The sequence below is a fragment of the Myxocyprinus asiaticus genome, chromosome 4 (assembly GCF_019703515.2).
Source record: "Myxocyprinus asiaticus isolate MX2 ecotype Aquarium Trade chromosome 4, UBuf_Myxa_2, whole genome shotgun sequence".
Lineage (NCBI taxonomy): Eukaryota > Metazoa > Chordata > Actinopteri > Cypriniformes > Catostomidae > Myxocyprinus > Myxocyprinus asiaticus.
The window spans coordinates 31,430,343-31,718,700 of record NC_059347.1 but is presented as its reverse complement, the minus strand read 5'-3'; the positions used below and the strand labels follow the sequence as shown (position 1 = coordinate 31,718,700).

At 39.2% G+C, this 288,358-nt stretch overlaps 5 protein-coding genes and 1 long non-coding RNA gene across 6 annotated transcripts in view; 5 read left to right on the top strand and 1 right to left on the bottom strand.

Moving 5' to 3' along the window:
- LOC127433113 (uncharacterized) overlaps positions 1–31,510 on the top strand; it is a 49,027-nt gene extending 17,517 nt beyond the window's left edge. Inside the window, exon 3 of the long non-coding RNA XR_007895846.1 lies at positions 31,447–31,510. This is a non-coding gene — a long non-coding RNA (uncharacterized LOC127433113). The remainder of the gene's footprint in view (positions 1–31,446) is intronic.
- A 6,461-nt stretch (positions 31,511–37,971) lies between these two features.
- Positions 37,972–39,428, top strand: LOC127433091 (C-X-C motif chemokine 13). Its single transcript, XM_051684757.1, has 4 exons — positions 37,972–38,060; positions 38,528–38,663; positions 38,979–39,062; positions 39,224–39,428. Exons 1-4 carry the CDS (start codon positions 37,997–37,999, stop codon positions 39,264–39,266), a joined length of 327 nt encoding a protein of 108 aa, XP_051540717.1. The 5' UTR covers positions 37,972–37,996; the 3' UTR covers positions 39,267–39,428.
- Positions 39,429–40,288: 860 nt separating this feature from the next.
- Positions 40,289–67,427, bottom strand: cnot6l (CCR4-NOT transcription complex, subunit 6-like). Its single transcript, XM_051684631.1, has 13 exons — positions 67,407–67,427; positions 66,036–66,157; positions 63,791–63,977; positions 63,095–63,180; positions 62,921–63,010; positions 62,736–62,804; positions 62,495–62,652; positions 61,814–61,968; positions 61,538–61,689; positions 60,422–60,646; positions 43,530–43,732; positions 42,464–42,669; positions 40,289–40,482 (listed from the first exon to the last, which is right to left on the bottom strand). Exons 2-13 carry the CDS (start codon positions 66,145–66,147, stop codon positions 40,449–40,451), a joined length of 1,677 nt encoding a protein of 558 aa, XP_051540591.1. The 5' UTR covers positions 66,148–66,157; positions 67,407–67,427; the 3' UTR covers positions 40,289–40,448.
- Positions 67,428–67,848: 421 nt separating this feature from the next.
- mrpl1 (mitochondrial ribosomal protein L1) lies at positions 67,849–76,170 on the top strand. The gene is made up of 9 exons (XM_051684666.1): positions 67,849–67,923; positions 71,519–71,633; positions 71,780–72,050; positions 74,197–74,280; positions 74,389–74,460; positions 74,707–74,818; positions 74,912–75,009; positions 75,208–75,289; positions 75,990–76,170. Exons 1-9 carry the CDS (start codon positions 67,893–67,895, stop codon positions 76,085–76,087), a joined length of 963 nt encoding a protein of 320 aa, XP_051540626.1. The 5' UTR covers positions 67,849–67,892; the 3' UTR covers positions 76,088–76,170.
- A 2,291-nt stretch (positions 76,171–78,461) lies between these two features.
- Positions 78,462–275,657, top strand: LOC127433097 (extracellular matrix organizing protein FRAS1-like). The gene is made up of 74 exons (XM_051684764.1): positions 78,462–78,796; positions 79,804–79,835; positions 136,295–136,402; positions 137,556–137,648; positions 138,328–138,487; positions 139,606–139,739; positions 140,245–140,328; positions 142,323–142,423; positions 143,176–143,368; positions 144,418–144,507; positions 144,682–144,720; positions 144,909–145,056; positions 153,918–154,064; positions 155,250–155,384; positions 162,533–162,676; positions 164,478–164,618; positions 172,080–172,220; positions 174,723–174,890; positions 178,750–178,890; positions 179,427–179,570; positions 181,745–181,900; positions 190,412–190,558; positions 190,688–190,834; positions 197,857–197,997; positions 198,652–198,792; positions 198,968–199,108; positions 199,782–200,052; positions 201,973–202,057; positions 214,319–214,639; positions 222,792–222,951; positions 223,437–223,609; positions 224,712–224,828; positions 226,788–226,902; positions 227,653–227,790; positions 228,103–228,135; positions 230,092–230,223; positions 230,518–230,646; positions 230,756–231,003; positions 231,086–231,237; positions 231,948–232,110; positions 234,768–234,900; positions 241,820–242,010; positions 242,817–242,973; positions 244,440–244,703; positions 245,648–245,836; positions 245,941–246,060; positions 246,776–246,955; positions 248,731–248,855; positions 249,638–249,778; positions 250,489–250,716; positions 253,894–254,007; positions 254,253–254,403; positions 255,558–255,717; positions 255,851–256,019; positions 256,430–256,676; positions 257,385–257,729; positions 258,579–258,739; positions 258,878–259,025; positions 259,405–259,610; positions 259,818–259,974; positions 260,089–260,289; positions 260,376–260,563; positions 265,220–265,495; positions 266,007–266,239; positions 266,855–267,015; positions 267,656–267,870; positions 268,020–268,170; positions 270,809–270,916; positions 271,122–271,281; positions 271,369–271,485; positions 271,849–272,015; positions 272,101–272,306; positions 273,182–273,328; positions 273,583–275,657. Exons 1-74 carry the CDS (start codon positions 78,730–78,732, stop codon positions 274,156–274,158), a joined length of 12,012 nt encoding a protein of 4,003 aa, XP_051540724.1. The 5' UTR covers positions 78,462–78,729; the 3' UTR covers positions 274,159–275,657.
- Positions 275,658–276,043: 386 nt separating this feature from the next.
- anxa3a (annexin A3a) lies at positions 276,044–281,071 on the top strand. Its single transcript, XM_051695666.1, has 14 exons — positions 276,044–276,146; positions 276,603–276,633; positions 276,780–276,827; positions 276,960–277,047; positions 278,138–278,232; positions 278,344–278,457; positions 278,563–278,653; positions 278,763–278,842; positions 278,953–279,009; positions 279,280–279,373; positions 279,461–279,556; positions 279,675–279,733; positions 279,833–279,955; positions 280,492–281,071. The coding sequence occupies exons 2-14, from the start codon at positions 276,628–276,630 to the stop codon at positions 280,549–280,551; spliced, it is 1,011 nt and encodes a 336-aa protein (XP_051551626.1). The 5' UTR covers positions 276,044–276,146; positions 276,603–276,627; the 3' UTR covers positions 280,552–281,071.
- Positions 281,072–288,358: the final 7,287 nt, after the last annotated feature.

Here is a 288,358-nt window from a genome sequence, read left to right as displayed (position 1 = left end):
GCCAATCATAACACTTGTTAAAACCCAATTTTTTATAAATTTGTCCACCAAATTTATGACCGCTCCATCGGCCAAAATACAAAGTCTGGGGCAAAGCAAAACTTGAGTGCCCAAAACGTCAAACAAATAGCTCTGCACCTTCATCCAAAAATCTTGAATCTTAACACACCCCCAAAAGGCATGAGTTGTGTCTCCAACTTCTGATTGACAATGCCAGCAGTTGGGTGTGTCTTTAAGACCAAGCCTATATAATCTAGAGGGCATCCAGTAAAATCTATGTAAAATCTTAAATTGCATAAGGCGAACCCTTGCATCTCTAGATGCAGATTTGACATTTTTTAGAATCCTAGTCCACATCTTTTTCCCATAATCTTGATAGAAGCTAAAGCTCCATCACCCAGACACCGAACCAGCAGGGAGTAATACACTGATGCCTCATGACCTTTTCCAAAAGCAGTAATCACCTCTCCCAAAGCATCTGCCACTTTAGGGCAGATGCTTCTAGGGGGGTGTGTGCTACTTCCAAAAATAGTACAGAGCATGTGGCACAGCTGTAAATGCCTATAAAACTGAGATCTGGAAATCCCAAAATGATGACCCAAATTCTCAAAAGATCTCAAAACTCCACTCTCATACAGGTCGCCGAGTGTAACAACCCCTCTCACAATCCACTCTGACCAACAGAAAGGGGACTTATTGATACATAATTTTGGGTTCAGCCATATGCTTAAGGCAACATTTAAATAAATGTCCGAATTAAATACTCCGGCCACTCTTGTCCAAATCATGTGCAAATGTGAAATAATGGGGTGTGACTTAACTTCTCTGGTTACTTTAATAGAAAGACTTTGCAATGGTGAAATAGGGGCAAGGACTTCCTGTTCAACAGAAAACCAGGGAGGGGCTCTCTCAGGTGGAAGCGACCAATGAGCCAAATGCCTGAGACTGAATGCATAATAATAAAACAAAATCTTGGGTAAGCCTAACCCACCTTTGTCAGCCGGCCTGTGTAATTTGTTGGAATGTAGTCTGGGATGTTAATTCTATAAAATTGCTTAAAATAAGACAGGGGGACATCTATAGGGAGTGACTGTAGCAGGTAGTTGAATTTTGGAATACAGTTCATTTTAATAACATTAATCTTCCCAATCATCGATAAATGTAATGAAGCCCATCTGTCCACATCGTTAAAACTTTTTAATTAAAGGGTCAAAATTATCACTAACTAAATCAGACAAATTTGCTGGGAATAAAATACCCAAATACTTAATGCCCTGTTTGGGCCACTGAAAGGCGCCCAGCTGATAGGCCGTTACTGGGCAGTACGCAGTCAGAGCTAAAGCTTCGGATTTAGACCAGTTGACTTTGTATCCAGAGAACTTGGAAAAGGAGTTAATAATTCTGTGGAGGCAAGGCATAGATCTAGTGGGGTTGGAGACGAATAATAAAATATCATCTGCGTAAAGCAGAATCTTATCCCGCCACCACCCCTGGAAAATCATCCTCCTTTCTTATCGCGGAGGCTAATGGTTCCAGGGCAAGACAGAACAATAATGGGGAAAGAGGGCAACCCTGCCGAGTGCCCCTATCCAGAGTAAAATAATCTGAAATTAATCCATTTGTTTGTACCGCTGCTACAGGATGTCTATAAAGTAACTTAATCCAACCAATAAATGTACTCCTGAACCCATACATTTCTAAAATCTTAAAAAGATAATCCCATTCTACCGTATCAAACGCCTTTTCGGCGTCAAGTGAAATGGCAGCGACCGGAGTCTGATCATTCGCTACTGACCACATGATATTAATGAAACGCCTAATGTTATCAGAAGAGCTGCAGCCCCGAATAAACCCCACCTGATCTATATGTATAAGAGATGTCATAACCTTACTTAAACGATTAGCCAAAATTTTGGACGACATTTTTACATAAAGCTGGATCAGGGAAATTGGACGGTAACTTTTACACACACTTGGATTTTTGTCCTTTTTAAGAATCAGACTGATCCAGACTTGTGTCATAGTTGGAGGAAGCTTTCCGTTCTTTAATGATTGCGTGTAAACTTCTAACAAATGTGGAGCCAGTTCTGTAGCATAAGATCTAAAAAATTCAGCAGCAAAACCATCTGGCCCCGGAGCTTTGCCTGTAGGTAAGGCCTTAATTACCTCGTCAAGTTCCTCCAAGGTTATCTCAGAATCAAGATAATTTTTTTGCTCAGTCGTCAGTTTAGGAAGTTCTAATGGTTCCACAAAGTTTCTAATATCTTCATCAGTAGACGAAGACGTAGAACTATAAAGATTAAGATATACTTTTAAAGAGTTCTTATTAATATCAGTGGCCGAGGTAAAAATTTCACCACCAGCAGATTTCACTGAGGGAATGGTAGAAAAAGACTCTCTCTGTTTTATATATCTGGCCAAAAGCTTCCCTGCTTTGTCCCCCGACTCAAAGTATGACTGTCTTGCCCTGAATAACCAAAACTCCACTTTCTGCGACAAAATAGCATTATATCTGTATTTCAGTCGAGTCAATTCTCTGAGGCCATCAGATGACATTCTGCGCTTCAGCTCTGCCTCTGCACTTTTAATATTCCCTTCAAACTCCACAAGTTCTTGTGCTTTGGATTTTTTTGGTGAATGAGGCATACTATATGATCTGACCCCTAAGAACCGCCTTAAGTGCCTCCCAAGCCACGCCCACAGAAGATACTGAGGACCAGTTGGTCTCCATATAAACACTGATTTCGGTCTTTAACATTTGTTGGAAATCAGGATTTTGCAAAAGGGATACATTAAAGCGCCAACTATATGATTTCGTTTTCACCGTATGTGGCAACATCTCCAAACTCACCAGGGCATTTCCAATTGAGCAGTCAGCAACAGATGAAATGAGAGACTTAGATAAAATAAATAAATAAAAAAAATATATTCTAGAATAAATCTTATGGACTGATGGAAAAAAATGTATAGTCTCTATCAGATGGGTTCAAAAGTCTCCAAATATCTGCAAGATCAAGATTTTTACACATCCTGTGAAGCATCACTGTTGCTCTAGGGAGCTTACACACTTTTGCTTCACTATGATCAAGAACTGAGTCCATCAAAAGATTAAAGTCTCCTCCCAAAATTATATCATGTGGGGTGCCAGCGGCTTGCAACATCCCTTCAAGATCTATAAAAAAGCCCTGATCATCAATGTTAGGTGCATAAATATTAGCCAAAATCAACCTTTGCCCCTGAATTTCTGCTAAAACAATAATGACTCTTCCTAATTTATCTTTAATCTGTTTGAGAAATTTGAATTGTAGATGTTTACTTATTAATGTAATGACTCCCCTGCTCTTACTTGAGCCAGCACTGAAGAAAACATGTCCACCCCATATCTTACCAAATTTTTCAGCTTCCTGTGGGGAAAGATGTGTTTCTTGAAGAAACACTATATCATATTTCTTATGTTTAAGAAAAGAAATAACCTTCCTTCTTTTTATAGGGTGCCCCAACCCATTCACTTTCCATGTGGAGAGAGACAACTTATTCATATTAACATTTGACATATTGATATAAAAAAAAAAAAAAATTGTGTGTCAAAAACAAGATTACACAGGCCACATTCCCCATTAATGCAACAATCAAACCCTGAACTTCCCCCCGAACAAAACAAACAGAAAAAAGAAAACTGTGCGCATTAACCCCGCGCATGACAGCACCAACCGGCGTCAATCCCTCTAAACTCAAAGAGTCCATGTATGCCTACGAGAGCCCCCGCGACAACTTTGCCATAGGATTGCTCAAGCCTGTGCTTCTATACAAATTTTGTGAGGCAAAATTACAGAAAATACTTTGTAAAACAGACCCTAGCCAACAGGCAGAATAACAGAAAAAACATGTAGACTCATTCACAGAACCGTCTCGAAGGTGTGATCCTCCGCAAAACAAACTCCAGCTGATATAAAGCCGTTCAGTTTCCTCGGACAGACAAACAATTGTTCAGTGAGCCGGCAGTTATGAGTTCAGCAGATGATGTAATCATTCTACTGTCCCTTAAAAATACTCCACAAAAACAAACTCCAGCCAACAGGAGGCATAAGCACAAAGAACGAACAGATTTATCCACAGCTGTTCCAAAGGAGTGTTATTCAATAGAACAAGCTCCAGCCGCTAGGCGGAGCCAGCACGAAAAACAAAACCGGCATCCCGGTTCCTCAGATGATCAAGAGCCAAACTAACTCGGAGGCTGCACAAAAAAAAAAAAAAAAAAATATATACACCATAACTTACTCAGCCCGTCAACTTTATAAAAGATGTCATTTATGTGAGCATGTAGATATTTTGCGGTCATCCATAGTGTCCATTCTCGATCTGGCCAGGAACTACAGTGTAAAAAACGATCTTCCGTAAATGCAAAAGTTTCTTGGAGTCATGCCACAAAACAAACTCCAGCCGCTAGGCGGAGCCAGCGCAAAAAGAAACAAAAATGGCACCCAGCTTCCTCAGATAATAGAGTCCCTGAACCGCGAGTCAGTCCACTAATATAAGAAATATCAAATGGCTTACTCCAATGTATTTATGAAGGAGTGTACCTATTATGGACATGTAAATACTTTGCGACCATTCTTCATTTCTATTCTCAGTTTGGCCGGGAACATCAGTGCAAAAGTGATCTTCTGTTGGTGTAAGAGTTTCTTACATTCCTTGAACTGATCGCATTTCTCTCTTGTCAAATTTGCAAAGTCCGGGAACAAGAAAACATTGTGATTCCTCCAAGAAAGCTTTCCTTTGCTCCTCGCCTGGCGCAACACGAGATCTTTATCGGATAATTTCAGAAATTTGGCCAGAATTGATCGGGGCCTGTCTCCCTCAGCAGTTCTGCATGCCGGGACTCTGTTATGGCCTGTTATGTTGAGCAGACTCGGGAAGAGCTCGTCCAGGAATTTCACCATATCTCTGCCCTCTTCATGCTCTGGAATTCCACAAATTCGTATGTTATTCCTTCGGCTCATATTTTCAAAATATTCCAGGTTTTCTGAAATAAATTCCAAATCTGTTTTGGACGTGGGCGGATTAGCGGATAATTACCTTTCCGATGACTCAAGATAATCGATACGTTAGTTACTCTTGTAACTAACTTAGATAATTTTTTTTCCATAGCCGTAATCGATCGACGTATAACAGCGAGATCCTCCAAGTCAGCAACAACCTTCGTCAGCATTACCGAGATGTTGGACAATTGATGCTGAATTTCATCTAACGACGTGCCTTCCAAATCGAGTCCCCAGTCAGCAGGCCCATCAGAGGCCTCAGCTTGAACACGTAAGTGTCTTTTAATGTTTCCAGAGTCTGAGGATTTTGACTTCTTTGCCATGTTTACCTCAAAGAGCAAGTATGTAACTGGGTGAATCGAATCTCACCGGATTATGACATGAAAATAATTAAAAAACTAGCAAAGTTCGCAGAGCTCGTGTCTCACACGTCTGCTTCTCGCATGGCGTCCATGGACTCTCTGTATACCAAAATCTTAAAGTCTTGGCTACAAAAAAGCTATTGAACAAACAGTTCACTGTTTAGTAAACTGATACAGTTCACTGAACACACAATGACCTTTTGTGACAACTTTTCCCAAATTCCTAATAGGCAGGGTCTGATTAAGATACTCGGGGTTCCTGGGTTTGCGTAACGTTACCTAATGACCATGCTCTACACGGATGCATTTTGCTGTTGCGCACCGTCTTTGTGTTATCAGCTTGATTTTTTGCTCACTTGGGCCCCCTAGTGGCCTGGCCCCCTGTGCACACACCCACAAAACCCATTGGATGATCCGCCCCTGCTTATAGGTTCTCACAGAAAACTGATTTCAATAAGACCACACAAGATTTTTTTGAGAGTTAATGATTCAGTTTCTTTTCTTTTGGAACATGAAAAGGGAAGTCTGAAATTATTGTAAACAGTAAAATCAAGACATATTTTTAAATTTTTCCACATTTTTGAAGACATTTTCAAAAATATAATAGCTGATTAGTTTGAAAAATAATTCAAATTGATTTGAACTTTACATGACAACCTTTATTAGATGCTCTAAACTAATAATCATTACTCACCAAATTTGATTAAAAAATAAACAATTTATCTAATTACCGAAACACACCTACCAATTTCACACTTTGTTTTTTTTGTGTTTTTCAGATGAACCTTAATAAGGTTTTATGTGTAATGATTGGTATAAGGAAAAATCATCATAATTGTGTTGGGCGCTTCGTTCAGGAGCAGGTTTGGTTATTAGCAGTAATTAATAATGATCAAAGATAATTATTAAAATCAATAGGACATTGATTAGAATCAACATTAGCTTTTTAATCCTCAACAATTATCAAAGATAACCTTCAATTATCAAATTCAATAGAATATTAATTATTATCAAAGATAATTATTAATTAATAAAATCAATAGAACATTGATTAGAATTAACATTAGATTATTGATCCTTCAAATCAACAATCATCAAACATAATGATCAATTATCAAAATCAATAGAATATTAATAAGGATTAATATCACCGGGGCACCACCCTGGAATCAGGGACTAATAACCAGACAGTATAGCAGTCTCACTATATTATTGTTCTCTTAGGAAAGTCAACTTCTGGAGAACATTGACATTCAAAAGGTAAACAATGAAGGCTTCAATCTGAGCACTGACATCTGTTCATGCAGAACAATACCAAAACACTTCTCTTTAAAGTATAACAAAGTTTATTGATGCAGTAATATCCATTAATAATCAATACAATGCAGTCAATAAACGTCCGACTTCCAACTACAAACTAAACAGTAACATGATTAGATATGGTAACAAATAAGCCTATAATACATGAGAGGAAGGTGTGTGTGTGTGTGTGTGTGTGTGTGTAAGGAGTGGAGCGCACAAAATGGCGGACGTGGCTCTCGTGAAGGGTACATCATGTTAGGTTTCCGGCCAGAGAAGTTATCTGTTTGTCAAATGTGTGTGTGAGTATGTTTGTGAGGAGTCGTGTGTGTGTGTGCGGGTAGTACAAGAGAGAGAGCAGAGTGATGGCACCGAAGCCGTTTTTAGCGATCGTGGAAGAGAAGGCAACTGGTAGTTTATCACCCAGAGATGCAGTGAACGGCTCATAATCTGTTCGCCGCGGTCGTTAGTTCTTTAATGGATAAACTCAGTGTGTCGGTCTCACCCGCGATGATGGATATGCACAGACAATCCAACGTGGTTGGACAACAACACAGCAAATCTCATTGGTGGTAACAGTACTTTACATTAACACCTTGAGTATTATTAGCAGCAAAGAGTGGACTCAGTGGTCCATAAACTGTACAAGCAATAACCTTGATACACAAGAATAACAGACTATAATAATCTATCTCTTCCCAGACAATAAACCTCTTACTTGATTCGCATGAGGATGCAGGTAGAATGTATGTTCGTCCGTCGTTTGACTCCGACTCGGTTCCTCGAAGCTCGGGTGATGATGGGAGGCCGTTTCCTTGCTCTATCGGTGGGCGGAAAGCAGCTGATTCTCAGCAGGTCGGCAGAGAAAACAGTGAAGTTGACTCGGTTGAAGAGGGAAGATCAATCTTCTTTCTTCACTTCTGCAGGCAATGGGTGAAACGCAGATTGCTCGACAGTCTCCTTCGGATCCGTTAGCGTTCTTGGTGGAACATGGAGAAATCTCAACTCGTCCAGCGAGATGGAGATCGTATGGCCAAAGTTTCAGGTACGTATGGCTAGATGAGGCATATACTGTCGCTGGAAGCAATGCCCAGAAAGATCACCGAGGTTTTTATACTCCCGATGACATCATGGGTGAGGGATGTATTCTGTCGTGCACCTCATCCAATAGGAGTTGAGAGGTCGATCCTTCAGAATTTCACACATAGTTGTAAGTTGAGCATGGCTTCATGGGATCTGTTGTCTGTTTTGGACTCCCTTTGTTTAATGTTGGCGTGGTTGTTTTTATCAGGCTGTATGACTGTATGCAGGCCTCAGTCAGGCTTTATGACTGTATGGAGGCCTGCCTTTGTCTCATATCTGAGTATATGAGGCCCAACATTCCTCCCTTTGGTCCGAAGAATTGGTTGTTTTTCAGCATCTTTAGAGCAACTGAAGTGCCGAACAGTTCTTGTAGGTTCACAGTAACCTGTGGGTTACGCCATCCGTGTCTTTCTGATAGAAAACGGTTGCACAGTCCATACAGTTCATTAGAGTCCACAGAGGCTTCATTGTCTGGGCAGAGACTGAGGCACATCTGGGCATACAACTTCTAGCTAAGTCTAAAACTACATTCATCACACATAAAGACATACATTTCAAGTCATAGGTAGGCACAGCATTAACCTTAACACAATCCTTTGCTGTTCTTTGGTCATAACACAAAATCATAGTAGAACTTGACAATGGATACTAGACCAAAACGTTAGAGGAAAGGAAAGGAAGGTTAGAGGTTAAAAGGCTTATCCTTGGAAATGATTGGGGATAACCTTTGGGATGGGCTCAGACTGGTGTGTAAAACGCAGCTGTATGAGAAGGAGGGAGTACAGTCTGGCCTGTAGGTTTTGAATGTACCTGTACATGGTGTGTGCAATAATTGCCGTGATGATCCAACCACTAAGGAGGAGCCCGAGGGCGACCAAACTGATAGGGTGTTCTTGATAAGATGACAATCTGCTTATGTGACTAGGAAATATAGTGGTCAAGCCAGTCGGTTTGAGATTGAACTTCACTAATTCCGTCCCTTCAGCCTGAAGCTGCTGTTGAAGGGTGTCATCAATGATGTGGTTGTGACCTCTAAATGCATCCTTGATCTCAATTTCCATGTCATGTTTGTCGACGCTGAGATGATGGAGGACAATATTGATGTGCACGGTGGCTCCTTGGGGAATTGTTAAGAACAATGTCTGGTTTGGTAGTGTTAGTTTAGTGGCTGTATCATGGCAGTCGTATGACATTAGAACTTTCGTTGGTTAACTAGCCAATGATTGCCTGCTCACTCTACCCTTGTCTCTGTTCCTTCATCTTTGACAGACATGCTTCCTTGACACTTTTGTTCAGGGAATTTGGCTCTTAGGCTGCAGAGATTGTTAGTCACCTCTCTAACAAAGGGGTTGCTTGGACAAACCCAATGAAGTCCTTTGTCTTGGTACACATGCTTAGGTTAGGGATAAGATAGAGCGAGGTGTCCTTATCATGGTTGGTGAGTGTTGGTGGTGCTTTGAGGTGAATGTGTGTGTTACCTTTCTGAAAACCAACATTCAATATGGACTTTAGTCGGTATATATTCTGCCTTTCTATGATGGGTAGATTGAGGATGAATCCTATTTTGAGGTTCTGAGGATTTACATATATTGGAATTGCACTGCCAAATCTGTATGCCAGGTGTATCTGTGAAGTTTGCACAATGGAGGTAGTTCCACCACTTAGAGTGGTGCTAGGAGTTAGTACATGCTGACGGGATGGGTTGAGGCATGCAGCTATCTTCATGGTGCTACAGTGGTGCATCTTGTCCCCTTTGGATGAAAACGGCTTGAAGAGCTTAATCAGATTCGAGTGGACCCATTTGTATGCCAGTGTTTGGCTTGGTTTTGAGACCCTGATGCGGTAGGCTACTGGTGAGAGCTTTCCCACTATCTCGAAGGGGCCTGACCAACTTGGTAGGAACTTTTTAGAGATTCTTGCCGGTTTGGTGAACCTGAAATAGAGCACCTTGTCACCTATTTGGCACTCACAGTGAGACGCTTTCCTGTCATTGTAGGCTTTGGATCCCTTGACGCTGGCTTCCAAGTTCTTCTGGGCCTACGCAAATGTGGCCCGAAGATGGTCACGCAGGTCCGTCATGTATTGGTGCACCGTATAGGCGGTTGCAACACTGATGTCTTCGGGGCGGTACAGCAGGTGTATCAGAAGGGTCATTTCTCTTCCAGTCATCATTTTGAATGGTGTGACTCCTGTGGAGCAGTGCGGAGTAGACTTAATGGCCATCAGCACCAGAGGGAGTTTCACATACCAATCACTGCCATTGCTGTTAACATTCTTCTTAAGTGGAGAGGGGTAGCCCCCAGCGGTGGAACACATGATTCGGCAGCAGGACTGCGGTTGTTGTGGCTGTGTCGTTAGGGGCAGGGAGGCATTCCAGCCACTTGGTGAAAGTGCAGATATCCGTGAGGAGGTACTTGTTACCTTGTGAATATTTGGGGACTGGTCCAATCCAATCCACGTAGAGGTGGGACCACGGGGACGGCTGGAACTGGCTACAAATCAGGCATCCTTTGACATAGGACCGGGTGTCGCGGGCCATCGATGGCCAACAAACATCTTGCTGGAGGGTCTTGAGGGTGGCCTTGTAACCCCGGTGGTCTCCAACAGGGGAGTTGTGAGTGTGGGCTAGCATCACTCCCCTATGATCGGATGAGACAACCCAGCGAGCTGGTCCCTGGTCAGTTTGGGTATAGACCAACAAACCTTTCTCCAGTTTAAGGCACGGCTGGTCACAAAGGAGGGCATGTAGCTGCTCCGAATCACACAGTGGGGTTTGAGAGGCCCCTTGTGTTGCAGGGTTTGCTACCCGCTGCCGGACGGTTTGGATGGCCGGGTCTTGCTCCTGCATGGTGATCAGATCTGAATTGCCGGGTCTTCGTTCCAGGTGCAGAGTCTATGGGCAGGTCTGCGAGTCTTCTCGCCTTTCTTTGCCTGTCGTCTGGTGATTGCGTTTACCACACATTTTTGGGTAATTGGGAGCCACTCATCTCGGAACTCCCAGGCCGTGCCCTGTTCCGCGCCTAGCTTGGCTATGCGGTCGGCTTCATCGTTACCGTCCATGTCAGGACCGGAAGTTTGGGAATGACTTTTGAACTTTTTCCAGTACACTGTCATTCCCAAGTCTGTCACAAGTCGGTCACAAGCCAGGAAGGGTTCTGAGTGCTTGACTTCCTTGTTTCTTGCGTTCCTCATGCCATTCTCTTTCCATGTGGGAAAGTGAGATAAAACTATGAAGAGCATACTTTGAGTCAGAACAGATTGTCAGTTGCTCAACAGTCAACTTGGTGGCTTGCAGGAGCATGATGAGCACTGCTGCAATCTCTGCATACTGGCTTGTCTTGTTGACCATTCGGTAGGTGTTTGGTTTGTCAATGTTGTGGTTGAACCAAATACCGACTCCTGCCCGAGTCTGAATTTCTTGGTGGAATGAACAGCCATCGACGTAGATCCTTGGGAGGTCTGCGCAGGTATTCTCATCATAATAATGATGATTTGATGGGAGCAGCAGAGTGATGACGAGTAAGAGTTCTGGGCTCGGTTGCCCTTCGCAGTCACAGTGTTGGCATTCAGCCAGGCCCTGGCCAGAGGCCATTTAATGGTTCTGGGCGTACTTGACCTCAATGTCGTAGCCTTGCAGTGCCATCATCTAAGTGGCGATGCGGCTGTTGGATACCCACCCCTCCCTCAGCCGTTGGCTGTTCAGGAAGGTGACAGGTTGGTGACAAGTCTCAATGACTTTCTTCTGACCCCCAATGTAGCTACTGAAGTGTTCCACAGCCCATACGGTGGCCAGGAGGGCCTTATCACAGTCAGAGAACTTCCTCTTCATAGGTGACGACACGTTTGTTTGTGACTTGTTTCTGTGTCAGGACGGCACTGAGACAGTGGGATGAGAAGCTTGCCTCAAGGTGGAAATCTTTATCCTTGTCTGGGTAGGCCAGACAGGGCGCAGAGCTGAGCTTGTCTTTCATCTGGCAGAAAGACTGTTCCTGGGGCTCTCCACACTTGAATGTTTTGTCTTTACAGAGTAGTTCTGTGAGGGGTCTGGCTATCTCTGCATAGTCCTCGATGAACTGTTGGGAGTAGTGGCAGACACCTAGGAAGCTTCCGAGTTCTGACAAACCTGTCAGAGCTTTGATGTCACGGATGGCTCGAACTCTCCCAGCTTGGGTTTCGATGCCATTTGCACTCACTGTTAGACCCATGTACTCAACCTTGGTGTGGCACCACTGGCCCTTGGCTATTGCAAGCTTGGCTCCAGCAGTGGAGAGTTGATTAAGTACATGTTGGATCTCAGTCAAGTGTCCCTTAAAGGTCTGGTTCCTCATGAGGATGTCGTCCATGTAAATGAGGTTACCTTGGGCAGTGGCGTCACTCATGGCCTTATGGAGGAAGATATTGCACTCAGCTGGGGAGTTCGAATATCCGAATGGACAACGGTTCCAGGTGTACTGATGGTTACCAAAAGAGAAAGCCAGCTTGTACTGGTCAGCTGGATTGACTCTCATTATCCAGAAGCCATTGGCCACGTCCACAGTAGAGAAGAAGCGGGCCCCTTTGACCTTGGCCAGTTCTTGGTCCAAATGGATCATGGGCCAGCAGGAAAGTGGTACCTGCTTATTCAGAGGGCGATAATCAATGGTGAGATGCCACATGCCAGTTGGCTTTAACACTGGCTAGATAGGCGAGTTGTAGGTTGAGTTGCATTCCCGAATTATTTGCTTTTGTAAAAGCTTGTCGAGGATCCTTTGGATCGACTCATATGCAGCCAGGGGGATTTTGTACTGGCTTACAAATGTGGGTGGCGCATTTGGATCAGTAGGAATGCGAACGGTGTGAGGTTGGTGACTCCACAGTCATGGGAATCTCTCCAGAAGATTGGCTTGAAATCATGAAAGAGTTTCCAAAGCACGTTTCTCTGATCCTCTGTCATTAAAGCATCTGCTTTGGCAAGCTGCTCATTGACCTCAAAAGCCAACGTAGGGTTCCTCTGGTGAGGAACAAGTTCTGTCATCACCAGGGGTTGTGTCTCCAGGTTGAGTCACAAGAGAGTATATGACATTGTCACCTCTGGTTCCCAGGGTAGCGCTGCAGATTGGTTTGCCTTGTAACACTTCATGATGGGCCACCGTGATCATTTTGGTCAGGAAAGTGGACAGGACACCGTCCAGGTTGTCATCCCTGGCTAGTGATGGGGTAATTCTCCTATCACTGGTAGTGTCAGTTCAAAATCATGAAACGAATTATCGAACAACATCCCTAACAGTCACCGTGCCGTCACCTGAATTGGGACGTGCGTCAGGTTCTGAACCAACAAGTATGTTTAGCGGTGGCTCAACTTGAGCAGGGGTGTGCTGCAGACGGTCAGATTGAGTTCCCAGAAGTGGGGGAAAGGTTGGAAGAACGCCTGTGGCCATGTATCTTCTGTCCTTTAGAGATCACCAGGTGGATGGGAACACCTACTGTTCATGCAGGGATAGTCATATCTACCTCGCTAGCAACCTGGCATGCCTGGGGAATGGTCAGGCTGGATGTCATTTGTTCTACCTCAATGGTCATAGAATGCCTCTCAGCCCGGGCTTGGGACCACAGAAACTTGGTTGACTGTGTTCAACTGAGTGCCAAGTCTGACCAGATGGTCTGGAGAATAGAATAGGATTTATAGACAATTGGAAGAGTTTTTGGGGTAGACCTGACCTGCTAAAGAGAGAGACGGACTCCATCCCTCCAGGGAAGGTGCCACTCTCCTCTCTAGTAATTTGGCTCACAGTCTTAATAATGATAGTATTTGACTAACTGGGGCCCAGGTCAGGAAGCAGACAAACTGGTTAATCCGAATGTCTGCTAGCTGCCTTGAGATGTCACACAGGTCACATAAACTACAACACATAGATACTGTATCACCTAGATATCATATAGAGACTGTGTCTGTTCCCCGAACTACCAAACACAAAACCCTCACTAAATAATTTAGAAAAAATTTGATTAAGGTCAGACTTGAACAAAACATATAAACATAGGACTACTAAACATTAGATCTCTTTCTACCAAAGCACTAATTGTAAATGAAATTATTACAGATCTTTGTTTGGATGTGCTCTGTTTGACTGAAACCTGGCTTAAACCAGATGAATATATTAGTTTAAATGAATCTTCTCCCTCAGGTTATTGTTATAAACATGAGGCTCACCTGAAGGGTCAAGGAGGAGGTGTTGCTACAATTTACAGTGAAGTTTTTGGTGTTACTCAGAGGACAGGATATAAATGTAAGTCTTTTGAACTAATAATGCTTAATGTGACACCGCCAGATATAGATATAAATAAAAAAACTCTGTCGTCTTTTACCCTTGCTACAGAATATAGATCACCCGGGCCTTATTCTGATTTCCTTGGTGAATTTGCAAATTTTTTATCAGATCTTGTAGTTACTGTAGATAGAACTTTAATTGTTGGTGAAATTCAACATTCACATAGATAATGAAAATGACACATTGGGATTAGCATTTATCAATATTCTCAACTCTCTTGGAGTCAGACAAAATGTAACAGGACCAACTCATCGCCATTATAATACACTAGATTTAATTCTGTCATATGGAGTTGATGTTGATAATATAGAAATTCTGCCGCAGAGCGATGACATCTCGGATCATTACCTCGTCTCTTGTATGCTGCGATCAGCTAATGTTACTCAATCTACACCATGCTATTGTTCAGGTAGAACTATTCTTTCGACCACTAAAGATAGCTTCACTAATAATCTTCCAGATCTATCTCATACACTCAGTAAACCCCAAAGCCTAGAAGAACTTGATGAAATAACAGAAAATATAAATACAGTCATCTCTAGCACTCTTAATAGTGTCGCCCCCCCCCCCCCCTTCGATTAAAGAAAATTAAAGAAAAAAGCCCTGCACCATGGTACAATGATCACACTCATGCTCTCAAGAGAGTAGCTCGGAAAATGGAGTGCAAGTGGAAGAATACAAAATTAGAGGTAATTCACGGTGCATGGAAGGATAGTGTCTGTAGCTACAGACAGTCACTAAAAGTTGCCAGGTCAGCATATTTTACTAAACTCATAGAAAATAACCACAACAATCCTAGTTGTTTATTCAGTACTGTAGCTAAATTGGTTAGGAATAAAGCATTGACTGAACCAGATATTCCGTCACAGCACAATAGTAATGACTTCATGAATTTCTTTACTGATAAAATTGAAATAATCAGAAAAATTGGAATTATGCAATCATCTGTCACAGTACCTCAGAAAACAGTGTCTCATAATTTTCCTCATGTGCAACTTCAATCCTTCGCTGTCATGAAGAGCTAACAAAACTTATCGAAACATCAAAAGCCACAACATGTTTGTTAGATCCAATACCAAACAAGCTCTTAAAAGAAGTATTCCCAGTAATCTCAGAACCTCTTCTTAATATTATTAACTCCTCGCTATCCTTAGGACATGTCCCAAAAAACTTTAAAATGGCAGTTATCAAACCGCTTATTAAGAAGCCACAACTTGATCCTGGAGAACTGGCTAATTATAGACCGATTTCAAATCTCCCGTTTATGTCAAAAATACTAGAAAAGGTAGTATCCTCCCAAATATGTTCATTTCTACAGAGAAATAGTATATATGAACAATTTCAGTCAGGATTTAGGCCTCATCACAGTACAGAGACTGCACTTACCAGAGTTACAAATGATTTGCTCTTATCATCTGATCGCGGCTGCATTTCACTTCTAGAGCTTTTAGATCTTAGTGCTGCATTCGACACGATAGATCACAACATTCTCTTGAATAGGCCGGAGAATTATGTTGGCATTTGTGGAGTTGCATTAGCATGGTTTAGGTCCTATTTAGCAGACCGCTACCACTTTGTCTATGTAAATGAGGAATTGTCAAACCAAACAAAAGTAAAGTATGGAATACCACAGGGATCAGTTTTAGGGCCTTTGCTATTCTCCTTGTATATGCTTCCCCTGGGAGATATTATCAGGAATCGTGGAATAAGTTTCCACTGTTATGCCGACGATACCCAACTTTATATTTCTTCAAAACTTGATGCGATTTCACAATTCTCAAAATTAGCAGAGTGTATCAATGAAATAAAAGATTGGATGGCCAGAAATTTCCTTCTACTCAATTCCGACAAAACAGAGGTACTAATTATTGGAAAAAAAACTCTAAAAATAAGATGCTAAAATATAATTTGACTCTCGATGGATGTACTGTTACATCATCTTCAACAGCGAAGAACTTAGGTGTTATATTTGATACCAATCTTTCCTTTGAAAATACCAATGTTTGTAGAACAGCATTCTTCCACTTAAGAAATATTGCTAAATTACGACACATGCTCTCTGTTACTGATGCCGAAAAACTAATTCATGTATTCATGACTTCAAGATTAGATTATTGTAATGCATTACTGGGAGGATGTCCAGCAAGATCAATAAATGAACTTCAATTGGTTCAAAATGCAGCGGCCAGAATGCTGACAAGAACCAAAAAATATGATCATATTAGCCCCATTTTATCATCGTTACATTGGCTACCTGTTAAATTTCATATTAATTTTAAAATTCTGTTAACTACATACAAAGCTTTGAATGGTCTAGCTCCACAGTACTTAAGTGAGCTTCTACCACGCTATATTCCATCACGTTCATTCTGACCTGTTAATAATTCCTAGAATATCAAAATCCACAAAAGGAGGTAGATCCTTTTCATATTTGGCTACTAAACTATGGAATAGTCTCCCTAACACTGTTCGAGATGCAGACACACTCACTCAGTTTAAGTCTAGACTAAAGACGCATCTATTTAGCCAGGCATACACCTAATTTATCCTTCAACTCACAATTAGGCTGCTTTAGTTATGTCTGCTGGAACCAGAAACGGTGATCATGATCAATAACTCTGCAATAAATTGAATGGCATCTATGTTAATTTTATTTTATTTGTTTCCCTGTCTCAACCTCGGGACTCCTATCCTGAGGTCACCAGAAATGGCCAGGTCCAACTCCATTTCTGCTTGGTGTTGGACTCCACTGCTACGTGTCGCTGTGTGATGATGACTAATAGCAGCCGCTGCCAGCCAAACATCACTTCAGTCTATTACGATGGACTTCATAGGATGAATTGATGCCAACTCCAACCATAAGACATGGGATACTTCAAATGCCATAGCCTGAACCTTGGACTTAGGATAGACCTCACCAAAATTACTGGCCAGGTTGAACTGCGATGCACCTAACTGATCTCTGCTTACATCATCTCGGTCTAATGATGGACTACACTCTTGAAATGGAATACAGAGACTATCATTTAATTGCCAACAAAACCCTTCATCAGCCAATTAACGAGGACAATTGCATCTATGTGAACTTCTGCAGTTAATCCAGGATGAACTTAAAAGACATTAGTCATTAATCTTACAGTTCATACAAACACTTTGTTTTAAACACTGACCCTTAACACTTACTTAGTTTAATAATTTTAAACAATGACTTGCACTATACATAAGTAATATTGGCATTATATTCATGATGTTAGCCAGAGGGGAACTGGCCCCCACAGTGAGTCTGGTTTCTCCCAAGGTTATTTTTCTACATTAACCAACATCTTATGGAGTTTTGTGTTCCTTGCCACAGTTGCCTTCGGCTTGCTCACTGGGGTTATAAATACAATTATTATTTAATTACTTATTTTTAAACAATTCACAAATGTATTTTATCAAACTGCACAATGATGATTCTAAGACATTATAGAAATTACAGTTTTATCTTCTGTTAATGCCTGATCTTCTGTAAACCTGCTTTGAAACGATGTGTGTTGTGAAAGGCGCTATTCAAATAAAAATGACTTGACTTGACTTGATGGTCCGCCCCCATGAAGAACAGGGGTTGGAGTTGAGTGACTACACTCACTAAATGCATGGCCTTCCTTTTCCCAGTCCGTATGGAGAGGGTGCATACCTCAATCACTTTGAGGAGACTTTGTGGGGACCCTGCTGAAAGGATGCAGTGACTTCATGGTGTGAAGAACAGAGGAGGACTGTGTCAACACAAGTTGTCGTATAGGTCCTGGCTCATAGTGGTCTTTTCTGGCCAGAGCGCTACAAGCACTTCTGGTGTCACTATACCATTGATGTGCACTCCTCCCTCTATGTGGGGGCTGTACATGGTTAAGTTTGTGTTCTTTAGTGAACAAAGGAAAGACTTGTGGTCATGAAATGAGTTTGGACTATCAACCTGCGGCAGCTGTGGGCTCGCAGGTGGCGTAGAAGGATCAGAGCCAGGGTCAGGCTCTGGAGGAGGCATGATCATTGGTATGGGTCCTCTGGACTCCTGGAGGATGGCGACTTGTCCATCTGAAGCTGACGAACTGTTTTCTGGACCAAGTGGCCTCGGTGTGTCAACCTGAGCCCACATGTGTCCATGACGGCAGTCAATGAGCGGAGCCAGTCGGTCCAGTAGGTCCTGGCCAATCAACAGTGTTTCCGTGTTAATGGGACATATGTAAACAGAGTGTATCAGCATCATCCCTTGAAAGGTAATGTCGATCCATGCCCTTTTTGTGATAGATGACCTATCTTGCATGTAGCTTGTGATGCTTACATTGCAGGTCTCGATCTGTAACTGTTTTCCAAGGGAGAGCATTGCTCTTGCCACCTCTGTGAAGGTGTTGGACCCATCAGGCTTATTTCGGAACCAGTGTCCAGTAGTGCGTGGGAGCTGATGCACCCCCCTACCACTACTTATGTGTATATACATCGGGCATTGCCCTTACGGCCCAGATCGCACCAGAAGGTCAGAAAAGGAGGGTGTGGCATGTTAGGAGTGACTGTTTTGGGGAGCAACTTGGCCTCCCCTGTTCCCCTTTCCCAGCCTACAAAGTAAACTTTGGTGTTAACGGGAGGGGGTACATCGTCTAGTCATGCTGATAGGGGGTCAGTGGCGTGTTCCTTTTGAGAAGTTCAGCGGACCTGGTGAACGACGGAGCATGTCAAGCTGCATTACTACCTCTTGTCAGGCATCTCCTGATTATACACTCCATTTCCTGTCTCAAACCTTGTTCTCTGAGGGGGTTTGAAACCTTGTCTTCCCACTCACCTTCTTGTTTGGGTTTCCATTCGAACCATACCTTTCCTTTCGGCTGGCAAGCATTTTGCTATTTTGGCTCAGTGTGACCCTGGGGGTGTGTCTGATCCCCACCCCCCTGGTTCTGTTGCTCACCCTGCTGGCAACTTCTAAAGTCTTCTAAAGTTCACCTTAACATGAGGCATTTTGTTTCCTTCAAGCAATAGGCCAGCATTTTCTGAGGTTTGGATCCCCAGGACTCTGGCGTCGCCTTCGTGCCCTCAAGCAGGGCGCACGTGCATCTCCCATGCCAGTTGCACATACCTTCTGATTTTCTGTATGGTGAGGTTGCCCGTTCTGCAGTGTATCGTGACGTCATATCGCATGCTCTCGTGGAGGTGGCGAAGGAAGAGAGACTTGAAAGCCCGTTCCTCCTCCAGACCTGTTCTCTTAGGAAAGTCGACGTCCGGAGAACATCGACATTCAAAAGGTAAAAAATGAAGGCTTGAATCCGAGCACTGACATCCCCTGCCAGCTCTTGACACAGGTGCATGCAGAACAATACAAAAACACTTCTCTTTAAAGTATAACAAAATTTATTGATGCAGTAATATCAATTCATAATCAATACAATGCAGTCAGTAAACTTCTGACTTCCAACTACAAACTAAACAGTAACATGATTAGATATGGTAACTATAATATATGAGAGGAAGGTGTGTGTGTGTGTGTGTGTGTGTGTAAGGAGTGGAGCGCACAAAATGGCAGACGTGGCTCTCGTGGAGTGTACGTCCAGCGAGATTTCAGGCCAGAGAAGGTGGCTGCGAATGTGGGCGAAGAGACTGGTTTATGGTGTCTGCCAGTTTAATGCGTGTCTCCGCTAGTATGATAACTTAGGGACAGAGCTGGACTCTATTGCCAAGTTATCTGTTCGCCAAATGTGTGTACGGGTATGTTTGTGAGGGGTCATGTGTGTGCAGTTAGTACGAGAGAGAGCAGAGTAACGGCTTCGAAGCCATTTTTAACGATCGTGGAAGAGAAGGCAACTGGTAGTTTATCAACCAGAGATGCAGTGAACGGCTCGTAATCCATCCGCTGCGGTCATTGGTTCTTTAATGGATAAACTCAATGTGCCAGTCTCACCCGCGATGGCGGATATGCACAAACAATCCAACATGGTTGGACAACAACACAGCAAATCTCATTGGTGGTAACAGTATTATTATGACCTCCCCTGTCTAGGGTAGAGGAGGAGGAACAGTTATAAAAATTAAGGAAACTAAATAATTTAAACAAATTAACGTTACAGAGCCCCTGTTTTCCCGTCCCAGCACTATTTCACAAACACAGTTTATCAAATCAACAATAAAGTTTTATTGTGGGAACAGAAGAGAACAGTAACATAAAGAAACTTAAGAATTTTTCATGGAAGCAATAAATTAACTTAAGGAGGGGGCAATGCCAAAATAACAAACAAAAAAGTCTACCTGTGCTAGTCAATTAAATAATCTATATACAAAACAAAGAAGCAAACAAAAGACAGTACTAAACCTTACTCTCTCTCTAACCATAAACAAGAGAAAAAAGTTATACAAAATAATTGGCGCCCACCTCAAAAACCTTCAAATTAACTCTTTAATTAAATTAAATAAAGAAACACAAGATAATACAACTTGCCCTGCACTCAGGGATAACAATGAATGCCCAATTACAATTAGTGCAACAAAACTCCCTTGCAATAACATTACACACAACTACAATACGTCACATGGTACATAAACACAAGGAGAAATTATCCCACATCTTGGACAGGAAAAAGGGACCCAGCAAGAGAGACCGCGGGGAAAATTTCTCTCTCGTAACTCCAAACTGGTCAACTTTTATATCAGAGCACATGGCCACAGGCGCCAATCAGAAGACAAAGACCCTCAGGCATGTTGATTCACATCAGGTGCCACTTCTCATCCTAGGAAAGCAGAATAAAAAACAGACAGGCAAACATGTATGCACTAAACATTCACAAAACAAATAACGTACTGGAACATAACAGTATGTTACAGTAATACCTTGAGTATTATTAGCAGCAATGAGCAGACTCGGCGGTCCGTAAACTGTACAAGCAATAACCTTTATACACAAGAGTAACACACTATAATAATCTATCTCTGCCCAGACGTAAACCTCTTACTTGAGTCGCGTGAGGACGTGGGTAGAATGTAGGTTCGTCCGTTGTTTGGCTCCGACTCGGTTCCTTGAAGCTCGAGTGATGATGGGAGGCTGTTTCCTCGCTCTGTCAGCGGGCGGTATGGTGGCTGATTCTCGGCAGGTCGGCGGAGAAAACAGCGAATTCAACTCGGTTGAAGAGGGAAGAGAAATCTTCTTTCTTCACTTCTGCAGGCAAATGGTTGAGATGCGGATTGCTCTGGGTTTCCTTCGGATCCGTTAGCGTGCTCGATGGAACACGGAGAAATTTCAGCTCATCCAGTGAGATGGAGATCGTACGGCCAAAGTTTCAGGTACGTATGTTACTTACTTGGGCAATGAGGCTACACCTGGGAGCAGCAGGGCTACGTCTAGATGAGGCATATACTGTCACTGGAAGCAACACCAAGAAAGATCTCTGAGGTTTTTATTCTTCCAATGACGTCATTGTTGAGGGACACGTTCTGTCGTGTGCCTCATCCAATAGGAGTTGAGAGTGTTATCAGGCTTTATGACTGTATATAGGCCTCAGTCAGGCTTTATGACTGTATGTAGGCCTGCCTTTGTCTCATATCTGAGTACATGTACCCTAACAACTGCAATTTAATAATTGGTAAAGTTTCTTGTCTGTGTAAAAAAGGTATTGTTATGTGTTTCTGTAATAATAAAAAAGTTGCGTTAATGAGAATTTCCTTCACGCTTTAGTTAAATTCCATTAAAAAAAATTGATAAGATCCTTCTGTCCACCCTCAAGCACCTAAATCATTATTTTTGGACATTAGTGGCTGTTGCTATATAAACGTGAAAGTATTTTGTCTAGCTGATTTAACCTGTTACAACCATTCACTTGTATAACCTTTACTGTAAGACAGCAACTCACCTAGTTTAAATCTTTCTTCAATAAGAATAATTTTTTGTGAATTCTACCCTCCAAAACAAATGTTCACTATCATAATATTTTTGCTATAGCTCTTGGGTAAATGATCAAACATAATCAAAATGTACTGGCATACATTAGGGTAAGGGGCAACGATATTATGAAGGCAGAATTTTTTTAAGGTCTAAATGTAGGCTATATTCTTAGGACAAAGATGTTTTTCATGGAAGTCAGGTCTCAACCTGTTGGCCATGTTGTCACATGGGATTTACAGTTTTTCCCGATCGCTAAGATACATTTCGTATAGCAATTAATAATTTTCTCAAAACTATAAACACAATCTCAAAACTACAAACCAGTTTGTACAAACATCAGACTTCCACGTCAAAATCAAATGTTTCACTCGAAAGCATATTATCTTCTGTCAAATTAAACATTGACTTCAAATGACACACAAACCCAGTAAACACACAAACTCTTGCATTGCTCACAACACATCAGTGGAATCAATTCAAAACACTGCTACAAAAACCTCAATCAACCAAAGAGAATTTTGCATGTCAGTCTGTAGATATTTTGAGATTATAGCACATCATACTACATAAAATATGGAAGTGTGCTGGTAAACACTGTAAGGCAATATTACAAAAGCTTTTTTGAGAGTATCCTACATCACACTGTAAATTGATGCTAGGTGAAAAGCACTGTCAAAAATAAAATTCCTTAACTCTACACTAACAGCTTGTTTTAGAGTACAGAGATATTAGCATCCAGAATAATATAGAGAAAATACTGTATCATCCTCTTTGCCTCTGTCTGCTGTGTAGCTGCGTTCATTATCTTCAAACATTGTTAGAATACATTTTCCAAAGCACCTGTGGCCATTTTTATTTATACTGAAATTCTGACTGGTGTGTGAACAGTTTTGTTACTTAATGTTTACACATGGAGAAATGTGTGTTACTCTAACAGAGTTCAGATTTAGATGCCCCTGAGTGAATGATTAATTAGTGCTTGTGCTTTCTGAATGAGAGCATGGTTAAACCTGTGCAAAATAAGGGTATTTTTGTTTAGAGTTTTTGCAGAAACTTTTATAAACAAACTGGAAAATTTAATTGTTTTAATAGTCTTGAGAAATGTGTCTTTGTTTCGAGAGTTGAAATAATGGTTAGGGGGAACTGAGCCAATAGAATCAGTTATAGTGTGTTAGCAATCGATAAATTGTAAATGTTAAAAATGTATACAATTTATCAGTTACAAGATTTCTGGGCCAAAAAAATGTTTTGATATTTTTGTGTGCTACCTTTTGCATTTTGGTTTTTTCATAAATTGTTTTCTGCATAATTGTTTTACTTTTTAAATTGAAAAGAAATCCTTCAATTGAAATCCTCACTTGCATTCTTATTACCGCAACAGATGCTAAATTTGTTTGACAATGGATTTAATGATCAATCTTGCTAACAACATATTCGTTTTTACATGCCTCTGTAAGATGAAGCAATAATTTGTACTCACATGTCCCTATTATTAGGGTTTTTTTTGTGTTAGGTCACCTCATTACCGCAACACACTTCATCATTACCGCAATATTTGTATAATTGTTTCGGTAATGAGAAATGTCATGGTTACTTGTGTAACCTCCATTCCCTGATGGAAGGAACGAGACGTTGTGTCGATGTAGTGACACTAGGGGTCACTCTTGGGAGCCCGAGACACCTCTGGTCTTTGATAAAAGGCCAATGAAAATTGGCGAGTGGTATTTGCATGCCACTCCCCCGGACATACGGGTATAAAAGGAGCTGGTATGCAACCACTCATTCAGGTTTTATGCTGAGGAGCCGATATAAGGTCCGGCCATTTCAGTGGGTAGTTCAGCGTTGTGGCAGGAGGGACACAACATCTCATTCCCTCCATCAGGGAACGGAGGTTACACAAGTAACCATGACATTCCCTATCTGTCACTCACTCGACGTCGTGTCGATGTAGTGACACTAGGGGTCCCTATATGAAACGCCACAATTGGCTGAACTGTGTTACGTGAACTGGCGGTGTGTGGTGGGCAGACTACTGTGTACCTCATAGCCAGCACACCAGGTCGACACGTAACCTCCCCCAACATAGTTATGAGTGTTGAACGGCCCTTTTTGGGGACAACTCAACTACCCAAGAGATAGAGACAGGCTTAACCCAGTCGTGGCCTCTTTTCCCCTTCTCTTTTTTCCACTCCCTAAAAAAAAAGGGGGATTATCCGACTGGGCCGCCAGGTCTAGTCAGGGGTGTCCCTCCCAAGGGGAAGACACAGCAGAGACCACACCTCACCCAAAGAGAGGGGGGGATATTTAAGTGGAAGGATACATCACATGGTCTTTCCAACCATGTGGAGAGTCTTCAAGGTAGATCCTGCCAATGGGGGAGGAGTTATTACAAACACGGAGACTGAGGCAGAGGGGCTCTGCCCAAGGAAGTTTGCCAACAGGAAGATGAATTAGCAGAAGATATATATCGCATGGGGTTAGCCTTACAGGGAACCACCACATGCAGAGCACCTACCCCAGAACAGGACTCTTAGTTAGCACGTGTACTGGGCCGGCAGCGAATCTCTCCAAAAACTCGACTGCCACAGGGCTCAGAGGAAGTCAACCAGGGAACAAACTTGTGAACACTACTGGGAATTAATGGTGCACGTCTTCAGCTCAAAAGGAGGTGGAAGGCCCTATGTGCAAGTGATAAACCCAGCCGGCTATCCTGGGCTTATCCACTTGTGTTGCGTGCCACTACCTTGGATGAAACCGGTTCCACCCGGAGGTTGTAGAACCTTGCAAAGGTGTTGGGTGTTGCCCAGCCCACTGCTCTGCAAATGTCTGTTAGAGAGGCACCTCTGGCCAGGGCCCAGGAAGCTGCTACACCCCTGGTAGAATGGGCTCATAGCCCTACCGGGGGCGGCATGTCCTGGGCGAGATATGCCATAGTTATGGCGTCAATGAGCCAGTGGGCGATCCTCTGCTTTGAGACAGCGCTTCCTTTCCGCTGTGCACCAAAGCAGACAAAGAGCTGTTCAGAGATCCTAAAGCTCTGCGTGCGATCCAAATAGATGCGTAAAGCGCGCACCGGACACAGCAACAACAGGGCTGGGTCTGCCTCCTCCTGGGGCAGCGCTTGCAGGTTCACCACCTGGTCTCTAAAAGGGGTGGTGGGAACCTTGGGCACATAGCCCGGTCGGGGTCTCAGGATCACGTGATAGTAACCCGGACCGAACTCCAGGCACGTTTCGCTGACAGAGAACGCTTGCAGGTCACCTACCCTCTTGATGGAAGTGAGCGCAGTCAGGAGGGCAGTCTTCAAGGAGAGTGCCTTAAGCTCGGCTGACTGCAAAGGCTCAAAGGGGGCTCTCTGTAGACCCTGAAGTACTACAGAGAGGTCCCATTAGGGAACGAGGTGCGGTCTGGAGGGATTCAGCCTCCTGACGCCTCTTAGAAACCTGATGATCAGGTCATGCTTCCCTAAGGACTTACCGTCGACTGCGTCGTGGTGTGCTGCTATGGTGGCAACGTACACCTTCAAGGTGGAGGGGACAGCCTCCCTTCCAACCTCTCCTGCAGGAAGGAAAGCACTGATCCGACTGCACATCTCTGGGGGTCTTCGCGTCGGGCAGAACACCACTTAGCGAACAGACGCCACTTAAAGGCATACAGGCGCCTCGTAGAGGGGGCCCTAGCCTGAGTGATCATGTCTACCACTGCAGGTGGTAGACAGCTTAGGTCTTCCACGTCCCGTCCAGGGGCCAAACATGGAGATTCCAGAGGTCTGGTCATGGGTGCCAGAGGGTGCCCCGTCCCTGAGAAAGAAGGTCCTTCCTCAGGGGAATTCGCCAGGGGGGAGCTGTCGCGACGAGCGTGAGGTCCGAGAGCCATGTCTGGGTGGACCAGTAGGGTGCTACCAGGACAACCTGCTCCTCGTCCTCCCTGACCTTGCACAGGGTCTGTGCAAGCAGGCTCACTGGGGGAAATGCATATTTGCATAGTCCAGGGGGTCAGCTATGTGTCAGCGCGTCTATGCTGAGGGGAGTCTCGGTGAGGGCGTACCAGAGCGGGCAGTGGGAGGATTCTTGGGAGGTGAATAGGTCCACCTGTGCCTGTCCGAATCGACTCCAAATCAGCTGGACCACCTGAGGATGGAGTCTCCACTATCCCCTGAGGGTAACCTGCCATGACAGCACGTCCGCTGTAGTGTTGAGGTTGCCCGGGATGTGAGTGGCTTACAGCGACTTGAAGTGCTGCTGACTCCAGAGGAGGAGACGGCGGGCGAGTTGTGACATATAACGAGAGCGCAGACTGCCTTGGCGGTTGACATATGCTACCGTTGCCATGTTGTCTGTCAGAACTAAAACGTGCTTGCCCTGGATCAACGGCCAGAACCTCCGCAGGGCGAGCAGAATTGCCAACAACTCGAGGCAGTTGATGTGCGAATGCAGTCGCGGACCCGTCCAGAGGCCGGCGGCTGCGTGCCAGTTGCAAACAGCGCCCCAGCCCATTTTGGAGGCGTCTGTCGTGACCACGATGCACCTGGAGACCAGTTCTAGAGGAACACCTGCCCGTAGAAATGAGAGGTCGGTCCAAGGGCTGAAAAGATGGTGACAGACCGGCATGATGACCATGCGATGTGTCCCGTGGCGCCATGCCCATCTTGGGACTTGAGTCTGAAGCCAGTGCTGAAGCGGCCTCATATGCCTCAACCCGAGTGGGGTGGCCACCGCCGAGGATGCCATATGCCCCAGGAGCCTCTGAAAAAGTTTCAGTGGAACCGCTGTTTTCTGTTTGAACGCCTTCAAACAGGTCAGCACCGACTGGGCGCGCTCGTTCGTAAGGCGCGCCGTCAAGGAGACCGAGAAATGAGATGCTCTAAACCGGGTGGAGCTTGCTCTTTTCCCAGTTGACCCGAAGCCCTAGCCGGCTGAAGTGTGAGAGCACCAGGTCCCTGTATGTCTCGAGAGTGAGCTAGGATTAGCCAGTCGTCGAGATAGTTGAGAATGCAAATGCCCATCTCCCTTAAAGGGGCAAGGGCAGCCTCTGCGACCTTCGTGAAGACGCAAGAAAAAAACCCTGGACGGTAGTCGTGGTGACGACCGTGCACACCGGGTATGTGACACATGGATGGACACCGGGGGATGGAGTGGTCTTTTTACCAGCTCCAAGTGAGTGGGTTCCCTCGTCCCTGGGTCGCCCGTCTCAGGGGCGCTTTGAGGACCTCCATGGGTTCTTAGGCGCCGGCTGTGAGACGGGTGGCGTCTGCTTCCTGCGGTGGGCTCCACACCAGGGCCGGGCCGAAGGGGTGGGTTACGGTGGAGCCAGTGCAGTCACCGCAGGGGGACTCCCTTGGTGAGGAGCAGACGGAGTGTGGGATCTTGAGCCGCGCCGGGGCAGGATGTGCTGGATTGCCTCCATCTGCTGCTTCACTGCCGAGAACTGCTGTGCAAAGTCCTCGACGGTGTCGCCAAATAGGCCAGCCTGGGAAATGGGGGCAGCAAGGAACCGTGTCTTGTCGGCCTCGCCCACCTTGACCAGTTTGAGCCAAAGGTGGCGCTCCTGGACCACTAGTGTGGCCATCGTCCGCCCGAGAGACTGCGCTGTGACCTTCGTCACTCGGAGAGCAAGGTCGGTCGCAGAGTGCAGTTCCTGCATCAAATCTGGGGCAGAACTACCCTCGTGCTGTTCTTTCAACACCTTGGCTTGGTGGACCTGCAGGAGAGCCATGGCGTGCAGGGCAGAGGTGGCTTGTCCAGCAGCGCTGTAGGCTTTAACCATCAGGGACGACGGGAGCCTACAGGGCTTGGACGGGAGCTTAGGGCGTCCGCGCCAGGTGGCGGTGCTCTGCGGGCATAGGTGCACCACGAGCACCTTATCCACCGGGGGAATCGCCGTATAGCTCCTGGCCGCCCCGCCATCGAGTGTAGTGAGAGTGGGGGAACTGCAGAATCGGGGCCGGGCAGTAAAAGGTGCCTCCCACGATTTCGTCAGCTCCTCATGCACTTCCGGGAAGAATGGCACTGGAGCGAGGCGTGGCTGCTTTGAGTGGTGCCGTGAGCCCAGGAACCAATCATCAAGCCGTTCAGGGGAGAGCGGAGGGTTCCACTCTAACCCGACGCTCGCAGCCGCCCGGGAAAGCATGTCCGTCATTTCGGCATCGGCCTCTGACTGGGCAATCGTCCCCGAAGGGGGAAGCCCAGCTGAGGCTTCTGCGTCCGACTGGACAAGCCCGCTCTCCAATGCTGCGCTCGAGAGCTCATCATCTTTGCGGGCTCCGAACAAGAAGCCAGACTCGCCGTGAGACGAGCCGGCGAACTCATCCGGAAGCCCGATTGGGGCATGGGAGGTCCGCGGGGGGATACCCAGCGGAGACTATCCCATTGGGGTCCCCAAATCGCCCCCAGTGCTAGCCGCGCTGGCCTCATACCCGTAGGTAGAAGGACCAAGGTGGGTAGCTGCTGGGGATGCAACGACCGCAACGTTGCTATGGTCATGTTCTCGCGATGAGAACATGAACCATCCACAAACGCTGCCTCCGTGTGGGTCGCGCCCAGACACGAAAGACAGCGATCATGACCATCCGAAGTTGAGAGATAACGACCGCAACCATGAATAACACACAATCGGAAAGGCATCTTTAAAAAGACGTTCCATGTGTGCCACTCTTTTAGAGAAATGTGTACTCTTTTAGAGAAGAAAAAAGCTCTTTCAGAAAATATACTTTCTTGTTTTTCTGCCGAAGTGCCCAGGGGCGTTCTCTGCAGTGCACCAGTGCAGAGGAGGGAGAAGCCGCTGAAATGTGCCGTCAGATCCAGCAGAGGTGAATGAACAGTAGGATTCAGCTCAATGAGCATGACCGTTCGGCTCCGAAGAGAAAATCTGAATGAGTGGTTGCATACCAGCTCCTTTTATACCCGTATGTCCGGGGGAGTGGCATGCAAATACCACTCGCCAATTTTCATTGACCAGAGGTGTTTTCATCAAAGACCAGAGGTGTCTCGGGCTCCCAAGAGTGACCCCTAGTGTCACTACATCGACACAACTTCGAGTGAGTGACAGATAGGGAACTATACTTTTTCAGTATTTTAACTTAAATTGTTTTTTCAATTGCAATATGAATGCATTGTAATATTATTAATGCATTATTGTTATCTAGGTTAAAAGAGTGAGGCATGCTGCTGAAGTTAGACTGGCAATATTGAGAGATATAAGCATATTGGCCAAAACAATGTTTTGATATTTTTGCATTTTACCTTTTACATTTATGTTATTTCATGAATCGTTTTCTCATAATTGTTTTACTTTCTATATTTTGCTGAAAAGCCTATGATAGGCTGTTCATGTGACAGCCTTCCCCATATAGTGTGTAAACATGTACTGCTATTGGGGCAGGTTGTCACAAAAGGTTTAGCTTTTTTCCTGGGCAGTAATGAAATAGCTTTTTAATAATAGCTTAATAGTTTTTTGTTTTTTTTGTAGCCAAAACTTTAAGGTTTGTGGCAATGCAGAAGTTGAGTTGACTCAAAAATACCCCCCTATACCCTGAGTAATATTCACTGCAGTAAAAGTGTGACAACTAGCCCCAGTCTCCTCTAAAACTATATAATACAGTTACATTCGAATAAAATTACACATAGTCATGTTGTCTGTCTTGCACATTTTTAGTCAGACCTAAAAATTTATATTTTACATACCTTTTCAATAAATGTACTTAAAAATCTCATTAACACAATGTCTCCATTTGTGACACCAAATAAAAAATAAATAAATAAAACATGCATGTCATACTAAATGTTCTCAAAATTAAGGAAAATCATGAATTGAATATTCATGTATAAAAATAAAAAAATAAAAAAAATAAATGGAAAAATTGCAGGAAAATAAACTGTCCATCAGTGATGTCCTCATTTTCTGTTCATCAAGATTATAAAGAATGATTTGTTGGAATGAAGCAGAACACCTTTGTCTTTGACCTTCAAAATGGCTACAAAATAAGTTAATTGATTTGTGTCAGTCAGAACATGATTTTTACTGAAACATGTTCTTATCCATATTTAGAAAAAAGTTTAAAAGAATGGTTTTAAACCATTACATAAATTATTTGGGTCCAAATATTCAACATATGCAAGAATATAATTGTGTCATTAGCTTCTCTACTGTTAGCAAAACATTCTGAGGTCTCTCATCCTCCTCACTAAGCCCTGTGGAAAAGACCTGTTTCTGTCAAAATGTAACCGGTGATCTGTAATTACATGGAAAATAGTTCAGATATTGCTTTAATCATCAGCTTCTCTACTGTTAGCAAAACATGCCAATTTTTATTATGATAAAATAAATAAATGTTCTTAAATTGTTCTTAAAAATGTATTTAAGTGTACCATCAGTTGTTTTTTTAATAAATTATTATACAGCTGGTGTGCTAATACCATTGACTTGACTGTTTCACCATTTTTACAGTAAATTGGGACATATTTTGTCATTGAGATGATTTGCAAAAGGGTTCCACTTGACCTGGATTTACCCTATCTTACATCAAAACAAATATTTAAAGTTCAAAAATACATCAATCAATCAATCAATCAGTCAATCAGCAATGAAAGTGTCTTGTTTTCCAGAAAATATCAAGAATTGCTTCATTATATTAAAAGATACATATCTCAACCCCTTCAACATAAAAAATGTTAGTTCTTTAATTTAGGGCTGGTATGACTGGCAGCATCATGTCTGCTAAGGATTATGTCATTTCTTTGAAAATGGGAATTAAAGGGAAGTCCCATGGTAGTCTTTAAAAGTCCTGTCAGATTCAAATCTACTTCATGTGTTTTGCATCTTGAGATCAAACATGAGCCGGTCCATATTATTCCTGTCCTTGGTCTTTATGATCTACATAGCTTTCACTGAGGGTAAGTTATTTTTTACACATTTTATTCTGTTAACTTATAATACATAATTAGCCTACACCTGTATAGCCTGTTTTGTGGTTTATTAGTGGTGTACATAATTATTAAATGTCTGGACTACCTGTTTAGATCTAACATCCAATCCTGACTCATGATGCCATAATCAGTCTTTAAATAATGATTAATTATGACAGATACCTTAAACCATAGCATAGACCATTTTCTTCATTCTCATTGGGTAATTCTGTGATTCACACGTATCTGCTTGCATGATTGACTCATTATATGGCATGAAATTTTAGTTTTTCCATTCCCTGTAAAAATTCCTACATTCAAATTTTTTGTAACATTTCTTCTCCATAATAAACACATTCCATGTATACCTGTTTAATTACTTTTCGTTTTGTACCTGTCAATTCATTGTTCTTTTGGCATAATAATGAAATGTCAGAAAAACAAGACAAGCAGTCTGATCAACTAAACATTAAGTTCGATATTTTACTCTTCAGTAATAACATCCAAAAGGGGTACCATCCAGTTTTATTAAAAGTTTGTGTTCATCTCTGCTTGCAGGGCAGCATATGTTCATGAGACAGCGATGCATGTGTTTCAAAACATATGAAAAGCTGAGGCCTGAAAACATCAAGAAGTGGAAAGTGCATAAACCAAGTGCATTCTGTGATACCACTGAGATTGTGTAAGCTGATTTTAATTCAGAATGTGTGCATGTGCGTGGGTGTGTGTGTAGCCTACTATACTTTGGGGACAAATTTGTCCCCAGAAGTAAGTTAAATCTGTCATTTGTGACGTCCTCGTTTATGAAAAAACATTTATTGTGTGTGTCTGTGTGTGTGCTTAACCAATATGTGAACAATAGTTATTTGATAAATTTGATAAAACTAAAAGCTCTATACTTTGCTTACAGTGTGACTTTGAAGAATCCTCTAGTCAAAGTCTGCCTGAATCCTGAATCACAGCTGGGACGGCGACTGATATCTATACAGTAAACTCAAACCTTTCAGCTGCAGATGCACTTCTCAACTACATTAAGAGTAATTACTTGCTCACAAGAGACAGACTATGATGCACACAAAACCACACATCTAATGCCAGTAAGGATGCTGTCATCCAAACTGTTCATGTCATTTGCTCTGTTATCTAGAACGATGGACAATAATCCACTTGTTAAATATATGTAAAAGATCACACTAAATTTATATTCAGAAGGTATGAAATTCTGTTATAAGAGTCCTTGGCCTTATTTTTATTCCAGTTACATTTTGATTATGTTTATGAATGGACTAGTGTGTCTGAATTGTTTTTGCTCTGAAAAGTCCTTTAGCCTTTAAATAAAGACGGTCTTTGGGCATCAATGGGGAACCCACAATCTAATACATGTATTTAAAAAAAGCTTTAACTAATGCATTGTATTCCATGAATAATTTGTACAAAAAGAAAAGAAAATACAAGAGTCATCATTGTTGATATCAAATGTTGTGTCTAAGAATATGTTCAACTTGTACGATTGATGTAGATGTCTTGTATTGAATGTTTTATGTTACCCTTTATGTTATTGGAATAAAAATTGGATACAAAGTGATATCGTGTAGATACCGGGGCTATAGCTATAGCGCACAATTTGTCAACTAATGCAAATAATTAAGATGATGCTTACTCAAAATGACTACTTCAGAAAAAGTCAACCATTTCCTGTTCATTTCAAACACATTTGGCATTTTATTCCATCTCAAGTATTTTATAAACAAATTAATCTCCATTGTGATTGGATCAGTCAATGTGAGCCCACTTTAAACATTTTTCAGAACAAATCTATTCCACCCACTTAAGGAAAACAATGTGTTTAATAGGGACCTTTAGCCCCTGCAACATGGGGGTTTGTTACCCCAAACACTATCCTTACATTTATTGGACAATTATTGAATTATTATTATTTATTTTTTTTCATTTAATGACCTTAAACAAAACTGAAAATGATAAATAAGTATTTTGTTTAAAAAGAAATGTGTTCATTTCAGGGATTTTCATTAGCTACATACATTTGCAAACATTTAAAAAATATAAAAAAGTTGATGAAATTGCCTCAAAATCAACATTGTTTTTGGAAGAGGAAAAGTAAAAAAAAAAAAAAAAATCCCTTGTTTTGTTGATATAATGTCAGTAAGTGTGATCATAATTTGGTAATGGTCTGTGCACATCCAAATTTGTGTATTATATAGTTTTGCAGAGTGAATTAAGACAATTTGTGTAAAAACAAAAACAGGTTTAGGAGGTCACTGTACTGTCCCATTTAGAACAGCAGATGGCACTGAAAGAATTAACATTCAGTTGTTTATTTTGCAACATTGTTAGTTGACTATAGTGGCTCCAAAAAGTATTTGAACAGTTAAGACACACTTATAGTACAAATGTATGAATGCCTTTGCATTAAATAACAAAACTTTTATTTAAAAAAATAAAATAATAAAAAAAAGTGGCAATTTAAAGACATTATGTAATAGACATCATAGCCGAATGCAACATGTGGCTAGGATGAGATGTTTAAGTCATAGGGAAACAAAGAGAATACTTGGAGCATATAAGCATTAAGCAAAGACAAAAAGGTGCAGACCACCACTGTCAATATCAAGGGAAAAAGCTAATTCTGTTATGTACTGTAACTCAACAACTGGGAAAATTAGTAATGTGAACCCTTTATTTAGGATCTTGGTATTCTGGGTGTTATCCAGACTTTGGGGATCAGTGACAAAGGATATTAATATAGATGTAAACAAGAATATGATAAACATTAATATTTTGTTACATACTAGAGACAAGCCAGAAACTGTTGAAATAAAACATACTGTATCTTCTGTCATTCCCTTTCTCATGTAAACAGGCATTAGAAAATGTATGTAGCCTACTCTGGAGTGAAAATCTTATCTTAATTAATCTTAATGTCATTTCAATAACATCAGTAATGGGGGAGTGGGAAAATTGGCTAGGGGATAGCTAATGTCATTGCAGTAATCATGCTTTGAGAAATGTCATTTATTAGAGTCCTGATGAGTAATTTGTAAGGTGTGAGTCATATAACAACGTCTTTACATACAGTAGAAATGAGTGGAGCTTTGTGTGGTTTGAATCCACAGAGTGCACCCACACCTGCTAAATATCAGCACGAGTCCATGAAGGCAGCGGAAAGTGGAACAAATGCCTCAAACGTCCTGTGTAGACAACATACATTTATAACACCCACGTAAATGTCTAATGTGCATGACATTAAAACCACACTTACTGCTTTGGGTATCATGGAAAATCATTGGTTTAATTTAATAGAATTTTGATCATTAAAGCTGAAGTGTTACTTTTTCGGTGTTAAAATACTTTGCTTACTATGCAGAGACAACTAGGCTATAAGTAAGCCATTAGTGATAAAAAAAATTAATTTATTCTGAGTGGTCCGTCTATCCCAACACTTGACTCACAATTGACTCAACCAGTGTCATGAGTTGGAGGTGGGACTATCTTTTTGATCAACAGAAGAAGGGTTCTGGAAGAATTCCGAAGGCTGTTTGAATTCTCCAATTCCGATGGCGCAGCAAGTACACTATATGGCCAAAAGTTTGTGGATACCCCCTTCTAATTAACGAATCTGGTTACTCCATTAAATCCAGTAAAGAAAAATCTGAATGTTTCTTTATGTAATGGCTTGGGCTTTGTGTGCTTCCAAATTTGTGGCAACTATTTGTGGATAGCCCTTTTCTGTTCCAGCATGACAATGCCCCTGTGAACAAAGTGAGGTCCATAAAGAAATGGTTTACTGTGTCTGGCGTGGAAGAAATTGACTGGCCTGCACAAAGCCCAGACCTGAACCCCACTGATCACTTTTGGGGTGAACTGGAACAGCAACTGTAAGTCTGGCCCCATCGACCAACATCAGTTCCTGACCTCACTGATAGCCTTGTGTCTGAATGAGAGCAAATCCCTACAGCCTTGTTACTACATACAGTATAGTGGAAAGCCTTCCCAAAAGAGTGGAAGCTGTTATTACAGCAAAGGGGGAAATTGATGCCTAAGGTTTTGAAATCAAATGTTCATCAAGCACATATGGTGTCCACAAACTTTTGGCCATATAGTGTACTTAAAGTACTTCAGCTTTAATATAATTTACATAATATAACAATTCTAGGTACTTGTTTTGTCTGAAAAAATATAAAAAATAGCCTATTGATATTATAAGCAGAAATCCTGGCCTGGACAGATATTGGCAACCTAGAATAAATCAGCTTTTTACTTTTCAGTAATGGGGGACTTTTGACTTCTTGAAATCTTGAAAAATGAAACACCTTTAAAATAGGATTTTTCTGTGTTAAAACATTTATCACATGTCCTGAAATAAAGATCGGATCAAGACCTTCATAAACCTTAAATTGGAATTTGGTATAATGAGTAATGTTTCAGATTTGTGATGGTAATGAGCTGTGATGGTTATTACATTTTCTGTAAAAAGGTTTTGTGAGCCTTGGACTTACTCATACAACAGGTTAGCTCACAAGTTAGCTTTTTAAATTATTAAATACAGTTCTTACATATTGACCGGTTTGGCATTCTAATGATGTAAAACTGAATTATATTTCTTATATTCAAATGGTCACTATGCTGCCCTGGTAGAGATGTGCTCCCCTGACACTTGTCATTTCCTTGATAAACACATACATTTATTTATTTATTTATTTATTTTATCTCTAAAATTCTTGCCGTGATTGTAAATTTACAGCTGTTTCAGGGACAGATTGTTTGTTACAAAAAATCTAAATTCTACACATAAATACCAAGTATGCCTAAATATATAGTATATACTCTTTTTAAGTGCTTCAATAACATTCCTACATCTCTTTACTGGCAGTATGGCCAAATCTTCTTTTGCAAACTGCTCTGATTCTCTCTGAGGTGCCTTCTTTCAAGTGATCTTTTATTTAATGGGATTTAGATTTGGACACTTTGCTTGCTGTTCCAGACCAGTCCTGGGTTTTTGGAGGTATTTAGGATCATTGTCCATACCTTTAATCCAGGCACAGTTTTCTTATGCTTGGTTCAACATTATGCTCCAAAATGCCTTATTAATCTTTTGATTCCATTATGCAATGCAATAATTCAAGGCACCATGTGCCACCAAAGAATAACTGACCCATATATACAAATAAGACAGGCATTGGTAAGGAAAAGACATTTGTAAAATATTGCAATGGTTGTACCATCATCATTGGCACACAGTGCTGTGGTACAGTGCCAGAAATGTTATTTCTTGGTTGTTCTGGAATCCCTCAGATAATTATAGATAGCATGAGATACTTAAGTTACGGTAAAAAAATAAAGCTATGTACTGTGCTCAGGGCTGTGCTGTCTTAAAATAGACAAAATCTTCAGCTCTACGCAGGGCAGCATTTTCTGTTCCTTAATTTGGCAATTTCTGTCTGTCCGACATGGCAATGGTGTTTATCATCAAACTATTTTAGTAAACAAGTTTCGGAAATTTTCACTTACTATTCATTAAATACACTAAAATCACCATGTTAAACGTAGCTGGAAATGTTAGTCTATGGCAGGAGCTCAAGTCACAAAAGTAAAAAAATAAAATAAAATTTCACTCAGATTTTCTTGTAATTTACACAACTGCTTTTTAATAAATGGAGTTTTACTGTCCCTGACTTATTTGCTGTATCTACAATGAAATAAAAACTTCTATACAAAGATTTTACATTTAACATGCTAAATATATATATTTCATGGGAATATTCATAATTTTACAGTTACAATAATTTTACACAGATCCCCAGCCCTAGGTCACTGTTCTGGTGTTAAATTAAATGTCACATTTAATTGTTTCAGATTAAACTGTTTGACCTTCACATCTCAATGTTTATTTGTATCATCTTCAGCACTGTAAAAAGTAGTTATGTGCCATTGTTACCTTAAAGATCTATTTCTACCTGATCGAAATGTTAAAATTTGTTTTTTTGGTGTAACCTAAGTTGATTCAGTGATGTTAAATAATGTTTTTGTGATTAATAAATAAAACAATAAAATGCAATAAACCAGATGATTTAGATATTAGCCTACCACACGAACCACATTTTATGTAAGTGTTTCAGTAAAGAAAACTTTACTTCAAATCAGTCTTTCCTTAAACATCACAACATAAATGTCAATTCACAGTATATTTCTGTATGGTATATCTGGACAGGAAGTTCGTATTCAGTGAAGCCACTGTGGTGCAGTGATGATGAAGGAGCATCACTTTTAAATCTCGAAAACTAAAAACATGAAACTGAAAGTTCTACATTTCAAATCACTTCAAGAGAATGGAAACCAACTGCAATTTGAAACAGTGAAAGGTTCTGTTTATGACCAAACCTTTGTGATCAATTTTGTGATAAATAATAATAATACATTTAAATGAAAAATGAAAGATGTAAATGTTTTCTCCTAATGTCACTTTAAGCTTTTATTAACGATGCGTTCAAACTCTTCAAACTTTCTTGAATTACCATGTATTAATTATAACCAAATATTGGTTATGGGGTATGCATGCATGCATGTATGTAAATCTCAATGAGAAATTTCGGAATGTATTAGTATCATGTCTGATTATTGACATTTATTAAGTTGATTTTAGTTTACCACATACAATATGAAAGATGAAAGATGAAAATTATTTCTCCTACTCTGACTTTTTAAGCTTTTAATAATGATGTGTTCAAAATTCTTGAATTACCATAAATTAATTATAACCAAATATTACCGAAAACCATTAATGATATTGAGAGCTAAATATGCTTTGAAATATTAAGTCTCCAAAAATAATATAAGTACAATACATAAATACAAATGAAATAAATTATATGTAATGCTATAATGTGAATTTACATGATTGTCTTTTCATCTTCACTTAAAACTATAATTATTTTCCTTCGACTGGTAAGTTCCCATTCATATGCATTTTATTTTTTCACCCAATTTTTTTTCTCTCCATTACTTCCTCTTCTGAACACCAATATAAGCTGGGCAGAGGATGTCTCTCATCCTAGACCTGCTCTACTGCACTTCTGATCTCAGCCTCAACATGCCACAGCGCACATATTTACTGCTGGCAGCTGTTACAATCTGCTGCTTCACAACTCTGCTTGGTAAGAGACTACTGCCCAACATTATTATCTAAATATTTACATTTATTATTTATTACATAATTAAGATTATTATCTCAATACACACACACACACACATGTTGGTGAGGCTATCCTTATGAGGACTCTCCAAAGACATAATAATTTTTATACTGTACGAACTATAGATTCTATCCCCTAACCCTAACCCTAAACCTAACCCTCACAAAATACTTTCTGCATTTTTACATTTTCAAAAAAACATTGTTTAGTATGTTTTTTAAGCGATTTGAATTATGGGGACACTAGAAATATCCTCATAAACATTTATAGCATAATTCCCTTGTAATTACCAGTTTGTAACCTAAAACAAAGTCCTCGTAAACCACTTAAACACACACACACACACACACACATAGTCTCAAATTTTATTTGCCATCTTTGTTTCTGATTGTCCTTTTTGAAAACTAACTATACACAACTCCTTTCAGCTGTCTCAATGGAAGGCTTTACATCCAATAACAAATGTCACTGTCTGACCACCACTGCAACCATCATCCCATCTCGTTTTTTTAAAAGAATTGAGATCCTGCCTCCAGGAGCACACTGCCGCAAAACTGAGATCCTGTGAGTTATGCTGTTTGCTCACACACATCTGTAGCACACACACTTCAATCACAGACATGGTGGAAATGTACGAGGGGGTGCACGCTTCCTTTGTTATGACAAACCTCAGAGCTCAGACCTCAGAGCAAAAGTTCATTTCATTATTTGCGCATTAGCCCACACAACCCAAGATGAGCTCAGACAAATAATCACTTACAGAGCATAAAAAGTAGGGGTTTTTTTTTTTTTTTGTTAACCTAAGCGGTTTGTTGCAACTGCTACAAGTTACTGCATACTGTACTCATCAAACTAATGACTTTTCTCTTAATTCCTCAGAATCACCAAAAAGGACAACAAAATTGTTTGTGTAGACCCTGAAGCAAAATGGATCAACAATGTCGTATCGAAAGTGATGAAGAGGTAGGATAACCGTAAAAATGATCTTTATCCTTAAAAATCCCATTAATTAATATGTGAGATAAATCAATCTAGACTATCTAATCTACTGTACCTAATTTAAGTTTGACTGAAATTTTGACCTACTTTTTAACATTCTTTTCCTTTTGTTTCTTTTTCTTCAGCAAAAGAGCTGTAAAGGAAAATACTGTACCCACTGTGGCATAAATCAACAGAGGCAAGAGTGACCACAACAAAGACATTTTCCATATTCTTAACTATTCCTGTCATTCAAAGAGCAAACTCAAATGTACAGTATACTGAATGTTACTGTGTGATTTTCATGTATAGTTTATACATTTAAATTTTGTAATCATAAGCTTCCCACAAAACAATGTGAATATTTTTGTTTTGTTTTGAAATAAATAACCTTCTTCCTTTAAAAAGGACATCTTTATTGACTTTAAGTTGGAAATATAAGGCCAAGACTTCCAGTTGATTGTGACTTTACTGTTGTATAAACAGTCCACATGAAGTACCTTTAATTATAAGGTGTAAAATTAACACAATAAAGATGAGGGTTTTTTGTTTAGACCAAACAAGAGTTACAGAACCTGAGAAACTGAGGAGAGCTGAGGAGAAACTGCATGAAAAGGCTATTGTTTAACCCGAATTTCAATGAGAATAACCTATAATATTGCAGTCATCTTATGGAGAACAAATGCTCTTGTTTGGCTATTCTAATCATAGTCTCTCACAGTACCTTAGTAAAACACAATGCTTAACATCAACCTACAATCACGCTTTAGTCAGTCCTTCAACATTGGTATCTCTTATTTCTCAAAAAATACTTACCATAGGTCCATAGGTCCACATAAAGAATAATGCTATTTTCCACATGCTTTTATTTCTACTTTAAAAAACCCAAATCAAACAATCAGGATTAAAAAGAGTTTGGTGGTCAGACTCTTTGCCAAGTGAAAATATGTTCAGCTTGTATAAATGCAGAATTCACTCTGAACAGCAACATTCAAATTAAATGGAAATAACATTTCTCTACCAGTCTGATGGAAATGGGGAACAGGCATAAACCAGATATATCCATATGTAAGGAACACTTTTTGTTGGCATTACTGGATTGGTTTCAAACATATTTAAGTGCAAAAAAACATACTGGTTCCAGTGAACTATTTTAAATTGATTTCCTCTTCAATGTATGTCAACTCTTTAGCAGAATAATTGAAAGACTTTGATTTGATTAGCAGCACTGGTAAACCACATAATTTATTTTCCCCATAAGAATATTAAAAGTGGATAACAGCAACTTTAGAAGACATCATGTCTCTCCGGTGAAGAGATGGATGAATGGATAAATGGATGAAAGGGTGCTGGAATGCTGGTGCTGCTGGCTCATTCTGTAAGCGTCTTGCTTTCACAGGCAGTACTGTTATAGAAAAGATGGTTCAGACTAGGCACAGTTTTATCAAAGTAGAGTCCTCTAAATAATCATTGTTTCTTATAATGTTACGTAAAATTGTAAAAGAAGGCTGTTTATGATCTTATACACTAGGTGCATGTAAAACTGGGTGTAGCTAATTTTTTGTTATTCTCATATGCTGAGGTGGGTACTGTTCTTACGAAATTGTGCAATGCCAAATATTGCTTAGTTTTTTTTTTTCTTTTTTATGCCAATCAGCATGATGTGAGGGCGGTGTCTTTATCTTAATCAAAAATGTCAGCAACATTGACAGGGTTAGGAGTTACTGGTTATGTGGTTAATGCATTTTTGTTTTTGTTTTTAAAGATTAATGGCAGTAAGTTAAAAGTAACATGCATCACATATTAAAACGCCTCTCTTCTCTTCAGTGGCTCTGACCTATTCCTTATGAAACTATTTACTCATACCAGCACTCAGAACACTAAGCAAGGCACAGTCTGCTGAAGCATGTTAGGGCAACAAGCCACTGCTTGGTGCCACAAAGCTTAGATGTGTTGGTTGACACTAAAACCAGAGATTGTGGTGTTGAAATATCAACTTATTCTCCTAAAATTGCTCATCATGACAAACACTTTGGCTCAGCATTTTAACGAAGCACAAAACCTTGTTTTAGACATTTTAATGATTGCTTGCTTGGGGAACAATGTTTTGGTTTATTAGTGTTTGAATTCACAAGCAAACATTCATTTTCTAACAAACAATAACATTAATGCCTCTTATATCAAATAAACTTTTTAGAAAAAGAAATACTAAAAAGTCAGATTAGTGTAATTTTGTGAAAGCTGATGTCTTTGTTTGCTGCCCTCGAGACCCGCAAAAAATGACAGATATAACAGTGAGTTAAAACTGTCTCTATGGAAATGCTCTTGATTTGTATACTTGTGCCAAACAAATGAGATAATGTCCTATCTAGACAATGGCCAGGCCAACTATAGTAGCAATTATCGATTGTACCTTTAATAGCAATACCTTTGCCAATCAGAGATTCTATTGTCTATGATTTTTGAGCTGCTAGTTACTGAGAACCATGGCATCATTGAGGCAGGTACGACTTTGTACTGTGTCAGTACACATCATTACTGTGATGTTATCTGGATGTCATTGTAAGCAGCATGAGAAAACAGCAAACATACACAGCTTGGTTATAATCAGTAGGGCTGGGATCCTTTTTAATAGTTTAAATTCTGGACTAAACAATTTGTGCATAACACTTTACATTGTACTATTAAGAATTTTTCTTATTAAAAATAGATTTTAAATTGTATGTCCTCATTAGGTGTTCTTTGTCAAATTCATGAGACTTTGAGGGGAATTTTCAAAGAAGATGCTGACCAAAACAGAAACGGTCTTAATACTCTTGTGATACCTGCTATTTTTATGCTACACCTACTAATTGGCTCTTTAACTCTACTCTCTCCTCTCCACCAATAGCTGGTGTGTGGTGAACATACTGGTGCACTATGGCTGCCATCGCATCATCCAGGTGGATGCTGCACACTGGTGGTGGTTGAGGAGAGTCCCCTGTTCAATGTGTAAAGCGCTTTGAGTGTAGTGTCAGAAAAGCGGTATATAAATGTCACGTTCATTCATACATGTTAAAACATCTGTCTTTGCATAAGCTGTACACTTCTACCATTGCTAGAATGACATGTGGCTTACACATTCTCACATTCACATTCGGATCGATCTCCCTGAAATCAACATTTATCATCGATACAAAGTGGAGAATCACAACAATAATTTGGTATAAAGCTTTTGTTTTGGAAAAAGTCATAATAATATCATACAATCCTAGGCAAAGTTTAAAAAAGGAACAAAGTGGATGAATACTTCACTCCTTGATGTGACTATAATTTTAGGGGCTCATGATAAGGGTTCGTCCATGGATGGGGGGCTTTAGGAGAGTAGAGGGAGGGGCCTGCACTACCTGTGGACAGGCAGATGCAACCTGTTGAGGGAGGACAAAGGTGGGTGGTACTCCAGCTGAGCCAGGAGGGAAAAGTGATCGGACGGGATGTGTGGGTGGGGGCAGCCGGTTATGCTGTTGTCCTTCAGCCACTGAGTCTCTAGAGGACCCAGAACACCCAGAACGCTCATGTGTGTCTTACAGAAGAAAATGTAGTCAATCACACCCTAAACAAGAAGAGGAAGATGGGAAATGATATTATTATTATAATGACAAACTGTAAGCTGTCAAGATGTCTAGTGCTTGGGGTGCAATCAGAAACACGTCTAATAATACTGTATGTGTAAATAAAATGTGAGAGAATGAACACTTGTAATGGTGAAGATGACATGCTTATACACAGTAAGGCCAGACATTAACCAGGGCTTACTGTAAAAATGCCTATGTGGGTGACAAATATGCCCCAGATATTTAAAATATGAGGGCAAAAATACCCCTGTAGTGAATTCCACTGTTTAATGTCTGATATCTAAAATTTGGTATTTTTCATTTTCCAGATAAACCTCAAACACACTGTAGTGACTATTTCAATTAATTTATTCAAGAGTATTTCACATAAATGGATACTGTATATATTCCCTTGAAAGTCAATTCCAGATGGCATAATTTCACTCTCAATCAATAAAGTTATAGTCATCATCGACTCCCTCTCATGTTATTCCAAACCTGTACGGCTTTCTTTATTGCGTGGAACACAAAAGGAGATGCTAGGCAGAATGTTAGCTTCAGCCACCATTCACGTTTATTGTATAAAAAAAATAGCAGCATCAGAATTCTTCCAAATTTCTCCTTTTGAGTTCCACAGAAAAATGAAAGTCATGCGGGACTGGATTGACAAAAGGGTGAGTAAAATGATGACAGAATTTTATTTTTTGGGGGTGAACTACCCCTTTAATTTCTGCCACTGATACATACACACATAGTATTCAATTATATAGTCTTTTTTAAAAACTGCTCTACTTTCAGAAATGCATAAAACAAACATGAATAACCCTTTGAAATGACTGACATTTAAGTATGCCCTCACTTTGAAGTCATAAGTGTAGTTGGTGTAGGGAATCAGATTCCCCTCGTAGGCGCTCTTCAGCTGGAAACTGTGTGTGACACTGCCATCGGGCTTGCCGTTTTTGCTGTTGCAACTGAAGTTGGTTAAACAATCGCTGTAGCGTAGTTCCTTAAAGTCTTTGTGATTTTCTGCAACTCCACCATTGCTGAGATACTCCACTACACCTGTGAGGAAAGGCCAGGAAACCTAGTGATGCTGAGACAAGAGCTTCATGTCAAACCTGACTGAGGCAAAAGTTTATGCCAATATAATTTCTAATACTATGAAAGACAACTGACATTAATCAGGGTTCTCACACTTTTTGACCAATGAATTTTCATGACTTTTTTTTATGACTTTTTCCATTCCAGAATTTCCATTAATTTTCCAGGTCAGGAAATTACAATTTTAAAATTCCCTGATATTTCTAGGTTTTCCATGACAGTGGCAACCCTGATTCATACTGTAGTAGGAGGATGTATTTACTCATAGTTTTGTGTGATTTACTTTCTTCTGCAGAACACACATGAAGATTTTTAGAAGAATATTTCAGCTCTGTTGGTCCTCACAATGCAAGTGAATGGTGGCCAGAACTCTGAATGTCCAAATATCACATAAAGGCATCATAAAGGTAATCCATAAGACTCTGTTGGTTTAATCCATGTCTTCTGAAGTAATACAAATTGGTTTTGGGTGAGAACAAACCAAAATATAACTCATTTTTCACTGTACATCTTGCCATTGCAGTCTCTAGACAAAGACATGATTTCAAGCTCGATTACACTTCCAAGTGTTTGACGCATGCACAGAGCGCTATATGGTGCTATAGAAGGAGCAACCGAGCTTGAAATCTCCAAGTACATCATCAGCAAGACTGCTGTCAAGATTTTTAGAGAAAAATGAATTATATTTTGGTCTGTACTCACCCAAAACCAATTGTATTGTTTCAGAGGAAATGGATTAAACCACTGGAGTCGCATCGATTATTTTTGTGATATATGGACCTTCAGAGATCTGGCCACCTTTCACTTGCATTTAGTAGAAATTCCACTAAAAATCTTCATTTGTGTTCTGCAGAAAGAAAAAAGTCATATACATATTGGATGGCATGAGTGTGAACAAATGATGAGAGAACTTTCATTTTCGAGTGAACTATCCCTTTAAAAAAAGTAACATTTTTGGTTTACACAACTTCATGCAAATTAGTTGTATGAGCTCGATACAATAAGTAGTGTTGGGTTCGAGCCCACCTTAGTCGAGTCCAAGTCGAGTCCGAGTCCAAAAGAGGCCGAGTCAGACTCAAGACTGAGTCCAAGTGAATCTGTTCATGAATCTGAATTCAAATTGTAACCGTAAACTCAACATCAACATTTCAAGCTTATTTTAACCTTTACAACTAAGAAAAAACAATTGTCAATATAAATGTAACAAAAACACCTCTGTTGCATTTCATATATATATTTCATGATTAGTATCCTGCTGAACAAACCTCAAAATGGTTTCAGAATGAAAGCATTTGCTTTAGCTGTATGAAGACAAAACTGTCCTTCAACACACTTCTTATTGCATTCTGCTGAGGTTTCAGTTATTTGATGCTTTCTCCCCTCCACTCAGACATACACCAAAGAAAGTGAAAGCTGCGTTAGCCATTACAACCAGGGTTATTATTGTTTCAAATTTTAATTCAGTTTCTATTTCTACTTCATTTTCAATTCATCCTTTCAATTTAGTTTAGTTTTATCTAAAATTATCCCTATCTAAATAAATAATAGTCTATACAGAGATTTATTTCTTAGTCTCTATCTGCCAACTAGTTTGGGAAAGTAATGAGTCAACACAGTAGTAATTTACACTTGCTGGGAAGTTACATCTCACGATTTGACTGCATATGCTATTTCCGAAAACACTGGAAAAGCCCACTGCTAATATTAGGGCCATTTAACATGGACATAATTGTCTAGTTAATTCGTGGAAAACGGCACAATGCGGGGCAGTTCTGCGCACTGCTTGTGCACCTAAAACCCTGATGTGCCGTGTGTTATTGTTTTAAAAAAATAAGAGGGATCATAAAATGTATTTAGTTCTACCTTGAAGAAGCTATTTGACAACAGATACTCACATATATTCCACAAGACAAAATAGTAGCTGAATTTAAACAAATGATCCTGTCCAAAAGTTTACATTCCCTTGGTTCTTAAAGGATTAGTTCACCCAAAAATGAAACTTCAGTCATTGTTTACTCACCCCTGTGTTGTTATAACCCCATATGACTTTTTTTCTTCACACAAAGGGAGAAATTGTGAAAAAATGTTCAGTGATCTCATACAATGGCAGTTTATGGTGACCACTTCTTCAAGCTGCAGAAGAACACATAAATTTAATCCAAAAGTCTAATAAATTATTGTATGTGACTCATGTCTTGCTCTGAAGCAATACGATAAGGTTTGTTGAGAAACAAACTGAAATCTGATGTATTATTTAGAGAAAATCTTGACCGTTGATCTCCTGTGTGCGTTCATGAGACAGACTGCACGTGAGCTTTAGAGCTCCTGGCATGAGAGCAAACCCTTTAATATGGTGTTGCTTTCTCTATGATTAATGCCAGTTTGTGTAATAACTGTTCATGAGTTCCTGCTTTATCCTGAGCTGTAAAGCTGCCAACTTTTCTTAAGAAAACCCGCTCAACTACTGTACATTCTTTGGTTTCCCAGCATCTTCTGCACATCTGAGTTTTTCCCAACAGTAGCTATATGATATAGACATCCAGCTTTTTTTTTTTTGTGATTAACATTTTTATTAATTTTCAAAACAAAGAAAAACAAAACATATATACAGTGATTTAACATTAACACCCACTACTTCCCCTCCCCGATCAAGAACCCCACCCCAAACGAACATCCCAGTGGTCTTACATAAGTACACACATTTACAGAGAATAAAATAATAAATAAATAAATAAAAATATATATATATATATACACACACACACACACACACACACACATACACACACATATATATATATATATATATATATATACACTATATTGCCAAAAGTATTCGCTCACCTATCCAAATAATTGAATTCAGGTGTTCCAATCACTTCCATGGCCACAGGTGTATAAAATGAAGCACCTAGGCATGCAGACTGCTTCTACAAACATTTGTGAAAGAATGGGCCGCTCTCAGGAGCTCAGTGAATTCCAGCGTGGTACTGTGATAGGATGCCACCTGTGCAACAAGTCCAGTCATGAAATTTCCTCGCTACTAAATATTCCACAGTCAACTGTCAGTGGTATTATAACAAAGTGGAAGCGATTGGGAATGACAGCAACTCAGCCACGAAGTGATAGGCCACGTAAAATGACAGAGCGGGGTCAGCGGATGCTGAGGCGCATAGTGCGCTGAGGTCACCAACTTTCTGCAGAGTCAATCGCTACAGACCTCCAAAGTTCATGTGGCCTTCAGATTAGCTCAAGAACAGTGTGTAGAGAGCTTCATGGAATGGGTTTCCATGGCCGAGCAGCTGCATCTAAGCCATACATCACCAAGTGCAATGCAAAGCGTCGGATGCAGTGGTGTAAAGCATGCTGCCACTGGATTCTAGAGCAGTGGAGACGCGTTCTCTGGATTGATGAATCACGCTTCTCCATCTGGCAATCTGATGGACGAGTATGGGTTTGGCGGTTGCCAGGAGAACGGTACTTGTCTGACTGCATTGTGCCAACTGTGAAGTTTTGGTGGAGGGGGGATTATGGTGTGGGGTTGTTTTTCAGGAGCTGGGCTTGGCCCCTTAGTTCCAGTGAAAGGAACTCTGAATGCTTCAGCATACCAAGAGATTTTGGACAATTCCATGCTCCCAACTTTGTGGGAACAGTTTGGGTATGGCCCCTTCCTGTTCCAACATGACTGCGCACCAGTGCACAAAGCAAGGTCCATAAAGACATGGATGAGCGAGTTTGGTGTGGAAGAACTTGACTGGCCTGCACAGAGTCCTGACCTCAACCCGATAGAGTACCTTTGGGATGAATTAGAGCGAAGACTGCGAGCCGGGCCTTCTCGTCCAACATCAGTGTCTGACCTCACAAATGCGCTTCTGGAAGAATGGTCAAAAATTCCCATAAACACACTCCTAAACCTTGTGGAAAGCCTTCTCAGAAGAGTTGAAGCTGTTATAGCTGCAAAGGGTGGGCCAACGTCATATTAAACCCTATGGATTAAGAATGGGATGTCACTTAAGTTCATATGCGTCTAAAGGCAGATGAGCGAATACTTTTGGCAATATAGTGTATATATATATATATATATATACACACACACATATATATATATATATATATATATATATATATATATATATATATATACACACACACATATATATACATATATATATATATATATATATATATATACACACACACACACACATATATATATATATATATATATATATATATATACACACACACACACACATATATATATATATATATATATATATATATATATATATATATATATGTACACTATATTGCCAAAAGTATTCGCTCATCTACCTTTAGACGCATATGAACTTAAGTGACAGCCCATTCTTAATCCATAGGGTTTAATATGACGTCGGCCCACCCTTGCAGCTATAACAGCTTCGACTGTTCTGGGAAGGCTTTCCACAAGGTTTAGGAGTGTGTTTATGGAATTTTGACCATTCTTCCAAGTGCATTTGTGAGGTCAGACACTGATATTGGACGAGAGGCCTGGCTCGCAGTCTTTGCTCTAATTCATCCCAAAGGTGCTCTATCGGGTTGAGGTCAGGACTCTGTGCAGGCCAGTCAAGTTCTTCCACACCAAACTCGCTCATCCATGTCTTTATGGACCTTGCTTTGTGCACTGGTGCGCAGTCATGTTGGAACAGGAAGGGGCCATCCCCAAGCTGTTCCCACAAAGTTGGGAGCATGGAATTGTCCAAAATCTCTTGGTATGCTGAAGCATTAGAGTTCCTTTCACTGGAACTAAGGGGCCAAGCCCAGCTCCTGAAAACAACCCCACACCATAATCCCCCTCCACCAAACTTCACAGCTGGCACAATGCAGTCAGACAAGTACCGTTCTCCTGGCAACCGCCAAACCCAGACTCATCCATCAGATTGCCAGATGAGAAGCGTGATTTGTCACTCCAGAGAACGCGTCTCCACTGCTCTAGAGTCCAGTGGCGGTGCGCTTTACACCACTGCATCCGACGCTTTGCATTGCACTTGGTGATGTACGGCTTGGATGCAGCTGCTCGGCTATGGAAACCCATTCCATGAAGCTCTCTACGCACTGTTCTTGAGCTAACCTGAAGGCCACATGAACTTTGGAGGTCTGTAGCGACTGACTCTGAAGAAAGTTGGCGACCTCTGCGCACTATGTGCCTCAGCATCCGCTGACCCCGCTCTGTCATTTTACATGGCCTACCACTTTGTGGCTGACTTGCTGTCATTCCCAATCGCTTCCACTTTGTTATAATACCACTGACAGTTGACTGTGGAATATTTAGTAGTGAGGAAATTTCACGACTGGACTTGTTGCACAGGTGGCATCCTATCACAGTACCACGCTGGAATTCACTGAGCTCCTGAGAGCGGCCCATTCTTTCACAAATGTTTGTAGAAGCAGTCTGCATGCCTAGGTGCTTCATTTTATACACCTGTGGCCATGGGAGTGATTGGAACACCTGAATTCAATTATTTGGATGGGTGAGCGAATACTTTTGGCAATATAGTGTATATATATATATACATATACATATATACACACATACTGTAGTATATACACACATATATACATACACATACACCTATAATAAACATACAACTCTAAACTATACCACTCTCTCCACAGACCCACTGCGATAGCCCCCCAAAAAGTCAAATAGAATCCCATATCCCCAGCCTTCTACATGATACCTCTTCGAAGGCTGCCACCCTTCCCATCTCTTCGCACCACTCCCGAACTGAGGGTGCTCCCACCGACTTCCAACCCCTTAAAACAATCTGCCTGCCTATCATCGCACTAGTGAGGATCCAATTGTTTATGTATTTATCACCTACGTCGATGACCACCCCATCACCCAAAACACAGAGTCTGGGGCAAAACGAAATCCGAATGCCCAACACGTCACACAGAACACTTTGTACCTTCAACCAAAATTCCTGAATCTCAGCGCACCACCAAAAAATATGGGCCATGTCTCCTTCCTCTGACTGGCATCGCCAGCAGGTGGGTGTGTCCAATAGAACCGATGTAAAATCTTGAATTGTATAAGTTGCACCCTTGCATCTCTCGATGCAGTTTTTATGTTTTTTAAAATCCTAGCCCATTCTCTCTCCTCCAATTCCAGGTTTAAATCTTTCTCCCATAATCTCTTGAGAGTGGTTGAGACTCCGTCCCCCAGACTCTGAATTAATAAGGAGTAATACACTGATGCCTCATGGCCCTTTCCAAAAGCAGAAATCACCACTCCTAGAGTATCTGCTGCTTTAGGGGGGTGTATGCTATTCCCAAAAATAGTACAGAACAAATGGCGTAACTGAAGATATCTAAAAAACTGAGGTCTGGGGATCCCAAAATATTGAACCAGATTTTCAAAGGATCTCATCACACCGCTCTTGTAAAGATCACCAAGTGAATTAACCCCCCTCGCAATCCACTCTGACCAACAAAAAGGGGACTTATTAATGCATAGTTTGGGGTTTAGCCATAGGCTCGAGGCAACATTTAGATAAATATCTGAATTAAACACTCTGGACACTTTTGTCCATACTGAGTGTAAATGTGAAATAATGGGGTGTGATTTAACTTCTCTATTTAGTTTGATGGAAAGGCTATGCAATGGCAAAATAGGGGCAAGGAGTGCTTGTTCAATGCAGAGCCAGGGAGGGGCTCTTTCAGGTGGAAGCGACCAATGAGCCAAATGTCTGAGACTGAATGTATAATAATAAAACAAAATCTTGGGTAGGCCTAGCCCACCTTTGTCAATCGGCCTATGTAATTTATTGAAATGTAGTCTGGGGCGCTTACCACTCCAAATGAAAGACTTCGTTATGCTATCAAATTGCTTGAAATAAGAGAGGGGGACATCTACCGGGAGAGACTGTAGCAAGTAGTTAAATTTTGGAATACAGTTCATTTTAGTAACATTAACCTTCCCAATCATCGATAAATGTAATGAAGCCCACCTGTCTACATCGCTCGAAAACCGTTTTATTAAAGGGTCAAAATTAACTCTGACTAAATCAGACAAATTTGTTGGGAATAAAATGCCCAAATACACTAATGTTCTGTTTGGGCCACTGGAAAGCACCCAGCTGGAAAGCCGTTACTGGACAGTATGCTGTCAAAGCCAAAGCTTCGGATTTAGACTAGTTGACTTTGTATCCTGAGAACTTGGAAAAGGAATTAATAATTCTGTGGAGGCAAGGCATAGATCTAGTGGGGTTGGAGATGAATAATAAAATATCATCTGCATAAAGCAGAAGCTTAGGCGCCACACCTCCCACCACCACCCCTGGAAAATCATCATCTTTTCTTATCGCGGCTGCTAATGGTTCCAGGGCAAGACAGAACAATAATGGGGAAAGAGGGCAACCCTGATGGGTGCCCCTATCCAGAGTAAAATAATCTGAAATTAATCCATTTGTTTGTACCGCTGCTACAGGGTGTCTATAAAGTAATTTAATCCAACCAATAAATGTACTCCCGAACCCATACATTTCCAAAATCTTAAAAAGATAATCTCATTCTACCATATCAAACGCCTTTTCAGCGTCAAGTGAGATGGCAGCGACCGGAGTCTGATCATTCGCCACTGACCACATGATATTGATGAGACGCCTGATGTTATCAGAAGAGCTACAACCCTGAATAAACCCCACCTGATCTATATGTATAAGAGATGTCATAACTTTACTTAATCGGTTAGCCAAAATGTTTGCCAGAATTTTTACATCTAGCTGGAACAGGCAAATTGGACGGTAACTTTTACACTCGCTTGGATCTTTGTCCGTTTTAAGAATCAGACTGATCTGGGCTTGTGTTATGATTGGTGGAAGCTTTCCATTCTTTAATGATTCAGTATAAACTTCTAACAAAAGTGGAGCCAGTTCTGTAGCCTAAGATCTAAAAAATTCAGTAGCAAAACCATCTGGCCCCGGAGCCTTACCTACTGGTAGGGACTTACCTCGTCAAGTTCCTCCAGGGTTATCTCAGAATCAAGAGAGTTTTTTCTAATGGTTCCACAAAGTTTCTAAGATCTTCATCAGAAAACGAAGATGTGGAACTATAGAGAGCAAGATAGAATTCTTTAAAAGCATTATTAATATCAATGGCTGAGGTAAAAATTTCACCACCATCAGATTTCACTGAGGGAATAGTAGAAAAAAAACTCTCTCTGCTTTATATATCTAGCCAAAAGCTTCCCTGCTTTGACCCCTGACTCAAAGTATGACTGTCATGCCCTGAACAACCAAAACTCCACTTTCTGCGACAAAATAGTATTATACCTGTATTTCAATCGGGTCAATTCTCTGAGGCCATCAGATGACATACGGCGCTTCAGCTCTGTCTTGCCACTTTTAATATTTCCTTCCAAATCCACGAGTTCTCGTGCTTTGAATTTTTTGATAAATGTGGCATACTGTATGATTCGACCCATAAGAACCGCCTTAAGTGCCTCCCAAGCCACACCCACAGAGGATACTGAGGACCAGTTGGTCTCCATATAAACACTGATTTCAGTCTTTAACATTTGTTGAAAACCAGGATTTTGCAAAAGGGATACATTAAAGCTCCAATTATATGATTTCCTTTTCTCTGTATGTGGCAATATCTCTAAACTCACCAGGGCATGATCTGAGACTAAGATATTTCCAATTGAGCAATCAACAACAGATGAAATGAGGGACTTAGATATAAAAAAATAATCTATTCTAGAGTAAATCTTATGAACTGATGAAAAAAAATGTATAATCCCTACCAGATGGGTTCAAAAGTCGCCAGATATCTACAAGACCAAGATTTTTACAGATCTTGTGAAGTGTCAATGTTGCTCTAGGGGACTTACACACTTTTGCTTCACTATGATAAAGGACTGAGTCCATCAAAAGATTAAAGTCTCCTCCCAATATTATGTCATGAGAGTTGCCAGCAGCTTGCAACATCCCTTCAAGATCTATAAAAAAGCCCTGATCATCAACGTTAGGTGCGTAAATATTAGCCAAAATCAACCTTTGCCCCTGAATTTCTCCTAACACAACAATGACTCTTCCTAATTTATCTTTAATCAGTTTGAGACATTTGAATTGTAGATGTTTATTAATCAATATAATGACTCCCCTGCTCTTACTTGAGCCAGCACTAAAGAAAAAATGCCCACCCCATATCTTCCCAAATTTTCCAGCTTCTTGCGGGGAAAGATGTGTTTCTTGAAGAAACACTATATCATATTTCTTACGTTTAAGAAAAGAAATAACCTTCCTTCTTTTTATGGGGTGCCCCAACCCATTCACATTCCATGTGGAGAGAGATAACCCATTCACATTAACATTTGACATATTGATATAATAAAAAATAAAAACAATTTAGTGTGTCAAAAACAAAATTATACAGACTACATTCCTCATTAATGCAACAATCAAACCCTGAACTTCCCCCGGAACAAAACAAACAGAAAAAAGAAAAACGTGCGCATTAACCCCGTGCACGACAGCGCCAACCGGCGACAATCCCTCAAAACTCAAAGAGTCCATGTATGCCTACGAGAGCCCCCGTGACAACTTTGCCATCAGATTGCTCGAGTCCGGTGCTTCTGCACAAATTTTATGAGGCACAATTACAATAACAGAAAATACTTTGTAAAACATACCCCAGCCAACAGGCAGAATAACAGAAAAAACATGTAGATTCATTCACAGAACTGTCTCGAAGGTGTGTTCCTCCACAAAATAAATTCCAACAGATATAAAGCCATTCAGTTTCCTCGGACAGACAAACAATTGTTCAGTGAGCTGGCTGTTATGAGTGCAGCAGATGAGGTAATCATTCTACTAGGAGGCATAAGCACAAAGAACAAACATATTTAACCACAACTGTCCCAAAGTAGTGTAATTCCACAAAACAAGCTCCAGCCGTTAGGCAGAGCCAGCGCGAAAAACAAAACCGGCATCCCGGTTCCTCGGATGATCAAGAGCCAAACTAACTCGGAGGCCACGAAAAAAAACAAAAACAAAAACACCATAACTTAGCCCGTCAACTTTATAAAAGACATCCTTTATGTGAGCATATAGATATTTTGTGGTCATCCAAAGTGTCCATTCTCGATCTGGCCAGGGGAAAAAGATCTTCCGTCAATGCAAAAGTTTCTTGGAGTCATGCCATAAAACAGACTCCAGCTGCTAGGCGGAGTCAATGCAAAAAGAAACAAAAATGGCACCCAGCTTCCTCAGATAATAGAGTCCCTGAACCGCGAGTTAGTCCACTAATATAAGAAACATCAAATGGCTTACTCCAATGTATTTATAAAGGAGAGTGCCTGTTTTGGACAAGTAAATACTTTGCGACCATTCTTTGCTTCTATTCTCAGTTTGGCCGGGAACATCAGAGCAAACGAGATGTTTTTCTGATGTAAGAGTTTCTTGCATTCCTTGAACTGATCGCGTTTCTCTCTTGTGGAATTCGCAAAGTCCGGGAACAAGAAAAAATTATGGTTCTTCCAAGAAAGCTTCCCTTTGCTCCTTGCCTGGCGCAACACGAGATCTTTATCGGATGATTTCAGAAATCTGGCCAGAATGGATCGAGGTCTGTCTCCCTCAGCAGATCTGCGAGCAGGGACTCTGTGAGCTCACTCGATTTCCAGCGTGTGGCCTGTTATGTCCAGCAGACTTGGGAAAAACTTGTCCAGGAATTTCACCATATCTCTGCCCTCTTCATGCTCAGGAATTCCAACAATTCGTATGTTATTCCTTCGGCTCATATTTTCGAAATATTCCAGTTTTTCCAAAATTAATTCCAAATCTGTTTTGGACAACATGGGTGGATTAGCGGTTAATTCCCTTTCCGATGACTCAAGATAATCGATTTGTTTTTCAACTTCTGTCACTCTTGTAAACAACTCTGTGAATTTTGTTTCCATCGCCGTAATCGATCAACGTATTACAGCAAGATCCTCCAAGTCAGCAAGAACCTTCGTCAACATCACTGACATGTGGGACAACTGACGCTGAATATTTTCTCCCGACGTGCCATCCAAATCGTGTCTCCGGTCCGCAGTCCCGTCAGAGGCCTCAGCTTGAACACGTAAGTGTCTTTTAATGTCTCCAAAGTCTGAGAATTTTTACTTCTTTGCCATATTTACCTCAAAGAGCAAGTTTGTAATTGGGTGTATCGAATCTCACCGGATCACAACATGAAAATAATTTAAAAACTAGCAAAGTTCGCAGAGCTCGTGTCTCACACGTCTGTCTCTCGCATGGTGCCACGTGAACCCCCTAGACATCCAGCTTTTAACACTTATAATAATTAATTCCTTACATTTATATAGCTCTTTTCTAGGCACTCAAAGTGCTTTACATTGTACGGGGGAATCTCCTCTACCACCACCAGTGTGCAGCATCAACCTGGATGATGCGATGGCAGCCATTACGACAGTATTTTAATGTTGGGTGATTTTAACATTCACATGTGTTGTGCTTCTAAACCTTTATCTAAGGAGTTTTTATATCTTATTGACTCTTTCAGCTTCGTTCAGCGGGTGAAAGGTCCCACACACATACAGGGTCATACTTTAGACTTGGTTTTATCGCATGGCATACCTGTTTGAGATGTTGAAATTTGTGAAACAAAATTTTCAGACCATAAACCTGTGTTGTTCACCGCATCCCTTCCTGATCTATCTGACAAACCACCTTCTCTGGTTCATTGGAACTGTATTTTTTCCTCTTGTTCCTGCAAAGTCTTTTCCACAGCATACAAAGAGGCTCGTAAACCCTTGGCTTTGGAATCCTCTCCACATGACTTGGATGCTGATGAACATCTCAGTTTGTTTAACTCTACCTGTTTTAATATTTTAAACTCAATTGCTCCACTAAAGGCTAAACATACCAAATCTAAACCGGAGCCCTGGTTCAATGACACAACCTGCTCACACCTGCGCAGATCTGCAGAAGAGTGGAACGCAAATGGAAAAAAGACAAACTACAGGTGTCCTACGAAATTTTGAGGGACTCAAAAATTTCAGCCGTTAAGGCTGCAAAGGCTAAATATTTCTCAGAGATCATTGTAAAAAATGGTCATAGACCTAAAATTCTTTTTTCCACCATAAATTCTGTTCATCATCCTTCTGTAAATGTCTTTCCTGAGACATCAGTTTCTCTCTGTGAAAGTTTTCTAAAGTTTTTTGTCCATAAGATTACTTTTATGAGATCAGAGATCTTGCCTTCTGTTTATGACCTGAGACTCTAAATTGTTCTGCTTCATGGAGTGGGTTTAACCCTATCTCTCTCCAGACCTGTAAAGAAACTGTTGAACATTTAAAGCCCACCCTCTGTCCTCAGGATGTTATTCCCCCACGCTTCCTTAAGAAGATCGTTGACTGTTGGGCCCGATCTTTTGTCTATTGTCAATAAGTGTCTTAGTACCGGAACTGTACCTGACTGCCTTAAGATTGCTACGGTGACACCATATCGACGAATCTTGATCCCAATGCCCTAATTAATTTCAGACCCATTTCTAATCTGCCTTTCATCTATAAAATTATGGAGAAAGTGATATTAATCCAATTACAGACTTTTTTGAGCACAAACTCCCTACATTAAATTTTCCAGTCTGGTTTAAAACACTTCACAGTACTGAATCTGCGCTATTGAGAGTCTCAAATTATATTTTATTAGCGGCGGACTCTGGGAACTCTATGGCTTTGGTCCTTCTAGATCTTAGCTCAGCGTTCGATATGGTTGATCACAATATTCTTATTTCGTGCTTGGAGCTCTGTGCTGGTATTCATGGTACAGTCCTAAAATGGTTTTGGTCCTATCTAACCCATAGAAGGTTTTCTGTCTGTCTTTGTCAGCATACATCCTCTGCAGCGCATCTCTCTTGTCGTGTGCCACAGGGCTCGATTCTTGCCCACATTTTATTTTCACTATAAATGCTTCCTATGGGTTTTATTTTTAATAAATATAGAGTGTCTTTTCACTGCTATTCTGACGACACCCAACTCTATCTTCCACTAATGCGCAATGACAAACATGCCCTCGAGCCACTATTAGCCTGCCTAAAGGAATTAAAATTGTGGCTGACACAAATTTTTTTGCATTTGAATGAGAACAAAACTGAAGTTATTTTTTTGGAACTAACGAATGAAATAATGCGTGTAATTTTGAATGAGTCAACCTCTCTCCTTATACTACATCTTGTGCGAAGAATTTAGGCTTCTTGTTTGACAGCAGCCTAAAATTCGATACACAAATAAACGCTGTGGTAAATCGAGCTTCTTCCACCTATGACTTTTAACAAAAATAAAAGCTTTTCTTTCTTTGAGGAACTTTGAAAAAGTTATTCATGCCTTTATTTCATCAAGCTTAGATTACTGTAATTCCCTCTATATTGGAGTAAATCAACCATCGCTCTCTCATCTTCAAATGTTCCAAAACACTGCAACTAGACTTCTGAAGGGCAGACGTAAATATGAACACATCACACCAATTTTAGTTTCACTGCATTGGTTGCCGGTTAGGTACAGAATTGATTTTAAAATTGTATTATTTGTTTATAAATCATTACACAACCAGGCACCACCATATATTTCTGATTTTCTGCACCCACACAAGCCATCCAGATCTCTTAGATCAGGGGATCTCGGACTGCTCTCTGTTCCCAGGTCCAGATTGAAGCAAAGAGGTGACCGAGCCTTTGCCATAGCTGGCCCTCAGCTCTGGAACAGCCTGCTGGTCCACATCAGAACTGCTCCATCTCCATCTGTTTTAAATCTAGGCTTAAGACCTATCTATTCTCATTGGCTTTTAATCGACCTTGAATCCTTTGTTTTGGTGTGTTTGATCTTTTTTTTTTTTTTTCTTTGTATTATAGTATATTTTATCTGCTTTTCCTATGCCTGTTTGTTGTACAGCGCTTTGGTCAACCTCGGTTGTTCTAAAATGTGCTTTATAAATAAAATTTGACATTGACATTGAGGCCATGATAGATAAGGTGGGGAATATGGCCAGGAACCAGGATACACCCATACTTTTTAGGCCTCCCTAATATCTCTTCCAGCAGCAACCTTAGTTTTTCCCAGGAAGTCTCCCACCCAGGTACTGGCCATGCTCAACCCTGCTTAGCTTTAGTGGGCAACCAGGTGAGAACTACAGGGTGATATGTCCATCAATTGTCAACATAGGACAATTGATGGACTCGTACACATCTATTACAAAAAGTGCAAACATTCATTGATGCTCAAGAAGGCAACACAAGAAGAACCAAGGGCCGAGGATACAAACTTTTGAACAGGATGATTTGTGTAATTTACTGTATGTGGCATGGGGGGTGTGGTCATGTGTCGGTCTGCGGGAGAGGGAAGTTTCACTAGACTGCGTGAGAACAGTAAAGCACTCACCTTTGACTGTTCACTGTCTTCTGACTCATCCTTTCCCGGGTTTTGGCACCACTGTAACATGTTCTAAGTTCTGGGCAAAGGAGGAGTCAGGAGTCAGCGAACAGTCAAAGGTGAGTGCTTTATTGTTCTCACAAAGTCTAGTGAAACTTAAACAAAAAGTGCTCTTGTTTGCCAACATACAATAGCTTCAGGCTCTGGTCTCTCTCTCCCCTCTTAGTTACAGAAATACTCAAACCAGCCCATCTGGCACCAACAATCATGCCACGGTCCAAATCACTGAGATCAAATTTTTTCCCCATTCTGATGGTTGATGTGAACATTAACTGAAGCTCCTGACCCATATCTGCCTGATTTTATGCACTGCTGCCACATGATTGGCTGATTAGATAATCGCATGGATGATTGTTGGTACCAGATGGGCTGGTTTGAGTATTTCTGTAACTGCAGATCTCCTGGGATTTTCATGCACAACAGTCTGTAGAATTTACTCCAAATGGTGCCAAAAACTTAAAACATCCAGTGAGTGGCAGTTCTGCAGATGGAAACGCTTTGTTGATGAGAGAGGTCAACAGAGAATGGGCAGACTGTTTCGTACTGACAAAGTCTACGGTAACTCAGATAACTGCTCTGTACAATTGTGGTGAGAAGAATATCATCTAAGAATGCTATTCTGATATGCGGGTTGGTGCTGTTTTGGCAGCACGAGGGGGACCTACACAATATTAGGCAGGTGGTTTTAATGTTGTGGCTGATCGGTGTATATATTAATTGCCATATATCAGATTTCTGTATGGGAAGGCATATGAAATATATTTTAAATTACACTGTAAATAATCACAAAATACTTGTATTTTTGTAAGTTCATATTGTTTATTAAATCAAGTCAAATCACAGACTCATCAAGTGTATGCATTGTATTAGAATTTTTATTTTTACATTGCTTAAAAATACCTACAAGAATACAGCAACAAGCATCTTTCATGTACATTTCATGTTTTCATGTACATATCCCTGTTCGCCTATTATTTTTATAGTTATCTTATTTTTGGATCATTTGTCATCTACTCCTTGGTAAACAGCGCAGATTTTATGAAGGCACGAGCTGCCACATTTAAGAGCAAGTGCTCAAGGAGCTCACTAGCACACTATTTCATGTTTCAAATCATTTCAAGTTCATTTTGATTTGGACGTGACCAAAAGTGCTGTTGTCCGTGTCGGTTAGTTGTTTTCTGTGCAAATACTTTCTCCACTTACTTCAATTTGTCCCATTCATAGCGATCTGCGGAGACCCGCTGCATGGACGAGCATGAGAAGCAGGGTTTATTGCATTGATTGATTGACAGCATATTAGATGAATCAGTGCTAATCTGAGCCAATGTCTCCCCTCACGTGTCTATATTCTGTGGTTACCTCCCTCACAATCATGCCACACTTAGGTGCTCAATGTTACTGAAATGAGCAGAAGGGAGGCTTGAGAGACGCTGCCTCCCACTGAAACTTTATCCACTGGGTGTCGCTGTTTGACATTGACTTCAGAAATATGACCGCTACACACATTGTCTGAGCTCACATTTTGAAATATTGTATTTGTTTTATTTATGTAAAGTCATTTATTTTTCTCACCCATATTTTTGAGGAGAAACTGCCTCCCTAGCCTACTCCCAGAAATTACTACTGCTTTAGTACCATCATCAACATGCTGGATTGTGCAGCAGCGGAAAATGGCATCAAAATCTCATATATTATTGTATGGTCAGTTTCCTTCATCAGACAAGCATATAATCATATCAGTGCTGGTACTATGTCCTGCTCCAGTGAAACGCCCATGGTCGGGACAATGAAATGCACAGGGGGACACTACCCCCTCCATCTGCTCAACAATGTTCTCCAGGTGTGTCTGCGCGCGTGTGTGTGTGTGTGTGTGTGTGTGTGTGTGTGCACACGCATGTGTCCTCTGGACAGAGGGGGCATGGCTAAATCGTTTACAGCACCTTTAAGAGATGGAAAAGCCAATTTGCCCACATCAACTCAATAGGTGTCCATTTATGTCTTACTGCTGTACCTAAGAACTTACATCAATAAATAATCCTCATGTACTTGTACTAACTGTACTCATTAATGAAATGGGATGTTTGGAAATTTAGCTTCAATCCGTAATATTACCTCACACATAGAATTTTATACTTGCCTCCACACTTATGACATGCAGGGTGTAAGGAACCTACCAGAGTCTGGGAGAGAGTTGAGGTCAGCACACAGGACAATAGGAATGAAGCTGGTGTCTGAAGTGGGTGAGGAGTTAATGGAGCCTGAGGCCCTCTCAGCGATGCTCTTCAGCTCAGACAGGAACATCACGGTCTGGATGAGCTTCACATCAGAGTACTCTGGATCCCAGTGCATGTGGGCATTAGCTACCAGCAGGAGTTGTTTCTCTGGAGGCTGCTTTAAATCTGTAATATAACACCAGTAAAGAGTATGGGACAAACATAGAGCTGCTGTAGTTTTGCAAGTAAAACCTACATCAGATCTTTAATTATCAAGGTCATGGCTCTTAGTTTAGAGAAAGGGCAAATTTGAGTACAGAAACAGGAAACTAGGTTTTGCAATATACAATGCAATTTCTTTTTAAATCACAAAAACATCATAGACTGCAAATTTCACAGATTACAAGGAAAATATAAAGCAGATTGTAAAAGAGGAAACAAAGTGTTCTCTGAACCAGGGTCTTATCCAAATCACCACAAACAAATGGATTTTCATGAACAACAACAAGAACTATTGGAAGGTCTAATGATTTTTAAATTAAACAAAACAGTAAAGTGAACATAGTGAACAAATTAATATGTAAAGTGTGCTATCACTAAAGTAAATGTAGCATTAAATTTCAATGATGATTCTAATGATTAACATTGGTCTCAAAGGTTTGACAGCCATTAATGGTTTTTATTTTATTTTATTAACATTTAAATATCTATAACATAGGGAGAATGCTATTGATGTTACTTTTAAGGTTTTCAACTTCCAGGTATCCAACATTTTCTAAGCTTGTTAGACAGAGAATAAATAATTTGAAAAAATAAATTGGTTCAACTCTTAACATTCATTACAATGTTAAATAGTTTTTAGGGCCAAAATTAATTCTGCTGTCACATTCCAAGTATGGTCCAGTTTGTTGTCTGTGAGCTTAGATTCATTTTCTGTGTCATTAGTTATTACTGTTGTCTCATGTAGGCGATAACACTAAATAAAAATGTTGAAGTTTGTGATGTACTGCCACCTACAGGAAAAACTATTCAATTCAATTCAATGTCAGTCAAAGGGGTGTGATTCAAGGTCCTTACCACTAGAAAACAGGTCTTTTTTCACCTCTAACAGGACAGCTACTCCTATGTTATCTTTGGTCATGACTCTGTTAAGCATGACCTCCGAGCCCTCTGAGTTTGCCATGGCAACCTGGTTGAACTCCACTGTGTGTTTCTGCACCAGAGCAAATCTACAAAATAAAAAGGACACAAGATGAACTTGATGTCATTATACTGAAATGTTTATATCTGTTTATATGTAGTGTTGGGCATTTCACTTTAAACCCTCTAATAAGATGAGAAGGTGATTCTCACTTCTCAGGCTTGAAGAACACAGCACAGCCATCCACATGTTTTCTCTCCTGTTCTGATACAAGTTTGGCACGAGACTTTGGACAGAAAAAGCCATCATATCCACGCTCTTTCAATGTTTCCAGAAAGAAAGTGTAGTACTGCTCTGTTTCCACCTCCTGCACAAGCAGTTGGAGAATTAGCATTGGAACAAAGCGGAAAACATTGCAGGTTTCAAAGCACCATACACAAATTAACAGGAAATCTTTTTTTTCTCATTACAAATTCAATGAACTGAGTTTCAATGAACAGGAGATGGATATTCTATTAAAGGGTTAGTTCACCCAAAAATGTCATCATAACTTCACCCACATATCATTCCAAACCTTTATGATTTTCTTTCTTCTGTGGAACACAAAAGGTGATGTTTGGCATTATGTTAGTCTGACTCACTATTCACTTTCATTGCATTTTTTTCCATACAATGAAAGTGAAAAGTGACTAAGGCGGTCATTCTTCCTAAAATTTCCTTTTGTGTTCCATAAAAGAAATAAAGTCGCAGGGGTTTGGTACAAAATAAGGGTGAGTAAATGATGACATAACTTTCATTGTTGGGTGAACTAATCCAATAAATGTTCAAGATACCTAAATTAGACTTTCATCAAGGAACTTTAAGGTTCTTTTGAAATATCTAAAAACAACAACCTGCAGGCTGATGATGTCAGCGTCACAGTTAGTGATCTCTTCCATGATGCCTTTCTTCCTGTATTCCCAGTTAAGCGCCCAAGTGGGACAGTAGCCATACAGCTGCCTTGTTGCATACTTGTCACACAATACATTGTAGCACATAACTGTGAACACAGCTTGAGAAGAAAAACATGTAATAATAGCTTTGCTGTTGTAAATGTCAAGCTTATAACACCAGTGAAGCGATGCTGATTGGTACCTGTTGACATCATTTGGTCTCGCTCCTTCAAAGTGATCCAAGGTCTTTGGGGGAGTTGTTCTGGGTGGACTAATTTTGGGAGGAGAAAAAGTATTTTAAATGAAGAACTTTGCACTTTGTATTGACAGATCTGCATTTATCTGTATTGTATTAACAAGCCAGTTTGTACCCGTGTCTGTTAATACCTGCTAGATTGTCAAGCATGTAATTCAATAACTTTCTTGTTCCATCAGGCTCCTGATAAAGGTTGAGTATATCCTGGGACAATGGATTACCTGGGAAAGAATAATGAGGTCATAATGAAAAAGAAAATATGCATGTTTGTTTTTTTATGTATAATGAAAAATAAAAAGCTTCACCTTTAAGACCAAGGATTTGCAACTGGAACAGCCGACCAAGTTCATAAGGCAAAACTCGTAAACAATTGTTGTTCAAAAGCAATTCCCTAGAAAGGATATTGAAATGTGTAAATAACTAGTTTCCTTCACTAAGTACAGGAAGGAACAGATTCCACCATGTAACAAGGTGTCTGTTTAGACTAACTGAATAAAGTAAAAACTACAAAGGTCTTAACTACAGGGCTCCCACACTTTTTGACCTGTATGACTTTTCATGACAAACACCTTTCTAGCTGTTTGTGATTTCTGTATAATTAATAAATCATTTAGATTTTTTGATTTGTGAACTAGGTTGACCAACTGATTGTAAATCTCTGACTCAAGAGAATGATTTGCTCACAAACAGGACATCCCTTTGGTATGCAAGCAAGTTTCATTCTACATAAGATAAATTTTACTCTTCACAAGAACAAGCAGCGAATAGAGCAGAACATAATTACAACAATGCATATTGACTATAGACATTTCTGAATTATTTTTTTTTAGATCTTATTTGTAGTTTTTGGTTGATAAATATTTTATAAATTGTAAATTTAAAATAAACAAATAAATTCCCTGACATTTTAGGTTTTCTGTGACCATTGAAACCCTGTAGCTACAACAGCCTGCAGAGTTGGACTGATTTGTAAAACATGCTCCTCTGTAACCTTCACTTACCTGAGAGTCACCATGTTGCCGAGTTCTGCTGGCAGGCTGCGCAGTTTGTTGGAAGACAGGTTCAGGTAGACAAGATGGGGTAGCTTTGCGATTTCAGGAGGGATCCGGCTAAGGTTGTTGTTATTGATGTGCAGAGCAGTCAAATGGGTCAGCGTCCATAGTGAACTGCTCAGGCTTCTGACCCGCCCTGTCCCATGGATGACATCAGAGGCATAGACAGACAGAATAAAATTTTTTTTTCCAAATATCCCACAAACTGATTAATGCATACCTTGAATGCACTGTAAGTCACTTTAGATATACATGCGTCTGCCAAATGCATAATTGTAGCCTAAATGTAAGGTAAATATCCAGAAATGCAAATTGAAAATCAAGCAAATCTGTAAGCCTTACGTTACTACACCTCAAAATAAATAAATAAATAAACTTATGAAAGTATCTATTAATGTCTGTCACAAAGAAACTATTACACAAAATCATCCGATTCACAGATGATTTATTAATTAATTTCTTTAATGTCAAGGTTCCTTTAATGACAGTCAGACAGAGAGACAGATACAAATATACATACATACTAGGGGTGGGAATCACAAGGTAACTGGTGATACGATATAATATCGGAATTTAGGTCACGATACAATATTATTGCATTTCTTTATTTTTGTTGTATTGTGATTCAAAACTACGATATATTGCAATATTTAACTCATTGTATATTATTCGTTTTCATCAGATTTAAAGGGATAGTTCACCCAAAAATGAAAATGATCTCATTATTTACTCACCCTCATGATATCCCAAGTGTGTATGACTTTCTTCACCAGAACACATTTGAAGAAAAATAGAAATATATATCTTAGCTCAGAAGGTCCTTAAAATGCAAGTGAATGGAGATTTCTCTTTTTAAGCTCCAAAAATCACAGACAGTCAGCATAAACGTCATCCATACGACACCAGCTCTTAAATTTATGTCTTCTAAAGCGTCACGATTGCTTTTGGTGTGAAAAGATAAATATTTAAGAACTTTTTTAAACTCTAAATCATGCTTCCGGTCAGCAGTGGTATGCGAGTGTGACGTGATCACATTGGCATTTGAAACAGGCGAGAACTGACGCACGTGAGTCACAGCCAGAAGAGCAGCGCTGTTTACAAGTCAGGAGGAGGAACGCTGTACAGAAGTTTCGTTGGCTTTGGTTTAGATCTGTATTTATCTGTTTCTTTACTCACAATGGTGCATTTGTATGCTTATCCTGGATGTCTCAACCGAGTGGAGAACGTGAGATTAGGTCGGTATCATGGCAAAGTGAATACGTCACATGAGGGACCGCCTGAACTCCACCTTCTCGTGAAGCATTGGATTATATTTAAAAGGTACTTAAATATTGATCTTTTTCCGCACAATAAGTGATCGTCTCGCTTTAGAAGACATTAATTTAACCGCTGGAGTCATATGGATGACATTTATGCTGACTGTCTGTGATTTTTGGAGCTTCAAAAGAGAAATCTCCATTCACTTGCATTTTAAGGAACAACTGAGCTGAGATATTTTTCTATTTTTCTTCAAATGTGTTCTGATGAAGAAAGAAAGTCATACACACCTGGGATATCACGAGGGTGAGTAAATAATGAGAGAATTTTCATTTTTGGGTGAACTATCCCTTTAAGAGAACTGTTTCCAAATCACCAAACCCATTGTTAAATTAATATAAAAGTGCCAATTTACAAAACAAGGCCAGTTAATTTCCTAATATCTATGTACAATGCAAAGCCATAACCAAATAAGACCATAATGGCTCCCTGTGGTTAGGTCAATGTAGCTAGTCTTTCTAAAAATAAATTATAGTGTTTATGAATAAAATAGTAGCCTAAACATTTTTAAAAACATTATTTATTACAACACAGTTTCAGCACACATAAGTATAATAGATTTCCCCAAAAGGGTTAGCCTATTTTATATGATGCTAACATTTTTGTCAAAATACCTCAGTTAACGTTACTACTGTAAAATCGTAATACATTTTAGTAAGGAGGGTGATTATTTGCAAAGTATTATATCTTCACCTGTTGTAGAATCCCTAGATCGATTTGGCAAAGATACATTTTTTCCCATCACCATAATATTAATGTAGAAAAATGTAAATACTAATACGAGAAAAAATATCACGATATTTTAACATATCAATATTTTTTCCCACCTCTAATACATACATCGAATCTACAGAGTTACTGGCACAGCATTACTAACCAGAAATCTCCAACTCGGTCCAGTGTGACTTCTTCCCACTGGCCGCCTCCTCGGCTGACATGATGGTGTATAACCTGCGTGGGTCTGGAGGATCATATTTTTCTTTTGGCATGCCTGTTAATCTGAAAACCCATGTGGAAAATTAACCATTACTGCACAATTGTCTTAGTTATGTCTCTCAAGTCATTATCTCTCAAAAGACAAATATCTGTACGAATCATAATAAACTTAAGAGAACTTGAAAGCCTGCTCGTTGAGACAGCTGATGTTTATACACACACACATACACACACACACACACACACACACATATATATATATATATATATATATATATATATATATATATATATCGAACTGTTTGGATAACTGATATCTCTCTCATGTCAAGCCAAAACATCATGGCACTTAAGAGTTTAACTTGAAGAGACACCCCAGTAGTTTCTTACCAAGTTATGGAAACTTTCAGCTGCAAAATGACACATAACATGCACATGGCATCCTATTAATAGGAAAAACTAGCAAGATCATGGCAGGGTTTATTTGCCTTGTATAGAAAGATCATGCGTTGCACTGTAATCGTTCAGTCGCAGCTGTTACATACATAAGTGTAGACTGCCAAAGTGGAAAACAGAGGTCTGAGCGGCGGTATCAAGCATTACATGTCTTACTTTTTAAGTTATAGCTTGTGCAACATTTCCTTACATGCAGAACAGTCGCGTGTGTTATGCAAATGAACTCTGCATCATAATAGTGACAGCTGAGGGGTTACGTAACCTGCTCTTTGAAGTTACAAAGTAACATATCACTAACACAAACATAACAAAACAAAGTTCTGAACTTATAATCAAATCGCAGGTGCACTTGCTTTTCAAGTCCCTTTCATTTACTTTAGATAACTAAAGCGACTTCTTCAACACAAACCTAGTACAGTCAACAACAAAACACCCTTGTGGACAAATAACTGGACTTGTCTTATGTAAGACTATTATTATTATTACTATTATTATTATTATTAATATGTGTCAGAGAACGCTTAAGAAGTTGTAATCTAGGCCTGGTTGATGTAGATAAAATAAGTTTTGTTTGTGAGCTGACAACAACAACAACATGGAGCAGATCTGGACATGCAACCAGTTCAGACGTTCTGTTTATAACCAAATATGGTCATCTATTTATCAGCAGGCACAATGTGGCATGTCATAGATTTAAACACTGGCCTCTTGTTTATTAATTTAACAACAGTTAACAGCGCACACTCTCTCTTTGGCGGATCCTCTTGCCTAGAAGTAGAGCTGGAGACGCCAGGCTCATTCGACACAACAGAGAAACACCTCAAGGAAACATAGTAAATATACAGGAGGCTCTTACCTGCATTCGGGAGGTGGGAGAGGAACTGCTGGTGATGATCAGAGACATGCAGACGGACCGTGACCGATTCTCATCCTGAGAGTCGGCCAGAAGGAAGGACAACATTCAGAGCTTCCGCCTCAGTCGACGGTCACTGTCAAACACTCAGATACGGGGAGATAGTATTGTGTGTATCTTTCACAAGAAGAACTTTTACTGCAACGTGCAACTTTTCTGTTAATAAACCAGTGAGGTTGTGTTATACTATATAAGAAGGGCAAAAAAATGAGCAAATAGTTGCTATTCTTCTTTTAGACTAATTAAATATCTGAGTAAAAATAAGGTGATGGTGGAAAGGAAAGCAAACAATAACAACCAAATTAAATGTAATATTTTATATAAATAGTTGCATAGAAACACACAACGGAATGTTTATGGGTGGGAACGTTTAAGCGTTGGTCGATTGTTTAGACGGGACATTAAAGCGTAACACAGAATTCTGTCAACATGGCTTCCTCCGCAAGGAGTTTATTAAGAGGTCAGTTTGGAAATATTACTTATTATTCATTTATAGCCTCTGTATTCCGATGACACGGTAACGACAGATCGGGCGTTAGGATTTAAAAGAGTGCAATGCAAACGGTCATGCGCACTAATACTTGAGCTGATTCAAAGTCAGACAGCGCGCGTGCATTCACAGTACAGGAGCCAGCAGCACTGAGCATTAGTCTATCTGTTATCGTAAAGGAAAGCTCGACTCTCGGACAAACAGAAAGCGATTTGCAAATACAAAGGGCTGTTTGAGAGAAAAAGAATTGTAGCTGACGTGTACTAATGGCTTAACAAACAAATACGCTACGCTGTGTTTTACAAATATAAAAAACAGGGCTGCTCAATTAGTCGTATTTTAATCGCGATCACGATTTCTGCCTCTCGAATGTTTAATTAAGCGTAATCGTCTGCGATATTAGTGAGAACAGAAATTATCAGCCTGGTAAAGCTGCAAATTGTTGCTCATTTTTATAATAGGCTGTGTCCAGGTTTGGGGAGTAACGGGAATACGTATTTAAAATATAAAATATAAGTAACTGTATTCCACTGCAGTTACAGTTTTAATCATTGGTATGTAGAATACAGTTACATTCAAAAAGTATTTTGATTACTGAAGAGATTACTTTGCATTTTATTGTCATTTGTTTCATTTAATGTTTAGTCCTTTCAGATGGAAAACATTTATACATATAAATGATGCGATCCAAAGTGCATTTGAACAGCGGTGAAACACTTTCTTATGATGTGTTACATTCATACGAGCAGACAGAGAAGTAAGTTTGAAGTAAGTTTGGAGCAGAAGAAATAGAAATAAACCTTGTGTAAATTGTCAGCTTTACGCTAAGCTAAAATGCTATTTCTAGCCATTTTACATGCACGTTACCAGGCACAATCATATTTTTCTATCACGAAAATTCAAGTTGGATCATAATTTATTTTTTCTAGTAAGACCTTTGATATTAGGGCAAAAATCTTATTCTTGATAATAATTTTTTATTGTTTTCCTGTAAAAATATCTAAAAATCCTTAAAACAAGATCAGTTTGATTTATCTTGTTTTAGAAACAACACTGCATAAGATATTTAGGTTTTTCAGAGAATGTATGTTTAACATGTGTATTTTGTCTTACTGTACTGGCAGAGTTTTTATAGTCAAAACAAGTGAAAAAATCTACCAGTGCTGAAGAAGTAATCCAAAGTATTTAGAATACGTTACTGACCTTGAGTAATCTAACGGAATACATTACAAATTACATTTTACAGCATGTTTTTCTGTAATCTGTAGTGGAATACATTTCAAAAGTAACAGAATAATTTTCTTGTTTGTAGTTTTAACACCTTGTTCAACATGAGAGCTGCTGTTTAATGTAATTTTATTGTTTATTTCAGAAAAAAAATATCAAAGCTGTGGCAACAGTATATATTTTGTCTCCAAATCGTGCAGCCCTGTAGTAAAAAATAAAACAGATATAACTCTAAAGAGCAGAATAATCGTGATTAATAATCATGATTAAAATTTTAAGCAAAATAATCGTAATTATCATTTTACCCATTATCGTACAGACCTAAAAAATAAACAAAATGTGTTTCATATGATCCTACATCATATTTCACAAATAAAAGCAATCTATTCTACAAATTCTACAGGATTGTAGAACAGATACAAAATCCAATGTGAACAAATACATAACACTTGTGAGTCACATTACTTCTGGCACAATTTTCTCACAAATGGGCAGAGCTATGTCATCTTTTACAACAGTAGATGGCGCAATGCTGCCACATACTTTCACTCAGTTATGTCATTGTTATTACTACATTTTATGTGTTAATTATAATTTTAAAAAAGTTTTTTTTTTTTTTTTTTTTTTTTAGTAAAAATCAGATCTTTTCTGGTAATAACAAAATATGTCATGAGTAATAACCTATTCTAGTAAAAAAAAAAAAAAAAAATTGGATCCTTACATTTGTGTATTTTTTCCTGATAGTTAAAAACAGATAAAAATGACCTACAGGAATAGCGTTTGTAGTCATCATAGCATAGTTAATTGAACTGGTCTATTTATACTTAATTCTCACTTTAAACCATAAAGAAATTTTAATAGCTTTAAGCCTAAGTCTGGGTTTCCTGATAACGGTGCAGCTTTTGTTTCTTTTTGTTGTTTTTTTTTTTGTTGTTGTTGTTGTTTTTTTTTTTTTTTTATATTTTTTTAACAATAAAAAAGTCACTTACCAATGTTCCTGAATAATTCCCAAAAGAACAAAGAAAAACTTTCCACGCCTTACCACTTCAGCGGTCCCCTGTCCTCAGTGGCCCTTAACACCCACAACATTTTGGCTATTCAACAGGATACATGACTGTTGGACACATATAAAAAGGGTTATAAACCGCAATAAGCAAATGGATTAATTAATTAAAAATAAATAATTCAAGGGGGGGAAAAAGCAACTTATGCTTTTGTTATTATCTTAACTAATAATGTATAATATGTTATAATGGGGCAACTGTTTCCCAAACCAGCATGTGCATCATTACAGGACCTGTTTTATACAAAGGTGCTGAACTACAGCCGAAATTTTCTGCAGAATGTCCGAGAGTTTGTCACATCAATATGAAAATAATGTGAAATTGCTGGCAATCATGGAAATTGCATTAATTGATCTTCTGGTTTCAGGACTAAGCACTGTGTATCATAAAATAATGTACAGTGTAAGGTGATCTTTATAGCATAAGTTGCAATGTTACTGGGAAACAGCCTTAAGCATAAAGCTATTTAAATTTCTTTACGGTTAAAAGCAAGGATAAAGTATAAATAGATCAATTAATTTAACTATGCTATAATGATGACAAATGCTATTCCTGTAGATCGTTTTTATCATTACTAGAAAATGTCTCGTTTTTAACTGATTAGGAAAATATATTGAAATATAAGGATAAAATATATTTTTTACTAGAATAGGTTGTTATTCATGACATATAATTTATATCAAGTCATTTTTATTTGTATAGCGCTTTTCACAACATAATATATAATTGTAACTAAAAAAAATAAGTAATTTTTACCACATAAAATGTAGTAATAACTATGACATAACTGAGTGAAAGTATGTGGCAGCATTGCGCCATCTACTGTTGTAAAAGATGACGTAGCTCAGCCCATTTGTGAGAAAATCTGCATTGATGCATTTGTGAGAAATCAGGACTGTGGTTGAGAAAATTGTGCCAGAAGTAATTTGACTCACAAGTGTTATGTATTTGTTCACATTGGATTTTGTATTTGTTCAACAATCCTGTAGAATTTGTAGAATAGATTGCTTTTATTTGTGAAATATGATGTAGGCTCATATGAAACACATTTTTTATATTTGTAAAACAGTGCTATTTTGGCGCAAACCATGGTTAACATGGTAGATTTTTGTAAAGTAGTTGCCCTAATTATCGCCATCATCTGCCTCCTTAAGTTTTCTTACGTCTTCTTAACCTTGAGTGTAACTAGTAAACAGTTAGTTATAATCATGTATATGTCATCTGATGTTGTCGGTTTAATTGTGTAATGCTTATATGCCCTGTTTCACACACAGTATTATCCAGATGTCAGAGTCAGTTCTTTATACCCCGCACTCCCTCAGTGTCCTGGAGCTCACTGACTGCACACAGACAGCAGCCTGTCAGATCCTACGCTGCTGCAGCTGCTAAGTGAGTCCTATTTACATTATTAAGTCTTTACCTGTGTTTAGATTAAAAGGTTGCCTTAAAAAATGCATAAATGTTTCTGGCATGGTGACACACATAAAAACAAGGACAAAACAGAATCAATTTCTTCATCAGCTATCTTTTTGTAGGCAGGTGCAGAAAGAGAAAAAAGAAGACCCTGTACAAGAAAAAGTGGTGAAAGAGAAAAGAAAGATTGATGATAAAGACAGGCATAAACCCTTTGGGCTCACTGCTTGGGCTCCAGTAGATGATGTATACATGGTCAGGTACTACCCTAAACCAGTCTATGAGACAGCCATGGCTATTGAAATGCTGAAGAACTTTCAGAAGCTGGACTTTAGTCCTGAAAACCAGGCTGTTTACATTAACTTACGTCTGGATATGAAGCTGGAGAAAAAGGTATGTTTCGAGGGGTAGTTTAAAAAGATTTGTTAGCCTTGTTTAATATTTAGCCAAAATTTTAAGTTCAGAGAACCCCATGACTTGTAGCTTCTTTTAACCAGAGCCAAAGCTTACATACTCATTTAAATACTTCCACCAAATATTTAATCCGCAAACTAGTGTGACTGGCACTAAACTAATTCCACAAAACAGTGTGTTATGTCTCAGGAGCCCACAAATGCTCTTCTGTACTCTAAACTGCTTCTGCAAGAGACAAATTAGAACTGTTATGTGTTTGAATGCTCTCCCAAAAACCTTCAGTGCATCAATTGCTGCAGCTCTTCATTCAATTCTTGAAGTTTTATTTTATACTGGGCAAAAAAACAAACAAAAAAGAAAGAAAAGAAAATGCTTATGAGCTCCATTCTTCTAGCAGAGCAGTTGCTAAAATGTATTATGAATTGTGGGAAGTACTGTTGTAGTGAAAAATGGAACTGAAAGAACACATTTAAAATGAGACTTATGGAAAATTCGCTCTATTCTTATGGCAATTCACTTTAAATGAAATAATTTTTTTCAAGTTAGTTGGATAAAATACAGTATATAGCTGCCTGTAAGCTTAATTTTCTTCCTAGTGTTGGCATATTGTTTAAGAAAACGTTGTAGTGCTTATTAGGGCTGGGAATTGCCACAGACATCCCAATTCGAAATTTTCATGCTGATTCAATATGTATTGCGATTTTATTTACTTATTTGTTTAAGTATTGTGATTCTGGAAGTGTCCTGGCCAATTTCCCCCATTGGCTCTTATCAATCATGGCCTCCTAAAAATCCCCTTTCATGAATTGGCTTTGTCACTCCACTCTCTCCTCTCCACCAATAGCTAGTGTGTAGTGAGCGTACTGGCACACTATTGCTGCCGTCACATCATCCAGGTGGATTCTGCACACTGGTGGTGGTTGAGGAGAGTCCCCTGTTCACTGTGAGTAGTGTCAGAAAAGCGGTATATAAATGCAACGTTCATTCATTCATAAGTATTGCGATTTGATGTTTTTATATATTTAGCTGTGTTAGCTCATTTTGCTCAAGAAGGAATGTCTATTGAAGAACAGTTGTGTCTGAAATGACATTTGTTTCACCCTTTAATCCAGAATTTGCAGGTAGGGATGTGAAACTACCAATTAAAACTACTAATCGGCCAGTCTGTGCATTGTCTGAGCTATTAGTTGACTAGTCAGTGTTAAGGAACCCATGCATAATTAGGCTGCATTATATGTCCTTGTTACCCAATCAGATGTGTTTCACAAGGACACATGAATACTAAGCACAGCCATTTAACAGCATAACTAATAGATATTCATCTATTAAATAGGCTAAATAACTATAACCTCAACCATAAACCACAAAACTACTAAAGTAAGAAAAGAATGAAACACTAAAAGCTCCAATACAGTGCGGCACAAAACCACTTATTCGCATTCCAGACGCTGAATGACGCGTTTCAATGCACTTTTGTGCATCCGGACACAGATGACATGCTTCAAGTAACCGGAGCACTTGAAGTCACATGGCGATCGGCTCCACATTCAGAAGTGCACAGCTGTTAGATTATAAATAATGCGTGTGCACGACATTTTGTTCACGGCATTCAACAGTTTGATAAGCCTTTATACTATTTATTAAAGCAGTGTCAGACAGAATCTGCAGAATGACTCCTGACAAATTCTCTCCACAGCACCTCACAAAAAAATCTGTTTATGCATAGAAACAGGAATATTACCCAAAGCGGAGGATTTTACATCCAACAGTTAACAAGCAGTGCTTTGATGGCTGCAACAGTGGTGCATTAAATGACTGAATGTAAAGAATTAAAGAGACAAAACTTCTCAGAGAGAGAACCTGTTCCTGTTGAACTCTGCACAAATATATCTTTCTATATTTATCTATCAATCATTGTATTAGCAGTAAGCTAAACATGTAATTTTTTTAAATTAAAAAAACGATTCTTCATCAGTTAGACGATTTTAAAATCGTTTGTCTCAAGAATCGTGATTTGTAATTGATTTTTATTGCCACCCCTAGCGCTTATCACTAGTAACAGTTATATTTGAACAGAACATTAAACCTTCATACAATTTTTGTCCATTTCATTGCTTTGTTTCAGAAAAAAGTGGACCCATTTGTTAGCACAATTCATTTACCACACCCCTTCAAGACGGACATCAACAAAATTGTGGTTTTCACTGAGGTGGGAGGATTTTGGTCCCTTGAGTTAAACGTAACACGTGTCATTGACTGACCAGCTGCAGAGTTTACATTTTGTACATTTATTAGAGTGTTTTTGTGTGTGTTGCAGAACCCAGATAAAGCCAGAATAGCAATAGAGAATGGAGCAACATTTGCAGGTGGAGCAGAGCTGGTTGAGAAGGTAAAGCTCATGATCATATATCAGTGTATATCTCTGGTCTCAATTCACCTAACTATAATGTTGCTGATACATAAACTGTGCTATATGTGTGGGTGTATGCTGCTTCAGTAAAAATGACTGTTATTCTTTAAAATTGTGTTGAAACATTAAGACATTCCGCCTGCTTTATACAGTATTAATTTGTCAGAGTATTGGTGTTAAAATTCTTATTTACTCTGTTCGTCTATTAATTCATGTTAATTTCAGATTTTAGCGGATGAGATCACAGCAGATTTTTACCTGGCTGAGCCAGACATTGTGCAAAAGCTGCTCCCTTTGAAGAACAAGCTAAGGAAGAAGTTTCCAAAGAGCAAGAGAGGTCAGTGCCTTTTATATGTTACAAATCAAGGCATGTGTTATTAAAATAAAACTAAATAGAGGTTAAATTGGCTCTTTATGTTCATTGCATCAGGATCAGTTGGAATGAACATTCCCAAAATGCTTGCGTTGTTCAAGACTGGTTATGAATACATGGTTGAGGACATTTATGTCAACACACAAGTAGCAACAGTAAGTCCATTTGTGTTTGAGTTAATAATAAAATGTATATTCAGTGGCTTTTGCATACTTTTTCCTGAAACCCGAGCAACAGATATCTATATATCTAATTAAACACAAGCGCAGGAGCGTGCAAGGTGGTACATGGTAATTTGCACATACTTTCATTAAATTTGTTCCATTGATAAAACAACTTTGTTTGCTAAACAGCTGGACATGCGTAAGGAGTATATTGTGGAAAACATTCAGGCCATTGTAAAGGACGTGGCAAGCCACAAACCTGCAGAATTTGGTAAGTAATTGATTTCCAATGTAATAGAATATTTTATATTTTCTGCAATATTTAATATTTCAGTGAGTTAAATTTTGATTCCATGTAGAGGTGATTTGTGAACTGTGGAGTTACTGAGTGACCCCTATGACAGTTGTGCAATGTCCATAATAACTGAAGGTTACTTCAGTTAACCTGAAAGTATCTTTAAATAAAAATAATCTGATGAATGATAAGTAACCAGTGTTATTTTAAAAATCTCATAGAAATCAAGTTGAATTATTAACATTTAGCATGGCATTATATAAATTGTTCTATCCTCCTTTACTGAAAAATTGTGATTACAATCGCCTTTCAGTAAATTTGGCTGTGAGACAGTCAGATTTACTTTGAGATTTCTTCTTAAGAACTATGCATATGATACTTTCTTTGAATGGTCCAGAAAAACAGAGATAATCAGATTTCCATAAGGAACAAAAAGCTGCACAAAATGAAACCAGAGAGATACTTTATTGGTGTCCTTGGGTAGCCAGAAAAGCAGTTCAGTTGTTTGCTAAATGACTTTTACTTTTAACTTTATTAATAAATGGACATCTTAAAAACTTTTGTGTGCTATTCCATAAAAATTGACTACAACACTTTTAAACATTCCTTTGTATAAATTATTAAGTAGATATGTTGCATCATTAAAATGTATTGTATCTTTGCTTTTATCTCCCAGGGCCCTTTATTGAGCGAGCAGTTGTCTGCAGTAGAACAAGTGAGGGTTTGCACATCAAAATTGAGGAAATACTACAACAGGAAGACAAAAAGGCATGAGAGTTTCACTTTTGTATATACATGCATTGTACAAAAAAAAACCAAAAAAACACTGTAATAAAATATGATAATGTCCAACTGCATGTTTATTCTGTAGTGAGTCTTTACTGTACAACAAGTAGAAGTATGTTCTAGGTAGGGGTGCAACAGAGCTACTGGCCTACTGTGGTCAAAATGGCCACCATATACATGTCGTTTGGCAGAGGATAGAGATACAGAATTCCTGTACTGCAACTTGCAACTTTTTTTTTTTTACTTTTTTTTTATTCATATAAGTGGGTGGGGTTTGTTGCAAAGGATTTGTAACATGGACCTACGTTTACTGCCTCAATCATAATTTCATTTCTGAAATAAGCTTATAAAATACCTGGGATCTCCTTGAATGTCAACAGTGGTTGAAACAGAAAATGGTACACATTTTGCTTAGGGATTATTCTGGAAAATTATTTACTCAGAAAATGTCTTGCTTTATCAAAAGTGTTTGCATATGGTATCGAGTTGCACCCTGACACTGTGGACCTTATTCAGAATAGCGCTATATAAAATTTTTTAAGGAGATAACTAGGCTGTCAGGTGAGTTCAATGTGTTGTAATGTTGTCTCAATTAGTGTTGATTGTTAAGCTGGCGAAACATAAAAAAAATGTCTTCCCAAAAATTTTGGCGCAGACAAAATCTCCAGAAAACACAAGCTGTGAAAATTAGATGTGATCTAGGACCTTTATAAAGCTTTTTGCAGTGCATGCCATTGAAGTTTTTGATCAAACATCCTGGGACCAGAAAAGAGCATATTGCTGTGCCCGACATGTCAACACCAGGTGGCAGTATACTTTCACACTTCACTCTGTTGTTGATACTATGTCTGCAGTTAAGAATAATAATAGTCCTGCTTTGTCTCAGTATTTGTCATTTTCCAAATATCTTTTATGACAAACAAGGACTAAGCTAAATAATGCAACGTTTTTCTATAATATTTATCTAATTCTTAATCATAAGCGTTTAAGAAAGCATTAAAAAAGCATGTTTTTAAAGTCATCTTTGTCTTAAGAGATTCTAAATGACCGAACATAATTGGTAATAAACTTGTTCATGTCATGCAAAGCCCAAAAATGTCAAAGACACAGGTGAAATGTCAATTACGCTTCACAATCTCCCCTTTGTTTTTAAAGATGTTAATAAATGACTAAGTCTTTTACAAATTAATTATAAATCATTGATATGCAGTTGTAATAACATGCATTAAAAAGATGACTTTCATGCAAAACCTGCTGAATAATTAGCCATTTTACCGCCCATGTTATAATTATAAATGCTTAATAACACTTATTTAGTATTAGTAACCTATGAAAATTTACCTCAATGTAAAGTGGACAAATGAAGAAAGAGTTATCTGCATTAGAAACCTGTGTAGCCTACATAAAGTTATGTATATGTTTAATGGTCATCATGCTTTAATATAAGATGTGTTCTGTGAATGGGCATGAATATCTGAACAGTGGTTTTGCAGAGGACTCAGTGTAGGACTAGGTAAGTTTGGACTCCACTTGGAATAGCACCCTTCAGTGGTTTGGAAAGCGGACTGTAAAAAAAAAGAAAAGACAATCCTTCCTTTTAATCTCAACATAATAATCTATTTGTGTGGCATTGTGACAAAAACATCATAAATTAGGCCATTTTGTTTTTGATTAATGTAAGCATGAATGTGTATTTATTAAGCTTTTATAACATGAATATTAAAATGCTCACTATTTGTCAAGTATTGCATGAAATGCTTATTCGTGTTGTTATAACTGCATATCTATGATTTATAATGCATTTATAAATGACTTATAAGTCAGTAATGAACTCCTTTATAAACCTTTTACAAATTTAACATTAATGTATAGTGTTACCGATGTTTTTCTGTTTTTAGTCGAGTGTGAGCACTGACCAAGTTTCAGATTGCACTGTTGAACGTGTCATATAAAGTGTGATATGTATTTTACAACTAAATATTAAGCAAAAAAAAAAAAACCTTCATTGTATTGCATGTTCAACTATGTTGTATCATTTATTATCCAACAAGACATGTACAATATTTTGAATATATTTCACACCTGAACACACTTGTTGAAAAAGAGCTTCTCTTTCTATTATTTTATAAGCCACTAATCATATAACATTCACAGAAGAACTAGAATCCCTCAAAACAGCCACAGGATTTGTTCCCACGTACTGCTGAAGGAGGAGGGGGCTTCTGAACTGGTGAAAGCTGCTTGTAGCGTCTCCAATAACTCTTTAAAGAGCGGCTCGTATGTTTAAAGCGCCCGTGGTTGTTTGTGCTTGTTCCTGTGTAATTATTCGCGTACAAGTCGTCTTTGCCATGGGGTCGTACATTTAAGAGGCAGGATTTTCGTGTGGGAACCGTTCCCTATGAGAAGTTTCGTTGATCATAAAGTTAGAGAACGCACTGAACTGTTTCTATTCGGACTGGATGCTTCCAAGTAACGAAACCGACCGACTTGCTGCAAGACTTAAAGCTCAAGCACTGGTGCATCATTGATTTGAGCCATCGGGAAATCAACGATGATACGCTCGAATTCACACTCAAGTTAAAGTGATTCTTTGGAGCATTTGGATTTAGACAACAGTTTCTTAAGTGAAAATGGGTCCTGTTTGGATCTTTATTACCGCTTTTATTGGATATAGCACCAGCTTGCCTGGAGTAGAAGGTTAGTGTTCCTCTTACACTGAATTCAGTGGAAAATGTCTTTTCTAATTGAAAACGAGCAAATCCATGCATGTGTTTTTAAGTGGTTATTTGCTATAAATAGTTTTACAAATGTGCACAAATCAGTTTCTCCGGTAGGAAAGCGTTGAAATAGGCGATAAAATATCGATGCCCAATACAGAGAATTCAATCTCATACTCGGTTCAATAACTGCATGACTGTAGTATCTTTTACTGATGTTTTTCCTTATTAGTCAGTCAGTAGGCTATATCAAACGCAACCCGCAGGACAAACATCCTAGATCTCCACACATCAACCAGCTGAGTTCTTTGACAATAAAATCAGTGATTGTATTGAGAAAAAAAAATATATATATATATTTATTTATTTATAAGACTATTTTGTGTTTCCAGAGGGAATATGCTTGCCTTCCTTTATGGAGTGAAACTTTGATTAAATCTTCAAAACACTTCACACAATCTTCAAATTATTTTTTTAGACATTTACTGAATCAAGTGCTTTAGAAATAGCCATAAAATGAATACAAATCTTCTTGCTGTCTGAAATGAATGCGCTCTGATTTGTTAAATTGTTAAGTACTGTTTTAAACACCATTCATTTATAAGTAGCTTATCCAGAATGATCCATAGAAACATGTATGTTGACAGAAAAAATTCATGTCATATACTGAAGATTATATAATGCTGACACCCTTTCTTTTTACAGCCATTTGAGAGTAAACCGTTAAATTTCATTAATGAACCGTGTGACAATCTTTTGTGTACTCTCACATTGGGGGACAGGAAGGGCGTTTATGAAAGCCTAAGACATTGTCTGTGACATGATTGCCATGACAGTGACATTTGTCCAAGACATTGTCTCAGATATGATTGCCAAGACTGTGACATTTGTCCACAAATAATAATGAACTTGTCTATTGGACTGTTGGTGAGAGTTGGTGTATTGATTATTTTTCACTCTTGTTTTCCTCATTCTCTCCATCCACAGGAACGTGTGTCTATCAAGGCTCATTGTTTGCGGTACGTATCCATTCCTCCTCGTTTCTCTTCCTTTTAACCTGAGTATTAATGTACCTTGGTTGAGATCTTTAAGCAATAATTCTGGCCGATTTATGCAAGCTGGACATTGTGCCATTAATTATTTAGGAGACAATTATCCAAGCACTGGCATTGAAAGGAGTTGCCTGATAAAGTATCAGTCAGAATAGTCCTAACCACCACTACAGATATATTGTAAAAGAAGTGGCTCATAAATAATGACACATGCTGACTTTGTGAATGGCAATGAGGGTGAGATGGTCTAGATTTTGTATCTTGAGAAATGGCCGGTAGAAAGAGAAAGTATTCAGGTATCTCTTCAATGGCTCAGTGCAATTTGCAGACCACCTCTCTGATTTCCATACATTAGTTTTTCCTCATTTGCTACATTGCGTGCTTATGAATAATGAGATTGCCCTTTTGTTGTTCCATTTATAGATCTGATGGTAATTTGGATGTTAACACGTGTGTGTGTGTGTGTGTGTGTGTGTGTGTGTGTGTGTGTGTGTGTAATTTTGAACTTCATTCATGATAACTTGCAGGAATAATAACATCTTACAATAAGTGCATGGTAAAATTCTTAAGGGAATGTTTGCTTTTGTTATTACAGAGGAGATATTTCTGGTGGAGCAGCTGGTACTAGCTCTTTTATAAATGCTTGAAACAACCTTCATACAAGGATTTGTGGAGCATAACAGGATTTCTTCGTGTTTTAATGGTGAATAATGACAAATCTCGCTCTCTGCCATTTCATAATGACAGTAATTAAAAGAATTGTAAACACACAGCAGCAGGATTTCTCTGTCACTGCCCTGAGAACTGTGCTGTGACAGTGAATGGTATGTGTGTATAATGCCCTGTTACTCGGCTCCTCCTGGGATCGAAGAGGCTTTGTGGGAAATGGGGGGAAAGGGTTGGGAAGACGGTAGTGGGCAGGTGGAGGCATGCTGGAGAGAGTCAGGAAGAGGCTCTTTGGAGTTCAAAAGAAAAGTCAGCCAAAACACCTGGACAAGGAGCCAAAGTGTCTTAAAAAAAAAAAAAAAAAGAAAAAAGGCAAGATTTAAGTAGCAAGGATTGTTTCAATCTTTGTAGAAATGAAAATAACTAATAAGATAACAAATGAATGGTTTAAAATAGTTTAAGACTGCTGTGTGGTTAAAGCTGAGCATACCTTAGGTAATGTGAGTCTTTTTTTTTAGTACTTTGAGTATCAGAAATGTATTAAGGCACTTTAGATGTGCAACGCTGCTTTATTGAATGTGCTAATTATGTGTTTAATGTGTTTTTTTTTCCTTCTTTCTTTATCTGCCTGGTGTAATGATATTGAAAGTGAAGGTACTGTAATTTTTTTTTTTTATTAATTATAACAGTGGCATGAAGTGGATTTTATACTCGTAATATGAATGTCCTGTTGAGAGTTACTTGGCAGTTGGTCCAAAGTGTTTTCAACAATTATTTATGACTATTACTCTGGCCTGAAACAGAGAGTATACAACTGGTACTAAAACAGTAGATTACATGACAGATGCTGAGATTTCTCAGGAGTGTTAATTTCTCATAAGCAGACACTGGCTGAAAACAACAGCTTTGCATGTTTCTGCCGAACAGTTCGTGCAGTGAATACAATACAAAGATTAATGAGACCCAATGCAATAACGCACACCCTTTCCATTTTGCAGTTCACTCTAAAATCAAGTACAACACCACATCTAAACATAGCACGCGTGCCCCGGGGCACAAATTACTTGCATTGCAAGTAGTCCGCCTCTATGCAATGGAAATGTAGGGCAACACAAGAATAGAACACGGACTACCAGAAATGACACAGATGAGGATTTTGCATGTTTGATTTGGTTTATATGACAATAGAAAAGATTTGGGAAATTGTCAGGCATAATTTTCCTTTCTCTATTGGTCTGTTCCATAATCAGTAATGAAGAGCATTCACTTCATGCTTGGAGGGCAGACATATAGTCAAATTAATTTTAACAGATTGAAATGGGAAACTTTTTTTTAATTGCTGCCTGAATAAGTACTACTTTCATGTTTTAAATGCATTTATTTATTTTTTTTACTCCAAAAGCATTAAATCACGTGTGTTGTGAATATAGCATTGCTAAAGTTGGACTGGATTATTTGCTTAAGCCCTGACAGTAATTCTTCAGTGGCAGGAGGGTTGCCAGTACGTCAAATCAAATCAAATCACTTTTATTGTCACACAACCATATACACAAGTGCAAAAGTGTGTGAAATTCTTGGGTGCAGTTCCGAGCAACATAGTAGTCGTGACAGTGATGAGACATATACCAATTTACAATAAACATCAGATTTACACAACACAATTTAAAATCTAATATACACATAATTACACATAACACAATATACAAATAATAACATACAGTGAACAGTATACAATACACACAATATAGAATACACATTATGCAATAAAAATAGTATATATAGTATATATAAAATGTTCAGTAGGTTGCATTGTACTGTATTGACATTCAGGCTGTCGGTTGATAGTCAGTTGCCAGTGTGTTGTTAAGAGAGAATAGAATTTATGACAGTCCGGTGTGAGATTAATACGAATAATAAAGTGCAGTGCTGATGTATATTGGTTGTGAGAGATCAAGAGTTCAAAAGTCTGATTGCTTGGGGGAAGAAGCTGTCATGTAGCTGTCACGTGATGTTCATCATGGTGCTTTCACCCATGCCACCCATGATGTTAGAAATCCCTCATGTCTTTCAGGAGGACAGCCTTGTTCCTCAAAGGATAAAGCATTGGGCTTCATTACCTAAAGGCACATAGAGGTTCTCCTTGACTTAAGCCTTATTAGGGTGTTTTCTAATTTTACCATGTGCACATACCCTCTGTTTTAATGAAACAGGTCATTAAATACATAGCTGGCCAACTTTATTAAGTCTTTGCACCTTGAGCAGTAGTCGAAACCAAATCTTGTAGAATTTTATAGGGCCTTGTGAAATGTCTTCACAAACATACATCAAAACAAGAGAATGACTGGAACATGCCTACTGCAGTGAGTTTATACTCTCGGTTGCTAATAGTTACATTTGATTCACTCATGGATTCTACTTTTACATAGCCACAGATTTGGTTGGATTTTATCGGGGATGAGCTGGACCTGTTGACGCTGACTTGCTACTTAGTTTCATAGGTTTCCTGATGTGAATGACTTCATGTGGCTTTACTTGCAGGTGCTGACCCCTTTTTGGTCTATTGAGCAAATACGTCTTTGCCCCACTGGTTAAGCTAAACAGCAATATGACAAAGCAATTCCCTTGGGCACAGAGCACACATGGATGTTTGACTTAGCTAAAAAGTGGCTTTAAATTCCTGGATCCAGAATATTTGAAGAGAGCAGAGATTTTGACTAGTTTCTCAGGCTTGCACATAGAAGCATCATTCTTGTTTAAAAGCAAACACCCTGTTTGGCTAATAGACAAACACTCGAAACAACCTGAACTGTCTAGCACCTTCTCAGACAACTCGTTCTTGCTTGACAGTCTCATTTCTGAGTTGTTTGTCAAGAGGTCACCAGATTTTGTTTCCCAGTTCATTCCAAACGAATATCTTACAGCCCTGAGTTGAAGTATGTTTGCATCTTGTCCATTGCTGTGTACAGATCCCTAGTCAAGGGTGTACATTCTTAAACCATGACCTCACAAAAACAACTAACTTTTGTTAGTTCTCCTATAATGTTCATCATGTTTAGACCCCTGCATTCTGCACCATTCAATGTGCTGCGTCTAGCCTTTTTTTATGTCATAACACGTTCGGTGTGAACGACCCTATGGCCGGGCCTGGATGAAGGTCTTGTATGTTTTGCAGGGTTGAAACAGCAAATGTTTACCTAAGCCTTCCTTGTGGTTTGAGTCTTGTTTTTTACACAGATTAAATTTTCACTCCAGCTTCTTCAGAGGGTTCAGCGTTAAATCAGATGCCAAGAAGATTTCTTGAAATGAGCTCTTGATGAGAAGAGTAAGGCTACCTGTTGGTTTCCCTTAAGTGCAGCTGCTGGCAGAAGTCAACTTTCCAGCAGTCAGAATAATTCATGTTCAGACATGATTCATTCTGACATGTAGGATTCAACATTGATGCACTACAATTTCATTCCCTGCTGATTGACCAAAAGCTTATGATGAGAACTGCTGTGAGATAAACTGACCTTACTGGCCTTATTTCAAAGGTCAGTTTTAAGTGTAATTGTCAGTCTTGGAAAGTCTGACAATGGAAATAAAATTTCCAGATGCTTTTGAGAAAATTATGCTAGCTGACAAAAAAAAAAATACTCATGCCAGAGACTCCATAGCATCTTCACTGTGGTTATCTGCAGATCTGTGACTTCTCTGCTAATGTTTCCATTGTGTTTTTGAACATGGCTCCCTCTGAATTCCATGGAGACAAGCGGAGGTGAAATGACAGAGGTGTAGAGAGATGATTGCTTGAGGAAAGAGCTAGCCAGACGGGGCCTGTCTTTGGCTCCAGCCTCCTCCCCCCCTCAAGTGCCTAATTTTGGTTCTTGATCATGTTCCTCTGCTTAGTGGCAAAACAAAGCCTCTACGGTATGGCCTGCCACCCAAGACGTTGGGACTGAGTTTGCATTTGTTTTTGCTGGGACAAAGAGATCCTCACACATTAAATCTTACAGGTCTTGGCTATAGTCCCAGCTGATAACAAGGGATCTAACATGAGGTCTCAGCCAAGGAAAGTCTCATCCAACTTAACTAGAGGCAAGCTCCTGGCAGGTTCATACAGCAAAATGAATAGCCTTTATAAGAAACTTCAATTTTGATGATTCAGGTTGGCATTTATAAATGCTAATTTAGGCATGATTTGTGATAGAATTAAGATGCTTGATTGTTATCTTGATTGTGGCTTTGAATTGAATTACAAAGCCCCTTTCAGAATGTTTAATGGAAAATTCTCTAGTTTTGGCAGTTTAAAGGGTGTTAGAAAACTCAATAAGTACATTTACATGGGCAGTTATAATCAAACTACCATGGGTTTTTGCATTGTCAGCCTACAGTCTTCATCTCTTTGTCCAAGTAGGCTATACATGACACTATGCGCAGTCGAATCGCTGAAGAAAGTAAGGCAGATGAGAAAGTGACCTAGATGTTTTCTGGTTGATCTTTTACGTCATAGTAGCGCATTAAAGAAGCCAGCTACATTGAGACCCACACAACAGTCACAACAACAACATGGACAAATTGACAGCCACGTAGATACAGTATTTGCAGATATTAAATAATAAAGTATATTGTGATAATTAACATGCACAATATTGTTATCGTGAACAATTTCTGGAAAACCTCTTAACCAAATTATTTAGATTTTTCTGAATGCACTGTAGCATTTTCATCAATAAATCAATATTCCCAACACTCTAACTCTTACAGTAACAGGAAGACATATCAAATTATTAGGAAACTCTAAAATTCATGTTTCTTTTTCAATTAAGCTTTTCCCTCAATATGTTACCATTGTTGTTACTTGTTCATTTGCAATGAAAATAAACCATAATAAATTAGATAAATTCAAAATAAATACTTTGGAAAAAAGCCATCATGTCTCTTTGAATCTTATATGGTTTGATCTTTGCAAAGTTACTTTCTTTGTGACCTTTTAATTTAAAAAGAACAAAACAAGTAACAATCTTGTAATTAAGAGCAACAATAACGTTTATTTATCCCTCAACCCATTTTGAAATTCAATTCAATACTGTGATAATACCGTATACCGTGATAAATGCTCAGCAATTATCGTGATATGAAAATTTTATACCATCACATCCCTACAGCCACATGCATTTCTTACATTCGTTACGCATTGATTTTGGTGCAGATTAGATGTTCGTTATCCGTTGTGTTTATGGTGATGTCCGAATGCTGAAGACGACTCAATTTGCTCCTGGATTATTCTAACTATACAAGCTCTGCTTTGATTCACTTTCATCCTTATAGTCTCTGTGTAAAGCGTAATAATAATGTTATCACTGAGGAAAGATAATTAATAGACAATTAAGAAAATGTTTGGTTTGTCTATATTTTCCTAGCAAATGCTGGTATTTGTTGTCTGTATATGTAACAGGTCCAGCTCGACCCACTCTGAGTGGGATTCAAACCGGCGTCAGCCGACATGGGAGGCATGTGCACTAACAAGGAGGCTAAAGGCTACAGCCTCTAGCATCAGTCGCTAGTGCGACTTTTAAATGCTCTTTGCTCTATAAACAAATCTGAACTCTGTTAATTATAGGACTGGTCTTAAAACATAAGATACCAATACTAACATAAGATAGCTCATTTCTCCATGGCTGACAGATGCACTGCAGACAGTCACAATTTTAAACCAACATACTGTATATACAATCTCAAAGCCAAACAAAGTCGAGGACTCACAATTTAGCCTCATTCAGTGTTTTTGCAATGCATTCTTGTAAAAACACAGAGTGACTACATTGTTTGCAGAACTTGAGGAATTTCTTGAGGAGTGTTATATTTTTTTGTTTGTCAACAGGATTTGGGGGGTCTTGTGCCTTTTAAGCAGTACAGCATGTACAAGTAGCTGAGAGATGTCTTAAATTCGTTGGAGCATTGTCTTAAGCATCTGAAGAATTTTAAAAGGGTTCATTGTCAATGTTTACTTCTTTGTTTGTTTGTTTGTCTTTTTTGTGGCATATCTGCATGTATGCTATTCAGTCCATTTTATTAGAAGTCATTGTATTAACTTTTATGAGATATAATGTTCATATACTGAACCTCACAAACTGTTTACAAACATTTATCATAGACCTCAATGCACCTTAAACGCTGAATACAAAAAGGGACAATGTCATTTATATGCAAGAAGCTGAGTGTGTGTCTTGCATTTCCAACATAACTCATTCATAATACAAGGAATTGTTACACATTTTAAGTGATTTCAACTGATCAAGGAGTCTGTGAAGATCCACCTTCCTACAGGGTGTTTTTTTAAGGGGTGCATGAGAATAAAGAAAGATGGTGGGGGTTCCGAACAACACACAATGGAGTAGAGTGGTTGGGGAGAGCTCTAAATCTGATGTTTATTGTAGATTGATATATGTCTCATCACTGTCATGACTGCTGTGTTGCTTGGAACTGCACCCAAGACTTTCACCCACTGTTGCACTTGTGTATATGGTTGAGTGACAATAAAGTCAGGCACGTGCACACATAGACATCAAAGAGGGCTTGAGCACCTGCCCTTTTTCTTCCTCGAGAGAAAGTGCCCTTTTTTCTGGGGTGTTTTTTAAATTTATATATATATATATATATATATAAATTAATATATATATATATATATATATATATATATATATATATATATATATATATATATATTCCTGTTTGCGCACAGCTTCCCTGTCAAACAAATATATTTATTGAATAAAAAATCAAAATATCAGGTCGGGAGATGAGACTTTGTCGAGTTCCGATGCCCTCCCTTCCTCTCTCTCTCCATTTCTCTCTCCCTCTCTCTCCCCCTCTGCGTCTCCACGCAGCAGTGCAGCACACATCAGCACATCAGACACACAGACAGGCAGACAGGCAGGCAGCAGCCCCTCCCAGCTCCTATCACAGTTGTGTTTTTGTTGGCTTGTGTGGAGGTGAGTGGTGATGAACAAAAGACTAAGCTACCAGTGCCTCGACATTACAGATAATTAGCCAAAAGTCAAAAGACAAATATAGTTAACTTGTGTCTTGCTAACATGCATGACTCGTGAGCTACTAGCTAATGTAAAAAGTTAGCTAAAGTTTAGCTAAGGCAATATATCATGGCCATACAGGCTAATGTACTGTACTTAATGGAGACACTACAGGTGAATACAGTAAAATTTGTGTATAATAATGTCATCACAATCACCACATGAATATGCAAATTAGGCATTAACTAATTAAAATGCGCTCATTTGCATACATTTGACAAGGCACTGCAGGTGAATAGGATAAACAAAATAACTAAAGCATATCACCACAGAACTTCCCCAGTCAATGACATTTTTAAATATTTAGATAATCACGCATAGAACATTGAACGGCAGCGGTAGATCTGCGGCAACTACTACTAATCATCATGGATGTGGAGGATGCGTCAAACAGCGATACAACACCTGAACATCCTCGGCTTTTCGTAATGAAGAAGGACAATTGCTTGATCGTGTCATGTGAGTTTAGCATGCTCAAGTCAGTCAAGATATCAGCATTAATTCGTCCTCTAATTTTAAGAAACAAGGTACATTTCATCCCAGCAAACACAGTACGTTCTGATGACGTCGCCAGTTAGTTGTCCTTTCGTCAGCGTGACATTACTTTCTGACAACGTCTTGGTAAAGTTCCATTTTTAAGTATCTTGGCTGACGTTCCAGAGACGTCGTGACCATGTCCTGAGGTGAATACTAAAGAAGACCATGGTCTCTGGGTGAACTGATTATTTTGTAGAAATCTGTTGAGTATGAAACAATTGCGTGAGTGTGAGGGAATTAAAATAAATTGGTAAGGAAGTCAGAGTTGTGTTAATATATTTAAAATAAATAATTATTGGTGGTGTGTCAAGATCCAGAAATTCTGGTCGAAGGTTCAGAATTTTGTGTGCGATGTGGTGGGCACTCGGGTTTCGTTTTGCCCCAGACTTTGTGCTCTGTGGTGGAATCTCGATGGGGAAGTCATCAATGTGGGGGATGGCCATATTGAGAACTGGGTTCTGACCTGTGTGATGATCGCCAGGCAGGTTATTTTGAGGGGTTGGAGGTCAGCTGGTGCGCCCCCATATCCGGAGTGGTGCATGGAGATGGGGAGGGTAGCGGCTTATGAGGAGGTGTCATTGGGAAGACGGAGTGATTTAGATTTGTTTGTCCAGAAATGGGGCAGGTATTTGGAATTTTTGGGGGGCTCTCGGGTGGGGTGTGGAGAGAGTATTGTAGTATAGTTTTTAAGTGAGCATGATTATTATCTGTGTATGTATGTATGTATGTGTATATATATATATATATATATAGTGTGTGTGTGTGTGTGTGTGTATGTGTATGTATATATTTACTTATGTGTGACTGCAGAATTGTTGGTTGGGGAGGGGGGTTTTGGGGTATAAATGTTGTGTGTGTATATATATATATATATATATATATATATATATATATATATATATATATATATGTGTGTGTGTGTGTGTGTGTGTGTGTGTGTGTGTGTTTCTTGTTATTATAAGATTTAATAAAAAAATGTTAATTACAAAAAAAAAAATAAATAAATAAATAAAAAATAATAATTATGAGAAGTGCCCTTTTTTTCTACTTGAGCCCCTGCCCCCAAAAATGTCTGTGCACGTCCCTGAATAAAGTGATTTGATTTTTAAAGGTTAGTGACCTTTAAACAATACTAGTGTGGGGGTCAAACCTGGACAGGAAGTGTGTAGTATGTTAGTCATAGAGTGTTCTATAGTGATAGAGTGGTCACAGTAATAGTTTTGTGCCAAAGTAGACTAAATTGAACTCATTAAGGCAGTAATTATACTCATTTTCTGTTTCGACCAGGTTGATTTCAATGTCATAAAAGTATTTTACAGCCATCTTTTTATTTTGAGGTTCCTTTAAATTCCTTGGTCATTAAACGTCTAAAAGTTAAACAAATTATATACACATCTACATGAAATGTGTTTTTTATGAACTGGTTTTGAAAAAAAAAAATGAAAGGAGATTAAAACTAGTTTAAGCTTAAAGGGATAGTTCACCAAAAAATGAAAATTCTCTCATGATTTACTCATCCTCCTGGCATCCCAGATATGTATGAATTTATTTCTTCTGCAGAACACAAATTAAGATTTTTAAAAGAATATTGGGTGAGAAACAGATCAATATTTACGTCTTTAAACACATAGATTTAACCATCATATGGATTACTGTTATGCTCCCTTTATGTGGATTTTGGAGCTTAAAAATCTTGGCACCCATTCACTTGCATTGTGAGGACCTACAGAGCTGAGGTATTCTTCTAAAAATCTTAATTTGTGTTCAGCAGAAGAAAGAAAGTCATACACACCTGGGATGCCATGAGGGGGAATTTTTTGGTGAACTATTCCTTTAAATTGGGTTAGGCTCATTTTAAGATAAAGTTTTTTTTTTTTAGCAGTGTGCTGTCCAGGAAGCGCTGAGCCCCTGCTTTTCAATGGTGTCAAGATGCCACAAGCAAACTTGTGGGTGTATTAATAGCAGGCAATTACATCTGCTCGGGGTCATGCTCCCCATGCCTTTAGACACTGGCATTCTTTATCTTGTTTGCTGGAAATAGCCAACAGCCTCCACCCTCTTTACAGAGAACCGAGTCAGCTCAGTGTGCTTACATTTGTGGCTGTCAGACAAGGTAAACAAGCTCCTTGGATTCCTCATTGCCCTCCACACTCATTGATCCACACACATAATTAATCTCATCAGTTCACAACCACCCATGTCTGCAAGCTCAGTTCAAGAGCCAAGCCCACTGGGGGGCCTGGGTAGCTCAGTGGTAAAGATGCTGGCTTCCACCCCTGGAGTTCGCTAGTTCGCTAGTTTGCGTGCTGAGTGACTCCAGCCAGGTCTCCTAAGCAAACAAATTGGCCCGGTTGCTAGGGAGGGTAGAGTCACATGGGGTAACCTCCTCGTGGTCGCGTGGTGAGTTGAGCGTGGATGCCGCGGTGGGTGGCGTGAAGCCTCCACACGCGCTATGTCTCAGTGGCAACGCGCTCAACAAGCCACGTGATAAGATGGGCGGGTTGATGATCTCAGACGCGGAGGCAACTGGGATTCGTCCTCCGCCACCCAGACCGAGGCGAATCACTACGTGACCACGAGGACTTAAAAGCACATTGGGAATTGGCCATTCCAAATTTGAAAAAAAAAAAAAAAGAGCCAAGCCCACTGGATGTGTTTTCCACAGCTTTCCCACTTTGAATTGAGTAGAAGTCGGACAGCTGTATTAACATGCAAATATGTCTCCTGTGACCACTTGTGGTTGGATTTTGTCAAAAAGAGGGTCTCTGAGTGACTCCAGCCAGGTCTCCTAAGCAATCATATTGGCCCGGTTGCTAGGGAGGGTAGAGTCACATGGAGTAACCTCTTCATGGTCGCGATTAGTGGTTCTCGCTCTCAATGGGGCATGTGGTAAGTTGTGCATGGATCGCGGAGAGTAGCATGAGCCTCCACGTGCGGAATCTCTTTGGTGTCTTGCACAACAAGCCACGTGATAAGATGCGTGGATTGAAGGTCTCAGAAGCGGAGGCAACTGAGACTTGTCCTCCACCACCCTTCATTTTACACAACTGCCTACATTCAGGCCATTGTAATTTACCATAAAGTCACAAGCAATTTCATTATAAATAAACTCCCTTCCAGACTGGGTTCGTGAAGGTGTTAATTGATACTATATGACTATAGTTCATATATTCATTCTGATTGCTCCCCTCCTGGCCCAACATGTCCCGCGGGACTGCGGCATCATATTTACTCTCTGGAAGGTTATGTCGTGCAGTTATGTCATGATGGGATTCTGTTCCCCATATCAAGTGCACCGAGTCATTACGTTCATAACCTCGGTTCCCTGAGACGAAGGGAAGGAAACATTGTGAACGCTGGCCACACTACAAGACTCAGAGTTCTTCTGAGATGCGTGCGATGTGCTCCTTGTCCCTCAATCAGAAAATTCTGAGGAATGGTGTTTGTGCACCTGCTTTTGTAGCAGACAGCTTTGTGCCTAAAAGGGCGGGGCTCAAACACCATAGCCAATATTATAATATTGGCGTTATCGTAGAGAGGTTTCAGTTAGGTCGTGTGGAAGGACAACTCCCCATATGCGTTAGCACGCAATGTCTCGTTCCCTTCGTCTCAGGGAACCAAGGTTACGTACGTAACCGAGACATTATTCATTGTTTCGTACATCCTAATGATTTTGTTCCTCATATTCTTTTGGTGGCCTGATATTAGGAATATTCCACATGATTTCTGGTAGAAAAAAACCTTAAGGCATCATACTGTAGATTAACATCTAATAATTAATGTTCCATAGAGGTAAAAGATGTTTAAAGATGCGCGAGTCAGGGAAGAAGTTTCTTTTAACAGAAAGTTTGATTTGCGCACGTCTCTTTATTTAGCAAGGGTCAGATTATTATTCTCACTGTTCAGTGTAAATCATGTAGCTGCTAATAATGTCACTGGCAAACTGGTGAATAATTCTGTTTTAGTCACTCGCCAAAGGCAATTTTTTTTCTTGCATTTGGTGCATGTCGAGTGTTTTTTTGGACCCTGTTTACAGTGATATGTAACAAATATTTACGTAAGTAGCTACATTGACACGAATGACTGACCGTTCTTTAAAAAACTAATAAATTGCCTGTGGCACCATTTTGCGGCCCCCTTCATCATATCGCTGCCCACTTTGGCATATCATGGCTCCGTTTCACGGCTGGCCCACTAGGAAAAGTCCCGGTTCTCCCAATGGCCAATCCGCCTCTGGTAGTATGCCATTCCGACCTCAGTCTCAGTTTGCGCACGTGCTCCGCAGACCACTTTTATTTTCTATGGGGGTGGGGAGGGGGATCTCTAACATGGGAGGAGACAGGGCAGATAGGGGAACTCCCCGTTTTAACCAATGGAAAATAAAAGTCTTGCAATGTTTTATTCCTACTAATAGCATGTTTTACTATATATAACAGGTTCATGATAATATCATGGAATATCAGTATTGCCTTTCAGTGGGCCCCCCTTCAGTGAGGGTCCCTGTTACTCCTGACCCATCATTACTCCTGGTCCGACACCCTGTTGTTGCGGCATCTGTTTTAAGTCGCTGGCCAAGGGTTGGCTAATGACCAGTCTCTGTAGTATGATTTACAGGTAGGCAGGGCAGTAAGACTGGTAGTGCTCAATTTCTCAGAGTTCCCTGTGATTGTCCCATGCCTGTCTTTACCTCACCATCTGTCTTACCTCTTCCCCGCATCCATCTTCACATCAAACGAATGCTACACTAGGCCCCACTCTGTTCAGGTGTCATGACAGTTATTGTTAACACCTGGATATGGTCTGCTTTGCCTCTTAATGGGGAAATCTGTAATTTGCAGCGGAAGGATTGCAAAAAAAAAAGAAAGAGAGTAAGGTAAGGGGAGGGCTATCCTTCAAGGTTTTTCCTGAGGCAAGTGCAGATCTGTCATTAGGATAGTGTGTTTAGTAATTTCACAGTGGCAAGAGTGAAAATTATCATTTGCGCGTTTTAGAAAAAAAGCACAGTTGAGAGAAACTGAGAATGTTTTATGGGAAATATAATTCATCTGTAGAAGGTTTGCATTTTAGTTACTTAACCTAGCAGCTTTTGGACTTTATGGAGTATTACTAATCTTACATTGCCATGAAAGCTAGAGTAACAATGTGACCTAACCTGGTGCGATGCAACAAATTAATTGTCTGTCTACACTGAATGCAATACTGCTGTGCAATGTGGCACAGTCACAGCCAGTCAGAACATATTTGATGTTTAATTTACAGTAAAATAGACTTTTGACCAATGAGATTGCACGGGGGCAGGGCTACCTAGCATGAGAAATAGAAATCAAGCGATCAACACAATGATCTCCATCAGAACTCCATTTTGATATACTCGGTTTTTCTATGCTGAAGATGTGTTTGAAGTAAAATGGTGCCAAAATTATCAATGCAGCCAATACTGAAGGACAAGGCTTTAGCATCAGGGGCCCTTGACAGTGCCAGGAATAATGCTCTGAGCTCTTTACTCTTGGGGAAGAGTTTGAAGACACATTTACTGACTTTAGTAATATAATCCCTTGTGTGATTCCTTTCAAATCCTTTCATGGAGATGAAAAATTTTTCTGAGCAGCTACATGAGTCATGTTACCTGGATTTCAGTGAGACAGAGATTAGGGATGTGCAAAACAGCATTTTTCCAAAATTTATAGAAGGTGGGTTGCTTGAAGGATTAGTTCACTACTCAGTCTTAAGGATAGCCTGTATAATTAGTCTAGTTTCAGGTTCACCTGACCCCAATCGGACAATTGCATGAGGGTGTTTACATAAGATGCTTTCTTGAGCTCGAAAACAGATGGACGAAGCCCAACAAAATGGAACAGTTTTGGTGCTTGTGACGGGACACTCAAAAACAGCACGATATGTGTCGCTTCTCTGAATGTGTACGGATGTAGGGATGGTGCTTTAAAGTGGATGACGCTTTAAAGACGCAACTTATCTAAGGGTTTAACTGTGCAAACTGTCTAACAGCTAAAGAACAACACAAAGTTGAGATGTTCTGTTTACCAAATGTTCTGGTACCCTGACTTTGCCCCATTCTGCCGAGTCACTGACAAGCCCCATCTCCCATCACACATTTTTGTGTCAGTTCAAAGGTGTTTAAATTTTTCTTTGGTGAACTGATAGTCTGTTCCATGGTCCCATGGAAACCAGGAAGAAGTCATGCTCACCTATTCAACGATTAGTGTGATTTTGAGGTTGCTTTTGAGATTACACTTTTACTCCACTGACGATTAGGTTTAGGGTTGGGGTTTGGATTTGTGTGTATGGTTAATCAAATATGCTTTCCCGTTTGACATGTAAAATCAATTACATGTTATACATTGTATTACATCATTTAGCCTTCAAAAAAAAAAAAAAAAAATAAATATATATATATATATATATATATATATATATATATATATATATATATATATCTTTTGCCACAAGGGGCAGTAGTTGGAATTTCTGAAAGCGCAGACCGATTTCAGCTGAAGAACTTTAAACCTAGAGTACTGTCACCTAACTCACAGTGAGATCAGTCTAAATGAAAGGTAATGTGTCATTTTTTCAATGTTAAAGTAATTTCTCCTATCCCATCTTAACATGTAGAGATAACAATAAGTAAATCACTAGTAGTTTGATTTCCCCGAAAAGTGTAAACACTGTGATTCTTGCTCTGTTTGTTTGAGTGACCCGTCCAGCTTGACACAGCAACATCGCCTCAACCAGTAACGTTAGTATTTAATGTATCTGTTGAGGTGGAGGGAGTATTCAGAAATCTGTTTGAAAACGTTTATCTTCGTGGTTCCATTCAGGTGCAGCAGAAATTACGCTTCAGCTTTTAAGACCTTGTACTAAAAAAAGCTTAAAATATACTGTATGTAAGAAAGAAAAAAATATTAAAGCTCACTAATTGACTTCGGGTGTCAGATGATTAGTTGACCATCGTGACCCATCCCTAATAGAGATGGAGGACCTCTCTCTGCGAAATTATATATTTACCATGTTTCTCATTAAACCATTGAATTCAAGTTGTTGTCAGTGTGGGAAATAAGGGGAGTGTTACTACTGAAACAGATTAATTTGAATTGTCTGAACTTTCAGTGTGGTATAAATAATAAATATGGTTTATTGCATGTCATACTGTATGTATTTTTTTATTTTTTGTATGTCCACATCAGAAATACTAAAATGACTCACCATGCATGGTCAAGCAGGAGTTCAGAGTTTAAATTGGGTTTAACAACCAGACAAACGTTCCACTCCCTGGCCTAGAGTCACCATAACAAAACCATATTAATGAGTGCCAGAGGCACTCAAGCTAAGCCGCATACAAAAGCCTCCTCTTTTTGACTCCCCAGAAGAAAAGATTTAACATTTGATACCCAATGTCTCTTTACTGCTGAACCATGGAAAAGGAGTCATAATGACAGACCAGAGCTTCCACCAAACCCCACTTCATCCTACATTTATGTGCAAGAATCAGAGAAAAAGAAATGTTGAGTGTCTCAAATCATAAAGCATGCTTTATCTATCATTATGTACTGCACTGATCATGTTGGAAGTTTTGCTCAGAGAAGCAATCTAACTGTTCCCAATTGTGTTAGTTTTGAATGTGAAAGGTAATCACTTTTTTAAGTTACCGGTACATGAATTGGTGTGATTCTGGCTGCTTTAGCTCAAAAAATGTATGTCAATAATATTTAAAAAGTAAAAGTATGGTGTTAAAAATGATATTTTGTCAAATATGGGAGGAAGCAGATCTTATGATTATGAATGGGGCATAAACATACATGTATAATAGTTACAATAAAAGTGCTAATGTATCACGCTGCATAATTTGCTGTGAATAACTTAAAGGCAATGAGATGTTATTTTTCTTGGAATATTCTCGGGATCTTACACACAAGAATCACCCTTTATAATTTCCTTCTCAAAGGTGCTCTCACATATACAACAGAGTTGGAGAACCCTTTTCTATACACATAACAATTGTTCAAATAAAAGGATTTTAGCATTTTCAACAAATCCCAGAGAGTAGGATTTATAGTGGCCTAGCAACAGGGACATGTTCCAACCCTATGTTTAAAGCTATGTGCTTTACATTGAGAGCTTACAAAAAGAATACAAGGTTGACCTTTGAGAGGGCCATGCCACTGTTTATTCGCTCAAAGAGAAATGGATCAGAAGGTGGACAGGTGTAGGCAGTCGAGAGGCACATTTTTTTTTAGCAGATTCCTGGAATATACTGTAAGTGTTTTACTCCATTGACGGACACTTGTTTAGAGAGAGAGAGAGAGAGAGAGTAATATTTTAACAGACAGATAAGATATCCACAGAAGTGCTAAAGATATAGATTCAATCCAAATACACAGAAGAGGAGTGCTGACTGTAAGTACTGATTAATATTGAAGGGTTCTGTGAGTCATGCAGTGTTCACCTGTTTAAGGAGTTGTTGTAATTTTGCATCATATTTCTGTCAGCCATGAGGAGTTTTCTTGCCCTGTTCATGAGACGGATTGACAAATTAGAGGATGGAGTCATAGTGAAGCTTAGATTGACTCTCTCTTAGCTGTGTTGTTGTCGACAGGAGAATACTTAGAGCACATATCTGTTTAGAATATGGGGTAAGTGCCAAACATTGAAGGCCTGTAACCCATTAGATGTGCATCATGAACTGCAGAGTTATCACAGTCCTCCTGGGTTGTTCCAGAAGAACTGTTCCTAGCAAAATGCACTTCAAGTCGCATAAGATAAGAGATAAGCAACTAATCTAAAAGTGCATTTTGTTTTTCTATAGGTTCCTATTGTGCAGTAATGATGTCAAATTGTTGACTATCCCGGAAGGCTAATTTACTTTGAGTTTTATCTGGAATTTCCAATGGGTTTTTAGAATGTGGTTTTCAATTTATGAGTAAAATAAGGTCTGTGATTACCATTATTTGAAGAGACTTTCCTCTTTTGTTCTAGAAATATAAATTACACACATCATAGCTGAAGCATTAGTTTTGAAGGTATTGTTAATAACTTACTACATAACTGTTGTACGAATGTACATTCATATCCATGTGGTAGTTGTAGTCCTAATTTGTTGACTTTATTTTACTTTATATCTTTAAACTTTATATTGACTTTATATTGAAGAACACTATTCTAAAAACTTTTGGAAATTCCTAAGAGAACCCAAGGCTGTTTCAATACCAAAATACGAATTCTCTTCTGAGTTTTCTAACTACAAATCGAACAGCTCTGTTACTTTCAAACAAATAAGTGTGTTGTTCGTTTTAATCGATAGAACTTTGTTCTGTTTGCATATCTTAGAATATAATGGAAAATTGTATAAATTATAAATATATTTCCTGTCCTTTGTGTTACTTTTTTGGATATTACCTTTTTGGACATTGGAAATACCAGCATGACATGCCAGTCATGGTACCTGACAGATATTCCACTCCCTGCCCTCAAGTCATACCATAACAAAGCCATATTAATGAGCACCAGGGGCATGCAAGTTAAACCACATACAAAAGCCTCCTCTTTCTGACCCACCAGAAGATAAGAAAAGACTCAGCATTTGGGACCCAATGTTTCTTTACATTTGAACAATAGGAAAAGAGATATTCTGATTTCATATAGACAAGAGCTTCTACTAACTCCCTGCTTTAGCCTATGTTTTAATGTTTATACAGTGGTGTGAAAAAGTGTTTGCCCCCTTCCTGATTTCTTATTTTTTTGCATGTTTGTCACACTTAAATGTTTCAGATCATCAAACAAGTTTAAATATTAGTCAAAGATAACACAAGTAAACACAAAATGCAGTTTTTAAATGAAGGTTGTTATTATTAAGGGAAAACAAAATCCAAGCAAAAAAATAAGAAATCAGGAATGGGGCAAACACTTTTTCACACCACTGTATGTGTGGATCACTGAAAAAGACCTGTTGAGTGTCCCAAGCGGTCTGTAGTTAAAAAAGTGCAAAGTAGCATATCTTTTTGTCTTAATCTAACATCCCAAATCTTTTTGTCTTAATCTAACAACCCATTCTTTTTGTTGGGGTGCCTTTTGTGATAAACACAGGGTAGTACTTTAGAAGTGTACAATGACAGACTGTTTCCTCCAGGAAGAGGAGGGGAATAAGGTTGTACAACAGTATCCTTTCACATCTTTACTTTTTCCAGGGGTCAGATCAAGGTCAGCACATTGTCTTGTAGTCGCTTTGTTATTCTGATGAGATGTGTTGTAACTTAAATGAGGAGTTCACTGAAATATATTATATTTACAATATACAACAGTTAGTTCCGGTCCTCGAATCTGATTGGATGAGATACGTTCCATGAGTACTGATGGTGTCAGCACTCCGATGCTTCCCTGTTTGTTTCTCTCCGCTTGTGTTCATACCGTTCTAAACTAAAGTGTAAGTGCAGTGCATATGTGTTGACAGCTATATGTGTCTCTTTACCTTTAATTTTGTAACATTATATTTTTTAGCCAGCAGGCGGCAGCAAAAGATAATTTTTGTGTGTAAAATGAGCCAGGTGATGTGAAGTGAGTCAGGGTCAGTCAGTGGTTTAATTCATCAGCACTACATGATCGCTCGGATTACTATTACACTACTAAATCTAGGAAATAGCTTTAAACAGCTTTAAACTAACAGCTTCAGCAATAAGGCTCATCACAGCTGAGAGACACAACAGACTGATTAATTACACAAACTCAAGGCACTTACCTCTTACCAGAGTTTCCACATTGGAGAGGACATACTGTCCAAAATGGCGGAGGAGATAACAGTTTCTATAGTGAATGACTATTGCGCATCAGCTACCGCAAAATAGGGAGGAATACCCCCGCTTGGACAGCTATTTTTCCACTGAGAAAATAGGATGAATTTGACCAAAATGACATTTTCTCCAGAAATTTGACTAACACACTACAGTACCTCTGCTTGGGAGTGGCAACAGGTGATCGCACACGATCCATCTCTCTCTCTCTCTCTCTCTCTCTCTCTCTCACACACACACACACACACACATATACACACACACACACCTTTGTTTTTCCAATAACTTGTTAGAAACAGCCCAAGCCGTGATACTACTTCTAAAGTGACATTTTTTAATTACTAATGAAGGCTTGGACGCATCATTTGGTTTGAACTAGCAACGGCAGATTCTGATCCGTCGTGTAAGAAAGTAGTTCCATGCACAAATGCATTTTTATGACCGCACTCAGTTTTTCCTAATTTTTTAAAAATGTACTTGTTCATTGAACTGTTGTATATAAGCAATATCACACTTGCAGTCGTGTGATATAGCCCTAAATCAGCACTGCTGTGATTCGGCCACAGGCCGAGTGCCATAGGTAAAACAGTGCTGATTTAGGGCTATATCACACGATTGCGAGTGTGATATTGCTTAATTCTCTAACAAAATTTAAAGTGATAAACTTCTACATGGATCTCCCCTACAGGAACACTATGAATCACAGAATGAAAAATGCAAGGGTAAACATTCAGTTCTCTCCCATTTAGTCCAAAGAACATGTTTAACAGCTCTTGCAACTCAATGCTGATATGTCATTTAAACAGCTCTGATGCAATCCAGAGGATGAAAAGTATTTTTAAATATATTTTTTGTTGTTTGTTTTATTTACCTTTTTAATTTACATGTAGATTAATGGATTTTACCTGTTTATGATTCACAAAATGATTCACAAAAATTAGCCTTTCATAGGTTAAAGATAAAGTTGTGGAATTTGTGTGTGGAATTATAAAAATAATGACCGTTTTCAAACAGGTTTCCTGAAAACTCTTCCCTTCTGCCATTGAAAAAAATAAAAATTAGTATTAAAATTTTTTTTTATTATTATTCTCAATAATGGTTCTCATTAGATTCTCATTACTGTAATACATTAATGAAATTCATCACTCAAAAAATTATTTAAGCCTATTTTTTTATATATATTTTTTTTTTAATTAAATCATACAATAACAATGAAATGCAAAACATATATATAAAATCAACATTTAAACCCCACAACCCCCCTCCCCAACCCCGCCCCCCACAAAATAACCCTGTGGTCAAACATAAGTAAATATATAGAAATAAAAATCAAACAGACACACATATATACATATATATATATATATATATATATATATATATATATATATATATATATATATACATACATACATACATATACAAACATACATACATACACATATCTATATCTATCTATATATATATATATATATATATATATATATATATATATATATATATATATACACATACATACACATACATACAGTACATACATACACACACATAATAATCATACTAACTATATTACACTACTCTCTCCACACCCCACCCAAGAGCCCTCCAAAAACTCCAAATACCTGCCCCATTTCCGTATAAACCTATCCAAGCCACCCCGTCTTCCCGATGACACCTCCTCATAAGCTGCCACCCTCCCCACCTCCGTGCACCACTCCGGATATGGGGGCGCACCAGCTGACCTCCAACCCCTCAAAATAACCTGCCTGGCGATCATCACACAGGTCAGAACCCAGTTCTCTATATGGCCATCCCCCACATCAATGACCGCCCCATCGCCCAGAACACAAAGTCTGGGGCAAAACGAAACCTGAGTGCCAACCACGTCGCACACAAAATTCTGAACCTTCGACCAGAATTTCTGGATCTCGGCACACCACCAAAAAACATGGGCCATGTCTCCATCCTCCGACTGGCATCTCCAGCAGGTGGGTGTGTCTTTAAGACCAAGCCTATACGGTCTAGAGGGGGTCCAATAACATCTATGCAAAATTTTGAATTGTATAAGACACACCCTTGCATCTCTAGATGCAGACTTAACGTTTTTAAGAATCTTAGCCCACACTCCTTCCTCCAATGCCAAGTTGAAATCTTTCTCCCAAACTCTCTTGAGAGAAGTTAAGGCTCTGTCCCCCAGACTCTGAATTAACAGGGAGTAATACACTGATGCCTCATGACCTTTTCCAAAAGCCACAATCACCTCTCCCCAAGCATCTGCCTCCTTAGGGGGGTGTGTGCTACTCCCAAAAATAGTACAAAGCAGGTGGCCCAGTTGTAAATACCTATAAAACTGAGGTCTGGGGATCCCAAAATGTTGGACCAAGTTTTCAAACAATCTCAACACTCCATTTTCATATAGTTCACCGAGTGTAGCAACCCCCCTCACAGTCCACTCTGGCCAGCAGAAAGGGGAAAGCCATTACTGGACAGTACGCTGTCAGAGCCAAAGCTAAAAGGTATTAATAATTCTGAGGAGGCAAGGCATAGATCTAGTAGGTTCAGGGACATATAATAAAATATCATCTGCGTAAAGCAGAAGCTTATGCACCACACCTCCCGCAACCACCCCTGGAAAATCATCCTCCTTTCTTATCGCAGCTGCTAATGGTTCCAGGGCAAGACAGAACAATAATGGGGAAAGAGGGCAACCCTGCCGAGTGCCCCTATCCAGAGTAAAATAATCTGAAATTAATCCATTTGTTTGTACCGCTGCTACAGGATGTCTATAAAGTAACTTAATCCAACCAATAAATGTACTCCCGAACCCATACATTTCCAAAATCTTAAAAAGATAATCCCATTCTACCATATCAAACGCCTATTCGGTGTCAAGTGAGATGGCAGCGACCAGAGTCTGATCATTCGCTACTGACCACATGATATTGATGAGACGCCTAATATTATCAGAAGAACTATGGCCTCGAATAAACCCCACCTGATCTATATGTATAAGAGATGTCATAACCTTACTTAATCGGTTAGCCAAAAGTTTTGACAAAATGTTTACATCTAGTTGGATCAGGGAGATTGGACTTGCCCTGAATAACCAAAACTGCACTTTCTGCGCCAAAATAGTATTATATCTATATTTCAATCGGGTCAATTCTCTGAGGCCATCAGATGACATATGGCGCTTCAGCTCTGCCTCTGCACTTTTAATATTTCCTTCCAACTCCACGAGTATTCGTGCTTTGGATTTTTTGATGAATGAGGAATACTGTATGATCAGACCCCTAAGAACCGCCTTAAGTGCCTCCCAAGCCACGCCCATAGAGGATACCGAGGACCAGTTGGTCTCCATATAAATATTGATTTCAGTCTTTAACATTTGTTGGAAATCAGGATTTTGCAAAATGGATACATTAAGGTGCCAACTATATGATTTATTTTTCTCTATATGTGGCATCACCTCTAAACTCACCAGGGCGTAATCCGAGACTAAAATGTTTCCAATTGAGCAATCGACAACAGATGAAATGAGGGATTTGGATATAAAAAAACAAATCTATTCTAGAATAAATCTTATGGACTGATGAAAAAAATGTATAGTCCCTACCAGATGGGTTCAAAAGTCTCCAAATATCTGTAAGACCAAGATTTTTACACATCCTGTGAAGCGTCAATGTTGCTCTAGGGGGCTTACACACTTTTGCTTCACTATGATCAAGTCCATCAAAAGATTAAAGTCTCCTCCCAAAATTATATCATGAAGGGTGCCAGTGGCTTGCAACATCCCTTCAAGATCTATAAAAAAGCCCTGATCATCAGCGTTAGGTGCATAAATATTAGCCAAATCAGACTTTGCCCCTGAATTTCTGCTAAAACAATAATGACTCTTCCTAATTTATCATTAAACTGTTTGAGACATTTGTGGTACACTCATATTAAAATCTGACATTTTGATATAATAGAAAAAATAAATTGTGTGCCAAAGACAAAATTATGAAGACCACATCTCAACATCAATGCAACAATAAAACCCCGAACTTCCCCTGAACAAAACAAACAGAAAAAAGAAGAACGTGCACATTAACCCCACGCACGACAGCGCCAACCGGCGTCAATCCCTTTAAATTCAAAGAGTCCATGTACGCATACGAGAGCCCCCGCGACAACTTTGCCATCGGATTGCTCAGTTTTGCCTCACAAATTTGTAAGGCAAAATTACATAACATCAAATATTTTGTAAAACAAACCCCAGCCAATAGGCAGAATAAACACAAAGAACGTGTAGACTCATTCACAGAACTGTCTCGAAGGTGTGTTCCTTCACAAAACAAATTCCAGCCAATATAAAGCCGTTCACTTTCCTCGGTCAGACAAACGAATCTTCAGTGAGCCAGCTGATGAGTGCAGCAGATGACATAATCATTCCAATGTCCCACGAAAATACTCCACAAATCATACTCCAGCCAACAGGAGGCATAAGCACAAGGAACTGACAGATTTATCCATAACTGTCCCGAAGTAGTGTTATTTAACAAAACAAGCTCCAACCGCTAGGTGGGACCAGCACAAAAGGAAACGAAACACGCATCCCGGTTCCTCGGATGGTCAAGAGTCAATTCACTCGGAGGCCGCATAAAAGTATATCCCATGATTTACACAGTCCGCCAACTTTATAAAAGACATCCTTTGTGTGGGCATGTAGATATTTTGCGGTCATCCGTAGTGTCTATTCTCAATCTGCCTGGGAACTTCATTGTAAAAGTGATCTTCCATCAATGCAAAAGTTTCTTTAAGGAAAAGTGTTAATACACAAAACAAAACAAACTACAACCACTCGGCGGAGCCAACGCAAAAAGAAAAAAAATGGCGCCCAGCTTCCTCCGAAAGCCAGAGTATGTACAGTGAGTCAATCCACTCACAAGAAAAACACCCAGTGGTTACTCACCCATTGTTTCAATAAAAACATTGCCTGATTGGGACATGTAAATACTTTGCTGCCATCCTTGGTGTTTATTCTCAGTCTGGCCGGAAACATCAGAGCAAAAGTGATCTTCCACTGATGTAAGAGTTTCTTGCATTGCTTAAACCGATCGCGTTTCTCTCTTGTCGAGTTCGCAAAGTCCGGGAACAAGAAAATATTGTAATTTTTCCAAGAAAGCTTTCCTTTGCTCCTCGCCTGGCGCAACACGAGATCTTTATTGGATGATCTAAAAAATTTGGCCAGAATCGATTGGGGCCTTTCTCCCTCAGCAGGTCTGTGAGCTGGGACTCTGTGAGCTTGCTCGATTTCCAGCTTGTGGCCTATTATGTCGAGCAGACTCTGGAAAACTCGTGTAGGAATTTCACCATATCTCTGCCCTCCTCATGCTCAGGAATTCCAACAATTTGAATGTTATTCCTGCGGCTTCTATTCTCAAGATCTTCAAGCTTTTCAAGAACACGTTCCAAATCAACTTTGGTCGCGAGCGGATTAGCGGCTAATTCCCTCTCTGATGCCTCCAAATAATCGATTCGTTTTTCAACATCTGTCACTCTTGTGACTAACTCGATCGACGTATTACAGCGAGATCCTCCAAGTCTGCAAGTACCTTCGTCAACATCACCGACATGTTGGACAGTTGATGCTGGATTCTTTCTTCCGCTGCGCCATCCAAATCGAGTCCCCGGTCCACGGGCCTGTCTGGGCTTTCATCTTGAACCCGTAAGTGTCTTTTAATGTCTCCAGAGCCCGAAGATTTGGACTTCTTTGCCATGTTTACCTCAAACAGTAAATGTGTAACTGGGTGTATCGAATTTCACCAGATTATATCATGAAAATAATTCTAAAAATTAGCAAAGTGCGCAGAGCTGTCTCTCACACGTCTGCCCTTCGCATGGGGTCACGTGGCTCCCCTTCTGCCATTTTTCAATCAAACAGATAATTCTGCTTCAAACTCATGCCATTGGTTGAGCCAGTCCAACTAGTCAGATTCTCCAACAAACAGAGAAATGTTTTGATAGCACAACAGAGCCACAGTGTTTACACTTTTTGAGGAATTCAACTCACCAATTGCTTACTTATAGTTGACTCTGCATATTAAGCTTGAATAGGAGAAAGTATTTTGTAAAATAATTACACACACAACCTTGCATGAGGTAATGTTGATTCTGCTGAAGATGATAAATAATTGCCACTTCTTGTCCAGAATTTTTTTAGGACAAGGTCAAAATTGTAACCTTGTGATTCATGTTGCTCATTTTCATAACATCTTTTAATGCAGGGTCTACAAAATGTCACAGTAATCCCATTATTGCGACAAGTGCTACATTCTTATCTCCCAAAGAACCACAACAACAAGAGCGCATCTTCCAAATTAACCAAATGTGGTGGACCAGGCACTTTTTGTTACCTCCATTCAGAGTATTGAAATAGGAATGTGGGTGCCAGAGATGAGGGGTCCTGGGGGGCAGAAAGGGGGAGAAGCTTTTGTCACTGTAAACCAGCTATGCACCCCACAAAGAGATGGCAAGGCTGAGTTATGTGTAAAATCCTGCAACAGTGAGTCGACTGATGACCATGAATACATCCATTGTTAGAACCCATCTGACTGTGTTTTAAAGGAGCTGATCCTGTTCCAAAACCTGGCCTTCCATCCTCATGATCCTCCCCGTTTGTCTTCCAAGCATTTGTGCTTTCTTCCCTTTTGCTGAGGTTCAAAGAGTTAGGACATTCTCAGATGTGCTTGCCAAAGCATATATGCCAGAGAGCCATTACCTGTGTCCACAAAGTCTCAATAAGCAAGACAATAGCTTGATCTCCAAGATTTCCTGTGAATAAACTTCAAATTTTTGGTCCACCAAAACCATTTTCTTAGTTATTTATTGTCAGCAGTGGATGCTGCAGTGTGAAAGCAAGCCGAGTGAAGGGGGATGAGGAGTTTATGCACACACTAGCCAGAATCTGTCCCTATTTTTGACTTGTCTTTGATTTCATTTGTTGCAGTGAGAAGGTGCCATGGTTTCTCTGAATGGCCCCCTGATAAATGGAGTGTCTCACGAGGCTGAATGTCCGAGTGCTATTTCACTCAGTTGTATGATGTTCATCCTCAGAGTCAAGAAATTTATTTTTAGCAATTGCACATACTGCTTTTCACAACAAAATATACTGTTTGTTATCTTACAAAGGATATACAGTAGAGGCGGTGCAGAATCAACTGCTTTGGTTCCATATCTCACTGTTGTGCTTTTTTTAATTTTCTTTTTTATGTCTAACACTAATGATGTTTGGCTTTGGTGTAGTTCCTGTCACATTCCAAAATGCAATTTGTGCCCTTTTGCTTTATATCTTAGTTAGCAACAGTAACAGCTTTAAAACAATAGTTCAACCAAAAATGATCATCATTTACTCGCCTTCACGTTGTTCCAACTCTATATGTCTTTCTTTCTTCAGAGGAACACAAAAGGAGATGTTTGGTAGAATTTTAGGGACTGATAACCTCTGTCACCATTTACTTTCATTTAATCTCTTTTCCATACAATGAAAGTGAATGGTAACTAAGGGGTCAGGTGTCAACAATAAGGATTTTTTTCTTCTGCTGGGCTTGCACAGTTGGGCCAGTAGATTTAGTGACAACACAGCACTGGCCTGAATTGGGCAAGTGACAGTCCCGTCAACTGGTCCAAAACTTTCTCACACAGCAGGCCAATCCTTTTTGTTGAACCTTGCCTTTTGTGTTCCATGGAAGAAAGAAAGACATATGGGTTTAGAACAACATGAGAGTGAGTAAATGATGAAAGAATTTAAATTTTTTGATGAATTATTCCCTTAATAAGAACATCTAAAGAGAGACTATACTTTTATTCCAAGGTATTTATGATCCCTGTTGTTTTAAAGGACAATCCTCAAGTGGAATTCAATTTTAGTCTGTTGTTTTTTTGTTCACAGTCTTGGTAGAACCCAATAAAAAAACCTAGCAGAGCTAGCAAAGCTTTTGGTTTGCTGTGCTTTGAAGTGGTGCCAGTGGATTGCTGTGCTGTTGTGAGTGGATGAGCTGGGTAAGATGCCTGGAGTTCTCTGGAGGGCAGCTACTTATTCTGCTATGTGTGTCCAGGGACCTGCCCATTGCGTGACACATTCTAGGTAGCAGCAGAAGTGCTGACACATGGCGCAATGCTTCACTGCCCTTCTCTTGTATTTCTTCACTTGAACTCTGCGAAAAGGTCACAGGTTGTCCTTAGAAATGCACAGCAACAGCACAATGTGAGATTACCTTATTAAAAGACACATTCAAAGTTTGGGACTTGGGTCAATTTGGATACTGGTTTGGATTTCCATGCTGGTTTATGCTGGTTTGTGTAAGTTTAATGCTGGTTTTGCTGGTGGACCTAGCAAAACTTAGCTGATGAAGCTGGTTGACCAGCATGGTCTTTCCATTGAAGTTAGTTAAACACCAGAGCACCTGTATCTCATACCAGCACACCTGTATCTCATAATGGGGACTAGCATCCAAAACAATGCAGGTGACCAGCCATGCTGCTCTTTTTTTAGCAGCATAATTGTCCTTTGCTTCTGCCAATGTTAAAGAAATATAACCCCAATATTAAAATTATGTCATTGTTTTCTCACATGTCATTCCAAAGCCGTAATTTTTTTCCACACAAAAGAAGATGTCAGGTTGAAATCAGAAAGTTAGCCTCAGTCACCATTTAAAGATGCAATGAATGTGAATGATAGACTTGCTTTTGGTGAACTCTTGCTTGTCAGACTGAGTAAACACAGAAGCCAATATATTGTCTTGAACCTGTCCTCTTCTCTTTTCCCTTGTTGGGGTTCTCTACTTCTGGGCTTTCTCTGTTTCTGTTTGTTTGGACGTCCTAGTGGTTAAAATATGCATAGCTCAATGGACTCTGTCGGAAGAAGTGCATGGGAAGGTCAGGCGTTTTCTGTCTCGTAGCATAAATTGCTGCACACAACAAAGGTGGCTTAGGGTGGCCCTGATGAACCATGCTAGGGAGGTGAGCTCAGGGGTGCTGAAAGCACCTCTGTCTATGGGAAAAATTCCACTCCCATCACATCCTGGGACCAAGTGCCTTTTAAAATGGCCTTCACTCCTTGATAGAGCTGTTAGGTACAAGAGTGATAGTCTATTGTTTTAATTTCAAACAAAACTTAAAAGCCTTCCCTTGAGGTCTAACTAGATTGAAAGGTTAAGCACATTAAGCCAAGTGCACAATACACAATGACTTGCAGTCGCACAGTCTTTTGTTTTCTGTTGTGTTGGTGCGCACACTACACAACTGATCGCAGACTTGGTGTATCAACTGCATGGTTGTTCGTCCCAGACTGAAAATACGATCCTCAAATTCATTCACAAACACATGCACATAGCAACGGAAGTGTTTATCCGTGATAACATGTCAACAAAGGACATGAAACACAGGCTTGCACCGGTTATAAGCTAAAAATAATAAGACAGCAGTTCAGGAGATGTGGGCGATGTTTTATTTTATTTTCTAGCAATTTTTTGTCTTCTGCTTCCCAGTGCCTTGATTTCCTGTTTGCGCTCTCTCTATATTTCATTGGCTGTTGCTTATTGTCAGTCTCACGCTCATCTGGACCTGATGACTCGTCGGCTAGATATTAAGCAGGTTTGAAATCCATCGTAGCATCGTCGACTTGTCCGGGTGAGTTGCAGTAACTACACAACCACTGGTCATGCAGTCTGAGACTTCATCCATATTAATCCGGATAAATTTGAAACAGCTTTTTCGAAACGCTCTCCTTCCAGACTGCTGTTTTCAAACGTTTTCCAAAAGTTGCTCGTCTACACTGAAACGTCTGAAAATGCTTAAATCTTCTTACTGCGGGGGGTCCTGGGTAGCTCAGCAAGTAAAACTGCTGACTACCACAGCTGGAGTCACAAGTTCGAATCCAAGGCGTGCTGAGTAAATCCAGTCAGGCTTCCTAAGGTTGCTAGAGTGGGTAGAGACACATTGGGTTAACCTCCTCGTGGTCGCTATAATGTGGTTCTCGCTCTCGGTGGGACGCGGGGTGAGTTGTGCATGGATGCCACGGAGAATAGCGTGAAGCCTCCACACGCGCTAGGTCTTCGCGGTAACGCGCTCATCAAGCCGTGTGATAAGATGCACGGATTGACGGTCTCAGATACGGAGGCAACTGAGATTCGTCCTCCACCACCCGGATTAAGGTGAGTCACTACGCCACCATGAGGACTTAGAGCGCATTGGGAATTGGGCATTCCAAATTGGGCATTCCAAATTGGGGAGAAAAGGGGAGAGAGAAAAAAAAAATCTCCTTACATCACATGTGGAAAAAAACCTTAAAAATGTTGGCCCTGCATCATTTCCATGTATGTATTGTCATTCCATGTATTGTATCTTTAACAATGCTCTCAAAGTAAATATCAGTCATCAATTTATGAAATATAAGCCAAAGCAAATGTTTATTTAAAAATATAAATAAAGAATTTAAGAATATATTATCATCATAACAAATTCCTGCTTATTTGCTTTCTTAAAGTTTTTGTATTTACAGAGCTATTTATACAGTAAGTTGAAATTTGATATCCCAGAGGATCAGAAAAGGAGAGGTCACTTTTTATCTCTGGGTGTTTTGTATGGTCTTAAATAGGAGAAATAATTAAAAGAAGTGAACCAGGGTTTGTGTGGGCTGCTATTCCTTCAAGCTATAAACATTTACTTATAGTTGAGCTATAATGTATCATGTATGGATTTTAGTCCTACCTAAAAATCTACAGTGGATGTGGACATGTGACATTTGCAGCTTGGTATTTGCTAAACAACTTGTATATCGATGCTAGAAGTATGAATTGGTAGTTACGGTTGCTCAGACTGAACCTTAACATGCAGTAGCCTTTGGCTCAGCTCCACCAACACATGCCCATTATTTACATTTTTAGCATTGGTAATGTTTCTAGTTGCTATTCCCTTAAGCACCTGCCTATCTCTGAGGTCTTTGCTCAGGGCAAAGTAGCCTGAAAAATGTCTTTCAAAATTGCTCCATGACTCCAACTCTGTATTTCTTCTCTTTACTCCCACTGTCAGCTATGTTTTCATCCCTTGAGAAAATGATTCATCGCATTTGGATGGTTACTTTTTTAAAAGAAACCAATACCCTGCTGAAAAAAAAAAAAAAAAACACATCTTAAACCCACCTAAGCTGGTCATAGCATGTTTAAACTGGTCTTTAAATGGTCTAGTTGGTCTCCCATCATGACCAAACTAGTCCTCAGCTGGTTTAGCTGGTCTCCCAGCCTAGCCAGGATGATGCTCAGCTGGTGTAGCTGGGTGACCAGCTGGTCTCCAAGCCTGACCAGAAGAAAAGTGCCCAGAGTCCCTCTAAAACCAGCCAACAGACCAACTAAGACTGGCAAACCATCTTCGCCAGGTTTAATCTGCTTTTATTTTTATTTTTTTCAGGAGGGTAATCTCTTTGTTAAAGTAAGGAGCTCTAAATGTTACATTTTAGGCTTATTTATTAAAACAACATACCTATAAGATGTATTATTTAAGTCCTTATTTTAAGAGATTTTATTTGTCATAACAATTAAATGACAATCGTTAAATTACCTCTTCACCAAATAAAATTACAAAAAATTATCACTGTTGTCAAACAGAACCAAAAAACCTCCCATGTCTTCCACTGCTTTTTACAGACAAATCAGGCTGGATTGGCTGCTCGAACAAGTTTAAGGTGAAATCAACCTAAAAATGGCTTACTTTTTGTTCAGTCACTACAAATTAAGCTGGTATACGAGAAAATATTTAAATGTGAAAAAATAAAAAAAATAAAAAAAATTCAGCTTTAAAAGTGTCTATGCTGATATTTTTGTAGTTGTTATTTTTATAGTGTTCTCCCAAGTAGGCAATCTCTTATTTAGAAATGCTGTTTGAAGCAAGCTTGCAGTATTACTGTAGCCCTGGTCCCTGAATAAATCGCAAGGCATCTGAGGCATATAACTGTTAGCTATTTCCTTTATGGAGAAATAGCTGGCCAGCAGTATCATATTTGTCTCTCAGATATAGGCCAATTCATAGCAGCTTCACTACAGTCATTACTGACCGGTCGACTGGCACCCATTAATCAATAAGAGAAATGTTGTACAGGTGCCACTGTTACTAAGAGGGCATGAGTGTGCATTTCTGACATGCAGTGTGTACAGTATGCATTTAACATGTCTGTCTGTGAGTTATGACTGTATAGAACAAATAGTACAGTGGCGATTTCTCAGGGCCAGCAAAGCCTTCTCTGCTGGCCTAACATGCCAAATAAATAAATATTTTTAATCCTTTCATTCTCAAAAATGCCTATGTATTTTTAATTGCTTTCCACTCGTAATTAATCTACAAACAAATAGAGAAAAATGAAAAGTTTATCCAATCAGAATTTATTCCTTGATGCTTACAAGCAAAGTTTGACAACTGTTTCACAAATCGCATGCCCGAAGCCGAGCTCGTTAGCCGAAGCAGCACGTGAGTCTGAGCTCCACCCCGTCAGGCCTTCAGAATTTCCACAGAATCCCTCAACAGTGCAAATGAATGAGCAACTAAAGTTAGATTGTCAGATTCATCAGCCAATCAGATTTATTTATTTGTTCTTGGTGGGTGTGATCTTTAGGATATGTCCCGGTTGAGGACAATCACGCTATAAGTGATGTATCAAGAGCGAAAAGCGTAAGATCAAGCTGTCTGACGAGTCGGCTGTCATCACTGCTGGTATTGCCGTTGAGAAAGAGATCCTTATAGATTTACAAACTTGAGATGTTCTGCATGATTGTGCGATTGATTAATTAAACAAGAAAGGAGGACTGGAGGAGATTTTCACTTCAAGTAATTTTTTGAAATCATTAAAGAAATCAGTAAAATTTTAAAAATCAGGAGTTTTCTAAGTGTAAATTAGGCTGCTTGAGAATTCAGTGTCGGATCAAGTTTTGAAAAGTAGTGCTGCGTTCCATTCAACTCAGAAAGTCGGATTTTAAAACTTCCTACTAGGAAAAGTGCAATGAAATGCATCTTTAAGCCAGAATTACAACTTGTAGGCTCGTGCAGAAATTCTCAACTCTGATTTCACCGAGATACAGGGGCATGATGTCACACAAACATGTCAACACTCAGGGAGATATACAAACTGATAAACATTCACTTTATTAAGTAATATCGATAAATGACTTTGTTTCCACATTACATGATATTAAAGCTTGTTTAACAAATGCCTGCAGAAGCAGGTGTATAAAACTTGGTAAATTATAATCTCTTTTGATAATCGTTCACCTGAAGCACAAATGCTAGCGCTGCAGCATTGTTTATCAGTTGGGTTGCTAGGAGACATCTCTAATGAGAGTCAAACCCCTGCTAAGCTAATGGGAGTGTTGCAGTTCTGAATATCGGGGGGATCTAATGCATTTATGGTCAGAGATATCAAGTAGGAATATCCCACATCCAACTTGAATGGAACGCAGCATAACTGTGTACCCTGACGAAACAAAATTTATTGCAAGCAACATTTAAATCGCAAATATTATTAGATCGTTTTTTCCAGGTATTATAGACCTGCTTGGTAGATTCATATGAAAAATTATGATTTTTGAATGTCTGTTCGGGAGATGTTCATTTTACAAAACAGTCATGCTGCAGTTAAAATAAGGCTTGCTTGAGCATTAAGTGTAATTTCAAGTTCTGGCTTTCGTGCGTGGATGTGTTTTTAAAATGTCAATTGGTATTACTAATTAGCTGCAAAATAATTTATGATGCCCAAAGGCATAGGGTGTCTTATTCATTGTGATACTGTGTTTTCTTAATGCATGAATCACACTGAAGGCCTAGACTTTAAATGCACAGCCCGCCACTGAAATAGTAATATGTATATATAACTACTGTATAGAACTTTATTATTCTAGTAGTTGGCTTTAGGGAATGCTCCATATTCATGTTGTATTATTTACCTCCAATATTTAGTTTCAACAAAGTTAAAATAGAAAACGTATTTTCCGCCATGGCGCCAGGGTCAGCTGCTTTTTTCTGATGTGTTCAAAGCCAGTAGACTAAAATAATCTGTTCTCTGAATAGTAATAGGAGTATCATAGGGTTGGCTAAATATGATGGGACTGAATTAAATATAACAGAACATCTGCTTCAGCCATCCAAAGGGTAGGCCTATAGGTAAAGCAAAATTGGTAAAGTGACTGCTAATTTTTTTGTATTGTTTTTGCTTGAATTGGGTGTTGGATGTACTGATTATAGTCTGACCTTTTTATAGGCTGGGAGTGGAGAGGAATGATTTAAATAGTCGTGTTCAGCTCCTTAGAGTGTTGAAACTTAAATCCATCTTTAAAAACAACATCTTAATTTGTTAAGCCTACCCCTCAGACTTGTAAGCTTTGGAAGCAACTCCACACTGGGCAGTAAGCTATAAATCATCCTGGAGAAGATACCTGAGTCAATCCATTCTTCCATTTCCAAACCTACAAATTGATTGAAACTAAACACCTCTGTGTCCATGTGGCTCTGTTCCTGCAGGATAATGGACTGTAATGGGAAGGAAATTACTGTGCTATTCAGTGCCAGTCTAGCCTGTCCCTGGGCCATGATTACCCAGTTTGGCCCTTTTTCTCACAGGGTTATTAGTAGTGGTGGGGGAAATAAATATTCAAAGTATTGCAATATTTTACCTTGTGATACTGCATTTATATTCTATCCAAAGAAGGAATTCTTAGTTACATTTGAACAAAAAAATTATTGACCGCATTTGTGTGAGAAGAAAAAATTATTGCAGCAGTAGGTCAAAATTATTTCAGTTTGACCAAAATGTAAACTCAGAATAAGCTAAGTCTATTACTTGTTTATTTTTTTTTAAGGATCTTTGTACAGATCCTCCATTCAGCTAGATGACAAGGTTTTTTTTTTTCATGGAATGATGAACAACATGATCACATGGAAAATCGACCCCTTTCAGCTGAATAACTGACAAGCACCATATCCCCTTTAAACAATATGCAATAAATATCAAAGAAATACCAACACACAAATCTCAAAACATGGGCAACTCCTTACTTCAGAGGTTGATCAAGAAATTTGATGGGCTGAACATTTCAGTGAAGTTTTGAACAGGGCAACAGCAGAAGCTGATATTCAAGAAGCAGAGACTGACCTTGACATCAATGTAGAAGTACCAGAGAAAGAAGGAATCATCTAAGCCATTAAATCTCTAAAAAATGGAAAAGCCCCTGGACAGGACAACCTCAATGCAGAGCTATTAAAGGCAGATTCAGAATTTGCATCCAAAATGTTACAAAGGAAGAAGGTACCAGACGACTGGACAAAAGGCATTATCGTAAAGATTGCCAAGAAGGGTGCCCTGAGCCACTGCAATAACTGGCAAGGAATTACCTTACTATCAGTTGCAAGCAAAATCCTTGCAAAGAGTATCACCCATCAAATCTCTGAAGCAGTGGACCAACAATGGAAAGGAAGAGGATGTATAGATCAAATATTCACCCTGTGTAACATCATAGAACCAACCTAATCTTATAGAATGAACGTTACTATAAACACATTTTTACAAACTGAGTTTTACGTGCTGCGTTCTATGTTTTGCTGCTGTTTCCTGGTGAAATTGACATTAGAGGCGCAACAACAACTGTGTTTTATTCACTTTCTAACAAGTACAAAGGCTGATTATGACTTTATAAACATTTATTTTTTGCACTATTACTCAGACACTGCTATGTTATGATATCGAAACACTTGTACTCTAACGCATCATTTGGAAAACTATACATTTTAACGCTTATTCCAGTGTAATTAGCTTCCACGGTAGCTCACCTGATGGATTGTTAGACTCCGGACTCGGAAGGCTGCAGTTCGAAACCAGTCAGGCACGCAAGATGACGTGACACTCTCGTCTCACATTTCATCTTAGAAGATTTATTTCTTAGATATATTTATTTTTTACCTATTCATATATGGAGGACCAAATGTGACAGTATTAGAAATAAATAAACAAATTCATATATTTGCAAAGAAATGTAAAAAATTAATAAAGTGTGCATATGCACTGGCGGCCAAAAGTTTGGAATAATGTACAGATTTTGCTGTTTTGGAAGGAAATTGATAATTTAATTCACCAAAGTGGCATTCAACTGATCACAAAGCATAGTCAGGACATTACTGGTGTAAAAAAACAGCACCATCACGATTTGAAAAAAGTCATTTTTGGTCAAATCTAGACAGGCCCCATTTCCAGCAGCCATCACTCCAACACCTTATCCTTGAGTAATCATGCAAAATTGCTAATTTGGTACCAGAAAATCATTTGCCATTATATGAAACACAGCTGAAAGCTATTTGGTTTGTTAAATGAAACTTAACATTGTTTTTGTTTTTGAGTTGTCACAGTATGCAATAGACTGGCATATCTGAAGGTCAATACTAGTCAAAAATGTCAAAAAAGAAACAGCTTTCTGTAGAAACTCGTCAGTCAATCATTGTTTTGAGGAATGAAGGCTATACAATGCTTGAAATTGCCAAAAAAACTGAAGATTTCATACAAAGGTGTACACTACAGTCTTCAAAGACAAAGTATCACTGGCTCTAACAAGGACAGAAAGAGATGTGGAAGGCCAGATGTACAACTAAACAAGAGGATAAGTACATCAGAGTCTCTAGTTTGAGAAATAGACGCCTCACATGTCCTCAGCTGACAGCTTCATTGAATTCTACCCGCTCAACACCAGTTTCATGTTCAACAGTAAAGAGAAGACTCAGGGGTGCAGGCCTTGTGGGAAGAATTGCAAAGAAAAAGCCACTTTTGAAACAGAAAAACAAAAAGAAAAGGTTAGAGTGGGCAAAGAAACATAGACATTAGACAACAGGTAACTGGAAAAGAGTGTTATGAATCTTAACCCCATTGAACTTTTGTGGGATCAGCTAGACTGTAAGGTGTGTGAGAAGTGCTCAACAAGACAGCCACATCTACAGGAAGCGTGGGGTGAAATGTCACATGAGTATCTGGTTAAACTGACAGCTAGAATGCCAAGGATCTGCAAAGCTGTCATTGCTGCACGTGGAGGATTTTTTGATGAGAACTCTTTGAAGTAGTTTAAGTAATTTGAAGTAATTTTTTTTCAAATTGTAATAGTAATTTTTCACGTTATTAATGTCCTGACTATACATTGTGATCAGTTGAATGCCACTTTAGTGAATAAAAGTACCAATTTCTTTCCATAAGAGCAAAATTTGTACATTATTCCAAACTTTTGGCCGCCTGTGTAAATAAATAAATCATATTTAAAATCTGATATAAATGAATATTTGTACTTTTGTTTCCTTATTTATGTATTATTGTATTTATTTATTTCCACATTAATTTATTTTAACATGCATTTATTTCTACATTTATTTATTTATATATGTTTATATTTCCATATTTATTTATTACCACATTTATATATTTTCATATTAATTTATTTTTACATTTATTTATTTCCACATTTATGTATTTCTACATTTCTGTGTCCGGTAATGAGGGGGCGTGCTTCCTACTTCAGGCATAGCAATCAAGCTCGGAGTGCTCTAGAGCAGTGGTTCTCAACCAGGAGGCCGGAACACACCAGCGGGCCTCAGCACACTTCCAAGGAAATAAATAAATATGAAAATATAAACATATATAAATCAATAAATGAGGAAATAAATACACGTGGAAATAAATTAATGTGGAAATAAATACATTAATGCATAAATAAGTGCAAATACTCATTTATGTCAGATTTTTAAATGTATTTATTTATTTTTATGTACACATTATACATTTTTTACATTTCATTGCAAATATATTTTTGTTTATTAATTTTTAAAACTGTCACATTTGGTCCTCCATATTCATAGTAGTCTATTATTGTCGTTAATATCTGCTATTTCTCAACGGTTCTGCAAGTTTCTGATGTGGAAGTGACTCACCAAATGCTTATCGTGAGTCATCCGTCTTTACTCCGCCTTTACACAGAAGCTGCATCTGCAGCTGCATAAATGTATTTACAGCAACAATCGCTGGAAACAATGTATCATGCGCGCGAATGTTATATTTGTGGAAATAACGTTGCCGACTGTATTGATGCTGCTGCACAGCTGACAGTGCACTGCTTGTTAAGATGTGCCGGAGCGGTTGCCAGGTATTGAATCCAGGAATCATTATAAATGAATAAGATGCTGCATTTCTATTCTTTAGTGAGTACCACAACCCGCGATTCTTTGATTTTAACCCGTGACTGTGTTTTCAAATTAGTCCAATTTTGCATGAAACCCTGGCCACACTGCTCATGTTGCAACGAAAGTACTGCAGAGTGAATTTATTATCTTCAATAGAAATCACTTTAATGTCATCATCGTGCAGTTAATCTGCAATGTACAAACTGCTCTGACCAACAGATGTAGTTGTGAGGCAGGCTGGGCTATGATTCTTACAGTTTATCAGATGGTAGTGCTGGTAACTGACTTCAAACTCAAGCTGTGCGTTTCATCTTTTATTCATTCAACTCTCAGATTCTGGCTCCTCACACCAGACAGAGCGAGAGAGGCAATATTGTTTGCCACATATTGTGATAGAATTGGCCAGTGGCATGATAAAACTCAATGAAAATGTTTGAACTCCTTGGTAGGTACAGTAATGTACAGTCCTACTAAGGTTTGACTCATTGTAATGGCTTTTGCCATATGGCACAACATTGACTGTCTCTACTGCATGACTCCCAACTGCAATAATGAATCCAACCCTGGCCCTCTCATCACAGTGTTTGATGCAACAGCAATTTAGAGACTTTTGGTTGTTATAGTACAAAGTGAAGAAAACTGTGAACATGGTGCAGTATTTTCACTAGATATTAGTTGTGATCAAGCTCAGACAATAAGCTGTTGTTTTCCTTTAGTTTAATGTGTACGCTATATGCAGGCTGTGCCATTCTGGCGTTCAAATGTCCGAGTCCATGCAATTAAAATTAATGATTTAAAATCAAATTTAAACCTGGAAATAAGCAAAGTTTTAGGACTGTGAAAAACGTAAAACAAAGAAACTAATCAAATAAGAAAATTTGTGACATTGACTGTGTTAACTTCTTTGAACCAAAGGTCAAATTTCGTTGCTTCAATTGAAGCACACACGATGCTCTTTAGAACATTCTCAAATCAACCTGGGATAACATGGATCAATAGGTTTTGCACAAACTTATGGAGTCCATGCCAGCTCAAATGAATGCTTTCTCTAAACCAAAAGAGGGGCATACCAAATACATTCATATAGTTTTTTTTGGTGTTCTTGTTTTCATTTTTAATTATGCTGATTTATACCGTTAATATAATTTGCAATGAAAAATGTATTCAATTATAAAAATGCTAATGAACCCCACTAATTACCTGTAAGTAACACATTTTGTTTTTAAAGTACACAAATTTGACTGTGTTAATATGGATGGAGGATTCAGATATAGTAGGATACTCAAAGTCTTAACCTCAAGGAGCACTACTGATCAACAATTTATTCTTGTCAATGTTCTCTGAAGCAAGGTGTATTCAAGCAATAAAAAAGTGAATTGTACCAATGACCCGAAGTACTCCTTTTAATCCCAAACATATGCTTATAATCCTCTTAGTACAGGCCTTTTCTGTAAAATGTCCATCTGTCCTTGAATGTTGTCTGTGGGAGGAATGATATGGCTCTTTGCAGTTGTCCATTACGTTTGACATCAGTCTGTCCCTGGCTCTCGAGCCCTCAGTGGGGTTCGGCTCAGCTGCAGGCCCCTGTGAGTGCTGCTCAAAAGGTTTGTGGGATTGACCGCAGTTTTTCTCACAGTCGTCCTGTGTATCGCCTGCTTCCTGTGGTAGGCACCTGCTGGCCTCTCAAGCTGTCAAAGCTCTGGGCAATTTGTAATCCATACATTCTCATTTCCACCCTGATGCCTTGTCCTGGCCTAGCCTGTCCTCAGGAGTTATAATAATTCAGCTACACATGTGCAGCTATCATATTATACAGTATATCATGCATTTTATACTTTAAACCATTTTAATATAATTATGGTAATTATTGACCTGTACCCTTAATTAACTGTTTGATTAATTGATAAAGGTATATTTTTTAGGAAAGCATCTGCAAGAACAACGTTATAAATGTAAGAGAGCACATAATTATAAAATAAAGAGAATTACATAATAGTGTTATATGCTGGAAAAATATTATCGTATTACAGTATATAATGAAAAACAATATACGAGTGACTAATGACCAAAATATACTGTTACAATAAAAATTCTGTATGAATAACATTAGAGGCAATCAGTGAGAAAACAGGTCTGTGTGAAATATGCAAATAGTGAAAGAGTTATACAATTTTGGATGTGTTTGTGTCGCAGTGACAACCCTCATCAACCACTCTCCATTTTCAAACATGTAATTCGGCCCTGAATGTCATATAGTGTTGTTTACATACATACATCTAGAAATAATACTTGATATTTTCTATAAAACATGGAGTGACAACCAGTGTGGAGTGTTGAGTCCAAATATGAATCTTTTGATTTAAAAAAAAGTACAAATGTGTCAGAATAAATGTTGGTGAGAATGTCTGTACCAGAGCGTTCCTCAACATAGCGCTGTTTACAGAGACAATAGTCTTAGGGTGTTTTTTAGTCAAAAGTCTTGGGCAGCAGAGATTCCTAAAAAAAAAAAAAAAAAAAAAAATCAGATGTTTTTGATTGTTTGTGTTTTACACATTTTATAGACAAATACCTTTTTCCCCCTTTAATTGAATCTGTTATTGATGTAGCTGCTCATGAGTACCTGGTTGGGAAACCCTGATCTAGATGGAAATTGTAAAATAATAATGAAAACAAAATAAATAAATAAAAAATGGCATAATGATGAATGCAGAGAAACATGAAAAGATTTTGATTCATCGTGCCAGGTCTTCTTGGGAAAAAGAGATTAGCAAAGCTGCATAGAAGAAGTTGGGAAAAAACTGCTTGAAAACGTGTATTTTATTTTATTCTAATTTTATATAGTGTTTTAAAAGCAAACAGTTGCTTTTGTGAAATGAATGCCCTGCTGTTAAAAATCTGTTTGATCATAAATACAGCACATAAATGTTCACCATGAACAAACGCAACATTGTCTGCATTCTTCAGTGTCAAAAACAGCACACTTAAAGCGGTTCCTTTTTCCATGGCAAAACTCTCACATTGTCTGCCAGAACCCGCCCCACAGACAGGATTTCCATAAAACGATTTGTTGTGAATAATTTACCATCACTCTTTTTCATGTCTAGAGAAATTTCACTGCCTGATCCTTCTGGAGAGCATTCTTTGGTACACAGAAAGATTCTGAGTGCACTGGTGATTACAAGAGATTTACCTGGGTAGTGTGTGCTGGTCTTGATGTTTTCCCCCTCGTCTTTTAGTTTTTTAGCATTAATAATTCAGTAGTTGCATTGTGCACTTGCATTGAGGTGAAGCGAACTTTCATTTTTGAATCATTTTACTGTTGTACCTTGGATAGCCATGTACAACTCAAGATCACACACTTTCTTTTTTATAGTAGAACTAATCCCAGAGGCAAATTTTATTGCTCAGATATTGTTCTTTCATGAATCAGGAGACTTAATGGAGTTCTCGATAAAGTTTAATTTAAGTATCAACTTTGTTTCAGATGTTCCTTTTAAATATGCTTAGGAAAACTAAAAATAGACACAAATTAGACAAACCTGTTGACATCGGAACAGTAAAGAGCTATAAATGAATGTGGATAGCATTTAGTCGTACGAATTTGATGAGAAATCTTTGAGTGCAAATTGAAATCTCTGATTTTTAATAGCAGATTATTGTATCTTGGCAAGTTTTGAGACAGTGGCTGTGTCTCGTTTGGAAGGCTGCATGCTAGGTAGGATGCGTCCTTTGAAGGCTGCAGTATACCGAGTGTCCTCCTTTAAACAAGCCTCGTTTAAACGAGACGGCCTTCGTAGGACAAGCGGAAACGGAATGTAACATGGTTGCTATGACAGCACGCCACTCTTTAACAAGCGCGAGCGCTTCGAGTGAGAAGGAACAAAGTCCCTCTGGAAGGGAATGTATGAGGTACATTTTAGGAGAGTTATAATGATGTAAAGAGAAAAGAAAATAGATTTTACAGGTGTACTTTTAGTCTAATACTTTATTTTAATTGTATATTACTATAATTATACATATTATATACTCTGCACCCATCTACTGAGGTACTTCAACTTGGGAATTAACACTACTTGCGTTTGAACATCATATTTACGGGCAAATTGCGTCATTTTTTTTGACATTTCCGTTGAAGCAAAGAATTGTGGATTGTGAGTGCCCACGAAGGATACACCTCATGCGTCCTCTGAATTTCCAAGAAAGAAGATCACATTCGAAGTGTCCTACTCGCTTTTCTGAAACGAGACAGCCTCGATGACGTATGCGGCCGACAAATGCGACCTACGGAGGACACAGCTAGTGTTGAGATATCATCAAAACTCTAGTCTAGAGGAGATACAAGTGAGATTATTGGGTCTTTTTCTCAGGAGAAAAAGCTGAAAAGCATGAGGCATCTACATTTGTTCTCCATTTAATCTCATTGCTGTCTTTGAAAAAAAAAAAAAAAGAAAATACAGGTATCAGAGAGATCTCATTAGTGATTTTTCTTTCTTAGGATATCATGTAATGTGTCCAACTGTTGATGTAAGTGAAGCACTGGTGACAGAACACAGTCACTTTGATCTTTGTTAACAGTGGCATTGATATAGTTAATGTATTAATGTTTGTAACAAGTCAAATCTCTTGCCTTTTTCATCTGTTCATTAGAGAGAATAAGCTGTAAGATAGAAAGGGTGAATTATTGAAAATCCGTCTGTACTGGTCATGGTGTTTGGCAATAGTGAGTTGACGCCGTTGTTGAAAGAAGTAAAAAAACAAAACAAAAAAAAAAACTTTTGATCACATTCCTTTTACTCCTTTTCATTACTCCTTCTTCCTTTCCTTTTTATCATAACACTCAGTGTCTCCACTTATACACTCATACGTATCAAGTATATCAATGGCACCTTTATTTAGCTACCCTCCTGTCAAAGAAAGCAAATAGTTTCCCTAAAAATATGTCCTCATATGGGGACAGTGGGACTAAGTTGTGAAATTTTTTAAATAATACCAATCTATAGAAATTCAGATTTTTTTTTTATTTTTATGAAATGTTTATTATTTCCAGGAGTGTTGTTTATTATTGTTTTTGAGATGTTACAGACATTACAGCTTATTGTCTGTAAAGCTGCTTTGGAACAATGTGTAAGCACAATTAAAAACTATGATTTGAGTTTTGTGTTACAATTTTCTACTTTGGCAACAAAATCTCAATGTGATAGCCAGTGCTGAAGCATTTTACCAATCAGAAATTAGCATAATTAATTCTGATACAAGTAATGACCAGCATTGTTCAATCACTGCCAGTCATGTTAAAGTAAACTTTAGCATAATCAATTCTGAATCTAAGTACTGATTACCATTGTCCCATTTCTGCCAACCATGTTGAGTGCTGCAGATGATATTTGCACCACTCAACATGAAACTGAACTTTTAGTTGGATGTTAGAAGTGAATGCACTTGGCTGCATAGGAAATATAAGCATGGATGCTCCCTATTTAGTGAATGACTTAACTTCCATTGTGCTGTCTGTCTGCACTGGTCTCAGAACAGTTCGAAATGCACCTTATTTTCAACTCCTTTTAAAGCCTCTGAAAGCAACATTTTTCAGCTTTTGGATGAACCTATTAATTCTCAATGTGATAATGCACAGTAAATAGGGGATTTCTAAGGGAAAAATAACGCTGTAGTCCGCCGTTTTGCGATAAATTATTCAAAGTTTTTAAATGGCATATCGGATGAAACTAGAGACTCTAATCTCAAACATTTTATCAAACAGAGACTCAAACATTTTTCAGTGTAAACTTAATTACTTTAGGTTTCTTACCTGTTGGCGTTTCTCCCAAAGACAAACTCTGTGATCTGCACCATATTGTTTTGTCACATGACTCTGTGTATGAAAAGTTTAACCCTTTACTGACAGCCAAGAGTGTCCTGAACTGAGATCAGTCAGTTTAAATTAAATTAAGTTATGCATAGCATATTGCAAGGACAAAACCCACACACAGAAGGACGTGGGGTCTCACAAGGTTAATGACAGTGATACTTGTTCTATTCCTTCATCTATGAGATCAGGTCAGTTATCAAGTGATAATTATAGAGCTAAGTACTGGTTGGTTTCCAAGTCATTAACAAAGGAAATTTCTAATCGTTTGCATTTCTATATATGATTCGGAATAGTGTTGCAACATAATATTGTCAGGTAAATTAAAGCTATAATTTATTGTTTTCTGTTCATCTTACAGCTGAACTACAGTACATGTCTTGACAGCATTCATTTTAAAGTCATAATTTCAGTCTTTACAAAGGGGGGCTAGATTGAAGTAAAGATTTTGAAGTGCACATGCAAAATATTATTCACACTGGGTGGTGGAACTGAGGGGTTGATTCACATTTCAGTTATTCACAAGAGACATATCTCAGCTCATTCAAAGGGCAGTAATTTGATTTGCTTTGAATAGAACAACAGTTAATGTTGTATTTTGTGCATGTTATTAAAGAAATAAAAACTAAATGAAAATGTGGAAAATGACTCATTTGCTCACCCTCTTTTTGTTACAAACCAGAATGACTTTCTTGTCAGAGTGACTGAGAATGTTTGTTACTAACATTCTGCCAAACATCTTTTGTGTTCCACAGAAGAAATTAGTCATACTGGCTTGAAACAACATTAAGTTAAAAGGTTAGTTCACCACAACAGTAAAATTCTCTCATCATTTACTCACCCTCATGCCATCCAAGATGTGTATGACTTTCTTTCATCTGCTGAACACAAACAAAGATTTTTAGAAGAATATCTCAGCTCTGTAGGTGCTTACAATGTAAGTGAATGGGTGCCAAGATTTTTAAGCTACAAAATCCACACAAGGGCAACATAAAAGTACTCCAGACGACTCTGGTAGTTAAATCATTATATTCAGAAGCGATATGATAGGTGTGGGTGAGAAAAAGATCAATATTGAAGTCTTTTTTTTTTTTTTTTTTTTACTATAAATTCTCCTCCCTGCTCAGTCAATCGCCATTTCACTTTCACTTTCCCATTCTTCTTCTTCTATTTATGGTGATTCACATTGTTCCTGCATATCAACCTCTACTGGGCAGTAGGGCTGTCAAATTAAATGTAAGAAAAAAATGCACATTCGAATGCTAAAACTGTGTATTCAAATTTTGGATTTGTGCCAAGCACTGATGATGACTTCAGATTGATCGCATTCTTGCACTAAATAAGGCTAGACACAGCACAACAAATACAGTTTAACAGAAAGCGGGTGTCTCAAGATGCTTTTTAAATAGATTTTTAATTAGACACAGCATCTAAAAAAAGAGCGATCCTGCAGGAGACACTGAATAAACAAAAACAAAGTGAAATATACATTCGTCTAGCATGCGTTTACATAAAAAAAACAAATGGATGGTTGCAAAAGCGTTCGGTGTGAACAGCCCCTTACAGTTGATGGAGGTACTGGCCATTGTGTCTTGCTCTCTTATAATCATTTCTCAGATTAAGCAATGAGTTTTTTAAATGCTTTGTCAGGAAAAGAGTTCAACTTGGAAATGTCTGTCTCGAGATCCTCGCGTTCGGTTCCATTCTGTTGTGTTCCGTCTGTTTGAACAGCCCCTTGCCTGGGCTCATAGTCTGAGCCGCTTCACCACGAGTTCAGCCGAATACCATTGCTGTGAATATTGCTACACTACATACACTGTAATGAATAAAAAACAATGTGGTATTTCACTGTTATTATGAAGTTTGAGTCAGAGGTGGTATATACTGTGGCATCAGTAAGTGTAACACATGTGAACTGTGTTTTGACTTAACATTTGAAAATATGGACCGGCTAAAACTTTTATTTATTTATTTTATGCACATTAGTTGAAAATGGAATGCTCTTTTTTTTTAACAGCCAGGAATGTTATTTGCGGTAATATAATGGTGCTGTATGGTTTATGTATTTAATGCGACCTCTGGTGGACTAAGGAAACAACGTCAATTTTAAAAAAAATCAGCTGACTTTAAAATTCGAATATTATTAGAATTTTGAAAATATTTAAGGTAAAAATTCGAACTTAGTTTATCTGTCCAGTTGACAGCCCTACTGGGCAGAGAGGAGAATTTATGATAAAAATTACTTAAAAATGTACCTGTTTCTCACCCACACCCATCATATTATGTCTGAAGATATGGATTTAACCAGTGGAGTCATATGGATTACTTTTATGCTGCCTTTATGTGGATTTTGGAGCTTCAGAATTTTGGCACCCATTCATTTGCATTGTGAGGACCTAAAGAGTTAAAATATTCTTCTAAAAATCCTAATTTCTGTTATGTAGAAGAAAGAAAGTCATACACATCTGGGATGCCAGGAGGATGAGTAAATCATGAGAAAATTTTCATTTTTGGGGTGAACTATCCCTTTAAGTAAATGATGACATATTTTTCATTTTTGGGTGAACTATTCCTTTAAAAAGTTGCAATGCAAATAAAGCAAATAATGTAGGGTATTAGAATAATAATTTAGATATGAAAGAAAGAAGAATTAGAACATACTAGATATCTGTATAATGCCTTTTCCTCTGCATTCTTATGACATTTGTTCCTGCTTTAATTTCCCCAAACAAGATGTGACCATTTGAGCATATCTGTTTGGTGATAAATAGATTTAGATGTCATTCAGTTTTCTGGCAACGTTTTAGTCTTACTGCATGCCTTGCAAGAAATTTGCATATAATCATACTTGTCAGGCATTAGAAAGAAGTTGTAGAAGGCAATTCAAGTGCAGAAACTGAATTTGAATGTATTAAATACTGGATTTATTCCAGGTACAGGAATCATGGAGATGTGTCTTCAACACACCACCTATCCCTGAAACATGGAGCCAAATGTCCTTCATGCATTTTACATTATGTTGTTAGTAAAGAGACGGACACCCAGGGCTTTTTTATACATATCCATTCTACCCAGGAATGTCTGAGACTATGATCGGGGCAGATATCAAATCCTCCTTTCTGCTGAGGAGGTAGGATGAAAAACTTAATAATGGGATTTTTGCTATCCATGTAGATCCATGTTGTGGATCATTCATTACATCACTAAAAAAATAACTTATTGGATGAACTCAATTTAATTAAGGGCAGGATTTCCATTAAATACATATGTATAGCCCCAGCTCATACAAAGTACATACATGCAGTGACATGTAATTGAGTTGGTCAAACTTAATTTGGTCAAATAAAGTTTAAATGAAATGGTTACATTTACAAACTGAAATTAATTTGCACTTGTCCAACTCAAACTAATATATTTAATTGGAAAAGAAATTATAAGGTAGAAATCCTTATCATTTTGTCCCCCAAACACTCAGAAAAATAAAATGAAATTCACTGAAATTAATTAAATTGAGGAAAAACTTTTCCATGCAACTAAATTAATTTTATAAACCATTTGTATATGCCAGGTGAGTAAGTAATGACAGTGAAACTGATGCATGTCAGTTTGATAGCAACTGCTTAAAGAGCTAAGCAGCATTCAAATCAAATATCACTTGAAAGTGCAAGTTCATCCTCAGCCAAAGCACAAGCACCAGTCTTCACCACAATGGTAACCCCCCAAACTCCAGTCAAACAAACACTACTTTAAAAAAATGATAAATCAGAACAGTAAACATGAAAAAAAAAAAAAAAGAAAGAAAAAAAACTCATCCTGTTCTTATCTTGCTCGAAAATGCATAAAATAACACTTTCAACATTTGTGCACACCATCCAGTCCCCTGCACAGCATGCTGGGAAATCGAAATCCCCTGGCCAGTTTCATCAATGATACAAAAAAATATTCATGTAGATCTTACTCAAATGGATTAAGTAAACTTAAACTTGAATTTAACGTAATTTAAATTAAGACAAAATGTTCTAGAATTGTGTTGCTTTAGTTAATTTTAATTAAGTACAGTGAACAACCTGCAAAAATATTTTTTTGTGTGTGTTCCAGAGAGCAAAATGTGCAGATTTCTTGCCATTTTGTTTTATGAGAGCACCAGATTTCTCGTGAGAAAAGCCTCTATAAAGTCATAATATAGTGTTTATCTGTATTCATGTTTTAATATTTTGTAATTGGATACTAATTTTTTTTACAAAGACCAGCACAGAGCTTCCCCAGCAAAACAAAAGCTGGTTGACCAGCATGGTCTTTCTGGGGAAGCTGATTGCCTTGCCCAAGGTCTTGCTGGTTAAGCCCTTTAAGGCCACGTTCACACTAATACGTTTTCAGTTGAAAACGCATTGATTTTGCTATGCTTACTCCTCTCATTCTCACTAGATCAGCGTTTTCTTCCATCAAAAACAAAGACTAAAAAGTGTGAATGTGGCATAAGAAGCCATGCACACCTGGGGCCGCATTAAAGAAACATCTGAACTTTAGAATTGTATCTTATCTGTTTGGTAACCATAGCAGTTTCAGGTAGGATCTCATTTAGAACATTGAAGTTGTCAGGTCTTTAATGCTGATAATGTAATTTTTTCAATGTAAAAAACTGTAATATGTAGAGACAACTATAAGAAAGCCAATTTTAGGTTGATTTCCCTTAATGCCTATTGCACACTACAAGACTCCTTTGATGTTTTGCGTCAGTGACTAGTCTGGGACTGAAAGTCTCAGATCGCAGCACGTGCCCTTTGCCGACAATCATGTAGCGTGTGCACTCCTGCAACTCACTACGACTGATCTCAGACCTGTTTGAAATCTGGCTGGTGAGTCATCAGTTGTGCGCACTCTCCCAATGAGTGAGAGACTGGCAAAGAGCAACAGCCAAAAACAATATATAACGTGAGTACAAGAGGAGTGCATTGGAAAGCAGGAGATGAAAAAATCCTTAGAAAATGAAATAAAACATCAAGCTGCTACCCACGTCTCCCCCACCTACTGTCTCAACATTATATTCATATCTGCCCCATTATGGAAATGATTTATAAAATTGTGATTAGTTTTGCAATTACATTTGGTGTCGTAGGTGCCACAGAAATTACAGCATCTGAAACAGAACATACGTTATGCTGTTGACCAGCCATGCTCTTTCTTTTCAATATGGTATGAACAATTGCAATGTTTTACAGTTTCCTTTGTCCTCCCACATGGCTAATATACTCCACATAATTGATTTAGGATGTACTTGCTCAAAATTTGTTATACTGTTAATCGGAAGCCAAGCTCTCTTATGCTGTAAGTGAAATTGCTCTGGTTGTGTCTGTGGTGGTCAGCCACAGCTTTAGTGGACTAAATTGGCTGGGGATGTGATTTAGCACGTTCCCTAATTGAATTAGACTGTGCAATGGTTCAGTTCTGGCTGATCTCTCAGTGCCTAAATCAAGGCCAGCTCAGTTTGGACTCAATTACCATCTGCTTGCTTGGCAACTGGCCTTTCGCTTATAGAACTTGAATTGGAAAAACATAAACACATGACATGCATACAGCTTGCAATCCACTGTGGCCTTGAGTTTTACGTGATATTTTCTTCCAGAACTATTTCTTTTATCTTCATTTAAATACCCTCTGCTGCCAAACCTTACTGCATAGAAGGCAGTCACATGACACTTTCAAATGATGCAGCAACAGAAGATAAATTGTTTTCTTCACTATAGTCTTGGAATATCCATTGCACACAAGAGACCATTTGTCTGTGGTTAATGATGTGGATCTGAACTTTACCTTTTAGGCCCACCAGAGATGTCACATTACTTGCTCAGTGGAGTTATCAAATACATTCTCTCAGACAAACTCTTAATGTTCCCTGGAGATAGTTAGGTACACCTTACCCACAGTATGCCCCTGATAGCTTAAACATGCCAACTGGATCAGATCCAGACCTAGTCTTATTTGTCCACTTTTTTCGTTACTTGCTCTAAGCACTGCCAGGGGCTCTTTCAAAAGTACCTAGTGTTTCTGACAACCCAATACATCAACCAAGCAGCTTTATGGCATGGAAACCCAATCTATCTTCATTTTGGTGAAGGCCTACATGTTTATTAGCCTGTAGAGACAACTTAAGTAAAAATGTAACCATTGTGTTTAGCGAATAAGGTTTCAATATTGTTACAATCAGTAATATCAGTTCAAACAACTCAAAATATTGTCAGCAAGTGTTGAATGCATGCATGAAAGTCATCTCCTATTTCAGTGGTTCTCAAACAGGGGGCCGGGACCCACTTGGGGGCCTCAGCACACTTCCAAGGGGGCCTCAATATGACTTGAAATTAATTTAAAATAAGAAATATTAAAATAATCCAACTTAATTAAAATGCTAAAAATATTTTAAGATGTATGCCTACAAATTATAATCAGACTCTTTCTGAAACGTCTAGAATAAAAAATTATCCATGATTAATTATTTTAATCAGACACGTCTAGTTTCGGGCGAGCGGGCCTTCAAATATTGTCTTGGACAGTGGGGGGCCTTGGAGTCAAAAAGGTTGAGAACCACTGTCCTATGTAACTGAATTTGTAATTTGTGAATTTACAATGTCAAGATTTTTGTGATCAGATTCAAAGTGTAAATGCATCATAGCATTTGCAGTAAAGCATACAGTTGATGAGAAATTTAAAGGAAAAGTTTACCCAAAAATGAAACCTCTGTCATAATTTACTACTCACCCTCATGTTACAAACCCGTTTGACTTTTTTTCCCCTGTGGAATACACAAAAAGGAGAATGTTAGCCTCAGTCACCGTTCATTTTCCTTGTATGGAAAAAAAGATGCAATGAAAGTGAATGATGACTGAGGCTAACTCTCTGCCTAACATCTACTTTTGCGCTCCACAGAAGAAAGAAAGTCATTCAAGCTTGGAGCAATATGAGGGTGAGTAAATGATGACAAAATGTATTTATTTATTGGTGAACCATCCCTTTAAAAAATATAAATTAGATTGTGTACATTGCTCCTTGTGGAAGAGCCTTTCCCTCATATTGCTCCTTCAACATCTCAAGAACAAGAAGCACAAATTTTGTTTTTAGACAGCAAAAATGGAAACATTCTTAGTTCCAACTAATTAGAATGGTTTTGTTTAGATTGGTTTGATTTTATTACAGTTTAAAAACCTCAGAATATAACTGGAGTTTTGTAGGAATTTCACCATAGAGGGTCTTATCAAATTACAGTATATGATTCAACGAAGAAATCAAAGCTGAGTTTTTTTTTTTTTTTAATCCTGCAGCTGTTCTCCTGTTTAGCTGATGAAAAAAAACAAAAAAACAAGCCTATTTCCATCACAATCACTATACTTGTCCTTGTAGGTGCAATGTTGTATTGTCACTCACAGTTTTGGCAGAAGGTGTTGCCTGCCACATATCAAGCGAGGTGCATTTTTAGAACTCTAACTACTGAGATTCTATCCAGCACTTGGGGCCTCTGGAATTTGGATACCCATAGACAGTTTGCTGAGATTTTCATTATCCTCAGATCTCGCCGAGTTAGCCATTCAAAGCCACACTGGGGCCATTCCCCATTAAGACATCTGTGCAGAATGTCACTTCAGAGGCTAGGTGCTGTGCTGAAATGTGCCACCCATCAACACTTGCTCAAAATGTCAGTTTGACAAGATAGCTCCTCAGGATAGCTGTCGATGCTTTGTGATTTATAATACATCTGCTCAGAATTTATGATCAGTAAGAGGAAATCAATGTTTTTTCTACATACATCTGAATCCTTATGTAAACTTTAAAGAGTCTGACATAGATTAAAAAAAAAATTAAAAAAAATTTTCTTTTTTTTTTTAATTTGCAAAGATTAGTAAATGCTGTACTGTTCAATGGTAGTTCATGTTAACTAATGTTGTTAACTAATGTTTATAAATGGAACATTTTTGTTAAATGTTACCCTCGTAATAAGTGTCATTGTCAATAGACTGAGTGAAGCCTGAAATACCAAATGCCTGAAATATAAAAATACACACACACACACACACACACACACACACAGACACACACGTTTGTTTCTCTATCACAGTGACTTAGATTATTTTTTTTTTTATGGAGATAATGCTATTTTCTATTTGCTAATACTACCCCTATCCCTCACAGAAACTATTTTTTTATTTTTTGACATTTAATTAAGACATTATTTATTATTTTCAAATTTGAATTTATTTAGAAAGCACAATAAAAACAACAACAGCTGACCACTGTGCTGAACAACCACATTACATGAGGACATAACAATCAGAAATGTAAAACACATACAACATACAATACACTCTGGTTGGTTATAAGCCAGGTCAAAGAAATACATTTTTAGCTTTGACTTAAATTCAACTACTGTGGAAGCAGACCTGAGGAACACAGAAAGACTATTCCATAGCTTTGGGGTGGCTACTGCATAGGCACGGTCACCCCTCATCTTTAGTCTTGACCTGGGAACCGTCAACAGTCTTTGATAAGATGACCTTAGACATCTAACAGGTTTAATTGCACACAGTAGGTCAGAAAGATAAGAAGGTGCCAATCCATTTAAAGACTTAAAAACAAAAAGTAACATTTTAAAATCAATTAGCGGATTGGCAGCCAATACTAATTGAGCCCTTTTCATCATGGGCATCGTTGGCTGGTCTCCACAAGGTAGGTAATTTCAGGTGTCACTTTCCTTGTGGGGACATTTGGTAAAATCTGTCATTATTTGTGTTTCTTTGCATTGGGGCCACGTGTTGATACTGTAAGTTACTTCAAATGAATGCAAGACTTCAAGTGGTTTACTATCTTTAACACTGGAAAATCACATTTTATCACCTCCTACAACTGACTGCCTCACAGTTTACAGTTACATTCGCCCTTACCTTTACTGGAGCCTTTTCAGAATGCTTGTCTTTGCAAACACCCTGTTTGAGGACGAGCCCACTCCAGGATGGTTCTTCTGAATGGCTCTGGGTGGATTAGTTTAGTAAAAAGGCTACATTCCCCTAAAGGAGGCTCCTCCTCTGTTTTACCAATCTGTTAATTCGATACCCTTTTAAAGCAGTGGGTTCCTCAGGCAAGACTGTTAATACATCTTAAAATAGCAAGGCCACCTCTTTTAGTCTTACTTTTGATGTTCTAACATGTATTTTATTGTAGGGTTAGGATATGGAATGTCTGGGATTACATATAAGACAGTTTTACTGTTTTGAATGGCCTTAAATTAGGACTTTACAAGACTTTGCAGTTTTTTTTTTTTACTTATTCAGTATTTCTGTCTTGTGTTCCAGTAAAAATATCTAAACATCCTTTAAACAAGATACTGTACATTTACTTGAGAAGCAAATTGACGTACGGTATTCAGACTTTTTTCTGAGAAATATAACAAAATTTCGTGAGGTTTATGCTTAAATAAAATAAAACAATAACTTGTTTTCCGTTGGCATTGTTATGTTTTAAGCATAAACCTCACAAAATGTTGTTGATATCATATGTTGTATTGCTTCTCAAGTAAATGCATCTTGTTTTAACCTGGATGTTTAGATATTTTACTGGAAAACAAGACATAAGTTAAGAATGCATTTATTTATTTATTTATTCATTTTTTTTGGTTTGTTTGCATTGCAGTGCTGTTTAGAATAAGGGTAGAATATTAGAATATACTGTATAACATAAGCCTACATACAATAAGCTTATGCATTTGAAATGCCAAGATTAGTTGTTGACTGTTATATCACCGAGGCCGATAAATCGGCTGATATTCTGACTTTTTTAATTATCGGCATTGGCTGATAAATTTTCCTGTTTGGCCGATTTGTTTCTTGGGGGCGCCGAGAATCGCCTGCTTGCATGTGAAGAGACTGAGACATGTAAACGACCAGTTTTGGTTTATTTTCTTGTTACGTGCCATCGTGTTACTACAATAATAGACCTGTGTGCAATAAAGTCTCATTTAAATGGTCCACATATCAGAGCCGCAGGAGATGCGTTTGAGCTCATAATGTTAAAGTGCTCGCCTATTTCATTCTCCCACTCTCTCCTCAACAGTTCCCTTAACTTTTAACCCTTTAAAGCCTGAGCCCAAAATTCCGAAAATTCCATTCTGTGCCAGAATATGATATTCAAATCAATATTCATATTACATTCATATTCATATAACATTACACACCTGAACTGTATATACCATATTGAAGAGAAGAACTAGGGCTTTTAAATGATGTAAATATATGGATGATTATTTAAGGCTAATCATCCTTTATCAATAAGATTTCACACAGCAATTTTTACAAAAATCTTCTCCGGCCTCCATACTTCATCAGACAACTGCATTTTCAACCATTTTAATTACAAGCTAGAGGGAAACTTAGAGTGTATGAAATATACATAATTTTGTGGGCAATGTCGAATAGCAGACAGATTAGAAATATAATCTATTGTTTAAAAATTATGACCATTCTAGTGATTAGTGGGAAAACGGAATAAAACAAACATTTAGAATGTTAAGATACATTTCACATGACCACTCTTCAAATACTCCTTTTGAGCACCTGTAATAATAAATTGAGATTGCATCTGAAATTGAAGGACACAAACACTGAAATATGCATTTAATTTAATTTGAACATTAGAATTACACACAAATTACACAGCAAAACATACAAAATCAAACTTTCAAACTATCTACAGAAAATACATTTTTAATAAAGAGTGCAGGAACAGAGTATATATAAATTCATAAATATTCAACAACTGCAATACCTGTGGTGAGAAGAGAGGGAGAAATGAGGGGAGGACAACAACACAAGTAAATATGGCTGGGGATCAGTTTCCATCTCATCCTCCATCTCCTCGTGGTCCATCTATTCCTGCAGTAGTTCCTGGTTCAGCAGATATTCCTCCTGTGTGCTCATGCCCTCATGAGCCATGTCCTCCTCTGCTATGAACCTAAGCTCATCAGCAGTCAGCTGCCTCCTCCTCTTGAGGGTGCTGAGCAGGGAGCCATAGTCTCTATCCATCTCTACAACAGAAAAAAAGTACAACAATTGGTAGCCAGCAGTGTGTTCTTCACAAATCAGTACACTGAATAGTCACCAAAGGCTTGCAGACTAACCAGAATGTCCAACTGCAGACAGCCCTCTCACACTTTCCTTGTGAACAGGAAGCTACACACAACCTAAAATCATGTCTGTGTGCTAAATTATACACACAACCTAATATGATGTCTGTGTGCTAAATTATACACACAACCTAAAATCATGTCTGTGTGCTAAATTAAACACACAACCTAATATCATGTCTGTGTGCTAAATTATAAAAAGATATCTACCATTTATTTTTATTACATGGGAAAATGAACAAGCTAGATAAGTTATCTAACTAGCAGGCCAGTTTCCAGGCAGGTCTGAACAGCGTAAAAAAAAAAAGAAAAAAAAAAGCGTCTTAACAGCGTCTGCTCTCTGCCTCACATTCAGGCAGATTTTTCACAAGCGACAGAACTGGCCAAAAAGTTATTGATATTTAGCTAAAATGTAACATAGTATTGCTAGCTAATGTTTATTTAGCAAGTTTCAAAACTGCCAAAAAACGTTTATATAAAAAGAAGAGGCTCGCCGATGACGGTCACGTCACTTTTCCAGAAAAAAGCTAGCGCTACTCCTACAAATAAATGCTTCGTAACTAAAACATTTTGACTTTCAATAGACAATATTGACAACACATGTTAAATAACTTGTCTTACCTCAAAAGATCGCCTCAGTTTTCAAGCAGTAAGTCCAACACTGGAGGTATTCTCCCGGCGTATCCTCTCTGGCTCCACCCAGGCGAATGGAGGATGATGCTGATGACAATACATGTATTGTTCACACCCAGTAACCCCTTAACCAATCATATGTGCTTTTAGCTTATATTGTCATGAGTATCTGGCAGTTTTCAGAAATTAAATCGGTGATTGAACAGCGAAGATATTGAGACAGGAACCATGGGAATATAATATAAATATAATAATTGTTCCCAAATTTGAACGCTCCGGCTGGTAAAGGTTAACTGTCTTGTCTAATGATAAAAAGACAAATATCAATAAAACTAATATTATATACCGTCTGCAAATATGCGCATACCTCGTTTAAACAGATGTAATAAACCAACCTCACACAACTTCAGCAGATCCAGCATCATGTGGAGCGCTCATAAATCTTCCTCTGAAGCATATATTCTAACAGTCTATTCTCAACAGTTCCCTGTAACTTTTAACTTTCTTGTCTAATGATAAAAGGCAAATATCAATAAAACTTGTATTATAGACCATTTGCAAATTTGCAGATATCTCGAAGCATTTAAATGGATATAATTCACGAACCTGACTAAAATCCAGCATTTTCTTCCTGTCAAGCACTTATCTAATATCTTCCTTTGAAGCGCATATTCCATCAGCCAGAATCAAAAACTTCAGGATCAGGATCAAAAGTTCCTCTGATTTACAAATCATGACGGTCACTCCATGACAATCCAAGCAGGTGATCCAGGCCATTTAAACTGTCAGGAGATTGAGGCTTGCGGTGGATCCCCACAGTGGACGACTGTGTGTACTGTTATTTCCTTCTTCCTAATATATTAACAATTTCTTCATGTGCAAATAAATTACTAAAATTTGATGACTAAACAGAAATCTGAAGAAACTGCTATCTACCATTTAAAATATAATATTATTTTTTTAGTTTTGTATGAAATTTAGTAAATATAGTGCTAATTTAGAGTTTATATATAATTTTTAGCAATTTTATGTTTGTTATTTACTATATTAAATTGTGTGATATATCGGCATTGTATCAGCCTATCGGTCACCCTGCTCTCTGGATATCCTGGATAGCCATTAAAAAACCCATATCGGTCGACCACTAGCCAAGATGTACTGGAGCTGTTTCAAAAATGATGGCTGGGAACTTGGGATTGTTGTTTGTTTTTTTGGGAAAGGAAGGGTATTTGAGTAACATGCATTTCTGGTCGGATCTGTCCATAGAATCTACAGGATAGCTTGGACACTGAACTCCTTGACATTAAGCTTTCTAATTTGTTATTACTGTATATTGTCATACAATATACTGTGAGAACACAATGTGACACTGTCAAGGTTTTGCTTTGTAGTGCTTTGTCATTTCCAGTGCATGCTCCATAAACTGAAACTGGATTTATGTCTTAGTACCTTTCTTCCTATTACAGAACAATACATCATGGAAACCAGACTCCTGTACAGACTGCACCTGCTACAACGGTATTGTCATCTGCAAACCCACTCGCTGCCGGAATCCCCAGTGTGACTTTCAGAGAGTAAGGCTGAAGTCTTTGCTCATACCTGGACTACTAAACAGGGCAGTGACAGTGTATAGATGGATGAGTGGGTTGATCTCTTAAAAGAATGAATGGATGGTTGCATGGCTGGGTGAGTGTGATGAGTGCGCAAATGATGGAAGTCTTTATCTGGTAGCAACTCTTCTGAATTCCAAGAAAGTTACTCCTAAGCTATTTCAAACCATGTTGGAAAAGTCATGTTGGAAAAGTCACTTAAAAGAATAGCCCCCCCCCCCCCCCCACCCACACACACACACACACACACACACACACACACACACACACTCACACTCACACACACTCACACACTCTCCTGTCATTCCAAACCCATATGACTTCATTTTGTGGAACAGAAAATGAGACATTTTTTACAGTTTTGACATATAATGTAAAGTATATTGTGATTTCGGACTGTCAAGCTCCAGAAATTACAACATAAAAGTAATTGATATGACTCATAAGTTGTCATTTCTTCTCAAGTTAAATACAATTAATAAAGTGTTGAAATCAAAGGTGGCTGCTACATCAATAGCATACATTTTTTTTCTTGGAGCATATTTTAAGGCTAAAGATGCATATTGCATGTCTATTTGACTTCTAACTTTTACCCTCTTTACTCTCTCGGTCTGACTTTGTATTGCCCAAGTCAATGGATTTGGCATGTGTGCCCAATTACGCATTAATTCATTTGGCCCAATTAAACACGACTAATAATGCTTCTTTGTAGCAGAGATAAAGTTCCTCCATCCTTGGTAGAACCCTCAGAAACTGTGTTCTCCAAAAAACCCTATTACAAATGGTTCGATCCATGAGGGTTCGACTGATTTATATCCTTTGTCAAAGGGTTCTTGAGGGTTTCAAAGGGATTCACTAAGAAAAAACACTGAAATGATAGTTTATAGAAAATCATTGCAAAATAATCTTTCTGAGTATCAATGTCTTTATATATTCTTTTTGCCATCTGACATCTCAAAAATCCTTTAAATATCTTTTATATGTGTGTTTAGCAGAAACCAATTTACTGCTCCTTTATTACACTGAAGTGATCAGCCAATTTAGAATATTTTCAAAAATGTTCCTCATGGAAATGCTATCTATGGAATGCTAATGCACATTTTGGATGTTTTCTCAGGGTGAACGCTTGAGAATCCCACCGAACAAGTGTTGTCCAGAATGTTTTGCACAGTTGCCTGGCACATGCCACCACGAGGGAGTGGTTTATGGGGTAAGTGACGCTTCTGTTGACACAACCGCAATGAAAGATGCGTAAGGCGTCCTGTCCCTTGACAGATTTTCCCACTTCTGGTCGAGTACCCAACTCATTGATTTCTTCAGTTTCTGCACAATAGTGTTCTTGTTTGTGTCTCACTCTTGCCTGACAGAGCGAGCTTCCTTATTTGGTCCCAATCACCCCTGCTAAAGAGCCACTTGGTGCTCTGTTTAAGATTCCAGCAGTGTAGCTTCCAAGTCAAGCAGCATTTACTTTGAGACACAAGCTGTGTTGGTATAGGGGCTCTGAACCATAATTGGCATATGGTATATTTGTGCAATTTTAAAGATAACACAGGATAGAGTTTAAAATAATCAGACATTAATCAGCTGCTTAATCACTTCCTGCGCTGATGTGTCTCGAAGTGGTGTGACTCTGATGACCCCTACTGAAATAAAAAGAGTTTAAACCAGACTAAGGTGGTTTTCTGGTATTAGCTGGTCTACCAGCCTGGTCAAGGAATATCTGGTATAATGCCCACTTCCCAGTGCCCAGAATCCTGCTAAAACCAGCAAAACAGACCAGCTAATCATCATAGGCTGGTTTGAATTGTTGTTTTCAGCAGGGATATCAACATCACTATTCAACCATGTCTTGATCCACAGATCTGACTGTATGACTTTCTCTCTCGCAGCATGACAGTCAATGGAGTAATTCCAAATGTTTGGTGTGTACATGCTCTCTTGAGAAGGTGGCCTGTGGGCCACGTACTTGTCCACCTCTCAGCTGTAGGAGAGACCAGAGTCCCTTAATCCCAGATGGAGACTGCTGCCCTATATGTGCTCAGAATGGAGGTACAGTAGTCTGACCCGTCTAAGTAACTTGACTGGATACTATGTTATTTAATATTACTGTGGTAGAATCCTTCCTGAGTAATTGCTGTCCTCTCCTTTTGTCTCCTGTTGTCATCAGTCAGTTGTTGCACATAATGAAACATTTGTGGTATTTTATTGAACTTTAATGTTAGGGTTAGAGTTATGTTACTGGAGCGCATTTCATCACATTGCTTAATCTTAGATCTTAGGAATTGTATGTTACTAATAAAAAAATTAATACAGTGTAAATATATATGTTTATATATATATATATATATATATATATATATATATATATATATATATATAAATTTATTGAATCATAAAGAATCATATTTTAGTTATTTTAGATGCTTCCCACAGTCATGGGAATATCACGTCATTTAAAATAGGGATTTCCAGACCTGGAAAAGACATGGTTATTAGTTAATTCTTAAAAAGTCATTGAAAAGTGATATATATTACTATAGTGAATATACAATTTTCTAGTTATGCTCTGCTCTCAAATGTTTCATTGGCTGGAAATTGCTCTTTGTTAGTGCAATCTCTATAAAATTGTTTTTAAAAATCCTTATCCAGTAATCCAAACAACTGTAAAAATCTTGAAAAAATCCCAAAAATGCATTGGTGCTTCTCGGGCAGATTCACTAGAAAGAGTTGTTTTGTTTTGTTTTTAATCTACTTTCTATTAGCATGATACATTGATACTATTGGCCACAATAATACACCAAATAATACACAAACTGGGCAGTCATAACAGTGGCTCAACCAATGGTGTGAGTTTTAAGGCAGTGCTACCTGTTTGTCCAAAAAATTGGAAACAGAGGTAGTGTTTGAATCTTGTTTGAAAACCGTCATTATTTTAGAATTTTTGTTTGGTGTCGTTAGTGGTGCAGAAATTACACACTTTAACTTGTGACATTAGATGCCTTTTAATGGTCTGTTTAGGTCCAAATTCTCTCTCTCTCTCTCTCTCTCTCTCTCTCTTACTCTCTTTCTCTCTCTCTCTCTCTTTCTCTCTTTCTCTCTTTCTCTCTCTCTTGCTCTCTCTCTCTCTATCTGTCTCTCTCTTTCATTAATGTGACATTTCTCCATAGCCTCTTGCTCCTGGGGAGGCCGTGAGTATAGAGATGGGGTGGATTGGACACCCAGCCCCTGTACAATGTGTCGATGCAGAAACGGTCAGACTGAATGCTTGGTTGCAGAGTGTCAGCCTGTTACATGCAAAGCGGTCAGTAACAACCCTGAACTGTCAGTTGTGGTCTGTGTTTTGATCTATTTTACATGATACCTCGGATGAGTAAATAGGCTACTGTATAACCACTGGTTATTATACATGTCATCACTAACTCTAAAATTAACTAGTGATATAAGATTGATGAAGCCTGTTCTAAGGGAAAGTTCTCTCAAAAATGAAAATTCTGTCATCATATACTCACTCTCATTTCATTCCAAACCCGTATGACTCTCTTTCTTTTGTGAAACACAATATGAGATGTTGGGCAGAAGTTTTGCCTCAGTCACCATTCACTTTCTTTGCATGGAAAAAAGATGCAATGAGGCTAACAGTCTGCCTAACATCTTATTTGTGTTCCAGGAAAGAAAATAATTTGAGTAATTTGGAACAACGTGAGTGAATAAATGATTTATTTTGGGTGAACTATCCGTTAAAATGTAATTATGAATTAAATGAGAATAAATCTTGCCACGAAACATTCATTCTGTATGTTATGCAGAATGAGGAACTGGTGGTCCAGCCGGGACAGTGCTGCCCCCAATGTGAGCAGAATCCATGCATGGAAGCCGGGATTGAGTATAAGGTAAGATGAAAAGGCAAGGGCATAGATTCTACCCCCCCACCCCCCCGTTAATCAAAACAAGCAAGTACCACCCCCCTAATGTTTATACCATGATCAATGGAAACATGTAAATGCTTCACGCTGCAACCCCCAATGTTCAAGCCAAATCTACGCCATTGAGAAAAGGTGAAATACACAAACACAGGGATGAAGACAGAGATAGACAGATGGGATAATGTGTGTCTGTATCATGTAAGAACTTCTGAGTGTTTATTATTCATGTTGTGGCAGATGGCTTGAAGATAGAGCTGTGTATCTTTGTTCACAAAGGAGAGTTTGGTGTATGTGATGTGCATGTCACTCCTGCCTCTATTCTCCCTCCACACTTCTCTCTTTTCCACGTCTCCATCCATCATTCCTCCCTACATTGTTTACACATACAATAAACATTATTCCCTCAAATGGCTTTTCTGTTTGCTCTCTCTGTCTCTTGTTCACTTTGATACACAGCGGTCAATCCACCAGGAGTGTAACCACCAATATTCTGATTAGTGGTTTAAATTCTGATTAAATATGGATTTAAATATGGATTTAAATATGGACTCTTAAATTCTTGCATTTGGTCCCGTCTGCCCCCAAATCTAAATATGTGGATATAGGTATATAATTGACATTAAATACTTTTGGGGAGAATATCTTGTGGTGTCACATGCTATACTCTATCTTAAACTGTTTTAAACACCATTTTTCTAATTCTTTCTTTCTTTGAAACAATTAGTCAAAGGAATTCTTTTAACTTTCATTATTTTGCATACAGTTATTATGACCTTACTAATTTAGAGCCTACAAGAGTATTTGTACTTTTGCAATATAATTTGTGACATCCGTTTAAAATGAGCTAGTGAAGACCAAAGGTGACTAAAGATGGTAAAAAGTCTTAAAAGAAATGGTGATCAGTTACAACACCTAAAATATACACTTTCTCTTATATGTTCATGTAAAATAAAAGTTACGTTGTTATGCATCAATTACACTTACATCCTTGCAACACCCATACACACACTTCTCTAATACCTCTCTTTAGAAAAACACACACAAATGTGTACTAAAATCTTTTAGTGCGTCCTTTAGTGTTGATTTTCCCTAAGCCTTGCGCTTTCAGCGATCACGTCCCACTCTGTGGATTTCAGCTCTTTTGATCACCATGGATTGTGAAAGGTTTAGAGAGGATCACATTCAGCAGCCTCCTCATCTCCTTTCTTTATTTTTCTTGTTTAGTACAATGGCTCAATGTGTAATTTCTTTGATATCATGAATTATTTACTGTAATTTTTTCTGTTGAAAAACAGCTTTGGGTTTTCTGAGATTTAAAAAAAAATGATTTCTTTTGAAGTGGAATTCAAAATTCAGCCACCCAATTTTGAAATTGAATAGAGATCTCAAAAGGTGTTTGCGTTTTGAGTCCGTGTATGTTGCTTTCATTCATTTTTTTGTTTTGAAACTAAAAAACAAAAAATAAATTCTGCTTTGAATTTTAGTTTTTAATTTGAAAAGAAATATGCAAAAAAAAAAAAAATAAAATAAATAAATAAATTTTGGAAGAATATGAATGGTCTTAATTACAATTGAGACTAATTCATCTGCAGAGATCTATCTTGTTGAATTCTTATTCTGATGGACATGATTGAGGCAGGACAGATGACAGTGCAGGTTGGCCAATCATGTTTCAGATCCACCCACATGTGCAAATCAAATATTCACACTGTCCATCCATTTTATAAACATGAGAAATTGAGCTGATTTCTCACATTTTAACTTTTCTAACAAAACTTTATTGATTCTTTGTTTTTCAAATTTTGACAAAAAAAATATTAACGCAATGTACACGGACAATTTTGCCATGAGATTTGTAATTTTACAAACATTTAAAACACTGATGCTTTAATGGAGGATTGATGATATTCAGTAGGGTTCTAATAAAGTAAATTATTGTGTGTGTATGTATGTGTTCTTAGCATGGTGTGCAGTGGCAAAGGGGCAGCTGTACCACCTGTGTGTGTGATCGTGGTCACTCTCGCTGTCACACGGAGAAGTGCCCTCCCCTCCACTGTGACAAGGTCAGTTGAAATCTGTTACATCCAACACTTCATAACAGGGACAGTTACTCTTCCAGCGTGGTTACTGAGAAGATCAAGGGATCACAGCTTTTGCCATACTATCTAGTGTCTTTTACAATATAATACAATCACACTTTGATACTGATAGCTTATGCTTCTTATGCCTGAAAGGGACAGTAAGGATTTTTTGTCATCCAAGATAGTATGTGCATGTATTTCGCATCTCTGTTGCTCAGGGGTGTTTGGAGTCCATCTCAGTGTTTTGCTTTAATACAAAATGATCTTATAAAACTGTGCTTCAGAACAATACTCAGCAAGAAAAAAACAGACATTTTATTTTAAGGTCTTACCTTGATAGGGGTGAATCCTTTTGAGCCTTAAAGACCCCATGAAATTAAAATAAAGGTGTTTTCTGGCTTTTAGTCCATATTTGTTAGATTTGAAGACATCTAAATGCTAGTGTACTCCTGAAAGCTGACCAAATGAACTGTTAGCAGATCTATGTGCTAAAAGTAAAATAAAACTGTCCTCCCTTTTCTGGCAAAACCGACTAAAAATGGTGATGACTCATTATGCACATTTTTGTCCAAACAAATCTTCTTTCCAGTGAGATTGCCCCTCCCCCTAATACTACCTAAATACATTACTGTACACACATTTTTCCTTTATTTTTACAAACTAAAGGACAAGTCAAATGTGTAGTCAAATAAGTGTAACATTTTATAATGTGTGCGAACTTGTGTTCTCCTTTGGGTCAGACAAAGGTCAAGAGAGCCGGCCAGTGCTGTGAAGACTGTGTCACGTCTAAAGGTAGCTGCCTCTATGAGGGCGTCATCCGTTACCATGGTGATATGTGGAACAGCACAGGTTGTGAGTTCTGCATGTGTGAACGGGGTCAGGTGCTGTGCCAACGTGTTGAGTGCGCCAGAATGGAGTGCCCACAGGTATGTGCCCAAATTTTATAGGGAATACATTTTGATGCAGACCTTTCAGCAAGGCATTATTCATTAAAAGACATTATTAACAAGCTCAGCTGGGGGGATGACCTATATACCACCGTCAATTTTTTTTTGACAATTATAGGGCAAAATGTACCAGAAAAGTTTAAAATGCCTGTTGGACGTTGGAGGCACTATTATCTCTGTGGTCATTGTTTCTGGCTATGAATTTTAAGTGTAATCAATCAATATATTCCAGCTTCTTCATTAATCATAAGCAACATTGAAAAGTTGAGCTCTTAGGAGATATATTACTTATTAATTGAACTTTTGGCCCAAATCCTGGACAGTCACTCTAAAGGTTATTCTTTTAGAGAGGGAACTCAGACTTAATTGAGTTGTCACTGTACTTTTGTGAACTTTTCTAGGGCCGTAGAGTCATGTTTGGGTTTATAATAGGAGTATGTATTATACAAGTTATGAGTTTGTTGCTGTGTTACCAGACTTGGTAATAACAGATTCCCCTTGTGGGTAAAACATCTCAATTTAAAAACTGCCTGTCAGATGGATCTATCTAGCATCCAGAAGCTCTCATAATTAATTTAATACTGACTGACTGCAATTCAATGTGCAAACACTGTCAGGTTTAAAATATGGTTATATTTTAATGTGTTCATTAAAATGAGAGCTGATCTTCAAGTCATAATAATAGAGTATCTGATTAAACAGCAAGGACAACAGCAGACCTGTCTGTACAGTATCTTTTTGAATACACTGATCAAACTTTCTGTCACAAATATGTAGTTCCAGATTTCACTGAAATCTTCATTTGCATGCAAGACCACCATGACTTTGGTAATCAAACTATGTTACACTGAAGAAAAACTACAGACTCTCCCATACATATAAATTACTATTGAAAACAAATTTTTATAAAAAAGAATTGAAAATCACTGAGGTAATTAGAGAAGTGTGTCAGTGTCAAAAAATGAATCATTCCCTTGGGGGTGTTCAAACCAAAATTAAATGAGCTTAAATTTCACACCTTGTGCCAGGGAGAAAAACTGGTCCATTTGTCAGGGAAGTGCTGCCCAGAGTGTAAAACAACAACCAGTTCCTGTATGTATGCACAGCCAGACCAAAAGGTATGAACCTTATTTTTTCTGTGGTCTTTTGTTAATCACATTCAGTGGTATTAACATATTTTACATCAGTGTTCACATGTAAAATATTACAGTATTTCTTATAATGGCAATAGAAAAAACAATCAAGCAAATCAATACCTCAGTCAATCAATCAATCTGACTTTATCCATGTAGGAACAGAAATCCAGTGTCAAGAGCTTTAGACGCCTTTCTGTAAGTAAACATGAGAACTTGGTTTATGGCTTAAAAGGCTTAAAAATATGTATACATATATATTTTGATATAAAAAAAGAAAAATTATTACAGGAATCTTGTCTTTTTATAAAAATTGTCTGTATTTTTACTCACTGTTCCTTTTTTGAATTAGTAGTCTTTTGTAACAATGTTTTCTCTGTTCTCAGAATCTGCAGATTGTCAGAGAAGGGCCATGTCGTGAGTGTCAGTGTCAGGATGGTCATGTGACCTGTTACCAGCACTCCTGTCCCACTTGTCCATTGGGCACCCTCACTATACCTCACAGTGAGCAATGCTGTCCGGAGTGCAATCCAGGTGAGACCTGCATCTGTGTTTGTGTTTGTTTGGCTAATAATAATGACACACTGGCGGCTAAAAGTTTAGAATAATGTACAGATTTTGCTCTTATGGAAAGAAATTGCTAGTTTTAGTCACCAAAGTGGCATTCAACTGATCACAATGTATAGTCAGGACATTAATAACATGAAAAATTACTATTACAATTTGAAAAAAAAAAAAAATCAAAACTACTTCAATGACAGCTTTGCAGATCCTTGGCATTCTAGCTGTCAGTTTGTCCAGATCCTCAGGTGACATTTCACCCCACACTTCCTGTAGCACTTGCAATAGACGTGGCTGTCTTGTTGAGCACTTCTCACACACCTTACAGTCTAGCTGATCCCACAAAAGCTCAATGGGGTTAAGATCCATAACAGTCTTTTCCAATTATCTGTTGTCCAATATTTGTGTTTCTTTGCCCACTCTAACCTTTCCTTTTTGTTTTTCTGTTTCAAAAGTGGCTTTTCTTTGCAATTCTTCCTATAAGGCCTGCACCCCTGAGTCTTCTCTTTACTGTTGTACATGAAACTGGTGTTGAGCGGGTAGAATTCAATGAATCTGTCAGATGAGGACATGTGAGGCATCTATTTCTCAAACTAGAGACTCTGATGTACTTATCCTCTTGTTTAGTTGTACATCTGGCCTTCCACATCTCTGTCTGTCCTTGTTAGAGCCAGTTGTTTTTTGTCTTTGAAGACTGTAGTGTACACCTTTGTATGAAATCTTCAGTTTTTTGGCAATTTCAAGCATTGTATAGCCTTCATTCCTCAAAACAATGATTGACTGACGAGTTTCTAGAGAAAGCTGTTTCTTTTTTGCTATTTTTGACCTAATATTGACCTCAAGACATGGCAACTCAAAAACAAACACAAAGACAATGTTAAGCTTCATTTAATGAACCAAATAGCTTTCAGCTGTGTTTGATATAATGGCAAGTGATTTTCTAGTACCAAATTAGCTATTTAGCATGATTACTCAAGGATAAGGTGTTGAAGTGATGGCTGCTGGAAATGGGGTCTGTCTATATTTGATCAAAAATGACATTTTTCAAATAGTGATGGTGCTGTTTTTTACATCAGTAATGTCCTGACTATGCTTTGCAGAGGTGTATAGTAACAAAATACAAATACTTCGTTACTGTACTTAAGTACAGTTTATACATTTTTCTACTTTGAGTATAAATATTTCTTTGGACTTTTACTTTCACTTCACTATATTTTGAAGAGAAAATTGATACTTTTACTCCGATTAATTTCTCCAGACCCTTTCGTTAATTTTGCGATTGAACACAGCAAAAAAATAACAGCTGTAAATAACAAATGCATGCAGATTGGCGATAGTGATGTGTGATTCGTTAAAAGAATCGAAAGAGTCGAATCTTTTAAATTGAATTCCTTTGAACTGAACAAAAAGATTCAAAAAGCAGTCTGAATGATTTGTTTTGTGAATCACGAATTTGAATCAAAATCACAAGCGAAGTGCACGCCAGATTACGTGTTCTATTACGTGTTCTCCATTGGGGAAGACAAGAAACTGCTCATGTAAATATATATATATATATATATATATATATATATATATATATATATATATATATATATATATTTAATTAATTAATTTGATAAGTGTAGGCTTAAACATTATGAAAACGAGTGACATCATAAGATATGATGTGTATGAATAATTACCAGCACTCATGAAAATGTCAAACAATATTTATTTTTATATTTTCTCATGAATATGTCCATAAATATTTATTTTGATATTTTATGAAGATGTGAATGGTCTTTGCCGAAGCAAAACTAGTTTTTTGGTGGTGGCTAAAGTGTTATATTTATAGTTTTTATGGACTGTGGTGTTCATTTACACTCATCCCATAAAAATGAGCATTCTGATTTGACTTGAATGCGCCATTAAAGGGATAGTTCATTTGATTTTCTTACCCTCATTCGATGTATGACTTTCATTTTGTTTCTGCAGAACACAACCAAAAAAAGATTTTCATAAGAATATCACTGTTATGTAAGTCAATTCAATGTAAGTGAATGGTGGCCAGAACTTTGAAGCTCAAAAAAAGCACATAAATGCAGCATAAGAGTAATCCATAAGACTCCAGTGGTTTCAACCAATGTCTTCTGAACAGATCCAATTGGTTTTGGGTGAGAATAGACCAAAATATAACTCCTTTTTCGACTATAAATCTTGACATTAGCAGTCTCCTTGGCGATCAGGATTTCAAGCTTGATTACACTTCCTATAGCACCATTTAAGGCTCTGCGCATGCATCAAGCACTAGAAAGTGAAATCAAGCTTAAAATCATGATCGTGCCTAGAGATTGCAATGGCAAGTTATTCAGTGAAAATGAGTTACAATTTGGTTTGTTCTCACCCAAAACCAACTGAATTGCTTCAGAGGACATGGATTTAACCACTGTAGTAGTATGGATAACTTTAAGGTCCCTTAAGGTGCTTTTTGTAGATTGAAATGTCTGGCCACCATTCACTTACATTGAATTAACTCAAGAGCTGAAATATTCTTCTAAAATCTTTGTTTGCGGTCTGCAGATGAAAGAAAGTCAAACACATCTGGGACGGCATGAGGGCGAGTAAATGATGAGCACCACCAATCAAATAAGTTGACATGGGTTTAATGAACTGTTCCGTAATTTATGCAATTTACATGTACTTTTGATACTTAAGTAAATTTAATATCAGTTACTTTAATACTTTTACTTAAGTCAGTTTCCATGAAGGTAACTTTACTTTTACTCAAGTATGACAAATGGATACTTCATACAACACTGATACTTTGTGATCAGCTGAATGCCACTTTGGCGAATTCAAGTACAAATTTCCTTCCGAAACAGCAAAAACTGTATCTTTTTCCAAACTTTTGGCCGCCAGTGTATGAAGAAAATTAATAACCTGAATACCCTCCAATTTCAATTCTTGAAAAAAAGAGAAAAATCCAAGGCACTCGTGGTATAAAAAAAAAAAGCCTTTATTTAACCGGGCTTCAACATCTTAAAATATACAGTATTTGTGACACCTTTTCAGCACAACTTGTTTTTAAAAAAAAATATTTTTCACTTATGAATCAAACTGAAATTTGGTTTTATACTTAATATTAGAGGACAAAACCCTGATTTATTTACATCAAAAGCATTGCATATTTTTATTCCAGTTTTAACAGCATTTCTTTATGTGCCATGTACAAAAAATAAATAAAAATATATTTTGAATCATTGTGAAAATCTTTCTTTATCATCTCTCCAAGGAACAATTCCTTAGCCATAAATACAAAACATAGTTGAGCTCAGTGGGAGACAGATGAGAGCTATAGTATTAGATTATATTCTGCAAAGATAACATGGTTATTTAGCTCTGCTATACTCATGAGACTTGTGGTCTGCTCTATATTTTAAATTTCCCTGGTGACTTCCATAGAGGAAGGGAACATGCATCTCTCTCTCTCTCTCTCTCTCTCTCTCTCTCTCTCTTCTCTCTCTCAAGGCCTCCTGTTCTCTTAGATAAGGTCTAGGGAATAAAAAATGTGTCTATGTTTACATTTTGCTTTTGTATTTAGGTGTCTGTCTGAATAAATAGGGGAAATAATTAGCTGTTAAGACTGTAAGTGTGTGGATTGACCATTTGAAGGCATCTCCATGTTTATGAATATAGATTATGCTAATATATCCTCTACACACAGCAGTTGAATTTTTACACTCTTAGCAGGTAATTGGTTGTCCTGTTTCCTGTTTACAAAAAACACTCTCCCTTACTCCGTCTGCATTTACTATCAACACTATTAATCACACATGTTAGGTAACAGCTTGCATGCCAATAGTGCCTGTAAGCTAGTTAATGTCCAGATTTATAAATATGGTGAAGTAAGGCAATGTGTGTATAATGTATTCATTGCCAGCACAGGATTCCTATTCATCGCCAGCACAGTTTATGTTGACATTTGGGGAATGGGGAACTGCCATGTGGGACAACAGACATCCGTGCTGTACCACATATGAAGCTTTCTCCTTTGAACTCCGCCAAGTGTTTGATTGCGCGACTCAAGGTTGGGAGGCGGGGAGGGTCTTATCCGGACTGTCCCAAGGAGATCGGCGAGTCGCTGACTATGCGATTGAGTTTCGCACCCTGACTGCTTCCTGCAAGCGGAATGACCATGCCATGTGGGACCTGTTCTTGCGTGGGCTTTCCGACGATGTCCGGGATGAGATTTATCTCCCCACTCGTTTTGATAACTTAGTTATCAACAATTTCTGTATGTGTCTATATTTACATTTTGCTTTTGTATTTAGGTGTCTGTCTAAATAAATATGGCAAATAATTAGCTGTTTAGGCTGTAAGTGTGTGGATTGACCATTTGAAGGCATCTCCATGTTTATGCATATAGATTATGCTAATATATCCTCTATACACAGCAGCTGAATTTTTCCACTCTTAGCAGGTAATTCCCCACGAGTCGGGAATATGACTGTTCTGATTTGCTCTCTGCACCACACCACGCTTCCACGGACACTTCCTTCAGATCTGCTCCTGACTTCCACAATGCATACACCTGTCTACGAACACACTCATCCTTTGCCCGCTGTGCGGCCACAACAGACTTGTTCCTCGCCTCCTGCTACTGCAGCCGCTGCTGGGATTCCTATTCATCACCAGCTCAGTTTATGTTGACATTTGGGGAATGGGGAACTGCCATGTGGGACAACAGACATCCGTGCTGCGCCACGTATGAAGCTTTCTCCTTTGAACGCTGAGCATTTGATTGCGCGACTCAAGGTTGGGAGGCGGGGAGGGTCTTATCTGGACTGTCCCAAGGAGATCGGCGAGTCGCTGACTATGCGATTGAGTTTTGCACCCTGACTGCTTCCTGCAAGTGGAATGACCATGCCATGTGGGACCTGTTCTTGCATGGGCTTTCCGGTGATGTCCGGGATGAGATTTATCTCCCCACTCATTTTGATAACTTAGTGGACCTGGCTATCCAAGTCGATCAACGCCTGACTCTATGCCGTAATCACCATTGATTGCCGCTCTTCACCCTCTCGAGCAGCTGACCATTCCCTCCAACCCACTACTTCAACCAGGTAAGGGACTGTGCTTTTCTTGTGCCTGGCTGGGCCATTTCTCTTCTGCCTGCCCATCAAGACACTGCTCATCAGTAGGAAGGGGGTTACTGGTGAGCAAAACACTGTTGAACAAAGCCCACATAATTTGTACACTTCTCCCAGCCCAGTTGCAGTATGGCTCTGCCAGTCACACAGTCTCTGCTCTGGTGGATTCCGGAGCTAAAGGAAACGTAATTGACCTAGACTTGGCCTCCAAATGGCGGTTTCCCAGGGTTCAGTTGGATGAACCCATCACCACCCACACCCTCAGTGGCATGCCCCTGTCAGTCATCACCCAGTCTACCAAGTCAGTCACCCTCATCTCTGGTAATCACTCAGAACAACTGTCCTTTTATCTTATCCGATCCCCATCGACCCCGGTAGTGTTGGAGCATCCATGGTTGGAACGCACAACCCACACATAGATTGGACAACCAACACTGTTCTTGCTTGGAGCTCTTATTGTTCGTCACACTGTCTTAATTCTGCTGTCTCTCCTGTCCAGTCTTTTGTTTCGTTGCAGGATGAACCGGCGGATTTGTCCGGAGTGCTTTTGACATGCCATGACTTGAGGGTGGTGTTCAGCCGGTCCCGCACCACGACCCTCCCTCCTCATCACACATACGACTGTGCCATTGAACTGCTTCCTGGCACCTCTCTTCCTCGGGGATGGCTGTATTCGCTCTTGGCTTCTGAGAGGAAGGCCATGAACGGGTATATCAATGATTGTTTGGCAGCTGGTCTCATCTGCCCTTCCTCATCACCCGCAGGGGTGGGGTTCTTCTTTGTGGAGAAGAAGGATGGCTCACTTAGACCCTGCATAGATTATCGGGGGCTGAATGACATCTTGGTGAAGAATCTTTATCCTTTGCCATTAATGTTTTCAGTCTTCTAACTCTTACAGGGGGCGTCTGTCTTTACGAAGTTGGATGTATGCAGTGCTTATCACCTGGTTCGAATCAGGAAGGGGAAGACGGCCTTTAACACTCATAGGGGGCACTTCGAATATTTGGTAATGCCTTTCGGATTGATCAATGCCCCCACCGTCTTCCAGGGGCTCGTAAATGACGTGCTTAGAGACATGTTTGATCGTTTTGTGTTTGTTTATTTTGACGATATTCTGATCTTCTCCCAGAATATCGTGGACTATGTACAGCACATCAGGCAGGTGCTTCAGCAGCTGCTAGAGAATTGGCTGTTTGTCAAGGCAGAGAAGTGTGCTTTTCATGCACAGACGGTTCCATTCCTGGGGTTCATAGTTTCATCCGAGGGAGTGAGTACGGACCCTGCTTAAGTCAATGCCATCTCGGATTGGCCAACCCCAGATTCTCGCAAGGTATTGCAGAGGTTTCTGGGGTTTGCAAATTTTTATCGGAGGTTCAGTAGAAACTAAGTGTGGTTACCTTCCAGTTTGCCGTACACCTGTCCTCACTGCCCTTGAATTGCCAGTGGAGGATTCCTTGTCTCTGCCCTCATGTTGTGAATATGACTGTCCTCCTTCCTCCGGGCTTTGCTTTCTGCACCACACCACGATTCAACGGACTCTTCCTTCGGATCTGCTCCTGACTTCCACAACGCATACACCTGTCTATGAACACACTCATCCTTTGCCCGCTCCGCAGCCACAACGCACACACAGACTTGTTCCTCGCCTCCTGCTACTGTATCCGCTGCTGGGATTCCTATTCATCGCCAGCACAGTTTATGTTGACATGTGTTGTTAATAAATCCTTTGAACTGTTCTTCTGCTATTGGGTCTCTGTCTCACTCTCGCTCTGACAGTGCTAGTAGTGAGGAACAGCAGGAACCTAGCTTCAGTGTTCTATCAGGTAGCAACAGTGTTGGGCAAGCTACTCAAAAAATTTAGCAAGCTAAGCTACTAACTACTCAACAAATACATTTGTTAAGCTAAGCTAAAAGCTACACTTAAGAGAAAGTAGCAAGTTACACTACAAGCTACACGCCAAAAGTAGCTTGCTACATTTAAGCAACTTTTTTTTCAACCAGATGCACAGAGTATACTGTCACAGACAAAGCATCTAAAAGACTTCACATGATGCTTATCTAAGCCATGGTAGAGTATAGTACAGTATAGTTCAATACAGTATACAAGTATGAAGTATGGTGCAATATGAAAGGTATGTGCATGCAAAAAAAAATTACATTTATACATGCAACCTATACAAACCCATGTGTTCAAAATGAAAAATCACTATTTTTACATTTTATTTTTTCATATTTATACTACTACCTCTACAAACCCATACCATTTGCAGGTTTGGTATCCTTTGATTGTTGATCCACTGCAACCAGTGTTATCTTTATTTTCCTTTTTTTAAAATATTCCGTGAGCGTGTTGCCAAGTGAGAGTGCGCACCAAATGATTCAGCAGTGTGCGCGTGAGCTTTCTGAGTCATACTGTAACGTCGGCTGGCAATGACAGGCAGACGAAGACGATGATGATGTGAAGGGCCCAAGTGCAGTTTATTCATAAACGTGAAAACCAAAAACCGTGAACAGAAACATAAACATGAACTAGACTGGATTAGACTTGACTTGACTTGACTTGACTTGACATGGCTTAACTTGATTTGACAACCAACCAACGATACATTAACAATACCTGACCAAGGACCATGGCAAACATGAGGGTATAAATACATGGACAAGAGTATCAAGACAACCAATGAACAGACAGAACTATAAACAAGATAACAAGACTAATAAACTAAAACCAATGAAAAGACAAGACTGATAATGAGTAACTCAAACAATAAACCAATGAAAACAAGACACATGAACATGGAGGGAAACAGGATATCACATGACCAGGAAACACATGACTATAAAACAGAAAATCACATGACATGAAACACATGACTATAGAACAGGAAATCACATGACATGAAACACAAAACATGAACAAAAACACATTAAATGTGACACATACTGATTGAATCGCGAACCAATTCAAACTACTTTGCTATCACGTTTGATCAATTCATTGTAAAGAACCGACTCAGATGAGCGATTCATTTGAGTCTACATCTTTAGTTCTGATTCAAATCCAGCGATAGTAAACACCAGTTGCACACATGATGCAGCGGTGTAGCTTTTGTCAAAGCTATGCTGCTACCTAATCAAAAATATAGCTTCGCTACAGAAAAGCTACTTGATATAAAAACTAGCAAAGCTACCACCTCACTACTCAGAAATGTAGTTAAGCTATTAGCTTCGCTATTTATAGTGAAGCTACTGCCCATCACTGGGTAACGATGGCTTGTCTGAGACAGAATTGACTTGCAGGGTCACTGTGAGAAAAGCTGTGTTGGATTTGGAAAGATTTGTGTGCTAGTGGTGATATTATAACACATTTGCACTCCAAACAAGTAGATTTTTCCAAATCAGTGGTGAGTCGCAAAGGTCATTCTTGCAAAAAATGCTTATGCTTGAATTGCAAAATTGAGAGCGGGATAGGTATTCAGTAAGAGTTATTGATTCACACACTAAAGTGTTTAATTAAAAGTGATGTATGGGGTTATGTCAGAAAATTATAAAAAGGCTCTTATTTTCTCCCTCTGGATATGAGCCTGGCCCTGTACTCGCAGTCCAGGGTGGGGGGGAAATTATAAATGACCACCAAATAATCAGTAATGCCCCTTGTATCTCAATGTTTTCTGACTCTGTGGTATATGTTTGTGTCTGCAGCAGTCCAGTGTCATCAGGACTGTTTAACGTGCTCTGGAACAGCAAATCACTGCGACAGCTGTAAGGATCCTTCCGCTCTGCTGATGAATGGACGCTGTCTGCAAGCCTGTCCTGAAGGCTTTTTTGCTCAGGGGAAAGATTGTGCCGGTAAACTCTTTCCCTCCCTTTGCTATAATATCTGAGTTAATAACTCGAAAATGTTCCAAAATATAGTGGGCTTCCTCCATGCCAACTACCTACAGTACATAGGCATCCTAGCGGTCATTGAATCTCATAAGTGAATGATTTTGAATGATTTGGAAATCTCACGGCAGACTCGACTAACAATAATTTTTAATAAAGGCAACATGAGAGGACCTATGCAATACTTTATTTATTTAATATAAATTAGATTGATAGTTTTTACTATTGAATTATAAGCATATTTATACTCAACCTTTCTCTTGCTTTGTCCATCTTGGATTTATTTTTTCACTAAGTTCATCATAAAACAAACTGACATCGCCTTCTCTGCAAAGGGTATATGCAACGCTTCCTTAATAATGTGGCTAAACAAGGTATATTAGGAGACATCAGAATTATTCCTTCCTTTTAGAACAGCCTTCACAACCCAAAGCACATCTATAATGCCTTAAAATTCTTCTTTCATAGGCAGCTCACTAGGTTTTGGAACAGAGCAATTAACTCCATATGTTTTGGTCCACTTCTTTATTGAGTTTCACCTTTTTTACCTCTGCTACTCTGCCCTATTTTCTTAGACGAGTTATCTTTTACCTCTTCATCTTACTTCCATTCTCAGTTTATCCTCCTGCTGTTTTCCCAATTCCCACCAACACACACCTGGGTGCTTTGAGTGACTTTTGGAATTTAAAAATAGTGAATCCTATAGCTTTACTGCCGTATGTGTGTGTGTTTGTGATCATGCATGTGGGTCACCTTTGTGTCACAGTCATTTTAACAAGTTAAAACACAGACTGGATCCTTGACTGGAATTTCCCATCTCATTAGAGGGCTACTGGAGCTGTCACAGGATAAGAGCATAATTTGACAAATTTCTTCCCCATCCAAACATGCTTTAAAAGCTGACGTAAAATTGGTCTCTGAGGCACAGAAAAAGATGGAACGCTGTTCAGGGAAGATTTTTAATGCATTTTCAAATCTGATATGAAGCCTGACCTACTTTTGTGTGTTTTCACCACATACTCACACACACAATTTCATTTACAGTCTCTTCAAAATATTTGTGCCCCTCTTTTGCAAAAATGTTTTACTTTCACAGCCATAAACTGTATCCCACAACCTCTTTCACACTTTGCTTTCTCTCTCTGCCAGCCTGTCAACCATCATGTGCCACCTGTGAGAATGACTTTGAATGCACAGCATGTGGTGGGTCCTTTCTCCTCAGTGGCAGGCAATGTGTGACCACCTGTGAGAGAGGTCTGTTCCAGGACAACACACGCTGTCTCAGTAAGTCAACTGCAGTAAACACTTAATTCACTATTATTGACTTGGCTTTCTATGATACTTTTTACATTTGCATACTGTACTTTCATGATTATTTCCTACCAGTAACTGACATACAAGAAGGTGCATACATTGCATTGTGACAATCTCGGCAGGTAGCTGAACAGGAAAGATCCCGTAACACTAAGAACACAGTATTAATTCATTTGTGAACTTATCATGGAAATGTTGGGAGTAACGTGAAGTAAGGCTGTCTGCTTTCTCATCTGTCCCATTATAGCCATGATGTCATGCATCATGTCACACAAATGTGCATCCTGAAATGAACGAATCGGGATGCACATTTTCCCTTATTTAAACACCAAATTTATCAAGGGAGACCCATCCCCCGGTCGACCAATGAATCATTCCAGGGTGATTCCCCTACTGGCGAACATCTGTGTTTTCTGATATGGAATGCGTATTGTCTGAAGTCGGGAGATCAGTCAGGGGGATCCTCAGGCTGGCATCTCTTATAACACTCTCTCTACAGCTTGATACACATTTATTAACCTTTCACACCTTGTTTTCGACTATTTTCACTGTTTAAATAGAGTTATTTTATCACCATATCTTGTATGCCTGATATGTGTTGGGAAGCAACAGTGTGACAAATTTGTTCAGTTTTCTATTGTTATTTCAGTCAAACAACTGTTGTAAATTGATTATGTACTTAACATAAATGGGACATACTGTATACCTATCAATGATTGTCTGGACTGAATGCTTTTAGGTGATTTTGTAAATCACTTGCAATTTTTCATTCTTTCATTCTTGGAAAATACAGTTCCACACTTAGTAATGGCGAGAGAGTGTTTGCTTTTCAGTGATGTTAGCCGATCATAACAGTGGGTGTGTCTTAATGGTGAAGTACACACAAAACCGAGCGTTTCAGACAGAGGACCAAAGACAGGGTAGAAAAAGGTCATGTAATATTACATCATGATTGTTTTTTGTGCAAAAAAAAACTTAACTAGCATTTTAAGTGAACCCCAAGGAAGAAAAAAAAAAAACCTTTATTTATAGAGCTCATTTAAAACAACAGTTGACCCAAAGTGCTTTACAGATCAAACAAATAAATAAATAATGACAGAGTGATATAAAAATGTCAAATTAAATATAAAACATAATAAAATAAATAAAAACCTTTAAATACAGCATCATATTGTAAAAAGCTCTTTGTTCGGGGCAATGGAGGAGTCAGGAGACAACGAAGCAGGTTCAAGATCAGTTCTTTAATTAGCTTTTTTTCCACACATATACATGACGGTAACCGTCATTCAACAGGGTAATATTTTTTCAGAAGCTCTGTCTGCAGTAGCTTTCTGGTCACTCTCTCTCCCTCTCTGATGCTCTGGCGTGCCTTTTAAGACTCCCTCCACCATCACTATAATGAGAGACAGGTGTTAGAGATAATTATAAGCCAGGTGACGAGCCTTACCGCTCTCCCTCTCCCGCAGACCAACACATGACCACGCCCCCCCCATGCCACACATGTATTTATCTATTTCAAACAATTCAATGGTCTATTCAAAAGCTACAGAATAAAAATATGTTTTTAAAGAAGATTTAAAAATGGCTAGTGATGAAGCTGACCTCAAATGGAAAGGGAGACAATTCCATAGATTAGGACCTATCACAGAAAAAGCACGATCACCTTAGATCTATCTTAGCGGCAGAGGAACCTTCAATAAAAGTTCATCAGAAGACCTGAGTGCTCTGGTAGGGGAGTAAGGGAGGAGAAGGTCACTGATATATTGGGGTGTGAGACCAGATAGTGCCTTGTAGACATAAATCAGAATTTTTAAATCAATGCTGAAATTCACAGGAAGCCAGTGTAGAGATGCTAAAACCTGGGAAATGTGGTCTCTCTTTCTTGACTCTGTTAAAAATCTATCTGTTGCGTTTTGAACTAGCTGCAGGCGGGAAAGTGCAGTTTGGGGGAGACCAATGTACAATGAGTTACAATAGTCTAACCTTGATGTAATGAGTGAGTGGATTACAATTTCCAAGTCTTTATGGGAAAGAAAATGTTTTATTTTAGCGATAGATCTCAGGTGGAAAAAGCTACTCTTGACAACAGCACTGATCTTCTTATTGAAAAGTAATGAGGAGTCTAAAATCACTCCAAAACTCCTTACATGATCTTGAACATTTGACGACAGAGGACTTAACTGGGCAACCAGGCCAGGTAAGGAGGACGTGGAGGAACCTAAAATCAGAACTTCGGTTTTGCTTTTATTTAATTGTAAAAACAATTTGCCAGCCAGTGTTTGATATCTTTGAAGCAATTTAGGGCATTCTCAAATGAACAGTTCTTGTCTATACTCACTAGGAAATAAAATTGTGAATCATCAGCATAACAGTGATAAGATATGCTGTACTTCTATAAAATAGAGCTCAGAGGAAGCATATGCAGTGAAAATAACAAGGGTCCTAAAATCGACCCTTGAGGGACACCACACTGTAATTGAGCCGACGTAGAAAAAAATTACCTAAATTAACAGAGAATGTCCTTTCTTTTAGATAGGAGGAAAACCACAGGAGGGCCATGCCTTGGATGCCAACCATGTACTTAAGATGATAGAGAAGAATATTATGGTCGATATTGTCGAACGCAGCACTGAGATCTAATAAAACTAAGACGACAGGTGAACCTGAATCCATGGAGAGTAAAATATTCAGTGCTGTTCAAGGGTCTGAAACCAGACTGAAGTGCATCTAAAATGTTAAGTGTATTTAGATAGGAGTAGAGCTGTGAATATACAACTCTCTCCAAGATCTTAGAAATAAAAGGCAGTTTGGAGATCGGGCTGTAATTGTTGTGTATTGCCACATCCAAAAAAGTTTTTTTTAAACAAAGGATGTAGAATTGCATGTTTAAAACTTCTTGGAACAACTCCACTTGCTAATGAGCTGTTAATTATAGCTGTCACATTGGAACCGATAGTCATGAACAATTCTTTAAGAAGGCACGGAGAAAGAATATCCAGCTTGTAACTGGAACACTTCATCTTAGAGACTACATCTGTTAACTGTTCTGATGTAACTGCTTCAAAGTGAGTCAGGGAGCTGGACGGGGAAAGAATGTCATGCATGTCATGACCCCTTTAAATCAACAAAAACCTACTCCCTACCCTAAACCTTAAACTTAAACCTAACCGATAGTGTAATAAAAGCAAATGTTAGGTGAAAATCACAATTGCTGAAGCAACCACATCCTTTTGTGACACTACTATGACTCACGTGTCGACTTGCATGCTCTTCAGGACTCAACATTTGCATCACAAGTGCAACGTTCTGTCAGTTGAGCTATTGCTCAATTTGTAAATGTTAAAATCGATTGTCTTATAAGTCATGTGCTATAGCAAAAGTGTTTTTATGTTATAAGATAGCATTTTGTGAAGAAAGGGGTGAAAAGGACTGAAAGTGTTTATGAACTGAAAATTTGCCATTTTACTCAGGATTTGTGTGAAAGTGAATAAAAGCCATTGTTGTTGCAGTACTTTAGTGTTCATTTCACTAGGAAACTACCGTGATACGTACAACAAGCCAAGTAAAAATAATTTTGCAAAAATGTAGCTATAGTAACATGGTTCTATGAGACCAGATTAGTCTTGCTGGTCAGAATGCTCAACCAAACAGAGCAATGTTTTGACCACAGTAGTTATACTTTGGGGGAATCAACCTACCAATGGCTTTCTTATGGTTGTCTAAGCATAGATAAAAAACAGTATTTTAATGTAGAAAAAATGACATGTCACTTTGAATGAAGATCACTCTTTTTTTTTTTTTTTACTGTTCCAAAAATACTATGTCTGTATTATGGTAAAGATGGTAATACTAAGTTACCACCATAGTATACAGTATATCATGGTACTGAAACATGTAGGTACCATGGTACTGCTATGGTACCTGTCCAAAAAACATGGTATTGCTATGGTGGTACATAAAAATAAATTAAAAAAGAACCAAAAAATGCACACAAAAAAATTGAGACTTTTTTTGATTGTGTCAAATTGATGAAACAAGATGAATGATGAAATAAGATGAAATCAACTTTGCTCAACCAATCTAAAAATATGTTTGATTTTTTTTTTTTTTTTTTTTTTAGCATTTAAGACATATGTTTTTGCATCACATGCCCATATGGAAGATGTGTTATTCATGTTTTCTCTCTATTCACTCAAATCAATGTTTACATTAATTTCACATTTCACAAATACTTTTCATCTAGAAGATTTTCTTCTGATTCTGACAGCATTTCATTTTAATACATTAGTCCTATGAAATGAAGGTGTATTTACTGACTCAATAAATAAAGAGCCACCGGATTAGATTTAGAATTCCTGTTCAACACCATTTTGCATCATGTTCTGAAAGGTTAATATCTTACTTAAAATGTAAAGCCTTATGGAGCATTAGACCATTGCAACTGCAGTGCATTCACTCCTTGAATTATCAACCTCAAGACATGGTAACTTGCTCTTGACAAGCTGCCTGACTATAGGAATCTAATCTCTAGGGGATCATGCATTAGTGACCTGCTAACTGGCCTGTAACTGTGTGACTGGGAGCACTAGATTGTACACAGCAATTACCCCAGCCCCAACTTTCATTCAATTTCACACTTTAATAAGCCTCTGCCACTGATTGGATCTTAATGTTCCAAAAGAGACAAGATGGAGAAGAAATATCCAGCTTGGGTTGAGCCCATTATGGTGGATTTAGCACGACTGAGTTCTACTGAGGGAGTTAATGTGGAAGGATTTTTATTGTGGTAGATGAATACGGATTCATGCTCTTGTTTTTCTCTCAGATTGAGTGCAAATTTCAGTGATAAAGAAGTTAATTTGTTAAGCTAAAAATTCAGGCATCTTAGAGGAAGTTCCTTTATCTCCTGTTCCTCTGTCTATCTCTGAGTTTCTTTCTTTCTTTCTTTCTTTCTTTCTTTCTGTCTGTCTTTCTTGCTTGCTTGCTTGAAGGGTTAGTTCGCCCAAAAATTTTAATTCTCTCATCATTTACTCACCCTCGTGCCATCCCAGATGTGTATGACTTTCTTTCTTCAGCAGAACACAAACGAAGATTTTTTAGAAGAATATATCAGCTCTGTTGGTCCATACAGTGCAAGTGGGTGGTTATCAGTATTTTAAAGCTCCAAAAAGCACAGACAGTCGTTGTAAAAGTAATCCAAACTTCAGTAGTTAAATGAATGTCTTCTAAAGTGATATGTTCGCTTTGGGTAAGAAACAGATCAATATTTAACTCCTTTTCACTATAATTGTTTACTTCCGGTCGCTCTCCAATGCGATCTGATGCAATACAACTGGAAGTGCAACTCGACTCGTTTACAAGAGAATGCTGTTCAAAAGCTTCATTGGTTTTGCTTTCATTTGAACATGCCAGTGCGCTTACTTCGCGCGAGAGGCAGCATGAACTGTTTTCCCTCATAGACCTGCTAAATTATTTTATTATATTAATAATATAAATACATATAAAAATAAATACAAAATAAATTGAAAAAATACAAAACTCAAAGTACAAATAAAGATTTATTAATATATTTCATTATATATATATAAAAAAAACTATTTCTAAAAAATGAACAGTTAGTATTGTTATTTTTATGAAACAAACCACAGACAGGCATAACCATACTTTTACATTTGCAGACAGACATGCCCTAATGTGCTGTCACTCATTTTTTCTAGAATGCCAAGCTTTTTCAAACCCATTTGGCATTGTAACCTGCCTCTCTTGTTCACACGTTGTTGGCTGTCAAAATATTTTGGTACCATTCCAGCTTCTCAAGGATCTGGGCCAGTTTGGTGCCAGTGTGTGAGAGTGTGTGGAGAGGTGCCATGTAGAACAGTGAATGCATGTTTCACACTGGGCGCTGTGCCCAGACTCGCAGTTTAATCCTGAACACCAAACTCATGTAAAGAATGAGAGAAGGTGTCTTGTGACCTTATTACTGCAAAACTATAAACTGTTTTCACAGAGACTTTTGTGTATTTTTTATTTTATTTTTTATAATGAATGTAGTTTAACTGTATTTATATTTAAAGGGCTAGTTCACCCCAAAAAGCTCACCCTCATGAGGTTCCAAACCTGTATGACTTTCTTGCATATGCGGAACATAAGAGGAGATTTTTTTATATGTAAATATCACAGTCCATCTTTTAAATACAAAAGCAGATGACAGTGACTCACTTTAAAGCAAAGAACCCAAAGGTATCATAAAGTAGTCCATGCGAATCTTACATCATATTCCATGTCTATTAAAGGTTTTGAATGGGATTGGATTGGTATAGGGGTAAATTAAGACCGAATTTTCATTTGTGAATGAACAATTCCTTTAAAATATTTTTGAGAAAAAATGTTAGGCTAAAATAAGCACTAAATTAGAACTAAAACAAATTATTAAAAATGCTTTCCCTTATTTTAATGTTTCATTAATGGCTGTAAGGCAAGGGCAAGTATTGCTTCTATTGCTCATGAAAAACTATTCAAATACCTCCTTTCTAAAGGGTAATATGTTTTGAGTTCACATTTATCCAAAGCCCAACCAGACACTAATTCTTTTCAAATTGAGCTCTGAAATTCACAGTCAGCTGATGTCAGAAATAAATAAAGATATAATGATTAGCATGGCTGTGTGTTTCTTGATTAAGCTTTAGATCTCAGTAGGCTAGCTTAAGGCCCTCGATTACATCACATTGCTTGCTGTGTGGTTCAAAGAGGGCTATGTAACGAAAGGTTACTGTTAGTGAGTGACACAAAAAGTAATAAATTTTGAATGTGCTTATGTGTGCTTCAAATTGTGAGAATTTGTTTATGTGTGAGCTACATATTTTATACTTGTAACAAGCACCAACAGAAAGTTCATCTTTTGTTCTTGTCTGACTGATGTGTTTTCTCTCACAGTCAGTAGCTAAATCCGCTTTTATTCCTCACAGAAAGGTCTCAACAAAACACGAGTAGAACATAAAGTGACCTTGTAAAGCTGACTCATGCTGATTTTTATCATTTATTTTTTTGCTTACTTAGAACTTAAAGGGAGCTGACTTTGCTCTGATTCTGAACAGGTTATTTTACTTCTTCCTGTTTAGGTTGCCATGACTCCTGTTCTTCATGCCAGGGGGCAGGGCCTCAGGATTGTTTGACATGCTCCGAGCCCTCCAACTTACTGAAGGATGGTTTCTGTGTGACAGACTGTGGCCCTGGTTTCTATGCTAGTCAAGGCAGTTGTTATGGTACAGTATGATGGGCAAAATTCTAAGTTTAGTTGCTCTTTGTGGATTTGATTTTGTGTTGGTCATTAATTTTATCAGGAATTAAATTTTAAATGGTTCTGAGCCTGGTTAAAAGGCTTTATAATCAAACTATGGTGCTTTTTCTCAATTAAATGATGAGAACTTGAGCCCTAGCAGGACTTGAGCTGAAGGGCTACATTTGCAAATTGAGTTTCTTTTATCAGCTTCACTTTCTCATATTTGTTTCAACATAAAATATTATTCAATATATGGGAAGAGCCAACAGGTCATATACTGTATGTTGCGAACAAGTGCGTTGCCCTTTGCCATTTTTGATTTTGTATGGGCTTATTTTATTTAAAGATCAAAATTGTGTTGTAAATTACAAAATTGTATTGTATTATTACAACTCAGTTTTTCATTGCATTTTAAAGTCATTATACCATGCCTTATTATCACAGTTGTATTGACTATATCTTGCTGAGTAGAAACAAAAGCATGCTATACACATCACCTAGAAACGACTCAACCTGACAGCATTCCAGCAAATGCAGAATGACATTGTAAATTTATTTTTTGCAGTGGGGGAACTTAAAGCTACCTCAGAGATGGCTTGTCTATTTAGCATAAGAGAGAATTGTGTTGACAGTTGTTGTGCTTATCTTAGCTTCTTTGGATTTGCTAACAATGGGTAAAAATAGCTTGTGGTTTGAGCAGCATTGACATTTCTTCATTAATTTGTTTGCTCCATTTGAATGATTATTGCTCATTTTGTTTGTGTCACGGTGTTTTAGATATTTTAGTCTTATGAAGTGTTTTTTAAAGTTGTGCCAGCTTTAAGTTATATCTCTCTCTCTCTCTCTATATATATATATATATATATACACACCGATCAGCCACAACATTAAAACCATCTGCCTAATTTTGTGTAGGTCCCCCTTGTGCCGCCAAAAGAGCACCAACCTGCATCTCAGAATAGCATTCTAAGATGCTATTCTTCTCACCACAATTGTACAGAGCTGTGAGTTACCTTAGACTTTGTCAGTTCGAACCAGTCTTGCCATTCTCTGTTGACCTCTCTCATCAACAAGGCATTTCTGTCCACAGAACTGCCGCTCACTGGATGTTTTTAGTACCATTCAGAGTAAATTCTATAGACTGTTGTGTGTGAAAATCCCAGGAGATCAGCAGTTACAGAAATACTCATACCAGCCTGCCTGGCACCAACAATCATCCGTGTGATTATCTAATCAGCCAATTGTGTGGCAGCTGTGCAGTGCATATAATAATGCAGATATGGGTCAGGAGCTTCAGTTAATGTTCACATCAACCATCAGAATTGGGAAAAATGTGATCTCAGTGATTTGGACCATGGCATGTTTGTTGGTGCCAGAAGGGCTAGTTTGAGTATTTCCGTAACTACTAATCTCCTGGGATTTTCACGCACAACAGTCTTTAGAATTTACTCAGAATAGTGCCAAGAACAAAAAACATCCAGTGAGCGGCAGTTCTGTGGACAGAAATACCTTGTTGATGAGAGAGGTTAACAGAGAATGGCCAGACTGGTTCGAACTGACAAACCACTCTGAACAATTGTGGTGAGAAGAATAGCATCTCAGAATGCTATTCCGAGATGCAGGTTGGCGCCGTTTTGGCAGCACGAAAGGGGACCTACACAATATTAGGCAGGTGGTTTTAATGTTGTGGCTAATTGGTGTATATATACACACACACACACACACAGTCATATATATGATGATGTTTTTAATATGCATTTTTATTATACAATATCCTTTTGCAGCTTGTGACCCTTCCTGTGCAACTTGTCAATCTGACAACCCCAGCTGCATGAGCTGCCCCCCTGAACATGCTCTGCATCATGGCAAATGTATACCACAATGTCCACCACAACATTACAAGGACAACCATGGCCGTTGCCAAGGTAAAAAGTTATGTTGCTGTTTTTATATTTTGTGCAACACATCCATGTGAATATTGTTAAACTTGGACACTTGTCATTAAGATCAATGGCAAAAAGTGGCCCAATTTACCTGTGCTCACCCTAGAATCTGGAAACCAAAAACCGCATTGCTTCTCTGGAAACTTACGCAAGTTTTGAAACACTTGACTGAAATGTTTCTCATGATCTTAATCTTGAGCTGAAGGTATATGCTTAAATGTTTGAAATTAGTTTCGTAGACAAATATAATTGTGCCACCATATTTCATTATAAAACTAATGTCTTTGAAATTGATGACTTGACCAAATAAAAGCAGCCAATAAGTGCCCAACATAGATGGGAACTCCTTCAATACTTTTTAAAAAGCATCCCAGGGTGATACCTCAAGAAGTTGGTTGAGAATGTCAAGAGTACATTTCTGCAAAATCTAGGCAAAAGGGTGACTACTTTGAAGATGCTAAAACAGTTTTGATTTTGGATTTTGTTTAGTCACAGCATAATTCCCATAGTTCCATTTATGTTATTCCATAGTTGATTACTTTAAATGTGGGAAGAAAAAAAAAAAATGTCAAAACTTGACCAGTAGGGTGTAATATACACCCCCCCAAAAAAGAGAGTCACTCCCTTAAAATTACTTAACCATATTCACTACATTAGAAAATTCTCATGAGCGGACTTTACAATGGTGTTTTAGGGTTAAAAAAAAAAAAAAAAAAAGTAATATTGAGAATAAATCTCATAACTATAGAGAGGACACCGGGGCAGTTGTGTTAAGATCCATGTGCAATTTAATAAACATGAACAGTACAAAGCAGCAAATAAAAGGATAAACGACAAAACAGGCAAGGGTCCAGTACACAGGATACGGTCCAAGAAATGCAAACCAATAAATCCAAGAGACAGAAGGGTAATCCAATAAACAGGCAAAAAAGGTCCAAAAACCTCACATGCAGGCAGAACAGGAATGGTAATAACACTCAGAATTGCAGACTAGGCAGAACAAGACTTCGCACTGAATGCAGGTAAACAGAACTAAAATAGTCTGGGATATGAAACAGGTGAGTGAGTAATCAGTCTGAGTGGGGGATTATGGGAAATGTAGTTCAGGAGGGGAAAGCTGGAATTCCAGAGATGGTGACCTCTGGCGGCATTCTGGAGAGATGGCAGATGCTGCAGGTGTAACAGAGCCCCCCCCGAGCGGCTCCTGATGCGAGGAGGTTGTCTGTGTCGGGGTCTACCACAACCTCTGGGAGCGGGACGATTAGGGAAATTGTGGAATTCAGAGATGAGCAAGGTCCAGAATGTCCTCAGAGTTAGTCCAGGAATGCTCCTCAGGGCTGTAGCCCTCCCAGTCAACCAAGTATTGGAGTCCGACCCCAGCGTCTAGTCAAGGAGCTCGTGTACCCGAAAGGCCTCCTCTCAATCAATGAGGCATGGAAGGGGTCTCTGGGATTCTTGAAGCCCTCCTCTCTCAGAGGCGCCACGGGTTTGAGTAAGGAGACATGAAAGGTGGGGGAAAACATGGTAATTAGCAGCAAGTTGTAGCTTGAAGGACATGGGATAGAGTTGATGAATGATTTAAGGACCAACATACCTGGGACTTAATTTCTTGCACGGGAGCTGAAGACGAAGATCTTGGGTTGACAGCCAAACCCACTGCCCTGGAGCATATTTGGGGCCAGGCCACCGATGGAGATTGGCCTGCTCCCTCTGTTGAATAGCATGTTGTAAGTGGACGTGGCTGGTTTGAACAGGCATATTCTTTTGAATTGAGCATATTCGGCCCAGGGAAGGAAGTGGCTCCAGTCGTGCCAATTCGTTTGACAGTATGCGGAGGAATTTACTTAGGTCCTGATTAAGGCATTCAGCTTGTCCATTAGATTGAGGGTGATATCCAGAGGTTAGACTCACATTGACATTGGAGTCATTTTAATAGAGACCAGACTCGGGAGGTGAATTTAGGACCACAGTCAGAGACAATGTCTTCTGGTAGGCCATAGAAGTGGAAGACATACTGGAACAGTTTCTCAGCACATTCCATAGACAAGGGGAGCTTGGGCAGAGGGATGAATCTACAGGCCCTAGTAAAACAATCCACCACAGTTAAGATGGTAGTGAAACCCTGGGAGTTGGGTAAATCCGTGACAAAATCCACTGCGATATGAGACCAAGGATGACGAGGGGCAGGCAGGGGCCGAAGGAGACCAGACAGAAGCTGTTGAACAGATTTAGAGGTGGCACAAACATTGCAAATTTTTTAACAGTCAGCAACCTCTGTCGCTAGGTTCTCCCACCAAAACCGGCTTTGCACTAACTTGCAAATAGCTTGTGCGCCTGGATGCCCGGAGCAGGCAGAGCCACGAATCCACTGAAGAACTGTTGTGCAAGGATCTGGGAACAAAAGACATCAGGAGGGCAGCAAGTGGGACTGGGTTCTTGATTCTGAGCTTGGGTGAATTCAGCCATAATGTCCCATTGTACAGTAGCGACAATGAGGGTTGGTGAGATTATCACAGGGTTGTTGCGGTTAGTAGACCCATAAGTGCGGGACAGGGCATCTGCTTTGGTGTTCTTGGAGCCGCATCGAAAGGTAACGGTGAAATCAAATCTGGAGAAAAAAAAAAAAAAAAAGACCTTGATGGGGATTTAGTCGCTCAGCAGACTGAATGCATTTCAGGTTGCAATGATCAGCGATAACCAGGACAGGATGACGAGCTCCCTCTAACCAGTGCCTCCACTCCTCAAAAGCCACTTTCATGGCCAAAAGTTCAGTTGCCCACATAATTTCTCTAAGCAGCTAACAACTTGCGTGAGTAGAAGACACAGGGATGGAATTTGGCGGTAGATCCTTGTCGTTGAGAGGGCACTGCACCCACTCCTGAATCAGAGGTGTCCACTTCCAGTACAAAGGGTCGAGTGGGATCTGGATGGAGAATGGGTGCAGTCATAAAGCATAGTTTAAGATCATTGAAGGCTTGACAAGCAGGTGTCCAGATCAGTTTCAGAGCTTTTCCAGAGCAAAGAGTGGAGCAGCAACAGATCTGAAACGGTAGAAATTCTCAAAACAAAGGAAGTGCTGTAGTTCTATGACAGACACAGGTAGTGGCCACTTCAGCACTGCTTGCACCTTAGGAGTCAATGGTGACTCCCTCTGGGGAGATGACATACCACAGGAAAGAGATGGTTGATTTGTGAAACCTCACATTTCTCCATCTTGGTGTTGAACAAGGTGGTCGAGCACCACTCTGACGTGTTGAACAAGTTCATCAAGGGAAGAAGAGTATCAGAATATCAATGACCCATTTGCCAATAAGATCACGAAAAATGTCACTTACATAGGCTTGAAAGACAGATGGACTGTTGGAAAGTCTGAAAAGGCATCACCTGGTATTCGTAGTGGCCAGTGTGTGTAGAAAGAGCAGTCTTCCATTCAGCCCCCTCCCGAATGCGGATTAAGCTCTAGACGTTACGAAGATCCAGTTTGTTGAAGATCTTGGCGCATCGTAACTGCTCTAATGCTGCTGGTACCAGAGGGATAGCGATACTTGGTGACGGTGTTCAGGCATCGGTAGTCAGTGCATGGAAGACCCCCATCCTTCTTTCCTATGAAGAAACCAGCAGAAGCGGATGGTCGAATGAACACTCTAGGGACTCCAATATGTACTCCTCCATAGCTTTAGTTTCAGGTTCTGAAAAAGGGTATATTCATCTGCATGGAGAGGTGCCCGGCAGAAGGTCAATGGCACAGTCACAGGAACATTGAGGAAGTTGCATAGCCTTTGATTTGCTGAATGCCTCCTGGAGATCCAAATAATGTGGCAGAATTGACATCTTCTCAGCAAGCATAGTTTGCTTACAGGAGGAAGAGATAGTTTCAGGAAGGTTGAGGCAAGACTGGGAACAGGAAGCACTCCGAGTGATTTGTCCATCTCTCAATGATATCTCAGGGTTGTGAAGTCTCGCCATGGCAGGCCAACAACAATCGGGTTCTTAGAATGAGTGACTAGAAATTGAATCTCCTCATAATGAAGTCCTACTTGAAGACTGATGACTTGTTGAATCTTGCCAGACCCCAGAGGTCATCCGTCTAGTGCTGATACATGCAAAGGAGGGACATAAGGAAAAGACAGGTTTAGATTCATTGTGAGACCCAGGTCAATAAAAGTTACCTGCAGCCCCTGAATCTAAAATGGCAGATACATGTTCATTATCTAGAACATAAAGTAACTGAAACTTCAAACTACTCGATTAGAATTAGGTTTGAAAGTTCCAAACTCACCGCTGTGTCCCCCTTCCTAGGGGGATGAGTAGGGCAGGCAGCCATTAAATGTCCCCACTGTCCGCAGTAGATACACAATCTCTCCCATAGATTATGTCTTCGTTCTTCAGTAGAGAGAGAAGACCCACTTGCATGGGCTCGTGATAACTGGTTGCAGCAATGTCAGAGTGAAGCGTCTTTAGAGAACCTGTCTAAATGACGGGTTATAATCAGGTTATCCAGACAAGTGGCTAATTTGAAATCAAATGATCTCCCCTCATCACAACATGCTAGTTCAGCTTGAAGATCAGGATTTAATCCCGTAGTTTCAAAGTGTCCTCCACCCACACCGTTTGTGCTACTAGCATGCAAAAGGATAAGGAGAATTCAGCAGCAGACATCTTCCCTTGCTTTAAACACAAGTTCTCCCGAGTCCTTACCTCCCTCAGAGTGTTCAAAAACCTCCCGTAAACAAGCTATGAAATGACAGTGTTATAATAGTTCTCACGACTCGATACCGCAGTAGCCCAGTCTAGCACTTTTCCTGACAGCAGTGATACGATAAAGGAAACACGAGCTTCATCATTGGGATACATTTGAGGTAGTTGAGAGCGCTCACACTGCAAGAGAAATCCTCACTTACCAGTTGATCTGTCAAACTTCAGGAATTGAGGGTTGAGGATTAACAGCAGCTGTAGAATGCATTGTGCTGCTGGCTGAGTTGCTTGTGGAAACTCTCATTGGAGATAACTGCGGTTTTGGCTGCGCAGATTTAACGAGTTCTCCCGTGATAGGCGAGCTTGCACAGCCGCTGATGGTGACTGGTAAGCATTTCTGCTTGTGCTGCAACAAGCTCACATAACTGTTGGAAGGCTGCTGGATCCAAGTTAGGCAAAGACTTGTCACGAGGACGCCGGGGTAGTTGTGTTAAGATCCATGTGCAGTTTAATAAACGTATGAACAGTACAACAAAGTAGCAAATAAAAGGATCAATGACAAAACAGGCAAGGAGACAATCCAAGAAATGCAAACCAAGTAAATCCAAGAGACAGTGGGGTAATCCAATAAACAGGCAAAAGGTCCAAAAATCCACAAGCAGGCAAGAGTCAAAAACACAGGAAGAACAGGAATGGTAATAACACTCAGAATTGCAGACTAGGCAGAACCAGACTTTGCACTGAATGCAGGTAAACAGAGAACTTAAATAGTCTGGGATAATATGAAACAGGTGAGTGAGTAATCAGTCTGAGCAGGGGATTATGGGAAGTGTAGTTTGTGAGGGGAAAGCTAGAATTCCAGAGATGGAGACCTCTGGCGGCATTCTGGAAAGATAGCAGACACTGCAGGTGTAACAATAACATGCCTTTTGTGAGAATAAAGTCAAAGTTTCAAGAATAAAGTTGTAGCATTATGAGATTAAAATCAAAATATTTTGAGAATAAAGTAAAAATTACGAGAATAAAGTCATACAATTATGAGAATAATGTAGTATATTGTGAGAATAAAGTAGAAATATTTCAAGAAAAAATAAATCACTATATTAAACAGCGCATCATTATCACAATGATAGAATGGACTCCGAGCCAGCAGCTTCATTAATGCAAGAAATGGATGTGCTGGATTTAGTCAAATCATACTTTGGTATATGATTTAGCAGTACAGAAATTGGTCTTTTGGCACATCAGCACAGAGTTATTATTGGTATCCGGACACTATAACAGTTATGTAGGAAATTTAATTCATTCAGGAGAAAGAACCACACAGACATTCGCGCAGTCCTGCTCGGCGTGGGTGATTAGTCTTTTTTCAAAACAATGCTATAATTGAGGGGATGGTACCACATAGAACATCTTGAAATGGACCTACATATAATTTACAGCAATTCAAATTATTTTTCGCTTCACTTGTGTAAGCATAGTCGCACCTACCTTACAAAAACTTCCCACAAATTCAGTTCAGTGGTATTTACTGTATCCAAAGACCCAGACACTCCACTTTGTTGTTGTCCACCACATCACTTTCATGTTACTTTCCTTATGACTTATTCTTAAAATATTAACATTTTATTCTCAAAATCGTACGCCTTTATTCTCGTAATTGACTATTCTCAAAATATTGACTTTTTCAAAATCGTAGATTTTTTTCATGTGACACTACAACACTGTCATATTATTTGATGAACAATGAGTGCAATTTAAAAAACATAGATTAATACCCTGTCAAGCCTAACCCTGTGGCGTACAGAGCATTTCAACTGCTCTTCGCTCCGTTTACATTAATATTTTTGGTGGGTTTTGAGACCCAAGTTTGGGACCAACAATATAAGCCATCAAAAGTTGAAAAAACAGGAAATAAAAAACATGCTAAACAAAACAAGGACAGGTGAGCTGACTAAATTAAACTGTCAAATAACTAAGAGTTAAGAAATCTTTCTAACTCCCGAAAAACAAGACAAACACAGAAACAAATATTCTGGGTCCACTTTCTTACCTACTCTTATCAAGTAAACTACTGTAACTAAACAAAGGTTAAACTCACAATCATTTTAAAGAAAAAAGAAAAGAAACTAAAATGCACAATCATCACAAACATAAAACAAACACAGGGGCAGGTTTCCTGGGGAAGCAGCAGCCCATGAAGTACAGCCAGCACCTCTTTAAATAAGCAGGACTTCAGGTGTAGCAGGTTAGAGTCTCCGCCCACATCTGATTGGCAGCCTCACACAGGAAAATACAGAAACCAGTGAGCAGGGGCTTAATACAGTGGGCAAAAATATTAATGGATATTTTTGAATTATTTTTGGCTTAGCAGTTCACAAGAAAGTGCATACATGTATATTGTGGTTGTGACCGTTTATTTAACAGGTAATTAAAGGGGTAGTTCTGTAATCATTTACTAATCCTAATGTTGTTCCGAACCCATATGACTTTCTTCTGTGGAACACAAAAGGAGATGTTAGGCAGTATGTTTCTTTCAGTCACTATTCACTTTCATTCACTTGCATCTTGCATTTTTTTCCATATAAAATTAATCCTGAGGCTATCGTTCTGCCTAATATCTACTCAGTTGTTCCACGGAAGAAAGAAAGTCACACGGGTTTGTAACAAAATGAGGGTGAGTTTTCATCTTCTTGTAGATGTTACTAAATCCTTCTCCTGACCTGTGACTCTTGTGTTTTCCTCCAGCCTGCCACAGTTCATGTGCATCCTGCTCAGGACCCTCTGTGTCTCAGTGCACCACCTGCTCAAGATCTCTCATCCTGAACCAGGGCCAGTGTATGGAGTCCTGTGGAGAGGGGTTGTTCTCCAGGAATGGACAGTGTCATAGTACGACTGCATTTATACAGCTGTCATATTCTTCCCACCATTACATCATGATGTTGTGGAAACTGGGTCATGATAGTTGAGGATAGATCATAGATGTGCTGTCCAAAACATTATTGATTTCATCAGTGAAATGAGAGACGGCGGAGCCTAAATTGTCACAGTATCAGTGTTCTTATGAGCAGATAATAATCACATATTTACCATCTGGGTTATTACTAAAAAAAAAAAAAAAAAAAACAGGTCCATTAAAAAGTCACTGTATATAAAGAAAAAAAACACACACAAAGGGTGAGTGGCTTTTGTTCTGTAGGGGTTATCTTTTACCTGTAGCCGTTCACTGCCCCAGTACATCAATCAGCACTGCATTGCAGGAGTGTGTGTGTGTCCCGAATACAGATAACCTACTCTGGAGTTGATGTGTGTAGAGTCACACTCTTTGTTCATAGGAGTGTGTATGTGTTCTAGACTAGAATTGTTCCCAAAATTGTCCACAGAATTGTCTTAAATCTGACAAAACCTGCCTTTGCAAGCATCATCATTTGAAAAAAATTATTTATAAATAAAATAAATAATATATTTTTAATTAAAACAAATGCAAAAAAATAATTTATATATATGTATATATATATATATATATATATATATATATATATATATATATATATATATATATACTGTATATATATATATATATATTAGGGGTAAGGTTCCAGTGTGAGTTAGGGTTAGTCAATTCTTGGCTAATTATACTTGGTTTTACATTTAAAAACAGTAGAAGTCTTTGGTATCACCTTAATTAGATATCCAAGTAAACATGTGGATGAGATTTGCCCTGAGATGCTGAAGACCCTGGATGTTGTTGGGCTTTTATGGCTGACATGCCTTTTCAGCATTGCGTGGATCTGAGGTGGTACCTAGGGATTGGCAGACAGGTGTGATGGTTCCCATTTTTATAAAGGGGGACCGGAGTGTGTCTTTCAACTACCGAGGGACCACACTTCTCAGCCCACCTGGGAAAGCTTATGCCAGGGTGCTGGAGAGGAGATTCCGGCCATTTTCGAACCTCTGATTGAGGAGGAACAATGCTGATTCCGTCCCGGTCATGGAACAGTGGATCAGCTCTATACCTTAGTGCGGGTCCTGGGGGGGACCTTACTGCTCATCCAGTTTAGATGTGTTTTGTGGACTTGAAGAAGGCATACGACCGTGTTCCCCTGGATGTCCTGTGGGGTACCGAGGCTGCTAGTGTGTGCCATTCGGTCCCTGTATAACCGTTTCGAGAGCTGTGTCCGCATCCTCAGCCTTAAGTCAAGTTTGTTCACAGTGGCCTTTGGACTCCGACAGGGCTGTCCCTTGTCATAGACCATGTTTGTGATATTCATGGATAGGATCTCAAGGCGCAGCCAAGGTGTGGATTGTGTCTAGTTTTGGGGCCTCAGGATTGCATCCCTGCTATTTGCAGATGATGTGGTTATGTTGGCATCATCATACTGTGACCTCCTGCGCACACTTGGGAGGTTTGTGGCTGAGTGTGTAGCTGAGGGTTGGGATGAGGGTCAGCACCTCCAAATCTGAGGCCATGGTTCTCTGCCTGAAAAGGGTAGATTGATCTCTTCAGGTAGGGAGAGAGCAGCTGCCCCAAGTGGAGTAGTTCAAGTATCTCAGGGTCTTTTTCACGAGTGAGGGAAAGTTGGAGTGTGAGATCGACAGGCAGATCGGTGCAGCGTCTGTAATAATGCAGCCGCTGTACCGGACCGTGGTGGTGAAGAAGGAGCTGAGCCTGAAGGCAAAGCTCTCAATTTACCAGTCGGTGTATGTTCCAAACCTCACCTATGGTCGTGAGCTTTGGGTAGTGACCGAAAGAATAAGATCGCGAATACAAGTGGCCGAAATGAGCTTTCTTCGTAGGGTGTCAGGGCTCACCCTAAGGGATAGGGTGCGAAGCTCTGACATCTGAGAGGGGCTTGGAGTAGAAGCGCTGCTCCTCCGTGTTGAAAGGAGCCAGTTGAGGTTGTTCGGGCATCTGATTATGATGCCACCTGGACGCCTTCCTGTGGAGGTGTTTCGGGCATGTCCAACTGGGAGGAGGCCCAGGGGAAGACCCAGAACACACTGGAGGGATTTTATCTCTCGGCTGGCCTGGGAACACCTCAGGACCCCCAGGATGAGCTGGAGGATGTGGCCGGGGAAAATGATGTATGGGCTACTTTGCTTAGTCTGCTACCACTGCGACCCGGTCCTGGATAAGTGGTCGAAGATGGATGGTAAACGTTTGTGTGTATGAAACCTGAAAAATGTACATTATGGGATCGTCCTCATATCTTATTTTAAAAATGTATGTAAAGGCCAAAGTTATAGGATTAGGGTTAGTCTATAAAATTATAATTAACGGAATTTAAGAACAATAGATGTCAAAGGGGCATTCCTCCCTTTTTGTTTGTACGTGCATTTGCACTCTCTCTTTTTTCATCTTTTCTCAGCATTTTTCCTTTCTCTGTGCAGGGTGTCATGCATCCTGCAGGGCTTGTGTGGGTCCTGATTCCTCAGACTGCCTGCGGTGTGTCAAACAGGAAGAAGTTCTGCAGCCTCAGAGTGGACATGTCTCTCACGGGTCCTGTATGTCTGCTTGCAGGCCACAGCATCACCTTGACACAGATCACACTTGCAGAGGTGAGCATACAAGAAGACAAACTCATTTTTCTCTGAATATGAGATCACACACATGCACTTTGGAGATTCTCAGTAGCTCCCTGATTATGAATGATAATATGGCAAGATAAAGTCTGGAAAAAGAATCTGCATGCTGTCCTGTTGAAAGACACACTGCAGATTGTTTGCACTAGCTATTCCAAATGTATTCATCCTTGATGAGTGACAAACATTCAAAGATGCTTCTGCAGTTCACTCCAAATACAATAGGGGTTGTGCATGATGTGAAATACCCTGTGGAAATAGTGTTCATTAAAAATTAAAATCCTGACCAAATCCCCCCCAGAAAGGATTAACAATGGCATTTTCTTTACAAATTTAAAGAGTAAGCTGTTCTTTTAAAAGGAGTGGCAGTGTGAACCATGATATATTACCACAAACACAGTAAGACATCTACTGATTACAATATACAGTAAGCTACATGCTTTCTATAGAGCACAATGGAAACAGAAATTGTTACACTGTAAAAATGTCAGGTAACCTAACAGATAAAGTAACTAGTTTTAAATAATATATAATCAAAAATATTATATAATATGATTGAATCATATTATAATGAAAGTTATTGTAGGGGTTATATCAGGTAGAAATAGTTCCTTAAGGTCACAATTGCGTATGTCCACTTTTTACAGTTTTCACCATTTTTTACAATACCGATATAGCAATTCTGGCTAATACAGTAGCCAATAAATATTTTCACTGTATGACCAATGGCCAATGATGGCTGATGGCAAATCTACTGTAGACCGGTCTTTTTTTTTTTTTTTTTTTTTGTAAACCAACATTCACACTGGTCTAGTCTACACTGGAAGAGGTATTAGGGGGGCCAGCAGGGGGTGCTAACCCTGTGGTCTGTTTGGGTCCAAATGCCCCAGTATAGTGACGGGGACACTATACTGTAAAAAGGCACTGTCTTTCAGATGAGACGTTATACTGAGGTCCTGACTCTCTGTGGTCATTAAAAAATCCCAGGGCACCTCTTGTAAAGAGTAGGGGTGTAACCTCAGTGTCCTGGCCAAATTCCCCCCATTGGCTCTTCTCAATCATGGCCTTCTAATAATCCCCATCCATTAATTGGCTCTATAACTCTCCTCTCCACCAATAGCTGGTGTGTGGTGAGCGTACTGGCGCACTATGACTGCCGTCGCATCATCCAGGTGGATGCTGTACACTGTTGGTGGTTGAGGAGAGTCCCCTGTTCACCGTGTAAAGCATTTTGAGTGTAGAGTCATAAAATCGTTATATAAATGTAACATTCATTCACATTCATTCATTTCATACACTGAACAAATGTTAACCTTAAACAATGTGCTTCATGTGGTAACATCTAAATGAACTGGTTTTATATCAGTAAAAAAATATGTATTAACATCACAGAATCAACCTGAATACATTAAGTTAAAGCAACAAAACACATTTTTGAGGAAGACCAGGTAGAAAATGCTCCTTCAGGTAACAATTATGGGTTACCAGATGCCACATACTCTACATAAAACTAAAGTTTTAAAAGCAGATATCTATGACATGTTGTGGATTTTAATTAACCAAAGATGAGCAGAAATTTTTTTTCTAAAATTGCTATTCAATTTAATAACATTTAGAAATTCCTTGCTGTCTTGTCTCTGAAGGTTGTGAGAAAGTGGCCAGCGGGGCATCTTTTCACTGGATCTACTGTCATGAAGCTCACTGCTATAATAATGACATGTGCCTCTTTCTTCAACTAAGTCCTTTGTGTTGAGCCAGCATGCTCAGACAAATGTTGAGCTTCCTCAGGACTACTTGTCTGGAGTGCATGTGTGTGTGTGTGTGTGTGTGTGTGTGTGTGTGTGTGTGTGTGTGTGCGCATGTTCTGATGGATCAGATATCATGCCAAGGAAATTCCAATGTGTAAATCCTTCCATGCTAAAGTCAGTCTATTGTGTGTGTGTGTGTGTGGTTGTGTGGTAGTCTGAGTGACTCCATAGGATGATGATAGCTATAAATAATTACACTGGAATGCTACTGTAAAGTCTGATCCAAAAACAAAAGCAAAGTTAAATGTTTTTTCACCCTTAATAATTGCTTTTCTGGGTAACAAAAAGGTTGCATTCATTATCATTTCCAAAGTTAACCTAAACCATCAATGAACAACACTTATTACAGCACTTAATAACCTTGGTTAAATATATGCTAATAGATTTCAAACATTAAAATTTGTATACTGTATGTTAACATTAGTTAATGCATTATGAAATAACATTAACAATGAACAATTGTATATTTATAAATTAATATTAAACAAGATTGATAAATGCTGTTAAATGTATTGTTCATTGTTATTTTACGAAACATTATGCATTTACTACATATCAGACATATCAGTATGACATAATGCTTAACAGACCATTAGTTAACATAGTGCATTCAAATAGATAAATAAAACTTTGATTCTTAAAGAGTAGCAATTCATTAATGAACATCTTTATAAACAGTTTTTAAATTAAGCAGTTTTTAAATTAAGTTTAACAGCCTTTTTAAAGTAACTTTCAAACACAATTTCAACAGTTTCCTGTCCCAGACTCTTAAACCATAGTGTGTCTTTATAAATCGATTAAGAGTACATTAAAGAATTTTGCCCATTATTGCAAATCATCACCTCCACATCTTATGCATCATTCTCTTTTCTCTGACTTCATTTTAAAACACACCCCATGGGCCAAAATGTCATTTAAAAGAATACTGATCAATATGTGAACCCTTTGGACATGTTTATTTTACATCTGAATTGCATTAAAAGATAGCTTAGCCCTATCATCCATTCACTCAATGGAATACAGATTGACTTTGTGTTAGTATTTAGGATGCCTACTGTTCTTCTTGGGGGAATATACTCTATTATGGAGATAGATAAGCCCCTTTATGTTGATCGGCTATGAAACTTGCCAAAGCAGACAAATAATTTGAAGACAAGGAGATGACTCTTAGGCCACTATGAAGGATGGGTGTATGTCCCAGCGTTGATACCTGTGTCCTGAGGGGTTTACTCCAAATAAAGATGATTGTCAGAGGTCTCTGTATGTATATATTTGTCAGTTTTCCAGTGATTATGGATGTTTTTATGTGTTGTCTGTATGTGTCTACCAAATGTGTCACTTTTAATCTGGCAGTAGTATAGACGAGTCCAGACTTCTCACTTGTGACGGTCTTTCTTGTTTGAGTCCACTTCTTTCATTCAGCTGCGCCCACAATGCTCAGCTATTGACAGACTGCTCTTTTAGAGGAAATGGATTCTTTCTGTATATACAGCTTGAGGCATGTCTGGTAAACCTTCTTTCAAATCCAGTGAATGTTCCTCAACTTTGGGGATGATATACTAGTAAAAAAAATGGTAAGAGTGTTCTGTAAGTAACTAGTCTATGCAGCTAAACAAGATAGCTGTAATCCTCATTATTGTTTGTGATAGTTAGTAGTATAATGTGGTTGTTAATGCAAGAGTATTATTAGGAGAAATGTGCCATGATTTTTTTCTTTGTGGTTGTGGGATTTAGTGTGTTCAGAAGTCTGTAACAGTAATATCTGATGTGTCAAAGTACCAAAATGAATTTGCTGTATGAGACTCGTCTTTGTCCAAAGTGTTTATTGTTTGTTGCTAATAGTAGGCTAATTTTAGATAGTATCTTGTTTCCAATACAGAGGATGTGGCCACATAAGAATGCAGAGTGGAAAGAGTATAATTGCATCTTTCTGTCTGTCCATCCTTCTATCTAATCACAAGTATAATTTTTTTTTATCTCACCTAAAACCATAACTATATTTCCTCTTTTTTTTTTTTTTTTTTCAGAGTGTCACATCTCATGTTCAGACTGCACAGGAGGAAGTTTTCAGAACTGTACTTCCTGTGTGCAGCCTAATGTTCTTCACCAAGGACAGTGTCTCAATAAGTGCCCCCATGGCTTTCATGCTCAGGACAGCACCTGCCAATGTGTGTATTTTTTAAGTTGTTCTGTACTGTTTTGTTTTCCCACATTGCAAATATAGATGTAAGGGTGCTTATTTAACTACAGGCACTTTTGAGTTCCAGGGTTGGTTTTTAAAACAGATTTAAACTTTTCTCTTTTCTTTGTATGATTGTAACATTAAAACTCTCTGTACAATGTACCATCTGCAGCATTCAAAGCTCCTAAGCAGAAACAGACTCAGTTTTAGCTACTTCATTCAATAATATTCAATAATATATCATGAAATAATTAAATATGTTATGAAATGTTCCAATAAATAAATAAATACAAATATAATGAAATGTAAGCATAAATATATAAACAAGGCACAAAATATTTATTTTTATTTACTATATATGTATATATTATTATTATTATTTAATTTTGTCTGGTATATTAAAATATAAAATAATAACAAAATATTAAAATATATTTTATATTTTAATATAAGGACATGTTAATTAATGTGAATATTTAAGTTGATGAAGTCAGATATCTCATTTTTCCCTTTTCACTTCAGCCTGTAATCCATCATGTAAGGAGTGCACAGGCCCCTCTCAGGCTGACTGTCATGCCTGTCCGGCCCATGCCAGTCTCCATAACGGATACTGCCGAACCAGCTGCCCTGAGGGCCAGTACCTGAACGCTTTGGGCTACTGCAGTGGTGAGCAAAAACTTCCTCTGATCATCACCAAAATATTGTCATAATGCTTTCAAGTGACACTTTTGATCTGTAGTCACTGTGCCTGTTTGGGTTTAAGGTTTCAAATGGCCAAATATAGCCCTTGAGGGGAGATTTGGTGTTCAAAATGTGGTAAAGTCAATGCCAAGAGCATGGAAATGGGGAGTGTGTTGGTTTCTTTTGGTTTTCATTTTTTTTCAGTTATTTGAATATTAGTCAAATGTGGTTGAGGTTCCTCTCTGTGCCTCATAAGGGTTTGTTATGCCTAAAAGAGGAGGCTTTGTGTGAAAATCACAAAACATCAGGGAACAAAGATAAGAATCAGTAAGTGATGAAGAATCTTAATATTTAATCTTCACCAGAAGATAACAGTGAATCACAATCATCTAAATGCATTTAAAAAAAAAAGAAAGAACAGATTGCAATATACATTATATAAAGGTAAAAGGAAAAGTTATAAAGAATGCACATTTAAATACATTTAAATGCTGAAGAGTAACCATATGTTGTTGTGTTAACACTAACTCATTAAATAGAAATGTTTTCATTGTTTGAAGTAAAATGTACAAATAAAATCAGGTACTGTTCGGGCTTGTATAAAAACAACAAATAAATCCAAATAAAAAAGTTCTCTCAAGCAGTACAAAAAAAGCAAAATAATTACATACCAACACTTCATCAGTTGGGCGGATAATTGCACTATAAATAAGGGAAACAAATATAGGCTACTGTACAGATCAGAATTACATTTCTAATTACAAACAAGAAAAAAGGCAGTATTTGATTGCAGGTGTCCTATCCTCAGACAGCATGAATTATAAGTGAAGTAAACTCCCTTCTGTAATCATCTGCTTTCATCTGTCCTCCGTCACTGATATAAGAGTTATGCAAGCTACAGTGTCCGTAAATTTGAATCATTTCATGATATTTATTTAATCAAATCTAATCAAGAGTCAAGATTCAAAGCAGTTCTCAGAACAGAGAGTGTGGGTTCAGTCCCCATTGATGCCAGACTTATACAAAAAACAGGCTAATATAGGTTTCAATTCTCAACTGAGAATGTTTCCATGAGAAACACACAGACATGCAATATACTGTAGATGTAAATAAAGATAGCTACTGATGAACATCTCATATCTCTGCCAAATATTCACATTTTTCATTATGAAACAATTTTATGATTTAATAAGAACACATTTTCACCAGAAGTTTTTCACATTTTTCTGATGCAGTTGAAACTTTGTAATGCAGCACTTTTCATACTACTGTCTCCTTAAGATGAATCGCTTATGTATATTCTTCCTCTTTTTGTAAATCACTTTGGATAAAAGCGTCTGCCAAATGAATAAATGTAAATGTAACACTCCATAGAAAATATTGACCATTTAATGACACTCTATGTGAACATCTGATGTAAACCTTTCTTCAAACTGTTTATGTTGTTTTGTTATTAAGTGACGTGTATGATTAATATAACAATAAATAGCTCTTAATTGAAGTTTGGGAATTATATTGAAATAGATCAGGTTGGGTGGGTTTATGTTAATTAACTTTATATTCTTCCAGGCCACTGTTAAAGTACTGGTGGAATAGTTCTCTGACATTGAAGACTCACATACATTGAAATCTCAAAATATATGTGGACTTTCTGAATAGACTGACATTTTCAGAGGCAAGAGTCAATAGGGCTTGTTAACGTCAACATGTTAAAATATACAGTTTTGTCATTGTCTATGGTCAGTTACATCTATATACAGTAGACTATACTGTATGCTGTTTATAGATATAGATATAAACAGTGTATATTCATATTTTTTTATAAAGCAGAGAATATGTAGAGAATATGAAATAATATCTTATAGCCTGCATTTCTTTTTTTTTTTTTTTTTGGCTTGAGAAATGAACCAGTGATAGTTTAAACTGGTTACTATGCAACGCTTTATTATCTGCGCCCTCAGTAGCCTGCATTGCAATGGAGGTAGTCTACTCCCATAGCTGATAAGGAGTGAGAGAGGCTGTACAGATGAAAAGAATGTTTACTTTTGCACCTTTAGGAATGTCATCATGATATTGATTGACCATGACAGTTCTTTTGAATTATATTTTGATCATTTGTGCGCTCTTTCTGTCTCTCTGCCTATTTGTTTGGCTTTCAGAGTGTGAGGAGGGATGTCAGCGGTGTGTGGCAGATCTGAAGACTGGCTTTGGCACGGTGTGTTTGTGGTGTAAGGTTCCCAGGATGTTACTGCTTGGAGATTGCTGTGTACCGCAGTGCCCACCCAGACACTACCAGTGGCATGGAGCCTGCAAAAGTGAGTGTAAAAATAAAAAGAGATGTGAAACCAAAGTAAAAAAAATAAAATAAATAAAGTATGTTGTGTTAACCTGGGGAGAAAATTTATTAAAGTTGGGATTGATTTAGTACAATCAATTGTATTATAAAAATAAACATTTTGAGTAAAGCATGTCAGGTAACTAATTTGATTTCATTTTTTATTCCATTTATAGCAAAGGTTTGTTTAAATTAATGGGTTAACTCACCCAAAAATACAAGTTCTATCATCATTCACTCCTCCTCCATTCCAAATCCATATCACTTCTTCCATGAAACACAAAAGTATTTATTTAGCAGTGATATAAGGTTTAAGATGTTTCGAATTAACCAATACCCACGTGCTCATCATCACATCATTATCATTATCGGCATCATCTAACAACACTTGATAATTCATTACATCTCTCAATATCATCTGGCTGTTTTCCTCTAAGTCCTATCAAAACAGTGTGGCACTTTATTTCCAGTAGAGGTCGACCGATATATCATATTTACTGATTAATCTGGGCCGATAGTTGCGTTTTTTAACTACCAGATATCGGAAAAAATAAACTCTGAGATTTTCCGAGTTATTTTTGGTTTAATTTCTCTATGGCCCTCACTGGAGGGTTCTACAGTCTGAACTCCTTGGTTCAACTATATAACGGCGCTCTCTGGAGGTTAAATAAAAACAATCATTGACTCCACATGGAATTTGCTGTGCAACATGATAGGCTATTTATAGAGATGGACGCTTCAAACGTGGGTTTAAAACATCGACAGAGAAAAGCCAATGTATGTATATAATGCACCTTATTATTATTGTCATTGTACAATAAATTAGTCTGTGGAGATGGGTGTGTGGCCGAGCAACATCTGTGGAGAGTGAGGCCAGGAGAGGAAGAGCGGTAAGGACTGACACCTGTAGGAAATGGTCTCTTACAGCTGTTTTGTGTTGCAGTGAGAGCTGGAGAGGGATATAAGGGCAGTCCAGACCTCCGGAGGGGAGAGAGAGATGCACGTAGCAGTGTTTATGTGTGCGTTAATTTGTTGTGCTGAAAAGCAAACCTTTTTGTGTTATGCTGAAAAGTGTTAAAAATAAAGACTTATGTGGACAGTTTATCCAGCCCTTGCTTCCTCCTTCACAAGAGAGCAAGATATCTGTCACAGTGGTGCCGTAACCCGGGAATTAGGAGGAAGAAATGCCGTCATGGAGTCCTCGCTGCTGGCCGAAGTAATCAAGACCCTCGCTGGCATCCACCAAGCAGGCTCTGCTTGAGCTGTGTGGAACAAGAGCAGCAGTTCCAGGTGCTCTTCCAGGCTCAAGCGAAGGACCGGCAGGTGCTACGGAGCTTGCTACACCAGGAGGGGTCTTCAGCCATGACCCCGGACCCACCTATGGCCATGGCGCATGTCATACTGGCGAAGATGGGACCTCAGGATGACACGGAGGCATTCCTCAAGCTCTTTGAGTGGACGGCTGGTGCATGGAACTGGCCCAGCACTCAGTGGGTGGCCCGCCTCCTGCCGCTGTTGTCCAGGGAAGCCCAACAACTTCCTGCATCCAACCTCCTGGTTTACGAAGACCTGAAGAAAGTCATCCTGCAACAGGTCGGCCGAAGCCCAGAGCAACACCACCAACATTTCCGCTCGCTGACCCTCCATGAGCTCGGCCACCTGTTTGTATTCTTTCGACAGCTCCGTGACACCTGCCGACGGTGGCTGCTGGCTGAAGATCGTGATGCCGAGGAGGTACTCGAACAATTCATCAGCCGGCTACTGAAATGGACAGCAGAGTGGGTCTATTGCCACTGACCGGCATAGCTGGTCATAGCTCTCCCCAACAGGTTGGTGAATTTGCTACCGCAGGTGTGGGCATGAAGTCTGGGCCGGTCTCCTGGAGCTGCGGGGAACCTGGGCACTTCCAGGACCGATGCCCTGTGATGGAGGTGGAGACATTGGTCCAGATCCCGATGCATCACAGGCCATCCCCAATCGAGCAGGAGCATACCGGATAGCTGTAAGTATTAAGGGGGGTACATACCAAGCCTCGGTGGATTCAGGTTGTAACCAAACCTCCATTCAATCTGAGGCTCTGGATACAGGCTGGAGGGTGAAAGTAAGGTGTGTGCATGGGGATATTCAAAATTACCCTTTAGTGACATTATTCAATTTTGGGGACAAAGCATAGTGTTGAGGCTGTGGTTAGTCCCCGCCTCTCCCATCCACTAATCTTGGCTGGCATTTACAACTTTATTGAGGGGAATATGTGTGGATGGGTCCTGCAACAAAGTGTATCTTGTGTGATGTGCTATTCGCTGGCTGGGGAGGCAGTGCCAGGGCCGTCTATGTCTGCTCCATGTCAGGAGGACGTAAGGAAGTCTCAGCTTCCCCAGCCTTTAGAGGATTTCCCTCTGGAGCAGACGTGAGACGAGACCCTTAGGTATGCTTTCGACCAAGTGAAAGTGATTGATGGTCAACGCCTCCAGCCAGACATTGCACTCTCATACCCGTATTTTGTGATTATCAAGGATCGATTGTATCGAGTGACGCAGGACACTCAGACAAAGGAGGATACAATCCAATTGTTAGTACCGAAGAGCTGTCGGGAAATGTTAATGACCCGATGGCGGGTCACTTAGGACAGGAAAAAACAGTGAACCATCTAATGGCCCATTTCAATTGGTTGGGCATTCGCGGGATGTTCGCAGGTGGTGTGCAGCATGCCATGAATGTCAGCTGGTGAATCCGTTGGCCACCCCAAGAGTGCCATTGCGACCCCTTCCATTGATTAATGTCCCCTTCGAAAGAATTGGTATGGACCTTGTCAGGCCATTAGAACAGACGGCATGAGGGCATCGCTTTGTGTTGGTTCTGGTGGAATATGCAATGCGATATCTGGAAGCAGAAACATCTCAGCGTAAAGTGTTGCGGAGGCACTCTTCAGAATCTATCTCCCAAGTGGGGATTCCGAAAGAAATCCCCACTGATCAGGGCACTACGTTTATGTCACACACACTACGCGAACTGTACGAATTATTGGGGATAAATCAATTCGTACCAGCGTTTACCACCCCTAAATGGATGGCTTGGTCGAACTATTTAATCAGACCCTAAAGAATATGATTCATAAGTTAATTCACGACGATGCTCGGAATTGGGACAAGTGGCTCGAGCCCCTATTATTTGCAGTTCGAGAGGTCCCCCAAGCCTCCTCGTGGTTCTCCCCATTTGAATTACTGTATGGGCGTTGACCGCGTGGCATGCTCGATGTCCTACAGGAAAATTGGTAATCAATTAACACAGGAGAATTTTCTCCAGGCTCAAGAACATCAAAGCCAGCTGTTTGATAGGGGTACTCGACTATAGGAATTTACACCAGGAGATAAAGTCCTTGAATTGCTCCCCACAAGTGGCAAGGGCCCTTCAAGATTGATTATGAGATGAAACAAACAGGATAGAGGCAGAGCACATCAGATTGACCACCTCAACCTCCTAAAACCATGGAGAGAGGCGGTTCCCATGACTTTGGTGACAGGATAGGGAGGGAGGAGCTCTGGCTGGAGGTGAACTTAAAAGCCAACGATCAGGTCACCCCTTTCACTTTTGGAGACCACCTCTCATCATCCCAAGTCACGGAGGTTGGCAGGTTGCAAGGAGAGTTCTCTGACATGTTCTCATCTCTCCCCGGTCGTACGAATCTCATAGAGCACCATATCGAAATGACCCCAGGGGTAGTGGTACGCAGTCATCCCTACCGATTGCCCGAACACAAAAAAGAAGCTGTACGGGAAGAATTAAAGGCCATGCTAGTTATGGGGGTAATAGAAGAATCCCACAGAGACTGGGCCAGCCCGGTGGTTCTGGTTCCCAAGAGCGATGGCTCGGTCCGGTTCTGTGTGGATTATAGAAAAGTCAATGCGGTGTCTAAGTTTGATGCATACCCGATGCCTCAGATTGATGAACTGCTCAATCGGTTAGGCGCGGCTTGCTTTTATTCGACACTGGATTTGATGAAGGGATATTGGCAGATCCCCTTAACTACCATGTCCTGTGAAAAGACAGAATTTTCCACACCATTCGGATTACACCAATTCGTGACCCTTCCATTCTGTTTGTTCGGGGCCCCGGCTACGTTTCAGCAGCTTATGGACAGAATCCTCAGACTGCACACTGCTTATGCCGCTGCCTATCTAGATGACATCATTATTTTCAGTAATGATTGGCAGCAGCACCTGTGACATCTGAGGGCTGTCCTGAGGTCGTTGAGACTGGCAGAACTCACGGCAAACCCAAAGAAGTGTGCAATTGGGCGGGTGGAAGTACGGTATCTAGGCTTCCACTTGGGTTATGAGCAGGTGTGGCCCCAAATTGATAAGTCTTTGATCCTACCCCAGACCTAAGACCAAAAAGAAGGTGAGACAGTTTCTGGGGCTGGCTATTATCGTAGGTTTGTGCCTAACTATTCAACCTTCACCAGCCCACTGACTGATCTGACTTAAAAGAGGGCACCAGATCCGGTCCAGTGGACGGAGGCGTGTCAGCAGGGATTCATGCGGGTGAAAGCTGTGGCGGGCTTTTATTGCACTCTCCTGACTTCTCTCTCCCTTTTATCTTGCAGACAGATGCATCGGACAGGGGGTTGGGAATAGTACTGTCCCAGATGGTGGAGGGGGAGGAGAGCCCCATGCTGTACATTTGTCGGAAGCTCTCACTGAGAGAAACTAGGTACAGCACACTTGAGAAGGAGTGTTTTCACCCTCTGTTCGGTCCACGTCCCGTTCCAGTGGCTCCATCGCATGAAGGATGCCAATGCTCGGATCACCCATTTGTATCTAGCTCTCCAGCCTTTTAAGTTCGAGATGGTCCACAGGCCGGAGGCACAGATGGCTATTGTGGATTTCCTCTCCAGAAATGGGGGGGGGGAGTAGGTGACAGGCCGGATGGCTCCCCAGCCTGAGTTGGGCGATGGGGGAATGTGAAGATGGGGGCGTGGCAGAGTGATGTCTGTGGAGAGTGAGGCTGGGAGAGGAAGAGCGGTAAGGATTGACACCTGTGGGAAATTATCTCTAACAGCTGTTTTGTGTTGCAGTGAGAGCTGGAGAGGGATATAAGGGCAGTCCAGACCACCGGAGGGGAGAGAGAGATGCACGCAACAGTGTTTATGTGTGTGTTAATTTTTTTGTGCTGAAAAGCAAACCTTTTTGTGTTACGCTGAAAAGTGTTAAAAATAAAGACTTATATGGATACCCATATAAGTCTATACCCAGCCCTCGCTTCCTCCTTCACAAGAGAGCAAGAGATCTGTCACACAGTCATTTAAGACAACCAAAGGTGGTTTGATAATGAATTTGTTTATAACTACAGACTCTTAGATCATTTAAAACTTTTGTTAATATAATCTACTCTAAGGGATTTTGACTTACATGATGAGGATTTTCGATGGGAGAATAATAATGGTAGCCAAGCTGTAGGGTCATTGCAAACAGAATTTACAATAAAATGAAGAAAATTGGCCCCTGGGCCAAGCTAGTCATAATCCACACCTGATGGCTTAACTTTCCCTCTTAATATGCTGTTTTGAATGAAAAAGTCACTTATGAATTTGTGCATATCTGTTTTTTTCGGGATAGAGGTGCATCCAATTTGTTCCAGTCAGATTATAAACATGAGTGCTCCAAAGAGGTTTGCTTCAAAGTGAATTTATAAGTTACTCATTAATGGCAACCTTTAATGAATATGCTGCCTCTGTCTTTCCTTTGCTTCCGAAGACATTGTGTGAATGCACGCACACGGGAACAGTTTTATAGTTTTTTTTACTATAATATTTGTTTAATGTTTCAAGTTTTTTTGCTCCATTCTGAAAAAATGTACTTCTGTCTAAATGTCCTAATTTTATGATGTACAAAAAACTTAAGAGCATGGTAAGATATATCCATCTGAAATACATTTTATATTCATGAGAGGGCACATTGTTATATAATACAATGTGTTCATGTGAGGGCACATGGATATATAATATACACCATGCCATTCTAAAATTACCTTTGAAAACACAAGACTTTCACCCACGGCGAGCGGGGCTGCGTGAACGTCTGTCTGGTTCTTTCTCCAGAATAAATTAAATTTATAACCGCTGCAGTGTCTGGATCCCAATAATAACTTTGTGCTGATATGCTAAAAGATGAAAAAGGATTTCTTTGTTGCTAAATCCTAAACTAAAGTATGATTTAACTAAATCATCCACATCCATTTTTTGCATTGATGAAGCTGCTGGCTCAGCATTCTATCGTTGTGATAATGATGCCCTATTTCTGGTAATTTTAACTTTATTCTCATTTTGACTTAGAAATGTTACTAATGTCGTAATGCTATGACTTTATTCTCGAAATTTTGACTTTATTCTAAAAAAATTATGACTTTAATCTCGTAATGCTACAACTTTATTCTCAAAATTTTGACTTTATTCTCAAAATATTATGACTTTAATCTCGTAATTTTGACTTTATTCTCAAAATACTATGACTATTCTTGAAATCGTATATTTTTTAATTTTATTTTAAAAAAATTTACATGGCACCAAACGCCGTCATAATTTATAAATTTAAAATGACAATAAAATAATATAATAAATATTGTCAGTAGTGTCGCCATGGAAAGTAATAATAAAGTTCAGCACTATTGTAAACTGAGGGTACATCGGTCTGTTTTCCCACCTTAGTTATCGGTGTCGGCAAAACCCACTATCGGTCGACCTCTAATTTCCAGCACTGAGCTTTATTATGTTGATTTAGAATCATTAATCACACAGATTGTCCATTCTCAATGCCAGCAACCTCTTTACCCTCTGGTTTGTCATTCTATTTGATCTCTCAATGTAATGCAGAACGCTTGTAGCTGGAGCCTCTGTTTTCATATCCCTGATGGAATTTTCTTGTGATGCTTTGAAAGTGACTCCTCTGCTGACAGTGTAGATGAGACTGTGCATTTATTTTTATTAGGGAGTGTGATGTAGAGCTCAACTTTAATGCAAAATCTTTTATGATGTTTATGTGATCCATAAACTGTTATGACCCTATTTAGTTGCCAGGTTTAGGGAGTGTGTATGTGTGCAAATGTGTTTATATGCAGGTGTATATAAATGGGTATAGGCTCGGGGTGCAATTATGTGTTCAATTAAAGGCAAACGACCATTGATGGAACATACTTGCACTTTGCATTATCAAGTGTGTTTGTCATGTTTGAGGTTATGAAGGTGATATGTCAAGTTGATAGCACAATGAACATTGTATCTTGATTGAAATTTCTTTACTGAGCACAAGAACTGGGTGTCAGCTGGATTATTTTTAACTCTGTCTTTCATTTTAATGCAATTGTGGAATGTAAATGTGCTTGGCATCAGTGCTGATGAAATTTTAAGACTCTCTGATCCAATTGTAGCTCTCTTCTAGCATCTTAAAATTGTAATAACGAGAATCTGCGAAAACTGACTTCTGTGTAAACCTACCTTAAGGATCTTCTACACATATTATTAGTGGTTTACCGATAAGGATTTTTCAATGGCTGAAACAAATGTCTAGAGAGTAGGGTGCCTGATGGCTTTGTAATGCTACACAATACAATTTAATAACAGCAAAGGTGACTGCTAAAATTAATTAATCACTTATTTTCCACAATGTATACTATATTAATATACAAAATTCACAAAACAAATAATTAAAGTGAGAAGACGTTACCCATTGAGAAAGTTGTTGATATATCATATATCAATCTTTGTTACTACATTATTTGCACTGCTGGTCAAAAGTTTTGAAACATTTACTCATTCTTTATTATATTTGTTTTTTCTTTACATTTTAGAACAATAGTAAAGTCATCAAAACTATGGAATAACATAAATGGAACTATTATGGTTATATTTTAGCATCTTCAAAGTAGTCACCCTTTGCCTAGAATTTGCAGACATGTACTCTTGACATTTTCTCAACCAACTTCTTGAGGTATCACCCTGGGATGCTTTTTAAACAGTATTGAAGGAGTTCCCATCTATGTTGGGCACTTATTGGCTGCTTTTCTTTAAATTTGATCCAAGTCATCCATTTCAAAAACTTTTTTTTTCTTTATTAAATTTTAGTTAGGGTTAGGTTTTATAATGAAATAAATTAATATGGTGGCATAATTATATTTTTGCCTACAAAACTAATTTCAAACATTTATGCATACGCCTTCAGATCAAAAGATTTTTAAGATCATGAGAAACATTTCAGTCAAGTGTTTCAAAACTTTTGACCGGTAGTGCATCTCCAGTCTACAGTGGATTTATAATTATTATAAACAGTAATTTATAATTTATATACACAATGGAAGATGTAAATGAAGCCTTACTCATCTGACCCTGACCAGGACCTGTCTAGAGACCCTTATATCCAAAGTTTGGGGTCAAAGTGTAGGGTCAAAATTCTCTGTGATCCTGTCTTTATTCTAACTGCCCTATGCATGCATTCTCCAGAATGTCACTCTTCCTGTGCGGAGTGCAGTGGCGATGGACCTTTCTCCTGTACTTCCTGTTTGGTCCCTGCTGTTCTGGCCCCGTCAGGTCTCTGCAGCCCTCGCTGTCCAACTGGATACTACGCTGATGTAAACAGGGTGTGCCAAAGTAAGTACAGCTTACTTTTAGTGCAGTTTACCAGTCAGCTTAATTTACTATCATAAACTATCATCTAGTTTACAGTATTCTGCATTCCATCCATCCATCCATCCATCCATGATTATTTTGTGTTTTCAGTGTGTGACAGCCAATGTCTGAGCTGTGAGATGACTGGAGTGTGCACATCCTGTAGAGACCCAGCTAAAGTGCTTCTCTTTGGGGAGTGTCAGTATGAGAGCTGTGCTCATCAGTACTACCTCAACACCACCACACGCACATGCAGAGGTGAGTCTCAGCCCGGCTGCTCTGCATCTGTCAAGCCATGTCTCAAAGGGGAGGGGGAGGATAACATTGTGGAGGTTTTGATTTTTGATTTGTGTGCATTTGTTGTATTGCTCATTATTTCTGCCTTTTTGTTGTTTCATAGACAGCTCTCATTATATAAAGAAGCATCCTGCATGCCAGAAAGTTATATCTAACATATATGCCTAAATACTCACACACAAAACCATAGAACAAAGAGAATGACTTATTTTTCTAATAAGCAAGGTCTCACATAATATTATAGTCATTAAAACACAAAGATGTGTCGTTATAGAGGAGAAAGTTATTTGGTAATGATTGTTAGTGTTTTCAGATGCTAATAATGTGGTTTGGGATTTAGGAGTGGTCTTAAAGCACCACAGACCCCATATGGTGAGACCTTTCTTTCACTTTGTTGGGATTTAGAGCAGAAAGAGGAGATCGAGTGGAGAGATACGCTTTTGTCCCTGGAGTAATTTGCTGTGTGTGTGTTTGAAAGTGAGTGAGAGTGAAGGAGAAAGAGAGAAAGACTTTTTGTGAATGTATGTAAAGCTGTTTACTCCTGTAGTACAGTGAATGAAGGTTACCTTGACAACATGCGCAACAGTCTGGTTCCGGAAGTAAAAATCCCATTAATTTATGATGAATTGATTTTCAACGATAACTTATAAAACTTTAAAGACAGACCTACCGTGAGCTACGAGGTTGTTCATCGATGGTTTATGCTTCCGTTGAAGCCATCCGTCCGCGTTCTCAACTTCGTTGTTTAAAAATCGCGTTTGATAGCGTAATTCATGGTAAACAACTACATTACCCATGGTACATCAAAGTAATATCCACCAATCAGACAACTGCGGGCAACGGAAACGTGCCTCGGAGCGACCGTACGCTCCCATGATGCACTGTAAATGATGTAATCGAGTCGGTCTCCCTTCACCCTTAAACTACTTATATATTTGTACATATCGGGATATTTTGCAATAAACGTAAAACATATTGTTTCTATACTCATAAACAATAACCTAAAATAAATAGTTTTATATATTTCCACAGTTTTATATTCAATGACATCATTCGTTATGGGATTGTACTTTGTGCCTTCATAAAAGATGATGTAACGTTACTAGCAATGACAGGCAGATGAAGACGATGAAGTGTGAAGAACCCAAGTGTAGTTTTATTTACAAATCCTAAACGCGAATCCAAACAAATTTGAAAGCACAAAACAAAGTGACATAAACATGGACTAGACTAGACTAGACTAGACTAGACTAGACTAGACTAGACTAGACTACGTTACACAAAACAATACCTGACGTCTGACAAGGGCAAACATGAGGGCTTAAATATATGAACATGTATGACAATGACAACCAATCAACACACAGAACTGTAAACAAGATAACAAGACTAATAAACTTTAACCAATGAAAAGACAAGAATGCTAACAAGATTCTCAAACAATGAACTAATGAAAACAAGACACATGAACAGGGGAAACACATGACAAAATCACATGACAAGATCACATGAGGGAGCAGGAACTAAACTATCAAAATAAAAGACATGAACTCATGAACTTAGAATTAAACGTGAAACAAAAACAGATTTATACGTGACATATATCCCCCCACTAGAGTTGGCTCCCGACACCGTTAATGTCTCAGCCAGCTCTCAGACGCGATCAGTAAATGTCACATCCAGCTCTCACCTAGATCTGATGCAAAATCAGGAGCTTATGTCTTGCGCGTTCTTAAAGTGTGTGTGTGACGCAGAGGCAGCTGAACTTTGAGTAGTGGTTTCAGTGGAAGTTTGAATCACACTTAAATTGCACTGGACAGGACATTGTCAAAAGGATATTCACCCCCGATGACCCCCCCCCCAACACCCACCCAAATATATTAGAAATATGATAAATACATCACATACAGTATCCTCCATATATTTGTATTGACACAAAGCCTGGAGAACAGTGTATACATTCTGTGTTAATAACAAAATAAAAAGTTACATTACACAGTAAATATAATATACAGTAAATCGTGGGCTGGAGCATTTTAAAATGTATTTTGATGGCTCTTCCTACTTATTTTTTTCACTTATTTTTTCACATTCAAAAACATTTTGAATTGATATAACTGGTGAGAGTAGCCAAATTCAGCCTTATGTGATGGTGGCAGGTCGAGTGATATCCGAGTGAGACCCATGGCAGGTCGAGTGGCAGATCTCCCTGCCACGGAAAGATTTTACCCCTACTGACGGATTGCTTTAGTAAACTGTTGAAGAAGAAAAAACTGTTGGATGCCTTGAACTAGGCTACATGTTGCTCACCTACAGTAATCTTGCATTTACACACTTTTGAAGCACTCCGGTTACATTAATGCTGCCTTCATGTGCTATCGGAATGATCCTACTTCCCACCTCTGAAGTGATAATTACGAATATGTTGCATTCAAGTGCTCTTGTTGTCAGAAACATTTTTATTCATATATATTTTTTGAATAACCTTTATTTTGACACCATAAACATATTACTCAGCTTGTGGACGATTTAATGGAATTTTGGTCAAATACAAGCTATTTTTTACAACATGCATCAAATGGTTGCTGATATACATAAATGAATATGACCAAAACGGTAAGCGCTAACAATTAGCTATATTTAGAAACAATTTACAAGACCTGTCATTCACTACAGAAACCATAATCTCCTCTGCCATGTTGCAAGTTTATGACTCCTCCCATCTCGGAAACTCGGGTATCAAAATTATCTCAGAGTTTCCCATTCATAATTATGACTTGAGGGGTCGTTCATGTGCAACTTCCGAGTGGGAAACTCTTATTTACAATAATTCCGATAGCACGTGAAGGCAGCATAAAGCACACCACTGAGCTCGGAATGCGAATAAGCAGTGTCGTGCTCTAGATTGGAGCGTCTGTTTTAATATACCTCCTTTTTTGTGTGTGTGTGTGTGTATTTATCTGTTTTCTTATTGTAGGGCTTGCCCTTAGCGTCCACATATACCCCAGAAATATGTCTGCTAAGATGTTCAGTTGTGATATGATTTGCATTTTTTGGCATCAGTGCTATTGCATAATGAAAAATTGCAAATAATCGTAAAACCGGTAAATTTTTTTCTCAGACGGTAATCTCACCATCAAAAACTCACACCGCGGGATCTCTATTAGAGAGTACAGTTCTGGTGGTGAGTTCAAATGGTCAGATAAATCTCTCTTTATTAGATGATATGAGGACTGAGCAGAGGTGCAGTCAAATATTTTCTCTTGTCTCACTTTACTACTTCTCTACAGTACTTCCTTTTTTTTTTTACATACAGATGCCATTCAAACTTGGTTTTGAGGATTATTTAGCCTCTACCTATTTTTTGGTGTTTATAAACATATTTCTTAAAACTATGTTTTAAGAAATGTAAGATTAAATTAATAATCTCCCCTTCTAAGGAGGCGTGGATAGCTCAGCAAGTAAAGACACTGACTACCACACCTGGAGTCGCAAGTTCGAATCCAGGGTATGCTGAGTGACTCCAGTCAGGCTTCCTAAGCAACCAATTGGCCCGGTTGCTAGGGTGGGTAGGGTCACGTTGGGTAACCGCCTCGTGGTCGCTATAATGTGGTTCTCGCTTTCGGTGGGGTGCGTGGTGAGTTGTGCGTGGATGCCGCGGAGAATAGCACAAGCGTCCACATGCGCTAGGTCTCTGCAGTAATGCGCTCAACAAGCCATGTGATAGGATGCGCAGATTGACTGTCTCAGAAGCAGAGGCAACTGAGATTCATCCTCCATCACCTGGATTGAGGGGAGTTACTACGCCACCAGAGGACTTACAGCGCATTGGGAATTGGGCATGCCAAATTGGGGAGAAAAAGGGGAGAAAAAAAAAAAAAAAAAATAATCTCCCTTATAAAACAGATAGTTCAGAGTTCTGATTCAGAGTTCTGATTGGATGAGCAACATTCAAAGCCATTGTTAAATTACGGTAAATGCACACCTATCACCACGGTAACCATGATTTCGCAAAGTAGCACATGTTCCTGGATCAACATCTTTGATGGTCCTGGAACAACATTTATTTCAACCAATCAGATTTTAGGGGGCCTGGGTAGCTCAGTAACTCATGGTGAGTTGTGCGTGGTTGCCGCGGTGGATGGCGTGAAGCCTCCACACGTGCTATGTCTCCGTGGCAACGCGCTCAACAAGCCACGTGATAAGATGCGCGGGATGACTGTCTCAGATGCGGAGGCAACTGGGATTCGTCCTCCGCCACCCGGACTGAGGCAAATCACTATGCGACCACGAGGACTTAGAGCGCATTGGGAATTGGGCATTCCAAATTGGGAGAAAAAGGGGAAAAATCCCCCCCCCCCAAAAAAACAAAAAAAATCAGATTTTAAGACTACAGGTGCATCTCAATAAATTAGAATGTCGTGGAAAAGTTCATTTATTTCAGTAATTCAACTCAAATTGTGAAACTCGTGTATTAAGTAAATTCAATGCACACAGACTGAAGTAGTTTAAGTCTTTGGTTCTTTTAATTGTGATGATTTTGGCTCACATTTAACAAAAACCCACCAATTCACTATCTCAAAAAATTGGAATATGGTGACATGCCAATCAGCTAATCAACTCAAAACACCTGCAAAGGTTTCCTGAGCCTTCAAAATGGTCTCTCAGTTTGGTTCACTAGGCTACACAAACATGGGGAAGACTGCTGATCTGACAATTGTCCAGAAGACAATCATTGACACCCTTCACAAGGAGGGTAAGCCACAAACATTCATTGCCAAAGAAGCTGGCTGTTCACAGAGTGCTGTATCCAAGCATGTTAACAGAAAGTTGAGTGGAAGGAAAAAGTGTGGAAGAAAAAGATGCACAACCAACAGAGAGAACCGCAGCCTTATGATTGTCAAGCAAAATCGATTCAAGAATTTGGGTGAACTTCACAAGGAATGGACTGAGTCTGGGGTCAAGGCATCAAGACACAGACATGTCAAGAAATTTGGCTACAGTTGTCGTATTCCTCTTGTTAAGCCACTCCTGAACCACAGACAACGTCAGAGGCGTCTTACCTGGGCTAAGGAGAAGAAGAACTGGACTGTTGCCCAGTGGTCCAAAGTCCTCTTTTCAGATGAGAGCAAGTTTTGTATTTCATTTGGAAACCAAGGTCCTAGAGTCTGGAGGAAGGGTGGAGAAGCTCATAGCCCAAGTTGCTTGAAGTCCAGTGTTAAGTTTCCACAGTCTGTGATGATTTGGGGTGCAATGTCATCTGCTGGTGTTGGTCCATTGTGTTTTTTGAAAAGCAAAGTCACTGCACCCATTTACCAAGAAATTTTGGAGCACTTCATGCTTCCTTCTGCTGACCAGCTTTTTAAAGATGCTGATTTCATTTTCCAGCAGGATTTGGCACCTGCCCACACTGCCAAAAGCACCAAAAGTTGGTTAAATGACCATGGTGTTGGTGTGCTTGAGTGGCCAGCAAACTCACCAGACCTGAACCCCATAGAGAATCTATGGGGTATTGTCAAGAGGAAAATGAGAAACAAGAGACCAAAAAATGCAGATGAGCTGAAGGCCACTGTCAAAGAAACCTGGGCTTCCATACCACCTCAGCAGTGCCACAAACTGAACACCTCCATGCCACGCCGAATTGAGGCAGTAATTAAAGCAAAAGGAGCCCCTACCAAGTATTGAGTACATATACAGTAAATGAACATACTTTCCAGAAGGCCAACAATTCACTAAAAAAATTTTTTTATTGGTCTTATGATGTATTCTAATTTTTTGAGATAGTGAATTGGTGGGTTTTTGTTAAATGTGAGCCAAAATCATCACAATTAAAGGAACCAAAGACTTAAACTACTTCAGTCTGTGTGCATTGAATTTATTTAATACACGAGTTTCACAATTTGAGTTGAATTACTGAAATAAATGAACTTTTCCACGACATTCTAATTTATTGAGATGCACCTGTATATTTGGGGTCAATGTTGGGTTATGTTTAGGGCTAGGGTTAAGGGCTTGTACACCATTCATATCAACATATCATTTACCTCTCATTTTAAGGGTAGGAGTAGGCATATGGTCATGGTACGGACTATGTTTCTTAGACAAAAATGTTGTTCCAGTACCAACAAAAGATGCTTATCCAGGAACACATCCTTTTTGGCAAAATCATGGTGACCCTGCTGTATGGTCACACATTATGTATTATGTATGTAATTGTGCGAAGTTGCTACAGTACGTTGCTTAGCAACTGTTCTGCACCAGTCCGGGCTCATTGATATGGTTGTGGGGTTTTTTTTCCTGCTAAATCAGGATTGGAATGGACTGACTGAGCAAGTTACCAATCATGAGTCACCATGTCACAAAGGCCACATCAACACTAATATGTTTTCGTGGCACTTATGTCTCTAATCCACACTACAATGGTGTTTTCCTCTACCAAAAACTGAACATTTTGAAAATACTCTGCATTACTGCATACTTTGGAAAACAATGACAGCAAATTAGCAAATAAAAAAAAGGGAGATTTCAAGTGAAAACGGATTAGTGTGGATATGGCCAAAAGCTGTCCCACCAGCACGGTTCTCTCTTTCCTGAGAATGGATAGCCAACCATGCTGAAAATTCTGGGCAAGGAACGGTTTGTAATCATACAGTATTGAGCCATGCACTAGTGGAAATGCTACTGGAACCGTAATTCACCATGCTCAGAACCGTTTTGCCTAATGGTAGAAATGCACTTATTGTTAGAATGTTTGCCATTTAAAATCTAACTGCGGGTGATAATGTTGTTGGAATGTTTGAATACCGAATTGTGATTAGTCTTTGCTTCAGGAAATGCAAATCAAGATTCTCTCATGCTCTCACAACGCTCTCTTTGCCTTTTTTCTTTCTAATTTGCTTTTTTATACTTCTTCAATCTCATTCTAATTTATCATATTTTCTTCTCTTATCAATTCCTCCCACATACTGTACCTTCTCTCTCAGAGTGTGACTGGAGCTGTAACGTGTGCCGCGGGCCTCTGCGCAGTGACTGTCTGCAGTGCATGGAGGGATACGTCCTGCAGGATGGCATTTGTGTGCCAGGCTGCACCCCAGGATTCTACCAGGATACTGAGAGATGCCTGAGTCAGTGATCAACAAAAAGAACGATCTTTATTATGACAATGAGTCTAACCAATCAATGTCCAGATTGATAGACTCTGACATTTCAGTCTCTCAATCTGTTGTCACAGTACGGAGTGTCATTGAAGCCCTTGCTGTATAGTTCCCACATCCATTGCTGTGCTACTGTCAAGGTTTAATGGCACTTCAACTGATTCATTTCAAATTAGACTGTCAGTGTTGCTGTAATTAGAGACTGGATTGAAGAAGCCACTGGCTCTCACTTAGAATTTACTTTCACATGCCATGTCATAGATTGATATCAGTGGTCGAACGATATGGGTATTTCAATGGCCGATGCCAATACCATTGGGTGCCAGAAGGTCAATATACTGTAATAGCAATGTATACATAACACAATTTAATGATAGCAAATACTATCTACACAAAATTGCTGAAATGAAATGAACACTTATTTAACACAATATGTAGTCAACATATAATAATACAAACAGAAAAGAGAAATTATTTATTATCTGGAATCAAGAGTCGGATTTGACTTCAGATTGTCTTAGATCACTTGCCTAAACTATTATAAGCAAGATGTAAAACTAGATCCCATATCCAACAATAATTTCATTTTGTGTTTCCAATCTGTCTCTTTCTCTCTATGAACAGGCTGTGAAGAACACTGTGAGCAGTGCCATGCCCATGACCAATGCCAACAGTGCCAGCTGCCGTATGCCACGCTGAACGGGCACTGTGTGCTGGAATGTGGCAAACATCACTTTCTAGATGACTCCACCCGTCAGTGCACTGGTGAGTGCTGTGAATTTCATCACTAATCTGAAAGAGTGATTATGACTGTTTAAAGTGGTGATTTTGGCAATCTTACCAACCTGCTGATTTTAGAGAAACTGAATATAGTGTGATGCAGTACCACACTGTGTCACACCTCAATCTAATGACAGAATGTTTTGCTATTATTCCCTAGCATGCTCAGCTGGTTGTTTACAGTGTGTAAGTGTAGGTGAGTGTCGTGTATGTACTGAGAATCTGTTCCTGAAGGATGGCCGATGCATCCCGGAATGTGGTCATGGATATTATGGTGATCGAAAAACAAGAGCCTGCCATGGTAAACTGAATCCTCTACATCACATATCTTCCAGAAAATCAGATTCACTTAAAAAAGACCATAAAAGTTACTGAATGTTTACAAGCCTCATCTTTAGACTCATGGCCATCAAAACTCTTGCAATGCTTTTAATATGCAGTAAATACAATGTCATCTATGTTTTTTTGTGTCATTTAAGTTTACATGTTTTTTTATGGTTAAAATTCAGACAAACATTCTCATGTTATTATGTAATGTTGTGAAAGACCTTTATAACAGCCAGGCTGAAAAATCTGCTGTTATTTGGACATTTTGAGATTATAGTCACCAGCCAATAACCGTGTCGGCTTGGCGGAAATATACCTACCCCTTGTGTCCGTTCTGAAATCTATTAACAACCTTGACAATGAATAATAAACAATGTCTGTTTTTAAATATTTTAGGAAAGTTTGAGTAAATATTGTGTAAAACACGTTTAATACTGTGAGTTCAAAACATTTGTACATCTCAGTTGTATGATTAAATTGTATTTATCCTACATCACATATAAATCAGAATTATATTGGTCATCAGCCACCTTGCTCTCTGGTTATCTGCATTAACCACTGAAAAGTCCTTATCGATCGACCACTACTATTATGAAAGGGTGTCTGTTAATAAGACAGTAACATCCCAACCACCTCTGTTTCTACAGCAAACAGCCGTGCTCCATCCCTCTACATCAATGGCTCTCTGCTGGTTCCTATTGGTGGAGTTAAGCCTCTGGATCAGGCGCTCCTGTCAATCAAGGATGCAGACAGCCAATCAGAGAGCATGGTGCTCCAGCTCCTTCAACCACCCAATAACGGCCACCTCGTGATCCTGGTGAATGAAAGAGCAAGAACCCTGGCCAGAAACGACATTTTCGCCTTCACTCAGCTCAAACGCAGGGCTGTGCGCTTCATTCACGACAAAGAGCAGACCAAGTGAGTGTGTATTTGTGTGTTAAGTGCATATTAAAGAGTTAGTTCACCCAAAAATTTTAATTCTCTCATTATTTACTCCCTCATGCCTTCCCAGATGTGTATGACTTTCTTTCTTCTGCAGAACACAAAAGAAGATTTTTTTAAAATAATATTTCAGCTCTGTTGGTCCATACAATGCAAGTGAATTGTGGCCAGACCTCTGAAGCTTCAAAAGCAGAGAAAGGCATCATAAATGTAATCCATAAGACTCCAGTGGGTTAATCAGTGTCTTCTGAAGCGATCCAATTGGTTTTGGGTGAGAACAGACCAAAATGTAACTCTTTTTTCACTATAAAACTTGACAGCAGTCTCCTTGACGATCATGATTTCAAGCTCGATTACTCTCCCTATAGCACCATCTAGTGCTCTGCGCATGCAACAACCACTAGGAAGTGTAATCAAGCTCGAAATCATAATCATGCCTAGAGATTGCAATGGCAAGATGTACAGTGAAAAAGGAGTTACACTTTGGTTTGTTCTCACCCAAAACCAACTTGATCACTTCAGAAGACTACTGTAGTCGAATGGATTACTTTTATGCTGCCTTTATGTGTTTTTGGCGCTTCAAAGGTCTGGCCACCATTCACTTGCATTGAAATTACCTGCAGAGCTGAAATATTCTTCTAAAAATGTTTGTTTGTGTTCTACAGAAGAAAGAAAGTCATACACATCTGGGATGACATGAGGGTCAACTATAGACACAACTGTAAATCAGGCATTCATTGGCTGATTTCCCTGAAGAGTCTCTGTGGTGCTATGAAAACATGGCTCTGTTTATTTGAGCATTCCAACCAGCCCTACATAGAACTATTGGTTCAACCAATGGCGTGTATCTGGGGTGGGGCTAACTATTTTATCAACCATTGGCAGATGGGTAAAGTATTCTAGAAATCATTATTTCCTAGAGTTGTCATTATATTTGCTATTCCTCTTGATGATGCTGAAGTGGCAAAGAAATTACACACTGCATGGTAAAATTCACCAATTCACACTAAATTCACACTAAATTCAACCAATAAATGCTTCCAACCACTAGCATATGCCAAATCACAGACCCACAGAGTCTAGAGATTAAGCTGTCTTGTGTAGGTTTGAGTGAGTGAATGCATGCTTGTCAGGGGGTGGTGTGTTTTCATTAGCATTTAAGCAGCAGTCCCAAGTATTTATGAACTAGATGATACATGGTAGTCTCAAATCATTAATTTCATATTGTTTGCACACTGTTCCGCAGCTCATGTAAAATATTTCATTTCTCACCCCCTGAAATATCACGTTAGTACATTCCTCATTCCAGTGACTTGTGACACATCTCTGCTTAGGCTAATATCACAGATGTAAGATATTAGTTGATATTTATACACTGAAAATATCCAAAGAGATACTTTGCAGCTTTACAAATATTATGTGATGTTTGTATTGAGATGAATGTGTATGTAAATATGCTTTGTGTTTGTTTGTGTGTGTGTTGGGGATGGACTGAATGTGAGCAGTGTGGGCAGTCATTAGCTTTAATTACCTCGGTGAAGTTGCTGAGGCGTTTGACAGGACACACACACACACACTCACACACCCCACAGTGCTGTTAAGCCACAGCACATGCAGGAGTCACCAAGTCAGGCTGACTGCTGACCTTCACATTTCTCTCTCTCTTCTATGGCTCCGTTCCCTTTAGCTGTGTGCTTTAATTAAGAAGTGATCTGTGTTCCATCACACTTCATCTACCATTTTATTTCTCACCAACCCCCCCCTCATGTATCACTTTTTCAGTCTTTATAATTTCTCTTTAAAAAAGTATTTTTCTCATTTTGTTCTCTCAGCCTTTTGCCTCTGAGTCTTTTATTCACGCTGTCTTTTTTTCTGTGGTTCATCTTTTTTTTTCAGAAGTGGGCAGTTCACTTTAAGGGCAGCAGATCCTCAGCTGTTCTCTCAGCCACAGACTGTTCCTGTGCAAGCCATCTCCCAGCAGGTACGTATACACACACACACACACACACACACACACACACACACACATATATACACACACACACACAAATAAGTAACCACACACACGTGTCTTGGGTAAGAACAGTGAGTAATGGGGCTTCATTCTGTAGTCATAAAACCATTTAAAACAAGATAAAACAGGAGAAGTTTAGACCAATATATTAATAGGTTAGGCCATTTATTCAAGCATCTTTTTGATTATTGACCAATAACTGTACCCGTTTGCCCATTCAGCATTCGGGTTCTGGAAGTAAAAATGTTCTCCATAGGCAAATAGATTTTTAACAATAACTTGTAAAAAGATCCACCAATCAGAGAATCGCAGCCAACAAAGTGCGCCAAACAAGCTCTGAAGCAACCACCTACTCCCATGAAGCACTGCCAATGATGTAATCGTGTCTGTCTCGTAACACTCTAAAACTCCTTTTATATTTGTATTTGTCTTAATATTTTTGCAATAAAATTTAAATGTATTGTTTTTATCCTTATATTCAACAACTTCTAATTTCTTTTAATTTGGCTACATCATTCACAATCCTTCCTGGGATTGTAGTTAATTTCCCCATTAACAACGTTAAGTACACAGTCTTATACCTTTGCCTTTTTGTCCAATTTTCAAATACTTTTTTGCTTCAAATAAAATCTTTTAAGGTTGTGATTGAGTGATTCACCTTGGAGCTAGCTTGTTTGGTTCATGGCTTAGAACTTTGTTTGAAAAAATTTTTGAAATCCCTATGGAAATAAATTATTGTAAAACTTCTTTAGGAACCAAGTCACCAAGGGCAGGCACTGTTGTACTCTTTTAATAGAAGTCTGAACTTCAAAGGACTCTGACAAATCAGATGGATTTTGTATCACCCTGAAGGCATTTTGTAACGAGCGACAGCGAGACAAACAGACCCAAGAGCAGAGGAACAGTTCAAAGGATTTATTTACAATGAATTTGAGTAGTCACTGTGATTGTCGAGGATCCCGGCACCGGCTGCAGCAGCGGGAGGGGATCTCTGAGAAGCGCACGCAAGGGGCAGTCCGTGAAGAGTGTGTTTGTAGAATGAGTTTGTGCATTGTGGAAGTCAGTAATAGATTTGTGGAATCCTCCGTTGAAGTTAAGTGAGGTGCAGATCAATGCCCAGCAGGGTAGGGCGATCCAGCTCCCGACATGCGGGCAAAGACAAGGTATCCTCTGTGGAAACCCAGCTGACAATGAACAAACGGGAAGGCAACCACACACCTGACACACGGGCAACCATCAGATACACGAGACAGGACCAACTAGGCAGAGAGAGTAAGGTTAGTTACTTCACACCAAACAACCATCTAGCAAAGATACTGAGAACACGAAAGGCTTAAGAAGGGAGTGAATTAGGGGGGAACCAGGTGTTGCTCGGCTAGTGGCATGATCAGTGTTGCCCCTGGGAACAGTCAATGTTCCCATGGAAACACTGATCATGCATGCCAGCCACGCCTGTGAAACATGAGGAAGAGAAAATAACAAAACATATAAAACAAGCCGACAAACTCACCGGAGCCGTGACAGTACCTGAATTACCTTGCCGGAGGTGAAACTGATCTTTGAGGGCACAGTCCAGGATATCCTGAGCCAGGACACAACATCTCTCCTCAGTTCCATAACCCTCCCAATCAACCACATACTGGAACCCTCTACCCCTCCTCCTGACGTCGATCAGTTTCCAGACTGTATATGCTGGAGAACCCTCAACAAGACGGGATGGGTGTGGCGGGGTGTAACTTGGTGATGGGGACTAATGACTTTGGCGATGGGAAACGGCCCGATAAACTAGGGACCCAGCTTACGTGAGGGGAGTCAGAGCGAAATGTCCTTAGAGGACAACCAAACCTTTTGCCTGCACACATAAGCTCGATCTCTTAATGCGAGCTGCAGTCCATATGAGGGCTTCTCTGGCGGCTTTCCAGATGCGTCGGCACCTCTGAATGAAGACATTGGCAGACGGAACCTGTATGGCGGGTTCTTGTGTGGGGAACAGAGGGGGCTGAAAACCGAGGCTGCCCTGGAAGGGTGATAACCCCGTAGACGATGACTGCAAGAAGTTGTGGGAGTACTCGACCCAGACTAAATGATCACTCCAAGAAGACAGATTACGGGAGGCCACACAGCGCAGAGCCTTTTCCAGCTCCTGATTTGCCCGCTCCGCCTGCCTATTTGTCTTGGGGGTGAAGCCCAGAGGACAAACTCACTGTAGCCCCCAGCTGTCGACAGAATTCTGCCCAAAAACGTGACACAAATTGGGGGCCTCTGTCAGAAACCACATCACCTGATAGGCCATGAATGCGGAAGACGCAGTTAATGACTGCTACCACTGTCTCCCTCACAGCTGGTAATTTGGGGAGGGGAATGAAATGAGCCACCTTCGATAACTGGTCCACTACAGTGTGTTGCCATGGGGGGGGGGAGAGACTAGTTACAAAATCCATGGCTATGTGTGACCAGCATCTCAAAGGGACAGACAGCGGTTGGAGGACCCCGGCTGGGGGTTCACAGGACGTTTTATTAGTTGCACAAATGGGGCAAGCTGCAATGAATCAATGTACGTCCTGCACTAGTGATGGCCACCAAAATCGCTGTCTAATGAGCGTCTGGGTGCGAGTCCCCCGTGGATGACAAGCAACATTGTATGAGTGACCCCACTGTAGGATGTGCGTTTGAACAGGTTGCGGAACAAATAACTGGCCCGCTGGGCACGTAGTGGGGGGCGTGGTGTTTCGTAGCGCAGCATGGACCTTAGCCTCCACCTCCCAGGATACCATGCCCACCACGCGAGTGGCAGGTAGAATGGTATCCGGTGGGACATTGGAGGTCTCGACCTCAAAACATCGAGACAAGGAGTCAGGCTTGACGTTTTTAGAGCCCAGACGATATGACAGGATGAATTCAAATCATGTGAAAAATAGTGCCCATCGAGCCTGTCTAGAGTTGAGGCATTTAGCGCTATGAATGTACTCTATGTTCTTATGATCTGTCCAGACCACGAAAGCTACCCCCCAACCCTCTAACCAGTGACACCACTTGCACAGGGCCAACCGGACAGCCAACAATTCTCGGTTGCCGACGTCGTATTTCCGGTCAGCTGGTGTTAAGCGGTAAAGCTACTGAGAACACGAAGGGCTTAAGAAGGGAGTGAATTAGAGGGGAACCAGGTGTTGCTCAGCATGCTAATTAGTGCCATGATCAGCGTTCCCATGGAAACACTGATCATGCATGCCGGCCGCGCCTGCGAGACATGAGGGAGAGAAAATATCAAAACAGTCAAAACAGACCGACAAACTCACTGGAGCCGTGACAAATTTATTTTATAAAAACGACCAAGCTGACTGTACATTCCCTCTTTTTACATGTTAATTTAACAAATAAATGGATGTAAAATATTCATTTGAATTGAAAGTGTTTGAATGTCTGAGCAGAACAAGACCACGGAATGATACGGGAGGCATGAAACTAGCACAGCTTTGTAGGAAATCTTTTGCCTGGGATTAAATAACATTGTATGAGTGGTCATTATACAAAAGTATTAGACTGTGGAATGTTGTGATTGAATCAAGTATTCCAGAGAGCCCTGAAATAAATAAACTAAAAATTATGTCAGTGTTTTGTTGGTCATCAGCCACCTTTCTCTTTAGATGTCAGCATCAGGTACCATAAAATCTTAAACTTAGTTAAACTCACAGCCAAGAACTTGATTATGTGTATATTTGCATTTATGTACAGAAATGTGTGTGTTTGAGCATATACCTACATGACTTTACACCTATAGATCACTTCCTTAACACTGATTGACCTTATAGCTGGTATCTCCTACCTTTCTCTCTCTGTCTTGCGCTCTCTGACTTTGTCGCTCATTCCTCTGCAGTGCAGCATTTTATTACACTTCCTTGATACAGTCTCCAGAGTGTTTTCTGTGTCTCAGTGTCTGACCTCCACCAGCACACACCCACTCACACACACACTAAAATAAGAACAGTATTATGCAGTTGGTAGAAGTAAAAAAGTAAATACAGAAAAGTATATAAGCTAAGTTTGGAGCCTGGCAGGGGGCTTGCACAAAAATGCTCTAAACACATTCCACTGTAGCAGAATCCAGTACTTTCATCCATTTGTGTCCATTTGTATGTCAATTTAACCTCAGATGCACAGAAGTCCATCTCTCTCTTTTTCGTGCAGCTTGTTTCTCATCTCATTTGACCCACAGTAGCCAAACACTGACTGTGATTTAACGGAGTTGGCAGAATTCTCACCTCTGCACACCTTCATTTATAACCCTTCCACAGTAGTGCCTTTATATCTGTGCTCACACCTAAAGGAATTGTCAGGTCTGATAAAATGACCCAAAGCCAGTGTAGCTGGTCCAGCATTAAGAACACATTCACATCCTGTCTGCCTCTGAAGCGGTTCAGTATTTACTCTAGTTAGATGGTTCTTCTACTGTTGCAAAAAGAACTGGTGAATGATTAAACGTTAGTGTTCACTCAGTTCAAACTGAATGTTTTATGACTCTTTAAGTTCGGCTACATAGACATTTGTTGTGATTGATTGGTATAACATGGTAATGGTTTATTATAACTGATGTATATTATTTTAATGTTAAAATGTCTGATAACTGATAAGCCGAGCCATTTTAAAATTATTGTTCATCTCTGACTTTTGGCTCAATGATAAATAAATATAAATGAAACTACAACAATAAAAACATAGGCATTATGAGTAATTATATTAACTAGGGCTGTGAATAAAAATATTTTAAAAAATTTACTAATTAATCGCACAGTTTTCTGTGATTAATCACAATTAATCATGATTAAATTATGGTACATATATAATACATTACAATAAACATAAAAAAAATCATCATAAATATATTTACTTTACACTTTGCAAGAAATTGGTTAGTCATCATTTATTTTAATTATTTAAATATGTACATGTTAAAATTTTTATAGGGATTCAAAATTCTTTTTTTTTTTTTTTTTTACAGGGATTCATATTTAATACAAGTACTGTATATGTATACATTAAATCAGTGGACATGCTGTAATAACAATTTGAGGAAAATCTTCTGCCATTTTACAGTGGACTTTTTTAAGAGGATGAAATGGGCAGATTCAATTCATATAAAACTTTATTGGTAAGAGAACTTAAATGTACATTGCCAATGCATTATTAGACACTATACATAAAGATCTAAAACATATTGAATGCTGAAGTTTAATTTGATGAAGTTTAAAATCTGAAAACTATTATTTTCTCTGGCTGCCTGAATGGCCAGGTCCTTCTCACGCACACGCTAGGTCTCTCTCATGCAGTTTCGCTTTTGAAACTGGTTCAGATGAAAGTGTGTGAGTGTTTTCAGGCAAGGCGAAGAGACACGGCAGCTTGCACATATCTCTCACATACCTGGTTCAACGATTGCGGGTGAAGTCTTCATTCTTCATTCAGTAAATCCGCACCAGGACATGCATTGCGCGTATTGAATAAGCGTGCACTGCTCCACACGATCAGTTTCAGTGCTAGGATGTACAGCTGAGTCGAGTGTATACCTCCTGAAAATGTATATATGCCAATTTTATTCAAATATATGCCAATTTGTAGTGAAGGAAAAACATTAGTGATGTTTTGCCCATTGTACAAAAGTGCCTGGGTTTGTTCCTGGCAGGCAGCAGATGCCCTAACCCCGCCCCACCCTAAGCCTATAAAGCCCAAAGTATTGTAAGAAAATATAAAACACGGGGGCCTGGGTAGCTCAGTGGTAAAAGACGCTGGCTACCACCCCTAGAGTTCGCTAGTTCGAATTCCAGGGTGTGCTGAGTGACTACAACCAGGTCTCCTAAGCAACCAAATTGGCCCGGTTGCAAGGGAGTGTAGAGTCACATGGGGTAGCCTCCTCGTGGTCGCCATAATGTAGTTCGTTCTCAGTGGGGCGCGTGGTGAGTTGAGCGTGGATGCTGCAGTGGGTGGCATTAAGCCTACACACACGCTATGTCTCTGTGGCAACGCGCTCAACAAGCCACGTGATAAGATGCGTGGGTTGCCGGTCTCAGACGCAGAGGCTGCTGGGATTCGTCCTCTGCCACCCGGATTGAGGCAAATCACTATGTGACCATGAGGACTTAAAAGTGCACTGGGAATTGGGCATTCCAAATTGGGTGAAAAAGACAAAAAAAAAAACACAAAAAGGAAGGACGGACATCTTAGTCATCGGTCAAGACACTGAAGTCTTTATTGCAGTGTAGCAGTGACAAAGTACATGGAGCACCTTGGATTCAGCGGAGTCAGACTGAACAACAAACATCGTAACCTCAAACTTTTTAACCAGTTTGTAAAACAGTTTCCCACCCACAATGTAAATGAAGTTGTGCTCTTCGTGTAAATTAAGACCCCTAAAAGATATGGTCTGTATGTTAATTAAGCTCAGGCACCTCATTGTCTGTGATGGTACTCCATGGCCCATTCCCGCACCCATTCTATAATTGATGATGACCATTTGGTCAGGGTGGGATCGCCCTGTGGTGTGACAGCACCAAGTTGGAAACATTTTTTTGTTTTCATAATAAACAAGCCATTTAGGTGATGTGGTCATTCTGAGGTCTGGTCAAGTGGAACTCATATTTTAGGGCATAATACTGTAATTTCTTACAGTAGACTTCGATTTTGACATGAACGCTCAGTGCCTGCATACAGTCGAACACGAGCCTGTCAAAGTATACTCCATTTAGTGTTGTGCACATACACAGGCACGCTACGACTGCCAGGAGATGCAGACAGTTTCTCTTCAGGAGTTTAGACCCATAAATATGTCTTTATATTCCTTCAGACTCGAGTTATACATATGCAGGGATCTCCTGACCTCCTCACACATGCACTCTTGACATGCATATCTACTGTTGTTATTTTTACCTTTGTCTCCTGTTATTTACCAGCGACTACATCTTCTAGTGTTTCTTTGTGACAGCAACAGCTCAAATGTGAGTAATGCCACCTTGTGGATCCACTAACAGACCTTTTTTCACAGACTGTGATGACACGTTTCTGCCTTATCCACCTTATTTTTTAAATATTGAGTGTAAATCGGTTCTCCACACGGTCCTACACCTGCACTGTGGAGAGCATCCTGACTGGCTGTATCTCCGCCTGGTACGGCAATAGCACCGCCCACAACCGCAAAGCACTGCAAAGGGTGGTGCGAACTGCCAGACACATCATCGGAGGTGAGCTTCCCTCCCTCCAGGAAATATATACAAGGCGGTGTGTGAAAAAAGCTCGGAGGATCATCAGAGACTCCAGCCACCCGAGCCATGGGCTGTTCTCTGTACATTCTATATATATATATATATATATATACTTTTTTTTATATATATTTTAATTTTTAATTTTTATTGAATAATGTGTATCTATATAGTAAAAAAAACAACAAAAAAAAAAAACAGCGTATTGTATACTGTACAGTGTATGTTATTATTTGTATATTGTTGAGTGTAATTATGTGTATAACAGATGTTTAAATTGTGTTGTGTTAATTTGATGTTATTGTAAATTGGTATATGTCTCATCACTGTCACGACTGCTATGTTGATCAGAACTGCACGCAAGAATTTCACACACTTGTGTATATGGCTGTGTGACAATAAAGTGATTTGATTTGATTTAAATTTATAACATTATGCTTATTGTTATATTACCCTAGAATTAGTTTTAAAAAACAAATTACCACAGCTGCGAGGGGATTTCAGTTACAGCTGCTAGATAGAGTGACAGTAAAATTGTCTTAATCCACCACTCTCTATATTTTCCTCTTCTGGAAAGTCATTCAAACATAGTGGATGTTTTTCTTTTGGTCTTGGAGCAAATCGGTAAGTGAAAATAATATTTGCAGTGGTCTCCCATTCATTCCCATTCACCACTGTCGAAGTTTACCCTACAAATGTTTACTTTGGCATTCCAAAACCCTGAGTGTGAAAAAGGTCTATACACCTTTTTCCTGAATGTGGAAGTGTTCCACAATTCAACTGTTTTCAGTTTCCATTCTCCAGTGTTATCACTCGCATTGATGTATATTCTTATTGGTAATGTTTAATGTATTACATTTGTAAAAATGGTCAAAAAACATGTGGCTGTATAGTGCCGATACTTTACAGAGTCGAGATGACTGTTTTTTAATGACAGTGCCTCACCTGAGTGTGTAGATGTCATGAAGCGATGGTCCGAGGTTAGTTACGTTGATATAATTAACTACTTTGAGTTGTAATGACAACCAACAACAGCACAAATACATTTTTACTCCAAAAAAACTTAAATGGTTGTTGCTCTCCATCTGGATCGCTCGTTTTGATCATTTTTAAAGTGCATCTCAAGACCAGAAACAAAAAACAGGCAACTAGAATCATCATGGCACCGCCCAGTGGTTGCTCAGGAAAACTGTGGATTCGTGCAAATAATTCCAGGCGCGTGCGCATTCTGCACGTACAAAGACGCACATTTAGGGGGGTCACGTGATGCCATGCGAGGATCGGATATGTGAACAACGAGCTCTGCGCAATTTGCTAGTTTTATTACTTTTAATGACATAAACCGGTGAGATTCAATACACTCTGTTCCATAACTGTTCTAGGAGGACAATATGTCAAAGAATTCAAAAACCTTGGGCTCTGGAGACATTAAAAGACACTTATGTGCTCAAGCTGAGGCCCCCGAACAGGCCGCAAGCCTGGGAGTCGATTTAGTCGGGGAGGTGTGGGAAATGCGGCGATAGATGAATTATTTGGTAATCTGCTAGTGACCAAGGTGGATTTGGAGCATGTCTGGGAGAAGTTGGAGGACCGGAGAACCGTAGCCGGCGGAATAACGTCCATATCGTAGGAGTTCCTGAGGGAGCAGAGGGACAGGGTATGTTGAAGTTCCTGGATGGGCTCTTTCAGAATCTGCTCAACATAGCAGGCCAAAGCTGGAAATTGAGCGAGCTCACAGGGTTCCTGCTCAGCGAATCGTGGAGGGAGACAGGCCCCGATCAATTCTGGCCAAATTTCTGAGATCATCCGATAAAGATCTTGTATTACACGAGGCATGGAGTAAAGGATGGATTTGGAGTTTATTTTGTGGAGTATTTTTTGCAAGTCATTGGAGTGAGTAAGTCATCTGTTCGCACTCATGTTGCAGCCGAGTGGACCGGCTCACTGAATATTCGCTTGACTGTTTGAGGATTCTGCGTGCTCTTTTTGTGCTGGTTCCACCTAGCGGCTGGAGTTTATTTTGTAGAGTAACACACCTTCAGGACAGTTCTATGGACGAATCTACACGCTCTTTGTGCTTATTCCTAAAAAAAGCTGGATTGCGCCTGTTGGCTGAAGTTTGTTTTATAGATTATCTTTTGCTGTGCAATTTTGTCTCACAAAATTTGTATAGAAACACTGGACTTGAGCATTTCGACAGCAAGGCTGTCATGGGGGTTCTCGTAGGTGTGCATGCACTGTTTGAGTTTGGAGGGATGGTAATGCGCACGTTTTACTTTTTCTGTTTTTTTTTTTGTTTTTTTTTTGTTCTAGGGGATGTTCGGGGTTTGATTGTTGCACTAATGTTGAAATGTGGTCTTTATAATCTTGTTTTTGGCACACAATCTATTTTTTCTTATATGTCAAAATGTCAAATGTTAATATGAGTGGATTGTCTCTCTCCACGTGGAATGTAAATGGGTTGGGGCAACCCATAAAAAGAAGGAAGGTTATTTCTCTTCTTAAGTGTAAGAAATATTATATAGTGTTTCTACAAGAAATGCACATTTCTCCGAAGGAAGCTGAAAAATTTGGGAAGATATGGGGTGGGCATGTTTTTTATAGTGCTGGCTCGAGTAAGAGCAGGGGAGTCATTACACTGATAAGTAAACATCTACAATTCAAATGTCTCAAATAGATTAAAGATAAATTAGGAAGAGTCGTTGTTTTAGCTGAAATTCGGGGTAAAGATAAATTGAGTCATTGTTTTAGCTGAAATTCAGGGGCAAAGTTTTATTTTTGCTAATATTTATGCATCTAACGTTGATGATCAGGGCTTTTTTATAGATCTTGAAGGGATGTTGCAAACCGCTGGCACCCCTCATGATATAATTTTGGGAGGAGACTCGGTTATTGATCATAGTGAAGCATAAGTGTGCAAGCCCCCTAGAGCAACAGTGACGCTTCACAGGATGTGTAAAAGTCTTGGTCTTACAGATATTTTGAGACTTTTGACATCAGTCCATAAGATTTACTCTAGAATAGATTCTTTTTTTGTTATCTAAGTCCTTCATTTTATCTGTTGCTGATTGCTCAATTGGAAAAAATCTATTCTCAGATCACACCCTGGTGAGTTTAGAGGTGTTGCCACATATGGAGAAAAGGAAATCATATAGTCGGAGCTTTAATGTATCCCTTTTGCAAAATCCTGAATTCCAACAAATGCTAAAGGCTGAAATCAATGTATATATGGAGACCAACTGGTCCTCATTATCCTCTGTGGGTGTGGCTTGGGAGGAACTTAAGGCATTTCTTAGGGGCCATATCATGCTGTATGCCTCATTCACCAAAAAATCCAAAGCACAAGAACTCGTGGAATTGGAAGGGAATATTAAAAGTGCCAAGGCAGAGCTGAAGCGCCGAATGTTGTCTAATGGCCTTAGAGAATTGACCCGATTGAAATACAGATAGTATACTATTTTGTATTTTTGGGGACAAGGCAGGAAACTTCTGGCTAGATATGTAAAACAGAGAGAGTCTTTTTCTACCATTCCCTCAGTGAAATCTGCTGGTGGTAAAATATTTACCTTAGCCATTGATATTAATAATGCTTTTAAAGAATTCTATCTTGATCTCTATAGTTCCACGTCTTCATCTACTGGTGTGGATATTAGAAACTTTGTGGAACCATTAGAACTTCCTAAACTGACGACTTAGCAAAAACATTATCTTGATTCTGAGATAAACTTGGAGGAGCTTGGCGAGTTATTTAAGGCCTTGCCAACAGGCAAGCTCCGGGGCCAGATGGCTTTGCTGCTGAATTTTTTAGATCTTATGCTACAGAACTGGCTCCACTTTTGCTAGAAGTTTATATGGAATCATTAAAGAACGGTAAGCTTCCACCAACCATGACGCAAGCCCGGATCAGTATGATTCTTAAAAAAGCCAAAGATCCGAGTTACCGTCCAATTTCTCTGATCCAGCTAGACATGGTAGAAAATTTTTAAGATTTTGGAAATGTACAGGTTCGGGAATACTTTTATTGGGTTAAGTTACTTTATAGACACCCGGTAGCTGTGGTTCAAATGAATGGATTAATTTCAGATTATTTTATTCTGGATAGGGGCACATGGCAGGGTTGCCCTCTTTCACCCTTATTGTTCTGTCTTGCCCTGGAACCATTAGCAGCCGTGATAAGAAAGGATGATTATTTCCCAGGGGTGGTGGCAGGAGGTGTGGCGCATAAGCTTTTGCTTTACGCAGATGATATTTTATTATTCGTCTCCGACCCTACTAGATCTATGCCTTGCCTCCACAGAATTATTAATTCCTTTTCTAAGTTTTCAGGATACAGAGTGAATTGGTCTAAATTCGAAGCTGTGTCTCTGACAGTGTACTGTAATGGCTTTTCAACCGGGAATTCCATAATTTTGAGTATGTAATCAGTAAAAATTGTTAATGAAAAAAAAAAGACGCACAGTTAGAAAAATCGGGATGCACGTGTTCAGTGCTTGAGCACTCTGCTGATGATGAGATTCGCATCGCACGTCTGACCGAAGTATACTTTGGGATTAAGGCTGAGTAGCCTGCCAGGAACAACTCGGGACACCTTTTTCCAATCACGAGAAGTTTCAGGAAGGAAGAAAAACCAGATACTTTATTAATTGCGTACATTTTTTTAAAGCGTTAAACAAATATTAATTGCAGAAATTAACACGTTACATTTCCCAGCCCTAATAATAATATTTTTATAATCATAACAAACAAAGTCAATTATAACAATGTTTTATAGTTTAAACTTTTATCTGTAAAAAATATCAGTCAAACCGATTATCAGTCATTGTTTATCTCTATTTGATGGAATGTTACATAATTTCAAAAATCATAAAAATAATAAAATATTACATCTGTAAATATTGACTCTTTTCTCTATGTTTTACTTAAACTGAGTTTGTTTATTATTCTAGTGTTGTTTAAAAAAAAAAAAATGTTTTTCCTTCCACAGCCCCCTGCTGTGATCACCAACCAACTCTTAAACATGAACCCTGGCGAGACAGCTGTCATCAGCAGGTCCATTCTTTACATCAATGACCCTGATAACCCACAGGATGTTTTCATTACGGTTCTGGATCCACCTCAACATGGCCACCTGACAAGAGTGCATGGCGATGTGCCGGTAACCCATTTTAAGCTGGAGGAGCTAGATCGTGAGCAGCTGCAGTATGTTCATGATGGTTCAGAAGGAGAGCAGGACAGACTTCTGCTGCAGGTCAATGATGGACACAGCTACCAGAACGTTTTGTTTAGCATCAGCATTGCACAAAAGGTATGGACATGACAGGTTTAGTCTAAAAAAAAAAAAAAAAAGGTTCTATATGTTATCTGACATTATAATATACTTCTTCCCAGTCCTCTAATCTGATTGAACAAGATGCATTCCAAAAGTGTTGTAATTTAATATAACAGCACTGTGATGCTTAACTGTTTGTATCACTCCAATCATCTGTAATCGTGTCGTTCTTTAGAGACTACAAATTCAGTCAGGACCTCTTCCATCAGGTGTATAACTTTTATTGACAGTTAAAGAAATCTGTTTGTGTTGGTATAGTTCTGTTCTGGGCAAACTTTTCTTCAAACATTCTTGTCAGACTATTTATTAAATGATATTCTGCTTATGATAAAGTTTTATATTAATTGATCTGCTCAAATTACATGCTCTGTTTTTTTTTTTTTTATGTTCACATAAATGTTTTGCATTTTTTATGCATTTTTTATGGTGTGTGATTGGGAGTTTCTTGGGAGACTTTATTTGATCATTATAAATTTGCTATTTTTGAACTAATAATTAAATATTACATACCTTATGATTATTTATGGGCCCATCAATGTGTCATGTACTTTCATGTTTGTGTAAACAGTATGAAGTATAAAATAATATACTGTAAGGACTTCAGCTCTAAAGGGTTTTGGATTTAGATCTACGCCTTTTCACCTAATTATGGAATCCTGCATGTGTCCACTCATGTGTCTGCATAGGGGCGTTTACACCCAATAGATGAATTCTGTTATAGACTAAAATGCATTGAGTGCTTTTTCATGGTAACTGGTAACCACCACACACACACACATACATGCATACAGTACATCTTCCCCAAACTTTATGCTTGAAATTGCCCCATCCTGACTATTTGACATGCCCACAGCCTGCTGATTTCTAGACAGATTGCAGCACTTTGTTCGGTCTTTTCCCAACCCCCTGCCAACCCTTTCATGTTCTGTCCCCCCTTTCACATACCCGTATCCATACATCATCGGATGTCACCTGCCTTTTTCCCTGCTGCAGCCTGTTATCTCTCATACTGCTGATGCCAAGCAGCTTTTGACTAATGGAAACCCTGTTTTGGGGTATATATTCTGTTTTCAGATCAATGGGACATTGTTTTGATTCGGAGGATTGCAGCAAGGTTCATTGTGTAGAAACTTAAAGACTCCATGAAATCGCTTGATGAGTGCAGTTTTCAGTACAATGTTGATGCATTTCTTATTGAAACAAGCTATTTGTGTGTGATATATTGAAAGATTTGTACCATTTTTTTTTTTAAATAGCCAATTGGCTTTAGTTACTAAATAGCATGATGAACCATAATTTGCTGCCTTTTAGTAAATTTCAAGATGGTTGCAGGTGGTTTTAGGGGAAGAACATTCTCATTCTAGAGAGCATTTGATTGGACAAAAATATGTGTTGTGCAGCATGAGTCGTCAATGTTTTTGGTTTGTTTTCCTGGAAGAGAAAGACTGTAAATTATAAATGCGCATATCTGCTAACCCTGTTGAAAAGATCAGCTGAACCAGCATTCAATTGTCATGCTGGTCTAGGCTGGTTTGTGCCTGTAAGTTAGTGTTGGTTTGGTGCTGGTCTAGCTGGTGGACCAGCATAGCCATGTTGTTCACCAGCAAAACTTTGCAAGTGAAGCTTGTCAAACAGAATGGAACCAGCTGGTTAGTCAAAGAAGTTTTGTTAAGCTAGTCAAACTGGTTAACTGTGTTTGAACACCTGTACACCAGCATCCTGTGTTGTGGACCAGCATTTAAAACACAATGCTGGTTTTTGTTTTTTTACAGAATAAAAGTTTGACTTTGTCAACTTTTAGGAATATATATGTATACATTATATATGGCTTAAAGGCATGGACTTAAAGCCACAAAAGTCCAATTTTTGTTTCTTGGGGTCTTTTACACCCTGCCCACACCAGGGGGCCCCACAAGCAAGGTAGTTTTTTGTCATTTTTATATACTGTATTTTTTTATTATTATTTTTAAATAAACTGAAAGCTGCGAGTAAGACTCAGGCAGCTGTTATTGCTCAATTAGACAGTTATAGTGTGCCCCCTTGTGGTCAGAGAGGGAGGGGAGAATATAACTGCAAGGAGAGAGTTGTAGCTATATGTGACAGGCATGCACACCTACAAGCCTGGAGCAAGGAAAAAAAGGAAAAAAGGAAGTGGAGAAGAAACGCAGCCAAACCACTGGTAAGAAGTTAATGTAAGCCAGCTACCTGGCTAGATGGTGATTGTTTGTTGTCATGCATTAAATTGCAACAATTAGTTGGCTAACATTTTGCAGTTGTCTCCCGTATATAGTTATGTTCGGGCTTTGGGGCCTTCAAGTAGGATTTTGCCCCAACATGGTCAGAAACAGCACTGCCATGTCTACACTGGACACGAGCGTCACGTCGTGTCAAAAGCAATAGAACCCTATCATAATCAATGATGCTTTCTCCACTGGAAGTGTCCATTGGGCGCATTGCATCAGCACCGACTGTAAACGGGTGTCCCGTTCCATTTTGCACTGCAAATAAATGGTTTAGAACATTTGTGTCGACGCATCTAGTGTAGACAGCCTCAAGCTGTTGCGTTGCATCAACGGACGCGTCCGGTGTAGACAGGGTGTGATTGTGGTACAAGGGTGAATTAACTTGTTCACCTACACAGTTGGCATTGATCCATAGTGCAAGATGTTGAGAACAGTAAAAGAGGATGGCTGAGTGGGCCACATGGCAATTGTGGATTAATGACCAGTTGATTGATTGTGGTTTTGGCTTTGAAAGTAAGGTCCCAGCTCTCAAGATCTGTAGGGATTTCATGAATAGAAACAGAGAAGGATAAAAGGGGAACTTGACTTTCAATTAGCTCTTTGGAGAGAAGTCCTTTGGCATTTGCAGTCCCTGATGCATTTTGTTGGTCGGTAAGGGTGAATAATCCTTAATTTAATGTGGTCTGGAGACCCTGCGCCCTCTGCTACTTTTGCTTTGATCTTAAATAGAGAGATAGTAAGAGAAAAAGTAGCAGAAACTTTGCTAGGGATTGCCTTGCACTGTATAAAATGTTAACCTAACAATGTGCTTTATGTGGTCACATCTAAATTAACTGGTTTTATTCAGGCCGATAATGTTATTTTAAGACCTTATGAAGTCATAAGGAGTTTTATGGCTCTTAGTCAAGTCAAGAAATGCCGAATATATATATTATTTTTATATATTATTTACAGAACATAAGAGTCAATATATCACAATAGATCATGTCTTATTAGCTTTGAAGCCATATTCAAGTGAACTCCTCAAAGTTGACAAAGGTAACCTTTAGCAGATATACACATTTAAAATGTACAGTCTTTCTCTGTAAATTTTATTAATGACTCTTAATAAATCTTGCGTTATACACAGATTGTTGTCTAATCAAATGTCCTCTTGAATGAAAATGACCCTCCTCCAAAACCACTTGCTACTCACTAAGAAGTAGATTCATGGCTGTGACGTAACTAACACAAATGGCTGTTTATTAAAAGAGGGATGAGCCCTTCAATATGTACCACCCAAACGTCTTGGTTACTGATGTAACCTCTGTTCCCTGATGGAGGGAACGAGATGTTGTGTCGATGTAGTGACACTAAGGGTTCGATCTTGAGAGCCCCAATCACCTTTGCTTAAAATAGAAAAGGCCAATGAGAATTGGCGAGTGGAATTTGTATGCCACTCTCTACCCCGGACATACGGGTATAAAAGGAGATGGCGTGCACCACACAGATTTATGCTGTGGAGCCGATAGAGAGTCCTGGCCATGTCAGCAGCTGGTTCAGTGCCGTGGCAGGAGGGACACAACGTTACGTTCCCTCCATCAGGGAACAGAGGTTACATCAGTAACCAAGATGTTCCTTGTCTGTCACTCACTCAACGTTGTATCGATGTAGTGACTCTAGGGGTTCCTATAGGAAACGCCGCAGGCACTGAACCGTGTCACGAGGTACGAAAGAGTGGACACGGGCAAGCTGCTGCGTGCCTCGCAGCGAGCGCTCAACCACGTCATGACCTTCCAGCGAGTTAGGTAAGGCATCTCCCTAGTCCTATTAATGGGGGAGGAGGCACTTACCCAAGGAGGCTACCGGTGGAGCCTTACCTGATTGCTGTTAAGCAATTTCCCGCTGAGCACTTTCTAGAATAATGCTGGGAAATGCTCTTCCCTCTCCAGGAGGTGGAGCACTACGGAGATCACATCCTACCGGAGGGAGGTTAACATGTGGAGAATATCTCACATGGACTTACCAACGGGGAAGTTCACATATGGAATGATACCACCGGAGGATCCAATCTACAGAGAGGGTACGCAGCAACAGTGGCCGAGGCAGAGAAAGCTCTGGTGAGGGGAAACACAGGGTTCACCTAAGGGGAAACCTGAACAGTGGAAACTCATCATATGGGATTACCAAGGGGGAATCACCATGCATGGAGCACTGAGCCCAAGCACATGGGCTCACCTGAAAAGGGGCATACCATGAGTACTGGGCCTGGTGCCGTTACTCCTCCACTGAGTTCACCGAACAGTGCTTAATGAATTAAAGAGGCGTCCGGGGTTCACCAGATACGGGGAACATTTGTGGACAAAAAGGTGCACATTATCACCTTTTGAGAAAGGGGAAAGGCACAATGCAAGCGATACACCCAACCGGCCACCCGGTCTACCTGCTGTTACCGCGTAACACTCGGGTCAAAACTGGGTCTATGCGTGGGTTGTAAAACCTCGCAAAGGTATTGGGTGTAGACCAACCCGCAGCTTTGCATATGTCCGCTAGAGAGGCCCCCCCTTGCCAGTGCCCAGGAGGATGCAACACCACTAGTGGAGTGCCCCCGACTCCCAAGGGGCACGGCAAGTCCTGAGATTGGTATGCGAGAGAAATGGCATCCACAGTCCAATGGGCTAGCCTCTGCTTGGAGACAGCTTTCCCCTTCTGCTGTCCTCCAAAACAGACAAAGAGCTGCTCCGAGCATCTAAAGCTCTGTGTGAAGTCCAGATAGATGCGCAGGGCGCGAACTGGACACAGCAACAACAAGGCCTGGTCTTCCACCTCTGAAGGGAGCGCTTGCAGTTTCACCACTTGGTCCCAAAAAGGAGTGGTGGGAACTTTGGGCACGTAAACGGGCCAGGGGCTCAAGATCACATGAGAGTGTGCCGGCCCAAACTCCAGGCATTCGCTGGTAACAGAGAGCGCCTGCGGGTCCCCCACCCTCTTGTTGAAAATGAGCGCCACCAGGAGGGCTGTCTTCAGAGACAAAGTGCTGAGCTCGGCCTGCTGCAGGGGCTCAAAGGGGGCTCTCTGTAGGGCAGGTAGGACCACAGAGGGAACCCAAGAGGGAATCAGACGCGGTCTAGGTCTAGGATTCAACCTCCTCGTGCCCTTGAGGAACCTGTTGATCAGGTCATGCTGTTGTGAGGGTCTCCCATCCAGTGTGTCATGATAAGCTGCTATGGCAGTCACGTACACTTTCAGGGTAGAGGGAGACAGCCATCTCCCCAGCCCTTCCTGAAGGAAAGACAGCACAGACCCGACGGCGCATCTCTGTGGGTCTTCCCCACGGGAAGAACACAAGTTCGCGAAGAGACGCCACTTCAAGGCATACATAATGACTGAGCACGTTCGGTTGAAAGACGTGCCTTGAGAGTGACCAAGTCCAACTCCATACTGAGAAAAGAGATGCTCCGCACAGGGGAGAGCTTGCTCTTCTCCCAGTTGACCTGCAGCTCAAGTCGGTTGAGGTGATGAAGCACGTGGTCCCTGTGTGGACACAATAGGTCTTGTGAGTGAGCTAGGATTAGCCAGTCGTCGAGATAATTGAGAATGTGTATGCCCTTCTCCCTCAGCGGGGCCAGAACAGCCTCTGCGACCTTGGTAAAGATGCGTGGGGACAGGGACAGACCGAAGGGGAGGACCTTGTACTGGTATGCTCGTCCCTTGAAGGCAAACCGAAGAAAGGGTTTGTGTTGAGGAAGGATCGATACATGAAAGTACGCGTCTTTCAGGTCGATGGCCGCGAACCAATCCTGGCATCGTACTGACGCGGCTTGACCCGCGGCCTTGTAAGCCTTCGTCATTAATGAGGAAGAGAACTTACAGGCCTTGGAAGGAAGCCTTGATCGGTCGCGCCAGGTGACTGCACCCTTCTGGACATAAATGCACTGCTACAGCACACTCTACCTGGGGTAGCTCGACATATCCCTCAGCCGCACCGCCGTCGAGGGTAGTCAGGGAGGACGAGCCCGCAAAGCATGTATGGGTGTCTTCCATGACTTCGTTAGCTCCTCGTGCACTTCCAAGAAAGGCACTGGGGCGGGGTGTGGCCGTGAGTCACGCTTGAGCCCAGAAGCCCATTATCCAGCCGCGAATGCTCAGGGCAGGGTGGAGGGTTCCACTTAGCCCGATGTTCGCAGCTGCCCGGGCAAGCACGGTTGCCATCTCAGCATCTGCCTCATCCTGTGCTCTAGTGCCTGTGGGTGGGAGCTCAGAATATTCATCCGCTTCTGATAGCAGAAGCCCACCTTCCGATGCTGCGACCGAAAGCTCATCCTCGTCGCGAGCCATGAACGACACATTAAATCCGCCCTGAGGCGGACCGCCTATATCATTCGACAGCTCTTCCGGATAGAATGAGCATACTGGGGGATGGGAGGTCCGCGGGGCTGAGCCGGCAGAAATGCTCCCATGTCCACATCCAGATCACCCGCGGTGCTTGCCGACCCGTCCGGCTGAGCATCAGCCCAGGGCGGACCAGGTTGGGGGAGCAGCCATGGTGGCTCCTTGCTTTATAAAGAAGGAAGTGAGCCGTGACCGCAAAATTGTGATGGGCATGTTCTCGCAATGAGAACATGTCCCTTCCACGAAAGCTACCTTGTTGTGCTGGGGCCCCAAGCACTCGAGGCAGATTTCATGGCTGTCCGGAGGGGAGAGATAAAGGCCACATCCAGTAGCGCAAATGCGGAAAGACATCTTTAAAAAGACGCCAAGCGTTTGCACGAGCTCTTTTAGAAGGAAATATACTCTTTTGAATATACTCTTTTAGTACCCGTGGACTCAGCCACCGAAGCACCCAGGGGAAACACAACACTCGACCATGCGAGGGTGTCCGCTGATATGCGGCGTAAAATCCAGCAGCGTAAGCAAAAGGTGAGAGGACGAACACAAGCATGCATTCGTCTCCGAAGTAAAAATCTGAATGAATGGTGCATGCCATCTCCTTTTATACCCGTATGTCCGGGGCGGAGAGTGGCATGCAAATTCCACTCGCCAATTCTCATTGGCCTTTTCTGTTTTAAGCAAAGGTGATTGGGGCTCTCAAGATTGAACCCCTAGTGTCACTACATCGACAATACGTCAAGTGAGTGACAGACAGGGAACTTCCAGTTGCAGCAGGAAGTACATCAATACAGGACAGAAAGCATCAAGTGTCAATCCATTTTATGGGGTTTTTAATATGGCTAAATCAAACAGAGCACATTGGGTCACACCATTTAAAGACATTTTTAATGGTTAGAACAGGTAGAAATAAGTAACAACACTAACAAATGTAAATGAATTATAGAATATTTATAGTATTGTATGTTTAAGTTTCAGTTGCTCTGTGGAAATGAGACAAATCTGTCAATTAAGTTGTGAGACCCTTTAGAACAAGATGTTATTTGACCTTTGACTAAATTCTTCAGTGAAGACCTTACCTTATAAATCAATGCTGCTCTCAGCATAGAGAGGGGATCAGACTCAGCAGGAATGTAGTGGAAGGGTGCCAAGTTGTTTACTCTGTGAATTTGAGCTTTCATCTTCACTCATCCTTAAAAGTCTTTGATTATCTGTGAAGCAGAAGATCTTATTCAAAACAATGAGCTCCTCGTAAGAGGCTCAGAGCCCCGTTAAGATCTAAAGTTTTCTGGCATAACGATAGCTGAGTAGGTATATGAATGTATGTGTCTTTGTAATTTGCAGGTGTCCTTGATGTTTCTTGATGTAATATGCCAGGAAAATATCTTCTTGTAGTATTTATATTCTTTAAATTGTTTCAACTACTGTACATAAACAACACCTGCACCTTGTTCATGCTGTTATAAGCTGAAATAAATAAGTCAATAATCGTAATGGGACGTTATGTTTCCCTATAGGTTGGACTGACTCCTCATCTGCATTCAGTGCCCAAGACCTGGGTGAGGGAGGGAGGAATGGTGCAGCTGTCTAAGAAGTGTCTCAATGCTCAGTTCAAAGGAACTAGTGACTCTGAAATCCTGTACACCATCCACTCTGAGAATGGGCTGCCCAAATACGGTATCAATTTCTTTATCATTTGTAGTGTTTCTTACTGAACATCAGGGTTCCCACAGTCTTATATCAGGAAAAATATCAGGGAATTCGGGTCATGGAAAGTCATGGAAATTGATACAATTTATTTGGTAAATATATACATTTTTCTGTATGTGCTCAGCTCTAACTTATTTCATTGGTTGGAAGCTGTTCTTTGTGAGTGCAATCTACAGTAGATAAAATGATTCCTTCCTGCCTTCTTTCCTTTTTTTCTCATTTTCCGTTTATCCACTTACCCATTTTTTAAACACGACTGGAAAAGTCATGGAAATTCATTGGTCTAAAGATGTGGAAACCCTGCAACATCGCCTTCTTTCTTTCTTTTTTCTTTCATTCCTTCCTTCCTTCCTTCCTTCTTTCTTGCTTTTTGTCCCTGCTTTCTCATTTTCAATTCAATGGCACAAATAAGTCTCTCTTTAAAACAGCATCTTGTGTGTGTGCTTGTGTAGGAGAGATTGTGTTGGTGTCTATGCCTGCTGATGGTCCAGTGGAGACGTGGTCATTCCCAGATGACCAGGACACTACACCCACCAGCTCATTTACACAGCAGGATATCAATGAGGGAACTGTCTGGTACAGACATTACGGATCCGGAACTCAGAGAGACACTTTTCAGTTTCAGGTAAAACACACACACATACTCATTCATGGCCTGAACAGTGCATGATGAACTGCCAAATGTAGGCCATGAGACTCTTGCAAATATAGGCCATGATGTTCCACTCAAGGTTTGTGAAATGTTAGTAAATTGAGAATCCTGAACTGTCTGTATCTAATGTCACCCAGAATTACCATTGTTTGGACTGTTTGTTCAGTTATGGTGGATATTCTGAATAAGGTGTTTAAATAACCCAAATTCTAATTAATACATGCATCAGATTTCTAGAAACCGGAATATTAGCTTAATCTGGTTATGGCAATCAGGTTAGTGTTACATGGCGGTAATTGGAATATGACCTAATTCTGATTCAAATCTGAATGTTTTTGTGCATGTTAATAGTCATTGTTCCAGTCTCTCGCCCAATTGGACTATTTTCTCAAGACTTTCAGCTCTCTTTCACACTCTCAGGCCAATTTGTCCATCTGTCCAACTTCCCCTTTAGAAGCCTTACTGCATTGCTTTACTATAAATTAGATAATTTGTCTTCAAATCCAGTCTCAAATCAGCGTAAAAGGCATTAAAGGACATTCACTCGCATTCAATTCATCAACTCAAACCCCTAATGACTCTTGGCACAACAGATTTTTTGTCCTCCTCCAGAAAATCGCTCTTTCTCTTCTTGTTTGTTCTTTTCTCGTCTTGCCTGAAGCTGCACCCTAACTGCAGCACCCTCAGCACAGACTTCATTAAATAAAATTTGCGTTTTAATGGTTCCAATCAATTTAGTTTATGTCCCGAGGTGTGTTATTGTTTTCTTATTGTGACCATGAAGAGTTCCAACCTATCGGAGAGATGTGTGCACAAGACATTGCTGGTTTATTACTTAAATAGATTTGTTTGGGAACTGGCTACGATGAAAATTAAATAGCTCAAGTGTTGAGTTGTATATTGCCGTAAGTAAATTTGTAGTTGTGTTTTTCCAACACATTTTTTCATTAATGATTAATTATTTATTCTCTGGGAAGTGAATTCTCTGGGTTCTGTCTTAAAATCTGCAAAAGCAAATCAGATGTATCTTATTTTCTAGCAATTTAACTCTAGTTTTGTGTGCTTTTGTTGGCAGGTTTCAAGTGGGGTGTATCCAGAGACTCTGAGTGATACGCAGACCTTCACTATAGGAGTGATGCCACAGACCCCCGGCCTGCCTCAGCTCTCACCTGGAGCCGACCTGCAGATCACTGTAAGATGCAAACAGCAGGAGATGAAAACATTTTCCAGCTGAAAGAATTTTAGATTAGATGTTCAGATTATGTAGATGTGTACAGACTTAAAACTGCTTTTTTTTTAAAACTTGCACTTCTGTTCCCAGTGAGTCAAATATGAACAGTTAATGGAGATTTTTTTTTATTTTTATTATTATTATTTAATGTGCATTGAGACAACTATGAGTATGCCATTTGACTGTATAAAGAAAAATAGTGTTAACACTGTGGCTTTGTGGCACTTTCATTCTCTCATCATTTACTCACCCTCATGCCATCCCAGTTGTGTATATCTTTCTTTCTTCTGCTGAACACAAATGAAGATTTTTAGAAAAACATTTCAGCTCTGTAGGTCCACACAATGTAAGTGCATGGGTACCAAACCTTTGAAGCTCTAAAAAGCACATAAAGGCAGCATAAAAGTAATCCATACTACTCCAGTGGTTAAATCCATATCAGAAGCTTTATGATAGAAGTAGGTGAGAAACAGATCAATGTGTAAGTCCTTTTTAGTTTTACTATAAATCTCCACCTTTGACCAGCTCCGTCCAGTAGGTGGCGATATGCATGAAGAATGCAAATCGCCAAAAACAAAATAGCGTGGAGATTGATAGTAAAAAAGGACTTAAATATTATTCATTCAGGACCACTTCCATCAAATGAATAATTTACTTGAATGCTTGAATGAATACTTTATTACTTCTAGACAATTAAGCAATCTGTTGGTGTTGGTGGTATGGTTCTGTTCTGGGCAAACTCTCCGCCCATCCATGCAGCAATGCATGGACAGAGCAGGGAGTGCAGCACTCCCCAGTGGTACCAGAACAGATCCAGCAGAATTATTACAACATTGTTCCATATTTTTAAACATTCTGACAGTGCAAAGTGGTACAGTCTTTCATTGCATAATAGACTAAATGGACACTTAAAGACTTCGAAATACTGTATATTAAGTTGATAAATCAAGCACAAGAGCATGGAATAAAGGAATTCTAAACTGGCAAATGATTGTAGTCTCAGAGCACAGAAAAAAAGACAGATGTAGAGAAAATGTGGAGCTAGGGATGGAGGTGGGTGTTAAGTGAAGTTTGCATCCACGCAATAGAAAGGCAGCTAAGCAAATAAATATATGGAGGACTTAAATAAGACCGCTCTGATAAGCGTCTGAATTGTATTGGTTGACATCATGATCAGCTGAGCATCAGCTAATTGCGAGCTTGACTCACTTGACTTGACAGAACTGACGATACACTTGATATCTGTTTCTCACCCACACATATCATTTCTGAAAATATGGATTTAACCATACTTATTTTTACTTTTATGCTGCCTTTATATGCTTATGGAGCTTCACAATTTTGGTACCCATTTACTTGCATTGTATGGACCTACAGAGCTGAAATATTTTTCAAAACAAATATGTTTGTTCTGCACAAGAAAGAAAGTCATACACATCTGGGAATGCAGGAGGGTGAGTAAATAATGAGAAAATTTTCATTTTTTGGGTGAACTGTTCCTTTTATCAATGGTGTAAGTTTGGTTTGGGAGTGCCTGTTTGTCCAAGCAATGGAAGATGGGGGTGGAAGAGGTAGTTGGAGAGTTTGAGAAGCCTGTTTGTCATTGTTTCTAAATTCTGTTTTGTATCGCTAGTGGCGCAGACTTTACTTTTAAGTAAGAGGAAATGTGCATTTTTTATATCTGTCTTTTAAAGGTATAAGTAGTACTGTATGTATTTCAAACATTTGTAGTTAATACATAGGGTAAAGTTAAGGGAGGCTCAATTCATTCAGGTGTAGATTTACTCTATTCAAAGATATTTCAGTTTGTTCATGACTAACTGTTCTTATTTACACTGGACTGTCAACCTGATCCACGTTATCTCTAGACGTCTTTGTCTTCATCAGTGTAAATATTTTTGGTTGTGTTTGTGTGTGTAGGCACTGGAAGATCGTGTGACTGTAATATCTTCTTCTGCTCTCTCCTTCACTGACTCTGAGACACCCAGCGACAAGCTTGTCTACAACATCACCAAGCCGCTCACCTCAGGCCATGGTAACTAAACCACTGTTATTGTCATATTGAGGAGAAGGGCACTCACAAGCATAATGTTTTTTTTTTTTTTTATTATTATTCTTTTTGTACTGCTAAATATAGAGTAGAGAATTTCAAAGGTGAAATTTGATGAAGCAAGTCTAATAAAAGAGTAGACATTTCACATCTAAGATCATTGTGAGAAGCTTCAAAGCTTGTGGTTCTTCATTACTACAGATACTTTATAGAAGTCACTATGGCTACAGAAGTCTTGGAATACAAGTCATATGGACCACTTTTATGGTACATTTATAGTGGTTATTGGCATTTTGGACTTCATTCACACAAAGAATGACCAGCATATTCTTCATAAATTTACAATTTTTGTTTCACAAAAGAAAGAAAGAAAGAAAGAATAAAGGTTTGGAATGACATGAGCTAATACACCATCTTTGGGTGAACTATGCCTTTAATCTTATTTTGAGGTTATTCCAAAAACCAGATAAGATGTTGCCTGTCCCAAATAACAATCATGAACATTATGTCACTGTTGAAAAAACTCACCATCTTTCCCAAAATTTAATTTAAGAAAAAAATACAAGCAAAATGTTGCTGCTGCAATTGATAACCAGCACTGATCTCTAATCAACAAGACCCAGAATAAATCCAATATAAAGCAACCTTCTTTCTTTCATGATTTCTCAGCATATAACATTGAAGCCATTCTTGTTATATTAACATTGTGATGATGTCACTGTCCTCCTCTCTAAGGTGCGGTAGAGCACAGGGACAGACCATACCATCATGTGCGTCTCTTCACCCAGGCTGATGTCAACAGTGGCAAAATTATCTACAGGCCCCCACAAGCCCCCTCCCACCTTCAGGAGCTCTATCAGTACACTTTTACAGGTTAGTCTTTGCTTTGCTGCTGCCAAGAACTGCTTTGCAGTAATAGAATGACTTATTTATGCGTATAGTTTGTGTGGGAAGTTAATTAATGAATATGGTAGTGCACTGTTGATTTGTAACTCATTTAATGCTAATTGCTACTTCTGAACAGTTAAACGCAGAGGCTGTGGCATGATGCTTAAGTGTGCAAAACTCACCTGTTTGACTTAGACATTTAAATATATAATGCCCTCTCACTCTGCTCACTACATGTGCCAGTTGTCAGCAGTTGATTGTTGTGAAAGTAACCACTATCACTGTTTCATCCTGCAGGTCTACCAGAGTCAGTGAGCCTCCATTTCACAGGTATATAATCACTTTAGGCTTTTGTGACTCCTTGTCTTATTTTCCTTTTACATACACACTTCCAGCACACCCAGAAATCTTCTCCTCCTCTCTGTGCCTCTGCGTTGAGCCCATATTCCCTTGTGTCTTGCTGTTATTTATTTATGAGTCCTTCTCTCTCATAAGAGGGTATATAATTCTTTCTCTCATTCTGAAGTCCATCCACATGCTTTATTCCGCCTGACAGAAGAATACGATTGTGCATCCATCTCCTTCTCACTGCACTCATGAATCCGAGTAGTGAATCTAACAAACACTCTCATATGCCCTTCTATGTATGTATGGAAACTGGGCACTGTAGGGCTGACAAACTCCATTAATGCTGTTAGTAATAGAGTGTAATGGATTAAGAATAAAGCTTTACTGGAGAATAACAGCAGTGTCAGGAGTAAATGCTAAAAGAGCTTTTTATTCCTCTCTGGAGTTGTCATTATATATGTATTCTCAGCTGGAAATGAACTGAAGGAAATCTATAAACACACAGTCAGAAAACATGAAATCTGTGACAGCTCAGCCGCTGATATCTGTTATCCGGCACAGTACACATTAAAACATTTATTTTATTCTTTATTCACCTTTCTGGCAAGAAAAAGCTCTTGTGTTTTCTCTCATTTGCATTGAACATTTTTAAATTGCAACTGCTGATTTAGTGTAGCAGTAACATTTTAAAAAGTTTGTGCTATCACTTACACCCTTACAGGAAATTACCATGTTAAATGCCATTTCTGCTATATACCAGAGTTGCTACAGTTACTGTAAGGAACAGGCCTATGCAATAAGCATCTGTGACCTACAGAGTATCAGCCAGTGTTAGCATTGTTTTAGATTATCGGCATCTTGAAATATTGGATGGAATATTGGAAGGTTGCTTATTTTGTCTTGCTTATTTGTCATTTATTTTTTCAGTACAATATTTCCAAATAAAATAAACAGTTTTCCATCTTTTCTTCAGTATATTATAATTTTTTGATGCCCGATGTTACTTGCATTTAAAAATCTTCAGAACATTTTTGTGGAAAAAACAAACCTGGCAAAACAGTATAGATTTATAATATCGGCAGTCATATCTGTTATTTGCCGTAAAGCTTTAAAAGAATAGTTAACCCATCAATTAAAATTCTATCATCATTTACTCACCCTCATGTCATTCTAGATGTGTATGGCCTTCTTTCTTCTGCTGAACATAAACAAAGATATCTCAGCTCTGTAGGTCCATACAATGCAAGTGAATGGTGGCCAGAACTTTGAAGATTATAAAAGTAATCCATAAGACTCCAGTGGTTAATTCCACTTCTTAAGAAGCAATATAATAGGTGTGGGTGATATTTAAGTCCTTTTTACTACAATGTCTACTTTAACTTTCACTTCCACATTCTTCTTCTTTTAGCGATTCACATTCTTCGTGCATATCGCCACCTACTGGGCAGGGAGAGAATTTATAGTAAAAAAAGACTTAAATATTGATCAAAACAATCTTAAAGATTCACATGCAACAAATTTACACACTTGAGTTCCCACACCCCCTGAGCTCTCAGTGTTCGAGCAGCTGAAAGGGGAGATTTTGATCTTGGCTATTACATTAAAAGGCCCTTCAGTGCTAGAATTTGTATAGGTGTTTGTCCCAAGTTGTCCCTGTAGGTCTCATCTTATGTTTATTGTTTGAAGGATATGGTTGAGATGATATAATGTCTCTTTGATCTTTTTTATGTTGTATACAGTAAGTCTTTCTATTTCTCTTTCTCTCTCTCTCTCTCTCTCTCTGATTAATCCTCCTTATCTCTTCATTGCATTCACTCAGCTGTGTTATATTGAGCTGAAGTACAGAAGACAGAACTGGTCTGAAGGTCAAAACTGAAGTGCAAATGTTCTTGTGCATCTGTGATTTATTCCTCTGTCTGAATCATTCTCCTATGTCAGTGTCTGATGGAGAGCACACCACGCCAGAGATGGACTTTGCTATCCTGCTGCTGGCCAATCATCAGCAGCCACCAGTCTTTCAGATTCTGGATCCGGTGCTGGAGGTCAGCCTTGGAGGCAGGGCACCAGTGGGTAAGGGCACATGTATTAGGCAATAGAATGTATAAAATAAATTTAAAAGATGCTTAAATTAAACAAGCACTTATTTTACCCCAAATTTGATCAAAATTCACTTCAAAAAATATTATTTGTCTGGTATCTATTAACAAGGCTGCCGTGCTTCTGAAGTGTGTTGAAAATGACACACTTCTTTTAATTGCCATGTACACAGGATTCGGCAATCACATCGGATGCTTTTTTCCACATTGTTGTTTTATGAATAAATGTTTTAAACAAGGAAGGAAAACTTATGTCCATGTCATCTAGGTGGTCGGCAATTAGCGGTGACAGATGCTGACACAGCCCCTGATGAACTGGAATTTGAGCTGGTAGAGGGCCCCCAACATGGCACGCTCCTGAGAGTAGACCTTGGGTCCCAGATCCAGATGGTCAATGGTAAGTGCAGCAATCTTTGCTGCTTTTTCTGTGGTGTTTTTTTACCCTTTTATCATACTTCCTGACCATTTTGAGATTTATTATTTATCTAAACTCCCCTCCACTTCAGGAGACACTTTCACCTTTAGTGACATCACCAGGAACGTTCTGCAGTATGAGCATGCCGGTCTCACCACTGAGAAGGACTCCATGACCTTCTCTGTGACAGACGGGATCTCCATGACTTCCATCACTGTGCAGGTCTTGGTGTCAGAGGTCAAAGGTGATGCACCCAGATGTGACCCTAAGGCCTTGCAGTCCATGGAAGTGGCAGAGAAGAGCAGCACCATCATCAGACGATCATACTTAGCTTATCTGGTGAGGAAGTGTTCTGGTGAATAGTTTCCTGTATGCTTAAAAGCAAGTAGTACTTAAAAGGCTTTTTGTCAATGTCTTCTAGGATGATGAATCTCCAGATGAGAGCATCTTTGTGCAGTTAGTATCTGTGCCAATGTATGGAATCCTCATGAAAACCAAATTTGAAACAGACCATGAGGAACTCAATGAATATTCTTCCTTTACAATGGCAGACATCAACAACCATAAAATCAGGTAAACACCCTGCATCAGCTGTATATTATATACAAAGGAACTCTGTTACTCAAATATTTTTTAACATTATTTGAATTGAATTTAATAGTATTAGAAATAATACTAGTAATAGAACTAATAGAAATTTTAAAAAAGTGTTTGTTTTTTTGGATTTTTACCTCAGTAATTTTCACTTCAATTTGCTACATATGGTACTCAGGTTTGGTTATGTGGCCTCATCTTTGATTTTCTCAGATCAATAGCAATATATTCCTCCATTGGCTATGTTAATATTAGACTCCATTAATGAGGCATGTTAAATGTTTAGAGAGCTGAATTGCTTGGGGAGGCTCAAACATGCATTACAACATGAGCTTCTTTAATTGCTTTAAGCCCCGCAGAGAAGTGTTGATTTGCCTTTGATGCTATAAGAATCTGAAACAGAAATATGAAACAATTCTCTCAGGCAATGAAGTTTTTGCCTTATTTGACTGTTTTGCTCTGGTGGTTTCCTTTTTAAGCAAATGCAGTATTTAACTTATTTGGGAGTTAAATATTGTTTTGTTTTTTCTGTAATTTTTTAGAATGTTTTAATGTGTATTTCTTGATTCACCCAGCTCTCGTTATCTACATTCTACACAACTGTTACTTCAACATTTTGAAGGTGTGAACGTATGTTGCTGAAAGATCAAAGGTTGGGATCGGTGTTTGATATTGTTTTTTACAAATAGGTACGTTACATCCATTGAAACTGGGAACCAACCCGTCACCGACATTTTCCACTTCATCGTTTATGATGGTGAAAACAATAGATTGGAGAATCAGATGTTTACTATCACCATCACTTATGCACCGAGGCAGCCACCCGTCGTCACCATCCGCAGTGGCATCAAGGTGAGCGCTGTCTCCACCTCACCATTCCAGTGGTTATAAACAGGGTTACCACGTTCATGGAAAACCTTAAATTATCTGGGATTTTTTAAAATGGTCATTTCCAGGCCTGGAAAATTCATGGAAATAGGTGAAATCTTAAAAATTCATGACAATTTCTTTAGTGAATATTTTTTTTCTAGATTTGCCCCATTCTATAATGCTTCATTGACTATATATTCCTCTGTGTGAGTGTTTGTGTCATGTAAATGTTGCCCACAAGTCAGCGTGACAACTTTAGTCTGTCAACTGAGAGTAGTTGCACTCTGTAAAGTGTTCATGTATGAGGGTAATTGTTTAAATACAGTACTGTGCAAAAGTCTGAGCGCATTATATTTTTCACAAAAACAGTTGTCTTAAGATGGTTATTTTATATATTCTGCTTTTAGTGTATCAGTAGGAAATTTTAGATTTCAACATTCCCTTAGCAAATAGAATTGAATAGAAGAAGAACAAGTATCCCTAAAACAGATGGTATGGCCCCCACAGAGCCCAAATCTCAACATCATTGAATCAGTCTGGGATTACATGAAGAGACAGAAGCAATCGTGATAGCCTAAATAGATAGAAGAACTGTGGCAAGTTCTCCAAGAAACTTGTAACATCCTATCTGCTAACAAGAAAAACTATATACTGGTGTAACTAGGAGAATTGGAGCTGTTTTGAAGGCAAAGGTGGCCACACCAAATATTGATTTAGCTTTTTTTTTATGTTTACTGGACTTTGTGTGGCGTTAACTGGTAAATGATCTGATGCACAGGTAGTTGTCTAAACCTGCTAGCCATTATTGCCTGCCGCACCTCCACCAATGCCTTCAGTCGTCCAGCTAAGGGGTAATCAGCTAGGACTGAATGGGTCAGCGGAAATAATACCTTCCCACCCCTTTCCCTCTCCCACATACTACCTCACCACATTTCACAAATGTTCCATATTCCTACTTTCTAACTTCTGCACACCCCACTTTCTCACCTTTCTTCTTAACCATAGCCAGAAGCTCCCTTTATCAACTTCCTCTGTCATTTCCTTCAGAGATTTCTTCAATGCTGATCCAAGGAGACCGATGTCTTTCAATAGATGCTGCACTGATCTTCCCATACATCCTTGACACCCGACCTCCACAGGGTAAATGGCAGCCCTCTATCCATTTTCCCTGCACTCTGCTGCCAGATCAGCATATTTTAGCTTCTTCCTCTCATAGTCTACCTTTGAAGAGGATCATTGGTGGATCTTATTAGAAAACTTAACCTGACCTGGGGTACCTTCCATAGGTCAGACCATCCTAAAACTCTATCAGATGTACCTTTCCACACTGTCCAGTGCCCTTGCTGCTGCTGCTGGCTGACTGCTCGAATCATATACCCTTCCTCTTCCTTCTTAGATACTTCTGTCACTACCATCGCTTTCCTCTATTTTTTAGAGGCTGCTGACCACAGTTTGGAAGCCATCCCCCATTCAAGGCCTGCTCTTCCTGATTGGGTTCTTCCAACAATTTCTTGTTGCTTCAGTCTTGAAACCGCCCTGTTTACAACCTCCTCTGCCTTCCCTACCATGTGTTTTTCTGAAAGATCTGCTGCATATTCTCTCCCTAAACTTTGAATAAGCTGCTCTGCCAGCACCAGGATTCTTTCCCCCATACACCTCAAACGATATCTGGTCGCTCCTAACTCCCTTACGATTGGGGTGGTTATGCAATTTTGTTGGTTTAATCTTCATCTTGGCCCATTCCAGAAGCGCCTCCAGCCTTTTAAAGAGACTGTTTGTACATGCAGCAGTCTGGAGGAAGCTTGTGACATTGTCTATATAGCTGTGCAGTGCTGGCAATCTCACTACAGACTGTGGACAGATTCCTCGGGCCATCTGTCTGGCACCAATTAGGATGATCTCATTGTGGGGATGGGGGCGTGGTCATGTATCTGTCTGCGGGAGAGAGAGAGAGAGCAGTGAGGCTCATCACCTGGGTTGTCATTATCTCTAACACCTGTTTCTTGTTGTAGTGATGGCAGAGGGAGACCTGAGAAGGCGCACAAAGCATCAGAGTGGCAGAGAGAGACAGCAGAGAGAGTGTTGGCTGCATGTGCCCACCAGATTATCAAAGACTCATTTGTGTGTGTATTTGGCCACTAAGAGCCCTTTTTCGTTAACGTTTTTGTGTGATGCTGAAGAGTAATAAAATACTCATGTTGACAGTTCGCTGCCTCCTGACTCCTCCATTGCCCAGAAATTACGAACCTTGTCACACTCATATGCATCTGTTAAGAGTAAAAAAGATGGGAGAGATTGAACATCCCATCGCAATTCCTTTTTCCAGTTGCATAAAACTATTTATGGCATTATTTTTGACATCCTCACTATGCAACATTTTTCACAAGTGCCTAAAACTTCTGCACAGTACTGTATATTAATATAAAAAGATTGGTGCCTGACATACAAATGGAAATCTGCTCCAGCAATATAAAATCAATTTCTTAAAAATCCATATCCGTTAATTATGAAAGACTGGAAAGGTCATGGAAAAATAATGGAAATGAATTGATCAAAAAGAGTGGGAACCCTGTTTAGATTTTCCTTCTGTTTAGTGCTTTCAGTGTGTCTAAACACTTAATGGTCTTTTCTGTGGAAAGGTCCAGGAGGGAGGCAGAGTCCAGCTCTCAGCCAATCACATTATTGCATCTGACCCAGACATGCCCAGAAAGGATCTGCTGGTGTGGCTGATCAGCCCACCTAAATATGGCTTTATTGAGAACACTAAACAAGGTGACTCTTAATTCTGTGCATGCATGCAAAAATAACATGTGGAAGTCTTTGTGTGTAACAATAACAATTTCAGATGGCACCATTTTATTCATGAGCAGAGCACTCGTCTATGTAACACAGATTTATAGATGTGTAAAATTCAGATTAGATCAGTCATCTATGTACAATTTTGTGGCGGACAAAAGTTTGGAATAATGTACAGATTTTGCTGTTTCGGAAGGAAATTGGTACTTAATTCACTAAGTGTCAAGTGGCATTCAACTGATCACAAAGTATATTCAGGACATTACTGGTGTAAAAAAACAGCACCATCACTATTTGAAAAAAGTAATTTTTGATCAAATCTAGAAAGGCCCCATTTCCAGTAGCCATCACTCCAACACCTTATCCTTGAGTAATCATGCTAAATTGCTAATTTGGTACTAGAAAATCACTTGCCATTATATCAAACACAGTTGAAAGCTATTTGGTTCGTTAAATGAAGCTTAACATTGTCTTTGTGTTTGTTTTTGAGTTGCCACAAAATGCAATAGACTGGCATGTCTTAAGGTCGATATTAGGTCAAAAATGGCAAAAAAGAAACAGCTTTCTCTAGAAACTCGTCAGTCAATCATTGTTTTGAGGAATGAAGATTTCATACAAAGGTGTACACTACAGTCTTCAAAGACAAAGGACAACTGGCTCTAACAAGGACAGAAAGAGTTTTGGAAGGCCAGATGTACACCTAAACAAGAGGGTAAGTACATCAGAGTCTCTAGTTTGAGAAATAGACACCTCCCATGTCCTTAGCTGACAGCTTCATTGAATTCTACTCGCTCAACACCAGTTTAATGTACAACAGTAAAGAGAAGACTCAGGGGTGCAGGCCTTATGGGAAGAATTGCAAAGAAAAAGCCACTTTTGAAACAGAAAAACAAAAACAAAAAGTTAGAGTGGGCAAAGAAACACAGACATTGGACAACAGATAATTGGAAAAGAGTGTTATGGATCTTAACCCCATTGAGCTTTTGTGGGATCGGCTAGACTGTAAGGTGTATGATAAGTGCCCGACAAGACAGCCACATCTATGGCAAATGCTACAGGAAGCGTGGGGTGAAATGTCACCTGAGTATCTGGATGAACTGACAGGTAGAATGCCAAGGATCTAAAAAGCTGCCATTGCTGCACGTGGAGGATTTTTTGATGAGAACTCTTTGAAGTAGTTTAAGAAGTTCTGAAAAAAAATTCTGGTTGTAATAGTAATTTTTCATGTTATTAATGTCTATATATTATGATCAGTTGAATGCCTTTTTGGTGAATAAAAGTACCAATTTCTTTCCATAAGAGCAAAAATTATTTAGGCCACCAGTGTATATGCAGTGTTCCTGTTTGAGTAGCTAAGATGAAAATAGATGCAGATCATGCTGAAACATCAACAGCAAACTACACTTTGTGTAGTTGAAAATGTTGTTTTTCATCCAAAGCACAGATGTAGAACTGCAACTCTGATGTTCACTTTAATGTATCTACTTTAAGAACACACTTGTTTTATCTATGTCATTTTGGTTTGGTTTTGTTCTGAAGTTCACAGCTATTTATTCATAAATATTAACTATTTCTTGTAACGAGCGACAGCGAGATAAACAGACCCAAGAGCAGAGGAACAGTTCAAATTATTTATTTACAATAAATATGAGTAGTCACTATGAATGTCGAGGATCCCGGCACTGGCTGCAGCAGCGGGAGGGGATCTCTGAGAAGCTCACGCCATGGCCGCGCAAGGGGAAATCCGTGAAGAGTGTGTTCGTAGAATGAGTGTGTGCATTGTGGAAGTCAGGAATAGATTTGTGGAATCCTCCATTGAAGCTTAGTGAGGTGCAGAACAATGCCCAGCAGGATGGGGCGATCTAGCTCCTAACATGCGGGCAAAGACGAGGTATCCTCTGTGGAAACCCAGCTGACATGCAGCAAACTGGAAGGCAACCATACACCCGACACACGGGCATCCAACAGATACACGAGACAGGACCAACTAGGCAGAGAGAGTAAGGTTAGTTACTTCACACTAAACAAAAATCTAAGGGTTTAAGAAGGGAATGAATTAGAGGGGAACCAGATGTTGCTCAGCATGCTAATTAGAAGCATGATCAGCGTTCCCCTGGGAATAATCAATGTTCCCATGGAAACACTGATTGTGCGTGCTGGCCATGCCTGCGAGGAAATAACAAAACAAACCGACAAACTCACCGGAGCCATGACAGCTTACATGAAGGGAGTTGAAGCAGCATGTCCTTAGAGGACAACCAAACCCTCTGTCCACACACATAAGCTGGGGGCTTAGACCGGTGCTGGTCCGCCGACCTCTTAACATGAGCGCCAGTTCATATGAGGGCTTCTCTAGTGGATTTCCAGGTGCATCGGCACGTCTGAATGAAGGCATGGGCGGACGGAACCTGTATGTCAGGTTCTTGTGCGGGGAACAGAGGGGGCTGATAACCAAGGCTGCACTGGAAGGGTGATAGCCTCATAGATGACGACTGCAAGGAGTTGTGGACGTACTCGACCCAGACTAAATGATCGCTCCAAGAAGACAGATTACAGGAGGCCACACAGCGCAGGGCCTTTTCCAGCTCCTGATTTGCCTGCTCCGCCTGCTCAGTTGTCTGGGGGTGAAACCCAGAGGAGCCCGGCTGGGGGTTCATAGGACGTTTTATTAGTCGCACAAACGGGGCAAGCGGCTACGAATCGACATACGTCCTGCGCTAGGGATTGCCACCAGAATCGCTGTCTAATGAGCGTTTGGGTGTGAGTCGCCCCTGGATGAAAGGCAACGTAGGATGAGTGACCCCAGTGTAGGACGTGCGTCCAAACAGATCTCAGAACAAATAACTGGCCTGCTGGGCATGTAGCGGGGGGTGCAGTGTTTCGTAGTGCAGCACAGACTTTTGCCTCCACCTCCCAGGATACCATGACCACCATGCAGGTGGCGGGTACAATGGTATCCGGTGGGACGGTGGAGGTCTCGACCTCAAAACATATAGACAAGGAATCGGGCTGGACATATTTAGAACCCGGAAGATATGACAGGATAAAATTAAATCGCATGGAAAAATAGTGCCTAGCGAACCTGTCTAGAGTTTAGGCGTTTAGCACTACAAATGTACTCTAGATTCTTTTTATCTGTCCAGACCACGAATGGTATCCCCGAACCCTCTAACCAGTGACGCCACTTGCCCAAGGCCAACCGGACAGCCAACAATTCTTGTTTACCGACATTGTAATTCCATTCAGCTGGTGTTAAGCAGTGCGGAAAAAGGCACATGGATGCTACTTTCCATCAGAGGAAGAGCGCTGCGACAGGACTGCTCTGACACCAACCTCAGACGCATCCACCTCCACCACGAACTGACTTGCAGGGTCGGGAGTTACAAGGATGGGTGCGGTAGAAAACCGCTCGAAACGTGGCCTCAGCTCACGGGGACCAACAAAAGTCGATGCGTGTGGAGGTGAGATCCATCAGAGGTGTGGCGAGTTGGCTATGATTCCTAATAAACCTACGATAAAAATTAATGAACCCAGAAACCTCTGCAATGCCTTGCAAGAATCTGGGGTTGCCCAATTGGAGATGGCTCTAATCTTAGCTGGGTCCATGCGCACTCCCTTGGACAACACAATGAACCCCAGGAACGGAACTGACTGTGCATGAAAAGTGCACTTCTCTGTCTTGATGAACAGCCGATTCTCTAGCAGTCGCTAAAGTACCTGCCTGACATACTGAACATGGTCCTGGATAGTCTGGGAGAAGATCAGAATATCATCAAGATAGACAAACACAAAACGATCAACCACGTCTCTAAGCAAGTAATTTACGAGCCCCTGAAAGACGGTGAGGGCTTTGACCAATCTGTAAGGCATACCCAAATATTCAAAGTGCCTCCTATGGGCAGTGAAAGCCATCTTCCACTCATCCCCCTTCCGAATCCGGACAAGGTGATAAGCGCTGCATAAGTCCAACTTTGTAAAGACAGACACTCCCTGCGAGAGTTCGAAAGCTGAGGACATCAACAGCAAAGGATAGCAATTCTTCGCCGTGATGTCATTCAGCCCCGATAATCTATACAGGGTCTAAGCGAGCTATCCTTCTCTACGAAGAAGAACTCCGCCCCTGCCGGCAATGAGGAAGGGTGGATGAGACCGGCTGCCAGAGAATAATATATATACCTGTTCATGGCCTCCCTATCGGGAGCTGAGAGTGAATACAGTCATACAGAATACATACAGGTGGCGAGGTGCCAGGAAGCAATTCAATCGCAGTGTTGTATGGGTGATGAGGAGGAAGGGTTGCAGCACGGGACCGGCTGAACACCGCCCTCAAGACATGGTATCTCAATGGTACTCCGGATAAGTCTGCCAGTTCATCCTGCAATGAAACGCAAGACTGGACTGGGGAAACAGCAGAGTTAAGACAAACATTAATGACTCCAAGCGAGAACAGTGTTACCAACCAAGGATGCCCCAACACTACTGGTGCCAATGGAGATTGGATCAGGTAAAAGGACAATTGCTCTGTATGATTTCCACAGACGAAGGTGACTGGCTTTGTGGACCGAGTGATGACGGAGAGCTGCGTGCCACTGAGGGTGTGGGTGGTGATGGGTTTATCCAACTGGACCATAGGAAGCCACCGTTTTGAAGCCAACTCGAAATCCACGAAGTTCCCTTCGGCTCCGGAATCAACCAAGGCTGAGACCATGTGACAGGCAGATCCATACTGCAGCCGAACCGGGAGAAGTGTCCGAAGTCCAGGGGTTTTTGTCCAATGGTGTTGTGCTCGCTAGTAACCCCTTTCCTACTGACAAGTGGTGCATTTCACCAGACAGGAAGCAGAGCAATGACCAGACCGAGCACAATGAAAACGTTGTCCACTGACAAGGCGTCGCTGTTTCTCCCTATGTGAGATTTGAGTTCTTCCAATTTGCATTGGCTCAGGGTCGGGCTGTGATACCGGTGACCTGGCTGAAGAAGCAGACTGGGTAGGAGGATCAGCTGCCCAGGTGGCGACAGCGTTGGGTCAGACATTGATCGACTCGGATAGCCAGATCCACCAAATCATCGAAGTGCGGAGGCAAATCCAAAGAGTAAATCTCGTCCAGGATGTCGTCGGAAAGATCATGCAGAAACCGATCCCACATGGAGTGGTCATTCTACTCACAAGAAGCAGCCAGGGTGTGAAACTCGATCGCATAATCTGAGACTCGTCGATCTCCTTGAGACAGTCCAGATAAGACCCTCACCTCCTCCCGACCTTGAGCCAAGCGATCAAAAACTCAGTGGAGCTCTGTGGAAAATGCGTGATAGGAAGCGCAGCAGGGATGTGTGTTGTTCCACATGGCAGTGCCCCATTCACCAGCCCTTCCGGTGAGGAGTGTGATCAAACAAGCCACCTTCATCGTACCCAACGCGAAAGTAGAGGGCTATAAAGTGAAGAACAGGGAACATTGTGAAAGGAATTCGCTACAGAATCCAGCCTCACCTTAATACGGGGCTGGAGGGGGAATGCAGTCTTTTAAGCATCTGGTGAAGATGCTTCCTGAGAGGGGCCAGCATCGGGAGATAGGCGGAGCTGCTGCACAACAGAGGTGAGCTCAGTGATCTGCGAAGCCATCATCTCCAGAGCTCGGTTAGATGCGGAGGTTTGATCCTGCTGACGTTCCAGCAAAGCTCCCTGTTGAGAGAGGGCGGAGCAGAGTGAATTCCTCTGCTGGGTCCATACTTGACTAGACTGTTCTGTAATGAGTGACCGCGAGACAAACAGACCCAAGAGTAGGGGAACAGTTCAAAGGATTTATTTACAATAAATATGAGTAGTCACTGTGAATGTCGAGGATCCCGGCACCGTTTGCAGCACCAGGAGGGGATCTCTGAAAAGCGTGCACCATGGCCATGTAAGGGGCAATCTGTGAAGAGTGTGTACATAGAATGAGTGTGTGCATTGTGGAAGTCAGGAATAGATTAATGGAATCCTCCGTTGAAGCTTAGTAAGGTGTAGAACAATGGCCAGCAGGATAGGGCGATCTAGCTCCCAACACGCGGGCAAATACGAGGTATCCTCCATGGAAACCAAGCTGACACACAGCAAACTGGAAGGCAACCACACACCCGACACGCGGGCAACCAACAGATACACGAGACAGGACCAACTAGGCAGAGAGTAAGGTTAGTTACTTCACACAGTATCAAAGATACTGAGAACACGAAGGGCTTAAGAAGGGAGTGAATTAGAGGGGAACCAGGTGTTGCTTTGCATTCTAATTAGTGGCATGATCAGTGTTCCCCTGGGAACAATCAATGTTCCCATGGAAACACTGATCATGCATGCTGGCCACGTCTGCAAGACATGAGGGAGAGAAAATAACAAAACATACAAAACAAACCGACAAACTCACCGGAGCCGTGACATTTCTTGTCTGGCAACTGACATACATTTTGTCTTGCGTTTTGAGGGGAGGGGGGGTATTGGGCCCAGAAATAAAAGTAATACAAAATAAGTAATAGGCCCAATGTACACCTGCCATTAACATGTGTTTTCAGGGATCAAATCACAATTGGATAGCATTTGACCACATTAAGAACCAGGTGTAAATGCACCTAAGATACATTGTGATTGAATTGTGATAAGATCACTGAAACCACATTTGGAAATGGTCAGGGAGGGATTCTGACCACATTTGACAAAGGTGTAAATGCAGATGCATTTTTTGTTATCCAAATACTGTTCAACTATGTAAGTAATACTGTAGTGGACTGGATCTCTCTCTGATCATATTGGAAGTGCTTTGGAATGCAAAGTATAAATGCAATCCAACTAAAGAATGTCCAGAAATGTCAAGATGTTAAATGCTAAGTGTTTTGTTTGTTGAGATGTGTCCCTTGTTACCAGCAGGGGGAACCATCGGTGGATCTCGTGTGATCAGCCCTGATGTCCCCTTTACAATAGAGGATCTGACATCAGACCAGATCTTCTATGTCCAAGACATTCACCCGCCCAACATCCACCAGGATGTCTTCAGTTTTTACATCAGTGATGGATCAAATCAAACAGATGTTTTTGATGTCACTATAGACATACAGGTATAATAATAAAAAAATATGCAGAGTAAAAACTCCTAGTATTTTACAGAATATTTTTCAGAATCTATTTTGCTCTTACTGTAGCAGATATGCTTTGGTTTTTCTTAATTTAGTAACCGCTTCAAAGCCGTTAATGGTTGGAGCTGTGATGCAGTGGGTATTGCACATGCTTTTGACGTGTAAAGATTCAAAGCCAGCCTGCTTCTGGTCCCAATTCCCTCTCTCTCCCCAATGGTTTCCTGTCTTGCTCTACTTGCCCTGTCCTTAAAAGGCATTTAAAGCTCCTAAATAAAAGTCAAAAAGCAATGTTGATTTAATTAGAGCAGACACAGTCCCTTTTAGGAGAGATGTGTGCAATACGAGATTTCGGTAACTCTGCAGTTCATGGTTCACTCTTTATAGGGACTAAACCTGCTTCTTTAGGTTGTCAGGTCAGATATCTGTTATTTCATGTATTATCCAGTAGATCCAAAAAGTATTTGGAAACGTAAGCCACATTAAAAATGTATGAATGGCATTGCATTAGATAAGCTGCAAAACGTTGATGCTAAGGCTTTTCTCAGAACTAAATTCACTTTTCTCAGCCATTTTGCAATTTGTTTTAACCAACTGGTGAAGCTGATTTTTTGTGGATGTATGTAGTCAGTTATTAGTAGCTAGACAATTGTGCCATCATCCACCCTAATAAAACATAATGTGAGTAATTGTTTATAGTTACCTATAGGCCTATTAGAGCCATTTATCACTTTTGTTATATAACATTTATAAATAAGAAGTCATAAGATGTTATTTGACGTTATTTACAGCAAACCAAGGAGGACAGAGTCCCAATCATCTCAGTAAACAGCATCCAGGTGGAGGAGAACTCAGGTGTGGTCATCACTAACTCCTCTCTGAATGTGCTGGATCAGGACACACCTGAGAATGAGCTTCTCTTCACCATCATCAAGAAACCTACATATGGTCAGCACCTCAATTTCATTTAGTCATTTAGCAGATGCTTTTATCCAAAGTGACTTACAAAAGGAGAACATAACAAGCAATTTGTCATACAAAAGTCAACAATATCTGAAATATTGCACTACCAAGTTTTCAGAGAGGCTATATAGTATATGAAATATAGTATAGATGCCAATGCAGTAGAAAGAGACAGACAATAATTTATTATTATTATTTATTTTTATTTTATTGTTAAATAGTAAGTGCATTTAGTGTGGACTGGTTAAGTGCTCATGGAACAGATGTGTTTTCAGCTGGTTCTTGAATGCTGGGATAGTATCAGCAGATCATGTGGAGGTTGGAATCTCATTCCACCACAGAGAACAGAGAAATATCCCCAGAAGTTAGCTAAATATGACAAAACCTTGTAGGAACATCCTTATTTGGTTCAAAATGATTAATAAATAATGTATAAATATTATATAAATCCTGAATATGTTGTTATAAATCTGAATATATAGTTTGTAGGTGGTGGATGAACAGCTTAACTTCACTGCCAACGTCTCAACAACCACCCGGTCTTGCAGGTTCGTGCTTTACAACATCAGGAAAGTCAGACCTTTCATGTCCGAATATACTGCACAGCTCCTGATCCAAGCTCTGGTCATTTCAAGACTGGACTACTGTAAAGCCCTATTGGCCGGTCTGCTAGCTAGCATGCTTAAACCACTGCAGATGGTCCAGAATGCTGCAGCACATCTGGTATTTAATCAACCAAAGAGGGCTCAAGTCACCCCACTCTTGATTTCACTCCACTGGCTGAATTCAAGGCATTGACTCTGGCCTTCAGGTCAGCCAATGGAACAAAACCCTCTTTCTTCGATTTACTCCTTCAGGTCTATTTCCCAACTCACTCTCTGCAGTCAGTGAATGAGCGGCGCCTGGTCGTCCCTTTGCAAAGAGGCACAAAGTCCATTTTACATTCATTCACTTTCTCTGTTCCTCTGTGGTGGAATGAGCTTCCAACCTCCACACGATCTGCTGATATGATCTCAGCATTCAAAAAACAGCTGAAAACACATCTGTTCCATGAGAACTTAACAAACACACTAAATGCACTTAGTATTTAACAAAAAAAAAAAAAGAAATCTTGTCTGTCTCTTTCTTCTGTGCTAGCATCTTTACTTCTCCAGCCACTGTGAGAACTTGGCAGTGCGATACTGCAGATGTTGTTGACATTTGTATGACATGTTTCTTGTTACGTTCCTCATCTTAAAAATCTGCTAAATGTAAACGTAAGGATTTATAAATACATATTCAGAATTTCTATTATTGTTTCCTGTTTGGACCCCAGTGCAAACAGTTTTCTTTGAGGAAGAGGATTAGGATTAGTCTGTTGTATTCATAATTAGCTTGATATAAAAGCAAAAGAAGTTTATAATATGTCCTCATTTAGATTTAAGCAAACGTGTGTATTTTTGTCTCCATAGGGAAGCTACGCAGAAGACAGTTCTACTCGCAGCCTTTAGAGAACGGCAAGATCCTTCAGCAGGGATCCACCTTCACCTACCAGGATGTTCTAGACGAGCTGCTGGTCTATACTCCAAACGGGCATAATTCTGGGACAGACGAGATCCAGTTTTCAGTAACAGATGGCATATACACTGAGACGGGCAGTCTAGAGTTCAGCATGGACATTAGGAAGAGAGAAGGCCCTAGAGTCACTATAAACAGAGGACTACAGATTACAGCAGGTCAGTATACAACTACATTGCATTTCTCTTGCACACACTCCAACCTGTAGCCAGGTTACTCCAGATTACTAGAACGCTTTATTTTCAGTAGTCTTCATCATATCAAACATGCTTTATTACAAAATGTTGTGTCAGTTCTTTAACTGTTGCTGATTATAGTGGCATATCTGAGGGACGAATCAAAATACATTTTTGTGGTAATCAATATTATGCCACTGTAAAGGGGTTAGAGGGAAAGGAGGTGGCGAGAACCGGCTTGATAATATAAATAATAGTTTAATAAGGAACTGAACCAAAAAGACAAACACACACACACAGGTGTAGGGCAGCTGCCCATAACTCTCTCGCACTGCCGTCTCCGGTCACCTTTATACCTCTCGGTCTTGATCAGCCTAATTAGGGGCCGGGTGTGCGGGATCATGGACCGGCCCCGCCCTCCGCCCTGCCACAGCCACATATGCTGTCGATTGATCTTAACTTGTATTGAACTTAGAATACTCCTTTAAGTGATTGCATTGAACTGAATGCTATTGGCTTGGTCTTTATAGGCATGAAAATCAGTAGAGCTCATTGGCTTTGAAAGGGAGAGATGTCAGTGAATGAAAAATATGAGTCATTGTATAGAGGTGAACAAGAACGATGCGTTCTTGAACGAAACATCACTACTAGTCATTTCTATCCAGTCAGTTTCCACGCTATACTACTTTTAATGAGTGTGCCAGAAGTGCGCATATTTCCATGTCAGCCGAAGTTCAGTTGAGGTGTGTGCTAAAGTGGTTTCCGGGGCCCCTGTTCATTAGGATGCACCAATTAAACACTTCCTTTCCATAATGTTTATAATATTGTATATTATATATTTCTATACTGAGTAGCTGCTAATAAATTAACTTAGATGTCACTTCTGGTATCAGTCATATAACTCTTGTTCATACCTCTCTCAACAGGTTCCTCATCTAAGATCACAGAGCAGCATCTGAAAGGCACAGATATAGACTCAGATAACCTTAAGCTGCGGTTCACACTCACTAAAGACCCGAGCATGGGATCTTTGCTGTTGAATTCAGGCAGAAACAAGGCTCAACTATCTGTCAAAGGACCTGCCACCAGCTTCACCCAGGATGACATTAACAAAGGTTTTTGCCTTAGTTACTCTTTTTCCCACTCATACATAATCATCCACAGGGAATGGCTGAGCAGAGATTTACTGTCTCATGTGGTTTTGCGTCTTGTCTGTTAGGCTATGTGGAATACATTCATGAAAAGGGAGAGAGTGGAGGGAGCTTCTCTTTCAAGTTCAACCTGGAGGATCTGGAGGGAAACCGAATCATTGACCAGTCTTTCTTCATTAGTGTTCTGGGTACGCTGAGATGTTGTTTAGGAGCATACCAAGATGCATGTTCAGGAATGTTAGAAAAGTGTTTTAAAAGGATAGTTCACCCCAAAATTTTATTCTGTCATCATTTACTCACCAAACCCATATGACTTACTTTCTTATGCCAAACACAGTGTTCTGTTCACTGATTTTATACAATAGCACTCAATAGTGACTTTAAAGCTTTAAAAAGCACCCAAAAGTGTCATTAGAAAGTGTCACATTTCAAGTCTTCTGAGTGCATTGGATAGGTGATGGATGGAAGGATGGATTGGCTTAGACGCAAGCCGAAAAGTTGTTTTATTGTGAAAATCTTAAATGCATTCTCAATATTAATTAGTTAATATTTGTATTAAATTTCAGCTTGTTTCTCACCAAAACCTATCTAATGTCTTCAGAAGACTTGGAATATGATGCACAATTTGCATAAGCAACTTTTATGACACTTTTTTATGACACCTTTTTTTAAGCTTTAAAGTGAGTTACTATCAATTGCTATTTCATTAAAAGTAGCAAACAGGAATGTCCTTTAAAATTTCCACTTGTGTTCCACACAAAAACGACAGACAAATGGGTTTGGAACAATGTGAGGGTAAATAAATAATGACAATTTTTGGGTGAACTATTGCTTTAAAGTATTAAACGCGAACTCTCTCTCTCTCTCTCTCTCTCTCTCTCTCTCTCTCTCTCTCTTTTTCAGAGGACAGACTCCCTCCCACAGTGGTGGTTAATAAGGGTTTGGTTTTGGATGAGAATTCTTTGAAGAAGATAACAACACTGCAGCTCTCCTCTACTGATCAGGACAGTGAGCCAGGCGAACTCATTTATAGAATCACCAAACAACCCCAGCTCGGCCATCTAGAAAAATTCAACAAACCAGGTACACAAACACACACATACATATACAGTACACTCCATACATCAGGACTATTCAACTCTGCTTGTGGAAGGCTGACATCCTGCAAAGTTTAGCTCTAACCCTTATTAAACACACCTAAACCAGCTAATCAAGGTCTTCAGGACTACTTGAAAATTACAGGCAGGTGTGTACGAACAGGGTTTTGAACTAAACTGCAGGACAGTGGCCCTCTAGGAAGGGTTTGAAAAGCCATGCCATACATCTTATGTATCTTGTATTTAGTCATTTCAGCTGGTCTGTGGGGCATTTATAGTGGTGGCAAATGATTTTACATTATTATTTGATACTGACTGCAATATTTGAAGTGGTGGACTGCTGGTCACTGAGGGAGTTTTATTGAGGCTTGATGCTGTTGCAGGAACACGCATTAGCATGTTTACCCTCCATACAACACACTGCCTGACTGTATTACTCACTCACAAATCTGTTACATAAATGCACACACATACTGCTTCTCCTTAAAGAAATACATATACACAGGCACTACAGCATCATTGTTATTCATGCCTGTATAGGAGATTTAATCTATAGAAGCAGGAGAGATCATAATCTATATTTAAAGTCTGCAGTGCTGATGCTCTGTAGGGGGAAATATGTTTATAAATGTTGGCCACAGCTGACCAATGCATTTGAAGTGTTTTCATGGAAGATATAGTTGATTTCATATCTCAACATTATATTAAACTGAAGACTGAGGACAAGATGGGAGCCAACCGATACATCTCAAGGCTCCAGGGTGCGACTAAATGGGCGCATTTTGATAGAGGTCACACTGGTGCAACTTTAAAATTATTATACGCTGCCATTTTATGATGCACATGGGAAACATGAAAAACAGAAAACTCTGAAAGAGCACTACCAGGCTGAATCAATCATCTGCGCAGTGCAGATTGGTTTTCAGTAGCATCACAGACCAATTTGAACAGCGCTTACTGTGCGAACTATTTTGAAGCACGGCATGACCTGACCCATTTGAATTTGGCACAGAATTCTCCTTTACAAATCGCTGATGCAACCCAATTGACTCAATTCTTAAAAGGGTAGTTCCCCAAAAATGAAAATTCTGTTGTCATTTACTCACCCTCGTGATATTTCAAGCCCGTATGATTTTCTTTCTTCTGTGGAACTCAAAAGAAGATGTTAGGCAGAATAATAGCCTTAGTCACCATTCACTTTCATTCTACATATTTTGTGTCCCATTCAAGAAAGAAAGTCACGAGTTTGGAACAACATGAGGGTAAATAAATGATGACAGAGTTTTCATTTTTGGGTGAACTATCCCTTTAAACTACTTGAAACCATATTAATTAATCATGACATTCTAAACAGCATTGATGAGGAAAACAGGAGAAAACTTAGTGCCATGCACAACTGTAATTAGAAGACTTTTCAATCATTCATCCTTTAAATATTTCACTCTAAAAGGCCCTTCATCTGTAGAACCCAGTGGCACCAGTGCCGCTGCACTCATATGGTATTCTGCAGCCCTGCATCTTCATCAGGACACCATATGCAGTTGTTTGATGTGTGGAGATATGTTTTCATTTTCCTCTCTCTCTGGGCTACAGCCTCAGTCAATGGTAGTATATGGAACATGTTATATTTATTCATTTCATTTGATCTGTAGGGCATTTATAATGATTTCAAATGCATTATTATTTGATGACAAATGCAGTATATGAAGTGGTGGGTTGTTGGTCACTGGTGAGTTTCACTGTAATATGATGTTCTTGCAGGAACACACATCAGCACATTCACCCAGGCTGACCTGACCACCCGGAACATTCAGTATGTCCATACCAGTGTAGAGGAGATACACTCAGATGACTTCACCTTCACTGTGTCTGACGGAGCTAATGAGGTATACACTCACACTCACATACACACACACACACACATGCACACTTATTCCCCCACAGTATTTCCCCCCTTTTATTTTCTCTGTCTTTATTTCACCTCCTTTATTCCCATTACAAACACGGGCATGCCCACATACACAGACAAACACTAATTAGAGCAGACTAAGCTGGTCAGGGAAAGAGATTAGCATAGTGGAGCTTTAAAGTTCTCCCACAGTGCTTTGAAACAGGATTGAATGCTCAGTTGCAAAACCCTTTTACCATTTAGAATCTAAAATGAGTTGTAAATACACTTTGTGTTTGTATTGTGCTGCTTAATTAATGTACTAAATTTCCTGTGCTCCCTTTAGTTAAATTGTCATATAATGTTTAATAAAATCAGCACTTTTATTTTTACTTACTTTAATTATCAGTTTGACTTTAGCAGCCAATGGACTGAAACTGCTTTCATTTATGGTCGCTCTATGTCTGTACAGTTAACACTGATTGGTTGATTGTGAAAATTAATCAAATTTATGTAAATGAATGAAAGAATTTGATTATGTACTGCAGAATATTTGAGCTTGAATATATATATAAAACATTTAATTACTGAGTGTTGTTTATATTTAATTATTACACACAGCAGGGTGATTAGGATCAGGTATTGTATCATCCTGAATGGGTTTATTTTGCAGTCTTTATTTTGCTTTTGTACTTGTAATGACTGGCTGGCTGTACATTCTTTTTCTCTGTCCAAACTAATGTAAATATTTGAGTGTTGAATGTTGTGTGTGTCTTTCAGATCTCACAGACATTCTATATCACGATCCGACCAGTGGATGACTCTCTGCCCGTGCTGCTGGTGCCAGGGATGAGGGTTCAGGAGGGAGTGAGGAAGACTATCACTGAGTTTGAGCTGAAAGCTACAGATGCTGACACTGAGGTATCACTACGACAAGACAGATGATCGGTTAACTCAGTCTGTGCATGTATTTTCTTTAAAAAAAATAAAAAATAATAATAATTATACATTATTTTTTTTATTTTATTTTTTATTTTTCACCTTTTTCTCCCGATTTGGAATGGCCAATTTCCAATGTGCTTTTAAGTCCTCGTGGTCACATAGTGATTTGCCTCAGTCCGGGTGGCGGAGGACGAATCCCAGTTGCCTCCGCGTCTGAGATCGTCAACCCGCGCATCTTATCACGTGGCTTGTTGAGCACATTGCCACGGAGACATAGCGCGCGTGGAGGCTTCACGCAACCCACCGCGGCATCCACGCTCAACTCACCACGCGCCCCACCGAGAACGAACCACATTATATGCCGATTACGAGGAGGTTACCCCATGTGACTGTACCCTCCCTAGCAACTGGGCCAATTTGGTTGCTTAGGAGACCTGGCTGGAGTCACACAGTACGCCCTGGGATTCGAGCTAGCGAACTCCAGGGGTGGTAGCCAGCGTCTTTTACCACTGAGCTACCCAGACCCCATAATTATACATTATTGTTTAAAGACAACTGTATGTTTAGTGCTGCTGTATGTTATCTAATTGAATCTCATATGTCTGTGCTCAAGTGCTTCATAGTGCTGATTTCATTTTATTTCTAATCATGTTTAACTGTCTCTCTTTCTCTCTCTTGAAATCTATTAGGAGGACTCTGTATCGTTCACTATTGTTCAGGCTCCTCGTCATGGTACCATTGAGCGCACAATTAATGGTCAACATTACCGTCAGACAAACACTTTCACTATGGACGACATCTATCAAAACCGCATCAGTTACAACCATGATGGCAGTAACTCACTCAAAGACAGATTCACCTTCACTGTCGGTGACGGCACCAACATGTTCTTTATCATTAAAGACGATGGAAAAGAGGTTGGTAGACTTCCTGAGTTATTTGAGAGCTTGTCCATGTGGCTAGTTGTCTTGACAACAGTTGTCTTCAGTGTTATTATAATGTTATTGTTTCTGTGTGCCTGTGAGTACCATTCAGATCAGTGGTTAAGCATTACTGATCATCACTGACTCTTGAAATATTTATTACTCTTTGAAATATATGGTCTGCACCCAATCTTATGTGGTTACCACCATGTAGGGCAGCCTTTCTAAAAATGTCCTCACAAATATAGTTATAACTTCAAAAACCTGCTTGTGAGGATGGTCCTTCACAAAAAAAAAAAAAAAAAAAAAAAAAACGTAATTAATTAAGGGATTATACAGTATATTATCATATTTCACATTAAAAATGCCAGAGGTTTAGGGTTAGGGCTAAGGTTAGCGTTAGTATACCGCAGGGTCAGAAATTGACTAGAGTTTAAAATGCCATAGAAAGTTACAAACATGCAGTTAGATATTTAAAATTTTGCGGCATCAATTTGTATCTAACATTTGATCAAATTTAAAACAAAATATTTTTAATTTTTAACAACAGACAAGTGTTGATAAAAGAGAAGCTTATATGAAGTGATTTGTGATATTAAAAGTAACATCTGCAATTGTTCAGATTTAGAATTTGTTGAAATTCTTTCATTCAATTACATCTTTTTTATGTAAATGGACTACATGTGTTTTTATATGGCTATACAAAATATTAGGTAACACTTTACAATAAGGTTCCATTTGTTAACATTTGTTAATGCATTAGGTATCCTGAACAAACCATTAACAATACTTTTTACAGCATTTATTAAACTTAATGTTAGTTAATAAAAATACAATTGTACATTGTTAGTTCATAGTGCATTAACTAATGTAAACTAATACAACTTTTGATTTTAAAAATGTATTAGTATATGTTGAAATTAACATTAACTAAGATTAAAAATGTTGTAAAAGTATTGTTCGTTGTTAGTTCATGTTAACTAATGTTAACAAATGGAACCTTATTGTAAAGTGTTACCAAATATGGAAACACAGATATGGATTATCTTAAAAGATCCAGTCTATTTGTATAACCTATCCATTTAGGCAACATGTCAGCAGCCTCCACCAACGCCCCCATCCAATCCTGATTCTCTCTTTCCTCGTCATAATAATTCCATCTATCAGCAATCGCTTTTTCCTGCTCTTGCTGTGTCAGCTTACTGTCAGCTGCTCTGGGAGGTGAATAGTCTCTCAGTGGACGTTGGAAAAGGGGCATCTCACTTTGTCATAAAATGAAAAAATATCAGCCCTATGACAGTATTTAATCAGGGAGGCCTGAAACACCATTACTCAGCACCAGTGGCAGGCTGTGCATTTAAAGTCTATGCCTTCATTGTGATTCATGCATTAAGAAAACACAGTTTCACAATGAATAAGACACCCTATGCCTTTGGGCATCATACATTATGTCGCAGATAACTAGTAATACCAATTGACATTTTAAAAACATGTCCATGCACGAAAGCCAGAACTTGAAATAACACAATGCTCAAGGCTAATTTTAACTGCAGCCTGACTGTTTTGTGAAATGAACTTCTCCCGAACAGACATTCAAAGATCATAATTTTTCATATGAATCTACCAAGGAGGTCTATAATACCTGGAAAAATCTATCTAATAATATTTGCGATTTAAATGTTGCATTCAATAAATTTCGTTTCGTCAGGGTACACGGTTCTGCTGCGTTTCATTCAAGTTGCATGTGGGATATTCCTACTTGATATCTCCGTACATAAATGCATTCCATTCCCCGATGACGTTTAAGGAAACAAAACTGCAATGCTCCTGTTAGCTTAGCAGGGGTTTGACTCTCATTAGAGATGTCTCCTAGCAACCCAACTGATAAACAATGCTGCAGCTAGCATTTGTGCTTCAGGTGTACGATTATCAAAAGAGATTATAATTTTCCATGTTTTATACACCTGCTTCTGCAGGCATTTGTTAAACAAGCTTTAATATCATGTAATGTGGAAACAAAGTCATTTATCGATATTACTTAATAAAGTGAATGTTTATCAGTTTGTATATCTCCCTGAGTGTCGACATGTTTGTGTGACATCATGCACCTGCATCTCGATGAAATCAGAGTTGAGAATTTCTGCACGAGCCTACAAGTTGTAATTCTGACTTAAAGATGCATTTCATTGCACTTTTCCTATTAGGAAGTTGTAAAATTAGACTTTCCGAGTTGAATGGAACGCAGCACTACTTATCAAAACTTGATCCGACACCGAATTCTCAAGCAGCCTAATTTACACTTAGAAAACTCCTGATGTTGCTATAACAATGCAAAAAGCACTTACCAATTTACTTGAAGTGAAAATCAGTCCTCCTTTCATGTTTAATAAAGTAAGCAATCACATGGACATGCAGAACATCTCGTGTTTTTAAATCCATAAGGATCTCTTTCTCAGCGGCAATACCAGCAGTGATGACAGTCAACTCGTCAGACAGCTTGATCTTACGCTTTTCGCTCTTGAATTAAGTACATCACTTAAAGCGTGTTTGTGTCACTCAAGGCCAGCTAGAAGGCCTCGACTGGGACATATCCTAAAGACCACACCACAAGAACAAATAAATCAGTCTGATTGGCTAATGAATCTGACAATCTAACTTTAGTTGCTCATTCATTTGCACTGTTGAGGGATTCTGTGGAAATTCTGAAGGCCTGACGGGGTGGAGCTCAGACTCACGCGCTGCTTTGGATTCGGGCATGCTATTTTTGAAACAGTTGTCACACTTCGCTTGTAAGCATCGAGGAATAAATTCTGACTGGATCAACTTTTCGTTTTTCTCTATTTGTTTGTAGTTGAATTAGGAGTGGAAAGCGATTAAAAATACTTAGGCAAAAAGGTGATTGAGAATGAAAGGATGAAAAATATTTAATATTTATATTTGACATGTTAGGCCAGCAGAGAAGGCTTTGCTGGCCCTGAGAGATCGCCACTGATCAGTACTTTAGAAATCAAGTCTTACTGTACATTAGAATGTAAATACTGTAGACTCTGATTGAGGACTGAACGGTGATTAAAGTGAGTGTTGTTGGTAAAGTGGAAGCAATTACTCTTATAAGAATAAATGAAAAGTGTTCTGTCAGCCAAGAGATTTAACGCTTGTCCTTTGTTACAGGTCATTACAGCTGCTCCACAAAAGTTTAAAATTGACATTTTACCTGTTGATGATGGAACCCCTCGAATTGTCACCAACTTGGGCTTGCAGTGGCTGGAGTACATGGACAATAAGGTAGATAATCACTATCATAGAAAACCCAGTTTTATATTTAGAATCACATAGCAGTTGGATTAATCCAAATGAATGTTCAGTCAGCTGCACTGAGATGTTGACATCATGACAAACAGTGCACTTTTGCCTCCTACTGGCTTTTTCTTGCATGACAACAAAAGCAAGAGAGTTTTGCACTATTACAGAATTCACTGTAACCTACTGGAAAGTACTGAATAACATTTTGATGTGAATTGTGGTTATAGTCCACCAATCTGATCTCCAAGAAAGAGCTCTTCACTATTGATCCAGACACTGATGATGGACAGCTGACTTATGAAGTCACTTCAGAACCGAAACATGGCTACCTGGAGAGTAAACTCAAATCTGGCAAACCTATCACCTCTTTCACGCAAGGTATTACTGACACTACACAGTGGATAAAATCTCTTTAAAGTAACTATAGTGTTATAACTTGTTTGGAGCCACCTGTACAGAACACTGTATACTGGTAGTTACAGTTACACAGAATTTATTATGGATCTCCTGACATATTAAGTATGACTGCATTATGTTTTGCCATCACAAAAACATTGCCTAATGAACAGATTGGCTGTTATTACAGGACTACTTGCCAAATAAATAAAATGACATGAAATATTGTTTTGAGAACTATTTTATAAAAATAAATAGAATAGGAATTATACAAGAGATATGAAACTAGCAAGGCTATTCATAGTAGGAAATTGGTTGCCTGGGACACAGTCAATACAGTTCATCAGTCATTATGCATAAATATTTGACCACAGAATGGTGCAATTGACTGATCACAATCAAGTGTTTCAGAGAGCCACGTTATAACCTTAAAGGAATACTTCAGCCAAAAATGAAAATTCTTCCATCATTTACTCACTCTCATGCCATCCCAGATGTATATGACTTTCTTTCTTCTGCTGAACACAAACAAGGATTTTTAGAAGAATATATCAGCTCTGTTTGGTCGATTCAATGGAAGTGAATGATGGCCAGAACTTTGAAGCTCCAAAAAGCACATAAAGGCAGCATAAAAATAATCCATACGACTCCAGTGGTTTAATCCATGTCTTCAGAAGTGATATGATAACTGTGGGTTAGAAACAGATCAATATTGAAGTAATTTTCTACTATAAATTCTCCTCCCTGCCCAGCAGGTGGCAATATGCACAAAGAATGCAAATTGTCAAAAACAAAAGAAGGATGTGGAAGTGAAAGTCAAGGTGGTCATTTATATTAAAAAAGGACTAAAATATTGATATGTTTCTCGCCCACACCCATCATATCACTTCTGAAGATAAGTATCAAAACACTGGAGTCAAATGGATTACTTTTATGCTGCATTTATGTGCTTTTTGGAGCTTCAAAGTTCTGGCCACTTCCATTGAATCGACCAACAGAGCTGATATATTCTTCTAAAAATCTTTGTTTGTGTTCAGCAGAATAAAGAAAGTCATACACATCTGCGATGGCATGAGGGTGAGTATTTATGGGAAATTTTTGGGAGAACTATCCCTTTAAATAATGCTTTCTTGCAGCTGACATTAACCTGGGCCTTATCCGTTACGTTCTGAATGAGAACAACGATCAGGAGACTATGGACAACTTCAAGTTCCTTGTGAAGGACAGCAAGCCCAACATCGTCAGTGACAATGTGTTCCACATTCAGTGGTCCCTCATCAGCTTTGAGCACAAAAGGTATGTCTGTCTTGAATTTTGTCCTTTAGGAAATCACAAACTGTGCTTCTTATGGTTTATGCACAGTGACATGGATCACATACTGTAAATAACATTTATTTCATGAAAAATCTTTGTGGTCTTCTGTCTGCAGCTACAATGTGAGTGAGAAAGATGGAACTGTGTCAGTCACAGTAAAGAGGACTGGCAATTTGAACCAATATGCCATTGTGCTGTGCTGTACCGAACAGGGCACTGCAACCTCCACCTCCAGCATGGGCTCTCTGCCCGGACAGCAGGACTATGTTGAATACGCAGGACAGGTACAGTATGTCCTAATGTTGACTGGTTTACTGATCAGAGGCTGTGAATTTATAATACAGTCTACTACACTTACATAATTAAAATCTCCTCGATTTAATAGACAGATTGTGAGCAGGGTTTACACCGTCACGAAAAACCTGGAAATATTAGGGAACTTTAAATTGTGTTTTTCAGGCCTGGAAAAGTCTTGGAAATTTCTGTAATGACTATAATTTTTTCTAGTTATGCTGTGCTTAAATATGTCTTTGGCTAAATATTGCTCTAGTGTAGAGAAAAACTTGCTTGCAAGCCATAATAATGTCTGAGTCACAAACGGTTGGAAAGGTCATGGTTAGTCAATGATATTAATATGGTTAGTATAGAACTTCTGAAGCTGAACATTTAGAAGCTCTTTAATGTGGTTCCCAAGGTTCAGTTTGATGAAAGAGAAGACTCTAAGGTTTGCACCATCGTGATCAACGATGACCGGGTCTTTGAGAACACCGAGAGCTTTAATGTGGAGCTGAGTATGCCAGTGTATGCCCTGCTGGGGTCAGTGACCCGAGCTAAAGTAAACATCAATGACACAGAGGATGAGCCCACCTTGCAGTTCGATAAGAAGGCCTACCACGTCAACGAGAGCACTGGCTTTATCTTTGCTCCTATTGAGAGAAAAGGTCAGTGGACTACTTCCTACAAAAGGAAATCAGAGTTGTTGTTTTTTTAAAGCTCTTCAGATATGTTCCTAATCCTACTGCAAACATTAATCATGGCATCAGAATTATATATCCAATTTCTTGTTTCAGTAAAGGAATGTTTACATAGAGAAAAATCTGTTCACAGTAATTATGTTGAATAACACATAACGGCATAAATTCATCTGCCTAGAAGAGTTGTCCCATCACTAAAATGATTGTCAATGTAATTTTGTAAGTGCATTGCTTTGCGTGTATTTTTTCTTTGAAAATATTTTCTGTGGTAACAAGCCACAAATCCTGTTGATAGAGCTGAATCTACAGTGCCATGGCAAACTTTGCACAAGTTGTGAGCTTGCAGTCTGAATTGAATGTGATGAGGAAAAAAAGACACATTATAAAACAATTATTTTGCATTGTCTTCACTGGCTGCTCTCAAAAACAAACAAACAGCACAACTATCATGTAGTCCAAACAAATGTTGTGTATTTATGAGCATATGACTCTTACGACCCAGTTATTTTAGTGAATCACTTAAAAAGACTCACAAACTCACAATTTAATAATAATAAATAAGACAAAATGAATAAAGTAAAAACAATAAATTTGAAAAAATACATAAAAAGTTTCAAATAAAAAAATCATGGTCATTGCTCATTTGCTTAAGCTGAGATCTCGTCTGTCCTCCAGGTGACACCAGCAGCACAGTCTCTGCTCTCTGCTATACTGTGCCTAAATCAGCCAGGGGTAGCAGCCTGCACGCTCTGGAGTCCGGTTCTGACTATAAGACCCGCGGTATGAGCAGTGAGAACCGAGTCATCTTTGGTCCAGGTGTGAGCATGTCTACGTGTGATGTAAAGCTGATTGATGACAGTGAGTATGAGCTCTCTGAGGAGTTTGAGCTGGTGCTGTCAGACGCCTCAGATAATGCACGCATGGGTGACGTCTCTGTGGCTAAAGTCATCATAGATGGGCCAAATGATGCCTCCACTGTCTTCCTGGGAAATAGCTCCTTCACCTTCAGTGAAGATGCAGGTTGGTGGAGTTTGGTTGTTGTACTGTAGGTAGTCAGCAATGCTGTGCAAAATGGATTACTTTTTTGACGATATTTAATATCTCAATGTTTACGTATTTGCTCTGAAATTCTTAATGTTTTTTTTTTAATTATTTTTGAAACCATATTCTTGTTGCCAATTAGGTAAAATGTTTATGCAAGAAGTAAAAAACAGCAAAAATCTAGTTAAAAGAATCAAGACATGTTTTTCACTAAATTAAATCTAAATGAAGAATATTTAATCATTTTCATTTGTATGCATTAATATAGTAATACATAGTCATAAACAGCCATATTTACCTATCTGTATATTTTATGCTTAAGCATTTTAATACATGTAAATGCCACACAGGGAAGTCAGTGAACATTTCTGAGTGGTGGCACAAATGAAACAGTTGACTGAGTTTTGAATCAATTCGTAGAAATAGACAAGTGAATTACTGAATTCAAACTTTCAAAATCTTTTTTGCCACTTAAGATGAGAGATGCTATTAAAACATATTTTGTAACACTCTCATACTCAAAGGAAGGATCGCAAAATGAGTCACAAGGAAACTTAATGGCCAAATGAAAAGTGTATTAAAATCACATTTTAAATCACTGGTAGAATCATTGCGAATATATTGTGGATATAATTATGATGTATCACCCAGTAGTCAGCATACAGTGATTCTACACTGATATAACAATGTGTAGCTTTACTTTTGGGCATTTCTTGAACTTGTGTGGAGAAGAACAAGAACAAATCAAAAGCAACTATTTATTCAGCATTTAGTAATCTTTTTGTAACAATATGTATATAAAACTGATTGTGAGTTATGTTCCCCCAGGCACCATTGAAATCCCTGTTCTGAGGCAGGGCAGTGACATGTCCTCCGTGACCTCTGTGTGGTGTGCCACACGTCCTGCAGAACAGGATTCAGCCACGCCCGGTATGGACTACATTCCAAGTTCCAAAAAGGTGGAGTTTAAGCCAGGCAAGACTGAGGAGGTAATTCAACTCTTAACTTTTATCACATGTCTACTGACATAGTGTAAGATGATTGGTGTTTAAAGGCTCCATTTCAGTGTAATCAAGTTAGATGTCTTATAATGAAATCACTTGCATTATCTGTTTACTCTTTCCTAGACATGCAGTTTGACTATAATGGATGACATCCAGAATCCTACCATTGAAGGGAAAGAGTCCTTCATCGTGTTTCTTAGCTCTCCCAATGGAGCGGTACTCACTGAGCCATATGAAGCCTCTGTTTACATCACTGACACCAGTCAAGACAGTGCGTTCATTTGCCAATTACAAAAGGGATAGTTCACCCAAAAATTGAAAATGTGGTCATCATTTACTCACCCTGATGTCATTACAAACCTAATGACTTTCTTTCTTATGTGGAACACAAAGGGAAATGTTAGGCAGAATGTTACCCATGTCACCATCCACTTTCATTGTATGGAAAAATGATGCAATGAAAGTGAATGGTGACTGAGGCTGCCATTCTGCCCAAGGTCTCCTTGTGGGTTCCACATAAAACAAAAGTTTGGAACAAAACGAGGGTGAACAAATGATGACAGAATTAAAATTTTTGTGTGAAGTATCCCTTTAACAACCATGTAACATCAGATGAAGTTACTTATGGAGTAAATGCTTTCTCATTGCAGTACCTAGCATGCAGTTTGAGAAATTGGCATATACAGTGAAGGAGAAAGATGGCATCCTGCATATCCCGATTTTTAGGACAGGAGATCTGATGTACAAGTCTTCTGTCCGTTGTTTTACACGCACCATGTCTGCTATGGTGATGGATGACTTTGAGGAGAGGAGAAATGCAGATGACTTCAGAATCACCTTCCAAAAAGGGGATAAGGTGCTGCTTCTTTCAAACAAAATGTGTTTTGTCAATGATTAATAAGTTGGATGTAGGACATTGTGTAGTTATGTGCAGGTGTAGAAAATTCCCCTTTATGAGATGGTCTTGTTTCAGATGGCCTCAGTTGTCAGGTTTAGGGATAAGAGTAGACCATTTTAAACAATATTTATGTTGATCTTGAAATATATTGCTTCTGATTGGCAGGTGAAAAATTGTACAGTACTGATTCAAGATGACTCAGTGTTTGAGCCTGAAGAGGAGTTTCAGGTCCACCTTGGCAGCCCACATGGTGACCACTGGATTGGAGCCATGACTGGAGTCAATGACATTGTTACTGTGACCATCACAAATGATGAAGATGGTGGGTAGTTATCTTGTAGCTTAAAAAATGCAAACATTAAAACTATGTAACATTCAAACTTCCTGAAAAAAAAAAAAGGTTCAAAAAGTCTGAGTTGTACACCATGCTTTTCAGCACCTACAATTGAGTTTGAGCAAGCCTCATACCAAGTTCGTGAGCCCCCTGGCCCAGATGGAATTGAGGTTTTGAACATCAAGGTAATTCGTAAAGGAGACCTTGACCGCACCTCCAAGATCCGATGCAGCACAAGGGATGGATCGGCCCAATCAGGTGTGGACTATAACCCCAAGAGTCGAGTCCTTAAGTTCAGCCCTGGTAAGTCATGGCTTCAGCAAGTTCTAATCTCTTTTACCTAAACATAATAATTCTGTTTTAACGATTTCCTCTCTTATTGCGGACAGGTGTGGACCACATCCTCTTTAAGGTAGAGATCCTGTCAAATGAAGACAGAGAGTGGCATGAGTCTTTCTCGCTGGTCCTTGGTCCTGATGACCCTGTTGAAGCTATGCTTGGAGAGATCAGCATGGCAACAGTGACCATTCTAGATCAAGAAGCTGCAGGAAGTCTCATCCTTCCAGCTCCACCTGTTGTAAGAGACTACTGAATACTTGTTTAGTTTTTTCATTTCCACATTTTCTCTCAACATTTCTCAACACACTATGCATTAAAACTAATGAAGCTTTTCTTTGATCCTTTAATCTATTTTATATCAGCTCCACTGAGTTATTTAAGCCTTAAGATCTGAAAGACAACAGGCCTGTCATTTGTTTTTGTTTTTTAACCGTTCTGTTTTTATAATTAATAGATCAACTTGTACAGATAAAGATTATTTCTGTAAGAAATATGTGGAAAAATGAAGAACCATTTTTTATTTATATCTGCGTTTTGACACAATAATAACTACATAATCATTAATGTAATATGCAGTATTATTATTAGTATTAGTAGTATTATTATGACTATATATACACTGCGTGCCCAATTATTAGGCAAATTGTATTCCTCAGGATTAATTTTATTGTTGAACAAACACAATGCTCTCAGTCAATCCAAAATGTTATTGAACCTCAAACCTGAATATTTAACAAAGAAAGTGAGTTTTGTCTTTCTCAGGGGAATATATAAGTGTGCACAATTATTAGGCAACTATTAGTCTGCACAATTATTAGGCAACTAAATTACAAAAATAATTTCTCCCAACTCAATTGTTTATTCTCAATTTATAGAGTAGGTGCAACATAAGTAACACAAAATGACAATTAAATAACATTTTTGGCCTTTCAAAAATATTCAGTGACCAATATAGCCACCCTTCTTTTCAATAACTGCCATGAGCCTTCCATCCATGGAGTCTGTTAGTTTCTTGATCTGTTCACGATCAACTTTAGCTGAAGCGGCAACCACAGCCTCCCAAATGCTGTTCAAAGAGGTGTATTGTCTAACCTCACTGTAAATCTCAAGTTTGAGAAGGGCCCACCAGTTCTCAGTAGGATTTAAGTCAGGTGAGGAAGGGGGCCAATTTATTATTTGGGCGTCTTTGAGGCCCTTGCTGGCTAGCCAAGCAGTGGAGTACTTGGATGCATGTGATGGAGCATTGTCCTGCATAAAGATCATGGCCTTCTTGAATGCTGAGGACTTCTTCCTGTCCCACTGCTTGAAGAAAATACTTTCCAGAAACTGGCAGTAGGTTTGAGAGTTGAGTTTCAGTCCATCTTCAACTCGAAAAGATCCAACTACCTCATCTTTAATGATAGCAGCCCATACCAGTACCTCTCCTCCACCTTGCTGGCACCTGACTCGAAGTGGTGCCCTGTGTCCATTAGTGATCCCGGCCCATCCATCTGGTCCATCAAGAGTCACTCTCATTTCAACAGTCCATAAAACCTTTGAAAAATCTGTCTTCATGTATTTCTTTGCCCAATATTGACGCTTCAACTTGTGAATCTTACAGGTGCATCTAAATAAATTAGAATGTCGTGGAAAAGTTCATTTATTTCAGTAATTCAACTCAAATTTTGAAACTCGTGTATTAAATAAATTCAGTGCACACAGACTGAAGTAGTTTAAGTCTTTGGTTCTTTTAATTGTGATGATTTTGGCTCACATTTAACAAAAACCCACCAATTCACTATCTCAAAAAATTAGAATACATCATAAGACCAATAAAAAAAAACATTTTTAGTGAATTGTTGGCCTTCTGGAAAGTATGTTCATTTACTGTATATGTACTCAATACTTGGTAGGGGCTCCTTTTGCTTTAATTACTGCCTCAATTCGGCGTGGCATGGAGGTGATCAGTTTGTGGCACTGCTGAGGTGGTATGGAAGCCCAGGTTTCTTTGACAGTGGCCTTCAGCTCATCTGCATTTTTTGGTCTCTTGTTTCTCATTTTCCTCTTGACAATACCCCATAGATTCTCTATGGGGTTCAGGTCTGGTGAGTTTGCTGGCCAGTCAAGCACACCAACACCATGGTCATTTCACCAACTTTTGGTGCTTTTGGCAGTGTGGGCAGGTGCCAAATCCTGCTGGAAAATGAAATCAGCATCTTTAAAAAGCTGGTCAGCAGAAGGAAGCATGAAGTGCTCCAAAATTTCTTGGTAAACGGGTGCAGTGACTTTGGTTTTCAAAAAACACAATGGACCAACACCAGCAGATGACACTGCACCCCAAATCATCACAGACTGTGGAAACTTAACAATGGACTTCAAGCAACTTGGGCTATGAGCTTCTCCACCCTTCCTCCAGACTCTAGGACTTTGGTTTCGAAATGAAATACAAAACTTGCTCTCATCTGAAAAGAGGACTTTGGAACACTGGGCAACAGTCCAGTTCTTCTTCTTCTCCTTAGCCCAGGTAAGACGCCTCTGACGTTGTCTGTGGTTCAGGAGTGGTTTAACAAGAGGAATACGACAACTGTAGCCAAATTCCTTGACATGTCTGTGTGTGGTGGCTCTTGATGCCTTGACCCCAGCCTCAGTCCATTCCTTGTGAAGTTCACCCAAATTCTTGAATCGATTTTGCTTGACAATCATAAGGCTGCGGTTCTCTCGGTTGGTTGTGCATCTTTTTCTTCCACACTTTTTCCTTCCACTCAACTTTCTGTTAACATGCTTGGATACAGCACTCTGTGAACAGCCAGCTTCTTTGGCAATGAATGTTTGTGGCTTACCCTCCTTGTGAAGGGTGTCAATGATTGTCTTCTGGACAGCTGTCAGATCAGCAGTCTTCCCCATGATTGTGTAGCCTAGTGAACCAAACTGAGAGACCATTTTGAAGGCTCAGGAAACCTTTGCAGGTGTTTTGAGCTGATTAGCTGATTGGCATGTCACCATATTCTAATTTTTTGAGATAGTGAATTGGTGGGTTTTTGTTAAATGTGAGCCAAAATCATCACAATTAAAAGAACCAAAGACTTAAACTATTTCAGTCTGTGTGCATTGAATTTATTTAATACACGAGTTTCACAATTTGAGTTGAATTACTGAAATAAATGAACTTTTCCACGATATTCTAATTTACTGAGATGCACCTGTATTCAGCCTTCTTAACCTTGGCCATGTCTCTGAGCACTTGACACCTTATACTTCTGGACACTCCAGGTAGGTTGCAGTTCTGGAATATGGTAGCATTGGAGGATAATGGGTTCCTGGTAGCTTCACGTTTAATTCTTCTCAAGTCTTTTGCGGTTAATTTGTGCCTTTTCTTCTCTATGCTTTTTTGCACCCCAGTTGACTATTCGCAACAAAACGTTTGATTGTCCAGTGGTCACGCCTCAATAGTTTAGCTATTTCAAGAGTGTTGCATCCAGGGGGGACCTGGGTAGCTCAGTGGTAAAAGACGCTGACTACCACCCCTGGAGTTTGCTAGTTCGAAACCCATGGTGTGCTGAGTGACTCCATCCAGGTCTCCTAAGCAACCAAATTGGCCCGGTTGCTAGAGAGGGTAGATGGCACATGGGGTAACCTCCTCGTGGTCGCTATAATGTGGTTCATTCTCGGTGGGGTGCGTGGTGAGTTGAGCGTGGATGCCGCGGTGGATGGCGTGAAGCCTCCACATGCGCTATGTCTCTGTGGCAGCGCGCTCAACAAGCCATGTGATAAGATGCGCGGGTTGGCGGTCTCAGATGTGGAGGCAACTGGGATTCGTCCTCCGACACCCGGATTGAGGCGAATCACTACACGACCATGAGGACTTAAAAGCACATAGGGAATTGGGCATTCCAAATTGGGTGAAAAAGAAAAAGAAAAAAAAGAGTGTTGCATCCATCTGAAAGGCATTTAACAATATTTGACTTTTCAGTGTCAGTTAAATCTCTTTTTTGGCCCATTTTACCACCTGAGGTAAAGAAGCTGCCTAATAATTATGCACACCTTGATATCACTTTCGCTACACCCTCCCTCATTACACAAATATATATCACCTGAAAATGATTGAATCCAATAAGCATTCAAGTTTATAATGTTTGGAGTTGGAAAATGTGCATGGAAATAATGATAAGATCAGTATCTCACTTGAATACTCACTTGCCTAATAATTGGGCATGCAGTGTATACTTTATACTTTATATATACATATACTTTATTTATGCCATAATATTTATGCAAAGTTGTTTTACACTTTAAATGGTCACAAATCTACTGTAATTTCATCTTAGTTTTGAAATATTTCTAACTTTTATGCTTAAAGTGCTATGCGTTGGTGACTTGAGAATGAATAGCTGTTACATAAAAAGTTGAGTAATTTATTTAAACAGTACATTAAGTTACTTGACCTGTGTACACTGTTGAATGCACAGTGGGGTTAAGGCTTCATTGGGTGCTATTTTTATAGAATAGAAGTAGTATTCGCACATCCAAACATGGTAAGTGCACGATCAAAAATGGACAAAATTCATAAAAAAAGGAAAGAACAGCACACTGCTATAAATGCTCCCATGCAATTTAATAGAAAAGACAATGTTTCGACCACTTGGGTCTTCATTAGGCAGGCCTCGAAGACCCAAGCGGTCGAAACCTTGTCTATTCTATTAAATTACATGGGAGCATTTATAGCAGTGTGCCATTCTCTGCTTGTTTTATGCTATTTTTAGAGACCCACAAAATGGTGCCATTTATTGACCTAATATAAAGGAACCATTTAAGTAGAAAAGACTTTATACAATATCTGTAAAGCAAACATCGGTCTTAAATTGTCAGACTATCTCTAATTACACAAAATCATTTGGACTCTTTGGTCCCCTCACAGGTACTTTCTCTGTCAGACTATGACTATGTCCAGGAGGTCACTAAGGAGGGCAGTAAAAAGTCTCCATCTCCTGGATATCCTCTGATCTGTGTGACTCCTTGTGACCCACATTACCCCAAATACTCAGTTATGAGAGAGCGCTGTGAGGAGGCGGGCATCAACCAGACCTCTGTCCACTTCAGCTGGGAGGTCGCAACCCCCACAGACATCAATGGCGCTCGATCACCCTTTGAGACAGTGACGGATAACACACCTTACACCACAGTCAATCATATGGTTAGTTTAAAATTTAGTCTTATCTGTTAAACTGTTAAAATGTGGAATACTATTGTATAATGTTTTATTCCCATATTGCAATCAACTATTTGGTTTGTCACACTCATGTACAGTGGCCTCCAAAAGAATCTTGATACTTTTGGACACTGAAGTCACACAAATTCATTGCATTAGATAACAAAATATAACACTAAAAAGCAGAATAAAGAAAAAACAAAAAACAAACTTGTATCTGATTTTTAAACAATTTATCAAATGTTTTATCATTTTAAACCCCACAAACTTCTTATTGAGGGATGTTTTGCTTGAAGAGTGTGCTTGTGAATTTTTTATATATAAATGTTTTGTTATATAAAGCAAAGACACTCGTACATTTTTAAGTGTGGCATTGGTGTCAGTACATTTTTGGGCTATTGTATATGTTAATAATTAATGTGATCTGGAAGAAATTATCTGTCGCTGTCACTTATCCTTATGTTCTTGTGTTTATTTAAATGTTATTGCTTCACAGGTCCTGGACAGTATATATTTTAGCAGACGTTTCCATGTACGCTGTATTGCCCAGGCCAGAGATAAAGCTGGGCACCTGGGTATTCCCCTGAGGAGCAACATTGTTACCATTGGCACTGAAGGCTCAATATGCCACACCCCTGTTACCACGGGAAAAGCTCGTGGCTTTCAGGCCCAGTCCTTTATTGCCACTCTGAAATATCTGGATGTGAAACACAAAGAACATCCAAACAGGTCAGGAGAGACTCTTTGTAAGCAAATGGTTGCATAGTCATAGTTTTATTAGGGAGTCTTAACAACCCAGACAGATTTAGACATTTCTCAAATGAGATAAAAAATTAGCTCTAAAATTAGAAAAAAGTAAAGCAAGGTCAACACATGGTAATTTATGACTTTGAAAAAACATGAAAAATAGCTCTGGTAACACTTTATTTTGATGGTCCCAAATAGATATTTAACTGACTATATGTGACTTATCAACTGGCTTGCTATAGCTAGTAAACAGTGTTTCAACAAATATTCAGTAGACTTTCAGTAGCCTGTATATAGATCTCTATTAATGACCTACTTACATTATTGTTGAGAACATCAGTTCATTAAAAGGTCATTAATAAAGATCTATATACAAGCTACTGAAAGTCTACTTCATGTTTTGTTTAAACACTGTTTACTACCTATAGCAAGTCAGTCGATAAGTCACTTATAGTCTGTTGAATATCTATTTGGGGCCATCAAAATAAAGTGTTACCATAGCCCTTTTAGGCAACCGCATGTCCATAACAACACATTTGAGTTATGATCAATAAAAACAGCTGTTTATTAAGTGAGTATTTCTTTTCCTCTGAATAGGATCCATATCTCGGTGCAGATCCCTCATCAGGATGGAATGCTTCCCTTGGTGTCCACCATGCCTCTTCACAACCTACACTTTCTGCTCTCTGAGTCCATTTACCGTCAGCAGCATGTCTGCTCCAACCTGGTCACACTTAAAGACCTGAAGGGTGTCTCTGGTGAGAAGAAACCCATGACAGAGCACAGTTGAGACAGCAGATCAAATGCATCTCAAGAAAACACATTTTAAATTCAAAGTTAAAACGCACATTTTATATTCAAAGTTAATTAGTTGCAAAAAATTAATTCCATTTTTCTTTATGTTTACTGATTATGAAAACTGTAACTCTACAGAAGAATGTTTTAACGTGGGATCAGATTTTAGTATGGAAAAATTAGTAGAGTGGAGACTTTTGTTAGGTATTTTAAAATAGATTAAATAAGTTAACATTAGTTAACGCAACAGTTAACAGGAATTAACCATTTTTCTTTTTTTTACAGTATTTATTAATCTTGGTTAATGTTCTTTTCTACATACATATATATTTGTAACAATAAACATTATAACGCATGTTAACATCAGTTAAAGCATTATGATCTAACATGAACTAACAATAAACAATAGTATATTTATGAAGTAAAACTAACCAAGATGAATAAATGCTGCTCATGATACCTAATGCATGAACTAATGTTAACATACAGAACTTTATGTAAAGTGTTACCGAGAAGCTTTGAGAATGCAATTATATCATCCATCTCTAACTTGTACCAGGAATTATGCTTTACTTTTTCGACTCAAATGTAATTTCCCCCCAGAAACTGGCTTCCTCGATGATGTGCATTATGACAGCATATCCCTGGGTCCTGGATATGACCGTCCATACCAATTCAACCCCAATGTGCGAGAACCCAAAACCATCCAGCTGTACAAGCATCTCAATCTAAAGAGCTGCATATGGACATTTGATGCTTATTATGACATGACAGAGCTGATTGATGTATGTGGAGGATCAGTAACTGCTGACTTTCAGGTTTGTGTTCACCTGTTTTTGTTCGTGGAAGACCACATGATTTGTATTCCACTTCAACAGACAAAATAGATATAAATATCCTAATCAGACTAAATCTGACATGGCTGATTTGATATGTACTCAGAATGTGTGGCTGTGTGTTTGTGCAGGTCAGAGACTCAGCTCAATCATTCCTGACAGTGCAGGTGCCGCTCTATGTGTCCTACATCTATGTCATGGCTCCACGTGGATGGGCCTCACTGGAGCACCACACAGAGATGGAGTTCTCTTTCTTCTATGACACAGTCTTATGGAGAACGGGTGTGTATTTAGCTTACAGAGCCAAATCCAACAAATTATTTTTCATTTCAATGTGTGACATTCATGTCTAGCATGAGGCTGCAACATAAACATAAACACAGCAAGAAACACAATTGTTTTTCACTTTTTCACAGTGGAAGCACAGGTTTTAGGGATAGACCAATGCAACAAACAAACACGAACTAACCAACTAATAAATAAAGAGAAATAAATATAATTGCAACGCCCATAATTAGGTTGTATTTGTTAACATAATACAATATTTTATAAGAACTAACAATAAACAACACTTTTACAGCATTTATTAAGCTTTATTAATGTTAATTTGTAAGTATCCTGATCATTTTTTTTACATAAAATGTTTTATACATTAACATTAGTTAATGCATTATGAACTAACATGAACTAACAATGAACAAAAGCATAGAAAATAGCAAGAAAATAACAAATAGCATAAAAATAGCAAGAAAAATAACAAATAGCATAAAAATAGCATTAAATGATATTGAATTAATGAAAAAAAATATCAAATTATCTCATCATTTACTCACTTTCATGCCATCCTGGATTTATATTACTTTTTTCTTCTGCAGAACACAAACAAAATTTTTTAGAAGAATATATCAACTCTGTAGGTCCATACCATGCAAGTGAATGGTGACCAGAACTTTGAAGCTCCAAAAAGCAAATAAAGGCATCATAAAAGTAATACTTATAACTCCAGTGGTTAAGTCCATTCCTTCTGAAGTGATATGATTGGTGTGGGTGAGAAACAGATCAATATTTAAGTCCTTTTTTTACTATAAATCTTTTCACCAGCCCCAACCAGTAGGTTGTGATATGCATGAAGAACACGAATCGCCAAAAAACAAAAGAAGAATGTGGAAGTGAAATTGAAAGTGGATATTTAGAGTAAAAAAAGGACTTAAATATTGATTTGTTTCTCACCCACACCTGTAATTGCTTCTGAAGACATGGATTTAACCACTGGAGTCGTATGGATTACTTTTATGCTGTCTTTTTGTACTTTTTGGAGATCCAAAGTTCTGGCCACCATTCACTTGCATTTTATGGACCTACAGAGCTGAAATATTCTTCTAAAAATCTTCGTTTGTGTTCTGCAGAAGAAAGAAAGTCATACACATCTGGGATGGCCTATCCCTATTAACAAATAGTAGCTTATTTTAATCCCAAACCATAAGAAAGCAATATATTCAGACAATATCCCATACAATTTCCCAAGGGTGAATTAATAATTTACAATATTTACAATATATACAAAAGAAATGATAATAAAAGGCCAGCTAGACATTTTTCTCCACACTGTCACCAAGAAAAAATGAAGCTCTTAAAGGTGCAGTATTTAAGATTCAGAAACCCTTGTAATTAATGACACCTGTGGCCGTTAAGTGAACTGCAGCCAGCTATCTGTTGCTCGCGCTCGCGCTCGTGCACACACTCCATAGGGACGCGAGCGAGCGAGCATCAGCTAAAACAATGACATAACGTACAAAGAGACTGAACGTGATCCACTGGCATCATGCTGACAGATGAGGTACCATAATTAAAATTACATAGTTATGATTGTTTTACTACAAACTTTGAGAGTAAACTAAAACTACTTATCAGCTAACATAGCATACTGATACACACATACAGCTACATAATACCAAACTATACCAGACAGTTTACTGTTGCACTGCAGTTATGTTGCACTATTGCATGTTTTGTATGTCATATGTTGTACTACGAATAAGAAACCAACGTATTTGCTTAAATGTATCCTGTATACCTGACTTTTAATATAAAGAGAAGATCATTGAAATTATTTGAAAGTTACGAAGCAAGGTAGCTTGCAATTCGTCAGCGTTAGCAGGCAAGATCAAGTTAGCTAAAATGACACAGATCAGTCCTTATGGCACTATATTGCACATGCTTTGCAGTAATGTAAGCTTACCTGTCCAATAAGAAAAATGCCGATTCAGGGTCGGTTTTGATCCCCAAAACCGAACGAAGGTCCCTCCAGGAATCAAATGCCCTGCCGATGTTCACTCTAGTTTTCACTCGACCACAATCATGTTCCCGCTTAGCCAGACAGGATTCAGTAGATACATTATTTTTTTTCTTTTTTGGCTTACTCTGAGTTAGTGTAGGAGTCGGTGTTGTGCTGGGAGCCGGACATTTGCTGGATTCCATCTCTAAGGTAACAGCGCCTAGTGTTGCAGTTTGTTGTCGCTGTTGAATAGCGGAAGAGAAGCACAGAGGCAAGGCTCTCGGGAGCGCGCATAAACATCACATCCTTTGGATTTTCCTGGCAAAAGCGACCCGCTCCCATCACATGAAAATCAGTCTACAGGCTTTAATAGGCAACCTAGAAGTCCGGGAAGGTCTCATTTTTTAAGTTGCGTTACAAGCCATTCACACATTGGCAAATATTACATGAAAATTGTTACATATTGCACCTTTAAAATATAATAATTATCTCCCAAAAAAATGGGGGAGGGAAGTGTCCCACTTTTAATTGATTCTACTCTCCAGGTCTGTTATGTAGTCTGCTGTCATCACCTAACTACTGAGGTTGTGTTTATATTATATCTGAAATTGAACAAATGCTTATGAATATCTTTTTTTACCACAGGCATTCAGACGGACAGTGTGTTGTCAGCTAAATTACAGATAATTCGGATCTTCATAAGGGATGACGGACGGCTGGTGATTGAGTTCAAAACCCATGCCAAGTTCAGAGGTCTGTAAGAGTAGCCATTTGATTGTATTTCATTGTATTTGTAAACATAATGAAACCTGATGTTTTATCTAAGAATTATAAAAGTATATCTGAGAAGTAGATTTATGTTTACTGAAGCCCCATGGAAACCCACCACTAGGTGACCATAAGATTCTGTGAGAGTTTTGTTGCCTGTATGAGTGTATGAACTTTCATCTCCCTCTAGGTCAGTTTGTCCCTGAACATCACACCCTCCCTGGACAGAAGTCTCATCTGATGGCCCCGGATCACTTGGGAGGCATTGAATTCGACCTGCAGCTTGTTTGGAGTGCACAGTCTTTTGATTCCCCCTACCAGCTGTGGAGAGCTACAAGCTCCTACAGCAGGTTAGCAGCTTGAAGTCCAACATTATGACATCAAGAAAGTGTGTCTAACTTCATATCACTGACAACATGCTTTCTGTTGTGCTGTAGGAAAGACTACTCCGGAGAGTACACAGTCTTCCTCATTCCCTGCACAGTACAGCCAACCCAGGCATGGATTGACTCTGGGGATAAGCCTCTCTCCTGCACGGCTCATGCTCCTGAGAAGTATGTTACCATGGAGTTTTTTCAGTGTAAATGTATAAAGTAAAACCCTCACACACAATTTTCTATTTCACTTTCATCTATTGATTCTACAACGGAAATGCTCGATAGTGTCTTTTATACAGCGATGTTGTTAATACCAGATGCATTTTATTGCACATCTTTGCAATCGTGTCGCAGATAATTGAGTCATCAGTGCCTCAATGTTCAGTGGATCAACTCCCTTGTTAGTGCCCGAATTTGTGTTTACGATATACTCATTCACAACAAAGGGAGCTAGGGAGTGAAATGAGACGCACCCAATGTGATCAAGAGTATAGTTCAACTTGCAAGGGCTTGTAACTCCCTTTGTCTTTCAATCGACAGATTCCTGCTGCCCATTGCCTTCCAGCAAACCAACCGCCCTGTTCCTGTAGTCTACTCACTGAATACTGAGTTCCAGCTCTGTAATAATGAGAAAGTGTTCCTAATGGATCCGGCTGTTGCAGAGATGTCTATAGCTGAGATGGACTATAAAGGAGCCTTTTCTATGGGTAAAACTAAAGCAAATGAATACATAAAGATGGTTTATTGCCACCATTATTCTTTCCTTCATTCATTGTGTTTGATTTTATGCAGGTCAAACACTGTATGGAAGAGTACTGTGGAATCCTGACCAGAACCTGAATTCGGCCTATAAGCTGCAACTGGAGAAAGTCTACTTGTGTACAGGGCGGGATGGCTATGTGCCCTTCTTCGACCCTACAGGCACCCTGTATAATGAGGGCCCTCAGTATGGCTGCATTCAGCCAAACAAGCACCTCAAACACAGGTTCCTGCTTCTGGTAGGTAATAAGTCTATTCCCTTCCATTGAAACAAGTCTGGACCAGTTCAACTGGTATAACAAGACTAAATGTTTGGTGTGGTTAAGTTTTAACCGAATGTTAGAAATGTTGTTTTGCGAATGGAAATTTTTAAGAAGTATTTTGAAAATCAAAAAATTGCGAGCTAATTTTGTGTCTGACAGTTAAAGATTTGACAGCAGAGAATCTTAAAGATGCAACAAGAATGAACTTGTGAAAAAGCTGAAAAATTAAGTAACAAATCAAGGATTCTGTACAGTCTGCCTGTCATTATTGCAAAATAAACCCTGATGGGGGATCAGGACCCTGATGCAGAGCAGATATCTCACTTAGTCACTCACTTATCAAATAAATTAGTAAATGGACATGAAATATTGATTTGAGTTGAAATGATGTTATTATGTGAGAGCAAAGAGAATGTAAAAACACTGAAACACTCCAGAAACACTGAACTCAACCTCCAGTTTGCATCAGATGTCTTAGTGTCCATTATTCTGCTTATTGCACGACTACTTGCCAAATGCATTAATAAATGGACTTGAAGAACAGGAGCACAAAACATAAGTAGGAAAGAGTACCTGGAATACCCTGTGAAATATTAGTTTTAGCCTGAATGTGGGGTCATGATTCAGAAAGATTTGATTCTTGATTGAGCGTTGAATCAAGTATTCAAGTGAGTTAATGGACATGAAATATTGATTTGTGTTGAAATTATGTTATTATGTGAGAGCAAAGAGAATGTAAAAAACACTGAAACACTCCAGAAACACTGAACTCGATTCAATGTGTTGAATCGAGTATTCAAGTGAGTTGTGTAATAATAATTGATAATGCAACATTTAAAATTAACTTATAGGACCGGAAGCAGCCTGATGTTTGTGATCGCTACTTTCATGATGTTCCGTTTGAGGCCAACTTCGCATCTGACATGCCTGACCTCCAGTCCATGTCTGCGATGCCAGGTGTGGATGGCTTCACCGTGAAAGTTGATGCCCTATATAAGGTCAGACGTTGCAAGATTCATCCAAAAAACCAAGTTCTCCTATTCTCTTCTTCTCTTTAACATGTACTATAAATCCTGGCAAATGTCAGTGCCAAAACGATTCAGTTCTACCCTTCAGGGAACTGTCTTTGTCTGTTTGTTTAGGAAAAGATGCCAGACTAACAGTCTGCCATGACTATAGGGAACTTGGCTAAAAGACAAAAGTGCTTTGGTTGGATTTCTAAAGAACCCTCTTTTTTTTTACTATTCTTTAGGTTGAAGCAGGGCATCAATGGTACCTTCAGGTGATCTATGTCATTGGACCTGAGTCAATATCAGCTCCTAGAATTCAACGCTCCATCACCTACGAGCTTAAGCGGAGTCGCCGAGATCTTGTGGATCGTTCAAGTCGTCTAACACTGGATGAATCTCTAATCTACGACAATGAGGGTGACCAGGTGAAGAATGGCACCAACATGAAGACCTTGAAACTTGAGGTGGAACCATCAGGCACCTTCAATCCCCAGATGGGTGGATCCATTGGGGGTGGTGTGGCTGCAATTGTCCTCCTTCTCTTGGTCCCTATAGCTTTCTGCCTTGTGGTTAGGAAGTGCCTCAGGGTTGTGAAAAAGAGGCCTCCAAAGGCAGTGGAGGAATATCCTCTAAATACCAAGGTGGAAGTTTGCATAGAGCGTCTGGAGAAAAACCTCAACAGCAAGCACTGCTCTGTGAGGAACGTCAACGTCCTCAACAAGAATCCTGAGACCTACAAGGTCAATGGGGTGAAGGTAAAACAAGTCAATCTTGAGGTCAAACTCCACAACAACCTAAATGATGGCACTGAAGTCTGAACTTCTCCTTTCATCAACTAGAGTATTTAATGTGGGGGAGATAAACAATTCAAAAGAAAAAACATTTTCTATTAATATTTGTAAGGATGAGATATAATGTTGTTAATGTATTTTTGTATGACCATGAGGGAAAAAAGGAAATTATGCCAGCTATGCAGTGTAATTCAATTCACAACTGAGCTACCTCTAAAAGAAAGAAATAACACATAACAGTGTCATCAAATCTGATGTTCCCATTCTGTGAGTTTCAGTTTCAAATCATTGTTCTCTGAATATATTTATACAGCTCAGTGGTAGCTCAGTCACTTTGTTTTACTCTATATGAATGGAGAGTTTGTATTTACTGGTATTTTATAATGTCAGTAAAAACACATGAAAGTATTAAAGGAAGGATGAGTGCCTATGCTTTGGACTGAGTGAGTGATGTAAATATGTTTACTAAGTGCAATTACCTGATGACATGGTCATCCCTTGTTTAATCCCTGAATTTTGATCTGGGTTTTGATGCTCTGCCTCATTGTGTAATTTACTTTTGGCCTGATCACCAGTGTGCCCTGCTGATACTTGTCAAGTGCGATTTATTTAAGTCCAAATCTGAATAGACTTCCCAAAGTGATGCATTTGTTCGTTTGTGTAAACCATGCACAAACATGCTTTTGACCATCAGCTAATGAGAAACCAAGTGTTTTGATGAGTTGTATCATTATAGATCAGGGGCGCAACAACTGATTTCAAAGCTGGTATGTGAAACAAAATTTTGTACACCATGTATCTGTCCAGCGGTTGGGGGGGGGGGGTGACTCCGCCGGCACCCCCCATTACATGGCGCCCCTATGCGTTGCATACCTTGCATATATAGTTTTTGTGCCTCTGCTATAGATCATAGGTTTGACATTTTGTTTTTCACACGACTGCTGTCTTACTGATATAACTAAACACTACCAAAATTCTTTTTTTCAGTTTGTACAAGATTGCAAGGTTTTGTTTATGTTTTTTTGTTTTTTGTTTTTGTTTTTTGTACTGTCCTGATTCAGTTTTGTCATGAGTTTATTTGAATCATTCTATCTTGCATTATTTAGTTTTGTATTAATGTCACATCATGTAAGGCACATCTGTTTGATTTAATTGATTCTATAGTTTGTGCTAATGTTCTGTAACATTGTTGTAAGTCAAGTTTAAATGTCATATGGTGCTGATTTAATCAAGAATACCTTTTGACTGGGACTGGAAATGCTTTGATTCTTATTTCACTGTCAGTAATTCTTTGATTCTTATTTCACTTCACCCTTCATTCTTTCTTTCATTCTCTCTTTTTTCCCTTCCTTCCTTCCTTCCTTCTTCGCTCACTTTGGATTTCATTCAGTTTTGTCCATTACTAAGTGGAGTGCCTATTGAACAGAGGAAAGGTTTGGAGATAACAGTTTTGGTGCTATCATTTATGGTGAAATATGATGCCTGTACTTGTGCCTTTTTAGCAATAAAATACATGAATAAACCTGTTGCTTGTGTGTGGTGCACTGTGCTCAGATTTGATTTGTGGTTAATGAATCTATCATCAACTTTAATTTACCTAATTTAAAAAACTGTTAATTGGAAGCTTGAGTCTGTGTGGAAGAGTTTTATGCAGTGCAAAGATAACTCAACCCCACATGCATTTATTGATCTACAGTTCTAGCAGCAATAATATTTAATGGTAATAGTGGCAATAACAGCAAAAGTTTACAGTTATATTGTAAATGCTATTAAGGCCTTTGTAGGGAGTTATATGCTATAGAACAGCAGCAGAATAAATGTGCATTTTTATTTTGCATTTACTTATAGTACATTGAAGTTCTTATCACCTAGAAGCTCAACAAGATAGAGGCTCAAAAAGAAGTTGTCTTTTGTAAAGATGACATGTCACTCACACGCCCAAGGGAAGCTCAGGTGAAGTAAACTTACACTCGGAGCGAAGGCAACGTCGTCGAGTATTACATTGTATCGAAAAGGTAAGCGCAAGAGAATAAAAATGTTGACTAAAACCACAGTAGCACCTCGAATGCTAAATGTTGGTACTTTACATGTGCTCGGTTAATCGCGATATACAGTAATCGATGTTCAGATTTAAATCTGCGTTTATCTGATTGCTGTATGGACCTCAGTCCCACTCAGGAATCAGAACGATAATAGGCTACGACAGTCTTTATCAAGGCATATTTTGCTTTTATAGTTAAGTTAAAACAACAACAACAAAACATCTGGAGTGAAATCGTTAACCTTTAAGTTTATTTAAAAAGAAAGTGAAAAAGTAAAAGTGTGTGTGTGTGAGAGAGAGAGAGAGAGAGAGTGGGAGAATTGGAATAAAATGCATTCTCTTGCACAAGCTGTTAACTCGTGTCTGCAAAGATAATTTATTAGTTGCCTAATCAATAATCTGAATTTAAATTATGTTTATCACACTTTAGAATACGCCACGAAAAAAAGGCAGACATGTGGGTAAGTAAAAATCAAAAAGTAAAAATAAAAAGCTGTATTGACTCACCTTTGAAGGTGATGTTAGACACTGAAGTTGTTATAGTTGTTATAGTGTTAAGTATGTTACTAGAATCCTAACTTTTAGGATTTAAATTCTTGTATTGCAGGATGACTTGGAAAGTTTAGTGAATGCTCCCTGTTCGTTCACAGCAGCGGTAAATAACTTTGTTTTAGTCAATTTTGTATACAGGTACAGTATATGGTTCATATTTCAATTCATACACCCTTTTCAATTCATACAACTTTTGGACATGTAGCCTATGATTTCTTTGCTCATTCTGTTTCAGCCAGGGGAGAGAGGTACCATTAAAGCCAAGGCTAACTTCAACGTTAGTGAAGATGTTGCGGCTCTCCGCAAAGCAATTCAAGGCTTTGGTACATAATCTTCAGAAGTGTTTTTCATTACACATGTAATATATGTGTTGTATGTATTATACTGTCGACAGGGTTGGGAGGGTTACCACTACAGATTACAGAATACATGCTGTAAAATGTATTCCGTTAGATTACTCAAGGTCAGTAACGTATTCTAAATACTCTGGATTACTTCTTCAGCACTGATAGATTTTTTCACTTGTTTTGACTATAAAAACTCTGCCAGTACAGTAAGACAAAAATACACATGTTAAAAAGACATTCTCTGAAAAACCTAAATATCTTATGCAGTGTTGTTTCTAAAACAAGATAAATCAAACTGATCTTGTTTTAAGGATTTTTAGATATTTTTACAGGAAAACAATACAAAAATGATTATCAAGAATACGATTTTTGCCCTAATATCAAAGATCTTACTGGAAAAAAGAAATTATGATCCAACGTGAATTTTCTTGATAAAAAAATATGATCGTACCTGGTAACGTGCATGTAAAATGGCTAGAAATAGCATTTTATCTTAGCGTAAAGCTGACAATTTACACAAGGTTTATTTCTATTTCTTCTGCTCCAAACTTACTTCAAACTTACTTCTCTGTCTGCTCGTATGAATGTTACACATCATAAGAAAGTGTTTCACCGCTGTTCAAATGCACTTTGGATTGCATCATTTATATGTATAAATGTTTTCCATCTGAAAGGACTAAATATTAAATGAAACAAATGACAATAAAATGCAAAGTAATCTCTTCAGTAATCCAAATACTTTTTGAATGTAACTGTATTCTAATTACCAATGATTTAAATTGTAACTGTAGTGGAATACAGTTACTTATATTTTGTATTTTAAATACGTAATCCCGTTACATGTATTCCGTTACTCCCCAACCCTGTGTGTGTGTGTATATATATATATATATATATATATATATATATATATATATATATATATATATATATATATATATATACACATTGCCTTGTGATCCTGTTCATTCATCATGTGATCCTGACATTCAAGTGATTTTGAGAATGAATCATAAGTATTTGATGTTCCATCAGTATTGGTAGTTTCACCATCATAATTTACCAGGTACAAATGAGAAGACTCTGATAGACATACTGACCCACAGAAGCAGCGCTCAAAAACAGGCCATTTGTAGGGCATACCAAGAAGAAACAAAGAGGGTAAAATCTGTTATCTTGCTTATACTCATTTGTATGTGTGTGTTTGTGGGTGCAGTGCACTACTACTGGAATTTGAGGAAAATCAATCTCATTTGTTTGTCTTGACCACAGATTCTTATTAATGACCTGAAAGGCGATACACATGGCGACTTTGAAAATGTGCTTGTTGCGCTCGTAACCCCGCCCGCAGTCTACGATGCTAAAGCATTGATCAAGGCAATGAAAGTAAGTTATAGGCCTATTTCCTAATTTATACATATATTGCATACTGTTTACAAATTGTACCTATTTTTCCTTGTTTCTCTAATCTATTCATGAATTGCATTCAAGGGGGCTGGAACGGACAACAGCATCCTGATAGAAATCTTGTCATCAAGGACAAACAAACAAATTAAGGACCTGTCTGCAGCACTCGCTGATGGTGAGCTGATGATGGTAATAATAATGAACCTTCTCTATTTTAAAGGAAGACAAAATTAACAAAATACTTCCGAAAAAAAGTCGTTACCTCTCGTCCCAATGCCCCACAGAAACAAAGAAAACCCTGACACAGAACCTGAAGTCAGAAGTTTCAGGGCATTATGGCAAAGCCATCCTTATGCTTGCTGAGGTAATTAAGCAGACTTGTACAGAATTGTACTGTAATATGTGTAGCTGATTTTCTACAAATACTCCGTGAAAGATATCTCATTTGTTTTTATTCATTTGTTTCACCGTAAGGCTGCGAGGGATGAGAGCACCAGTGTGAATGCAGACCAGGCTAGAGAGGATGCAAAGGTACAGAAAACGTTTTTCAAAGCTTGAGCTCCTCTTTTAACCTTGCATACAAAAATAAATAAATAATAATGTTTAGTATTATTTAATTTGCAAGACAATACGAGATCATATGACCCTGAAATTAATATATGCTGTCAGGATTGGATCCTGGTTGTCCTTTTATTTATTTATTTAATTTTTTTTGTAGGTTTAACTAGTTCTGTGATGAATGTTGCTTGAAAGTTTCTCAAGAAGGGGCTATCACACCACAAAATATTGTTTCCTCCATAGGCTCTCTATAAAGCAGGCGAGAAGAGGTTGGGAACAGATGAGTCCAAGTTCATTGAGATCCTCTGTAAAAGGAGCATCCCTCAACTTAGACAAAGTAATACAATTAATTACAACAGTTTCACTTAAGAATTTCAAATATGGCAAGTGTGTTATGAATATAACTGTACATGTCATGTTGCAGCATTAGTGGAATATAAAAACGTCAGTGGCAAGACTCTGCAGCAGAGCATTGAGAAGGAAATGTCTGGAAACCTGGAGAATCTGCTGGTTGCCATTGGTATAGTTTTAATCAAGAATTATAAATACATATGCATACAGCAATCACTTGGTATTTAAATATTTTTGCAACTCTTAATTTGCTCCAATAATTATCAAGTACATTTTTTTCTTTATAGTGAAGTGTGTGCAGAATGCTTCTGCATACTTTGCTGAAAAACTCCATAAAAGCATGAAGGTACACATACAGTACAACACATTATTCTCTATAATTATGTTTAACCAATACTGACATTTGTATTCAAAATATGACTGTTTTATATTTGTAAACCTGCAGGGAGCAGGCACAGATGAAAAAACTCTGACAAGAGTAATGGTCAGTCGTGCAGAGATTGACATGTTGGACATCAGAGCTGAATACAAAAAGCTCTATAAGTGTTCACTCCACAAGGAAATAAGTGTAAGTATTCTCTTATTCCTTCATGCAGCTCTGCAGATGTTCTGCTGCTCTGGATTGTCAGATGGGTCAACCACAGGCTTAGCTTCAGCCCAGTAGTACCTGATTTCCTGATGCTCATGTTTATTGGTTTAGTCTGAGGTGTTTGTGCAGGGCTGGAAGGCTTTTCTACACTCTCAAGAGATTATAGCCTTCACAAATGATGTATTGTCACTAGAAACTGTATAACCACATGAACAAGTGAGGGATTTACTTCCCCTTGACACAGTTCGTTCCGCATATCTGACAATGACAAAAAGACTCATTTGTCATCCGTGTCATTGTTGTCCTTGTTTTCTCCATGTCCTCTTGAAATGATGCTCCCATCTGTGATAGAATATTCCATGCAAATGAAACTCATTTATTGGAGGTGATAGATGACTTATTTGAGAGTTTGACTTTAGGTTCTCCTACTCATGCAATGGTACTACCTGTACTGATCATCTCAGTGATTATGAGTGTGTTGAAACTGTGGGTGACTTTGCTCTGCTTAATTTCAGTCAGACGTGTCTGGCAACTTCGGTGACTGCTTGAAGATGATTTGTGGAGGAGAAGACTAGCACAGAAACACTACTGACAATGTCCTGTTTAGCAGTGTCACATCAGGTCATTCCATTGTAGTCATGTTTCTTTATCTTTTGTAGCTTATAAAAGCAAGCCAGCAAATGCTTTAATCATATTCTTTTATAAAATGGTGTAATGGAGTAATCAAATTTTTTCAGCTTCCTTGGTAAATGTATCTTTAAAAATATATATATCCAGTTTACTGCAGGTAAGAGTACTGACAAAAACAAAAGGCTTAAATTAAAAGAAAGGTTTATTTTAATTTATGCTAGATACTATCTACTACACAGCATGATTTGGACTAAACATCCATGGTAATTTTGCAACTGTGATTTGTCATATGAATGCTGAGACAAACATATTATGCATATTTATGTATTTGAAACATTTTGTTTAAGAGAAAGTATCTTCTTAGATTATGTACATCAGCATAGTTGTAATATTCTTTTAATTCAGTATTGATATCACAGTTTACCAGATGTAAATGTCATGAATAAAAAGAGATTATTGAGTGTCTGTTAGAGTCCAGTAATCTATTTGCTTTAATGTTTGGCTTCTAAAAACGCCTTTCTCTGTCTGTATGGTTCTTGTTTGAACTGTGCATTCCCGCCTTACCCCAAACTCTTTGGAGGGCTTTTTATTGCACATTTATATTATTAAATTGAAGCTATTCTTTCCTGTAGACGATCTTGGCCCATAGCTACCCTACTATTGGGTAAAATTATTTAACATTATTTATTTTATATACAACAGTAGATTGAAATATGTCTGTTGATACTCAAAATAATATACAAAATAATGGACCATTATTCCATTAGTTAGACAAAAAAGACAAACTTTGTATATGCAATAGTTAAAAACAAAACAAGCATTGTAAATCATAACTGCAAAAAGTATGATTTATTAAAGATTATCAAAGACATTCCTGTGCCAGAAAGTGCACAGCGTCGAGTCATCTGGGAGGTACTGCTGATGAAATTTAGCAGAGTCAGGGGAGTTAATCTGTATTGATGTGGAGAAGTGCCCGAGGGAACAACAGATCCTCATTAATCCCAAGTAATAATCCCAGACTCCCAATCAGTCCTCTACCTCTCCATCGACCTACATCTGTAGCTATTATCGGATAGCTTTTACTAGCATTAAATGTATCCAGCTTTGCAGCCCTTGTCACCTTTGTTTTCTGGAAATCTTTCAGGGTCATTTGAATAGGCCATGATTTTCTTATGATGTTCTGTATTTCATTGAACACATTTTCAATATTTATATTTCAAGTTATTATATTTTTATGCATGACTATTCAACCTAGGACAATTAATCCAAGATGACTTTGGTTTTAAAAAATGTAAATGGCATGAAAGTGGCAGGTATCTTAGTAGGCTAAGCCATCACCCTGCAGCTCTCGTCCAGTCTGGTTGCCCACTAAAGCTAAGCAGGGTTAGTCTGGTCAGTACCTGGGAAAAACTAAGGTTGCTGCTGGAAGAGGTATTAGGGAGGCCAGCAGGGGGTGCTCACTCTGTGGTCTGTGTGGGTCCTAATGCCCCAGTATAGTGACGGGGACTCTATACTGTTAAAAAAAATGTTTTTAAAAATGGCACCATCCTTCAGATGAGATGTTAAACTGAGGTCCTGACTCTCTGTGGTCATTAGAAATCCAAGGGCAATTCTCGTAAAGAGTAGGGGTATAACCCCAGTGTCCTGGCCAAATTGCCCTCATTGGCCCTTATCTATCATGGCCTCCTAATAATCCGCATTCCTGAATTGGCTGCATCACTCTACTCTCCTCTCCATCAATATCTAGTGTGTGGTGAGTGTACTGGCGCACTATGGCTGCCATCGCATTATCCAGGTGGATGCTGCACACTGGTGGTGGTAGAGGAGATTTCCCCTGTGCTTTGTAAAGTGCTTTGATTGCCTAGAAAAGCACTATATAAATGTAAGGATTTCTTTATTTTTTACACATCTTTTAAAGCAGTATAGTGTAGACAGAAGCACTAAAATATTTCTCTCTGGGATCTAGAGGCACCTGCTCGTCATTAAGCAGGCTTTGACCAGAAGAGGGCAGTGCACTTTTATAAAGTGAGTATCGAAGGTACCTGAGAACCCTCAAAGGGTCCTGTGATGACAACTAGTCTACCCAGACTAAAGAAAAAGATGTAAAAATACAATAATAATAATAAAAAGTGTAATATAAAATAATAATCTCTATCAACGCTTTGGGTGCTGAATCAATGTCCTGATCGCACAGAAATTTGGTTATGCATTTTAGTACAATGGGGCTAAGGCAGGGCCCCCCGGGGTAAAAGGCACCTTTGATTTTATTTTCTTTCAAAACACTAAATAGCATCAAAAACTACCACAGGACTTTCTTTAACACCTGTTTGTCACTATGCACTGCACAATTTTCCTGTTCCATGAGATCATTGCATGTAATGTCTAAAGGTTGATTTTATCTAATATTTAATATTTTAATGTTGCACAATTTATGTAGCTAATGAATATCCTAAATGATATATATATATATATATATATATATATATATATATATATATATATATATATATATATATATATATATATATATATATATACACACATACATACATACATATATATATATATATATATATATATATATATATATATATATATATATATATATATATATATCAATAACTGTCCAATAAGTGAAAGGATAGTATTTGGGGTAAAAGGCCCCATGAAAGGCCCCTATTAAACACATTGTATTTCTTAAGTGAGAGGAATAGATTTGTTATGAAGAATGTTCTAAGTGGGCTCACACTGACTGATCCAGTCGCAATCTGGATTACTTTGTTAATAGAATACTTGAGATTAGGGATGTGCCTGAAGCTAAATACCTTATTCGGAAATGCACGGATAATGACTTCAAAATGAATAACGGATTCATCCGAATAATATAAAAAAAATATTCGTTTGACTGATTATCAAAAAAGCACAAGGATAAAGTGTCATTTTAAATAAACATATCCAAAATTACAAAGAATTTATGAATCTGTGCAGCCAATATTTCTAAAGTGTAAACCTTATGAATGAAAATGCGCATGGTGTGATTTCAGCTCGCATGTGCGCGGTCTCGATTAATTGTGCGCGTCTGGAGCATGTCAAGTGTAAAGTCTCTTAAAGTTGACCACATTTATATTCACATCAGCAATTAAGGTAATTAACTGGTTAAGACTTTATTCAGAAATGTAAGGCTGGCATCAGAATGTCTACACCCAAAAGGCTCTGTGAGAACCAACGTCATAAAACTCTCACACAGATGAGCATCACCACCTAAGACAACACTCCCTGCTTTTTAAGGACCATAAAACGCAAATCTCACATCTGCCCTCTCTCTTCACCTCAGGTCACTTTAAGGACACCAAAAACTAAGTTATGACTTAGATCCTGTACTGTAATGTAAAAGGTTTTCTGATCATACATACTGTATTTGGTATCATTCAAGAGGTCTCAGTGCAACTGGTAAAACGGTCTCATTCCCTTTCAGCAAAGTCAAATCACAAGTAAGATTTAAGAACTTAGTAAAATACTGTATTCTATCAGGGGTATGACCCCTCCCAGATTTCTCACAGAGACCAGATGCTGTATGCAGATTAGGTGCATTCTTTGTAAACATCAAACGACCTACTCAATCAAGTTTCAAAGGTCCACTTACACCTCCCTAAATTGTAAACCAAATCCTAAATAACATCAAACATACACATCTGAAATACCAATAGAATCGTTTGGTACTTAAGGAAGGATGGCAGAGGAGCTCTTCGAATCTGTAAGCAGATATCCCACACAATTGATGTGTGTAATCTTTTTCACCAGGAATCTGTAAGCAGATCTCCCATGCTGTACTGCTGCATGTAGTTTTGACAGGTATGTTTCTTTGACTTGTCTTTTATTTTTAGTAATGCTTGTTTATTCTGATCATGTGAAACTGGCTTTGATTTGAATTTCTGCAACAATGTTTTATAGCCTACCTGACAAATAAATTGTTATTATTTGATTTATTCTGAATTCCTCCGAAATCATTTATATCATTACTGGAGCTTTAATATAGGAGGAAGCCATTTAAAGACTCTCAGTTTGAATTTCACTCAGGACAGCCAGGTAGGATTTGAATTTCATTAGACCAGGGTAGACCATACTGGAGCTTTAATATAGGAGAAACCACTCAGGACAAACAGGTAGGACAACCACCTAGGACAACCAGGTAGGAGAAAGCCATTTAAAGACTCTCAGTCACTGCTCATTGCCCGTCTTAACAAGTTGTATGTACGTGACTAAGCAGCAATATCATCTGATTAGGAGACAAGCCAAACCAGACGATATTAGTTAACCCTACAACCGCTGACTAAGAACGGAACTGGCTATCCATTTTCGGGAGGTTTATGTAATTTATTAACGGCCGGCGTAAGTCTCCAAAGATCGAAAGGACAATAAATAGAAGAGGATTTAGAGTAATCAATAACCTAAAAATTTTTAATTAAAAGAATGATCAGAAATTAATTAGAGCTTAAATATAAATTAGAGGTCAACTTAAAATTGGAGTCAGATAAAATGAATAACGGAATCAAAAGTGTGAATTAACAACAATTGCTTTACTTCAGCGCTCAGAAAAAAATTATCCCTTTTTACAGAAAAAAAGTTAAAATGCTCCACAAAGATTTAAATGCTCCATTCATCTATTCGGAATATTCCTTCTTACAGTGGCGGACTGGCCATTAGGAGAACCGGGACTTTTCCCGGTGGGCCGGCCGTGAAATGGGCCTGCATGGGCCGCCGCGTTATAGTGCGTTCACATACAACGCAAAGCGAGCGTTTCGCGCGGCGCGATTACATACAAAGTCAATGCCGGGCGGTGCGAATGAAGCGAATGACGTGACTCGAACACGTGAAATCGCTTCATTCGCGTAGAAATTCGCATGACGTGTTGCCGCGAAAGCCTATCAGCATTGAGATTGTCAGGATGTCACTGACGTACTGATGTAGTAGCAGAAGAAATCTGGAAAAATGGATAAAAAATTGTTGTAGCGGTGTGTGGGCACCCAGAATTGTATGACACAATGTCATACATGTACAGAGACAGAACGAAGCGGCAATCATCCAGAAGCAGTTCCTGTAAAAGGTGGTGAAATTCACCGAGCTGTATGCGCCTCCTGATGATATCATGCACCCAAACACGACGGTGTTTTGTTTTCTGACGTATCTGGGACTTCCACAACAGATAGAGAGCAGCAATCTTTTTTTTGGGGGGGGGGGATTTTTCCCCTTTTTCTCCCAATTTGTAATGCCCAATTCCCAATGCGCTGTAAGTCCTCGTGGTCGCATAGTGATTCGCCTCAGTCCGGGTGGCGGAGGACGAATCCCAGTTGCCTCCGCGTCTGAGACAGTCAACCCGCGCATCTTATCACGTGGCTTGTTGAGCGCGTTGCCACGGAGACATAGCGCATGTGGAGGCTTCACGCCATCCACCGCGGCAACCACGCTCAATTCACCATGCGCCCCACCAAGAACAAACCACGTTATAGCGACCACGAGGAGGTTACCCCATGTGACTCTACCCTCCCTAGCAACCGGGCCAATTTGGTTGCTTAGGAGACCTGGCTGGAGTCACTCAGCATGCCCTGGGATTCGAACTAGCGAACTCCAGGGGTGGTAGCCAGCGTATTTTACCACTGAGCTACCCAGGCCCCGAGAGCAGCAATCTTTGTGATACTGGCCATGGCTGATGGCGGAAAGATAAGTTGTCATAGAAGCCCCTCCTCTTGTCCTTTTCCGGAAGAGAAGGGGGAATACTCGTGGGTTTGCATCGAAGCGTCCTACTCGCTTGTCTGAAACGAGACGGCCTTGATGACGTATGCGGCCGACAAATGCGACCTCCGGAGGACGCATCCTTCCAAACGAGACAGCCTGTGAGACAGATACAGATAATTTTGTCATATGAACAGACAGAGATGCAAATACAGATAATAGCTCCGCTGCACACCCCTACTTGAGATGTAATGAAATGTCAAATGGGACTGAAATGAACAAGAAATGATTCACCCTTTTCTGAAGTGGATATTTTGAATAAGCATTTTCTTAATTTGTTTTTTTTTTAAAAAAAAACATCTTGCTGTCTTAAACGTATTTTTTTTTTTTTTTTTTTTACATAAGTTGACAAATTCAAGCCTATAACTATAGCCCCGGTATCTACACTATATCATTATAACTCCTTGGGGCCTGTTTATTTTTTATTGCATTTTATTCAAAACAACCTTATGTTATTTATATTCACACAAATTGTTGCTCCATTATGGAGGCTCTGAACTGCACGGTGGAAAAAAAAAAATAAAAAAAGTGTCTCAGTTCCTTCCTGAGCCTAAGTCTTGGCCACCAGGTGCCACTATCAGTAAACATGTAATTTTATGCTTTTAATGCTTTCTCTGTTGCTATATAGCTGAATAATACATTTATTATTTATTAAAGGTTTTACAAACCTTAATCAAGACAAAATCAGTTTACATATGTTTGATATGGCATTCATTGTCGTGTAATAACTGAAGTTATTTTTTTGTTTGAAATTGTTGGTCTTTCTAAAACATCTATGCCGTTTGCTCAGTGTTACATGGTAGAAGCGAAGGAATGTATTGAGGGAAACATGGGGAAATTATTATAATGTCTGTCCTTTTGAAGTGTTAGGGGTACATCTGGTAATGTTAATATTGTTGTAAGTAATCTAATTTCTAAACGAAAAGATCATTTATAAATGAAATATGCCCATACTGCTAATACAAAACAGGTGTGTAGCCTACTATTCTTCCCCCACCGGCGGAACCCGGGGAGCGATACTATAGGTGATTCCTCACCCCTCACCAATTTGTTTGGGATCAGCATTTTACATCGGCGTAACTGTCTAGCTCATGTTTAGACAGACCAACAATATTTGGATATTTATTTGACATTCTTCATCTGGAACTCTTCACTTCTGCAGTAGACAGTGTGTTTCAAAAGCATAGACAATTTGTTATATTAAAATATATTATTATAATTAAATTCCACCATGAAAGTCTGCACATGACATCCCCGTTCAGTCGCGAGGATTTAATTTATAAATGATCTTTTCATTTAGAAATTAGATTACTTACAACAATATTAACATTACCAGATGTACCCCTAACACTTCAAAAGGACAGACATTATAATAATTTCCCCATGTTTCCCTCAATACATTCCTTCGCTTCTACCATGTAACACTGAGCAAACGGCATAGATGGTTTGGAAAGACAAACAATTAAAAAAAAAAAAAAAAACTCCAGTTATTACACGACAATGAATGCCATATCAAACATATGTAAACTGATTTTGTCTTGATTAAGGTTTGCAAACACTTAAATAAATAATAAATGTATTATTCAGCTATATAGCAACAGAGAAAGCATTAAAAGCATAAAATTACATGTTTACTGATAGTGGCACCTGGTGGCCAAGGTTGGCACCGCATGCATTTTTTTGAAGAGAGAAAAAAAACAATTTTAATAGAGAAAAAAAAAAAATTGGGAGAGAAAAAAAAAATTTTGGAAGAGAGAAAAATACATATTTTTTTTTTTTTTTTTTGAAGAGAGAGAGAAAAAAAATTTGAAGAGAGAAAAAAATAATTTTTGAAGAGAGAAAAAAATTTAAGACTTAGGCTCAGGAAGGAACTGAGACACTATATTTTTTTTTCCACCGTTTTTTTTTTTTTTTTTTCATCTTGCGGTTCAGAGCTTCCGTACCCATTATACTCTATAGGCC

Excerpts from the sequence above, each read along its gene's own strand:
- mrpl1 (XM_051684666.1), top strand. The coding sequence starts at position 67,893 with ATGGCTTCCTCCGCAAGGAGTTTATTAAGAG. Across the intron at positions 72,051-74,196 it reads ATATGAAGCTGGAGAAAAAG|AAAAAAGTGGACCCATTTGT; the intron begins GTATGTTTCGAG and ends GCTTTGTTTCAG. Across the intron at positions 74,281-74,388 it reads AAATTGTGGTTTTCACTGAG|AACCCAGATAAAGCCAGAAT; the intron begins GTGGGAGGATTT and ends TGTGTGTTGCAG.
- LOC127433091 (XM_051684757.1), top strand. The coding sequence starts at position 37,997 with ATGCCACAGCGCACATATTTACTGCTGGCAGCTGTTACAATCTGCTGC. Across the intron at positions 38,664-38,978 it reads TGCCGCAAAACTGAGATCCT|AATCACCAAAAAGGACAACA; the intron begins GTGAGTTATGCT and ends TTAATTCCTCAG. Across the intron at positions 39,063-39,223 it reads GTATCGAAAGTGATGAAGAG|CAAAAGAGCTGTAAAGGAAA; the intron begins GTAGGATAACCG and ends CTTTTTCTTCAG.
- cnot6l (XM_051684631.1), bottom strand. The coding sequence starts at position 66,147 with ATGCCAAAAGAAAAATATGATCCTCCAGACCCACGCAGGTTATACACC. Across the intron at positions 43,733-60,421 it reads CAACTCTCTCCCAGACTCTG|GTGTAGTGGAGTATCTCAGC; the intron begins GTAGGTTCCTTA and ends CTTTCCTCACAG. Across the intron at positions 40,483-42,463 it reads TTGCATCTGCCTGTCCACAG|TACTGCCTGTGAAAGCAAGA; the intron begins GTAGTGCAGGCC and ends TTTCTATAACAG.
- anxa3a (XM_051695666.1), top strand. Across the intron at positions 278,654-278,762 it reads GTCTGCAGCACTCGCTGATG|AAACAAAGAAAACCCTGACA; the intron begins GTGAGCTGATGA and ends AATGCCCCACAG. Across the intron at positions 278,843-278,952 it reads CCATCCTTATGCTTGCTGAG|GCTGCGAGGGATGAGAGCAC; the intron begins GTAATTAAGCAG and ends TTTCACCGTAAG.
- LOC127433097 (XM_051684764.1), top strand. The coding sequence starts at position 78,730 with ATGGGTCCTGTTTGGATCTTTATTACCGCTTTTATTGGATATAGCACC. Across the intron at positions 202,058-214,318 it reads TGCAAGCCATCTCCCAGCAG|CCCCCTGCTGTGATCACCAA; the intron begins GTACGTATACAC and ends TTCCTTCCACAG. Across the intron at positions 242,974-244,439 it reads CATCAAGAAACCTACATATG|GGAAGCTACGCAGAAGACAG; the intron begins GTCAGCACCTCA and ends TTGTCTCCATAG.